The 288,358-nt window shown below is 42.5% G+C and overlaps 2 protein-coding genes across 33 annotated transcripts; one reads left to right on the plus strand and one right to left on the minus strand.

The window, feature by feature from the left end:
* Window positions 1-25,728: 25,728 nt before the first annotated feature.
* Window positions 25,729-182,745, minus strand: CLASP2 (cytoplasmic linker associated protein 2; the record flags this gene model as incomplete). 30 transcript variants are annotated; one of them, XM_080715628.1, is made up of 43 exons in its annotated part: window positions 25,729-25,815; window positions 27,122-27,238; window positions 30,756-30,962; window positions 32,966-33,094; window positions 33,555-33,748; window positions 40,575-40,803; window positions 42,222-42,375; window positions 44,358-44,464; window positions 45,915-46,058; window positions 49,026-49,169; window positions 53,763-53,813; window positions 53,957-54,035; window positions 54,984-55,147; window positions 67,590-67,653; window positions 68,568-68,812; window positions 70,054-70,077; window positions 72,769-72,875; window positions 73,839-73,901; window positions 77,700-77,807; window positions 79,537-79,707; window positions 83,738-83,764; window positions 87,017-87,043; window positions 87,168-87,269; window positions 90,098-90,115; window positions 92,062-92,085; window positions 95,570-95,743; window positions 97,148-97,203; window positions 99,330-99,497; window positions 100,500-100,577; window positions 102,232-102,291; window positions 105,505-105,575; window positions 107,979-108,114; window positions 110,239-110,384; window positions 112,551-112,643; window positions 115,634-115,713; window positions 125,689-125,835; window positions 153,288-153,358; window positions 161,913-162,010; window positions 163,443-163,518; window positions 165,127-165,218; window positions 166,882-166,985; window positions 168,885-168,963; window positions 182,551-182,745. In XM_080715628.1, 43 exons carry the CDS (start codon window positions 182,743-182,745, stop codon window positions 25,729-25,731), a joined length of 4,710 nt encoding a protein of 1,569 aa, XP_080571754.1. The 30 variants fall into 30 exon arrangements, with proteins under 30 accessions (XP_080571754.1, XP_080571765.1, XP_080571743.1 ...); XM_080715639.1 differs by lacking the exon at window positions 53,763-53,813; XM_080715617.1 differs by lacking the exons at window positions 90,098-90,115; window positions 92,062-92,085 and having other exon boundaries at window positions 87,168-87,306; window positions 95,556-95,743.
* Window positions 182,746-230,555: 47,810 nt separating this feature from the next.
* On the plus strand, window positions 230,556-280,837 carry PDCD6IP (programmed cell death 6 interacting protein; the record flags this gene model as incomplete). Of its 3 annotated transcripts, none has more annotated exons than XM_080714906.1 (18): window positions 230,556-230,764; window positions 242,049-242,103; window positions 243,819-243,888; window positions 250,179-250,306; window positions 252,473-252,626; window positions 253,988-254,088; window positions 256,968-257,099; window positions 259,195-259,417; window positions 260,086-260,209; window positions 263,778-263,955; window positions 270,430-270,541; window positions 271,619-271,788; window positions 272,267-272,515; window positions 273,920-274,054; window positions 275,341-275,435; window positions 276,376-276,499; window positions 278,462-278,649; window positions 280,663-280,837. In XM_080714906.1, the coding sequence occupies 18 exons, from the start codon at window positions 230,556-230,558 to the stop codon at window positions 280,835-280,837; spliced, it is 2,622 nt and encodes an 873-aa protein (XP_080571032.1). The 3 variants fall into 3 exon arrangements, with proteins under 3 accessions (XP_080571032.1, XP_080571033.1, XP_080571034.1); XM_080714907.1 differs by having other exon boundaries at window positions 256,983-257,099; window positions 276,376-276,514; XM_080714908.1 differs by having other exon boundaries at window positions 256,983-257,099.
* Window positions 280,838-288,358: the final 7,521 nt, after the last annotated feature.

Raw genomic sequence — 288,358 nt, forward strand, 5'->3', positions numbered from 1 at the left:
AATGACGGCGAGGATCTAGACGTCGTTCCCGCCCCTTCCCGCGAGCGGGGTGATTGGCGGGCGAGGCGGGCAATGACGGCGAGGATCTAGACGTCGTTCCCGCCCCTTCCCGCGAGCGGGGTGATTGGCGGGCGGGGCGGGCAATAACCGCAAGGGCTTCGACGACGTTCCCGTGAGCCCCTGTGTCCCTGAACTGAAGGACCAATCAAAATGTTCTTCCGCTTGGACGGGCGTGAGGACTCAATTTGCGGCTCAAAGAAAGAGTTCATTGGACCGAGCAGGAGGAAGTGTTTCCGGGCGCCGCTTCCGGAGGCCCTTTGCGCCTCTGGGATATTTCCCGGAAGTCTCTGCTCTTTACTCTCCTTAGAGTTGTAGAGAGCGGCTCTTGTCTCATCTGCCGCAGCGGTTCTCGGAAGGCTCGACGATCTCGCTCTGCAACTCTACTTGGGCACCACGGGGCTGGAGGACTAAATCCGTTTCCCAGGGAAAAGGACGCGGCAGAGGCGTATAGACAAAGGCTGCGTGCAGATGCCAGCTCCTGAGTTTTGGCTTCTGGCACCCAGAGGGCAGAATGGGGGACTAGGAACACTAGGCAGGTTAGGACAGAGGACCTAAGAACAGAAACGGATAAAAGAAGCCATTTATTTATTTATGGCATTCTACCTCAGAGCTACACCCCCAGGGCTATTTTTTATTCTTTATTTTGAAACAGGTCTCGCTGCGTTGCAGAGGGCCTCATAAATTGCTGAGGCTGGCCACAAACCTAAGATCCTCCTTTCTCAGCCTCCCAAGTACCGGGATTACCATTGTGCACCACCACGCCCATCGAAACCGTGTATTTAAACAGAAATAGGGAAGGTTAATAGAGTAGTCTCCGTACCAAGTTAATACTAAATGTCGGTCCTTTCTGCAGGGCGCATTCAGAGGACCACCAATGTAAACACATCCAAAGTGTGATCAGAGGGGAAAGGATGGGAGAGGAAAACAAGGATAAGAGCCCACCAAGCCGGGCGTGGCGGCGCACACTTGTGATCCCAGCATTCGGGAGGCTGAGACAGGAGGATCGCGGTTCACTGACAGCCTCGGCTACATAGTGAGGCGCTTTGGAACCCAGTGAGACCCTGTTTCAAAATAAAGACTAAAAAATAGGACTGGGCTGTAGCTCGGAAGTCAGAGGTAGCATACCCTCTGGGTTCCATCCCCAGTACCAAAAAAAAAAAAGCCTACCAACTTGGTGTAGCGCGAACCTGTAATCCCCACTAAGCATACTGAGGACAGCCTCCACAGTGCAGAGACTCTTAGCAATCTAGCAAGATCATACTTGCAAACAACAACAAGCCGAGCATGGTGTTGCACACTGTAATCCCAGTACTTGAGACAAGTGGATTGCAGGTTTAGGACCAACCTTATCAATTAGGCCCGCCACAATTGAGTGAGACTTTCAAAATAAAAGAATAAAATAAGGCTGGGAGTATATCTCGGAGATAGAATGTCCCTGGGTTCCATCCTTAGTGTCATAAAAATAAGTAAATAAATAAATAAGGGGTAGGGATGTAGCTCAGAGGTAATGCCTCTGACTTCAATCCCCAGTACCACAAGAGGGGGGGTACACCAACCTCTGAAATAGAGATTCAAATTAAGGCTTGACCCCGGGCCAAATGTTGAGTTTCCAAGACTCCTACCAATCACAAAAGAGCAGATGGGGAACCACGGGAAGGGATGGCAGCGCACATCCACCCAACTTCAGTATTACTCTCTTTTGGGAACACTTTCCCAGGTGTGTGTGTGTGGGTGGGGCAGGATGACTTCTATCTTCCCTTGGCTTAAAAATAAATCTTTGTACCTTTATACTACATTCTGAGAGTCTGTCGATTTCATTCTGAAAATTTACAGACCAAAGACCCTATAAGAGGAGAAAGCCACATTGTTTTGGCAGTAAAGAAAAAGTTTGATTATAGAACTACACAAAGTCCAGGCCTTAGCCTCAAGGCTTGGGCCTGGATGGAGCGTATTGCCCTCTCCCCCAGTTCACCAGTTTAAGAGCAAAAACACGGACTAAACCAGATTTCAGCCTATTAAAACTGGTTTTCCACCAGAAAAAAAAAAACTCATACATTTTATATCTGTTTCTTTTCTTTTCTTCTGGTTCTAAGTATGGAACACAGGGGCATTCTCCCTCCAAGATACACCCCCGTTCTATTTATTTATTTATTTATTTATTTATTTATTTATTTATTTATTTATTTTGCAGGACTGGGGATGGTATCAAGGGGCATTCCACCTCCGAGCTACATCCCCAGCCCTATTTTTTTAATTATTCTTTATTTTGAAACAGGGTCTCACTCAGTTGCAAAGAGCCTTAATAAGTAGCTGAGGCTGTCTGTGAACCGCGATCCTCTTGTCTCAGCCTCCCAAATGCTAGGATTACAAGCGTGCATCACCACGCCCAGCTTAATTAGGTTTTTAACTTGGCTCTTTGGTCCACCATGGTAGATTCCTTTGTCCATATTACAGAGCCTTTAGACAGGCTGCAGTTAGTCCAGCAGTGGAGTATCAAGGGAAAACCCATAGATATCATGGTGCAGCTACAGCTAGACTCTGTTAGGAGACAACTCTTAGCCATTGGGTCCATAATAGAGAAAAGAAGAATTAATGAAAGCCCAACATGTTGGTGCATACTTGTTATCCCAGTGCTTGGGAGGCTGAGACAGGAGGATCTCTGGTTCACAGCCAGCCTCAGCTATTAGTGAGGCCCTCTGCAACTTAGTGAGACCCTGCTTCAAAATAAAGACTACAAAATAGGGCTGGGGGAGTATAGCTTGGAGGTAGAATGGCCCTGGGTTCAATCCCCAGCACCACAAAATAAATAATAATAATCCCATTACTTATCTGATGTTCCAATAGGGGATTTTTTAAAAGTTTTAAATCTTCTATAGGTTCAGAAGTATATAACATTTCATGGGGGGGGCTCTTTACATTTATCAGAATCCTCTGACTGGCTCCAGCATATAGGCTCTAGAAGTATCCAGTGTTAATTCTTTTTTTTTTTTTTTTTTTTTTTTTTGGTGGTACTGGGGGTGGAACCCAGAGGCCTTCTACCTCTGGGCTATACTCCCAGACCTATTTTATATTTTATTTGGGGACAGGGTCTCACTAAGTTGCTGAGAGCCTCACTAAGTAGCTGAGTCTGGCTTCGAACCCGTGCGATCCTCCTGTCTCAGCCTCCCAAGCGCGGGGATTACAAGCGTGCATCACCACGCCCGGCTATCCAGTGTAATTCTAACTGGGAGGCATAAAACAATTTTTCATCAGTTGATCTAGCATAATGAGAAGGATGCCAAGATCAACAAGAATCCAGAATAGGGGGTGTCTTAGAGCTTCCTGATCCATCCTGGGGAGAGAGTTTGGATTTTTATTCAGAGGAAAGCTGATGCTAAGAATAATCAGTTAAATCACCTTGCAACGATGCTTGGTCTATTTGTGTATGCTTGCTTCTAGGAAGAGGTGAGAAGGCAGTTTTGGCTCAGAAGGATAAACAGGATTAAATCTCTCCAACTCAAGGCTAAGAGGGACGGAGCCGCCACGCTTTTATCTGTTATAGGACGTACAGACAGGGAGCAAAATGTGAAGGGCAAAGAAGTGAAAAGAAGCGAAAGGTGGAGAGAAAAGCGAATCTGGACGGGGCTACTGAGGGGAGCGGCGTCACAAGCTTGAGCAGGTGGCCTTTTCCCTCCCGTCCCAGGTCCTCTGTCCTCGTGGGTATCCCTCTTTGATGAAGTGACCCTAACTGCAGTTAGAGAGATGGGTCAACAACTCTTCTAACTGCCCCAAGCTGGTAGGGGGCGCTGTTGGAGTATTGCAGTTTAGAGTCTTACAAGTGGACAATCTAGGGGACTGTGGAAAAATAAATTTTTATCTGTAGCTGAGGACTGGAGGAGTCCAGGCATTCTCGGCTCAAACTCACTCATGGTGGTTCTGTGAGCACTTACCCAGGTTTTTGTCTGTAGGATTTTGAACGAGATTGAGATCTTCAAGGAGTTTAGAAAAACAAGAATCCTCAGTTTTGTCATATTTGATGGTCCTGGACCTGGAAAACTTCAAGAATAACAGGTTTAAATGTACAGCATCTTATAAGGATTTATAACTGGAGGACAGGCGTGGTGGTGCACATTGTCATCCCCACGCTTGGGAGGCGGAGACAGGAGGACCGCACGGGTTCGAAGCCAGCCTCAGCAACTTAGTGAGACCCTGTTTCCAAATAAAGTATAAAATAGGCCTGTGAGTATAGCCCGGAGGTAGAAGAGCCCCTGAGTTCCATCCCCAACACCACACACGTACAAAAAATAAAAAATAAAATAAATACTGGAGGAAATTTTGGGGTATTCGTTTTATATCTTATTTTTCTGTGAGTTCAAAGGTAGAAGTAAGTACTATATAACTGGACTTAGTATAGCTCTTTTTTATTACCCCTGAAATAGCACATTTGACTCTGGTTTTGCTGTACTTCTGGGTGTCCAAAACAAAGCAGGTAACCCTATATTTGGCAAGAATGAGTTTCTCTTTTTTTCTTTTTCTTTTTTTTTTTTTTTTTTTTTTTTTCCTTTTTGGTGGTACTGGGGTTCCTGGATGCCCTTCTCCCTCCAGGCTACACTCCCAGACCTATTTTTATTTGGAAACAGGGTCTCTAAAGCCAGCGAGGCTGGCTACGAACCTGCGCCATCCTCCTGTCTCTGCCTCCCAAGTGCGGGGATTACAAGCGTGCGCCACCACGCCCGGCTAAGAAAGAGTTTTTCTAACATGTTTGCCGTAATGTCAGTCAAGGCTCCTCAGGGTTATTCTTAGAGACTTTGTGAGGCTTCGCATCTCCCAAGACAGGTTATGGTCTTGCTAGCCACTTGTCTTTATCTTAAGCATAGAGGTCAGATCACTCATCAGAGTTGCAGAAGCCTTTACAGAGATTCTTCCCTAGGTCCTTTTTGACTCTGAAGGACCAGGGCCAAGATATTTGCTGTTTCTCCTTAGTTCTTTTATTTCCTGACTGTTCTCTAAGTCTCAGTTGTTGAACACCCAGAAAGCCAGTTCACCAGTCCTTTTAAGCTGGCGTGCAGGTGACGGCTATCATCTCAAAAAGTGGTTCAGTGTTACACTTCTGTGAAACATTAACAAACAGCTGAGTGTGGTGATGCACACTTATAATTCTAGTACTTGGGAGGTTGAGACAGGGAGATCACAAGTTTGTGGCAAGCCTCATATATTTAGTGAGGCCCTCCGCAACTTAGTGAATTCCTGTTTAAAAATAAAAAATAAAAGGCGGGCGTGTTGGCATATGCTTGTAATCCCAGTACTTGGGAGGTTGAGACAAGCAGATCAAGGTTCACGGCCATCCTCAGCTACTTAGTGAGGCCCTCTGCAACTTAAAAAGACCCTGTTTCAAAGGAATTAAAAAAAAATAGGGCTGGGGATGCTCAGAGGTAGAATGCCCCGAGTTCAATACCCAAAACTGCAGAAAAAAAGAAAAAGAATAAAAAATAGGGCTGGAGCCGGGCGTGATGGCGCACGCTTGTAATCCCCGTGCTTGGGAGGTGGAGACAGGAGGAGCGGCTGGTTCGAAGCCAGCCTCGCTGGCTTAAGAGACCCTGTTTCCAAATAAAAATATAAAATAGGTCTGGGAGTGTAGCCTGGAGGTAGAAGGGTTTCCAGGAACCCCAGTACCACCAAAAAAAACCAAAAAACAAACAAACAAAAAAAAAAGGCTGGAGCCGGGCGTGGTGGTGCACACTTGTAATCCTAGCATTCCGGAGGCTGAGACAGGAGGATTATGGATCGCGGACAGCCTCAGCTACTTAGTGAGGCCCTCTGCAACTTAGTGAGACCCTGTTTCAAAGTAAAGAATACAAAATAAGTCAGGGGGTGTAGCTCGGGGGTTGAATGCCCCTGGGTTCCATCATCAGACCCTCAAAAAAAAAAAAAATAGGGCTAAGACTGGGCGTGATGTTGCACACTTCTTCTTCTTTTTTTTTTTTTTTTGGTGGTACTGGGGTTCCTGGAAGCCCTTCTACCTCTGGGCTACACTCCCAGACCTATTTTTATATTTTTGAAACAGGATCTCTTACGCCAGCGCGGCTGTCTTCGAACCTGCGCGATCCTCCTGTCTCCACCTCCCAAGCACAGGGATTACAAGCGTGCACCACCACGCCCGGCCAGATGGTGCACACTTCTAATCCCAGCATTTGGGAGACTGAGACAGGAGGATGGTTTGTGGACAGCCTTATCTTCTTAGGCCCTTTGCAACTCAGTGAGACCCTGTTTCAGAATAAAGAATAAAAAATAGGGCTGGGAGTGTAGCTCAGAGGTAGAATGCTCCTGGGTTCCATGTCCAGGATCTCTCTCTCTCTCTCTCTCTCTCTCTCTCTCTCTCTCTCTCACACACACACACACACACACACACACACACACACACAACGCTGGGGGGTATAGCTTGGAGGTAGATTACCCCTAGGTTTCATCCCTAGTAATGCAAAAATAAAATAAAATAAGCATTAACAAACAGTTGTATAGTTTTATAAGAAAAGCAATGCCGAATTATCAGGAATAAAACATCCTATTTGTATATTTGTATAAAAAAGGTATTTATAATGTAATTAGAAAACCTGGAAAGGCTGTCACTATTTTGTTATGTTTAGATATCATTAGCTTAGTTTCTGATTTCCAGTAACCTTTGTTGTCTTTTAGTAAGGACCCCAAAAGAAAGCCATTTTTTTAAGAATGAGCATTATTTCTGCCTTTAATATTTGCTAAATTTTTTATAAGTGGAACATATTGAGAGTGGTGTACATTTACATTGTGCTTCATGCCCTTCCCCCTCCCTTTCCCTCCCCCCCTCAATAGAGAGTGTCCAGGTTAATCGTGTTGTATTTATGTACACATATTCGTACATAGCTCCTCCATTGAACAACCTCAGCTTTCTTCCTCTCCTATCCTTCCATTCAAGCTTTGCTGAGATTTCCCCTCCATCATCTGGAGTCCCTCTGGTATTACCACTGCCCCCTAGTTTGAACGTATTAGAGAAAACATATGTCCCTTCTCTTTCTGTGCTTGACTAATCTCACTTAACATAATGTTCTCTAGTTCCTTCCATCTTCTTGCAAATGCTATTATTTTATTTTTCTTTATAGCTGAATAGAATTCCATTGTGTGTATTTCCCGTAATTTTGCAATCCATTCATCTGTTGATGGAGATCTAGGTTGGTTCCATATTTTGGCTATTACAAACTGTGCTGTTATGAACATGGGTATGCATATGTTAACGTAGTTCTCTGATTTCCACCCCTTTGGAAAGATACCCAGGAGTGGTATAGCTGGATCAAATGGTGGATCTATTCCCAGTTTTCTAAGGAATCTCCATACAGATCTCCATAGTGGCTGAACTACTTTGCACTCCCACCAACAGTGTAAAAGAGTTCCTCTTTCCCCACATCCTCGCCAGCAATTGTTGTTGTCTGATTTCTTTATGCTTGCCACTCTGACTGGGGTTAGATGGAATCTCAGCATAGTTTTGATTTGCATCTCCCTGATGGCCAGTGATGAAGAACATCTTTTCATGTATCTATTGGCCCTTTGTATCTCTTCTTTTGTGAAGTGTCTATTCATTTCAGTTGCCCATTTCTTGACTGGGTTGTTTGTTTTGCTAGTGTAGAGTCTTTTGAGCTCTTTGTATATTCTGGATATTAGCCCCCTATCAGAGAGGTGGCTGGTAAAGATCTTCTCCCATTCTGTAGGCTTCCTCTTTAGGTTCTTGATGGTTTCCTTTGATGAGAAGAAACTTTTTAGTTTGAAGAGATCCCACTTATTAATTCTTGCTTTAATTTCCTGCGCTTTGGAAGTCTTATTGAGAAAGTTACTCCCTGTGCCTATATGTTGGAGTGTAGATCCTGTGCCTTTCTCTAATAACTTCACAGTCTCTGGTCTAATTTCTAAGTCTTTGATCCATCTTGAGTTGATTCCTGTGCATGGTGAGAAGTAAGGATTCAGATCCAACTTGCTACAAATGGATAGCCAGTTCTCCCAGCACCATTTGTTGAAAAGGCTGTTTTTTCTCCAGCGTATGAGTTTGGCCCCTTTGTCAAAGATTAACTGACTAAAGATGTGTGGGTTTGTTTCTGTATCTTCTGTTCCACTGGTCAGTATATCTGTTTTTGTGACAGTACCATGCTGTTTTTACTACTATCGCTCTATAGTATAATTTGAAGTCTGGGATTGTGATGCCTCCTGCCTGGTTCTTGTTGCTGAGAATTGCTTTGGCTATTCTGGGTCTTTTCTTCCTCCATACAAAATCCATAACTGATTTTTCCAGGTCTATGAGAAATGTTGTTGGTGTTTTAATGGGGATTGCATTGAATCTATAGATCACTTTTGGCAGAATGGCCATTTTGATTATATTAATTCTGCCTATCCATGAGCAAGGGAGATCTTTCCATCTTCCAAGGTCTTCTTCAATTTCTTTCTTTAATGTTTTGTAGTTTTCTCTGTAGAGGTCTTTTACATCTTTGGTTAGGTTTATTCCTAGGTATTTTATTGGTTTAGAGGTTATAGTAAATGGAATACTTTTCTTTATTTCTTTTGTTGTGGATTCATTGTTGGCATAAAGAAAAGCGACTGATTTCTTTAGGTTGATTTTGTGTCCTGCAACTTTGCTGACTTGGTTAAGCAGCTCCAGAAGTCTTTTGGTTGAGTTCATTGGATCTTATAGATAAAGAATCATTAGAAAGCCATTTTCTAATATTGTTTTTCTAAATACTGACAATGTAGAAGCCCATTTAATAGACTGAAAGATTATTTTAGATCCTATGAATCCCAGACCATTTTAAAGCATTAATTATAAGCCAAGTTTGGTGGATTACACTTGTAATTCTAGTACTTGGAAGGATGAGACAGGAAGATTGCATGTTCACGACCAGCCTCAGCTACTTAGTGAGGCCCTCTGCAACTTACTGAGACCCTTTTCCAAAATAAAGAATAAAAAATAGTGCTGGGTGTAGTTTGGAGGTAGAATGCCCCTAGGTTCAATCCCCAGTACTACACACACATACCCAAAAGCATTAATTACATTTGGTACTTACCCAATTTAATTTATTAATTAAATTATAGATTATCCCTAAAAATCACGGTATCAGATAAACATTATTAGTGTCTTAAAACATTTTTCCTGCCAGAGGAAAAAAAGCTTTAAAGGAACTGGGTGTGGTGGCACACGCTTGTAATCCCTGCACTTGGGAGGCTGAGACAAGAGGATCACGCAGATTCAAAGCCAGCCTCAGCTGGCTTAAGAGACCCTGTTTCCAAATAAAATATAAAATAGGTGTGGGAGTGTAGTCCAGAGGTAGAAGGCCCTTGGGTTCCATCCATGGTACAACAACAAAAAAAGTTTTAAAGTCAATGAGCATTGTATTTGAAAACATCCTGCAGAAGTAAACATAATCTTGATTGACTATTTATCGAGGATAAAAAGTATGTGCTAATAATTTTTTTTTTGTACTGGGGATGGAACCCAAGGGACCTGGGCTACACTCCCAGACCTATATTTTATATTTTATTTGAAAACAGGGTCTCACTGAGTTGCTGAGAGCTTCACGAAGTAGCTGAGGCTGGCTTTGAACCTGTGCGATCCTCCTGTCTCAGCCTCCCAAGCGCTGGGATTACAAGGATGAGCCACCATGCCAAGCTACGTGCTAATCATTTTAAGGACATCTTTACTTTAATCTTATGAACAAATCTTAAATTTACTCAGTTGTTAGATTTATTTAAGCCATGTGAATTCAGAGGCTTTTAGCTTTATGTTTGTTTTTCTTTTTCTTTTTTCGGTACTAGGGATGGAACCCAGGGGCATTCTGCCTCCAAGATAAGCCCATAGAGCTGGGCGTGGTGGCGCACGCTTGTAATCCCCACGCTTGGAAAGCGGAGACAGGAGGATCACGCAGGTTCGAAGCCAGCTGCACTGGCTTAAGAGACCCTGTTTCCCAATAAAAAGTATAAAAATAGGTACTGGGAGTGTGGCCCAGAGGTAGAAGGGTTCCCAGGAACCTCAGTTCCACCACCAAAAAAAAAAAAAAAAAAAAAGATAAGCCCATAGTCCTATTTTTTATTCTTTATTTTAATTTTTTTTTTTTGGTACTGGGGATGGAACCCAGGGGCTTTCTACCTCCGAGCTATACTCCCAGACTCCCAGACATATTTTATATTTTATTTGGAAAATATAAGATATAAATTTCTTTCCAAATAAAATATAAATATATTTTATTTGAAAGAAAGGCATAGCTGGCCGGGCCAGTGGAGCCAGTGCGGGGTGTCCACGGGCAACAGGATCTCCCTGGCAAGGCTGACGAACCCGACCAGGAGGGCACAGGGAGATGGGGCAGCCCTGTTGTGGGCAGGGACAGAGCAGGGGAAGCTAGCCAGTGTGCCCAAGCGGAGTAAATCTGACCACTGGGGTACAGCACCACATCCCCATCCCAGCCTAGGGTAACTTTGAACAACAAAGTTGTCTTAGTACAGGCAGGATAAGAAAAGGGAAAAGAGCATCTTAGGGTATTTTTTTCCTTTGGGGGATCTTCTGGAGGATCAAAATGGTCTTGAGGACAAAAGGGTTGTAATTTTAAACGGGACTAAGGATAAGACTTGTATCAAGTTCAACATTAAGTCTCATCACAACAGCAGAGATTAACTGTCCTGCCTCCTGGGCTACACGACGATCCTGCTCCCTCTCCAAGGACTTTCAGGGTTGGTCTGGGAGCAGTTGTATCTCCCTCCAAGTCAGTAGCTCGAAGGCCTGTACATATTGGTCATGTACGTCCCTATGCATCTTCTGATCTTCTTAAGCGCAGCCCGTGAGAATGGGTTGCGGGTTAGCTGGGGACCATGGGCTCCTCCTCTTACTGCTACAAGGGGAAGCATGCCCATGGTTTCAGGAGGTGCTCCTTAGATGCCATGGCTCTTACAGGGTTGTCCTCTTGTGTTTCTGGGGTCAATAGATGGGATCCCATTTATGAAAGAGAAGGTGTACTTGGGCCTTGCCTGTGCCCGTTGTGCCGCCTCTTTGTTTGTGTGGGGTCCCATGTATATCGCAGGTATCACTGGGGTCTCCAATTGCCAAAACACTGTAATTCCCAAACTACTTGTGACGGCCACAGACAGATGGTGGTGAAACGGATGTTTTCCTTACCGGGGTTCTTGGCTTGGATGAGCAGAGAATGATACTTGCAGAGGGCAGGAAGGGGAGATGGGAGTTTATTGTAAAGAGAGCAGGGAAGAAGAAAAGAGGCCGAACCCCCTGTGGGCAGTGAGGACCCTGGTGTGCAGCAGCTGCCTTCTGGACACTACTTGAGTGTAGCCCAAGCCAAATGCCGTCAGTTGCAAAGTGGTTTCTCCCAAAGTCCACGCAGTCTGCTAGCAGAGAGGTTCAGGCCACCCCTAGGGGCTCTGGCCAGCCTTGATGTCCAGCGGAGGCCTGCAGGTCACTGTCCGAGTGCAGCCCAGGCGAGTGCCTTTAACTGGATACTGCTTTCTCTCAAAGCCGAGAGAGAGGAAAGCCCCCAGAGGGAGGGGTTCCTGGAGCGGGGAACTGTTGACAGTGGCTGGTCTAGGGAGGTACATGCTCCTCTGAGTCCGCTTTCATTTCTGGGTGTCTCAGAGGCAGTTTCCTGGGATTTGCACAGTATATTTTCATAATGTCCTCCTTGGACTCTTCTCTTAGTTCAGGTTCCAGACGCTACTTCCTGGACTCTGGAAAATCTCCTCGGATTGTTGATCAGCAGGAGCAGCTAGAGTCTCATGATGCTCCAGCCACTCTCAGGAAGCTTCTATGCCCGTCATCGTATCGACTGACCCTTGGGAGGTCTGGTCTCTTCGGTTGGAAGTTCGTTGACATTGGTTGCTTCGCAGGGAATGAAGTTCTTCTGCTGTGGCCCTCAGCCCTATCTGCGTACTTCTTTCTACTCCTCTCTGGTATTAGAGTCAGGCTTTCAAGCTGGAAGCCATTCTCCCTGCTGCAATCCATCCTCCTTTTTTTTTTTTTTTTTTTTTTTTTTGCGGGTGTGGGGATGGAACCCAGGGGCATTTGACCTCTGAGCTACACCCGATGCCCTATTTTTTATTCTTTATTTTGAAACCAAGTCTCACTGAGTTGCAGAGGGCCTCACTAAGTAGCTGAGGCTGTCCTCAAATGCAATCCTCTGGTCTCAGCCTCCCAAATGCTGGGATTACAAGCATGCACCACCACGCCTGGCTTTTTTTTATTTTTATTTTTTATTTATTTTTATTTTTTGGTGGTACTGGGGTTCCTGGAAGCCGTTCTACCTCTGGGCTATGGTCCCAGACCTATTTTTATACTTTTTTTAAATTTGGAAAGAGGGTCTCTTAAACCAGCGCAGCTGGCTTCAAACCTGTGTGATCCTCCTGTCTCCGCCTTCCAAGCGCAGGGATTACAAGCGTGTGCCACCACGCCCAGCGTCTTTTTATTTATTTATTTTTTAATCCCCTCAGGATTAGTCTCTATTCTGTCTGTCAGGGCCAAAGGCCTAGGCTCCCTAATCAGGAGATAATGGCCATTTAGGAATGGCCATTATCCCAGTTTAAGTTCCCATAAAACTTTAAAAAGAGTGTTCCAGGCTGGGCATGATGACACATCCTTGTAATCTCAGCATTTGGGAGGCTGAGACAGGAGGATCACGGTTCGCAGACAGCCTCAGCTACTTAGTGAGGCCTTTGCAACTCGGTGAGACCCTGTTTCAAAATAATGAATTAAAAAAATAGGGCTGAGGGGGGTGTTGCTCGGATGTAAAATGCCTCTGTGTTCCATCCCTAATACCACAAAAATAAATAAATAAATAAATAAACAAACAAACAAATAAATAAGAGTGTTCCAGGCCAGGTGTCACTGGTGGTGCACGCTTGTAGTCCCAGCATTTGGGAGGCTGAAACAGATGGATCTGAGTTCAGGGCCAGCCTCAGCTACTTAGTGAGGCCCTTTGCAACTCAGTGAGACCCTGTTTCAAAATAAAGAATAAAAAAATAGGGTTGGGGGTGTAGCTCAGAGGTAGAATGTCCCTGGGTTCCATCCCCAGTACCACAAAATAAATAAATAAATAAATAAATAAATAAATAAATAAATAAATAAAATAAAAAATAGGGCTGGGGGTGTAGGTCGGAGGTCAAATGCCTCTGGGTTCCATCCTCAGTACCAGAAAAATAAATAAATAAATAAATAAATAAATAAATAAGACTTGTTATCCCAGCATTTGGGAGGCTAAGACAGGAGGACTGTGGTTCGTGGACAGCCTCAGCTATTTAGTGAGGCCCTTTGCAACTCAATGAGACCCTGTTTCAAAACAAAGAAAAAAATAGGGCTGGCGGTGTAGCTCAGAGGTAGAATGCCCCTGGGTTCCATCCCCAGTACCCTCCAAAAAAGTGTTCTATTTTATTAATTAATTAATTTATTTATTTATGGTGCTGGGAACTGAACCCAGGGGCATCCTACTTCTGAGCTACACCTCCAACCCTATTTTATTCTATTTTTTTTTTAAGTTTGAAACAGGGTCTCACTAAGTTGCGGAGGTTGGCTGCGAACCTACGATCTTCCTGTCTCAGCTTCCCAACTACTGGGAGTACAAGTATGTACCACCACACCATGGTGAGTGTCCCATTTTAGCTGGGGGCAAAACGTATTATGGTTGCAATGGCGCTGTGGGCTCTTCTCCTCAATTCAAACAGATGTAGAATTGGAAAATTAAAACTAATAGACAACTTCGTTGCAGCTTAAACAAATCTTTATTACAAAGTCAGTAGAAAATAGAAAGGAAAGAGAAGAAGAGCAATATGCCTGGCAGACATGCTGGAGAGCCCCAAACCCGCCCTTAAATACAGCTTTCTTATTGGTATGTTCTTATCAGCATTACCAAGACAACAGGCTAGTTTCTTCTTTCTCTTTCTTTCTTTCTTTCTTTCTTTCTTTCCTTCCTTCCTTCCTTCCTTCTTTCTTTCTTTCTTTCTTTCTCTCTCTCTCTCTCTCTCTCTCTCTCTCTGTCTCTTTATCTCTTTCTTCTTTCTTTCTTTCTTTCTTTCTTTCCTTCCTTCCTTCTTTCTTTCTTTCTTTCTCTCTCTCTCTGTCTCTTTATCTCTCTTTCTTCTTTCTTTCTTTCTTTCTTTCTTTCTTTCTTTCTTTCTTTCCTTCTTTCGCAGGTCTGGGGATGGAACCCAGAGGCATTCGACCTCTGAGCTACACCCCCTGCCCTATTTTTTTTTTTTTTTGTGCTACACTCCCAGACCTATTTTATCCTTTTTTTTTTTTTTTTTAAATAGGGTCTCTTAAGCCAGCACAGCTGGCTTCGAACCTGCGGGATCCTCCTGTCTCCACCTCCTGTCTCCACCTCCCAAGCGTGGGGATGACAAGCGTGTGCCACCACGCCTGGCCTCTGCCCTATTTTTTATTCTTTATTTTGAGACAGGGTCTCACTGAGTTGCGGAAGACCTAAGTTGCTGAGGCTGGCCGTGAACCGCAATCTTCCAGTCTCAGCCTCCCAAATGCTGGGATTCCAAGCGTGCGTCACCATGCCTGGCTTAGTAACTTATTTCTTAGGCAGTGGTGCCTCCTTGTCTAAAGGCAGTGCGCTTACTAAAATCAGGGGTCAATAATCTACCTTACTTTTATCTCTGTTATATTGTGCTGTCTTGGTTGCCTATCAACTCTAGCTGATTTGAAGTAACAAAGGGAGTTAACATTTCCCATACCAAGATTGGTCCCAAAGAACAGGAGAGAAACAGAGGGACTAATTACAGCCAGTGCAGCTGTGTGTAATCTCTAAGAGCAAGGCATGATGCCCTTGCTATTGCCAGCCAAAGTCACTGTGATATTAGGGTTCTTAATTTTTTTTGTGTGTGTGAGTCTGGGGATGGAACCCAGGGGCATTCAACCTCCGAGCTACACCCCCGGCCCTATTTTTTATTCTTTATTTTGAAACCGGGTCTCACTGAGTTGCAGAGGGCCTCACTAAGTAGCTAAGGCTGTCCTTGAACCACGGTCCTCTGGTCTCAGCCTCCCGAATGCTGGGATTACAAGTGTGTGCCACCACGCCCAGCCTTTTAATTGTTTTTATATATTTGTTGGGCTAAAGGCTTTAATTCCCCTACATATTTCCTAGGCTAAGGGGCTTTAATTGTCTCTCATTCGGTCTATGGGTTAACATTAGGATGAAGAGCAGAGTGGGGGGGAGGGGGATCTCTGAAGTGCGACAGGCAGAGCTGCTCCCTCTCCCTGCCTGAGTGCCTGTGCAGCACTCAGACTTTATCTATCTGCCTTTTACATTTTATTGGAAATCAATACTGGAGCAATTTCCAATATCGGGACAAAAATGGATGGCCACTCACTGGGGAGCCTCTAAAGGCCAGGATGGGTTTCCCTACAGCCTCAGCATAATCCGTGGCATCAGCTTAGTCCTGCTTGCGAGTCGGCAGGCAGCGAGAAAGCCTACTCCACAGGTGTGAGGCTCCTGGTCAGTCACTGGCTGCGACTGAGCCTTAGCAAGCTCGGGAGAGGCCCAGAGTCCCTTCCATCTACCCTACACTCATTACGGGGGTGATCCTTCTCCCCTGGAGGGTTGGCTGTAGCTACATTACGGCCAGAGGACCTTCACAGTCAGGAAGAGCCCCATGATGCCTCATCCCGTCATCCACAAGGTTTTGGTTCTGCCTAGGGCGGGTTACTGACTGCAGGGGCGTCAGGCTTCAGACCACCATCAAAAAGCCCCTCATCATTTCCTGCAGCGGGCGCCAAAGCTGTTTTGGTGGAGGTGCTGGGGATTCTTTCCTTAGCTCAGTATAGAAATAAAGAGCCAGAAATCTCAGTTGCAAAACTAAGAGGTTAATTACAAAGTGAGAGGAAAAAAAGCCACCAAAAACAAAGAACCATACTTGAGAGGAAGGTGGTGATGTGCTCAAAAGAGAGCCACCACTGCCCTCTTGACCTTCAAGGTTTATGTTTAAGGCCTATTTCCTCATCTCATGAGAGCTGAGGCCGTCATCACAGGGTATGTGTTCATCAGCACACCGGGTCTTTCTTAGTCCTGGTCACTGTGACCAGGACAGTTAGGGGCATTTCACTCTGCATTTGTGCCTATAATCCCAATACTTGGGAGGCTGAGACAGGACAATGATAGGTTCGAGGACAGTGTAAGCAGAGCGAGACTGTCATCAACCCAGCAAGACTCTGTTTCCAAATATGAAATAAAATTGGGCTGGGGGTATAGCTCAAAGGTAAAATGCCTTTGGGTTCAATCCCTAGTACCACAAAAAATAAAATAGGATTGAGGATGCAGCTCAGAGACAGAATGCCTCTAGGTTCAATTCCTAGTATCACGCACACAAAAAAATCCATTTAAAAAATCTATCTAAATAGAGAGAGATGGGAGCCAGGCCAACCTGGTGGCACAAACCTATAATCTTAGTACTTGGGAGGCTAGACAGGAGGATCACAGGATTGGAAGCCAGCTTTAGCAATTTAGTGAGACCTTGGTTTGAAATAAGAAAAAATTTATAGAGGTGGGGTGTAACATGGGAGAAGAACATCCCCGGGTAAAATCCCCAGTACCAAAAAAAAAAAAAAGATTAAATATAAAATATAAATTATACCCAGGTGTGGTGGCACACGCTTGTAATCCCAGCATTCAGGAGGCTGAGACCGGAGGATCGCGGTTCGCAGACAGCCTCAGCTACTTAGTGAGGGCCTCTGCAACTCAGTGAGACCCTGTTTCAAAATAAAGAATAAAAAAAAATTGGGCAGTGGGTGTAGCTGCAATTATCCTGTCTCAGCCTCCCAAAGGGTTCCATTCCCAGACCCGCAAAGGTCAAATGCCCCTGGGTTTCGTCCCCAGACCTGCAAATAAATAAATAAATAAATAGCCAGGCGTGGTGGCGCACGCTTGTAATCCCCGTGCTTGGGAGGCGGAAACAGGAGGATCGCGCTGGTTTGAAGCCAGCCTCGCTGGTTTAAGAGATCATGTTTCAAAATAAAAATATAAAATAGGTCTGGGAGTGTAGCCTGGAGGTAGAAGGGTTTCCAGGAACCCCAGTAGCACCAAAAAAAAAAAAAAACAAACAAACAAGAAAAACAAGTATGAATATTTTTCTGGCTGAAAACCAATTTAATAGGTCAAAATTCGGTTTAGTCCATATTGTGGCACTTAAACTGGTGAGTTGGGGCAGAGGACAATGAATTTTATGCAGACCCAAGCACACAATTACCCTGAAAAACTTTTCCCACTAATATTGTACCAGGAAGCTGGGCGTGGTGGCGCATGCTTGTAATCCCAGCATTTGGGAGGCTGAACCTAGAGAATCGTGGTTCGCGGACAGCCTCAGCTTCTTAGTGAGGCTCTCTGCAACTTGGTAAGACCTGGTTTAAAAATAAAAAGAATAAAAAAAATAGGGCAGGGGGTGTAGCTTGGAGGTTGAATGTCCCTGGGTTCCATTCCCAGACCCGAAAAAAAAAAAAAAATTGTACCAGGAAGCTGGGCGAGGTGGTGCACACTTTTAATACCAGCATTTGGGAGGCTGAGATAGAATAATTGCAGGTTTCCTGCCAGTCTCAGCTACTTAGGGAGGCCCTCCACAACTCAGTGAGACCCTGTTTCAAAATAAAGAAAAAAAGCCGGGCGTGGTGGCGCACGTTTGTAATCCCCGCGCTTGGGAGGCTGAGACAGGGGGATCGCACGGGTTCGAAGCCAGCCTCAGCTACTTAGTGAGGCTCTCAGCAACTTAGTGAGACCCTGTTTCCAAATAAAATATAAAAACGGTCTGGGAGTATAGCCCGGAGGTAGAAAGCCTCTGGGTTCCACCCCCAGTACCACAAAAATAAATAAATAAATAAATAAACAAAATAAAGAAAAAAAAAAATCAGGCTGGGCATATAGCTCAGAGGCAGAAGGCCCCTGGATTCAGTCCCCAGCACCACACAAAAATTTTTTTTAAAAGGAATTCCCACTTTTTGTTACCTTAAAGCTTCAGAGAAGGAGCCGCCGTTCCATGTGCCTCTGGCCACCCTCTCTAGTGGGCCTGATACAAAAGGGTAGACCTGAAGGGCTCTTTGGGGCAGCTCTTTCCAGACTCTTGGCACGCTGGGCAGCTCTTGGCCTCTCCCTGAAGCCGCTCATGCTTTAGGATGGCCCGTGTTTTTTCCTGAATGTGCATCTTTGCTTTATTTGAATTGAACCTCTGCCTTTGTCTCTGACAGGCTCCTGCTGAAATTCTTTTCACCACGGAAGCCAAGAACCCACAGGAACTATCCAGTTGACCCATGCCGTCTGATTGTTAGTGATACCTTCATATATGGACATAGAATATTTGAACTCTGCTTCCTCTAACTGCCTTTGTTCTCTCCCCAGGACATGGACCCTCCCACTATTAGATTAGTCTCTCCTTGTTTTCAAAATTATATGTGTGTAGGCCAGGCGTGGTGGCGCACGCTTGTGATCCCCGCGCTTGGGAGGCTGACACAGGAGGATCGCACGGGTTCGAAGCCAGCCTCAGCCACTGAGTGAGGCTCTCGGCAACTTAGTGAGACCCTGTTTCCAAATAAAGTATAAAAATAGGTTTGGGAGTATAGCGCGGAGGTAGAAGGTCCTGGGTTCCACCCCCAGTACCGTACACACACAAAAATTATGTCTCAGGATAGGGGAAATAAGACAACATATTGATGTCTTGGGAAACAAGGTCCCCTAAAAGGAGGGGATGTCTGGAAAACACTACGGAGTTCACATTCCAGAGACCCAAGCCATCTAAAGGACAGACGTAGGTGTAAAATTAATCAATTCTGGCTGGGTGTGGAGGCTGAGACTGTAAGGACTGCAGGTTCATAGCCAGCCTTAGCAAGATCCCGTTTCAAAATAAAATAAAAAGGGCTGGGGTGTAGCTCGGAGGCTGAATGGCCTTGGGTTCAACGCACAATATAAATTATATATATATATTACTCTCTTTCCCCTCCTGCCCTCTCATCTCTTGCCACCAGACCAACAGGGCCCCAGTGTGATAACAACGGGTCACAGCTGAAAGCTGTGTGATAGAGATTAAGAAGGTTGCAGAGGCCAAAGACAGAAACAGGGGCCCTACACCTGTCTGCCCTCTGACTACAGAGAACGTAAGTATTGCCCAACTCCCAGCCAGATTACTATAGAACCTCAAAGGCATTACCCAACACAGCGGGTCCAGCTCCTAACCCCAAATGGCAAGGTGTGCTAAAAGGCGAAAAAAACAAAAAAATTTTTTTTTGAAGAGAGAAAGCAAGCAGCTGGGCATGGTGGCACACTTGTAATCCCAGTATTTGGGAGACTGAGACAGGAGAATGACAGATTTGAGGCCAGCCTCAGCAACTTAGTGAGGCTCTCAGCAACATAATAAGACTCTTGTTTCCATGTAAAAAATGGGGCTAGAGGTGTAGCTCAGAGGTCCCTGGGTTCAAGCCTCAGTATGGCAAAAAAAGAAAAAAAAAAGAAAACAACAAACAAACAAACAAAAAAACCTGTTGGAGTTGGGCATGGTGGTACACACTTCTAATCCCATGCTTCTCATTAACTTGGGAGGCGAAGACAGGAGGCCCTTAACAACTTAGTGACACTCTGTTTCCAAATAAAAAATAAAATAGGTCTTGGGTATAGCCTGGAAGTAGAAGGCCCATGGTTCCATCCCCTGTATTAAAAAACCAAACCAAACCAAACCGAACCCTTGGGGTGGTCTTTCCTTGCTTCAGGAATGCAGCCCCTGGCTTTTTCTCCAGAGGGAAGTGTCGCTTCCAGTGTGGCCTTTGGCTGGAATTTCTTACTGAACCCGCCACTCGGCTCCAGCTAGTCATCGGGCCCAAATGCTGGGTCCTTTCCATTCTGCCCCCACTGGAGAGAGCTGCAGGGCAACCACGAGGAGAGTAGCCGCTCGATGAAAAGGTGGCCACAGTGCTCTGTCTCCATCCCATTCACCACCAGCTTCTTTTGCCTTTTTTTTTTTCCCCCAGTACCAGAACCCAGGGAGTATTCTTTTTTGGTGGGTCTGGGGATGGAACCTAGGGGTATTCAACTCCAAGCTACACCCCCAGCCCTATTTCTTTCTTTCTTTCTTCTCCTTCTTTTTCTTTCTTTCTCTTTCTTTCTTTCTTTCTTTCTTTCTTTCTTTTCTTTCTTTCTTTCTTTCTTTCTTTCTTTCTTTCTTGTGGTACTGGAAGCCCTTCTATCTCTGGACTACACTCCCAGACCTATTTCATACTTTTTTTATTTTTGGAATCAGGGTCTCTTAAGCCAGCGCGGTTGGCTTCGAGCCTGCTTGATCCTCCTGTCTCTGCCTCCCAAGCTTGGGGATGACAAGCGTGCCCGCCGCGCCCGGCTCCAGCCCTATTTCTTATTCTTTATTTTGAAACAGGGTCTCACTGAGTCGCAGAGGGCCTCACTACGTTGCTGATGCTGTCTGAGAACAGCGATCCTCCTGTCTCAGCCTCCCAAATTCCGGGATTACAAGCATGCACCATCACACTGGCTTATTCTTTATTTTGAAACTGGGTCTAAATTACAGAGGGCCTCACTAAGTAGCTGAGGCTGGCCACGAACCTGTGATCCTCCTGTCTCAGCCTCCCAAGTGAAGATGAGCCAATGTGGGAGTGTTATGTTTAGTTTGAAAACACACACTCAACCAATAGTTTACAAGAAAATAAAAACTTTTGAAATACAAGTCACTGGGAGAGAAAAAAAGCTACATCTAAATTTCCTTGTTACACAGATAAACGTGTGTGTGTGTGTGTGTGTGTGTGTGTGTGTGCATGCGCGCGCAAGCGCTTTTATACATTCTTGCCTTCAAACTCCTGGGCTCAAGCAATCCTCCAGCTTCAATATCCTAACTTTCTGGGTGCGGGGATCACAAGTGTGCGCCACCATGCCCAGCTACTGAAGATATTTTTAAGAGAAAGGGGGCGGGGAGAGGGAATGGGGTAGGAACCAGGGAAGGGCTAAATGAGTGATGTGTGCCTGTATGCCTCCACCATCTTGTACTCCACTAAGAAGTATGACTGCAGTGTACCAAAACAAAACAAACAACCCAGTAGAACCCTTAAAGAAAAGAACTGTGGCTTTTTCTTGAGACTCTGTCTCACTATTTTACCTAGGATGGTCTCCAACTGATACTCAAGAGATCCCCCTACGTCAGCCTCCTGAGCATCTGCGACTACAAAAATGGTAGTTCTGCTGACATACTATAATGCTTCTTGGATTTCACACTCCAGAGCTCCCCTGGGCTCTCCCCACTCTCCAGCCCTCAGTACTCAGACACATTCAGTCTTTACCAGGCACTTCTTTTCCTAGGGAGTCTTCATAAGCACTTTCTGTGCATCCTCTCACCTCCCCACCAGCTCCCATGACAGTGTCTCAGCACAGACCACACCGTGTTATAGTGATTTTATCTATGAAGGCAGGTTCTCAGATAAGTGCTGCATGGAGGAATGCAGGTAAACATGAAATACAAAATCTGGTAGATATAAATAGCTGGGGCTGGTGGTGTGCACTTGTAATCCCAGTACCTGGGAGGCTGAGACAGGAGGATAGCAGGTTGGAGGACAGTCTCAGCAAACAGTGAGACTCTCATTAACCTAAACAAGACCCTGTTTTGAAATAAAAATAAATTAGGGCAGGGGGTATCACTCAGAGGTAGACTGCCTCTAGGCTCAAACCCCAGTGCTCCCTCATATAAAGTATATAGACCATGTTTTATTTTGCTGTTCTATTATAAAACTGCTAAACCCAGCTATCTGAGCAACTAGTACATCTTCAAAGAATAACTTTCTGTATTTAGAAATTTAATATTAAAGACATCGTGGTGGCGCACCCTTGAAATCCCCGTGCTTGGGAGGCGGCGACAGGAGGATTGCGCAGGTTCGAAGCCAGCCACGCTGGCTTAAGAGATCCTGTTTCCAAATAAAAAAAGTATAGAATAGGTCTGGGAGTGTAGCCCAGAGGTAGACGGGTTTCCAGGAACCCCAGTACCATAAAAAAAATTGAATATCAATAATACAATATTATGCTGCACATATACAATGGAAAATTTTGCTGCCACTAGAGTTTATTTTTTGTGGTATTAGAGATTGAACTCAGAGGAATCTTACCCAAGCTACACCCATAGGCTGTCTGTCTGTCTGTCCATCATTTTCTATGTAGGTTATTCTTTTTCTTTTTTTTGTGGGTCTGGGGATGGAACCCAGGGGCATTCAACCTCTGAGCTACACCCCCTGCCCTATTTTTTATTCTTTATTTTGAAACAGGGTCTCACTAAGTTGCAGAGGGCCTCACTAAGTAGCTGAGGCTGTCCGTGAACCGCCATTCTCTGGTCTCAGCCTCCTGAATGCTGGGATTAAAAGCGTGCGCCACCACGCCCGGCTACAAGTGGTGATTTTAAAAACAACTTTTTGCTTCTTCAGCTCTTCATTTTCTTCTAAATATTCTACAATAAAGGAGATAACTTTTAAGCTTTTTTCAAGTTGAGTTCCAGACCTTTCTTAAATAACTGCCAAACTGTACTTGTAATAAACTAAAACAATACAGGAAGCAAAGATATAAAAGATAAATCATGAATGTGTGATGGCATGCTCGTGTAATTCCAACATTGGGAGGCTGAGACAGGAGGATCGCAGGTTCGTGGCCAGCCACAGCTACTTAGAGAGGCCCTTTGCAACTCAGTGAGACTCTGATTCAAAATCAAGAATGAAAAAAAAGTGTTGGGGTGTATCTTGGAGGTAGAATGCCCCTGGGTTCCACCCCCAGTACTACAGAAAAAATTCATGGACTACAGAGTTTCATACTAATTTTCATTTCTACTCACTGTATATGTTATTCTAAATTAATAACTATCTGATATACTTGACTTTACAAGTAGATGTGGCCTGATAAAGACTCTAGTATAAGATAGACCTTACTGATAAAAAGTCATTTTGGTCTAAAATTTGGAATAATAAAGTATGAAGGGTCATAGCAGATTATCTCCAAGTCTGAATCCTCAGGTGCAAACCATTTCTTACCTGAAAATGTCAGAAGTCTATTATAGATTTTAAAACCCAAAAGAGATAAATGTTTTATATTCTAGGATTAATACTTTGTTTTTTGATAGGGTCTTGCTACATTGCCTGCTGGCCTCCCAACTCTTGGGCTCAGGTGACTTTCCTGCCTCGGCCTCCCCAAGGAGCCGGGTCTACAGGTACACAGCACGCACCAGCCTTTGACATGCTTTGAATTAGTTCTCATCAGTGTAGTAGATGAATGATACTGACAATTAGGCAGGGGGAGAAAGGAGGAGGAAAAAAATGTAAACAGTTGCCGTTTATGAATGATCGCTCTTTAACAGCTGACATCTCAGTATGTTTCTGGAATGAACAAATTAAAGGACTTCTATATTTAGTGATCTGAATAATCGATAACTTTCTCATAGTCTTATCAAGCAATATGATAGTTTTATTTCTTTAGTTAGCGGTGCTGGGGACTGAACTCAGGGCCTTGTGCCTGCTAAGCAGATGCTGCACCTCTGAGATGCATCCTCAGCCCTGAAGTTAGAGCTACCATGATTATATACAAAGTCATACTCTCCTGATACACAGTTCACTCATTTCCTGAGTGCCTGTTCTTAGATGCCAGGTGCTTGATCTAATTTTCAGTGAATGCCATTATTCAGCTCAAGTTATTCTACTTCGTTGTCAGCAATGATTAGAGCAATACCTTACAGCAGAGGTCAAAACTAAATCATTACTGTGATTTAAAATGATCACAAAACATACCAAATTTCATGGTACATAAAACACTACTGAGAAGCGTTCACTGCTTAAAATGGCTTTTCTTCTTAAGGATAAGCTGTAATATATACCTGTGTAAACAGCTATATACATTGGACTGTGGTTGCTATTCCTTATCTTTCCTGCTCAGATGTACTTACAAAATCCTTGAGGATATCGCTGATACAAGACCTCCGAAAGTCTGAAGCCCCCACAACTTATATAGTGACTTATTACGCAGCAAGACAGAAAACCAGCTGATATACATCATTAGCTTTTTCAAGTAATGTTATGTACAGTTTTATTGCCAGTATATGCACAACAGTGAGCATAGAACTATAAATACACAATGTCATTAACAGTAGAAAACAAAATTGTTACAGGTAAGGGGGAGAGGATATAGAGAAACTATTTTCTTGCTGCTAGAACAGAAACCAAGGAAGGGAAGAAGCCTATAGCAAATCACGCATTTCCGTGTTCTCCTCTTAAACTCTTTACATACATTTCTACATTAACAAAGTCCAGGCAACTCTGTAACAACAGCATATGGCGTCCCTAGCAGCCACTGGCCTTTCCAGTCAAATTCACTTTATGTCAGGGTTAAAACAAAAAGTCAAGATGAGAAATAATTAGTATCCTGGTTCCAAATTCTCTAATTTGGCCTTTCACTCAAGTGGGAAATTTTTCAAAGTTGGCTGCACTTGAAAAGAATGGGTTTAGCAAAAAGTGGTTTAAAAAATTGCTAAAAAGTAACAGAAAATCACCTTATTTAAGTAGTTTTCCAAAAGACACTGCAGGCAGCAGCTCAGTTAAAGGTATTAGCCCTGAAGAGGTAGAGAAGTTGAGCCCATTACACAAAGGAGCCTTAGCGCCGGCTTCTCTCCCATCAGGATCAATGTGTTCAAGTAAGACAATCTCATGGTCAAAGGAAACCAGGTCCCACCATTTAGGTGCTGGTCGACTGCCATGCCTCAATAATTTGTTTATTAAGTGAGAAACAGAATGCAGTCAAGGACACACATGCACTTGATTCTTTTTTTGTCTGTTTCCATTATCAAGTTTATTTATAAGTGAATTTGATATTAATAAATACAAAAAAGCATCATTCACAACAAAGATAAACCAAAAAACCCTGCAACAAAACCTTCTATTTTAACAAGTATCAAGGGAAAAAAAAAAAAAAAAAAAAAGGAACCAGGCAGATGATTTGGTGCGGCTTCCTTAGGGGACCGCAGATGGCAAGATCAATAACCAACGCACGCTATCAGTTTTACGGAACTGGCAGATTGTGTCCCACTTCTCTTTGAGGTTTGGTTTACAGCTACGGATCACCCCAAGATGCTGCAACTAATGGCGTGCACCGCCACCACCAACAGGCCCGGCGGGAGGTCAAGTTAGTCCTGCTTTGTTTCACATCATTCTCAATATTTCTAGCATAGGACATGATACAGAACAAAACTCAAAGTAGCAATAAAAATATTATTCTGCAGTTGAGTAGAGGCAAAAAAAAAAAAAGAAACGTTTTAGACTGTTAAACCTTTAAAGCTTTAAGCATTCCTGTTTAACCAACACTTAAAAAATTTATACAATCATAACACTGGCAAAGGTTAATGGGAAGACAAAGTACAAACACGTGAAATGATGAAGTCGGGTTAAAATTGCTTCGTATTGATCAATTGATGTTAATACTGCTTCTTTTTGAATTTGGAATAGCTATCATAAAAGTTACATGCAGACTGAGGGTCGTCCTCGGTTACAGAAAATAGAAAACGAAACAAAACAAAAAACGAAAACTGGAAACAATGGTTAAGTTCCAAAGATGCGGCTGAGAATCCCCTTCCACAGCTGAGGGCGTCTGTTCTTCCTTAGCGATACCTGGCTCACTCTGAGGCGCGTCACTAACTTTGCCCAGAGACGTCGGCGGTGGGATCGGCTCCTCCGGGCCCGGTCTGTGCACGTTTGATGTACAGATTCAGTAGCTTCATCTGTGGATTCGGGCCAAGCACAGGTCACGTGAGCTGCTCTCAGTGGTGCTAAGATGCTTATTAATTTTTTTTTTTTTTTTTTTTTTTTTTGCGGGTCTGAGTATGGAACCCAGGGGCATTCGACCTCCGAGCTACACCCCCTTCCCTATTTTTTATTCTTTTATTTTGAAACCGGGTCTCACTGAGTTGCAGAGGGCCTCACTAAGTAGCTGAGGCTGTCCGCGAACTGCGATCCTCCAGTCTCAGCCTCCCAAATGCTGGGATTACAAGCGTGCGCCACCACGCCCGGCTAAGATGCTTATTAAAATAACTACACACATACGCATTAGCTATGAAGGGCAGATTTGAGGCTGGAGATAATTATGCCACTTAAGCTAGTGTTGATAAAAATGTTGTGGTGATAGCATATTAAGGCAAACTTGTAAAAAGTCACCATTAAAACTGAAGCGGCATTTGAGCACTACACGTAATACTGTAACACATGCACTGCTTTACGTTATCTCTACTTTCACATCATGTTTTTATAAAGTTAGTAATCAACGCCTACACAATTCTGTGTTCTGTATTTTTATCCAATGTTATTTTAAAGTATGTTTTCTACCTATCTATACTTTTCATATGCAACATTATTATTGGTTGCCTAGTATTTTGAACAAGTGCTGATTTTTTTTTTGGATACTGGGATTGAACTCAGGGGGCACTCTACCTCTGAGCTACACTCCCAGGTCTATTTTATTTTTTATTTGGAAGCAGGGTCTTGCTAAGGTGCTGACAGCCTCGCTAAATTGCCAAGGCTGGCTTCAAACCTGTGCTCTTCCTGTCTCAGCCTCCCAAGTACTGGATTACAGGTGTGCACCACTGTATCAAGCTGATCAATCATTCTTAAGGAGATACCGAAATAGCAATCTATTTATTCTTCATTCAACAGTCCTTGGGATAGGTCTGGACATGGGCCAGGTCAGGACGCCAGTGAGCTGTTCAAACAGCAGAGCCTTAGTAAAAGCTGGATGACAGTGTTACTGAGTGCACACACAGAGATAAATTTTATTTTATTCTTTTTGGTGGTACTGGGGGTGGAACCCAGAGCCTTTCTACCTCCGGACTCTACTCCCAGACCTATTTTATACTTTATTTGGAAACAGGATCTCACTAAGTAGCTGAGGCTGGCTTCGAACCTGTGTGATCCTCCTGTCTCCGCCTCCCAAGCGCGGGGATTACAAGCGTGTGCCACTGTGCCCGGTGTGACAGAGATAAATTTTAAAGAACACATGCCACTGCCATCTTTAAGACCATGCACAATGCTTACTTTGCTGCCAGTGAGTTGACTGAGATGTGGTTTTAGTTCATCGCCAATGACCGCATGGACAGCCACCAGGCAGAAGACGCAAGCTTTCCGAACGCTGCTCTCTGAATTATCGTAGCCCTAGGGAGAAAAGCCCGTGGTCAGTACTCAGGAGAGATGTGAGAAAACCACCTTTTATTTATTTACTTATTTGCTTTGTGAGTCTGAGGATGGAACCCAGGGCATTCTACCTCCGAGCTACCACCCCAGCCCTATTTTGTATTCGTTATTTTGAAACAGGGTCTCACTGAGTTGCGGAGGGCCTCACTAAGTAGCTGAGGCTGTCTGCAAACCGCGATCCTCCTGTCTCAGCCTCCCGAATGCTGGGATGACAAGCGTGCGCCACCACGCCCGGCCAAAACCACCTTTTAAACAGGGACAAAAGATGCAACTCAAAAATGAGCTCTGGAGCCGGGCGCGGTGGCGCACGCTTGTCATCCCCGTGCTTGGGAGGCGGAGACAGGAGGATCGCGCAGGTTCAAAGCCAGCCGCGCTGGCTTAAGAGACCCTGTTTCAAATAAAAATATAAAATAGATCTGGGAATGTAGTCTGGAGGTAGAAGGCTCCTGGGTTCCATCCCCAGTAACACACACACACACACACACACACACACACACACACACACACACACACACACAGCGCTCTCCTGTGTTCTGTGTAGAGCTCTGCCGACCTAGTTGATTTTTCAACCTTCACAGGCAGGCCTCTTTTCAGCTTCTGTTGCATTCCACCCTACTGCTAGCTCTCTCTAATCAGTTTCTTTAAAAAAAAATGTTTTTTTTTCAGCTGGGTGTGGGATTATACCTGTAATCCCAGTACTTGGGAGTCTGAGACAGGAGGATTGCAGGTTCAGGGCCAGCCTCAGCAACTTAGTGAGGACCTCTGCACCTTACGAGACTCTGTTTCAAAATAAAACATTACAAAAAATTGGGGCTGGGGGTGTAGCTCAGAGGTAGAATGCCCCTGGATCCAATCTCAGTGCCAACCCCCCCCCCAAACAAAAACAAGCAAACCCCATGTTTTTAAATTGGTGTCTTTTAGTTGTACATGATATGAATCTAATTTATAGATTCTCACTGAATCTACCAATTAGTAATTACTGAAAGCATTTAGTTATTTTTTTGTAATAGAAATTGAACTGGGGGCATTCTACCTCCCAGCTATACTTCCAGTTTCTCTTATTTTCTGTTTCTGAAACAGGATGTTACTAGGTTGCTGAGGCTGGCTGTGAACCTCCTGTCTCAGACTCCCAAGTACTGGGATTACAGATGTGGGCAGCCATGCCTGTTTTAAAGCAGTTAGGGTTATTTTTTTGGTGGTGCTGGGGAATGAACCTAGAGGCATCTACCTTTGAGCAATACCCCCAGCCCTATTGTGTTATTTGGAAACAGAGTCTTAGGGTAAGTTTCTGAGGCTGGCTTTGAACCTGCAGTTCTCCAGTCTGTCTCCCAATTACTGGGATTACCAGTGTGTACCACCATGCCTAATTTAAGCATTTAGTGTTAAGGCAGTCAATAGTTCCTCACTGATAGGTCGGGTCCCTCCCTTCCCCCACGAGACCTTGCAGTGGGGACAAGAGGCAGAACCCTGGAAGACAGAGCGGAGATGCTGAGAGACTCCAGACATCGCGAGACTCCAGATGTCATGCGAGGACCGGCATTTCCACGCCGCAAGCTCCACCCCAAGACAAATCCCCTTACTTCCTCTCTGCAGTGACTCTGCTGACCTCTGCTGACCACATGACTCTGCTGCTCCGTCATCAGTCCCTTCCCCCACGATTGGCAGACCTCGCAGAAGGTGCCGGTTGATTAAAGAGACCTTTATTAACTTGGCTGGTGTTTGCCTCCTTTGCGGCCTATAACTCAATTTCAACGTTACACTCCCTATCTAATGAACCCTATATACTTAGGTTTGGCAATAAAGGTAGTCCAACAATTCAGGCCTAATAACCTGTCCCACTCCTGGCAATTACTTTCTCAAATGAATCTAGTTTATGTAAATTATTTCCCTTGTTGGTACTGAGGACTGAACCCAGGGGCATTCCACTTCCATTTGTTTTTTTTTTGGTGGTACCTGGGATTGAATCCACAGGCATTCCACCTCTAAGCTACACTCCCAGCCCTGTTTCTTTATTTTGAAACAGTGTCTCATCAATTTGTAGAAAGCCTCAGTAAGTAGCTGAGGCTGGCCGCAAACCTGTGATCCTCCTGTCTCAGCCTCCCAAGTACTAGGGTCACAAGTGTGCACCACCATGTCATTCCACCTCTGAGGTATACCCCAGCCCTATTTTATTTTTTACTTTGAAACAGAATCTCACGAACTTGCTAAGGCTGGTATTGAATCTGTGATTCTCCCTCCCAAGTAGTGGGATTACACCATGCTCGCCTCCCTTACGCTTTTGATCAAACTATGTACTTCATTCCAATGATCCACAGAAATCTTATTTATAAAGTATTTTGAATCAGTTATCTGAATGCATATACATTTTATCTAGAAGAGTTCATCTTTATTAAAATCTCACAATTTTACCTTCCTAAAGTGACTAAAGAGTCCCCTTCCCCACAACCTGCCTTTTGCTAATTTTTTTCTATTGCAAATAACACTGCAAAGAACATTATTCATATACTTAAGTGCTGCTATGTGACAACATCAGGCCAGGTAAATAATGCTGTGTTAGAAAGAGATAGAATGACCCTCCCCAGAACACTGATGGAACCACACGGCCAGGAGGGAGTGGGATAGGAATGTGATGGTCACAAAACACTGCAGAGAAAGGCTAAGTGGGGACCTAGCCTTCACTAGAATGAATGAAGACAGAGGGGATGTGGATGAGCACACCCAACAGAGACTGGTACAAATGCAAGGATCCAAGGTGACAGGCAGCTCAGGCCTATGAAATGAATTCACCACAAATGGAGCAGTTACTGTGGGCTGAGAGGGAGGGGAGGGAAGAGGGAGGAGAAGGGAAGAGGGAAGGAGGCGGGGGAGGGGCGGGAGGAGAGGGGAGGGATGGATGGGAGTTATTGCTTAATGAGCATAGAATTTGGTTTAGAATGATGAAAAAGCTCTGGATGTGGATAGTAGTGATGGTTATACAACATGATACTTGTACACTTGTAAATAAATTGCCTAGTCAAAAATGGGAAGTGGTAGCCAGGCGTAGTGGTGCACGCTTGTAATCCCAGTACTTGGGAGGCAGAGACAGGAGGATCACAGGTTTCCCGCTAGCCTCAGCCACTTAAGGAGGCCGTCTGCAACTCAGCGAGGCCCTATTTCAAAACAAAGAATAGAAAATCAGGCTGGGGTGGAGCTTAGCAGTAGAATGCCCCTGTGCTCAATCCCTAGAAACACACACACACACACACACACACACACACACACACACACACACAAGTAAATGGTAAACTTTACATTAAGTGTATCTTACTTACCACACCGGTACCTACCTATACCCACAGCCAGCTAGTCACAGGAAGCCCTTGTCCTGAACACTGCAGACAGCAGAAAGGCTTGATCATGCCATGCGTGGCTGTGCAAGTGCCTGAAACAACCAGATCCCCCAAGAGTCACGGCTCCCCCTCCCAGCGTGGCTGCTTACCTGTATGAGGCCTGGCATGATCTCGGGCAGCAGCAGGTTCAGGGTTCCCTTGGACACTCTCTCTATCACTTTGGTCTGCATTTTGATGGCAGCCAGGTTGATTGGGTAATCTGCAGTCTGGATGATGGGGCAAAGCACTTTGATGCACTGCTCGGGGCTAATGGAAGTGGCCAACACCGACGCAGCCTCCTCTGCGGACCTCACCACCTACGACGGACAGATCGTGCCGGAAAGCAACGTCGCTTTACAGTGTATCCGGGGAGTGTGAACATTCTCAAGTATTCAATACAACACATTTGGGATTTGCTTGGAAAATATTGCAGTAAGCAAACATAAGAAGCAGGGACGAAGATAAACAGATTGGCAAATGGCAGTAACAAAGCTAGAGGACTAGATGGGCACTCTCTCATGCTTTTCCAATCTTGGATAGCTTTTTTTTTCCCCCCTGGGTCTGGGGATGGAACCCAGGGGCATTCAACCTCCGAGCTGCACCCCCTACCCTATTTTTTATTCTTTATTTTGAAACCGGGTCTCACTGAGTTGCGGAGGGCCTCACTAAGTAGCTGAAGCTGTCCACGAACTGCAATCCTCCGGTCTCAGCCTCCTGAATGCTGGAATTACAAGTGTGCGCCGCCACACCCGGCTATTGGATAGCTTTTATTTTTATTATTACTATTTTTTGTGGTACTAGGGATGGAACCCAGGGGCATTCTACCTCCGAGCTATACCCCGTGCCCTATTTTTTATTCTTTATTCTGAAACAGGGTCTCACTGAGCTGCAAAGGGCCTCACTAAGTAGCTGAGGCTGGCCACCTATCTCAGCCTCCCAAATGCTGGGATTACAAGTGTGCGCCCCCACGCCCGGCTTTTTAACTTTCATATTACTTTATTGGGAGGTGGGAAGGGACAGAATCTATGTTGCCCAGGTTCGTGTGGAACGCACAGGCTCATGCAATCTTCTTGTCTCAGCCCACCAAGCAGCTAGATCTACTGGTGTGTTCCAGCATGCCTGGCTAAAGAAGTTTTTATTTTATTATTTTGTGGTACTGGGGATTGAAACCAGGTGCGTTCTGCCTCTGGGCCACATCCCAGCCCTTTTTGTTTTTTATTTTGAAACAGAGTCTTGCTTAAGTCACTGAGGGTCTCATTAACTTGCTGAGATTGTCTTGAACCTTCAACCTCCTGTCTCAGCCTCCCACATACTAGGGTTACGAGCATGTGCCACCACATCCACCCAGAACTCTTAGACCAAAGTTATCCTCATTATTTTAGCGAATAAACTTGATGTGTATACACACACACACAAATATGTAAAAGATGACACATAAGTACATATCTTATAGGCAATATACTTGAGAATAATAAATTTTTCATTGGTTACTTTATTTACTATTTATTTACTTGGGCATTCTACCTCTAAACACCTCCAGACTGATTTTATTTCTTATTTGAAAACGGGGTCTCATTAGGTTGCTGAGAGCCTCACTAAATTGCTGAGGCTGTCCTCATACCTGTGTTCCTGTCTAAGCCTTCCAAGTACTAGGATTACAAGTGTGTGCTACCATACCCAGCTTTATTAGCTACTTTAAAGAAGTCAGTTCTTATTGCTAAATGGAAAGACTGGTGAACGTGAAATAGAAAAATACAACTGAAGGAAAAATGAAATCATGTCGATTATTTCCCAGAGCTGGCCTATTTTAGGACATACATAATATCACCAGAATTCACGCAACAGGAAAGAACGTGTGAGCTGGGTGTGGAGGTTCACACTGGTAACTGAGGGGTTCACCATGGCACTTGAGAGGCTAAGACAGAAAAATGATAGGTCCAAGGACAGCCTCAGAAATATAAGGAGACTTTTAGCAACCTAGTGAGGCCGTTTCAAAGCAAAAATAAAAATGGCTGGGGTGCAGTTTGGAGGTGATGCTCCCGGGCTTAATCCCCGGTATCACCACCACCACTAATAGCAACACACACACACACACACACACACACACACACACACACACACACACACGCGCGCACACACACACACACACGCACACACGCGCGCTTGCCTGTCTCTGTTTTGTTTTGCAATGCTGGTATCCCATCAAGTATCATTCTGATGATGAAGGTAAAGCACTCGGCAGGGAAGTGACCAGCAGGTTCCTTTCCTCAGTGTCTACGTGGCCCCCAGTGAGCAGGAGAGCAGCGGTCAGGTGACTCACCTCCTTATGAGGGTCCTTATGAGCTTCCAAGGTTTTCATGACTGTCAGTTCTGCATAGTTTTTAAATCTTGCTGGTTGGTGCCTTAGGATTTCTCTTAAAACCTTTAGTGCCAAAGCCCTGATTGTGGGCTAAGAAGAAACATTTTAATGTTTTTAGTATTTGTGTTGTAGACAATCTTTAACTTTTTAAATTCCTATAACTTAAGCATCTTAATGTTAGTGAAATATAAACTGTAGACAACTACATGAGGTATATTACATCAATTTTAATATCTCTAGTTGAAAACTCATATCTCACTTTAAATTTATAAGAAATCAAGAAACATTCTAAAGAAGAAAGTTTTATTTCTGAACAAGTTTAAATCTGCAAGTTAAAAAACCTGTACTTTTTTGATAACAATTCAGCCTGTAACCTTTCATTTTTACTGTTGAACTATTTAGTTTAGAAGAAAAAGTACTTTAGAGTACAAACTTCATACAGAGAATAGAAGAATACTTACATCTTCCCCATTTCTGAACTTGTGTAGTTCTGGATAGTAGGCAATCGAAGAGAGGGCAGAGAGACAGGCTGACATATTCTGCCACTTACCTCTTTATCCCCAAGGGTTTCAAGCAGTAAGAGCAATACTGTCTTGAAGTGTTCGTCCCAAACACTGAAAGATTCTTCCTGTGTTAACTTCATGAGTTCATAGAGGGCGATTTTTCTTTCTTCTACACGTTCATTATGGTTGGATAGCTCCTTTAATAACTCTGCAACCAGGTCAGAATGGTCCAGGGAAAGATCTGTCAAAGGAATATAGTATTAATTTTGCAATTTATAGGCTGATTCTCACAGGCATATGACTTTATAATATCATGAAGCAAAAACATAACCAAAAAATAACAAATGTGGTAAAACACAAAAAAGGCATTAAATTATTGTCTTCAATTTTGTCATCCTCCAAACACTGTTATTTAAAAACTCCTTATAATAAACACACACACAGGAGAGCAGTCTATAATGAACTCTGATACACTCATCACCCAGGTTTAACAATCACCAAGATTTTTCTATTCTTACCTCACCTCTGTCCACCCCGCCCCCTTTAAAGTACTTCTAGTAAATCCCAAATATGTCTTTCCCTCCGTATATACGTCAGCACGTACATCCACATGGTCAGGCTGGCAGGCTGTCAATGTCCAGGGACTTTACTGACATCACTTTAGTGATGTCAGTAATGAGACTGGGTTTCAGTGGTGACAACCTGATTGCACGATTTCTTTTTTTGGTGGAACTGGAGATGGAACCAAGGGGGCACAACCTCTGAGCTGCACCTGCAGTCTCTTCTTCTTCTTGGTGGTACCAGAATGGAACCCATGGGCATTTTACCTCTGAGCTACACTACAGTCCTATTTTATTTTTTATTTTGAAGCAGGGGCTCATTAAGTAGTAGGTCTCACTAAGTGAAATCATGACCCTTAACTTCCTGTGATTGGCTAATATCATTTGACATAATGTTCTCTGGGTCGATCCATTTTTCCTGAAAATGACACAATTTTGTACTTCTTGATTGCTGAGTAGAATTCCATTGCGTGTATATAATTCCATTATATTCCATAATTTTGTAATCCATTCATCTGTTGATGGGTACCTAGGTTGGTTTCATAATTTGGTTATTATGAGTTGTGCTGCTATAAACATGGACATGTAAATATTACTATTATATATATATATATATATATATATATATATATTTTTTTTTTTTTTTTGGTGGTACTGGGGGTGGAACCCAGAGGCTTTCTACCTCCGGGCTATACTCCCAGACCTTTTTTTTAAATATTTTATTTGGAAACAGGGTCTCACTAAGTTGCTGAAAGCCTCACTAAGTAGCTGAGGCTGCTTCAAACCCGTGTGATCTTCCTGTCTCAGCCTCCCAAGCATGGTGATTACAAGTGTGCGCCACCACGCCTGGCTTTACTATAATATTTTATTTATTTATTTTGGTGGTATTGGGGTTCCTGGAAACCCTTCTACCTCCGGTCTACACTCCCAGACCTATTTTTATATTTTTATTTGAAAACAGGGTCTCTTAAGGCAGCGCGGCTGGCTTCGAATCTGCGCGATCCTCCTGTCTCTGCCTCCCAAGCGCGGGGATTACAAGTGTACGCTATCACGCCCGGCTACTATAATATTTTGATTTCAGTCCCTTTGGAAATATACCCAGGAGTGGTATAGCTGGACCCATTGACTTTTTTTTTTAAACTGGGGATGAAACCTAAGGGCATTCTATCTTCGAGGTATAGCCCCAGCCCTATTTTTTTTTTCTTTATTTTGAAAACAGGGTCTCACTGAGTTGCAAAGGGCCTCACTAAGTAGCTGAGGCTGTCTGCGAGCTGTGATCCTCCTGTCTCAGCCTCCCACATGCTGGGATTACAAGTGCACCACCATGCCTTGCATGCCCATCGACCTTTTAAGTAATTATTTTGCACAATGATTGTTGCTGAATTATTATATTAAGAGTTAAAAATGGCCAGGCGTGGTGGTGCACACTTGTAATTCCAGCATTTGGGAGGCTGAAACAGTTCGAGGACAGCCTCAGCTACTTAGTGAGGCCCTCTGCAGCTTAGTGAGACTCTGTTTCAAAATAAAGAATGAAAAATAGGGCAGGGGGTGTAGCTCGGAGGTTGAATGCCCCTGGGTTCCAGCCCCAGATTCCCCCTCAAAAAAGGCAGAACAAATGCTTAATCTATTTTAAGTTTCACAGTCAGGAGTTGAGCTGAAGATTGTAGTCACTGAAATACAACATTCACTAGAAGAATTACTTAAAAGGCTATTCCTGCAGGGAAAAGGAAGATTCTGCAAACTTGAGAACAGGACAACAGAATTATTGAGTCTGAGGGGGAGGGGAAGACTGAAGTGAATATAGCCCAGAGGACACGCAAGACCCCGGAGAGCCCAGTGCACTGTGGGGCCAGAGCTAAGACCTGCGATGGTGTAATGGCTGAAACCCCCACTCCTCATAAAAGATGAATCTAAACAGCTAAAGAGCTAAAGAGTCTCCAAATAAGACAAACTCAGAGATTCATGTCAAGATATGTTACAATCGAACTTGCAAAAGCCAAAGACAAAGAGAGAGGCTTGCAGCAGCAAGAGAGAAGTGACTTGTCATTTCAGCTAAAGCAAAAAGAGGGGGGGAAAAAAGAAACTTCAGTTAAATGAGGAGAGAAACCAGCAGAATAAAGGAAGGGGGTTGGGGAAGGAAGGAAGGTTGGGGAAAAAAGATCCCTTGAGGAGGAGAACAGTGCAAGTAATGTTCTGTCCATATATGAAGGTATCACTAACATGTATGAGGAAGAAGGGAGGGAGGGAGAGTGGTGAGAAATGGAGAGAAGGACACTAAGTGCTGCGTGCTCCTACAGATGCATCACTTTGAGTCTCACTATGATACAGAACTACAATGTATAAAAAATTATCAACAGGGCCTGGAGCCTGCAGTGGGCGAGGCCGGGCCTGGAGCCTATTGCACGGCAGGCCTGGAACTGGGGCCTGCTCCACAGCAAAGGGCCAGCGGGTTTCTTCAACTGTGTGCCCAGGAAGCACTAGAAGCTGCTGCTGCCTCACCTATCTCTCAGCAGATTTCCAGATCCAAGTGACCTCTATTAAAAAAAAAAAAAAATTGTTTGTGAATGGATCACCCTGTCAAAGTTACTCACCTTCTGGCTTTCAGGTTTTCAGTAAGTGGGAATAAGTGTGGAGAAATAGAAGCTCTAATACATTGTTGATGGAATTGCATGTTGGTGCAACCACTTTGGAGAACAGTATAGAAGATTCTCAGAAGAAGGAAAATGAACTGACCATGTGATCCAGCAATACCACCTCTGGGTATCTACCAAAAAGAATGAAAACCAAAATACCAAACTAATGCACGAACAACCATGTTCACAGCTGCGTAGTTCATCATTGCCAAACTGTGGATTCAACCAAGATGTCCTTCGATGGATGAGTGGATTTCAAAACTATGGGATATGTATGCAATGGAATTTTGCCCAGCCATAAGGAAGAACAAAATTATGACATTTACAGTGAAATGTCACATAAAAAATAAGAAATCAGATGGTTTTCTTAATATGCAAAATATTAGGGAGAAATGGGAAACAGGAGGAACTCTAGATGAAGAAGGGACCCTAGAGAGGAGCAATTAAAGTGACATATCTGAGGGGATGGGAGGGAGGATACGGGAAACTCTGAAAGCACATGATGTACTTAAACATATCAAACTCAATCAGGAAGCCAAGCATGGGTAGGAGGGAGGTGGTGGGAAGGGTTAGAGATTGGGTAGGGGCTGATTGGGTGATGTGTGCATGTATATCTCCACAAATTTTTTTTTTTATCCCATTGAGATGTATGACTACAAAGCACCAATAAAAATTTATTAAAAAAATTATCAACAGATAGCTCATCTGAAATTTTGGAAATCAGTAGTAGCTTGATACATTCAAAGTGCTGAAAAGAGCCGGGCGTGGTGGGCACGCTTGTGATCCCAGCACTCGGGAGGCTGAGACCAGAGGATCGCGGTTCGCAGACAGCCTCAGCTACTTAGTGAGGCCCCCCCTGCAACTCAGTGAGACCCAGTTTCAAAATAAAGAATAAAAAATACGGCAGGGGGTGTAGCTCGAAGGTCAAATGCCCCTGGGTTCCATCCCCAGACCCGCAAAAACAAAACAAAACAAAAGTGCTGAAAGGAAAAAAAACAAAAACAAAAACAAAAACAAAAAACCTGTTAACCAAAAATCCTACATAAGTTCTTTCACAAGTGAGGGAGAACTGTGAAGACACTACACAGTAACCTGGAACCATATGAACAAATAAAGATCTCAATGAAGGTAAATACACAGGCATTTATATTAACCTAGCATTTTTTTTTAATTTTTTTAATTTTTGGTGGTACTGGGGTTCCTGGAAGCCCTTCTACCTCCGGGCTACACTCCCAGACCTATTTTTACATTTTTATTTGGAAACAGGGTCTCCTAAGCCAGTGCGCGCGGCTGGCTTGGAACCTGCACGATCCTCCTGTCTCCGCCTCCCAAGCGCGGGGATGACAAGCGTGCGCCACCACCGCATCCGGCTAACCTAGCATTATTTTAACAGTGTTTTATAATTCCTTTCCTGCAGTGGGCACTGAACCCAGGGTCTCACACATGTTCTATAGCTCAGATATACCCCAGCCCTTTTCTGCTTTTTACAGCGTGTATTTCAAAACCCCTATGCTGCCCAGTCTGGCCTTGACCTCGTGCTACCCCTGCTGCAGTCCCCAAGGAGCTGGAATTCTAGCCATGCCCTACCATGTCTGGCTTAAGAGACCAACGTCCTAAAGACTAATTAGTTTGTGTTTTGCGGGGTTCAACCACATAAAGATGCAATTTTGTCACACCAAAAATTGAGAGGGGTGGGCTGGAGATGGAAAGGTAGAGTTTCTGCGCATTACTGAGGCAAACCTGGTATAAATTCAAACTACAGTATAAAACTTTAGGATGCGGCCACACGTGGTGGTGCGTACCTGTAACTGCAGTCCTTGGGAGGCTGAGAAAGGAGGCTTGAATACTGCAGGCTCAAGGACAGTCTCAGCACGCGGTGAGACTCTCATCTACTTAGCAAGACTCTGTTTCAAAATAAAAATGGGGCTGGAGTGTAGCTGGAGGTAGAATGCCCTGGGGTTCAATCCACAGTGCTACAATAAGAACACCAGACCTTAGAGTGTTAAATGCAGACCCCATGGTAACTACAAAGGAAAAAGCAAATGAGACAGAAGTAAACAGTTCACTATTGAGAGGCTGAGACAGGAGGATCACAGGTTTAAGGCCAGCCTCAGCAACTGAACAAGATCCTGTCTCAAAATATGCCTGTAGCTGGGCGCGGTAGTGCACACTCGTAATCCCTGTGCTTGGGAGGCTGAGACAGGAGGATCGCGCAGGTTCGAAGCCAGCCTCAGCTACTCAGTGAGACCCTGTTTCCAAATAAAATATAAGATAGGTCTGGGAATATAGCCCGGAGGTAGAAAGCCCCTGGGTTCTGCCCCCAGGACCACCACCAACAAAAAATAAAGCCTGCAATGCCAGTATTCGGGAGCCTGAGGTAGGAAGATCTTGGGGTTGAGGACGGCCTCAGAAGCAGACGGAGACTGTCAGCTACTGAGTGAGGCCCTCTGCAACTTAGAGAAGCCCGGCTTCAAAGTAAAAACATCGGCTGGGGGATAGCTTGGAGACAGAAAGCCCCGGGTACAATCCCTAGCACCACACACAAAATTCAACTTCTTTTTTTTTTTTTGTGGTACTAGGAATGAACAAAAGGAGCTCTACCTTTGAGCCCTATCCCAGCCCTATTTTTGTTTGTTTGTATTGAGGATTGAGTCCAAGGGCATTCTATGTCTAAGCTATACTCTCAAGCCTTTTATTTTTCATTTTGAAACAGTTTTGATAAATTTCTGAGGCTGGCCTTGAACCTGAAACCTTCCTGTCTCAGCCTACCAAGTACTGGGATTATGAGCATGCACCACTACACTTGGCTAACAACCTTTTTTATGATAAAAGCACCAAGCCTGAACTGGAAGGAAACTATTCTTATTACCGAAATCTTAAAAAAAGAATTATGTAATTTATGGGCGAAAAAATATAATTCCCTATCATTAAGAATAAAAATACTGCTGGGCATGGTGGTGCATGCTTGTAATCCCTGCGCTTTGAAGAGACCCTGTTTTGGAGGTAGAAGGGTTTCCAGTAACCCCATTACCATCACCAAAAAAAAAAAAAAAAAAAGAATAAAATATTTATAGTATTTCATACTTTATTAGCAATTTGTATACATCTTATCTGTACCTAGTGGAATATTATGATCAGAAGGTCACACGGTACAATCACCAGTATCTTTTAGAGGTAAAAACTAAGATTTAGATGGGTCAACAATGTGTTAGAATTTAGACCTACGCTCATTTAACCAGACTTCACTTAAATGATAGCTTTTCTTATCCTCAGTCCTTGAATATATCCTATTAGTTAGAGTCTGTTTAAAACTCTACACTTAAAGAGTCATTATGAAGAATGGGTATTTCCTCAAAAGATCTTGTCATTCTGCTGTCAAAAATGATGACTGGATAAACTGTCTAGGAATAAAGTATATTTATAAGTGACAACTGACTGGAGTTGATTCTGGGAGGACATTGTGGCCTTCTTGACTGTGAGGGTGATCTAAAGATGGCCGCCAGGTTTCTCATTCTGGAGAAGAACACTATCAAACTGCCAGAAATGAGCTCAAGGTGAGGAGAGAGAACATGTCCATTCCAACAATCCTCACAGGAAGTTACAACAAAAGAACAAATAGCAGCCAGGTGTGGTGGCACACGCCTGCAATCCTAGTGCTTGGGAGGCTGAGACAGGAGGATGGCAGGTTCGAGGACAGCCTCAGCAAGTAGTGAGACTCTCATCAGGCTAGTGAGAGCTTCTTTCTAAATAAAAATAAAATAGGGGGGTATAGCTCAGATAGAATGCCCCGGGGCTCAATCCCCAGTACCACAAAAAACAAATGATTTAAGAGGCCTCTAAAAGCCACATGAGAATAGTGTGACCCGGAACATACCATCAGGAAACTGGTCAGCATCATCGTCAAACATGGCTTCCTTGAGGGCAGACTTGTTGAAGGGACTGATGCCGTCTGAGTAGTTATATGGATTATAGTCTCGGGAGCGCGGAGAGGAGTGGGCAGGCATGGAATGGAGCAGCGAGGTTTTATTATCAAGAGCCGTCTGGCTTGCGTCAGTAGCATCACCTCCTGCTCTAGGGTCTGACATACCAGGACCGCCAACCATCTGTTGACAGGAAACAAACCAACAAGTTAACTCATTTTCAAGCGTCTCTTCAACATTCTAAAAGATGTTTCCCCTACTGTTTAAAAGGCTACTTAAGAAAGGTGGCAATAGTCACTTGGAAAAAAAAATGAATGAGAATCTACATAATGATTTAAAATTTATATCAAAGCGACAAAGCTTATAGTAAAGATATAAAAAAATCACAGCAGTGAGAGCAAACTATGGGTACTCCAAGGAGTGTCGAGGTTGTCAACGGCTCCACTAAGTAAGAGAGGGTGTGACCAGCAGTAGCGTCTCCACGCGCTTTGAGAGGAGAGGACTTCATTAGTAACCCACGACTAAAAGCGGCCAGGTTCTGTTATCAAGGTAGGAAATTATACAGTGGTGGCAAGTCAACAGAGCATAGGAAGCGGAGGGTGGCGTAAGAAGCTGGCTGTGGTGGCGCATGCCTGCAATCCTACTCGGGAGGCCGAGACAGGAGGACCGCTAGGGTGAGGGCGGCCTCGGCAGCGCTGCGTGACGCTCAGCCACCTAGCAAGACCTCGCTTCAAAACAAAAAAGCCTAAGGGTGCAGAATGCCTCTGGGTTCAGGCCCCAGTACCACGGGGGGGGGGAGCAGCAAAGTAAGAAGCAACTACGTTTGTCCAATGGGAGAGGCAATCAATTGAGTGATACTATTTACTTATGTCAGAAAGACAGGTCATAACACTGTAATTGGAGTCACTTTAAACTCATTTTATCTCATTCATTTCGCCCATGTCCAGTCCCTCTTTCTTTGGTAATACTCCAACTACACTTTCTTCAGTCCTCAATTAAACAATCTTGGTCCTGTCTGTCTTTGCACATGCTGATTCTTTCATGGAATTTTCCTGTACATTGTGTGTGGCTTTCTTTTAGTCTGAATGCAAATATAATATCCTGAGAGATCTCTTCCCCGACCACACAGTCTAAAATAAAATAGATTCACTTTTCTCCAAGGTACACCCTAAACTAAAGCTCCATAGTAATCAGCTCTGTGTCAACACCTAAAAGAAACTCGAAGCTGTGCAGAGTGGCGCATGCCTATAATCCTACTAGCACTTGGGAGGCTGAGATAGAAGGATCGCAGGTTCAAGGCCAGAGTCAGCAACTTGGCGAGACTCTGTTTCAAAGTAAAAAATACAAAAAGGGCTGGGGGTGTGGCTCAGAGGTAGAATGCCCCTGGGCTCCATCCCTAGCAACAGCCCCCCCCCATAAACAAAAGGAACTCGAGAGCATCAACTCTGTCTTGTAAATCTAACACCAAGCATGTGGCACTTGTAGGGGACTGGCCCCTAGAAAATCACACCTGACAACGCCAGAGAGCCAGAGGGAGGGAGATGGGAGGTGCGCGTGCCGCCGCACGGGCAGGTCTGCAGCAGGGACAGGCAGATACTCACGGAATCGCCATCATCTTTCTTGGACTCCCTCTTCAGTGGCTCATTCATGTCTTCTTGACTACGGAAGCTGAAATTTTGGATTGCTTCAGTGACACCTCTAAGAGAGCTATAAATATCTTCAGAGTTCATATTTTCTGTGTCATAATCAAATGCACTATGAAAAAGATAACACTAATTTTTATTTCTCTATAGTGTTAGAATACAAACACACATGAGGAGATTATGTAGATATTTATAAGACTGGGTTAGAGAATGCATATCGCCCAAGCATAATTAGCAAAATAAAACCTGGCAGCTACGAATGGTTCAAGTGCCCCAACCACGGACTGCTTGTGACGACTGTAGATTGTCCAGCTCATAGCAACTAATTCGGCTTTCTGATTTCAAAGCTGTCCTGATTAACAAGGGCTCAGTAAACTATGAGTGGCTTGCCAGCTAAGAATGATTTTTACATTTTCAAGTGGTTAAAAAAGTAAAAAGGATATTTTAGGACATAAAATTCTGTAAAATCCAAACTTCAGTGTACATAAAATGAGACTTTATGGAACACAGCCTTGCTTATTTATTTAGGTGCCGACTATGACGTTTTCAACCACAGAGTCCGGTAGTGGCCACAAAGGCCACATGGCTTAAAAAGCCTTAATTACTTAGCTTATGGACCTTTATAGAAAGTTTACCAGTCCTGTGACTAATTTATAATAATGGTAGTATCGGAAGAGGAAATGAATATATTCACATAAATTTTTAAGAAGCTAGAGAATTTTAATACTGAACCTAAGTGTCAATGACATCAGTTCTATAATCAAATCCCAAAATTGAGGCTGGAATTTAGTCATCAAAAATTATCATATTTGTACAACTAAGACACAGGCTGGACAATACGTTGGCAATATATTTTTCTTTTCTTTTGGTAGCCTATAATTTTAGCAAGTAATTTGATAAAGCAAGCTATGGTATATGGTGAAAACAATAACCAAGTTGATAACTATAAACACGAAATACGGTGCAAAGTATTTCTTAAAAGGCTAGGAAAAGAGAAAAAGTATTGAGTCTACTAATGAATTAAAAATTTAATATTAAATACAGCCCATGTGTGAACTGCACAGGACAATAAAAATTACAAATCTCATCTTTTGTATTAAGGACCAATCTCTCAGTCAGTTTCCCCGCAGACATTCAATGCCATTATGTTTTGAATATTCCCCCTCCCTCCAGGGTGATCCTAGGGCCTGTGCATGTCAGGCAATGCTCTGCACTGTGCTAAATCCCTATTTAACCCTTCCCTACTAGTTTTTCTTTGTTTATAGGCTTAATTTCCTCATCCCCTCTACTTTTAGAGGTGGTCAATATTCGATCTAAATACCCATCATTTTAATGACTTCACCATTTAGACTGAGTAATATAATACAAATGAAAGACAGTTTACAATTCACTGGGTTTACATAGAATTTCTGGTAAATATAACCATGCTATTTAACAAAAGCTGTACCAAGTTTTTTTTTTCCCATTCAATATATTACCAGTTAGAGGGTTAGCTTTTAAAAAAACTTAAAATTGTATGACCTCTTTTTTTTTTTTTAACTTTTTATATTTTTGTGGCCCTGGGGATTATACCCAGGGCCCTTTACCACTGGGCTACATACCCCAAACTTTTTTATTTTTATTTTCAGTTTTGCTAAGTTGCTGAGGCTGGCCTTGAACTTGTGATCCTTCTCCGTCAGACTATCCAGTAGATATATTACAGGTGTGTGTCACTGCACTCAGCTCTGTAAAAACTATTTTATTTATTTATTTTTATTTATTTATTTTTGGCGGTACTGGGGTTCCTGGAAGCCCTTCTATCTCCGGGCCACACTCCCAGACCTATTTTATATATATATAATTTTTTTTTTTTTTTAAATTTGGAAACACGGTCTCTTAAGCCAGCAAAGCTTAAGAGCCGAACCAGCACGATCCTCCTGTCTCCGCCTCCCAAGCGCGGGGATTACAAGCGTGCACCACCACGCCCGGCTGTTTTTACTATTTTAAAGACCTTTCAAATCAAGTGAAAATCGACTGGGATTATATTAACATCTGCTTTTCTAGGAATGGAAATTTGCAAATACAAAACACAACGGGAAATGCTCCTTTTGTTACCTTGGAGGTAAAGTGCTCTGTGATGTATTGGTAGGAGAAGTAAGAGGACTGGACCAGTTGGCAGGTGAGCGTGGTGTAGGTCTTGTCAAAGGGCTCCCCATGGAACTCTGATGAGGGAGTCAAACCAATATTAACATATGACAGGAAATTTCAAGTCAAAGGCTCTCAAGGAAGCCACATGATCATGAGATAGGCCCATACAGAGGAGCCACGTCTATAGGCCAATATGTAAATCTTCATGTACTTATAGCTGATTTCTGATGATAAAAAATTTCTCCCTATTCAGAAATTTAACCCTCTACCTATTCCTGTCTCTCAAAAATTATCAACATCTTTACCTCAAGATTCAACAGGATCTTAAACTAATTTTTTTTTGGTGATACTGGAGATCGAACCTAGGGGCATTCTACCTCTGAGTTATACCCCCAGCCCTATTCTTTATTTTAAAACAGGGTCTCACTAAGTTGCAGAGGGCCTCACTAAGTAGCTGAGGCTGGCTGCAAATCTGCGATCCTCCTGTCTCAGCCTCCCAAGCACTGGGATTATAAGTGTGTGCCACCACGTCTGGCTCTGAACTAAAAAATTTAATTAGACTCCTGCTCTGAACCAAAGACCTACCTCAACCATTTTTTAAAATTCCGCTTGAGTCTGCCTGATTTTGACAAAGACACACCACGGGAGTAAAATACGGCCACACTATGATTCTGCCTCTCTCGTAAGGTACAGTGAAACAATCCTTTAAAAAGAAGGATTATGAGGCTTTGACTCATAAGAAGCCATCAGATTACTTTTAACCTTCACATCACCTTAAGCCTGCAATCAAGAGCATCTGCATTCTCCCTGTTATCAAAGCTCTCTCTTTTTAAAAGTTGAGTTAGGCATACTATATACATTTTATTTATACACAGATACATCTCTCAAGCAATCAGACCTTCCCCCCTTTTCTGTGGCACTCAGGGGCATCCTACCTGAGTTACACACCAGAACCTTTTATTTTTTATTTTGAAACAGGGTCTCACTAAGGCAGCCTCGAACCTGCGATCCTCCTGTCTCAGTCTCCAAAGTACCACGATTACAGGCGTTTGTCACCACCCCCAGGTTCAGACCTTTTATCTTCAAACGAAATCCTGTGTATCTAAGCATATATGAACTAAAAAGCCTGTAATCATTAAGCGATACTCTCTCTGAACCTTACTTGTTAACCCTGGAATAAGTAATCCCTGCTAATACCTAAGATTGGTTCATCTGAAGAGCATATTCTAATGGTTTCATGGCTCCTGAAGCCAGCGTCCTCACCCATGTTCTGCACATTTGGCTTTTCTTATTGGTGACCTGGCCACTGTTCACCAATACCCTAATGTACCCAAATTAAAATATAAACATGGTAGGCTTAGGAACTCTATTGTTTCCAAGACAATATATAAATTTGCTCAAAAAAATGCTAAGTTCAGGTGAAAAAAAATCATAGAGTAGGATCAAGTTTATCTCACATAAAAGAAGTTCATTATTATTAAAGCCATGTCATATTATCTAAGAGCCAAGAAAAGCGAGAAATACCTGGGTCCCATTGCCGGTGTTTCGAAGGTGATTGTGAAGAAGTTTGGTAGCACCATCTTGAAAAGTTTTTGGTAAAGCTCCTAGTAGCATTGTAAACTCTGGGGTGTTGAGTTCAAACAAAGAAATCAGCACAGACTGTGCTGCCTGGAAGACAAAGGCGCACAGAGGGTGAATGAGTGCATTCGTGACACAAAGGTGATCTTTCTTCCTGCCAAGTCTCTAACCAGCAGCACGAGCCGTGGCATTTTCCTGGGGAAAAGAAAGATGCTCTTATCTGCTCTCATCCTTGTGTTTTTGAAATGAGAGGGCTGGAGTTTAGCTCAGGTAGAGTGCTTGCCTTGCAAACCCTGGGTTCAATCTCTAGTACTAAAACCAAAACAAAAGAGAACCTAATTAAAAAATATACACGTCTATGTACACATATGTATTTTCTGCAGTGCTGGGGATGGAACCCAGGACTTTCCACATGCCAGGCAAGCACTGAGCTACACCACTAGCTTCAGGAAAGATAAAACAGAATTTTTTTTGGTGGTACTGGGGATTGAACCCAGAGATATTTTACCTTTGCGCTCCACCCCCAACCTGATTTTATTTCTTATTTGGAAACAGGGTCTCACTAGGTTGATGCGAGTCTTGCTGAGGCTGGCCTCAAACTCGCAATCCTCCTGTCTCAGCCTCCTGAGTCCTGGGATTACAAGCATGTGCCACCAGGCCCAGCTGATAAAACAGGTTTGATCTACCATTTATTTATTGAGGTTCAGAAGAGAATTTAAAAAGTTTAACAAACCTAACAATGGCAAAAGTTAACCAGACACCTCCCAGGGTTACTCTCAATATATGAATACTACTGCAGTTTTCCTATTAAATGATTACAAGTAGAAGGATGGCTATATTCTCTGAAGCACCTACCTAACGCGTCTATAATCTGCAGAAAAATGTCTAGTGTTTTGTGGAATGGGAACAAAATAAAGGTTACTCAAGTAAGTAAACAAAAACTCACAAATTCCTTCTTCTAACGTAATCAACTGGTACATGTATGTCAACATGATTTGCATTATGGTATCAGACTATAATGTACCAATAAAAGCATATTAAAATAATCAACTGGGTGTTAAAAGACAAATGCTGAAATTAAATTATACAGAAACTCAACTGAAAGGAGAGAACAACTCAAATGTGTACTTTTTTTTTTTTGTGATACTGGGGATGGAACCTAAAGGCATTCGACCTCCGACCTACACCCCAGCCTCAGCCCTATTTTTTATTCTTTATTTTGAAACAGGGTCTCACTGAGTTGCAAAGGGCCTCACTAAGTGGCTGAGGCTGGTCATGAACCGTGATCCTCCTGTCTCAGCCTCCCGAATGCTGGGATTACAAGTGTGCGCCACCACGCCCAGTGGCTCCCAGACTTTTTTTAAAAATATGAACCAGTCTTGCTAGGGTGCTGAGAGTCCCACTACTTGCCGAGGCTGTCCTAAAACCTGCAATTCTCCCATCTCAGCCTCCTAAGTACTGGGGTTACAGGTGTGTGCCACCATGCCCTGCTGAGACTTCAAATTAATTTGTATGAATAATCTAATGGTTATTAAAACATACTTTACTACATCTAGAGTGTATTTTGATTTAGAGTGTAAGTTTTATCTCTTCCCTATGGACAGACAGCTCAACTGTTCTCAAATCATTTACCAAGGAGGATACCTTCTCCTCATGATTCTAAGAAAAACCCATATTATAAACCATGAACCAATCTTATATAAATCCAAAGTCTCTGGACCCTTCTTTTTGTTCAACTGATCAATTTGTCTATGTCTATACTAAAACCAGATGATTTACACTGTTATAGCATTCATATATTTTTAATCAAGTCCTTGATTTCTTCTGCTTTTTAATATTCTGTCATGTTTGTCTTACTTAGATACATTTTATATTTAATATAATTTTCCATGACTTTAAATCAAAGTAATATATACGTATAACTTAATTTACACATACAAATTTTTCTCTTGGAGATGCTGGCAATTGAACCCAGGTGTTTTCTGCTTTCAAGCCATACCCTGGCCCTACTTTATGTTTTAATTGGAAACAGTCTTTCTGAGTGCTTCGCTAAGCTGTTAGGACTGGCTTCCAACTTGTGACCCTATGTCAGCCTCCCAGGTGCTGGGGTTACAGCCTCACCCTCCCAGCAATAAAAGCTTCCATAACTCTCACTCTTTGTTCTTTGGGCACTGGGAATTGAACTCAGAGGCATTCTACCTCTGAGCTATACTCTCAGCACTATTTTTTTTTTTTTTTTGGTGGTACTGGGGGTGGAACCCAGAGGCTTTCTACTTCTGGGCTATACTCCCAGACCCATTTTATATTTTATTTGGAAACAGGGTTTCACAAGTTGCTGAGAGCCTCACCAAGTAGCTGAGGCTGGCTTCGAACTTGTGCGATCCTCCTGTTTCAGCCTCCCAAGCGTGGGGATTACAAGTGTGCGCCACCACGCCTGGCTCTCAGCCCTATTTTTTTTATTTTTACTTTTTTTTTTTTTTGGTGGTACTGGGGTTCCTGGAAGCCCTTCTACCTCCGAGCTACACTCCCAGACCTATTTTTACATTTTTATTTGGAAACAGGGTCTCCTAAGCCAGTGCGCGTGGCCGGCTTCGAACCTGCGCGATCCTCCTGTCTCTGCCTCCCAAGCGCGGGGATTACAAGCGTGCGCCACCACACCCGGCTTATTTTTACTTTGAAACAGTGTCTCTCTAGGTTGATGAGTCTCGCTACTTGTGAAGGCTGCCCTGGAACTTGCAATCCTCCCGGTCTTAGCTTCCCGAGTTCTGGGATTACAAAGGCACGCGACCACACCTGGCTTCTCCTCCTCTTTGTAAGGAGAATCCCTTGTTGTAATGCTTGTGGGCCACCACCTGTGGCTTGTATGACTCTCTTACTTGAAAATGTGCCCATGGATCCTGTAAATTTTTTTCTCTTGGTCAAGCTAGCTCAAGGTTTGTTAGTTTTGTTGACTTTTCTACAAAGTTACATCACAAAACATTAGTTTCCTTCACTAGCAATCCAAAATCGCGGACTTGCTTTTCCAATGTACCTCCTAAACCTTCTATTAAAACCTACCTTGCGAACATCAGGACTTTTGGGCTCTGTTGTCCAAGTGATGACCCGAGACACTGCTAGGCGAGTTTCGCTGGAATTTACAAAATCTCCTGGATCCATCTGTTTGGCCAGAGTTTCTATGTATTTAAGGATAGCGACCTTCACCTGCAGAGGGAAGCACGGGATGGGATGGCAAGGCGGTCACTGTGAGGCACTGGAGGATGCTCCCTACAGAATGACGTGACTGTTTGTTCATGGGAAGAAAATGAACAATACCATCAACAAAGAATCATAGAACCACCCTCCTACTCAAGGTACAAAAGACATGAAAAGACAATTTTTGTCTTTCACAACCACTAGAGCTTTTCATCCCTCACACACAGAAAACTGAAGACTTTCTAAACAAGATCACGAACTTCTCTATGCCTCTGCAGCATACAGCTGGCTCTTGGGTAGCCTCAAAGGGACCATTCTTTTTTTTGTCTTCAGTATTGGGGATGGAACCCAGGGACATTCTATCTCCGAGTTACACCCGCAGCCCCATTTTTTATTCTTTATTTTGAAACAGGGTCGCACAGAGTTGCAAAGGGCCTCACTAAGTGGCTGAGGCTGTCCGCGAACCATGATCCTCCTGTCTCAGCCTCCCGAGTGCTGGGATTATAAGTGTGCACCACCACCCCTGGCTCTCAGTTTTTCTTTTTCTTTTTTTTTAAAAAGGTTTATCATCAACTGTGAGAACTGCTTTCCAAATGAAGTGTCACAAAAATTCCTTAAAAAGTACACTGGAGAAAAGACAATACCCTTCTGTAAAAAGAAGTTACCATATGTAGTCTCATTACCCTCAAGAATTCTTGATGACGGATGCATGGAAGGTATACATGGTGTGGTGGGATGCAAGCTTCAGAATCAACAGGAGAGCTGGGCGTGGTGGGCACGCTTGTAATCCCAGCATTCGGGAGGCTGAGACTGGAGGAACGCGGTTCGCGGACAGCCTCAGCTACTTAGCGAGGCCCTCTGCAACTCAGTGAGACCCTGTTTCAAAATAAAGAATAGAAAATTGGGCAGGGGGTGTAGCTCAGAGGTCAAATGCCTCTGGGTTCCATCCCCAGACCCGCAAAAAAAAAAAAAAAAAAAAAAAAAAAAAATCAACAGGAGAACGGGCCATTTCCAATGCACAAATGCTTCTTTCTGGACTCAGCCATTTTTATCCTTTTACTATGCCAGTATTAAATTATATCCCTTACCTCAGCTTTGCAAGGGGGCAGAAGAAGACTGAGAATCGCTGTTACTTTATTTAAACAAAACAAGCCCTTACCTTTTTTTTTTTTGGATGGAAACCAGGGGCATTCTACCTCTACCATATTTTTTATTCTTTATTTTGACAGAGTCTCACTGAGTCCAAAGCCTGTGCCGCGTCCAGCCAGCCCTCCTATTTTGGTGTGTGGTGCTGGGGACTGAACCCAGGGTCTTGCGCATGTTAGGCAAGTGCTCTACCACTGAGTTATTCCCCGGCCCAATTCATTCTTTTTTCAAATAAATGTGGTATATATTTAGAGTATACCATGTAATGATATACATTGCAGAATGGTAATGGTGGTAAAAAGGATTGAACCTAGGGGTACTCAATGGTGGTACAGGACTAAACCCAAGTACAATCTACTACTGAGCTACACTCCCAACCATTTTTATTTTTTATTTTGAAAGAGGGCCTTGCTGAATTGTTTATGGTTTCCCTAAGTTGCTGAGGCTGGCCTCGAACCTACAATCTTCCTGTTTCAACCTCCCAAGTACTGGGATTATATGTGTGTGCCATCACATCTGGCTCAATACATGAAGTCCAGCTAAGAAAAGAAGACACATACTGTAGCATCTCACGTATATGTGCAGTGTGAAGAAGCCAAACTCGCAGGAAGAGGGTAAAGTGGCGCTACCTGAGGCTGCAGCGCTCGGGGCATCGTCGAGGGACACAGAGTCAAGTGACGGGCAGAGTCACTTCCGAGGCCAACTGCACACAGTGTCTCTAGTATGAGCAACGCCTTTTCCTTCTTTTTTTGTGGCACTGGGGGTTGAGCTTGGCATGGCCCCTCCTCTAAGCTACATCCGCAGCCCTTTTTATTTTGAGACAACGTCTTGCTAAGTTGTATATATATATAAATCAAGTCAACGATCATAAGCCCGTGTAACTTTCACTCGTTAGTTTACAGTTGTTTTCTATTCTGAAGCATGGTCTCACTACACTGCTGATGTTCTCATGACGCTGCTGAGGCTGGTCTTGAACCTGCAATCCCGTCTCAGCCTGCCAAGAACTGGGATTATAGGCCTTCACCACCAAGCCCAGCTGAAAAACATATTTTAAGAAAATTGCCACCATCAATAACTACATATATTGCTGGGAGTGGCGGCACGCATCTATAATCCTAGCCCCTCACTCAGGAGGAGAGTCCTCCTTCAGCAGAAGGATGGCAATTTTGAAAAGGGCAGTCTGGGCTGTTTAGTGTGAGTCTGTCTCAAAATAACATAAAAAAAGGCTAGCGCCGTGGCTCACTGGTAGAGCACATGCCCAGCATACACAAGGCCCTGGGTTCAATTCCCAGTAACACACATGCTTATTTGTACTCTGGTAGCTTCAAATGGCAGAGTGCCTTGGCAAATTATAGAGTGATAAAAATTTTAAAACGGTTTCACAAAATACTCATGTTTACTACAATAAGCAAAATAATCATAATACACATAGAACACTTGAATATTTACACGTTAGAGGGGCATTTTATAAGGTTATACAGCTATTGTTTTAATAATATAAACACACACTCTCAGAGAAGGAAAAATAATCTAATTGCTAAGGTATATATAATTCTTCAATATGTTTGTGAAACCCAGAAGAGTTCAACAGAAATTACATTTATTTAAAAACGTTAGCAATTCAAACAGAACGGCTCTGCATTGTCCGTTCCCTCGCTGCTTCCCTGACAGGGAGTGTACGACAACCAACAGCATTTTCCAAAGAAGAGTTTTCTATGTCTTATATTTAAGTGATCTGTGTTTTTTCAATAAGTTTTTTTTATATTTAATTGTTATCTACCTGTATGTTGCTTTTTTTTTTTTGGTGGTTCTGGGGGTGGAACCCAGAGGCCTTCTTACCTCCAGGCTATACTCCCAGACCTATTTTATACTTTTGTTTGGAAACAGGGTCTCACTAAGTTGCTGAGAGCCTCACTAAGTAGCTGAGGCTGTCCGCGAACCGCGATCCTCCAGGTCTCAGCCTCCCGAATGCTGGGATCACAAGTGTGCGCCACCACGCCCGGCTCATATGAACTTTTTTTAAAAACTGATTTTATATTCTTAGAGCACCTACATATCAAGGTACTAGGGATTGAATCCAGGGGCATTCTATTTCTGAGCTATAATCCCCACCCTATTTTTTATTCTTTATTTTGAAGCAGAGTCTCACCAAGCTGCAGAGGGCCTCACTTAAGTAGCTGAGGCTGGCTGTGAACGGGGCATGGTGGCACATGCTTGTAATCCCAGTACTTGGGAGGCTGAGACAGGAGGATCACAGGTTCTTTATTTTGAAACAGGGTCTAAGTTGCAGAGGGCCTCACTAAATAGCTGAGGATGACCATGAACCTCCACCCTCCTGTCTCAGCCTCCCAAGCACTGGGATTCCAAGCGTGCGCCACCACGCCCGGCTATAGACCTCTTTTTGCACTGAACTCTGAAACATCTCTATACATTTTCAATAGCACTTGAGTATCCAACCACATATCTTATCTTTTATTATAATTTATAGTTTATCATGTATTACAGACAATAACGATAAAAATTACATTTTATATTCTTATAAAATGTAAGCACCTAATATCAAAGTAAATCATTCTCCGTTTTCAGTTCACGTTTCAAAACAAAAACAGATGAAACTCCTTTCACAAAGTATCACCGAGAAAACATTATGTTGAGTATTATCCAACACTGTTAAAACACTGTGATTCTGTGACACAACCTCCTTCAGAAACTGAGGGGGAAGATCAGTCCTGGGTAATAATGCTTGTGGATATTTCGTGCAGAAAAGAGCAGAGAATATAAGACGTATAAGTACATATGCTTGTTATTTCCCTGACTTTAATCTCACTTGAAACAGCTTAATAAAAAAAATCTTTAGAAAAGAATTCTTCTTTAATCTTAAATTGCTTTTTTCTTTTGTATGAAATGTAATCATTTTCAATGACAATTTGTGACCCACATAATTTTCACATAAATTAACTGGAAAATGTGTGCAAATAAAAATTGAGAAAGTCAATCCTGATTAATAAATTTTATGCACTTGTGAGAAATATCACATTGCAAAAAAAAAAGTTATTTCAGTTAAGGAGAATGGCACTGATATCAAGTTAAATTTTTGTTTAGTAAAATAAGTTCACAGGCAAAACTGGCATTTTGTCCAAAATACCCATTCAAAGTCCTAAACCTGCAACTAAGAAAAAGAAAGTATTGGGAAATCACAAACATAGCATGAGCTGAGACTATATAAAGCGAGCCTGCAATACCAGCTTAGGGTTAGATGGCCACACTGGGATGCGCATCCCCAGAAACGTCTCCAAGGGGCAGGCGGGCACCGGGCTAACACTGCGGTCGAGTGTGTGCATGCGCAGAAGGCTGACAAAGGTTAGCAGTTGGAGAGAGAGGCATACAGACGTTATCTGAAACACTGCAGAGAGGGGTAAGAGGAGAAACGATGCAGATTAAAACGGAAACAAAAACCTTGGAGCTCCAAAAAGAGTGAAGCTGGTCCCGAAGCGCTGGCTTGGCTGTCTGAAAGTTCACAAAAACAAAACCCGCTGATGGAACCGCGTCTCATGTGACAGAACACAAACAATGACTGAACTTAATCAAGCGTGCTTTAAGTCCTTGAAATGTCTTTAAAAGATCTTAGTATTTTAAAAAGCTATTTTTACCTTCAAGCTGGGTGTTTGAGTCTGATCAACTGTAAATCTCATTAGAATATTAAACTGAAGATCATTTGGAAAGGATTCTCTGAAATAAGGACAAAGAAAACAAAAAAAGTCAACACAAATGCATTTAACAACTTCACAGTAAAGGACTATGCTTAATGCCCAAACATTCCACACAAAAAGTACACGTGAAGAAACGTCCACGTGTTGTAGCCTATGTGGAACAATAGAAAAGAATATTAACATTTGGATTTAGACCAAATATAGGGTTAAGAAGCAATGCTATAGTAAATAATAGTCTACTATGCAACAATAAGATATAACCAAAAAATGTATTTTATAAAAATTTCAATATTCTCAGACATGTTTCCCATGTATGCTATCTCAATTCTTGACTCACTCTAACTTAGAAAATGGGTATCTAAAGTAAGCCACTTCAGCCGGGCGTGGTAGCGCACGCTTGTAATCCCCGCATTCGGGAGGCTGAGACCGGAGGATCGCGGTTCGAGGACGGCCTCAGCTACTTAGTGAGGCCCTCTGCAACTCAGTGAGACCCGGTTTCAAAATAAAGAATAAAAACTGGGCAGGGGGTGTAGCTCAGAGGTCGAATGCTCCTGGGTTCCATCCCCAGGCCCGCAAAAACAAAACAAAACAAAACAAAGTAAGTCACTTCAACAATATACGAAAGAAAGCAGAACATATAATTGATTCATTGACTAAATAAATAAATAAATAAATGAATAAGCAAGCATAGATTTTGTTTCCAGGACTGGGGATAGAATACACGGGCATTCTACCTTTGAGATACATCTCCAGCCCTTTATTATTTTTTAATTATGAAACAGAGGCTTGCTGAGTTGCTGAGGGCCTGGCTGGGTTCACTGAACTTCCGACCTTCCTGCCTCACTCTTCCAAGTACTGGATTACAGGATGTGCCACCATATGTGGCAAAATTTCAAACTTTTATCACAGGGGCTAAATATTCCCAATTATTATTGGGTACATTTAAAATATGGGCAAAAAATATTACCTTGTAACATCAAGGGCTTTCTGAACTTTTGCCTGAACAGACCCAAGTAAATCAGCACCCATTTTTTTAAGGAGTTGCGTCAGCAGTACAAACAACCAATCCTGAAGGTCATCTTTGTGGACTTGTATGAAATCAACCAGAGTCTCCAAAAACATGCTGAACACCTGTAGTCGATAAAGGGGAGAGGTGGGAAGAAAAGAAGGAAATATTGACCTCTGTGTTTAGTTCCAAATGGAGAGAGAAGGGAGTACAGGAGTCAGAGGCACAGCGACTGGCAGCCAAGCGGAAAAACAGTCTCTCTTGCTTTTCACTGGACTCTGTGACACAAGAGGACACCTGAACCGTTATCCAACTTCTGCAGAAGTTCGACAATGAGCTATTCCATGCAGCATCACTTGCTAAAGAAACTTTGGCCACAATGGCTGGCACACTTAAGGTCATTAACGAGTCACAGCCTAAGCTGGTTAAGCGGAAATTGATCTCATATGAAACTCAGGGAAAAGAACTGTCAGCTCTCACGGGCCCGGAGCGATTTGGAAGAGGGGCAGTAAGTTAGAGGATGCGGGACCACCAGCTTCCTTAACGCGTAACATGCATCGGACACGAAAGCCTCAGATTTCTCAAAATGACAACTGTCACAAACGCTTTGGCATGAGATCTATTGTTTATAAAACTGCCCCCAAAATAATTTGAAATGATAGATGATGATAACTGAAACTATACCTAGAATAAAATAAATTCAGGATAAAAATCTTCAATGAAATTTAAGTGATTTTAAAAAGGCCCTAGAGTGTATGCTATTACCCTTCATTTGTATTGGAGAATTTTATACTTAGTTCCAACATTAATCTACCTAGTTTAAAATATTTTATAAGGTAAAAAAAATTACTTTTTGTGTGTGGTATTAGAGATTAAACCCAGGGGCATTCTACTCCTAAGATATACTTTCAGTCTTTTTTATTTTTATTTATTTATTTTTTTGTGGTACTGGGGATGGAACCCTTCTACCTCTAGGCTACACTCCCAGACCTATTTTATATATTTTTTAAATTTGGAAACAGGGTCTCTTAAGCCAGCGTGGCTGGCTTTGAATCTGCGCGATCCTCCTGTCTCCGCCTCCCAAGCGCGGGGATTACAAGCATGCGCCACCAGGCCCAGCCTTTTTTAGTTTTTAACTTTGAAAGAGGGCCTTACTAAGTTGCCAAGGCTGGCCTTAAAGCAGCAATCCTCCTGTCTCAGCCTCCAGGTACTCAAATTATAGGTGTGCACCACAGCTGGCCCAACTACGTATCTTTCCTACTTGTAACTCACGGTCAGTTTAATTTTTCTCTATATTATCATTCCATCTGGAACAGATATTATTTAAAAATAAGACTATTTTTTTTTAAAGTCTTGTATCAGCAATAAGAACCAAACTTAAAGTTATCTAGAGGCCAAGACTCAATAAAAAGTTGTACAATGAATGGAAGGACTTTCTCTGAAGCATATTTCCCTGTAATTGGTAGCCAATGTTTTTCCTACTTAAATGAAGACCCCCGTCCCCCAGGCCAGGAGGAACTTCCTTCCTTGCTCCAAGCTTTCTGGCGCCTCCTGCTTCCTTTGCTGGCCTCGTGCTAGTCATTTCTGGGATGCCTTTCTTCTCATGCTGACATAACTAAGGCTTATGTTTCCGTCAGGATCTTCACTGCTATTTCCCTCAAGAAGATTTTCTGAGTGTTTGAAGTAGAAGTTCCTTTGGGTTAGAATAGCTGGGTAAAAATGTAGACATGTTATTTAAAGCACTCTACATATAGAACTATATCAGTACTTACTAAATGATCGTATAAAAACAATATGCACAGCCATAACATACTGGAAATTAAACATGAACTTTCCTATTTAATTGCCCTACCATAAACAGTTCGCCTAAGATACTGATATTCTCCGGTTTCCTTACCTAGGATTAAAGGGAAAACCACTGATACCCTAATGCAACACTAGGAATGAAGAGTTGAGAATCAATGCTCCATAAACAGCTCTTGTGCTTTGATGGGGTGACACGGATATGATACTAGAAAGTGCATGCTGGCTGATGAGAGCTAGTGTGCGTGTGAGCACGTGCACACACGCACACACACATGCATGTTTGTGAGTGTACAGTACTGGACACTGAACGCAGGAATGGTCTACCACTAATTTACATCTCTAGCCCTTTTATTAAAAAAATTTTTTTTTCTTTCTATTACTGGGGTTTGAACCCAGGGGCATTTTACCTCCTAGCTAAACACTTGGCACTTTTTATTTATTTATTTATTTTGCAGCAGTGGAGATTAAACCAAGAGGCACTCTACCTCCAAGGTACATCCACGGCCCTATTTTTATTCTTTATTTCAAAACAGGGTCTCACTAAGTTGCAGAGGGCCTCACTAAGTAGCTGAAGCTGGCCACAAACCTATGATCCTGCTGACTCAGCCTCCCAAATCCTAGGATGAGAGGTGTGTGCCACCATGCCTGACTGTTTTTAAATTTTGAGAGGGGGTCTCAAGTTGTCCAGAGATTCTCTTGCCTCAGTCTCTCAAGTTGTTGGACTCAAGGGCTCATACTCAGTGCTACTTTTTTTTTTTTTTTTTTTTTTAAGGTACTGGGGATTGAACCCAAGGGCATTCTACTTCTGAGCTATACCACCAGTCCTATTTTTTTTTTTTTAACTTTGAAACTTGGTTTCAAAATATTGCAATACTGCTTGCCAAGGCTTTCCTTGAACCTGTGATCCTCCTGTCTCAGCCTCCCAAGTACTGGGTTTAGAAGTGTGCACCACCATACCTGGCTTAATTTTATTTTTTAATAATTATAAAATTTAGAAATTATTTTCAAAACCTTAGTGGAATCAATTTATAATCCAACATATCCCACAGCTTTAATGTGTTGAGAAAGAATTAAATATCTACATGATTACAATTGAGGCAGCCTATTCTTAACCTCTCGTATATCTTAGGTGTGCCAGCCATCAAATACAGAAGAACATGATCAAATTAGATTAATTAGTAAATAGATTAAAAAGCACATCTCCAAACAGAATGACAGTTTGCATATAGCATTTCGTGGATTGCAAAGGATCCAACACGGCATGAACTCTTTGGGAGAGAAAACAGAGAAAAAGGGTTAATTTCACAGTCATGCAGTAAAGTTAGGTTGCCAACAAATATTGAACCAACTTACTCTCTATTGAGAGTTCCAACACAGGGGACAGCATGCAAAAAGAAAAAAAGAAAAAAAAGAAAAACACACAAATTAGTCGCCATCAATGCAAAGTTCCTGTATGGAAGAAAAACACTTAGAACATAAAATAAAAAGTGACAAATGTTTTTCAAAGTTTTATGATAAACTCAAAGTAGTTTTGAAAATGAGAGTTAAATGAACAGTATGGAAGAAGAACATGATTTTCTTATGTTTTTTTTTTAATCTTGTCAAGAATTTTTTTTTTTTAAAAGAAAACTTTTACTTGTTCTTTCATATATTCTATTATCCTCAAGGCTAAACTTCCAGGAAAAAACCCACGAATAACAGAAACTCCTTCCTTCCTTCCTTCCTTCCTTCCTTCCTTCCTTCCTTCCTTCTTTCTTTCTTTTTGGTGGTACTGGAGTTTCTGGAAGCCCTTCTACCTCCGGGCTACACTCCCAGACCTATTTTATATTTTTATTTGGAAACAGGGTCTCCTAAGCCAGCGCGGCTGGCTTCTAACCTGCGCGATCCTCCTGTCTCCGCCTCCCAAGCGCGGGGATGACAAGCGTGCGCCACCACGCCCGGCCTCACTCCCATTTCTGAGCAGTGTCAACAAGTGGTTCCAAGCCACAGCATCTAAAACCCTTGCACTCTTTCCTTTGTAACTCTGGGGTTGAACCCAGAGGCACTCTGCCTCAGAGCTATACCCCAGCCCTATTTTATTTTTATTTTGAAATGGGGTCTCGTTAAGTCGCTGAGGGTCTTGTTTATGTCACCAAGGCTGGCTCAGCCCCGTCTCAGCCTCCCGGGCCTTGGGAGGACAGCCACGCTCACTACACCTGGCTTCCCACCTGGGATACCACCAGCTTCCACTGTCACAGTTAAATTATTTCTCTGAAGGCTCAGAACAGTGATCATTAATTGGAGGTGAAAAGAAACTGTTTATACCACCCATTTATACATTCCTCGGGGAAGATGTGTGTTAAAGTCTCCTCTTCCTAGGGCTATACGCAACTGAGCTGCTCAGAATGGGTATCAGGAGACCAGATGCAACCTTCTCAGTAAGACACTTGAGTGATGTCACTGCCTAGTGGCCACAGATTATATTCCCTAGCAATCCAGGACTAAAAGGCATGATTCAAGTGGCAAGGTTGCAAAAGACCAAAAGATGCCAGTTCACAATACCTCAACGAAGGTGGCTCTATTGATTTTATTTATTTTATTTTATTTTTTTTTGGTGGTACTGGGGTTCCTGGAAGCCCTTCTACCTCCGGGCTACACTCCCAGACCTATTTTTACATTTTTATTTGGAAACGGTCTCCTAAGCCAGCGCGCGCGGCTGGCTTCGAACCTCCGCGATCCTCCTGTCTCTGCCTCCCAAGCGCGGGATGACAAGCGTGCCCACCACGCCCGGCTCAGGTGGCTCTATTTAAAGGGCTCCTGCAGAGCCACGGGCCAGAACCCCAGGGGGGAACATGTGGCATCTGACCATGTGTATGCCTGAGGGGATGAAGTGGTCCAGAGCAGTCAAAGAAAAGGTGTGTCCTCAAGTTCTCGATTCTTAAAGTCTATTTAAATTTGATGGCTTAAAATTTCTATGGTGTAGCTGGGCATGGTGGTGCATACTTATAATCCCAGTATTTTGGAGGCTGAGACAGAAGAATCACAGGTTTGAGGAATGCCTCAGCAACTTAATGAGACCCTCTGAAACCCACTGAGACCCTGTGTCCAAATAAGAAATAAATCAGGCTGAGGGTGTAGCTCCGAGGTAGGATGCCCTGGGTTCAATCCCTAGTACCACACGCACACATAGTACGCCCCCCACATTCTATGGTGCTCAGTAAACCCTAGGACTTTACGTGTATTAACTCATTTAAACAAAACAGATTTAGGATTACTATAAACTGTTTTAAGATTAAGAAAGCAAGGCACATTGAGCCAGGCATGGTGGAGCAGACTTATAATCCCAGTACTTGGAGGCTGAGAAAGGAGAATCACAAATTCGAAGATAGCCTCAGCAAGAAGTGAGACTATCAAACTAGTGAAACCCTGTTTCAAAATAAAACTAAAAAATAGGCCAAGAGGTGTAGCTCAGATGTAGAATACATTTGTATTCAATCCCCAGTACCTCAAAGAAAACAGAAACAAAACCAAGGCATACACTAGGCGCTAAAGAGAGAATCTGCACCTAAGCAACCTAGCTCTGTGTTATACATATAGCCTCTCATAAGAACAGCCAAAAGCAGCCGGGCGTGGCGGCGCATGCTTGTAATCCCAGCATTTGGGAGGCTGAGACTGGAGGATTGTGGTTTGCAGACAGACTCAGCTACTTAGTGAGACCCTGTTTCTAAATAAAGAAAAAATAATAAAGCAGGGGGTGTAGCTCGGAGGTCTAATGCCCCTAGATTCCATCCCCAGACCTGCAAAAAAAAAAAAAAAAAAAAAAAAAAAAAGAAGAAGAAGAAGAAAAAGAAATAGTGCCGGGCGTGGTGGTGCACGTTTGTAAACCCAGCATTTGGGAGGCTGAGATAGGAGGATCTGGGTTCGCAGTCAGTGAGGCCCTCCACAACTTAGTAAGACCCTGTTTCCAAATAAAGAATAAAAAATAAGCCGGGCGTGGTGGCGCATGCTTGTAATCCCAGCATTTGGGAGGCTGAGACCAGAGGATCACGGTTCGCGGACAGCCTCAGCTACTTAGTGAGGCCCTCTGCAACTCAGTGAGACCTGGTTTCAAAATAAAGAATAAAAAATAGGGCAGGGGGTGTAGCTCGGAGGTTGAATGCCCCTGGGTTCCATCCCCAGACCCGCAAAAAAAAAAAAAAAAAAAAAAAAAAAAAAGAATAAAAAATAGAGGTGGTGTATATCTCGGAGGTAGAATGTCCTTGGGTTCCACCCCCAGTACCACACACAGAATAAATCAATAAATAAATAAATAAGAGTATCAAAAGTCAGCCAGGTATGGTGGCATACACCTTTAATTCCAGTACTTGGGAGGCTGAGACAGGAGGATCACAGGTTTTAAACCAGTTCCAGCAAGCAGTGAGACTCTCATCAATATAGGGATACCCTGTTTCAAAATAAAAATAAAATAGGGGTGGGGTGTAACTTGGAGGTAGAATGTTCCTAGGTCCAATCCCCAGCAAGCAACACACACACACACACACACACACACACACACACACACACACACACTCTCTCTCTCTCTCTCTCTCTCTCTCTCTCTCTCTGGAGTATCAAATGGTTTAAATGATATAATCGCTACCTCATGGTCAAGGTTACTGCTCTGGATTTAACCAACTGTGGACTGAAGATACCTGGGGAAAAACTGCGTCTATACTAAATGTGTACAGGCTTTGTCATTATTCCCTAAACTATAGAGTATAACAATTATTAGAGCATTTACATTGTATTAAGTATTATAAGTGATCTAGAAGCGATGTAAAGTATTTGGGAGGACGTGCAGATGTCTTGGAACAAATGCTCCACAAATAATGGGAGATAGTTATACATAAAAATAAAAAGTTCACATATCAAAATACAGACAAGTAATATTAATTTGCAAACTGTATTTACTAATCATGTATTTCTTTCCCAGGGAAAATTCTGCATCTCCTTCAAATGTGTCAAAAGTTCTTTCCTGGACTTTCTTTTCTGGGATGTCTGCACTTTATGCCAGAGCATGCCTGATAATTTAGTTGGACACAGACTCTGGGTCCAAAAAAAAAAAAATTGCAAGGACACATCCTGGGCCTGGAGCAAGTCGAGCTGACCATTCATATGGGTTCTTGAATACAACCTTAAGTGTCTGTTTCAGCTGGGAACAACAGGTGGTCTCAACCATGTTGGGCAAAAACGGCAACTGGCTTCCCAAGGAAGCGAGTTGCTATCCAGAACATGTTAACATGAACACCACAATGTTAACTTAAACCTAAAAGTACATGAGAAAATGCACATGGCCAATGCCTGGGGTACAAGGTGTTTTCCAAATGTTTACAAAGGTCCATTCCAGGTGAGGCTTTCTGAGAAGCCATTCCAGGTCAGCGTGTGGCCTAACACAGACGCGAGGAAGATGTGCTACCTAGGCCAGAGTCCAGGGACGTCGGGCTGACAAGGACGGGGACCGGCCCTGGCAGCGTAGGAAAAGCACAAACCAACACAGTTCAGGTAGGGCTGAGGGAAAGGAGGGAATAGGAACAAAAATAACAGGCTTTGCTTAGACATTTTCTTAAGGAAAACACTGGAGAAGACTGTTTGTTTGTTTGTTTATTATTGGTGGTACTGGGGGTGGAACCCAGGGGCTTTACTACTTCCGGGCTATACTCCCAGATCTATTTTATACTTTATTTTTTTAAAATGTATTTATTTTTGGACCGAGAAAAGCGGGGCTTAAGAGCCCCGCTAACAACCAATCTCTATTACCACAAAATCAGTGCCTTTCATAGCCAGAAAACACCATCACCAGAAAAACAAAAAAATCACTAGGCTCCAGAGAGGAGGGGGACTCAGAACAGAGCTCAGAGCCACAGAGGAGATACACCGGCCTCACGCCCGAGGACGCAGCAGCAGTGCCTTACTGCCGGCGGCAGCGGCAAATTCACCAGACGGCTACAGCGAGCTGAGGTGAGCCGCTGCGGGACAGCCGGGCGGGATTTTTCGGCACAGGGAGCATCTAAAGCTCCCAGTGGCTGGGCTCAGCACATGCTTCTGGGACTCAGAGCGAAGCTCAAAACCAGAGAAGAAATACGCCAGCCTCATGGCCAAGGGTGTGGCAGCGGCGCCATATTGCCACCAGCGGCAGCAGCAGCGAATTCACGGAGTCCACTACAGCTCCATCTGCGTACTCAACAACAGTGAGTCAAATTGCGGGCACCAGAGGAGAAATCCCAGTACTGCACTCCCAGGGACTTGACCCAGTGGGGGAGTGGGGGTGGCAGAGATATCACACCACAGAACACCCAACCTGGCACCCCCTCCCCATAGTCTAAAGCAGCCTCTATCCACTCCCTGGGTCTGAGACTCTGTGATACAACCCAGTAAAGGAGTAGTGGGGTCTGAGATACCATAGACTCGAGATCCAGAGCACCTTAAGTGAAGTTGTAGTGACCCAAGGGAAGAACCCAGAGAAGGCACAAACTTCCAAAATCATGGGAAAGAGGAATAACAATGGAGCAATGAATGCCCACAACCCCACAACATCAGAACCCGATAAAACAGAAATTCAGAGATTTCTAGAAGATCAAATCAGGAAAATAACTGTAGAAATAATAAGGGTGTTTCGAAAAGAATTCAGAGAGAGCCAAAAAGAGATAAAGGATGCAATTAATGAAGTAAAGGCCTCAATTCAAAGTACAAACAACCGATTAGACCACACAGAGAATAGAATCTCGTTCCTAGAAGATGATCACTCCAAAAATGAACGCATAGTTTCTAATCTAGAAAAAAATATCCAACAGCAGGAATCTGACATTGAAGAAATATGGGTCCATTTTAAGAGAGCTAAACTAAGAATAATTGGAATAGAGGAGGGAAAAGAAGGTGAAACCAAAGGGATCAACAATCTCTTCAAGGAAGTAATAGCAGAAAATTTTCCAAACACAGAGCAAGAGGTCGATACACAGGTCCAGGAAACTTATAGAACTCCCTTTAGACAGGATCGGAGAAGAGGATCCCCACGCCACATAATTGTCAAAATGACCAATGTGGAAGCCAAGCAGAGAATCTTAAAGGCAACAAAAACAAAGGGCCAAGTGACATTCAGAGGCAAACCAATTAGAATCACTCCAGACTTCCCAAACCAAGTCATGAGAGCCAGAAGGGCTTGGAGTAACATATTCCAAACTCTGAAAGAAAACAACTTCCAGCCAAAAATTTCCTACCCAGCAAAACTTTCTATCAAATTAGATGGGGAAATAAGAAGCTTCCACGACAAACAGAAACTGAAGGAATTTATGTCTTCAAAACCAGCGCTAGAGAAAATAAAGAGATTAACTACAAAGAAGAAATAGGTAACATACACCAGAACCAGAGAAACAAGATTTTCCATCCAACAGACAACTAAGATTATTTATCTGTAGAGATTCATTATTTATGTTAGTCTTTTACCTATCTCTAAATTGTATTGTTTGCTTTTATTGTTGTTAATTTTTAGGATTTCTAGTTGGAATATTAATATACCTTCAGATATAGCATTTAGAAACATTTTATCCCTTCAGATATAGCATTTAGAAATATTTTATCCCATTCTATCAGTAACTTTTAACTCTGTTTACATTGTCTTTGGATATACAATATATATATATATATATATATATTTTTTTTTTTTAGGGAGTTTGTATACTCTTCTGTTGCCTGTGCCATTGAAATCATATCCAAGAAATCACTGCCAATTTCAATGTTGTGGTTTTATGACCCAGATTTTCTTCTAAAAGTTTATAGTCTTAAGATTTATATTTAGGTCTTTTATCTATTTTGAGTTAATATTTGTATATGAGATTAGGTAAGGGTCCAATTTTATTCTTTTTCATGTAATTATTATTTTTCAACAATATTTAGTAAAAAGATTAGTATTTCCTCCACCAAATGTTCGTGGAAACCTTGTCAAAAATAACTTGACAATAAATGAAAGAATTTATCTCTAGGCTTTTATTTAACTCCAATGGTTTATATATCTGCCTTTAGAACAGTACTACACTGTTTCAATTACTGTATCTTTATATGGTTTGAAATCAGAAAATATATATCTTCTAGCTTTGTTCTTTTTCGAGATCATTTTGGGTATCTAGAGTCCATATTCCATATTAGGATAGATTTTTTCCTGAAAAATAAATGTATAAATATATGATAGTTTCACCTAAAAAAAAAAAGAAAAAATATTCTCTGGTAAGAAAGAATGCAAAAAGAAATATTGAAATGTTATCTTTAAGTTATCAAAAGCTTGGTATCAGACAAATGAAACTGTTATGTGAGATTATCATTTTTAATTTTGGTTAAATTGCTATAATACTAGATGTCAACCAGTAAGCCAAGCATGGGAAGGAGGGATGGGGAGGGAATGGGGTGGGGATCGGGTGGGGGCTGACTGGGCGATGTGTGCATGTATGTCTACAAAAGTTTATATCCCACTATGATGTATGAATACAGTGCACCAATAAAAAATTAAGAAAAAGTATTTTTTATTTTTTTTGGTGTTACTGGGATTCCTGGAAGCCGTTCTACCTTCGGGCTACACTCCCAGACTTATTTTATATTTTTTTTTATTTGGAAACAGCGTCTCTTCTTAAGCCAGCACGGCTGGCTTTGAACCTGCGCGATCCTCCTGTCTCTGCTTCCCAAGCGCAGGGATTACAAGCGTGCGCCACCATGCCCGGCTATTTTATACTTTATTTGGGAACAGGGTCTCACTAAGTTGCTGAGAGCCTCACTAAGTAGCCGAGGCTGGCTTTGAACCTGTGCGATCCTCCTGTCTCAGCCTCCCAAGCCCTGGGAGTACAAGTGTGCGCCATCATGCCCGGTTAGACTTAACTTTTAGAAAAATTACAGAGGCATACAGGGTGGAAAATAATTTGGAGATGAGAGGCAGGGAGAGGGTGCAATCGGAAAAAGATGACCGCGGCCGCGCTAGTGTAAGAGACTCTGTTTCCAAAAATAAAAAAATCTATAAAATAGGTCTGGGAGTGTAGCCCGGAGGTAGAAGGGCTTCCAGGAACCCCAGTACCACCAAAAGAAAAAAAAAAGTCAAACTATAAAATATTACTAAGCTGCTAATCAAATCCGTTTTCATCTTTACCCTCTTTTGGGCGGGGTGCTGGGGATTCAACCTAGGGGAATTCCACCTCTCAGCCACATCCCAGGCCTCATGCATTTTTTATTTTGAAATAGGGTCTTGCTAAGGTGCTGAGGCTCCTCCTGTCCCATCCTCCCAAGTCTGGGATTACGGACATGCCCAACCACATGGGCTCAACTTTGTCATTCTATGGGATCTTTCACCCCCAATAAAATACCCCTGATGGGGTAATCTTTCAAAATATTGTTTGAAAGTATAAGAAGTTTATTTAAGTATGTACCCCACGGATTTTTTTTTAGTACTGAACCCAAGGGTACTCTACCTCTGAGCTACACATCCAGCCCTATTTTGTTTTTTATTTTGAAACAGGGTCTAAGTTGCTGAGGCTGGCCTTAAACCTGCAATCCTCCTGTCTCAACCTCCCAAGTACTAGGGTTATAGGCATGCGCCAACTCTCCCAGCTACCCCACTGGATTTAAATCTTTAGCCAGGTTTTAGCTTACATATAAAGTGAAACTTTAATATTACACACTGCCATAAATAATGAAAACATCAAAACTAGAAAAATATGAAATGATACAAAAATAGAGTGTAGACAATTTAAAACAATAATAAAGTAGAATTCATCCATTTTATTTTTTTATAATTTCTTTGCCACATCTCTCATTTAGGTTAGAGATTCTCCTGTAGACACTTGGTGTCCTAAAGGAAGATACTTAAGAGTTCACCACTGTCAAACACATTGCTGGAAACAGAGAATGACTAGACACATTTTTAGAATAGCATTATGTGATTAAGATATACCAATATTTCACAGTGTGCATGGTAATTATGCATAAGTAATCAAATACATATGTCAACATTAAAAACTAAACAAAGTACTTAAAATTTTATATTATTTCAACGTGTAAATTTTTAACATTACTACCAAACTGTCACTAGAATATTATTTTGTGCTATTTAATGGCAATTCTTTTCTTTCTTTTTTTTTTTTCTTGCGGGTCTGGGGATGGAACCCAGGGGCATTTGACCTCCGGGCTACACCCCCTGCCCTATTTTTTTATTCTTTATTTTGAAACCGGGTCTCACTGAGTTGCAGAGGGCCTCACTAAGTAGCGGAGGCTGTCCGCGAACCGCGATCCTCCAGGTCTCAGCCTCCCAAATGCTGGGATTACAAGCGTGCGCCACCACGCCCGGCTCAATGGCAATTCTTTTCTATGAAACTGTTCTTTCAAAATAAGAATGTTTACATTTATTCTTAATAATCACAGAAGAAAACTAAATGAAACGTGAGAAATATTTTTCAACTTACCTCAATTAAACTCTTTACAGTTAGTGAAATATTCTAGGTAAGTACAAAATACAATCGCTCTGACTAAATTATAAAGGGCTGCACTTGTAGCTGTGCTTTTCAGTTTTTATTCTGAGACAATCTTTCTTTGCAGAGGCTCAAATGGTTACCAAGATCAACTTCTAAATTATATATGATAGAAGACACTTAATTCTAATTATGTTTGAAAATATCACTACAATTTGGAACAATAATAAAACAAAAATGGTTTCCTGGTATTATTTTACTTCTTAGGGGGCATATGTGAGTAATCTTAAATATTACAACATACCTTGCCATGAGGATCAGCAAACATTCTGGTAAAAATTTCACATAACCTTTTCAGTTCAACTCGACTGCAAAACAATAAAGTGGGACGACAGTCATTTAAGAGTACCCTCATACATAACTAGTAATCTTACCAACAAAAAAGTTTAAGAAGTCAGTCCTCAGAACTAAAAATTTGTGGAATTTGCCAGTCAGGGATGAATACAAAGCTATCAAATGCAAGTATTCTATTGGAACACACCCTCTTAAAGGTTGCTGAGAGCCTCACTACTTGCTGAGGCTGCCCTCAAACCTGCGATCTTCCTGACTTGACTTTCCAAGTACTGAAATTATAAGCACGTGTCACCACGCCTGGCTACAAAACCTTTTTTTTGTGTGTGTGGTACCAGGGCCTTCTACCTCCGGGCTACACTCCCAGACCTATTTTATATTTTATTTGGAAACAGGGTCTCACTAAGTTGCTGAGAGCCTCAGTAGCTGAGGCTGGCTTCGAACCTGCACGATCTTCTTGTCTCAGCCTCCCAAGTACTGGGATTACAAGCGTGTGCCACGACGCCTGGCTTACAAAACTTTTTATACACTATAATACTGATGGTTCTAGATGACTGAGACTTGGGAAGAACACTTTGATGGAACCTCCGATTTGGGATATGTCTGTTTCGGCACCAGTATTTCTAAAGTGTTATGAAAAGGAAAGTCAAACATTAGCTGGTGCTAACCCAGCTGGGCACAGTGGCACACAGCCGTAATGCCAGGACTTGAGAGGCTGAGATAAGAGGACTGCAGGTGTGAGGCAGACTCAACACCTTACTGAGAATCTGTTTCAAAAAAAAAAAAAAAGAAAATAGAGCTGGGGGTGTAGCTTGGAAGGAGAATGCCTTGGAGTTCAATCCTCAGTGCCAATAATAAACAAAATAAAATACAAAACAAGAACACCCAACTGCTAAGCTGACAGAACAACTGTTTAAGCGGCACATCTCACCTTAATGTTCTCTGATTTTTCAGTAAGTTCTGCAGACCCAGGAGGCCTTCCTTCCTTTCGGACCAGTTGGAACTAGCACATCGGTTGAGGACTTCCGCCACGTCTTCTGTCTGCCGCATGTAGGTAGGGATGCTGCCGTTCCGGGAGCTGTAGGAGCGCTCTGAGCACGCACTAGAAGCGTCGCTGTTGGCATCGTCGTCCGAGTGCATCCCGTATGACTCGTATCTTCTTCGTGCAGGTTTTTTCTGTTATATTAAGGAATGTCATTGGCAGTAGGTAAAAACATACGGTGGTATCTCCTAATGTCCACTGGCCATAAAAAGACTGATTTGTTTTGGAATCCGAGCAAAGCATGCTGCTAATGACCACAATAAATAAATATCAATATTTAGTTTTTGTTCAGGAAACATGTTTTAGAAGTTAGAAGACGGTGAGACATTCTTTAAGAGAAGTGGTAAGAATAGAATTAGACTACAGAGAAGTTCAGATACATAAAGTGGAAAGTGCTTAAAACTGCCCCCCCTTCTACTATTCAGGGAAAACCGAGAACTACCACAGTGCAAATGAAAAGAAACTATACTAGAAGTGTGAATCGGTAAGAAGAAAATATTACCCTTTTAGAGGAGGATGACAATGGGATCAGAGAAACGCTGATTTCCCCCATGTGAACCCCCTCCCCTGCCTCCCCTTTTCCTGCACGCCTCCTCCCTTGCACACGACCCTCACGTCTCCTAAAGAAGTACACTATAGACAGTACAGCGAGAACACATTCTGCTCACTACTGTTTGTAGGAGGCAAGATCCTTACAGGCCTTCCACATTTTTCTCAACGTCTTTATTTCATCTATTTCCGCAAACAGGAGAAAGCACATCTGGATTCTTTTGATTGCTTAATATCTAAGGTTTATGATTTACTGCCTGCACTATCAATTATATACCTTGCATATTCTCATACAAGAGAGAATAAACAGCTCACTTGAAATTTCCTTGGAAGAATTGGGAGAAAAAAATCTATGCAATCTGTATGTGGATCTTCGGCTGGTGGATGAAGATATTTTTATGAAACATTAAGCACAACATTTTAAATAGTTCCAAATGGCTATAAGTTCTCCACAGTCTGATATCTATACAAATGGTTTAAACTTAAAATAGTTCGGTTTTAGGATAAGGTTCTCATCGCTGACTGTGCTCACACTGACCTGGAGACACGACCTTAACTTAGAACGGCACACCGTGATGTGATCACAGACATCAGCGTAAATGGTCTCATTTGTGTGAAGTAATCGGGCTGAAAAAAGACGAGCATTCCCACAAGACACTCTTCCAACAGTGTTTCCCTCTTGATAATCACAATCACAGACACACAGATGTATGCCTAAGGATTTTGTTACTTCTACTTTAATTTTTTTAACCATCATCTGTTAAACTGATGAAGCAAAGTAAAACTTATGGTATCAAAAGATGTCAAAAAATAGCAATATCTATACCTTAGTCCGTATGTCTCCTAAGAGCTGAGAGCATTAAATTTTTAAAGAGAAAAATTGAAAATAATGAAGAACATTTTGCTAAACAGTGCAGTGAAGTAGGCATTAATAATGCCCATGATCAGAAACATTACTTTTTTAACATACAGATAATAAGAGAACCTCTAGTTAGCAAGCTATTATAACTTTAATCTTGTCAACATACTTTAGTTCAAAGAGAATCACCTAAGCTAAAAAATATTCCCATAACCAATTTTCAGAAAGAATCTCATTCTTCCTATTTGCATCCTTTTGCCATCCCCAAATTTAAATGTATTTCTCTGATATCCCCAGGCCAAAATTGTGCTTAATAGCTGGAATTTTCTTTCCCTAAAAACTGATAGTTGCAACTATGCTATCTATATAAACAATGAAAGTAGAGTCATATTTTTGGGACTCATTTGGTTAAATATTCCTATATAATTCAAACACATCAAGCCAGGCGTGATGGTGCATGGTTTAATCCCGTCTCAGCACTTGGGAGGCTGATATAGGAGGATCCAGGTTCCAGGACAGCCTCAGCTACTTAGTGAGACCCTGTTTCAATATAAAGAATAAAAAATAGGGCTGAAGTGTAGCTAGGAGGTAGAATGCCCCTGGGTTCCATCCCCAGTACTGGAAAATAAATAAATAAAATCAAACATCTCAGTATTATAAATAATAGTTCAAGAATAACCCATCCAATTGATAAAATTTATCTAAACATTTTAACTGGCTAAACACCCAATTTATTTTATTTATTTATTTATTTTTATTTTTTATTTTTGGTGGTACTGGGGTTCCTGGAAGCCCTTCTACCTCCGGGCTACACTCCCAGACCTATTTTTACATTTTTTAAAATTTGGAAACAGGGTCTCCTAAGCCAGCACGTGCGGCTGGCTTCGAACCCGTGTGATCCTCCTGTCTCTGCCTCCCAAGTGCGAGGATTACAAGCGTGCGCCACCACGCCTGGCTCTAAACACCCAATTTAAAAATAACTAAGATACATGATTTGAGAAATATAGTGATAAATAATAAACTTAAAACATTTGATTAAATATCCTCATAAAAAGATTCAATTTAACCCATGTCAAGACAGCGAAGTCCCTTAGTTATATGAGTTTATAAAAAATAATTTCAGTATATACAGACTGCTAGAGCAGAACTGCCTATGTAATGGTACGCAATGAATTAGTTACTACTACCAGATACTTTTTTTTTTTTTTTTGGTACTGGGGATGCAACCCTTCTTTCTACCTCTGGGCTACACTCCCAGACCTATTTTACATTTTTATTTGGAAACGATCTCTTAAGCCAGTGAGGCTGGCTTCGAACCTGCGTGATCCTCCTGCCTCTGCCTCATAAGCATGGGGATTACGAGTGTGCGCCACCATGCCTGGCCTACCAGATACTTTTAAAAGATTGTCTTTTAAATCTCTGGCAAAGATTGTATTATATTGATACTGGTTAAGATGTGACATACGGTTTTATTTTTATTTTTTTGTAGTACTGGGGATGGAACCCAGGGGCCTTCTAACTCTGGGCTAAACTCCCAGACCTAGTTTCTATTTTATTTGGAAACAGGGTTTTACTAAGTTCCTAAGAGCCTCACTAAGTGGCTGAGGCTTGGCTTCAAAACTGTGCGATCCTCCTGTCTCAGTCTCCCAAGTACTGGGTTACAGGCATGCACTAGAGTCCCTGGCTCTTTGTTTTTAAACCTCACTGTTTGCTGGGCATGGCAGCACAAGCCTATAATTGTAGTGCTTGGAGGCTTTAACAGGAGGATTGCAGTTTTGAGGCCGCCTTGGCAACTTAGTGAGACCTTGTTTCAAAACGGGAGTTAGTGGGGCTGGAGGTACAGCTCCGAGGTAGATGCTCCTGGGTTCAATCTCCAGTACCAGGATGCCACACACACAAAACCCCCACCTCATTATTTAGTGTGTCAGGCATGAAGAATCAGGAAGATATATTATAATTTGTCTTGAGACTGTACTTTCAGCTCAGAAAATACATATAATTACATGACTAAAATCCAATTCCAAATTCAATCCCTACATACTCAAGGTCAAGCTAGGCTTGAAATTACATGCTTAAAAGTGTACATAATTTGTATACACTCTAGCTACACTTGTATTCAGTATATTATAGTGCAAATCACACATCACCATATTAAATACATCAGTACTTATGTTCCTGCTGCCTCATCAGTACTACTGGTCCCTGGTTAAAATTCTGATATGTGTGTGTGTGTGTGTGTGTGTGTGTGTGTGTGTGTGTGTGTGTGTGTATGTGTGTGTGGCGGGGGGTACTGGGGATGAACCCAGGCGTTTTCTTTCTTTTTTTTTTTGGTGGTCCTGGGGGTGGAACCCAGGGGTTTTTCGACCTCCAGGCTATACTCTCAGACCTGTTTTTTAGGCTTTATTTGGAAACAGGGTCTCACTATGTTCCGAGAGCCTCACTAAGTAGCTGAGGCTGGCCTCGAACCTGCGCGATCCTCCTGTCTCAGCCTCCCAAAAACCGGGATTACAAGTGTGCATCGCCACGCCCGGCTCAAATCCTGAATAGCAGGGATCAAGAAGTAATTCTACGCTCTGCCCCTCATGCTGCCCACATTTTGTCTCCTGGATTTAATCCAGAAGAACTCTCCCACGGACTGGCTCATAGTGCCCTCGCTTCAGGACGGGAAATAGAGAGGAGTACCAAGGCATCTGCTACCGCCTCCTCCACGTCGGAACCCGTGTTCAGGACTCGCATGGCGCTGATGGAAGACGACAGTCGGCTGGACTGGCTGATCCCATACCCAGGACCTAATGCACAAAAGAAGGAAGTCGTGTTGAGACGGTCACCAAAGTAGCAGCGTCGGGTTGGCAAGTGTTAGACCCTTAAGCGGGGGAAAAAAACCAATGGGGCAAAGCATTTTAAAAGCAATACTGGACTTCCTGGGCACGCTGAGTTTTGACCAGATAAAGGGTCAAGGCGATTAAAATGACTGATAATGCGTGGGAATGAATTTAAAGAAGAGCAGCTGATTATGACTACAAGGCAGAAGCGAGCACGACTGGCCGACTAAGGGCTCGGCTGTCGGTAGCCCTGTACTTGATTACGGCAGCTCTGTCAGGCCAGGCAAGTCTCTCCACATGGGTGAACCACAGAGTACCCCAGGACAAAGACCAATCCTCAACCAGGAACGGAGAGGGAGGTCAATGAGGCCATTCCAGGAATGCGCTAGGAGGAAAGGTTCCAGTTATAATCCATTCTCCAGGACAGACTGATTTTATTCTATAACTAAGACAGATCATTCAGAATCTGTTAAGTGGCTACTACGCGCCCAACGTTCTGAGATACATAGACACAGCAGAGGTAAGCTCTCCCTCTCAACTCTTTCTATACCACCATTTACAATTAAAACACTTCATCCACCATTTTGGTTTTTTTTTTTTGTAAACATATATACAAAGATGAGGTACACAACTAAGAACATAAAACAATTATATATTTAAAAATGACAATAAATAAATAAATAAATAAAAATGACATAGGTTATATAAAAGAAAAAAACGCCCATCTGCAAGTAAGAAAAAATATTGAGTAAGGTTGTTGAAGGGGAAAAAGTTATTTGGGGAAAAAGAAAAACTACAGGTGCTTTATTCTCTATTAAATTAAATTAAAAACAAACCAATTTTTAAAAATGAATACTATCCCGTGAAAACTGAAAAGGACAAACTCTGAGGTGAATGCAGAGATGAAAGTGAAAGGTACTCATCCTTCACCTGAGGCCCCGTACGCGTCGGGCGCGCAGAGGGCGCCAGTGGATCTGGAGTGGTGTCTGGAGGCTGGAATAACAGGACCATACAAACCTCATCTATACCAGAAAACCAGGAGAGTGGCAGCGCTACTGTCAGGCAAGGACAGCTCGTTAACACTGGTGTTCCTCTTAACAGCTAGCTCATGACCACAACACTGCCAAGTACGGCAATTTGGACATTAGCATCCAAAGGTCATCCCTCACACACAAATACAACTTACACCTAAGTGGACAGACGTAGGCAGGCCTACATGAGACAAAAATAAAAAAACAACCAAGTGTTCAAATGGAAGGAAATGTCAAAAAATACGATCATGAAAACAAAACGCTGTAGTTAAAAAAAAAAACCACTATGGTAATTAGTAGCTAATAATAGTCTTCTCTTGTTTAATCTTCGTGCTCAATGAGGCAGTAATAATTGAATAAAAATTCGATTTTATAGTCTAATATTCCCCCCATTCATAGTTTGAAATCCAACCCCAAAGTGATGGTACTAGGTGGTGGGTGGGGCCGTTGGGAGGCGACCGGGTCAAGAAGGCAAAGCTCTCGTTATTTGGAGTGGTGTACTTGTGAAAAGGGCCGGGGGCTCTTTAACACCTGAGGTCGCAGGCAGGACCATCTGCTATCAGCAAATGGGCTCACCACACACTGAATCTGCTGGGGCCTTATCTTGGACTTCAGAACCTTCAAACTGTGAGAAATAAATGTCTGTGATTCGTAAGTACCCAGCCTAGTATTTGTCAGAGCAGCGAGAGTGCACTAAGGCAGAAGTGGAGAGCAGAGCACAGGGGTTAATTCATATGACCAAACACAGATCACTGGTAAGCGATGCCTTAGTGTCTGTACTCAAAACAAGGTCTCTGCCCTTAAATGGGACACATGCCACCTTCGCACTGTTCAAAAGGTAATATACCTCAATTATGTTAACATTTACACACAGTTCACAGAATATAAATTCTGCATCCAGCAGCAGATTTACATACAGAAGCACATTTGGGCATCAAAAGGAATATCAATAATCTAATAAAAAACTCTAAAATCTTGTGGCATTTGCCCCTGTATTTCACTACAGGATCTAAATTCATCATATTTTGCAGCTGATTTTTGTTAACACCATAAAAATCAATCTTTCCCTTACACACAAAAATAAGTTACCATGGAAAATGCATTTCAATACTTATTATATTACTTTATCCTTAAATATATTATTATTATTATTATTATTATTATTATTATTATTATTATTATTATAGTACTGGGGATGGAACCCAGGGGCATTCTTTCCCCGAGCAACACCTCCAGCGCTATTTTTTATTTTAAAACAGGGTCTCACTGAGTTGAAAAGGACCTCACTAAGTAGCTGAGGTCGCAAACAGCGACCCTCCTGTCTCAGCCCTCGAATGCTGGGATGACAAGTGTGCACCACGATGCTCAGCTATGACTTATATTTTAAAATTTAGTCTTCCTCAGAAAAATTAATTAGAACAATTAAAACACTTTTACTACATGGGCCACTATTTCCTTTGCTATAGGAAAAGCTTAATAAACAGGAAAACATTTTTAAAACACTGAGATAAAGAAGGATTTAACAGAATATTGTACAAAATGGTTAAAAAGTAATTAGTATTCATTAGTAAAATATACTAATACATAGATTTTTTTTTCTACTGCGGATTGAATCCAGATCATTATACTAATTCTGAGCTATATGCTATATATCAGCCCTTTCTTTATTTTTATTTTGAAATACGGTCTCCTAAGTTGCTGAGGGAATCACTAAATTGCTGAGACTGACCTCAAACCTGTGATCCTCTTGTCTCAGTCTCCCAAATACTGAGATTATGGGTAAGCCCAGCTTAGAACATATGTTATTTATTTATTTATTTTTTTTTGTGGTACTGGGGATTGAAGCTAAAGGCATTCTATCTCTGAGCCATACCCCAGCCCTTTTTATTTTCTATTTTGAAGCAGTCTTGCTATATTGCTGAGTCTCACTACAGAGCTGTTCTCAAACCCGAGACTCTCCTGTCCTCGCCTTCCGTGTACTAAGGTGATCTGTACGCGCCTCTGTGCCCGGCCACTGAATAATCTCTAGAATCAGGAAGAAGAAAGCTTCACAAGAGGGATACAACATGACCTCACACACGGAAACGACTGCTGAACTCTCAAGTCTGTACCAATTTAGTCCCTCCTACTAAGAAGCAGTTCATAAATTATTTTGTAGTACTTTTTTTTGGTACTGCGATCTGAACCCAGGGTTGTTCTACCTCTGGGCCATAACCCCAGTCTGTCTGTCTGTCTGTCTGTCTGTCTGTCTTTCTTTCTTTCTCTCTTTCTCTCCTTCCTTCCTTCCTTCCTTCCTTCCTTCCTTCCTTCCTTCCTTCCTTCCTTCCTTCCTTTCTTTATTTTGGTGGTATTGGGGATGGAACCCAGGGGCCCTCTACCTCTGGGCTACACTCCCAGACCTACTTTATATTTTATTTGGAGACAGGGTCTCTTAAGCCAGCGTGGCTGGCTTCAAACCCGCGCAATCCTCCTGTCTCAGCCTCCCAAGGGCGGGGATTACAAGCATGCGCCACCACGCCCGGCTTATATTTTATTTTTTATTTTGAAACAGGGTCTCACTAAGTTGCTGAGGCTGGTCTTTTTTGTTTTTTTTTTTTTTGTGGTACTGGGTGTGGAACCCAGAGGCTTTCTACCTCCGCGCTATGCTCCCAGACCTATTTTTTATATTTTTTATTTGGAAATATAGAGTCTCACTAAGTTGCTGAGAGCTTCACTAAGTAGCTGAGGCTGGCTTCGAACCTGTGCAATCCTCCTGTCTCAGCCTCCCAAGTGCGGGGATTACAACCGTACGCTACCATGTCTGGCTGAGGCTGGTCTTGAACTTGCAATTCTCCCATTTTAGCATCCCTAGTACTGGGATTACAGGTGTGCGCCACCACACCCAGCCTGTAGCATGCTTTCTAGTAATCTATGTTAAATAACTTGAAGTCAGTATTCTGTTGAAAACAACAATTTATCAAAGCAAGTAGTCCATTTTTCAGTTAAAAGTAAATATTAAAAAATAATCTAGCTGGGCGTGGTGGCACATGCTTGTAATCCCAGCATTTGGGAGGCTGAGAGCGGAGGATTGCGGTTTGTGGACAGCCTCAGCTACTAAGTGAGGCCCTCTGCAACTCAGTGAGACCCGGTTTCAAAAAAAAAAAAAATAGGGAAGGGGGTATAGCTCGGATGTTGAATGCCCCTGGGTTCCATCCCCAGACTTGCAAACAAAACAAAACAAAACAAAACAAAACAAAAAAATAATCTTCAGCCGTGTGTGGTGACGCACTCTTTTAATACCAGCATTCAGAAAGCTGAGACTGGAGGATCACGGTGAGCAGAATAGCCTCAGCTACTTAGCGAGGCCCTTCGCAACCAGTGAGACCATTTCAAAATAAAGACTTTTTAAAAAATAGGGCGGACGGTGTAGCTCAGAGACAGAATGCCCCTGGGTTCCATCTCTGTACCACAAAAACAAAAAACAAAAGAATCTTCAAATTCTGTATGGTTAAGAGAAATCTTGAGTTCAATATTCCGAGGTTTAGATCTCATGACATTTCGTTGTTTGTGAAGGCAGTCACCGACACGGGACTGACTTGCTCGTTTACGACAAGTGAGTAGGGCCAAAGGCATTTCCTTCTGACTCTTTCCTCAAAATGACAGAAGAGCGATGGGGCAAAGACACAGCTGGTGACGAATGTGCAGTTCCAGGGACGCCGAGGCTGTCGGGCGGTGAGAATGCGAAGGGAAAGCAATGCGGAGCAGCCTCCCCGATACTCACCCAGGGGCTGGAAGGAGCGGACAGGACTCGTGTCCCTGCTGCTCTCCCGACTGGCTTCCCGGCTGCACCCCTGACTCATGCTCGGTCGGGGAATGCGGCTGCTGCGGGCTGGTGTGACGCAGGAAAGCAGAGCAAGAGGAGAACAGGACACAGCGTTAGGCTATGTTCAGTTATTTACTGCTGGCAGTTTTTAAACACTCTTACTGGTGCATTATCATTATACATGGTGAGATTCAAAGTGGTAGATAATTATATGCACATATTACTTGGTATATTTTTAGGTTACTTTTGAATTTGAATTCCATCCATCCATCCATCCATTCATCCATCCATCCGTCCGTCCGTCCGTCCGTCCATGTGGTGCTGGCAATTGAACCCAGGGACATTCTACCTCCAAGCTATAGTCCCAGCTCTATTTTGTTTTTTATCTTGAAACAGTCTCACTAAGTTGCAGAGGGCCTCACAAAGTAGCTGAGGATGGCCATGACCCTGTAATCCTCCTGTTCCAGCCTCCCAAGTACTGGGATTACAAGCATGGGCCACCACGCCTGGCTCAATGGATTCTGTTGCTCTTATAGAACTAATTGATAACTTAAGTTTTTTTTTTTTAAGGTTGAAATGAAATTACTCTTAAAGAAGTATTACTGGGAATATAGTTAAGTTTCTTTAATATGGTCAGTTAGTTTGTAAGGGCAAAATAATTTACTGAAAAGCCAGGTGTGGTGGTGCATACCTGTAATCCCAGTACTTGGAAGGCTCAGACAGGAGGAGGATCACAGGTTTGAAGCTAGCCTCAGAAACTTAGTGAGGCCCTTTGCAAAATGTTAAAAAAAAAAAAAAAAACCCATAAAATGGAGCCGATAGTATAGTTCAGAGAGAAGGCTGCTGGGTTCACTTCCCAGTATGATCACCAAAGAAAAATATCACTCAAATAAAAAGGTTATATGTAGCCAGGCGTGGTGGCACACGTCTGTAATCCCCGCGCTTGTGAGGCGGAAACAGGAGGATCATGCAGGTTCAAACCCAGCCTCACTGGCTTAAGAGACCCTGTTTAAAAAAAGAAAAAATGTATATATATAAATATATATATATATATATATGCCTGGGAGTATAGCCCGGAGGTAGAAGGGTTTCCAGGAACCCCAGTGCCACCAAGGAAAAAAAAAAGGGGTTATACGTAAAATAATTTAAAATATTATAAAACATACAAAGAAAGGAAGAAAGGAAGAAAGGAGGGAAAACAGATAAAATAGATCGATTCTGGTTCCATTGATCAATCAAATTTGAAGGCTGTACAATCTGAACTTTACAGCGAACAGAGCCAATAAATTAACTACTGAAGGGTACACGGACCATCTGTTATCTCTACTGAAAACAAAACTACACACACACTCACACACAAAATCCCCTTTTCCTGTTTAATCTGGCTCTAATCGTAACTTCTGTTATGTGAAATTGGAAATAGCTTAGTCAATACCTAGATGAAATAAAAGTTTATTAGTATTTCAATCGGGCTGACCTACAATACAATGTCAAATAGAAATGGTTAACATTTTGTGTGTGCATTTATGTGCATATATGTATAAACATATAAATGACCTATATATGTCATACATTGTTCCATAATGACCTGTCCTTTCCAATATTCTATTTTTAAAAGCTCCTATAAATTATATTATCGAGTTTCAACTCGTAACCTATGTTCCAATAACATTATACTGCTTAAATTTTTAAGCTGTTTTTCTCTAACTTACAAATTGTTGTCTAAAGCCTTTAATGCTACCCAGGGCTCAGATCAGTAGAGGGGTGAGCAACGGGCACGTGCAGCATGTCTCACCCACTGACAGCCTCGAAGGGCTGGCCTCTCTGCTGCAGCCCTGGCTCCGTGGGATCTTGCTTCTTTTCTGTGCTGAGGAGGAGCTGACCAGGACTCTCTGCACGCCAGAGCTCACAGTGGAGAGGGCTGTTGTGGTCAGAACTCTTCCAGGAGACCCAGATCGGCTGCCAGCTAAACAGCAAACACACACAGAATATTAAGATACGAACAAACACATCACACGGAAACGATGATAGTATGGGAGCTTCTAAATTCAAAGAAAGTGGACTGGGGAAGAATTATATGTATTTGTAACCTAGGGTGGGGATACTACATATACTAGCACTAAGTGGTAAATCACCTAAAATATATGTTCACGATTGGGGGCATATGATACTATGTTTTATAATGACAACACTATTATGAATTTTAGAATACAAATTGTAAGGATTTCAAGGTAACCACATCTGACAATACATTTCATATGGTTAATATGACCTATATGAAAAGCTATATATTTAAAAGGAAAACCCATTAATTCCATTGTTACTATTATTTAACTATACAATAGGGATGATTTGTTTTATTTAGAAAGTATGCCTAATGATATGTCTCTGTAATACAAAGTCATCTTATTTTCCTATTATATGTATTTTTTTTTGTGTGTGTGTGTGTGTGGTACTGGGGGTGGAACCCAGAGGCTTTCTACCTCCGGGCTATACTCCCAGACCTATTTTCTATTTTATTTGGAAACAGGGTCTCACTAAGTTGCCGAGAGCCTCACTAAGTAGCTGAGGCTGGCTTCAAACCCGTGCGATCCTCCTGTCTCAGCCTCCCAAGCGCGGGGATTACAAGCGTGCGCCACCACGCCCGGCCTATTATATGTATTTTAAAAATTCACAAAGTTAAAAATATTAATATTGACAAAATTTGTCAAGAAATTTTTGGCCAGCTGAAGAAAGTTTGTTTCTGTTATTTTTTTTTAAATAGTACAGGGCTCTTGGGCGGCACCATTGTGGGAGACACATGCATCGAGGGGAGAGTGAGACTAGGGCCAAATATTGAAGAAGTGGTCCGGGAGACAGAAGCGGAGCTAGGCAAAGATCTCAGAGACCAGGAGTGGACTCGAGAACAAAGTTAAGAAGCACTTTTTTTTTTTTTAAGTGTTACTGGGGTTCCTGGAAGCCCTTCTCCCTCCGGGCTACACTCCCAGACCTTTGCGATCCTCCTGTCTCTGCCTCCCAAGTGCGGGGATTACAAGCGTGCGCCACCACGCCCGGCTCAAGAAGCACATTTTAAAACTAGAAATGCATGCATGGGTTATCTTTTTTTTTTTTGGTGATACTGGGGACTGAACCCAGGGGCATACTACCTCAGTGCTACACTCGTTACACACCTAGCCCTATTTTACTTTTTATTTTGAAACATGGTCTCCCCAAGTTGCTGAGAGTCTTGTTAAATTGCTGAGGCTGGCCTTGAAGCCATGATCCTCCTGTCTCAGGCTCCCAAGTCCTGCCATTACAGGCGTGGGTTAACTTTTAAAGGAGGTACACGCTCTTGTCAATCAAAGCACTTCATGTTGAACAGCAAAGTGGATTATGTCTAGATTCTGTCTAGAGCTAGACATAATCTAGCTCTAGATTCTGAATGGTTAACACTCCAGAAAAATCACACTTGTGCTTAAATAACTCTCCGTGAGCCAACCTTTGCCTTCACTGGTGCCACCGCCACTGCTCAAGCCGCACCACCCAACTGGGGTTCACTTCCACAGAGCAGACCGAAGACTCAGAGACTCGAGAGCCAGCGGCCCAGCAGGGGATGTCAGTGGAGGAGCAGAAGGAGGACTGTAGACAGGAGGAGCAGCCTGTCCTCTCCTAAGGGGAGTGCTGTTCACTTCTAGCCAGCTCTGTCTTGAGATAGCACCAATGAGGTCTTAGGATGCTTTTTAAATGAAAGCTTTGAAATTTCTTGATTTTTACTGTGTTGTGTGACCCAAACAATCCGTGTACAGAGCACGCTGGGCGTGATTCATGGGCTGCTCGTTTGTGACTCTTGCTATTTATTACTTTCTTGGCATAGTCTTGCTGAGGTACAATTTATACTCCTGCTTAATTTTATTTCCTTTTTTTGGTACTAGGAATTAAACCCGGAGGCATTCTACCTCCGAGCTATACCACAGACTTTGTTTCCTATTTTAGTACTAAGGATTAAACTCAAGGGAGTTCTACTTCTGAGCTAAGCACCCAGGCCCGTTTTATTTTTTGAAAGTCTTACTATGTTTAGCTGAGGGTCTCGCTAAATTGCCGAGAATGGCTTCAAATCTGCAATCCTCCTGTCTCTACCTCCTAAGTATTGGGATTATAGGTGTGTGCTACCATATCTGGTTCCCTCAGCGCTTTTTAATTTGAAACGGGGTTTCAGGCTGGCTTTGAACCTCCGATTCTCTTGTCTCAGCCTCCCAAGTACTGGGATTACAGGCATGCGCCACTATACCCAGCATCTTGCCTAATTCTTAAACTCTATTAACGTACAAAATGAAATCTATTGGTGTTCCCAAAATTATACAAATGAAGAAAATTTTATGAAATTAATAATTTGATATCTGAGAAGAAATTTCAAAAGTATAGTAGAAAACTTATTCAGGTTTACTTTAAAATGACTGATTATTTGAACATTTCATGATGTCTCAGGTGGAGAATCTTCAAAGCTGGTCTCCGTCAGCTATAATCTTAAGAATGTTATAAGGCACCTGTTTTCTCCATGCATCGTCTAAACTAAACATACACACCAAAACATATCCAACACTCAACATGCCACAAACTCACAATGCAAAATAGGCCAATGACATATTTTATGGGAAAACTGGCAGTAACATTAAAGGTATAAATAATGAACGGAGCACATACAATATGGCATTCTATTAAACCAATATCAATTTGTGGAGGTGGAGGTGTTGGTGGGAGATACTTGAAAATTTCTTGAAATGTGGGTCTATTCAGCAGACAGGAAAAATGCAGTTAAGAAGCAGAGTTAACTGTCTTTCTACTCTAGATCTGTTGGATTTATTAACACGACACGAGCTCACTCTCTATATATTTGAGTCCGTTCACGCCTCTCCTACGAAAGACAATCGGCAGTATTTGTTTTGATTCGATCACTACCCTCTGTTCTCCAATCCCCCTGGTCCCCACAAAGACTGTGCTAAGTCTAGTGCCTAGGACTCATTTGAAATTATTCATACTTAGAAGAAAATACCAAGGCTCTTTCCCTAGCAAAGAGCCACCAAGGCGAATTATTTCCTTTAGGAAAACCACAGAGTTGATGAAAAAGGGCACAATGTAACCAGGGAGTAGTAGCATGATAACAGAAAATACCCTAAATTGCAAAATTTGAAAACTGATACAGATTTTCTCTTGTGCTTCCTACAAACTACCTTTTTATACTTTTTCCCCCTTGTGGTACTGGGGATTGAATCCAGAGGCACTCTAGCTCTGAGGTCTCTAGATGTTTTTATATTTTTTTGCTTTCAAACAGGGTCTCATTAGGTTGTTGGCCTCAAAGTGTAATCTCCTGTCTTAGCCTCCCAAGTATTGGGATGGCATTTCAAAGCTACTAAAGCTCCTTTTTTGTGTGTGTGGCACTGGGATAGAAACCAGGGGCATTCTACTTCCGAGCTACACCCCAGAACCTGATTTTTTTAATTATTATTTATTTTGAAACAAGGGCTCAATGAGTTGCAAAGGGCCTCACTAAGTAGTAGCTGAAGCTATCCTCGAACCACAACCCTCCTGTCTCAGCCTCCCAAATGCTGGGATTAGAAGTGTGCCTCACCACGAATGGCTGCTCCTTTTCTTTTGAATGCTTATATAGGGTCAACTTAGATCATTAAAAATGCAGGGTTTTGCCGGGAGTGGTGGCGCACGCTTGTAATCCCCGTGCTTGGGAGACGGAGACGGGAGGATCGCGCAGGTTCGAAGCCAGCCGGAGGTAGAAGGGCTTCCAGGAACCCCAGTACCACCAAAAAAAAAAAAAAAAAGGCAGGGTTTTGGTAATATAATAAAGACAAGCCAAAGACAAATCACAATTGGTAATTTTTGTCTCAACATGATTACAGAATGATGAATACTATATGTTAAAAATTTCTGCTGAATAGAATCCAGTTTTGGTAATGAAAATAGGTGATCAGACAACAGATGCATACATATAGTCTATAGAGTCTTACCACCAATGGTATTAGCAGATTGTGATCCTGAACAAGTGTAAAGGCAGAATTAGGGGAAGGGTTATAAGCATCCATGAAGAGGGAAGAAGCAGTTGTACAATGGATGGCAGATGAAAATATAAAAGCTTTAGTCAGTTCTCAGGGAAAAGAAACAAAAATAACAACCAGAAAACCCCTAACGCAAAAAAAGCAAACTTTAAAACATCCCGAAGCACAGACGTCTTTAACAAAAGCAGTCCGCTTATTAGTTTATAAAGCAGGTAAACAGAAACCAGACGCTCATGTACAAAGCAGATGGAATGAAATTGCAAAAGTATAAATTCTTCAGCTTTTCTATTATTGGCAGGCCAGAGCTTAAATAATTAAATGCTTAAGAGTTTGTTTAAACATTTAATTTATAACTAGATGGACGAAATAACAGTATTTCAGAGCTGAAGAAAAATTATATGAAAAAGCTACAAATTGCATCTCTCTTAAGATTCAGGATAAAATAAAACAAGAGGAGGGAGGAGAGAAGACAGCTTCTGACAGGCTGTACAATCACCTGTACACAACCAGTCACTACCAACGAACACAGGACACGACTGCTTCATAAATATACGTCTCCATTGGGTCTGCTCTGATTTATTTTGATTAGCCACCAGAAGACACCTGCTTTGGTCCAAGAGAATTCTGTAAATAAATGGTGGTACAAAAACATGGGAAGACCATGCAAATCCTAATGAATTACTTGATGACAAAGTGGAGATGGAGATCGCAGTAATATTTCTGTGTAGGTATGTTGTAAAGAAACTTGCATACAAACTACATATCTTTTTTTTTTTAACAAAAGAATTTGGAATGGAACATATAATCATTCAATTAAGTAAGCAGGCAAACGAAAATTCTCTACTATGACTTAAAACCTAGGTGATTTCTTTTTTCCCCTTGTGGTGCGGTGCTGAGGATTGAACCCAGGGACATTCTACCTCTGAGCTTCAGCCCCAACCCTTTTTATTTCTTGAAACGGTCTCACTAAGGTGCGGAGGCTGGCCTCAAACCTGCAATTTTTCATCTCAGCCTTCCAAGTATTCAGATTAGACGTAGGCCGCTGTGTCTGGCTAAAATCTAAGTAACTTGAATCTTGAGAAAGTCCTCGGACCTTGAAGTGGTATTAGTCTAGCCACTTGTGTTCTCACAATCAGGAAGGAATCTGGAGTAATTGTGGATTAGATTTCAAACTGAAAAGCAAATGCACAAAAGTATTCTATTTACTAGTGACCTGATGTGAAGTCACAAGGTGTCTAAAAAGGAAGTCTCCCGAGTGACGTGTTGGGATAAACAAAACAACTCTGAACCTCTGCCCTGAGATCAGCCTTAGTATTCTCCAAGACAACTAATAGCTCACAATTGAATTTTGTCTTTAGATCCTGGACATGAACAGTTTCTGGCTGTCTTTTATGCATTAAACTTCCGAATTTCATCATTACTTACTTTTGCCTCCTGAGGCAATAAAAACAAGGTATAGGAATATACAATAGGAATATAAAATACGGCTGACATTTGACTAACAACACTTAGGACAACTTCATCAGCTAATACACGCAGGGCTTACTCCCGGGAAGGCACTCTTTTAATTATGGCAGTGTATTAAATATACTGTGCCGTTTCATCTTCCTGACTATCCTATGAGGGAGACACTATAACCTCTTCACTTTACAGGTGAGTACATAAAGTACCTTTAACACAGAAAAGCCAGGATGCAAACCTGGACAGGATGTCTTCAAAGTCCATGTTTAAAATCAGTCCTTCTTCCATTCTACTATGGCACGAGTCTCTTGGCGATCTTGCTAAAGATCCTGTGTGTGTGTGTGTGTGTGTGTGTGTGTGTGTGTGTGGTACTAGGGGTGGAACCCAGAGGCTTTCTACCTCCGGGCTACACTCCCAGACCCATTTGATATTTTATTTGCAAACAGGGTCTCACTAAGTTGCTGAGGCTGGCTTTGAACCTGCACGATCCTCCTGTCTCAGCCTCCCAAGCGCAGGGATTATGAGCGTGCGCCACCACGCCCGGCTTACTAAAGACCCTATTTGATACCTTTGGTCACAAAGTGAGTTGCACTTTTAACCAGCTCTCAGGTGGTGCTAATGCTGGTCTGGGCAGCACACGTGAAGAAGCAAGGGTCCAACTACCATGCTCCAGTGCCGAGGACAGAGGTGCTCTAAAGCCACTCCACGAGCACTCAGAATCAGGAAGAGCAGGATGGAATCTATTTTTTATTTAGCTGGGAGGAAAGCCCTTGCCTGAAGAACATTTGTCCTTTTTCCTATTTGTAAATAATTCCCCACTTGAAGACCAACTTTTTAGTGAGTGTTTCCACTTATTTTAGGACTCTTTCTGAGTGCTCCCATTGTTATTCTGCCTGGACAGTCTTACTCTGGAAAGAGAAGTCTGAAAGCAGTATTTGTATAATCACCACCCCGCTCCCCTAAGGCTCGCTCATTCTCAATCTCAACATCCACAGAGCAGGTGATAAAAATATAGAAACGGGACTCCCCTATCCTAATAAATCTTCTGAATATCAGCGAAAGACGTTACATCTGTTTCTTTCCAAAAGAGCCAGGCATGTAGAATAACCCTCATAATAACTTCTCTAGAATATTTTTTAATTGTAGAGATATATGCTAATGACAATCTCTAAAGTTAAAGAAGGAATGGGAACAAACTTTTCAGTTAATAATGCCATAATGCATTATTTTGAAACACATAGATGATTCGTTTTATCTCGACTCTAATTAAACTTGTGCATTTTAGTATTTGTTTTTGGGAGGAACTCAGCTTCTAAAGAAAAAGCCAAACCGTGAATCTTTAATTTAACAAAGAATACAAAAGAACTGCTCACCTCAATTGGTCTTCACTCTAAAAAAGCACACACCCGCCAAATGCTACCTAAACATATGATATTCTAATAGATCTGGGGAAAGTAAGAAGACACATTCATCTGCCCGTGAAGAGCATTAGCTACATGCAAAGAGATATCGAGTTCATATGTGGGAATTATTTTGCCTCTAAAAGGCCCAGTTTTCCACATTTGCAAGTTTCTGAGTAGAATGTAAAAACCTTAGTATTAAGGATTTGTGCTATTTAAAATATCTCCATGCAAACGCTTGTATAGCAGATGAGGTTTCTCTTTCTAAGTGGCAGATATCGATGATGCAGCCCTAAAACACAAAGACAACACCCACTCAGAAAAACTCAAGACATGCACACAACTGACCCAAAACATGGAAAAAAAATACCTTCATTTTTTTCGGGTGACGATGAACCTAAAGCACAGAACAAGAACTCAGTCTGCGGCTCGTCGTGAACCCAGGCCTGTCTATCCACGGACAACCTCCTACAGCAGTGTGCAGGCAGCACACCGAGAGGAGGCTGAAGGGCAGTACTTACGCTGAGACTGAGACACCATCTTTGTTCGACTTCTTCCTCTAGAGTCTGCCTTGGCATTTCCCATGCCAGCGAGGGGTGCTGACAGCTTTGCTCTCACACGGCCTGAGGGACAAATATTCCCAGAATTAAAAACACTTTTCTATAGTAATATGCAGTATTAAGGGGAAAATCTATTTTCAAGAACTGTTATAAAATTCTGTAATAATATAACCAACACAGGTTATATTTCTCTTAAAATCTTAAAAATGTAATTGTTTTGTTTTTCCCAGACAGTGTGTTGCTGAGTTAGAGTGGTTTTGAACTCCTGGGTTCAAGTGATTCTGCCTCCGAGTCCTGAGGCGTTGGGACTACGGCGTGCACCACCATACTCAGCTTATACTGCTTTTTATGTTTTGTACTATAAGCTAATTTTCCTTCAGGGGTAAAAATAATGTCAAACTACTGGACTTTCATTCGTAAAAGTTTGATATTATTAGTCTAGTGATTATAATTAAGATAATTACTATAGGCATGCCACTTGTTTTTTTCTTTTGTTGCGGGTCTGGGGATGGAACCCAGGGGCATTCTACCACCAAGCTACACCCCCTGCCCTATTTTTTATTCTTTATTCTGAAACAGGGTCTGAGTTGCAGAGGGCCTCACTACGTAGCTGAGGCTGTCTGCGAACCGCGATCCTCCAGTCTCAGCCTCCTGAATGCTGGGATTACAAGCGTGTCCACCACGCCCAGCTAGCCACTTGTTTCTTAACTGGTAGTTTTAATTCTAAAATTTTAGTTTCTAGAAAATTTATTCTCTATTCTATGGTATTTATTTATTTATTTATTTATTTATTGGTGGTACTGGGGTTCCTGGAAGCCCTTCTACCTCTGGGCTACACTCCCAGACCTATTTTATACTTTTTTATTTTTTTTTGCGAAGAGGGTCTCCTAAGCCAGCATGGCTGGCTTCGAACCTGCGCGATCCTCCAGTCTCTGCCTCCCAAGCGGCGGGGGGTGGGGATTACAAACGTGCGCCACCATGCCTGGCGTCTATTCTATGGTTTTAAATATAAGCCCAATCTTAGAAAACAAAAACTCAAACAACCCTTTTGACTGAACATGTACTTCTAAAGGGATTTTTAGAAAGAGAGAGTACTGGCAAAGTATTTAATCTTTTACTGTATCAGATAACAAAGGGTGTGTAAGGATATGTTCATTGCCTTCTTTCCCTAACCAACCAATTTCACTTGGAAAATGATTTGAAGAAATACATGTATCATATATATAAATACATATATCTTTTCTTTCTTCTTGATCTTTTTTTTGGGGGGCTTTTTTTTTTGGTCTTTTTTTTCCCTGGGGATTGAACCCAGTGGCATTCTATCTCTCAGCTACACCCCCGCCCTATTTTTATTTTTTATTTTGAAACAGGGTCTTACTAAGTAGCCACGGCTGGCCGTGAACCTGTGATCCTCCGTTCTCAGTCTGCCAACTGCAGGGATTACAAGTGTGCGCCACCACGCCCGGGTTGAGCTGGCACTTTTCTTAATATATTCTTATTTTCTCTCCCAGCTGTATTCCTTTCTGGACTACCAGTGCCTTGTCCCCCTCTACAAAACACCCCTGCCCTATGCCTGGAGCTCTTGAACTACAGGGAGTAGGTTTATCACGGTGCCTAAGTGAGCTGTCATTAGTAAGACAACAACAAAACCAAACGAGTGATGGCAGAATTAGCAGGTACCCTGGTGTGCTCGAAAGTCACTGCAACCAAACCAGAACCAACGTGAAACATACTCGAAATAAAAGGCTTGGGGTCCTTTATAATTAAAAGGTACAATTTTGGAAAATATACAAAGCTCTGGCTAAATTGATATGCTCATCAGGGAAAAAAACATAGCGAAGAAACGTACTGAAGAGTAGGGATGCATTAAAAAAAAAAAACAACCCATAAGGCAGCAAGGGAAGGTGAGAGAGCGGTAAGAAACAGCAGAGACAGGCGAGGCCGCGGCACACAGCCCGGTGCGGGCGCTCCCGGCTCGGGCCCGGCTGTGAGGCCTGTGGGGAAAGGGCGCTCAGGACCAAAAGCTGAAACAGAGGCCACCGTTATTTCTGAGTGGAGACTTTATGCAAACGCTATGTATCAAAGAAATTAAAGTTGCTGAGCACCTCCCTAAGTAGCTGTGGCTGACTTTGAACCTGCGATCCTCCTGTTTCAGCCTCCCAAGTACTGGGATAACAAGTGTGTATCTCCACGCCTGGTCTGATACTAATATTTTAAATTACAAAGTACTTAACCACTAAGTTGCCATTAGCTAGCATAGTGTTAGTAATATAAAACCAGAAGGTTAAATTTGTTTGGTTTTAAATACAAGAAAATGTCATCTATGAAATTAAATTATTTTCCTTGTATAAATTCAAAAGGTATAAATTTTTAAGTGAACTGATTCAGAAAATATAAAGCACTTTAGTTGTAATTTCAAATTCAATTTGAATCACTCATTCCTCGCTTAATAATTTAAAAAAAAGATCTATTTCCAAGTAGACTATATAAAGGCATTTAACTTATGGTGATAAAGCAATGGTGCACTCTCCCACAAAAAGAAATGGACTGGCATAAAAGAAAATAACAAAAGAGCATTTTAATATCATTATTGGGGAAAAACTAAAATCAGGTACTAATTCTGTACTAATTAGTAAGCATGTTAGGCGATTATGTTTTTCCAGCATGAGATGATCCAAGATACAAAGCAAAATGGCTGAAGAATTAAAAAACAAAAAAATCCACACATGTAACTAACAAAGTAAATGCGGAATGTAGAAACTACCGTAGCTAGTGAATTATAAAGATTTGCAAATAAATGAGCCTATTTTAGAGTTAATATTTAATTCCTACCAATGAAACAGTAATGATGTAGAGGTATTTGTGTTACTAGCAAAATGTATAATTCTTACCATCTTCAGATGCTGTTCCTAAATAAGAGAAATAAAACAAAATATATATTTCAACAAATTCTTCCAATGCTGCTACCTCAGAACCCCCACCCGAGAGTTGAAGGAAAAGGTGAGAACAAAAAATGACTTTCGGTCTGACAGACTTAAATTACCTTTGAAAAGAGTTCATTTTGAGGAAGACAAGATTTGAGAGAACCTGATTCACAGCACACAAAAGCTGAAACTAGACAACTGAAAAATGGCAAAGTTCTAGAGCCCACACTTCTTTCTTCTAAATTCATTCAAGTTCATTCTTAAATTTTGAAATGGTGGGGGAAACAGAAAAATTAATCACTGAAGAAAGACACAACTTTGTAATTACTCTTCTTTGCAAGTAAAGTTTTTTTTTTTTAATATATAAGAGAGTAGAAATGTTTCCTGTGCCTTTTCGAAAGGCAGTGTATAAAAGAACTAGAAAAAAACAACAGGCAAATGTGGAATCCACAACCCAGGGCTCACTTGCCCAGGACATTTATCAAAGCATATACAAAGCCAAAGGCCTAGGGATATGATTTACCAGCGACTTAGCCAATATTCATGTGTACTCAAAAGATGTCAGTGAAATATACCAGAAATGACCAACTACAAACATCCTAATTCGCTACTAATGAAGGGCAATAAGACATATGCTCTTTTCTTTTTCTTTTTTTTCCCAGAACTGGAGATTGAACCCAGGGGCATTCTTCCTCTGAGCTAAACCCCTAACCCTATTTTTTAAATTCTTTATTTTGAAACAGAGCTTTAGTAGCTGAGGCTGTCCATGAACCTGCACACCTCCTGTCTCAGCCTCCCAAGTGCTGGGATTATAAGCGCGCACCTCCATGTCCAGGTATGAGACACATTTCCTGTATGTGCATTTTTTAAATGCAGGGCTGAACATCAGAGGGAGTGCCACATCACATAATAAAGGTGACTCCTCAAACAGGCTGGTAGTTCTGATCCCAAAAGGAAAAGTTTTGATGGGAAAGTGATTAAAAAACACTTCTAGTTTTCCAGGAATATCAATGTTAGAAGGGATAATTGAGGGTTTGATATACAGATACCATCTCTTGATGTCTATCATTTCATTCAATAAATTTTTATGAAATACCTTAATCTTACAAAAAAGAGCGACTAACATAACTTTATATACACTCAACTGAAAAGTAAATGTTCCATTTCATTAAAATATCAAATATGCTAGGTCAATTTTTAGAGTTTATATAATAATTGATAGAAAAAGAAAGTATCTCAATTTTTTCTAGATATGATAAAGTAACACATATTGCAGTTTTTTATTATGAGTTTTCTAAAAAGGCTCAAATGTCTATAAATTATGGGATCTCATAAAGTATGGACAATATGCTGTCTAGTATCAGACAAAAAAACATACAGATTTGTTACTGAGCCAAGCAACTACAAATATACTATAATCATCTGAATGTAGAAATGAAAGGGGCAAAGCTTAAAGTTCAGTTTTGATTAAATATGAGTTTAAAATTCACTGTTAAAAAACAGCTTCTATGACGTGCATTTGCCTTTGAACATGTGGCATACGTCGTCTGTCTCTCTGCATCAGAATCAGTGAACTGAAGTGCTGAATAACAGACTATGAGGCTCCGCTTCACTCTTCTAGACCCAATACTGTAGAGGAAGACAAGGGCTTGAAAATATTTGGAGGCGTATTTCTGAGAGCCCAGGTAAAATGTTTAATATAAGTGATTCAAATTATAACAAATGGTAACCTACTATTTGAGTAGACTGGAAAAATCTAAAAATGGGTACACTTAGCATCAAATTCAACCAATCGTGTAGCCATCTTCATATTAAGATTCTTGGTAAATAAGTAGGATATTTTCAGAAATTTGGAGGAGAGTAAGGAAGGATACGATAAAGGACCCAAAGCCACACAGGTGCACAGTAGAAGTAGAAAAGCAAGTTCTTACCATCCATCTTGTCAGAAGTATCCTCTTTGATGAAAGCACAAGCAAAGAACAGAGGAAAACTTAGTATATTAGGAAAAAATAATTTTATAATCCCTAGAGACCGTTTTTAAAGGAACAGAATCCGCTGCTCAGGCATGCTGTGTGCGGCCCTGCTGCTTACCCACCTCCATCTTTACTTGGAGCGTTCAGCCCCTATAACCTCCTTCTGGATCAAGCTAACACTTCACTTCCTCTATTCTGTTGCTGATAGGGAAGAGCACACCACCATGCACTCTTGCATACTGGCACTACTGAGGCTGGGACCTGGCAGGGAGAGTTAACACCAGGATTGGTGTTGCTCTTAAGAGGTTCCTCCTGCAGCTGGCCGCTGGCAACTTGGTTTTGAGTATCTCCTAGAGTAGCAATGCTTTTTAATTTTTTTTGGTTGTACGGGGGATGGAACCCAGGGGCATTCTACCTCTGAATTATACTCCCAGTCCTATTTTTATTCTTTTATTTTGAAACAGAGTCTCATTAAGTAGCTGAGGCTGGCCAGGAGCCTGAGATCCTCCTGCCTCAGCCTCACACGTTCTGAGATTACAAGTGTGCACCACCCTGCCTGGCTACGATAGGGCTATTTTAAGTGAGGGCGGGGCACCCAACTGTGGTACACTGGTTGTCTAAACTGTTTTTGCAAATGGTGATGTCTGGTGAATATCTGCTTCCTTCTGCAAGCCTGGAGTTCTGCTAAGTGTCGCTGATTATGCAAGCAGAGTGCCTGTGTCCCTCACTGCCCACTCCACCCTGAAGGAGAAGTCGTGGGCAAGTTTCCCTGAACACAAACCCTGGGCCTCACGGCTGGCTGCACTGTGGGGGAGGAGCAGCCCCACCCCACCCCGGGGAGGGAGCACTGGAGCCTGCGCGCAGGTGACTCCGCACTATCTGTCAGGTCTCCTTCCCTTGCTCACTCTGCCTACATCCTTCTCTGCTAAGCCTATCATGAGTACGGCTGCCTGAGACTGTGAGTGAGTCCTTTCAGTAAGTTCCCAAACGTGTGGGTAAATATTACAGCTTCCCAGATCACATTTTATTTGGTACTGGTGATCAAATCCAGGGGTGTTCTAACTCTGAGCTATACCCTGACCCCCCCAACCCCTCTTTTTGTTTTTTTGAAAAAGGGTCTCCCCCAAGGTTGTTGAAAGTCTAAGTTGCTGAGGCTGGTCTTGAACTTGTGACCCTCCTGTCCTAGCCTCCCAAGTAATAGGATTACAGGCATGCACCATCACACCTGGCTTTCTGATCACACTCTTAATATCCATCCCCTACAAATATCACATCCAAATCTACTACCTCCTTCCCTTCTACCTCAGTGAAACCAGTACCCCTTCAACACCCCACGCTAACTCCCAAGCTACCGGGGCTCTGTATATCCACCCCCAGGCTTCCGTGGGAGCGTCACCATCTTCTCTACTGCCACACAGCTTTAGCATACAAGTATACTGAATTCCACCACTCTTAAACAAAAATCAATCCGTTCCTGAGCCTTGAACTAGACATTCCTATAGTGATCATTCATCCCTCTTCCTGGCCATCAGACACAGGAGTGATTTATATAGATTCTCCTTCTAACTTCTTCCTCAACCAGCCGAGATGTGACTTCTATCTATCTGACTTCACTGAAACCATCTGTGGCCCTTTCTATACGAGCAACGCCACTGAGAATATCACAGGCACGCACACATACACAGGGGTTTCCTTAACACACACTCTCAACTACCTCGTACTGCACCGAGTTTCCTCTCTAGGAAGTTAAAGGATAAATTTTAGCTTATTTTTTAACAATTTAAACAAAAAGGATTCTTTTTGTTTGTCTTTTTGGAACCGGGGATTGAACCTAGAGCGCCATACCTGCAAAGCAGGGCGCTTTTGTCACTGAGCTGCATCCTGGCCCCAAAGGGCAAATTTTAGAACACTCCTGACCCCTGCCAAAGGATTCAAGACTTTAGGGAAACCAAAACAAAAATAAACAAGTGGCAACTCTTTATGAAATGTATAGATTTTAATTTTTTTTTTTTTGCATTCCACCCTGAGCTACACCCCAGCCCTATGTTTTATTCTTTATTTTGAAACAGGGTCTCACTGAGTTGCAGAGGGCCTCACTAAGTAGCTGAGGCTGGCCTCGAACCGCGATCCTCCAGTCTCTGCCTCCCGAATGCTGGGATGACTAGCGAGCGCCACCACGCCCGGCCCGGAGTTTAATACTGACAGATCTTGATATCCCAACTGTTTCCTAAGCACTGCCATCTGAGAGCTCACAGGGACTACAAACTCAAAGTTGCACAAAATACATCAAATCTTTATTTGCTCACTCCTTAGCCACTGCTTGAAAGATTCACAAGACAGACATAAACCTCCGGGTCACTGGTCCTAGCAGGACGCTTTCAAAGGCTACGTGTCCGCTAGCAAAGAAGAAAATATTCCTTCTGAATCACATACGTTCAGTCACAATGAGCAAGGCTCAAAGGAGACGAGAACAGTCCAGCGTTTGCAAGTGTATAAGGAGGTGGCACTACTGAGTGGGTGAGGCAGGCAGAAAGGAAAGAGGAGAGGAAGAACGAGACCTCCTCTGCTCTAACCCCGGGGAGGAAATCCGCAGGCAGCAGATGACAGCCCCTCAGCCTGAACCTGAGCCAGACACAGACAAGAGAAGAGAGAAACACCTTTCCCACATAATAATAAAACCAACATATAATTTAAACCTCAAACAACCCAAATAAACCAAGTAAGTCAATCTCACAGCACTGTTACAGGCTTTCTTATGAAAATAAATTGGTTTTCTAGTTTACATTAAAATATTTTAAATAAAATCTTTTTTATCTGTATTAAAACAATAGTATTCAATACAACATTTATTTTTAAGGCTGAGGATGAACGGGTTTTTTTCTTTCACGTTTCCTTCCCGCTTTAAAAATTGAGCGATAATGCATGTATGTAATAAAAGTCACCCTCGTATAGTATACAACTCAGTGCTTTTAGTATAGTCACAGGGTTGCACGATCCTCGCTGCTGCAAGTTTCAGAAAACTGCCCTCATCTCGATATAAATCCCGTACCCGCTGGCTATCCCTTTCTACTCCTCCCACTCCTGGGCCCTGTGATGCTGTAGATGAAGCTATTCTAGTCATTTCACATAACTGGAATCATAGAGAGCTGGCGACAAGGCCAACGCCCTCCCAAAACCTTCTTGGTAACGAGTGGTTGGGTGCGGCTGAAATGCAGTTGGGAGGGTTCCGTGGCAATCAGTGGAGTCAAGGACTGCTTCTTCGATCAAGAGGAGGAGGTGGAGGACAAGGGGGAAAAGTGGGAACAAGGCAGCTCAAGAGATACCAGAATGGTGCCCCCAGTGCAGAATCATATTAAAACATGGATTATCCCCGCTAGAAAGAATGGCATAGGAACGATCAGGACACATCAGTGCCCACCGAGACAGGAGGAGGGCACTGTGCTGTCTCCCACAACCAGCCCCTTACCTAGGGATGCGTAGGAGCCGGGATTCAGGGCACCGGCGCCCAGCCGCCCACTCCTCACGGCCTGTCCGGCAGCATGGTGCGCCTTGGCACCAGCAGCAGCGTTCACATCGATGTCACTCCGTGAACGCTGCAGGCTTCCTGGAAGGGAGCTGGCTTTGGTGCCGCCTGCTGACACTGGAAGACAAAGCAAAGGGAGTCTGTGTCGTTCAAACCACTGCAAACAACTTGAAAATGACACAGACGTGAAGCCATCATGAGCTAGTGACCGATTATGACATACAGAACAAGGAAGCAGCCGGGCGTGGTGGCGCAGCTTGTCATCCCAGCATTCGGGAGGCTGAGACCGGAGGATCGCGGTTCGCGGACAGCCTCAGCTACTTAGTGAGGCCCTCTGCAACTCAGTGAGACCCTGTTTTAAAATAAAGAATAAAAAATAGGGCTGGGGTGTAGCTCAGAGGTCGAATGTTCCACCCCCAGAACCAAAAAAAAAAAAAAAAAAAAAAAGAACAAGGAAGCAGTGGCCAAGTGCGCAGTACAGAGAGGTTTTCTTTTTGTGATACCAGAGATTAAACCCAGGGGCATTCTACCTGAGCTACATCCCCAGCCTAACTTTTCATTTATTTAGAAATAAGGTCTCACTAAGCTGCAAAAGACCTCACTAAGTAGCTGAGGCTGCCCAGCCGCCTCAGTACTGGGATTCCAAGCTTGCACCGCCACGCCTGGCTCCAGACTGCTTCACTGTGAATTCTGACACATCTGCACGTCCTCAGTTTTCAGGATTCCTCTGCCACATTTTCCTCTCCTGAGAAACAGGAAAAGTGGCCAATGCTGACTGTAAAATAGGACTATGTGCAGATGAGACGTGTGTGACTGATTTATAAAGATGAAGTGCTAGGTAAGCTAAATACCTGGAAGCAGGATTATGTTTTATTATCAAAATTTTAAAAAAGAGGACAGAAATAGGAAAAGTCTAAAGTTAATGGTGGTTCTGCTACACTTAGGTAATGCAAAGTAAGTAACTAAATTTCTGATTTAGTTTTTCAGGTTCTTTTGTGTGTGTGTGGTACTGGGGATTGAACCCAGGGGCATTGTACTTCTGAGCTACACCCTCAGCCCTGGTTTATTCTTTTTACTTTACAGCAGGCTCTCACTAAGTTGCAGAGGGCCTCACTAAGGTGCCGAGGCTGGCTGGGAACCTGGGATCCTCCTGTGTCAGCCTCCCAAGTACTGGAATTACAAGCACATACCACCATCTCCAGCGAGCTTTTCAGTTTTAAAAGAGAAGAGTTTATAAACTGTGATTCACAACCCATTAATACACTGTGTGTTCAATGGAGTGGGTCATGGCTAACATTTTAAAGAAATGTCACACAAGAGAAAAGAGTGCATCACGGGAAAGGTAAACCCCGCTTCATGGAACCACAGTGTACTGCGCATGCAGATATCCGCAGGTACCATATACGTGCGTGGCGCTGGGTTATGAAAACAAGTTGTCTCACTGTTGATCTCATCCAAACAGTCTGAGGACTACTGCTTAGAGATAAAATAAGCTACGACTCTTACTTAGAAGGCAATTACCTCTTCCAGCCACAGCTGACGGGTTTGCTGTAGACCATTTGGAAGAAAAAGGGCGACTGCAAAGTAAAAGGAAATGCTTTTAGTAAGAAGACTTGGCTTATCATTGCTCTGATAACTAACAAAACTACTAATGAAATACCAGTGTTCAGAAAAGCTGAGAAGCTTCTCATTTTAACTTTCTTTTAAAATAAAAATCACTTTAGAACACTTGTTCTCAAGCATAAGTCATCAAGTATCAGTGGTGAATCCGTGAGCGGTACAGCAGCTATACAATAACTGACAGTGGGGAGAAATGGAAAGTCTCGAATGACCAGAATGACTGCTCTTCACGCTGCTCCTCGGCACACATCACGGCCACGGAGGACTCAATTCTGGGACTATCTACCACCTGCACTTGAGACATTTACTCAGAGAAGGAGGTGGTGTTCCCACGGGCACACAGGCAACTCGGCATAGCCAAAGCCCCTCTCCCCTCACTCCTCGTGGCTGTGGTCATCAACGGTTCCTCTGGTGTGCAGTAACACACTCCCCGGTGCACTCAGGACTACCGAGCGTTCCCACGTGGACAAAAACTAAGAACTACTGCCGAGGATAACATTTAGAGAATGTTAACAAAATGACTCTATCTCAAAGAGCCCATCACATCCTTTAAAATTTCTTTTAAAATTATTTGCCTTTAATTACAATGGGACTCTGGAGCCCGTAGATAAATAAACCATCCAAGTATACTATGGGGAGTCACAAAGTATGTTTTAAAAGTGGGAGAAGAGTTTAGAAACAAAACCCCCAAAAAGGTTAAAGCCAGACAATAGAAAAATATTAAGTTATATACTGCAATTAAATGGTAAATTTGGTAGTGGTTCTAGGCCTAATATATTACTTTATAACTGCTCTCTTAAGATCTAGGCAGACCACTTCAAGGTGTACAAAATTTAAAGTGGTTTATGTTTATAAAAGTTATACTAGAGTCAGATAAAATATCTTCTTTAGATCCTAGCAACTCTAAATACAGTCTGTAGACGGTGCTGACTTCACACAGCAGCATGTAAAACACGCACAATTCAGGCTCCGCCATGGAGCTGCCGACTCAGGCTCTGAATGGTAACGTGACTTTGAGGCACCTCACGCGCACTTTAAAGTTTGAACACAGTTAAGTAAAACAGGAGCAAAAGGAAAAAATCAACAAAGACAGTTCACCTGAGGTGAGAAACTGATCACAAACCTAAATAGAAGTATGTGTAGAAGTTCAAAGAGAAGTTTAAACAGAGGTTTAGGTAAACTTATTCCTACTGTAATGATTTTTAAAAATCAGGCCCTATCTGTTTTTATTTTGAAAATTTGTAAGCAACCGAACTTTAGTACAACATTCACACCACCCTGTGAGTGCCCTGTTAGAATTTCATGTCCTAGGTGCATCAGTGTAAGCACTAATCCTAGTCCTGCATCAGAGTTGCCTAGGCAACCGGCAACCTTTGTGGGAAGTCGAGGTACAAAAGAAAGAAATTACAGTGGTAGACTGACATTTGTGAGTAGCTCTTCCCCCAGGCAATATGCAGATAATGTGGCACAAGGCATGGGGCCATGAAGATGGACAGAGCCATACAAAGTAGAAAGGCATCAAACATTTTTGGCAACCTCACAGGACTAGAGAGAGAAAAAGTAGTTACTGCCATCAAAGCAGTAAGGATTTGAAACAGCAAATCAAGATGAGAATAGAGTTACAGTGAAGTGAAAGGGGAAATGATTTTGCCCCATTATGGATTTCTGAAATCCTTAAGCTGTGCCAAAGGCAGGAAGGAAAGCAGTGTACTTCTGACCAGTTGCACAGAGTTGTCTAAGTACTCTGAAGACAACTTCTGAATGCCCATTGCCAATTTCTCTACTATAGTGTCCTGGAAAGGGCCACTTACTGCAGGAATACTTTTATCATACTTAATCAGTGCTTCCTAGATGTTGAGACACAAACACAGAAACAAAATATGAATCACCAACCTCTTTACCCAAAGAGAACGAGTTAAGCTGGCATGAGATTCAAACCACGAGACAAAAGACCAAAACCCCAAGTCTACGGGAGCCCCCCTTTTCAAGGCTCTGGGTGAAAGCAGCAGTCAACGTTTCAATTCAGGGAGCTCTGGGGCCGCAGGGAGACACAGAGACGAGTAGGCACCACTGTATGACTTACTTGAGGCTTTCCTGCGAGCTGGATGAGGACCGGTCTGACTGTGGAAGAGACGCTACGCTGCCAGAACTCTTCAAGTAAGACTGAAGGCTTTTCTGATAAGATGGCTCAAGGGAATTATATAATGTTTCAGCTTCACCAGGGAAGTGGTTTCTAAGACCCATATATGTCCTATAATCAAAAGAAAAAGAAAAGCACAAGAAGTAATAGCTTTCCATGATTAGACTTCAGTAAAATGTATATGTTCGAGAAGGGGGAAGATGAGCTCACAGGCTGCTAACACATCACTAGGTATCAGGTAGGATACAGTCTAAACAAGTTCCGGTGGGAAGACTGAGGATTCGGAGAAAACAGACCTCAGGCCGTACCACCTACGGTTTAATGTGAGCCGCCAAACCTCCAGACTCCAGTCGCCACCCACAGAGGTAGCACCACCTCTGCAGGATCGTCGTAAAGATGAGAACGTAACACGCTGCAAACGCTACTTGTCACCCTGGGTATGTGGGACATGCTCAACTAATGACAGCTCCTCTGATTCACAATAAAAGTGCACAGGTCATGATAACACAAGAAGACTCATGATTACACAATTGACAATGGGCAACAGGACAACCTCTCTTATACAGATTTTTATTTTTAATTTTGGTACTGGGAACTAAACTCAGGGGCATTCTACCTCTGAGCTACATTCCCAGAACCTTTTATTTATTTATTTTGAAACAGGGTCTCACTAAGATTACAGGCAAATGCCACTATTCCTGACTTGTACAGATTTAATAGATAAAATCAATCTCAATTCTACTGAAGAGCTAGTCAAGTAGAATACTGGGAACACTTCTGATACTTTTATTCTCTCAACACCATTCCTTTAAAAAAGAGATTAAAACCACCCGGGCGTGGTGGTGCGTGCTTGTAATCCCAGCATTCGGGAGGCTGAGACCGGAGGATCACAGTCTGCAGACAGCCTCGGCTACTTAGTGAGGCCCTCTGTAACTCAGTGAGACCCTGTTTCAAAATAAAGAATAAAAAATAGGGCAGGGGGTATAGCTCTAAGGTAGAATGCCCCTAGGTTCTGTTCCCAGACCTGTAAAAAAAAGAAGAAAAAAAAAAAAGAGAGAGAGAGAGAGAGACCAAAGTGTGTTCAGAGTATCACCAAATCCTCCACAGACTCACTTTCTTGCCTCCAGTCTGGCCTCAGCATCAGCATCATGAATTCCCTTCTTAATGGTTTCAACCAAAACAGCTGCGTGTCTATGGGATAAACACATCTTCAGGTTCATGGATACAGCTCCGTATGCACCACAAATGATACTCACTCTCTGTCACACACCCATCACAAGGAGTGGAAGAGGTAAAAAGATTAGCGAGCAATAATAAATCTAAGACTGCAGGGTTTCCAACAGTAGGTTACCTATGGTTTCCTTCTGACAATCCAATTACTATAAATCTGAAAATAATAATAATAATAATAATAATTTATCTTTTTGGTGGTACTGGGGTTCCTGGAAGCCCTTCTACCTCCAGGCTACACTCCCAGACCTATTTTATACTTTCTATTTGGAAACAGGGTCTCTTAAGCCAGCGCGGCTGGCTTCGAACCTGCGCGATCCTCCTGTCTCCGCCTCCCAAGCCAGGGATTACAAGCGTGTGCCACCACTCCTGGCTGAAAAGAATTATTTTTATAGGATCCTAATAATATATATATATTATAGTACCTAAATTTTAAGTTTTTAATGAATTTGAAAGGGAAAAGAGCCTTCTGTGTGTTTCCTCAGTAACCCAGCTCTGTAGAAAATGATTTGCTAAGAGTACGATCCATTCTGTTCTGACCAAGCTGAATAGGAGCTGGGTCAAAAGAACTTAAAGAAAACTTGAAGTTATTTCACGCCCACCTTAAATAATTAATTATATTTTAAAAATGAGCTGTGAAGCCGGGTGTAGTGGTTCACCCTTCCCCGCGCTTGGGAGGCTAAGACAGGAGGATTGCACAGGTTTGGAGCCAGCCTCAGATACTTAATGAGAATCTGTTTCCAAATAATATATAAAATAGGTCTGGGAGTATAGCCTGGAGGTAGAAAAGCCCCTGGGTTTCACCCCCAGTACCACCAATATATATATATACCAATATATATATATATATTGGTATATATATATATATATATATATATATATATATATATAAATAAAATTAAAAGAAAGAAAGAAACAGCTGTGAAGAGATTTAAGGATTTCCCTTGAAAACAGAAAATCAGCAAAGTAAATAAAGGCTACCTCTAATGTTTCTCAAACTTGAAAGTAATAATATAGCTATGCAAAAAACTGGTGACCAATGATCAAATATGCTTTTTGCATGTACAGACATACTACAATGAAACCCATGATTCTGTTTAATTAACCCGCACTAGTGAGAGTCGGTGACCAACGTGCTGGCCACGTTTTCCTTTCGCTTCTCCCAGCTACATGAGCTGGCACACTGTGTATTACTTGCCCAAAGACACCAACAGTTGGTGTGGAGAAACGAATACCTATCTCTTAAAAAAAAAAAAAAAAAAAAATCTCCTTCCTGTAAAAGGAAGTTCCTTCCTTCCATCTTAAACTATACACAATCTGATGGATTGCAGTTCAGGAAGCCTATCTTACATGAAGAGAGTTATATTTTTAAATCCTGCTCAATTCGGCTTGGAGCACCCTATATAACCCCTTCTACTAAAAACTCGCCACTCCAGACAGAAGAAAAGCATATTCTTCACAGCTCTGATGGTCAGGAGGAACACAACATGACAGCTCTAAAGGAAACCAGTACAAATAAACTTTAAGGCAAAATGAGAAATAATGCGAAACCAATACCATCAGCTTTTAAAAAACTGGTGGCAGTGGGGGCAGCGGCAGGGAGGGCGATGCGTACCTTTCCAATGAATGAGTCTGCCACTCTTGCAACAATAAATCTAAAAACTCAAAGGAACGCCTGGAAAACAAGTTAAGGTACAGTTAAATGTTGTATTAAGAAAGACATGAATATTTTCTTTTATAATACTGCAGTTTACTCCTGCGTTAAAGCAAAAGACATGTTTTAGATATCATAAGTGTGGGATTTTTTTGTGTGTGTGTGTGGTACTGGGGTTCCTAAGTGTGGGATATTTTAATGACCCAACTATTTCTATGCCAAATAGTTCAAAAGGACTCAAAGAGTTCCCTATAACTTTAACTTTAAAATGTTTGCTAAATATAAAATTTAACAAATTTCATGTTAATTTAAAAATATTAGATAAATATCTAGTATGTACTATACAATAAAAAAATACTATAATGACCAAGACAGAAAATTCTAGATTCTTTATTTCTATACTGTTTTCTTAAATGTTTACATCCATGATTTATTTATTGTGGTACTGGGGATGGAACCCAGGGGCATTCTACCTCTGAGCTACAATCCTAGCCCTATTTTTTATTTTCACTAAGTTGTGGAGGGCCTAAGTAGCTACGGCTATCCTTAAACCTGCAATCCTCCTGTCTCAGCCTCTCAAATACTGGGATTATAAGCATGCGCTACCACGCCTAGCTACATCCATGATTTTAAATCAAGTTAATATACATTTTCTCCTCAGCCCTCTAGCTTCCAACAGAGTTGTAGAGCTGGGACTTAAAACCTTAGCCTTCTGACTCCAGGGCTCAGTAAGAATCACGTGACACCATCTCCCTTCATATTTTGAATTTATCAAATCTCCCTCAGTCATCATCATCATCAACAGAGCTTTAGTTCAGACTCTGCCTTTCTCTTACATGAATGATCACAACTCCTACTTAAACCAATGTTTCTCATCTTTTTCATCAATCACTGTTCACAGCTGGAATACAAATTAGGCTGGGTGACATTAAGCTCCTCACTAAAAATTAATAGTTGTCAAACACTCCTACTACCTAAGTGTTGATACTGAGTTGTCTTTATGACATCTGAAGTCTCCAATCCCAATGTGAGCCGCCTCCCAGTCTCAACCACTGCAGCCTCCTGGCGTCGTGTTCTGGCCTCAGTGGCCCAGAGCTCCCCAGCACATGGCACAACTTGACGTCTGTGTCTGGACTGCACCCAACACGTCCCCTACAGCTAAAGCCAATTCTATGGTGCAATCCCAAACTCCCTCTTCTCCGTCACATTACCGTTCATCCAACTACCACTGCCCTCAATACAAGACAGACCAGTGAACCTTTTTCTGCAAAGACCAGGGAGTAAATATTTTACGTGTTGTGAACCATATAAAGTTTCTGCAGCATCACATTCTTTGTCCTCACCCCATCCCCATTTGAACAGTATCCTTTAAAATGTAAATAAAGCAGGTGTGGTGGCACAAGCCTATAATCCCAGTAGTACTTGGGAGGCTGAGACAAGAGGATCATAGGTTTGAGGACAGTCTCGGCAGCATAGTGAGACTCTCAACAACCTAAGGAGGCTCTGTTTCAAAACTCAAAATAAAAAGGGTCAGGGATGTAGCTCAGAGGTATGAATGCCCCTGGGTTACTTCCTAGTACCTTAAAAAAAAAAAATTCTTGCTTATAGTTTTACTAAAACAGGCTGTTGGCAGATTTGACCTATGGGCTGTTGTTTGAGAGAGGTAACTGATAAATTTTGGTTGCCAAAACTTTCAACCATTTAAAGAAGTAATAATGTTTTATTCAGCTTCTAACATTCAAAGTACTTAGATAAATATGGTTATCAAATTTTCAAAAAAAGGAAAGATCTGTTAACAATTATCTTAAGTATAGAATTCACAAACCTCTTCCTACTTTATTTTATTTTGCAGTACTAAGGATTGAACCCAGGAGCATTCTACCTCAGAGCTACATCCCCAGCTCTATTTTTTATTCTTTATTTTTTTTTTAATTTTTTTATATTTTTGTGGTACTGGGGATGGAACCCAGGGGCCCTCTACCTCTGGGCTACACTCCCAGACCTATTTTATATTTTATATGGAGACAGGGTCTCTTAAGCCTCTTAAGAGGCTGGCTTCGAACCTGCATGATCCGCCTGTCTCAGCCTCCCAAGCGCGGGGATTACAAGTGTGCGCCACCACGCCTGGCTTTTATTTTTTATTTTTGAAACAGGGTCTTACTAGGTTGCAGAGAGTCTTACTTAAGTAGCTGAGGCTGGCTGTGAATCTGTGGTCCTCCTGTCTCTGCTTCCCAAGTACTAGGATTATAAGCATGTGCCACCACACCCGGCTCCCTAGCTTTATTACTGATGGTGGTATTAAACATTGTGAAATCAAGCTAAGCACGGTGGTGCATGCCTGTAATCCTAGTACTTGGGAGGCTGAGACAAGAGGACCACAGGTTTGAGGCCAGCTTTGGTGATTTAGCAAGATCCTGAGGAGCTTAGCAAGATGGTTTCAAAACAAACAAAAATAAGGATAGGGCTAAGGGTGTAGCTCAGAGGTAGATGTCTTCCTACTCAGTACCATACCAAAAAAAAAGAAAAAGAAAGAAAAAAAAGAAATTATAAAGAGAGGGGGACTAACAGCTTTGCTGCACCTTTTTATTCTCTTGCCAACACTAGGCTATTCTAACACTTCTGCTAACATGTACCTCATTCTTGCATTCCACAGGTGGACGTACTGGCCCTACTAGCGCACGCGGACACCCAAGTTCAGAGCAGTTCAATAATTACCCGAGGCAGGACAGTCAGGCAGTGGTCCTTGCAGAGCTCTAGCCCAGTCCTGCCTCGGGACGCTCTGAAAACCAAGGCAAGAGGTAGTCCAGACGGACCAAGGCGCCATTTGGTAAGACCAGGAACTGTAAGGAAGTGGCCACAATAATTGCTTCCTTTAAATGAAAATGTTTTATTACTAATTCTTTGGAAACCAATCTTAAGAAATTAATGACAAGCAATTTTTATACCAAACTAGGAATTAAAAATTATGCAATGATGCCAGGCGTGGTGGGCACGCTTGTCATCCCCGCGCTTGGGAGGCGGAGACAGGAGGATCGCGCAGGTTCGAAGCTAGCCGCGCGCGCTGGCTTAGGAGACCCTGTTTCCAAATAAAAATGTAAAAATAGGTCTGGGAGTGTAGTCCGGAGATAGAAGGGCTTCCAGGAACCCCAGTACCACCAAAAAAAAAAAAAAAAAAAAAGCAATGTTAAAGTTAAAGTGAAGAAAAAACCTTTAAAAAAAAAAACAAAAACTTACCTCCTTACAGGAACTGACTTTGATGTGCAATTGCTCGTTATTAAAGGTATAAGCCTGGGTACGTGAGTATGCTGAAAAAGAGGTTTAGAAAAGGATGAGAATACTGTGTATTTTAGGTAGTCCTCCTGTCTTAGAGTAGGACTTAGATATTTTATAAGACAAAAACTATGCATGAGATTTTTTAAAAAATTAAGAAACGTTTTCACAAAGTAAAGTAAAAGTAATGATGATCTAGTTTCAAACAGACAGCTGTAGTGTAGTAATATATAACAAAAACAAGTTAACTGTATAACTGGGAAGAACACAGCTCAGTAGAGTTGATGGGGGCAGAGAGACTGGGCATGAACTGACCACATTTTTCTGAATCGCATGGCTACTGCTGGTGGAAAATAAGAACTGGTGTTATAAAAGCAGGTAATCAGTGAGACTCTGACTACTGGGAATGCACCTTGAAATGGCTGGACCACAGCTCTCTAGAGTTCAGGTACAAGTTCAACAGACATAATCTTCTATTAGAAGTTTTGTGGTTGAATCCAAGGGTATTATTCTACCTGTGAACTATACCCCCAGTCCACTTATTTTTTTTTTTTTTTGAAACAAGGTCTAAGTTATTATATGCTGGCCTTGAATCTGTGAAGCTCCTATTTCAGCCTTCCAAGTATTAGATTACAGGCATGCACCAATGCACCTGGCCATCTACTAGTAATTCTTATATTCTTCTTTAGTGAAACAAATACTAAAAAGATCACAATATAGAATAAAATAGCAACCTAAACGTATGTATTGGAAGCTGTGAATTTTCTGTTTTTCTTCAGAGCTAATGGTATAGGTTGAGCTACCTAGGAAGCATACTCTGGGATAGTACAGTATACAAGGTATTTGTTAAGCAGCGCCCTTGGGATCGACATGGCTGGAGGGAAGAGAGGAAACAAGAGTACACAGAGGAAGAAACTGAACTATGGTAAGACCCATGACTTCTCTGTCCCAAGCCATCAGGAAGCTGTAGGTAAAATGGTCCCTCAGAATAATCTTAAATTGGTCCACAATAGTCAAATCTTAAACTCTGACATCAATCAGGTACTGAATATGGATCAATTAGTTACTGAATAGGGAATATAATTTTTTTTATTTTTTGTAGTACTGGGGATGGAACCCAGGGGCATTCTACCTCAGAGCTACATCCCCAGCCCTATTTTTTAGTCTTTATTTTGAAATAGGGTCTCCCTGAGTTGCAAAGGGCCTCACTAAGTAGCTGAGGCTGCTCGAGAACAGCAATCCTCTTGTCTCAGCCTCCCGAATGCTGGGATTCCAAGTGTGCACCATCATGCCCGGCTTTGAATAGGGAATATTTTCTAAGAAAAGTGAACCAAAAGTTCAGCAAATTTTTAGTCCATATGTAAAGGGAAAAAAAAAATTTTAAAGGCCATTTCAAACTATGCAAAAATAAAAATACAAATGAAAATTGAGAAAACATTAAAGTTAAATGAGAATTGACCTAGATAAAATTAAACACTAGCTAAGAGAAGCAAAAAGAAACTATAGTTGATTTCCAATTGCTGAAAGTGAAAATAAACTTGTTGAACAACAGTTAAGATGGTAAATAAAATGAATGTGATAAAATATGTACACACACACGCACATCATTTGCATTCTCTATTTCTGTGGCAAGCATGTTTGTACAGGCACAGAAGTTTGAAAAAGCGTACACATAAATGGCTAGAGTAATTAGTTATGCAAGAGTAGAATTCAAGGGAAGAGATTTGTTTGTGTATGCATGTATGTGTGTACTGGGTATTGAACCAAGGCCATTCTACCTCTGACTTATACCCATAGCTCTTTTTTTTTTTTCCCTAAACAGGGTCTTGCTAAGTTACTGAGTCTGGTCTAGAGCCTGTGATCCTCCTGCCTCAACTTCCAATGTACTGGGATTACAGGCATATACTCATCCCTAGCTTCTTTTTTTTTTTTTTTTTTTTTTTTACCTCCGGGATACACTCCCACAGGCTATACTCCCAAACCTATTTTTTATTTAACTTTTATATTTGGAAACAGGGTCTCTTACGCCAGCGAGGCTGGCTTCGAACCAGCGCGATCGATCTGTCTCCGCCTCTCAAGCACGGGGATTACAAGCGTGCACCACCATGCCCGGCCTTAGCTGCTTTATTTTTTAAATAAATGCTCTGTTTCTTTGGGCATCCTCAAGATATACATGAGTGCAAATACTAAGAATTTCCTGCCTATAACACTTATAATTACACATATATATGTATCACAGTCTATGTATCATAGTCTATGGTCAGGCATGTTTATTTTATAATATTCTGAATTATTTACATGTTCCATAATGACTACAATAATCATGTACTGTTTTTGCTACTGGAAAAGTAATTCAAAAGCGATCTCCCTCCTTGGGGCTGAGAATGCACTGGTGACCTACTGAACACGCAGAGAGGGATGGAGGCGGCAGAGCCTACCCGGATGATGAACCTGACGGCTGCACATCCAGAAGTCGCCATGACCTTCGCACTGTTAGGGACCAGATTAAAAAGCGTAGGGACGATGGCTTCAGCCCCATGATCAAACTTGTTTCCCAAAACTGTTGAAAGATGGCTAGAAAGGAAGACAGAAACTATTTTAATAGTTTAATATAAAATAAAGATAGGATTATATTGTGTGTGTGTGTGTGTGTGTGTGTGTGTGTGTGTGTGTGTGTGTGTGTTACTAGGGATTGAACTTGGGGTTGTTCTACCTCTGAGCTACAGCCCCATATCTATATTATTTAATTTTTTTCACTCTGAAGCAAGGTCTCACTAGTTGTGGAAGGCCTTGCTAAGTTGCTAAGACTGGCCACAAACCTGCGATCCCCCAGTGTCAGCCTCTCCAGTACTGGATTACAGGCATGCGCCAGCACAACCATGAGACGTTAGCATACTCTCACTGAATTAACTTGGGAATTTTAACTTCTATTAGTTCTAATGGGTAAATTAATAAGCTCTGGCTGCCTTAAATTTTGTTTTTAAACAGATATTTTATTTCTGATGTCTCAACAATTTAAAGATCAAAATATTTTACAAAATCTTACCAAAATCAGTGATCTTCAAGGTAGTCTCTGTATGTATTAATGGTATCATCACCCTTTGTTTTTTTTTTGTTTTTTTTTTTTTTGGTGGTACTGGGGTTCCTGGAAGCCCTTCAACCTCCAGGCTACACTCCCAGACCTGTTTTATATTTTTATTTGGAAACAGGGTCTCCTAAGCCAGCGCGCGCGGCTGGCTTCGAACCTCCGCGATCCTCCTGTCTCTGCCTCCCAAGCGCGGGATTACAAGCGTGCGCCACCACGCCCGGCTTTGTTTTTGTTTTTATCTTTGGTCACAGATACCCCCTGACATCTTTGAAAAATTACTTTAGACTCCATGATTGAAAATAGAACTGTAGCAGAGCATGGTGGCGCACGCTTGTAATTCCAGCACTTGGGAGGCTGAGACAGGAGGATCGCACAGGTTCAAAGCCAGCCTCAGCTACTTAGTGAGGTTCTCAACAACTTAGGCCATTTCCAAATAAAATATAAAACAGCTCTGGGAGTGTAGCCCAGAGATGAAAGAAAGAAAGAAAGAAAGAAAGAAAGAAAGAAAGAAAGAAAGAAAGAAAGAAAGAAAGAAAGAAAGAAAGGAGATAGAGATAGAGATAGAGAGAGAGAGAGAGAGAGAGAGAGAGAGAGAGGGAGAAGGGAAGGAAGAATGAAAGAAAATAAAACTGTAACATATGAAAGCCATTTGGGTAATCTTAAAGACACCTTCTTCTTTCCAAATCTGTAAAAAACTAATGCAACTTTAATGATTTTTGTTAAAACATTTAGGAAAGATGCTGTAATCACTTAGTTTTCACAGTGTTTAAGGCACTGATCAACTTAAATGAATTTATACAGTATATTACTTAAAATCCATGGTCGAGACAGAGTTAAGTCCCAAAATTCAGATTTTTGATTCAAAGAGGTACTCAGACCTACTTACTGGTGTTCAGTTATAAAGTTGGTTTCCCAGTGTCTCAATTCACAGGCAAAAATGAGCCTCAACTCAAAAGCAAGGGGGTGCCAGCTGTGTGTAGGAGCTGTCTGTCTTCAGAGTTCTGTTCTGGAAGTCAGGTAACATAGCTGGGAATCAGCTTGATTTTTATAAGCTTGTTGGGCGCGGTGGCCTTCTAGTTTAGCGCTCACAGGGCACTATTCCTATATGGTGGCCTTTCTGGGGCCTCTACTGCATGCCCTGGGCGTTTGACAAGGTCTTTCCATTCTGGATGGCAGATCTGGAACCTCTTCCAGCCTGGAATGAGCTCTGGGAATTGCTGTTTACCATAAAGTCCCTTTCCTCTTCTCGGAGATTAACCCTTTCACATCCACTGACTGGTACTGAGCAAGGCTCATGATCACATAGATTTTCACAGCTCCTTTCCTGTCTCTCTTTCTCCACAATTCTGTATTGTGAATTCTGGTCACCTTCATTAACACTCTTTCTGACACTTTGGCGAGTTATCCCTCCGAGGCAATGGCGCTGCTCTGCTCTCTTGGTCGGCCTCCCCGCGGTCTTGGAAGGCCCTCCGGGTAAGACTGAACGCCTCGCACTGCGCCATGTGTACCTTTCAAGAGTCCCCCGCTACCGTTTCGCTTAGTGAGTACTCTATCAAAGCGTACTAAATCGATTCAGTAAGAATCACTTATCACAAAGGAAATATACTTACGCCACAGTAATGCAAGCTTCTCGAACCACCTGGGATCTGAGGTCCTTAGCAGAGAGCTTAAGTGCTCCATCCAATAGCCGTAAATGCTGGAAGAAGCAATCATACTGTGCAGCTCCAGCAACAAGCAGAGATCGAATTTTCTTAAGCTAAAATAAAGAGAACTTTCATTAAAGGTGGTAATACAAATGTAAAAAAAAAAAAAAGAAAGAAAAGAAAAGAAAGAAAAATAAAAAATAAAACAACATAAGGTTTACCATTTTATCCCCCCCACTTTGTTTCCCTTTCATACTGAGGATGGCATTCTATCTCTAAATTATACCTATTCTACTTTTTATTTTTTATTTTATCTCTGAATTACACCTATTCTACTTTTTATTTTGAAACAGGGTATTGCTAAGATGGTGAGAACCTCACTAAGTTGCTGAGATTGGCCTTAAACCTGCAATTCTCCTGCCTCAGCCTACCAAATGGTAGGGTTACAGGTGTGCACCACCCGGCCTGGCTTAACCATTTTTCAAAGTAAAGAATTCATGCAACCATTGGCACTATCTCTAAGGAAGTCTGTTTTTAGTACTGGGGATTGAATGCAAGGCCTTTCTATCTCTGAGTTATACTCCAAGACCCCCCATTTTTATGACACCAGAGATTGAAATCAGGGGCATTCTACCTCTAAGATATACTTAGACCCTATTTGAAAATATAAGAATAATGCCTGGTGTGGTGGCGCACGCTGTAATCCCAGCATTTGGGAGGCTGAGACAGGAGGATTGTGGTTCACGGCCAGCCTCAGCTACTTAGTGAGGCCCTTCACAACTCAGTGAGACCCGGTTTCACGATACAGAATAAAAAAGGCCAGGTTTTAATTACACACTTGTAATCCCAGTACTTGGGAGGCTGAGACAGGAGTATCACACAGGTTCGAAGCCAGCCCCAGCTACTTAGTGAGGCTCTCAGCAGCTTAGTGAGACCCTGCTTCCAAATAAAGTATAAAATCAGTCTGGGAGTATATCCTGGAGGTAGAAAAGCCCCTGGGTTTCACCCTCAGTACCACCAAAAGAAACAAACAAATAAACAAAACAATTTGGAGCCACATTTTCCTTTGTTATGATGAGAAATCATCCTCCATGTATGTCATAAAAGCCACATTTATCAAAAGGACCTGTTTCATCCATCAAATTAATTAAAACGGAGGATTCTGTGGGTGGGCTGATCTGGAGCTCCACGAGCAGAAAGGAAGCTTCACAAGGAACCTTTCTGTGGTTTCTTGAGGACTTAGAGGTACTCATTTTATACATGTAATTTGGCCATACAATTATTATTATATTTTGGTGTGTGTTGAACCCAAGGGGTATCTACCTCTGAGCTACACCCTCCAGCCCTTTTTATTTGAAACAGGGCCTAAGTTGTGGAGGGGCTCGCTAAGTTGCCTGGGCTGGCCTCAAATCTGCAATCTTTCTGTCTCAGACTCTCAAGTACTAAGATTATAGACATGGGCCACCATGCCCAGCTTGGTCATATAAATGTGAAAATTTTACAAAATTTAACATAAAATATATAGTCTGATATATAGTCTCTTTTCAATACAAAAATATTTTTAAATTTATAAAATAAATATTTTCCTCAAGAAAAAAAAATTTTTTTTCAGTATTGGAGACTGAACCCAAGGGCATTCTACCTCTGAGCTATACCACCAGCCCAATTTTTTATTCTTATTTGGAGACAGGGTCTCACTGAGTTACAGAGGGCCTTGCTCAGCATCTGAAGCTGGCCTCGAACCTCCTATTTCAGTCTCCCAAGTACTGGGATTACAGAAGTGCGCCACCAAGCTCAGCTTTAAATAAAATATTCTTAACTGAAGGCTATCCAAAACCATGTTCATCACAATTATGAAAAAAGCAAGATAAACAGGGGCAATGCTGTGAAGTTATGATAATATTACGGAGATATTGGGCATGCAAGCACAATGAAATGGTTTACTGGCACTCTCACAGGGTGTGAATGATGCCGATGGGCGACTACGCACTCGCCACAGAGCTCAGCGTCCTCAGCGGCTCACGCGCGCACACGTGGAGAGGCCCCAAACGCGGGGACCAGCGGCACCCATCAGCAAAAGAGATTAAACACAGACCCCACGTCTACCGACGCTCAGGGTCTCAGCGTGGATTCCAAAAACTAATGGTACCTATTTCTCCATTTTCTTAGTAAATTTCAGACAGTACTACTGAATTTCCATGTTTTTGGAAAGGAACATTAAAAAAAAAAGAAGAAGAAGAAGAAGAAGGACAGGAGGAAAAAACAAAAAGAAAACTTACTGCATTGGCACGCTGGTCCCAATCGTGCTTGTCATCTGACAAAATTTCCCTGATTTTATTTAACGTTTCTTCAAGTTCTCGACTAGAATAGATCTTAAAGAAAAAAAAATCAGAATTATAACATTTTTACCATAAACAATATCAAAATTTCACCTTGTTTAATCTTTCACACAACACAGTAAGGTTATTTTCATACTAGCACCGTGTCTTAAGGGAGAATACATAACAATAATACAATGATTAAAATGCTTTGTTCTTCATTTTGAAAACAAAATGTAAATTGGTTTTATATCCAAGAATAAAAACAGGCCTGTTTTATAAAAATTACATTCATAATATTTATTATACAATATTGTCAAAGTCATGATAGACTGCAGTCAGGATAGCCACAAGTTTTGGGGGTTTTTTGGTGGTACTGGGGGTGGAACCCAGGGGCCTTCTACCCCTGGGCTACACTCTCAGACCCATTTTATACTTTATCTGGAGACAGGGTCTCACTGAGTTGCTGAGCGCCTCACTCAGTAGCTGAGGCTGGCTCTGAACCTGTGCGGTCCTCCTGTCTCCGCCTCCCAAGCGCAGGGATTACATGTGTGCGTCACCACACCCGGCTAGCCACAGGTTTGTGTTTCTTCTGGAGACAACTGTTTGCTAAACAGCCGCACACCACTATTCTTTCATTCATTTAACAAATAATACATAACAGGAATACACTATTCACATAACTGGGATATATTGTGATGAACAAAAATAGACACGAAATATTTGTCTTTCCCTTTTGAACCTCACAACCTGAGACTTTCAAAAATGAAATGAATGACATAAAATATGAAATTAAAAGTAGTTACTATCACTAATTACTGTAAGTACCACAAAGTAGTACATACAATATTCCTGCAAATTACATCAGCAAAGTCTATATAGAATAATAGGTTAACCTAGTCAGGCAGGCTGAGCCTGAGCTCAGGGATGAGTAGAATATAGTTAGGCAGCACGGAAATGGCTCTGCTTTCCTTAAGGGTAGAAGCACGCCAAAGGCCCTGCGGCAGAAGCACACCGAAGGAAGTGCCACCAGGACCAGCAGTGAGCCACAGGACAGGTCTGCGCCAGTCAGCGCCAGCACCTCCAGCAGCCAGGCTGAGGGGCATCTCCTGCCAGGGTGGATGTGATGGCGGCAGCTTTTCTCCTCCAGAGCTGAGGCCTCAAGCTCAGTAAGCCTGTGAGGTCACCATTCTAACAAAACACACTGATCAACAAAAGGTGTTCAAGTCCAGCTAAATTTCAACAACTGTTCCTACAACATGAATCTTTCCCTTGTACCAAAGGGAAAAAAAATATAAGAGGAGGGCGGCTTGTTTTCTAAATAGTAAATATGCTAAAATTTAAAACAATTTAAAAACGACCACAATACACTGAAATCAGAAATATTTAAAAAGTTTTCTTAAGAGTTTAAATAGCTGCAGACAACGTTTTGTTTCAGAGAGCTCAATACATGCAGAAAGTAGTTTGAAAATGATTCAATGTGAAATTTTTCAAGAGGACATTGAGCATTCATATCCATTAGACCAAAAAAAAAGTATTCCAAGTGCCAGCACGCATTGGCAAGGATGAGATGAAGCAAGAATGTTCTTAGAGGGGAGTTAAACAGCACCATAATCCTACAAGGCAATATCTAGCAAAGCTGAAACAGTATCATCGTACACTTCCATTCCCTAGGTTTAGCCCCTAAAGAAATGCCTACAAATAACGAAGAATATATGTATAAAAATCTTCATCACAGAAGAAGAGTAGAAGGTTGGAAATAACCTCACTGCCTGTCAACAAAATGTGTAAATACAACAGAATACCACCTATCAATTAAAATGAATAAGAAATCATAAATTTTACATTATAGAAAATACAAAAACAACAGAATAAAAAGTCAGGCTACTGGAATATGATGTACAATATAGTATTTATATTATTTTTTTGAGTGTGTGTGTGTGTGTGTGTGTGTGTGTGTGTGTGTGGTGTTGGAGATTGAACCCAAGGGCATCCATTCTACTCTGAGGTATACTACCAGTCCTATATTATTTGGAAACATGGCCTCACTAAGTTGCAGAGTCTGGCTTTGAACCTGCAAGCATCCTGTCTCAGCCTGTGCCACCATGGCCAGCTATTTATATTTTTAATGGTACTCTTATTTATAGCTATGTCCACTCAATTTCTTTCTTTTTTTTTTTTAATGTGCTGGGGATTGAACCCAAGGGCATTCGACCTCTGAGCTACAGCCCCTGCCCAATTTTTATTCTTTATTTTGAAACAGGGTCTCACTGAGTTGCAGAGGGCCTCACTCAGTAGCTGAGGCTGGCCGTGAACCAGGATCCTCCGGTCTCAAACTCTAAGTCCCGGGATTACAGTGTGCTCCAACAGGCCTGGCTGTGTGCTCTATTTCAATACCTCCTGAATGAGTAAATTTCAAACATTTATCAGCTAGACTTCAATATTCTCTGGATTAAACACTCATGAATTCTGTCAAAATATAAATATTTCATTTTGAAGCACTCATAATATTTTTTCTTTTCCTCTTTTTATTCATTGAGTAACATTGTTTTTATTTTCATGCTACTTCAGTAAAATATTAAACAATAAAATTTTTAACTCATTAATTCAAGAATTAGAGCTTCAGCCAGGCCTGGTGATGCATTCCTGTAATCTCAGCGCTTGGGAGGCAGGAGGATAGCAGGTTTGACATCAGCCTGAGCAACTTTGTTAGGCCCTGTTTCAAAATTAAAATAAATAAATAAATAAATAAATAAATAAATAAATAGGACTGGGGGTGTGGCTCAGTAGTAGAAGTCTCTGGGTTCAATCCCTCAGTACCACAAAAACAAACAAACAAACAAACTTGAATTTCAAACTGGACAACACAATGTAATTGATTCAATTTTACTTAAGCCTTCTCTTTACTAAAAAAAAAAAAAAAAAAAAAAAAAAAATCGCATGAAAATCTATACCAAGAAATAAGAGCGTCAAAAGAAGTTTATAAATATAAACAGGCATAGAGGCACTGTTCACGGAGAGTGCCACTTTACTGGTGGCCTTACCTGAATAGAAGGGACATCTGTAAAAGCTTTTATAAAGTCATCTTCATCAACTGCTCCAGCACCTCCTTCTTTTGAAGCACCTGCTAATTAAAAGGAAATTAATTTCCTAAGGTTTCTTTTAAGGTATTTTAGCACTAAGCACACACAAACACAAACTATCCCTTTGGTTTGAACAAAGGCATAATCTTTAAAGATATTCCAATTTATAAGAAAGCAATTAAAAGTCTTAGTCAAGATACATGGAAGTAGTTGACAAAGTCTCCATATGGAATTAGGGTAGGTCATAGGAAGATTCAAGCTACACGAACAGTGCTTCCCAGACCCCTTCCCCATTCGATGCACTGCAAGAACAAGCTACAATGGAAAGTCAATCATTTAAGTTTTTTGTTTTTGTTTTTTTGCTGTACTGGGTATGGAACCAAGAAGCAGTCTACCTTTGAGCTATACCCCCAGCCCTATTTTTTTTTATTCTTTATTTTGAAACAGGGTCTCGCTGAGTTGCAAAGGGCCTCACTAAGTAGCTGAGGCTGTCTGCGAACTGCGATCCTCCTGTCTCAGCCTCCCAAGAACTGGGATTACAAGTGTGTGTCACCATGCCCGGCAAGGACAATCATTTTAAAAGCTGGAGCGCAACTTGAAACAACACTAAATTTCAGTGAATCGTGAAGCGGGAGTGACAAGAAGGGCCCACTTATGCTGCTAATGTCAGGAAAGCATGTGAGAGAAATGAGGGTCCTGAAATTAAATTTAATTACACAAACACTTTTCTCTACGGTAAGCAGAAAATTCAAAAGGAAACTTAATAGGCAGCAGTTACTTAAGAGCCAGTAATGAAGCTACTATCTTTTAGCTCAAAATTCACTTTTTTTGAGATGCTAAAGCCTTGTATTCACCAAGCCATTGTTTTTCTGTTGATTCTAATGGCTGTCTGCTAAGGTCCAGCAATAGGGAATTTCTGAGAGACTAGAGGAAGGAGCTACTCCTTCCTGCGCCTTCCCTCCCATGGCAGCACCTAACTCCAGCTTCAAGGTTATCGAGCGCTCACTGACTCAGCGCACTGCCCGGAGACAACAGGCTGCTACCCCTGACCGACCCGCAGATCTCTGTGAGCTCTAACAGCGCTAAGACTTGGAACACAGAAGGGCACGCCAAAGTCGTACAGCAGTAAAACTGCACAAAGTAAAAACCCAATGAATAAGCTAAAAGGGGAACTAAGACACGCATGAAACAGAATTGTGTGTGTGTGTGTGTGTGTGTGTGTGTGTGTGTGTGTGTGTGTTTTACTAGGGATTGAACCCAGAGAACCACACCCCTCCAGTTTTTTTTTTGTTTTTTTTTTGTGGTGGTACTGGGGATGGAACCCAAGGGCTTTCTACCTCCAGGCTATACTCCCAGACCTATATTATATATCTACATATATACATATACATATATATATATATATATATATAAAATATCTGCAGATCTCTCACTAAGTTGCTGAGCGCCTCATTAAGTATCTGAGGCTGGCTTTGAATCTGTGTGATCCTCCTGTCTCAGCCTCCTAAGTGCGGGGATTACAAGCGTGCGCCACCATGCATGGCCACCTATTTTATTTTTTATTTGTAAACAGGGGCTCACTAAATTGCTGAAGCTGGCCTCAAACCTGTGATCCTTCTGTCTTAGCCTCCCAAGTACTAGGATTACAGGTGTGCACCACTATGCATGGCAGCAAAGTTATTTTTTAGATATTGAAAAAAACTCAGCTGGGAGTGATGGCGCACATCTGTTATCCCAGTACTCAGGAGGCTGAAATAGGAAAATTACAAGTTCCGGGCCAGCCTCAGCAACTCAGCAAGAAAAGACCTCGTTTTAAAATAAAAAATAAAAAGGAATGGGAGTATAGCTCAGAGACAGAATAATTCTCCTAGATTCAACCCCCAGTATAAAAAACAAAACAAGCCTCCCCAAAAACATATGTACTCTCTGTCTTACCAACATAATTAAAACAGTCTTGGTAGATAATTAAAACTAAAAATTTTAATTGTATATTGTACATGATAAATATTTACAATTTTTATCTCTCAATGAGAAAAGCCCCCCCAAAAAACAGGAAAATAATTAAAATTAAATTTGAAGGTGGCTAGATGTAAAATCAATTTGTACACATCAATTTCATTTCTAAGCACTAAGCAATGGCAACAAAATTAGAAATTGTGTGTGTGGGGGACACTAAGGATTAAACCCAGGGTGTTCTACCTCTGAGCTACACCTCAGCCCTACTTTTATTTGTATTTTGAAATAGAGTCTCACTACATTACTGAGGCTGGCTTCAAGCCTGTACTCCTCCTGGATCAGCCTCCCAAGTCCTGCGAATGTGGGTATGCACCACTAGGTCCAGCTTAGAAAATTCAACTTAAAAAAAAAAATACAAAGTATAATAGTAACTATTTGAAATATGCAAAAATCAATCTAAAGCTTAAAAGTTAAAAAATTGGGGAGATAATAAGAAATTTTAATGAGACAGTCAGACTAAAATAGAAAAATATTCCACGTTCATGAATAGAAAAATCAGTATCATAAAGATGTCGACTCTTCCGTGCAACAAGAATCAGGCTTCTGAAAAGAATTCTCCTGGAACATGTCAAAGTGATTCTAAAGTGACATGGAAAACCAGCTGACCAAGAGTGTTCACACACTTCTGCAACAGAGAGGAAAAGGGTATCTGTTCCACCAGATAGTCTTACAACACTGAAATAATTTTAACTAGATGTTAGTACAGAGATAGACCGACTAACCAAAAGAATAAAATGCAAAGTTAAAAAACTAGATCCTCCCACAAAAAAATATATATGACGCTTTTAAATATGACAAGAGAGCCAGGCGTGGTGGTGCACACTTGTAATCCCAGCATTTGGGAGGCTGAGATGGGAGGATCGCAGGTTCATGGAACAGCCTCAGCTACTCAGTGAGGCTCTCCACACAACTTAGTTGGACGCTGTCTCAAAATAAAAAATAAGACTGGGGGTGGGCGTGTAGCTTGAGGTAGAATGACCCTGCATTTTCATCCCCAGTACCTCAAAAAAATGAATAAATAAATAAATAAATATGACAATTATTAGCCCATTTTCTGTTATAACCAAAAGTCTGAGGAAAGGAGGTTCACGCAGCTCAGAGATGGCGCCGCTGACATCAGCCGGCATGGTGGAGCGCTGGAGACAGCCTCCAAACAAGTGGCTGCAGGTGGAGCCGGGCGTGGTGGCGCACGCTTGTAATCCCAGCATTTGGGAGGCTGAGACCTGGAGGATTGCGGTTCGCGGACAGCCTCGGCTACTTAGTGAGGCCCTCTGCACTCAGTGAGACCCGGTTTCAAAATAAAGAATAAAAAACAGGGCAGGGGGTGTAGCTCAGAGGTCAAATGCCCCTGAGTTCTATCCCCAGACCAGAAAAAAAAAAAAAAAAAAAAAAAAAACCCAAGTGGCTCCCGGTGGGAGCACTGCAAGAGTGCGGCCTGTCACACAGGGAGCCAGAGGACCCAGAGGGCAGGGCCAGCCTTTGACCATCACCTGGTTGTGAGAACTACCCAGGAACCCAGGAGAATTACTTAACCCCTTCCAAGGCGGTACCCTCAGTGACCTGGATACCTCCCACAGGTATTAGAGGTCTTAAAGATCCCATACCACCTTTCAACCACACCACACGAGGGACCAAGCTTTCAACATGCACCTTTGGAGGGCACACTCAGACCAAATCACAGCAACAGAGAAAAGAAATGATCCCGTCAATGGGAAAAGTAGGACCTGTCCAATAATAAAGTTGCCAAACTCTAGAAAAGAAAACATGTCTAAGGCCATACCACCCTGATCTAGTTATCTCAGGAGCGAAGCAGCTTTGGGCCTAGTTAGTACTTGGACTGGAGAACAGGGGAAGTCGCCCTTGGAATTTGGTGGAGAAGGGAAAGAAAGAAACAAGAGATAAGGGCTCTTGTGAAACAAGATGATAATCCCAAATTCAGAAGAGCAAGTCCTGCACACATTTGGGGTAAGGGAGCTGCACTTCTCTATACAAGCAGAAGAGGGCATTCTCCAATAAGAAACGGAGCAGGCCTTTCTTCTGGGCCTCAGAACCATGTTAGTTACTCGTACTCCAGGAAAATCCAACGCATCATCAGAAAGAGAGAAAAATAACCTAATGCCTATTGTAGGCTATAATAAGAAAACAAAGAAGGAACGTAACTGTTTAAAAACCAAACCCATACAATAGAAACTACAATATTTCAACATGAATTAAAAAATAATAAGGCAGCAATTATGCGTATGAAAACCAGATACATTAGAATGTCAAAATGCAGAAGAGATAGAAGACATGGACAGACAGCAGGCTAAAGTCAGGAAAGAAATTTTCCAAAAAGACAAAGTCGCGGGGCGTGGTGGTGCGCCCCTATAATCTCGGTACTTAGGAGGATCACAGGTTCGAGAGCAGCCTCGCAACTTAGTGAAGCCCTCAGCTACTTAGTGAGACGCTGTTTCCAAATAAAAAATAAAATGGTGTTGGGGGTGTAGCTTGGAGGTAGAATGCCCCTGGTTCCATTCCCAGCACATTCCCCCCCTAAAAAAGAAAAGATACCAGAGAAATGAATCAGAAATTGCCAACTACCTAGGAGAGAACAAATATATACTGGTGGAATAAGAAGTTATAAAGATAATCTTAGGATACTTGGGCAAATCTGAATATAGAAATAAAATATAGAAATGAAATGCCTAAAGGGAGGTGACCACACAGGATAAGAATAAATACAGAAATGAAAGAGCTATAGGAACAAGGTAAGTGATGTCACAGAGATAGGAATCCAGAGCACGGGCAATCTAAGACGACAACTGACTTACAATGTCACAACACCAATGGCACGGAGACAAAAGCGGTGAGGGGATTGTTTTACAGATAACGTCACAAAATGTTCTTGCAGACGGCAATGGTATTACTGCACCCAGCTCAATGATAACACTTTTGACATCCGCATAATGACGTGTTGGTTTGGACTGAACCAGCCATTTTTTTCAATTCTCCTTAGCTCAGAGGCTACAGGGTTATAGTATGACTAGAGCAGGTTAGCACCAAGGCCGAAGTAAGAAGCAAATGACACTCACTGAAGACCTTAATTAACTGCATAGAATACTTTGCTTAAAATAGCATATATATTTTAAATCAATCTCCCCCTCCCTCCCTCTCTCTCCCCCCCTCTCTTTTGGTGTGTGTGGTACTAGGAATTGAACCAGAGGCTTTCTACATCTAGGCTACACTCCCATACCTGTTTTTATTTTAAAACAGGTCTTGCATGTCACACTTGCTGAACCTGCAATCCTACTGTCTCAGCCTCCCAAGTAGTGGGATTACAGCCATGTACCACAGGCCAGGCTTATCTTTTTAATCTCAATGTGTATCTCTGTGAAGTAAATTAAATTCCAAAACTCCACAAGTAAAATTAGTCAGGAGTTGAAAAAAAGCTCACTTGACTTTTATTCTGGCCATCTTACCTGAAAAGATATTTGTCAAACTTAGTGGGTTGTGACGAGCATAGACCACTTTATATATTTTCACCGTCCACTTCCCTTCAATTGGGAACCGCAGATATTGTATAAAATTTAATACACACATACCCACACACACCTAGAAACAGTAAGTAAATGCTGAGACGTAATCACCATTATCCTATATAGACTTATGGTAGGAAAATGTATAGTCTGGAAAACAGAAGTCACAAAGAAACATAGGGCAACTTTCAATTCTTTAAAAGTGTCAGGTTAATAATCTACTCCCCTGCACAAGCTCCAAGGAGAAATACTTTAATGCAACACAGAAAAGAATTCATTTATCTAAAATTTAAACAGATTTACAACCTTTTTGGAGAACACTTTGCCAAAACAAAAGAACCCTAAAAATCCTTGCATCTTCTGATCTAAGTAAACCTTAGAAACTTGTTTTAAGTAAATGACTGAAACGTGCCAAAAGTTCTACATAAAGAATGGCATCAGAGTTCATAACAGCAGGAAAAACGAAGGGTCGGAACTATTTAGCCATCAACAATTTTCAACTTATAAACGTAAGTCAAGGAGAAAATGCTTAGGGTAAAATATTAAATAATAAAAAGTATGAAAACCAATAAATACTACCCATTGTGTCCTTTTCCCAAGAAAATATTTGAATGGGTAAAGATAACTAGAAAAGCGATTATAAAAGGACTTGGAGGAAGGCATAGCACAGGTTACTGGCTATGTCTGTGTGTAGTAGTACTGCAGGTGTTTTCACTGTGAATTTTAATCCAGGACACATATGCTGAATAATCATCTATCAAGATTTTTATGAAAGAGCAATATGATTCCCAAGGTCCCTTCCAATGTAAATATTCTGCAACTCTAAGAAAACGTCTCTTGACTAACTTAGAAATCAATAAGTCTCTGCCAAGATTAGAAAATTGAAGTTAAATTTTTAAAGTAAGACTGATAGCCAAGAATGTCATCAACTTCAGAAACAATATCAATATCCTCTGGCTAGTACCTCTTTTCTTAGATAGAAAAATGGGCAGTGGACCTAATGGGCGGTCCCAAACGAACAAAGCAAGAGTGAACCTGCAACTGACAAAGAAGACGGGAGAGAGACAGAAACATTTTTCTTGTCTTTTTTTTCCCCCTCTGTTTGGAGTGGGAATGAACTCAGGGGCATTCTACCTCTGAGCAACACCTCCAGCCCTATTTTTTATTCTTTGTTATAAAACAAGGTCTCAGTAAGTTGCAGAGGGCCTCACTAAGTAGCTGAGGCTGCCTGCGAACCACGATCCCCCTATCTCAGCCCCCCAAGTGCTGGGAGTACAGGAATACGCAACCACACCCTCTTTGTGTGTATGTGCGTGCGACACTAGGGATTGAACCCAGGGGCACTCTACCTCTGAACTACATCTCAGCCCTATTTTATATTTCATTTTGAAAACAGGGTTTCTCTAAGCCAAACATGAGGAGGGAGGGGGAGAGAATGGGGTGGGAATTGGAGAAGGGCTAACTGAGAGGTGTGAGCATGCATGCTTTACCATCTTGCATCCAGTAAGATGTATGACTGCAGTGCCCAATAAAAATCATTTAAAAAGGAAAAAGAAAGCAAACAAGGGTTTCCCTAAGTCGCCGAGGTGTCTCAAACCTGCAATCCTACCTTGTAAAAATTTTTTTCTTGTGGTGCTGGGGATTGAACCCGGAGGCATTCTACCTTTGAACCAGATTTTATTTCTTGTTTGGAAACTGGGTCTTGCTAGGTTGATGAGTTTCACTTCTTGCTGAGACTGTCATCAAACCTGCCATCCTCCTGTCTCCGCCTCCCAAGCACAGGCCTTACAAGTGTGGGCCACCACACCCAGCTGCATCCTCCTGTTTCAATTTCCAAAGTACTGGATTACAAGTGTTGGCTGCTACACCCAGCACCCCTTTATTTTTATCTAAAGGGCAGCAGCATGGATGGTTAAAATAAACTGAGTTACCAACGACTACAATCATGGAAATTACCCATCTATCTGATAGGACTACCATCTGCAAACTGCAGAGTGGAGGACATTAAGAAAGTTTCTCCTTTAAAAAAAAATCTGATATTAGCTTGTTTAATATCAGAATTAAGCCGGGTGTGGTGGTGCACGCTTGTAATCCCCGTGCTTGGGAGGTGGAGACGGGAGGATCACGCTGGTTTGGAGCCAGCCTCGCTGGCTTAGGAGACCCTGTTTCCAAAAAAAATATAAAAAATAGGTCTGGGAGTGTAGCCCGGAGGTAGAAGGGCTTCCAGGAATCCCAGTACCACCAAAAAAAAAAAAAAAAAAAAAAAAAATCAGAATTAAGTAATCTGCGGTAGGTAAACCACCATCTCAATATTCATCTAACAAAAGATATTAAACCATTAAGAAACAGAGCTAATTATAAACCACGAGTCTAGAGTCACAAAAATATCATCACCATATTTTATACATTAACCTATTTTAAGTGAAATCAAGGTAATATCAGGAATTATTATATGATAGTCATAATTAAGAAAAACTTCCCCTTGTAACTACTGCATAACCATTTGTTACAGAAGGCAGAAACTGTAAAATCCATGTACTTTTTTTTTTAACTAGCTAAGTGAGAATATGCAGCATATAAAATATCACATAAGAGCTGAGCATGGTGGCGCATGCCTGCAACCCCAGTCAGTACTTGGGAGGCTGAGATAGGAGGATGGCAGGGTGAAGGCCACAGCCTCAAGAATTTAGTGAGGCCCTGGCTCAAAATTTAACAACTGATGATAGAGTAGAGGGAGAAGGCCCCTGGGTTCAATCTCTAGAACCAAAAAAAAATAGCATATAATAGGATATAAATAATATGTGACTGAGAACACAGTACTATACTTGCAAAACAATAAACTAATAAAAATGTTAAAGTGTATGTAAGTCACTCAAGATACCCAGAGAGACAGGTAAGGCACTTCTGCTTCACAGTCTGTTCACTTATCCCATGTGTCCTGTCATCTTTCCTGCTAGTTATATGACATATTAAGTAAAGAAAGTAAAAACAAAATGCTATGACAGCTTTCTCATATTTAAAGATCATACAACTTTAAAAAAGGTTTGACTGTATTTAAAGATCAAAGAAAAAAATCTCCTAAAAAATTTGGTCAAAATTTTTAAGGAAAGATCTGTTTCCCAAGATATCAATGCTAAAGCCCAAATTTATTAAAAAAAAGAAAGAAAGAAAGGAAGGAAGGAAGGAAGGAAGGAAGGAAGGAAGGAAGGAAGAAAGAAAGAAAGAAAGAAAGAAAGAAAGAAAGAAAGAAAGAAAGAAAGAAAGACAGGCAGGCAGAAAGAAAGAGAAAAGAGATTACTGTCTTTTTTGTGTGTGTGTGTGAGGGTCTGGGGATGGAATCGAAGGGCATTCTATACCCCCAGCCCTATTTTTTTACTCTTTATTTTGAAACAGGGTCTCACTGAGTTGCAAAGGACCTCACTAAGTAGCTGAGGCTGTCCTTGAACCGTGATCCTCCTGTCTCAGCCTCCTAAATGCTGGGATTCAAGACATGTGCCACCAGATCCAGCTTACTGTCCTTCTGATATTAAGATTTCCCCTTATTCTTTTTTTTTTTTTTTGGTGGTACTGGGGTTCCTGGAAGCCCTTCTACAGCCGGGCGACACTCCCAGACCTATTTTATACTTTTTATTTGGACACAAGGTCTCTTACGCCAGCACGGCTGGCTTCGAACCCGCACGCTCCTCCTGTCTCCGCCTCCCAAGCGCGGGGATGACAAGCGTGCCCGCCACGCCCGGCTGCCCTTATTCTTATAGACTCACTCCATCAGAGGGAGCCAAGAGAAACAGACACCTGAGACACACTCCTGGCTTTCTAGTTAACATCATGTAAAAGGGCGTTAAAAATGGTAAAGGTAACCAATGAGCTAAAGACAGTTCTAACAGCTCAAGGGACACGCCATGTGCTGTGTAAATGCACACCGCCTGCTCTTCCCCTGTCTTGCCATTTATTATTATTTAATCCGGAAACCATTTTTGAGAAAATTTTACTTGACCACCACCCATTTCCTATTGTGACAAATGATCCGGTTATCAGTATCTTCAACCATATTTTAGATGTCAGGTATTTAAGACTTATTATCTAGACAAATATATAAATACACGACACAATTTAGCATCCTACAGATGTAACAGCTATAGTACCTGTAAATGAATAGCCACATTCTTTTCTAAAAATGTATTTCCTTTAAAACACACATACACAGACCTAAAAAGAAAAGTCAACAACCTTCAAATCTTTTCTTTTAAAAATGGCAACTGAAAAATAAATGCTCTCAAGAAAACACTAATTCACATACATTCTTACAGGAAAAGCAATATACACTATTTTCACCATTTCCAAAAGTGCACGCTGAGTGTGCTGCCGTACTCTCCAGGGCTGCAAGGGTGCTGCGGCCGTGAATAAACAGAGCCTCCCAGTTCTGAGCGTGTGTGGCCACGCAAGGGCAGCAGCATGCACACCAGACGTGAAACGGACTCACGTTACCTCCAGCCTTAGGGCCACCTGCTGAACTGGGCTTCCTTGCACTGTTGACAGGATTTCCGGGTGTTTTAGGTGCAGGAACCTTGAAGGCTGAAGCAGCTGATGACGGCCTATTTCCATCCACTGATTCTTCATCATCAAAGCTTTTATCTGCACAAAGCATTAGAAAAATATATTTTAAGAAAATTAAGCTTTGTCCCATTTTCCATAAGACTCAAAAAATCAAAGGCATATATAAAATCTTTTTTTTTTTTTGGGTAAGACATAAAATAAAGGCCTTGGGAATAATTATTTATATATTGGCTGATACCCTATCAAATAGCCCTCAATAATTTAAAATCAAGATGCAGTAGTATTACATTTCTTACCTATATAAATTAGCCAAAATATAAAAGCAAATATTTCCAGTCTAAGAACAGTAAAAAGCATTCCTCATTTTTTGCTACTCCAGCTAAGCATTTTCTGCCGGCTCCTCCCATAGTGCATCTCCCAGCACACCCTGCCTTATTCCTTACAGCCAGATTCTCAACTTACAATCACAGATGCGTTTGCAAATCAGTCGCCTCATTCCTCTGAAAGCTCTTAATTTCCCTCACCCTAGGATGCTCCCAATAGTTCACATGGCCAAATGCAGGAAATTCAATACTAATCAAAGAGTCTATCAAAAATAGATAGAAACAACCACAGAACCACCACTGAGGTTTGTGCCGGCATTTTTCTTTCTCTTCCCTGCCCTAGGTGCTGTAACAGCCAATCAGATGCAAGGTGACATCATCTTATGGCAGCCACTGCCAGACGAAAGGTAAAAATTCTCCATGTATCTAAAAAATTCTCTATGCACCTACAGTCTTTATTCTACTAAAAATTTTAAAGGCATTTGATACTAAAGGCTTACACATCTAAATTTGTTTTCTTTTACCTAATTCACGTGAAAACATATATAAATAGAAATCAGGTTTTATGCAATACTCCTTCTGATAGGGTGTGTGATTGCATCAGGAAAGCATGGAATATACCAGTGCTCATTACTGGACATAATTAACACACAACCTCACAGTCTGCTGTTTACTTAGGGCACAAAAATCAAACTGAACAATCTGTTATCATAAATGATTCTCTAATATCCTACAAGGTTCCTTTCAAAATGTGAATGAACACACTAGTATCATCTCCTTACATACAAGTGAAACATCCCCAACCTCCTCCTCCATGCGCGTGCACGCGCGCACGCCCAGAAGATAGATGCAGTTTTACTCTGCTGAGAAAATGGTTTTCTCTAGGACCCTGCACAGACCAACCATGACAAACAAGATGGGCGAGGAGAGAAGCAGCTTTACCACAGGCTTCAGATCAATATGCCAGAGCCTTCCCCACCTATAAAGACCCGGCTGCCCACACTGAGATCACTCACATGGAGGGGCACTAGCAGAACAACTATTAAACACACCTTAAAGAAAATACCAAATGAGCTTTAAGACTGTTTTATTTATTGGGGGGAGGGGACACAAAAGAATCAAGGACACCCTAACATAAAACCACATCCCACATCACTAAGTGACCTTTTAAAATAACATACTTGTAGGAAAAATGTATGTTCTAGTTAAAAAAAAAATTTTTGAGGGGAAAAAACAATTAGGGAAACAGTTTGGATAAATTAATGGCTTAAAGCCTATGTTTTATATACACTACTCTTAAAAACACTAACACAACTCCAAGTAAACTCCCCCTTCATATGCAGAAAGAAAGAAAGAAAGAAAGAAAGAAAGAAAGAAAGAAAGAAAGAAAGAAAGAAAGAAACAAGCTAAGAAACAGTAGACACAAAAAATCTACAGAAAGTTAGGCACTGAATCAGAGTGGCCAGAAGTTCCCATGGAAACACAGTTCTGTTCCTATACACACACAAGAATTGAAAAGAGAAAATGTCTCTACCATTTAAAAAAATTAACTCTTAACATTACCAAACTACTCAGAAATTAATTTTAATGTTTTTTTTTATCAAAATAGATCAGAGAAGATCTATTCTAATAGAAGATCAAATTCTATGCTTGCAGCTCGGTAAATTTTCACAGAATACACATGCCAGTGTAACCAGTGTCCAGATGAAAGCCTGTCACCCGCAGCCTGTGAGCACCCTCGGGACCCACCCCTCAGAGCCATGATTTCCTGACAAAGCCAGCCAGCTTTGAATTCTAACCCCACAGTGGGTTTTTACTCATTTTAAACTTCATTACAAAAGGGAATATATACCTGTATTCTATCTGACTTTTTTTCACTAAATGTTGGAAGATAATATCTGGAAAATTCATTCTCACTGCTTATAATATTTCAGTGTATGACTGTGCCACAATTTATTAATATACATTCTACTGTCAGTAGGCAGTTAGGCTGTTGCAAATTGAAGGTTCTGATAAAATAGTTACTTCTAAGAGATAAGCAAATAAAGCTAAAGGGTCTAAGTATCTTAGCATCACTGGGGAAGTAGTAAACAGTATAGGCTGAACTTCCCTAAGCTAAAAACCTGAAATCTGGAATGCTCCAAAATCCAATACCTTTTCAAAGACCACATAATGCTCAAACAGTAAGGGATTTTGGGGTCACTGTGAATTTTGGATTTTAGGATTAGGGATGCTCAACCAGTGAAGTTATGCAAATATTCCAAAATCTAGAAAAAGGTCCAAAATCTGAAACACTTCTGGTCCTTAACAGTTTAGATAAGGAGTGCTCAATATGGACCTTATTTTAGATAGTAAGTCAAAGATGCGTATCATAACATCTAGGGCAGTGTTCCTCAAAAGGTGTCCCCAGCTCAGCAGCTGAGCACCACCAGCCATTTGTTAGATACGTAATCCTTGGGACCCAACCCAAACTTAATGAATCAGAAATTCCAGACATGTTCCCCAATAGTCTGCTTCCTAGTTGTTCTGAAGCATGAGGAGGTTCAGGAACTACTCCACTTTGGCAGGGTTGGCAGACTTTTTTCATTAAAAATCATACAGCAAGCTGGGCGTGGTGGTGCACACTTGTCATCCCAGCATTCGGGAGGCTGAGACCAGAGGATGGCGGTTTGCGGACAGCCTCAGCTACTTAGTGAGGCCCTCTGCAACTTGGTGAGACCCTGTTTCAAAAATAAAGAATAGGCCGGGCGTGGTGGCGCACGCTTGTAATCCCAGTGCTTGGGAGGTGGAGACAGGAGGATCGCGCAGGTTCGAAGCCAGCCTCGCTGGCTTAAGAGACCCTGTTTCCAAATAAAAACATAAAATAGGTCTGGGAGTGTAGCCCCGAGGTAGAAGGGTTTTCAGGAACCCCAGTACCACCAAAAAAATAAAAAATAAAAAATAAATAAAAGCCGGGCTTAGCGGTGCACACTTTTAATCCCCGGGCTTGGGAGGCTGACAGGAGGATCGCACAGGTTCGAAGCCAGCCTCAGCTACTTAGTGAGGCTCTCAGCAACTTGGTGAGACCCTGTTTCCAGATAAAGTATAAAATAGATCTGGGAGTATAGCCCAGAGATAGAAAAGCTCCTGAGTTCCACCCCCAGTACCACCACCCAGAAAAATAAAAAATAGGGCAGGGAGTGCAGCTCAGAGATTGAATTCCCCTGGGTTTCATTCCCAGACCCACCAAAAAAACAAAAACGAAATCAAACAAACAAAAAAAGCGTACAGCAAGCTGGGCGTGGTGGTGCACACTTGTCGTCCCAGTACTTGGGAGGCTGAGACAGGAGGATCACGGTTTGTGGCCAACCTCAGCTACTTAGAGAGGCCCTCTACAACTGAGACCCTACTTCAAAATAAAGAATAAAAATTAGGGCTGGGGGTATATCCTGGAAGTAGAATGCCCCTGGGTTCAATCCCCAGCACCAAAAAAAGGGGGGGGGGGAACCATAGCAAATATATCTTAGGCTTTGCAACCCATACATAGGATCTTTCTGTGCAACTACTCAGTGATGACAAAGCAATGATACACATGTACCAAGCAGGTGGCTGCTCCCCCCACAGCACAGCAGCGCAGCCGGAATGGGTCTGCAGCAACATTCCCCAATCCTTGCTCTAGGGTAACCACTAAAAGAAAACGCACTTGTAAATAAACTACTAGAACAACAACAATAATAAAAATATTTGATTAAAAACAAAGAAAGAAGACAAAAAGAAGCTTATAAACAAATAGATAAAATAGAAAATAAAAGCTGGGAGTGGTAGCATATACCTGTAATAATTGTACATGGGAGGCTAAGACAGGAAGATCACATGTTTGAGGCCTAACTCAGCAACCTAGCAAGACCCTACTTTAAAAAAATAATAAAACAGGGCTAATGGTGAAGCTCAGAGGTAGAATGCCTCCAAGCTCAATTCCCAATACAAAAAAAAAAAAGAAAGAAAGAAAGAAAGAAAGGAAGAAAGAAAGGAAGAACATCACTGAGTACAAAATCAAATATGCTAGTAATTGTTGCCTTAAATGCAAATAAACTAAATAGTACCAGTAAAAGAACACAACCAAATTTTTTAAATAGACTGCTTAAGTGAGATATACTTTATATATGTGGCCACATAAAGGTTAAAAGTAAAATGATAATCTATGGCAAGCTCCAAACCAAAAGGAAGCCGGCAGAGCCATAATAACGTAAAGCAAAGCTGTGCCAGCCGGGCGTGGTGTACACCTGTAATCCCAGTGGGAAGGGGGCTGAGAAGTCTCTCAGCAACCTACTGAGACCCTGTGTCAAAATTTAAAAAAGGGCTAGGCCTGCAGCTTGGAATTAGAAGCCTAGGGTTCGATCATCAGTACCACAAAACAAAACAAAGCAGCTTTAAGAAGCATTACTAGAGAGAGAGACATTTAGTGATGGCAAAAGAGTCAAGCAGTAAGAGAAAGAAACATCAGAACCTTAAATATGCACCTTGCCGGGCGTGGTGGGCACGCTTGGAATCCCAGCACTTGGGAGGCTGAGACAGCGGATCACACAGGTTCAAAGCCAGCTTCAGCTACTTAGTGAGGCTCTCAGTAGCTTAGTGAGACTCTGTTTCCAAATAAAGTATAAAATAGGTCTGAGAGTATAGCCTGGAGGTAGAAAGACCCTGGGTTCCACCCCCCCAGTACCATAAAAAAAAAAGTATGCACCCAATAACACAGCTTCAGATATATTAAAAATTAAAGATTTTTTTAAAAATAAGGACTGGAAATGCAGCTCAATCATAGGGTACCTGCCTATCACTATAAAGCCCTGAGTTAGTGATACCCAGCACTACAATCAGCCAATCATCAATCACTAACTCAATCAGTTAAAAAACAAACCTACAAACACAAGAAGAAATTCATTTTTACCATTGCCAATAAGGTTATACATTCTTCTAACTGTAAAGTAAAGGAATTAATAAAATTAATTCATCATCACATGTCCTGTTTTTTAACGTATGTAGAAGTTATGAATATCCTGGGCTTAAAATTATTCTGAACTATAAAATAACAAATCCCAATAATTTCCTTTTTATATTTAACACTTCCTGAAATAAAGAAACCAACTTTCATAAAGTTGACTTTTGGAAGCTTCTTAAAAGCAGAAATTTTGTTTTGTTCACACTGTAGCTCTACTGATTATAAGAACCCAGGGCAACTGGCACAGCCAACCAACTCTTTTCCCTTCTTCTCAGCTCTCTTTCTTACAGGTTTTTTTTTCTTCCTTGACACAGATTTGTTCAAATGGAGTTGAACAAAACCACATCAATCACTGCTCAAAATTCTCCGGCTCTCTAAGAAGGCCTGCCAGGACTCCATGATGCCAGGGTTGTCACAGGCTCTCCAAGGCCATCTCCTACTTGCTACCTCTGTGTCTGCAGCCCAGCCCTGCCGGTGTCTCTGCCGAGGCTCCCGCGGGGCCTCTGCGCTTCTTCTTCCCACCTGGCGCTCCCCACAGCCCGGCCCCATGTGCACACTGTGCACTCACCATCTTCATGGCTCTTATTCATCTGTCACCTTTGCAATGGAGCTTCCTCTGGACACCATCACTGCCAACTACCAACACCCACACACCTCTCATCTACCCCTGCCTTCCTGCTTCACTTATTTTCTCCAGCGCTTACCATCTATGTATTTCACTAATCTTGTTTATCTGTTTTCTCCCACTGAAGTAGATGGTCTTTGAGGTGAGAACATATGTCTATCTGCCCACTACTGTATCTCCGCCAAGTGGAGCAAGGCCTCAAAAGCACATTTCATAGAAGGGACACTTGCAGCCTCCAGGGAAAGCATTACTAAGTGATTTGAAGCAATATTTCAAAGGCACACAACTATGCAAACTGCACAGAACACATAATATTAAAAATCTCAAAGCAATAAACATTTGATAAGATAGCAAGAAATAAAAGGATAAACCCAGTTCATAAAATGTCTATGCTAAAGGCTTTGTGAGGCAAAGGGGGCAGAAATCAAAGCTCACATAGGACGCAGGGTCAAAAGCTGGTGCACCAGATGACTATCCCCCCAAGGTTAAAGTAGACCATAAGCAAGCCTCATTTTCAAAATTTCTTCAAATGACTGCACCAGGGAAGTGAATCAAAGGGAATGCTTCATTAACACCACCGCCTGGGCAATCCGCACTCATGCTCTTGAGCTCCAAGGGCGACTCCCAGGAGGAGCCAGAGCAGATGCAACATACCACCTCAAGTCAGCGGGCACAAAGGAAACGACGCCAGGAGCGAGAGCCGAAAGAAATAACAGAAAGAGGCCTGCGTAAAACCCTGAGTTTCCATTACCAAGCACAGGCTATAACATACCTACGCATACTTATCAGAGAAACTTGAAGACAACTTGGTCAGGAAATTATAAAAAGTGGCATAGAAGCCAGACATGATAGCACACGCTTGTAATCCCTCCGCTTGGGAGGCTGAGACAGGAGGACTGTGCAGATTTGAAGCCAGCCTTAGCTACTTAGTGAGACTTGTTTCCAAATAAAATAAAAATAGGTCTGAAAGTATAGCCCAGAGGTAGAAGGCCCCTGGGTTCCATCACCAGTAACACAAACACACACACACACACACACACACACACACACACACACACAGCTTTTTAAGATTATCAAACAGAACGACAAATGAAAATATAGCAACTGATTTTTCCCCCCCAGTACTGGGGATGGAATCCAGGGGCATTCGACCTCCAAACCACACACCCAGCCCTATTTTTTATTTTGAAACAGGGTCTCACTGAGTTGCAAAGGACCTCACTAAGTAGCTGATGCTGGCCTTGAACCACAATCCTACTGTCTCATCCTCCCAAATGCTGGGATTACAAGCGCCCAGCTGCAACTGAAATTTAAATTCAGTGGTCAGGTATTACAATGATTAGATACAGTTCAAGTGATCATTAGTAAATAGGAAGATAAATAACACACCAGCTGGGATATATATATATATATATATATATATATATATATATATATATATATTAGATTCAATCCCTGGGTTCAATCTCCAGTCACACACACACACACACACACACACGCGCGTGCACGCACACACACACACACACACCATTTAGTAATTAATTATAATAATAAAATAAAATACTTTATTAATAAAAGAGATACCACAATTATCAACTATTTACTGAATAAATAAAAGAAGGTTTTCCTGGCATGGTGGTGCATGCCTATAATCCCAGTACTTGGGAGGCTGAGACAGGGCAATCATAGCTTCAAGGACAGCCTCAGCAAGTGGTGGACTCTCATCAACCTAGTGAGACCCTATCTCAAAATAAAAATAAAATAGGGCAGGAGTGTAGCTCAGAGGGAGATGCCTCTGGCTCTATCCCCAGCACCCCCCCCCCAAAAAAAAGCAAACTTTAAATTATGGCTATGGTGACACTCATGTTCTCATTCCAATGTTTCAAAACGAGAAGACTATGGTTGGATGCAAGAATTGAACAAGATAAGCCTGTTAGAAATGATACTAGAAGCCGGGCGTGGTGGCACACGCTTGTGATCCCAGCATTCGGGAGACTGAGACCTGGAGGATCGCAGTTCACGGACAGCCTCAGCTACTTAGTGAGGCCCTCTGCAACTCAGTGAGACCCGGTTTCAAAATAAAGAATAAAAAATAGGGCAGGGGGTGTAGCTCAGAGGTCAAATGCCCCTGGGTTCCATCCCCAGACCCGAAAAAAAAAAAAAAAAAGATACTAGACACCTGTAACCCCAGCACTTGGGAGGCTGAGACAGAGGATCACAGGTTTGAAGCCAGCCTCAGCAATTTAGGAGGACCTGTTTCAAGCCAAAAATAAATAAGTAAATAAATAAACCTATAAGGGCTGGGGATGTAGCCCTGATGCCCCCCAAACACACACATGCATATTAGAGTACAGAAGCTAATAAAGTAGGTTGGCTGCAGTGGCTCTCTACATGATGGAGAGTAGGAAGAACGGAGACGGAGGAGCAAGAAGAGAAAGTGACGATACGAAAACAAAGAAGGAAGAGATGGAAGGGAGAAAGCGGAGGGAGGAGAAGAGGGGGAAGCAGGGCCAGGGCCTAAGGAAGAAGTGAAGAGGAGGAGGGAGAGGCCGGGAGCCCACGGCAGACGGCCTCCCAGATCCTGAATCACGCTTTGTTGTAACCGCCAAGTCCCTAGTTAAGTTCTGGATACATTTTTATTACACTTAAGGCATTCATAAACAAGATATACTATTGTTTTGTGATTTTATTATTCGGATGAGAAAGGAAGAAAGGACAGGGAGTGAGACAAGATGTAGTGAAACTGTTTCCTCAAAAACTCTGAGGTAAATTGTGACAATATTAGGACCTATCAGATCTATGTGGTGGGTTTATGGAAGTCTTATTTTTCATAGTTCTTTGATATATTTATTTTATAACAAAATATAATGGTAGAAAGTTTTCTTTTAAAAAAAGATCATAGTATACTCCTTCAAAGTTTCGCCTGCCTGCCTGTCTGTCTCTGTCTCTTTCTCACTCTCAGTAGCTGAATGAATAAGGATTCTTCAAAGGATAAGGAGAATTCATAGAAGAATGAATAGTTTGGTTTAGTGGGTGCTAGGTCTGAAGAAGCAGGTTGATATAGTGGCTGTTAGGCCAAGGTCAAGGTTTAGCAAAACAGCCGGGCGTGGTGGCGCACGCTTGTAATTCCTGCGCTTGGGAGGCGGAGACAGGAGGATTGTGGCAGCTTTGAAGCCATCCGCGCTGGTTTAAGAGACCCTGTTTCCAAATAAAAATATAAAATAGGTCTGGGAGTGCAGCCTGGAGGTAGAAGGGCTTCCAGAAACGCCAGTACCACCACACACACACACACACACACACACACACACACACACACACACACACACAGATTTAGCAAAACAATAAAATGAATTATTCTGGGGCAAAACCCACGAGAAAGTCCAGGAAGAAGAGATGCAAACAGAGAAGAAAAACATGCAAAGAGAGAAAGAAGAGGAGAGAAAGAGATGAAAACAGAGGAGGAAATGGTGGAGCAGGCTGGAGGAGGAGGAAAAAGCTAGAAGGAGAGAGGGAGGGACAGAGGGAAGAGAAAAAGAGCAAGAGAGATCAGACTACCTTACACGCCTTCAGGTAACGCCTGAGCCCACCTCGGGCGCCTCGGACACCTGGGCCCACCTCCCCGTCTGCACGCCTAGCCTCAAAGGCTATGAAAACTCAGATTTTCTCCTATCTTTTAAACTCATTTGGCAGCAAAATCTGAACTGACCTGAACTCAGCTTATAGCAAAACAACATAAACTAACATAATGTTATTTATCATTATTACTAGTTCCACTCAGGGTGAATTTCTACACATTGAACTGCAAAAATTCTAATGGACTTGATGATAGGGTGCTGCCCAGGCCCATCGGGGGTTGTTATAGAATACATGGAATGTAACCATCTTACTTTTCTAAATGTGGCATGGTTCTCAGTTCCAAAAACTGGTGGTCCCCAAGGTTTGAGATATGGATTTGTAAATTTAGATTATTTCAATTAAAACAGGTTGAGCATGGTAGCATGCCTGTTATCCCAGTACCTGGGAGACTGAGATAGGAGGATTACAGGTTTGAGGCCAGCCTCAGCAACTTAGTGAGACCCTGTCTCCAAACAAAAAATTAAAAAGACCTGGGAATATAGCTCAGAGGTAGAATGCCCCTAGGTTCAATCCCCAGTACCATAAAAAAAAAAGTAAATAACAGATTACTTCGATGGAGCCCTATCCCTGCTGGTTTTCTTTTTCCCCACTGAAGGAAGGCCACGTATGCAAGTGGCTTTCTAAGCCTTCCACTTCACTTAAACGGGTACACGTATGCAAAACCTGAACTTCCTGCTTCTAAAACTCAGATAAAAGATGTAAAATTGTCTAATTTTACATGGAGAAAAAAAGGCGAGCCAAAACTTTGCACCACCTCTCGAAGAATTCATTTTGTGCAGAATTTCACCAGTGAAGCAACTCGTTCATTAAAAACCATCAATGCCTTAAATTTTCACTCACAAAGTACGCTCTGTTGCATGTTAACTAGCTCCTTATACCAAAGTTCCTCTTTTCACTTGAGGCTGTATCCTTCCTTATTCTAATTAAAACAAGGAGCAGAGCGACTTTCTAAGCTGTTTTACACTCATGTGTCCAGCAAGGGCCACGTCGTGTCTGACAGCTAAATTACCGGCTGAGATTAGGAAACAACGATCCCTATAAGCCACCGTACGGCGGAGTCCCCAAAACACGAAGGCTCTTTAAGCACTCACCCCCCCGCCCCGTGGCTCTCCTGACTCCACGCGTCCCAGTAACTCAGCTCCTTCTGTTGGCTATTCTCCCCTCGCACACCGCGACACTCGACCTCCTTCCAAACCACAAAGTGGGTGATGTGCCTTCTAAAAAGTCCTTTGAATCAATGGATGGCAAAACCATAAATAAAAGGCTGGCGAGGAGTTTGATAGAGCACGGATCAGGCTGATAACTAAAGCCATTGTTCAACACCAACACTACACAGAAAGTCAAATCCAAACTATCACACCAACTATTGTCTATGAAAATACTGCATCATCAAAACATCAAAATAAGATCTGATTCTGAACAAACTATGAGAAGAATTTTCAGTCTGCAGGGAATCTAGGAGATACAGAAGCACTTGGAAAACATATAGGGCAGCACAGTAATGCGGCCAACAGGATCAAGCACACGAAAATACTTTACCCAACATGTTTCTCTTCAATAAATAAATGGTAACGGGGATGGGGGGAGGTAAACGCTGTAGTTGAACAGAACCTTCACCTAGTGCAGTGCTGACGTCACCTTGTTGATCCGAATGCCAACCAACCGGAAGGAGATGTATGAAGCAAGTGAGGAAAACTGAACACTGAATATCTGATACGAAGAGCGCCATCCCTCCTCCTTCCCTCCCCTCTCCCTTTCTCTCCCAGTGGGGATTGAACCCATGGCTGTTCTTTCTATCTGGGTTCAAAATGCAGCTACAATCCCAGCCCAATTTTTTTAAAAAAATCTTCTTTCTTATGCAACTGGGGATTGAACCCAGGGGCGGTCTACCTCTAAACTATACCCCTAGCCCTAGCTTATTTTGCTGGTGTCTTGTTAAGTTCCCAAGGCTGTCCTGTAACCTGTGATCCTTGTATCTCAGCCTCCTAAGTACAGGGGTGGGGGTTTACAGATGTATGTCCTCACGCCCCCTGGTGACTGTCTCTTTAAACATGCTTTCATGTTATTCATGTGTGCACACATGTACACATGAATACACATGTACCTAGTCCCCAGCAGGACAGTAGGGCTGGGGTGAACTGGAGGAAGGACACAGATGGATAAGGATTGCTGTGTACTAATCATTTCTTGAAGGCAGATGGTGGGTGGTAACTGAGGCTCATTACAATATTATATATTTCTGGGTATGTTTGAAATCTTTTGCTAAAAAAATAAAATTATTGTGTGTGTGTGTGTGTGTGTGTGTGTGTGTGTGTGTGTGTGTGTGTGTGGTGCTGGGGACTGAACTGAGGAACATTCTACCTCTGAGCTACACCCCAGCTCTACCTTATTTTTTATTTGGAAACAGTGTCTCACTAAGTTGCTGAGAGCCCTGATACACTGCTGAGGCTGTCCTCCTGTCTCAGCCTCCGCATACTGGGATTCTAAGTGTGCGCCGCCATGCCTGGCTTTAAATCACTTTACTCCCTGCTTAAAACCCTGCAATGCAACCTTGATAATATAAGCAACATCAAACAAGGTGAAGTGGAAACAGACAGCATTAGAATCAGCACCTGCAAGATGGCAATAACTTGGATTCTGGTTTTTGTTTTTGTTGGACACACTGGAGATTGAACCCAGGGGCATCTAACTCTGAGCTACACCTCCAGCCCTATTTTATTTTTTTATTCTGAAACAGTGTCTCACTGAGTTGCGGAGAGCCACCGAGGATGGCCACAAATCTGTGGTCCTCCTGCCTCTGCCTCCCAAGTACTGGAATTATAGACATTCAGGACCACACCCACCTAGCAATAAATTTGTGTGTGTGTGTGTGTGTGTGTGTGTGTGTGTGTGTGCGCGCGCGCGCGCACGCGCATGCACATGTGCGAGCAGTACTAAGGATGTTATCTAGGGCTATTCTTTTTCTGGGCTATACACCAGCCCTATTTTCATTAGTTTTTAAATTTGGAAACAAAGTCTCACTAAACTGCTGAGGTTTGTTTCAAATCTGAGATCCTCCTGTCTCAGCCTCCCAAATACTAGGATTACAGGCCTGTGCCACCATGCCAGGTTTAGTAATAAATTCTTAATAGATGCAAATAAAGCCAGGCATGGTGGCATGAGAATCTCACTAGGTTGCCAAAGCTGTCCTCAACCTTGGGATTCTCCTGTCTCAGCTTCCCAAATACTGGGATTATAGGCATGTATCACCATGTCCATCTTAAGAACTGACAATTTTTCTTTCTCTCTCTCTCTCTCTCTTTTTTTTTGTGCGTATGTGTGTGTGCATGCGGTACTGAGGGTGGAGCCCAGGGGCTTTTCTACCTCTAAGCTACACTCCCAGACCTATTTTATGCTTTATTTAGAAACAGGGTCTCACTAAGTTGCCGAGAGCCTCACTAAGCAGCCAAGGCTGGCTTTGAACCTGTGCGATCCTCCTGTCTCAGCTTCCCAAGCGCTGGGATCATACGCGTGCACACACCTGGCTCAGAAGTAACAATTTCTTTCTCTCTCTCTTTCTTTCTTTCTTTCTTTCTTTCTTTCTTTCTTTCTTTCTTTATTTTGGTGGTACTGGGGTTCCTGGAAGCCCTTCTAACTCCGGGCTACACTCCCAGACCTAATATTATATTTTTTTATTTTTGGAAACAAGTCTCTTAAGCCAGCGAGGCTGACTTTGAACCTGCACGATCCTCCTGTCTCTGCCTCCCAGGGGCGGGGATTACAAGCGTGTGCCACCACGCCCGGCAAAAAGTGACAATTTCTAAGCCAGAAATATAGAAATGAACACAAGGAGCATCTAAAAATGCACGGAATGACTTCATCATAAAGTTCTCCCCCATCCCTAAAGCAATTCAGTACACACAAGCATGCACATGTGTGTTCACATGAACACATTTATGAGCACACACACACACACACATCTGTGATTATGTAAAAGTAGAACCACCAGGAAAGGGAAAATTCTTGGAACCATTTAGACTTCTGTTTGCCCAGGTTAGAAGTTATTTGGATGACAAAGCGATAGGTATCTCCCAACTGCAGAATACAAGGGGAAGGTCAAAATCTTGAGAGAAGACAAAGTATAAAGGACACGGGGGCTCAACCCCAGAGGGCTGCGGTACGACTCAGTAATGTAGATTCCATACAGAGACTGGAGGGGGAGGGGGAGGGGGAGGGGGCTTTGCAGAGCTATAGGAAAACCACAAGCCTTAAGAAATAAAATTACCAAGCAGTAAAACCTCCATCATAAATGTCTTCCACTTTAAAACTTCTCAAAAAAAAAAAATCATTAGAAGTTGAAAAATCAAGTGCTCTAAAATAAAATAATGGCTAACATTGAATATTTACACAAAGATCCTGTGTTCTCAACACAGTTAATGTTAGCTAACTATTTTTATTTGTAAAAAATAAAGCTGAGTCTACACAAGTTCAATAGAGAAAGAAATGTGATACAGTCTCTTAAAACTTCTAGGTAAGCCAAGCTTGATGGAGTAAGCCTGTAATCTCAGTTCTTGGGGGGCTGAGACAGGAGGCTTGAAGCCAGTCTCAGTAACTTTGCAAAATCCTGTTTCAAGATAAAAAATAAAATAAAATAAAATAAAATAAAATAAGAGCTGGGTATAGGGCCACACATCTGTAATCCTAGTACTTGGGAGGCTGAGACTGGAAGATGGTAGGTTCATAGCCAGTCTCAGCTACTCAGTGAGGCCCTCCACAACTTAGTGAGAATCTGTTTCAAAACAGAGAATAAACCGGGTGGCGCATGCTTGTAATCCCAGCATTCGGGAGGCTGAGACTGGAGGATCGCAGTTAGCAGACAGCCTCAGCTACTTAGTGAGGCCCTCTGCAACTCAGTGAGACCCGATTTCAAAATAAAGAATAAGAAATAGGGCAGGGGTTGTAGCTTGGAGGTCGAATGCCCCTGGGTTCCATCCCCAGACCTGCAAAAATAAAAATAAAAATAAAAAATAGTGCTGGGAGTGTAGCTCAGAGATAGAATGACCCTGGGTTCAACCCCCAGTTCTGCAATAAATAAATAGAGCTAGGGGTATAGCTTAAAGGTAGAGTTCCCATGGGTCCAATCCCCAGTAACCACCCCTACACACAAATTCTAGGTAGACAGAACTAATTAAAAAGATATTTGAAGACTTTTTTCCTTTAAATTCAAGACTTCCAACAATTAAATGAAGTAGACAATCACAATTTAAACCATTATCTGTTACTAATAAAACACTACAGCATGATTGCCATTATATAAACTAAATAATAAAAGAAGCTCATAATAATATTTATTAAGAACCTTTACAAAATCTAATCACTTCAGGTACTTAAATTTTTAAGAGTTAGCCGGGCGTGGTGGCATATGCGCTTGGGAGGCTGAGATAGGAGGATCACGCAGGTTTGAAGCCAGCCTTACCTTGCTGGCTTAAGAGACCCTGTTTCAAAACACACACGTTAGGTCTAGGAACATATCTCTCTCTCTCTCTCTCACACACACACACACACACACACACACACACACACACACACACACACGTTAGGTCTGGGAACATAGCCCAGAGGTAGAAGGGTTTCCAGGAACCCCAATACCACCAAAAAAATAAAATAAAAAAAATTAAGAGTTATAGGCTGATCATACCAGCTGTCAAGATATTAACTAACATATACCTTTAATTCAGCTATTTGGAAGGCTAAGGCAAGAGGACTGCAAGTTCAGGGCCAGTCTTGGCAACTTGGTGACTATCTCAAAATAACAAAAGTGGAAGTGTTGGGGATGCAGGTCAGTGATAGACCACCCTGGCACTCTATCCCCGAAACTGACATAAAGAACCAAAACAAACAAAAATATGCCTCGACACAAGTACAAAGGAAAGCTGGAAGGCTTCATGTTCCTTAGCAAATCAGGTTTGAGGATATGCTGCTGCCCATGCCCAAAAGTTCACCCCCGTGGGCACAGAGGATTGTGTAAAAGGCCTCCTACTGTTCAAAGGTACAGCACAGGTGGGTTTGCCCTAACACAGATCTCAGCCACAGGAAGGCTGGTTGAGGACTTTAGTGGCTACTGTACAGCTGCTTTATTCCAGCCACTGGCTTTTTTTTTTTTTAAGTACTAAGGATGGAACCCAGAGGCATTCCATCTCTGAGCTACACCCCAGCCCTATTTTTTATTCTTTACTTTAAATCAGGGTCTCACTGAGTTGCTAAGGGCCTCACTAAGTAGCTGAGATGGTCTGCAATCCACGATCCTCCTGTCTCAGCCTCCCAAGTACTGGGAGTACAAGTGTGTGCCACCGCGCACAGCTATTTTCAATCTTTTTTTTTTTTTTTTTTTTTTGTGGTACTGGGGGTGGAACTCAGAGGCTTTCTACCACAGGGCTATACTCCCAGACCTATTTTATATTTTATTTGGAAACAGGGTCTCACTAAATTGCTGAGAGCCTCAATAAGTAGCTGAGGCTGGCTTCGAACCTGCGTGATCCTCCTGTCTCAGCCTCCCGAGTGCTGGGATTACAAGCGTGAGCCACCATGCCCAGCTATTTTCAATCTTAATGTTCCCTACCTACTACCTATATTGCTACGAATGCTAATTCCAAATCTTTCATCCTTTCTGGTTTACTCTTTCCTTCCTTCCTTCCGTCCGTCCATCCGTCCATCCATCCGTCCGTCCTTTCTTTTGTGGTACTGGGGATTGAGCCCAAGAGCATTTTATCTCCAAGCTATACCCCCAGCCCTATTTTTTTTTGGGGGGGGTGGGTTCCTGGGAGCCCTTCTACCTCCAGGCTACACTCCCAGACCTATTTTATACATTTTATTTGGAAACAGGGTCTCTTAAGCCAGCGCAGCTGACTTCGAACCTGCGCCATCCTCCTGTCTCCGCCATCATGCCCAGTGCACACACCACGCCCAGCGTCCCCCAGTCCTATTTTATTCTTGTATTTTGAAACACAGCCTCACTAAGTTGCTGTGATCCCCAGGTCTCAGCCTCCCAAGTACTGGGATGACAAGTGTCTGCCACAATGCCCAGCTCACTCTTTCTCCTCATATACTCTCTTTTCCCCTATCATTTGTCCTAGAAGAAAAGTTTGGCCATTTATGTCAACAAATCAACAGGTAGGATTTTTTTCCCCCTGTGACTTAAATGACCTAATACTAGTGTGTCATGACGACTACTCAGAAATATGGGAGGAGAAAGATCTACTCAGCATCACTCTCTTGCTCTTGTCCTACGCCTCGTAAAGCAAGCTTTCTGGTAGTGTGGAGTGGTCCCCGAAGCCAAAGGGTCCCAGAAAAGGCTGACTCTAGAGAGCCTCGGTTACTCTATCACTTCACATATTTTTAAAAGATCCACTTTGGGAATAATAAATTGTGTCGAAATGTTAGAAGTTTAGAAACAGTCTACTTACAACAAAACCTTATTTCTTTCCAGCCTTTCTGCAGCCAAAACAAAAGGCCAAATTCCTCTCTCATGCTTCTGAGGCAGACTGGGGCTCCGCACCACACAGTAATCCTACAGGTTTTTAACCCTGTCTCATTTGACTGCCCAGAGCTACTACACAATCAATTAAGGTTTGGTACCCTTGAGTAAGGGTGAAGTAAGGATGAAGACAAGTACACTGAAAAGCACCCCAAGGCCACGCCAACAACTCCAAGTGAAGAGCCACCGCAGTGCTCCGTAAGTCTGTTTACCTGGAAGTAAGTCTGCTAATGAAATCTTTCACGTGATTTCTGGGTAAGCCTGTACAACATACCCAACAGGTAATAGGTTAGTAACAACCATAAATAACAACAACAAAAAAATCAAGCAACCAAAATCAGCTACAAATTCCAAAAGGCAATCCACAGCAAAGAAAATATAAAGAACTAGACAATGAAGACAACCACCACGGTCAGAAAGCAGAGGCATTAGGCCAGGCGTGGTGGCGCACGCCTGTAATCCTAGCATGTAATCCTAGCATTCGAGAGGTGGAGACTGGAGGATCTTGGTTCAGGAACAGCCTCAGTGAGTTAAGGAGGCCCTTCGCAATTCAGCGAGACCCTGCTTCAAGAAATAAAAAGGACTAAAAACTAGGACTGGGCACGCTTGTAATCCCGGCATTCGGGAGGCTGATATCAGAGGATCGCGGTGCACAGACAGTCTCAGCTACTTAGTGAGGCCCTCTGCAACTCATTGAGACCCGGTTTCAAAATAAAGAATAAAAAATAGGACTGGGGGTGTCACCCAGAGGTAGAATGCCCCTGAGTTCCATCCCCAGACCCGCAAAAAAAATAAAAACATTAAAAAAAAAAATAGAGCTGGGAGTATGGCGTTGTAGCTCGGAGGTAGAACGCCCCTGGGTTCCATCCCTACTACTGCAGAAAAAAAAGAAAGAAAAAGGCAGGCAAGCAAGCCGAGACATGATAAAGGGTGAGGAATCTTTCGCCCTTCTAACTGGATTTTTTGAGATGAATAAAAATAAATGAAACACTACCGGTGAGACTATAAATGGGTAAGCTTCTTTTGATGCAAATTACTTATAGCTAACACTATTTAAAATAAGAACTTTAATCCAAAAATACCATTTTCAGACTTTTAAAATATATATACATGGGTAAGGATACAAATACACAAACGTGTTTATTTCAGGGCCATCTAGAAAATTATATATGGTAAATAATCTGAACTTATTTGAAAAACGAAACAGTTTGATATGTCTATACTATGGAATACTATGCAACGGTTTCAACAAATGAGGCAGAGTAACAGACGGCATGTAAGTACAGTCTCCATGCCACACCGCAGCGGCACAGAGAACGGCAAAGATGCACTCAAAATGACATCATCTCATGTCAATACAGTAAAAACATTTATTTTTATGCTTAATATGTATGTTAAGGCACAAAAAAAGGTATGAAAAGACATTTCCATATTAATAAAATGTTCATCTCGGTGCTAGGAGGTGGTTCTGAAGGGATTTTTGCTTTACTGTCATTATTTGAATTTCGAAAAGGAAATGATATTTGCATACTAACCTCATAATTAACTTTTATAAACAAGCGATGTAAGTTAGGACTAATGTAATCTTTTTGATATACATGTTCATATGATTCTGGTGTGATACATGTGTATTGTATGTGAGGAAAAAATATGTAAAAGAGTATACATAAAATTGTTAAGAACTATAAATCCCAGCAGGTGTTATAGCACATGACTTTTCCCAATACTTGGGAGGCTGACAGAGGAAGATCCCAAGTTCAAGAACAGCTTCCACAACTTAGCCAGACCCTGTTTCAAATAATAACAATAAAGGTGCACACCTTTATTCCTAGTACTTACGAGGCTGAGACAGGAGGATTGTAGTCTTAGAACCTGCCTCAGCAACTTAGTGAGACCCTGTTTCAAAATAAAAGAATAAAATAGGTCTGGGGGTATATAGAGCAGAGGTAGACTGTCCCTGGATTGCATTTCCAGTACCACCTAAATAAATAAATAAATAAACAGGGATAGGGCTGGGGATATATAGCTCTGTAGCTCAAAGGTAGAACATACCAGTACCTAAGGAGGTTAAAAAAAAAATTCCCAGTACCGAAGGAAGTTAAAAAAAAAAAATCTATAAAGCCCAAGATAGCATGTTACTAGATACAGATCTTATTAATATGATTTTTTTAAAAAAAAACAATACATTCTAGCTAGGCATGTTGGCATATACATGCCTGTAATCCCAGTACTTGGGAGGCTGAAAAAGGAGAATTGTAGGTTCAAGGCCAACCTGAGTAACTTAGCAAAACTGTGTTTCAAATTTTTAAAGAAAAAGCCAGGCTTGTAATCCCAGTTAATTGGGAGGCTGAGCGAGGAAGATTCTGGTTCACGGACAGCCTCAGCACTTAGTGAGATGCTGTTCCAAAATAAAGAATAAAAAAATAGGACTGGGGGTAAAAAAATAGAGTTTGAAGGTAGAATGTCCCTAGGGTTCCATCCCCAGTACTGAAAAACAAAAAAATTAAAGAAAAAAAAAGGACTTGAGGTGTAATTCAGAATTGCAATGCCTCTGGATTCAATCCCTAGTACAAAAGCAAAAAACAAAAATACCCAATATATTCCTAAATCATCTGAATATATTTAGATATTATTTGAAAAAGAACTAAGTAAATATATGATGGAGCCGGGCGCGGTGGCGCGCGCTTGTGATCCCAGCATTCGGGAGGCTGAGACCACCGGGAGGATCGCGGTGCGCGGACAGCGAGGCCCTCCACAACTCAGTGAGACCCGGTTTCAAAATAAAGAATAAAAAATAGGGCAGGGGGTGTAGCTCGGAGGTCAAATGCCCCTGGGTTCCATCCCCAGACCCACCCACACATAATATATATATATATATATATATATATATATATATGCCCAATGAACCTAAAATATTTAAGAAAGAAAATTAAATCTGAATATGGCCCCCAAAAAACCAAACGCAACACTTAAAGCTGCCTGCAAATTTTAAGGTTTTTTTTTTTTTAAGGGAAGAAAGTTGGCAATACCCATAAGTATATGAGAATTTAATCTGATGTCTTTTGCCTTAAAAAATAGTAAATCGCAGCTTAAAAGTTACATAAATTATTGGAGTAAGCCATAAACACGTACAAGATCAAAGTCGCAATCGCATCTCCACTCAAATGCACATAGGCGTTTAAATGCTGTTATCAATACCATCGTTTTGGTGAGTTTGCATCCTATTGGCAAAGCCTTAGACACAGATCATTATCTAACCACAGGAAGGCTGGCACTGTGAAGAGTTAATACCTCCAAACACCAACAAGTCTTCTTCCTTACGAACGTAGTAAAAAACATGCAAAGCATCTTTAGAGAAATCTCCAACTCCCCTGTGTAGACACCTCTGATACTGATGTGAGCACAAAATATGCCTATGCCTATTAACAAAAGGCCCAAGTACTGACTGTCCAGAAGGACAAGCCAAAAGCCCACTTGCCCTAGATCTGGTCTCGTTTGCTTCTGGTGCCTGGGTCTGGGACACTTCGCAGCAGGCCTCGGTTTCCTAACCTGTGAAATGGAAATACCAAAATAGCCTGCACACTTCACAGAGTCATCTGGACCTGAGGAGCTAAGGTACTTTATGGAAATGAAAGTGCTTTTGAAAACTATAAAGCACCACAGGAGCGGTTTTAAGAAATTATCCTTTCCCGAACAAAACCCTGTCAAGATCAGTTTTTAATCAAATTATATCCTCTGCAGTATTCTTAAAAGGCTATTTTAAGGTAAACATACCTGTTTACCAGAGACACTGACAAATCACAAAGATATTCATTAAAATAGTGTCCATAGCAAGCCATTTTGCTTTTTTAAATATTTGACTACCACAGAATTCTGCTTGTATCCAACACAACAGGAAAGATGTGAAGCTAGCTAATCAAACCTTCCTGCCCAAATCTGCCTTTCCTCAAAGGCCATGTTTCCCCGTCCGAGCTTCTGCATACATTCCACGTCCCTCCCTCCCGGTATCCCTTCCTGCCTAGCACCAGAGACCCAAGGCTTGCTTGGGTCGCGAGGTAAATGTCACCTTAGGTTGGCCAGATCCCACACAGACACGGCCGGTGAAGAAACATACCATACGACAAGTACACACATGCAAAAATGCACACACAAGCGTACACGCACATCAACACACAAGTGTCCTTCATTCTTTAGGGAGAAACATCTTTCTTAATAGCAAATGATCGGCACCTTAAAAGGAAGTGTATAACACAGCAAAAGAAAAAAAATAAATCTTACTCACCATCTCCCATAGCCATTCAGATGGTCCAGGGAGCTTTCTCAAACCAAGAGGTCAAATAGCACAGCAAATAAGTGTAGCTCGGTGCCTGCGCCACTGGGCTCGGCCTGCAGCCTGCAGACACCCGGAGGGAGCACTGTGTGACCCAGGCCGCGCCGCAGCTCTGCACCGCAATAGCCAACAGCTGCTGCTCCACTTCAAAATAAAAGTCTGGGGTCTTGATGAAAACCCTCGTTTATTTCGCAGAGCCTAGCAGAGCTTGATCGAGATCATTCTTTAACTGCACATATGCTGTTAGATACAGGTTGTGATGTTTCTCCTTGTACCGACTGCCTGCAATTTAATCTAAGAGAAGCTCTGGGAGCCAATAAATGCCATCCCACTGGGGGACTTTTAATGCAATCATCAAAACACAAGGCATGTGTTCAGCAATCATTCTCTGCTCCCCTAAAGATATCCGTGTAATCAGTGGCAGTCACGTGATCTGATGGATTAACTGATTTGCGCCTTTTTAAAAAGGTTTCCATCCCTTTGTCATTACCTTTTAATATTTACAACAGAAGCCTGCTACAAGCACACAGGCAGGAATAGCCCAGTTTCCGTGATTAACTGCTCTCATTATGCAGGAAGCATTTCTGGCTGCCGTAAACAAATCACGTCAAAGGCAGCCCATCAAAGGCTGCTCTGTGTGGGGACAGCAGGGCCACAAGAAACAAAGCTTGCTTCTGGTGGAGGAGGCAGAATGTAGCCAGTGCGCAGCTGCAGGGGCGCAGAGCACCCTCCATCCAAGCTGCGCAACCACAAGCGCGCTAGCCGGCTCTGCCAAGGCCCTGGGGCTCCTGGTCTCACCCAGACACCTTTACCATAACCTAAGAAAAGGGCTGCTTTGCTTTGCACCAAACGGAACGTTATAATAAGGTACAAAGCCAGCCTGGAAGTTACCTTATTGACTTGTTTAAGCCAAATATCAAGTGATTTCAAAGCGTTAACTTCCGTGCTTTATCGCCAGCCTCTAAGAACAATTAATTATTTTCCTAGCAACTGTTTCAAATGGAGAAACTGAAAAATACCATGATTACATGCCAAATTGAGGTAGGTCCTACACATTAGATAAATTAGAATTAAGCACACTGTTTTTCACAGAGAAAGAAAAAAAAGACTTACAGTCACAGCCATCAACATTGTTGGTGTTTATATCTTGGTTAGCACAGGAGACTTGTCTAGAAAGCTCCATGACATCAGTCCCTACTATGGTCACAAGAGGCTCCTACCTTTCAGCTATGATCTGATTAATTTTAGTCCCAGTCTCCTTCTAATAGCAGAGCTACTTCTATTGCACGTAGGGACTCTAACTCATTTTTGTAAAACAAGTATGAAAGTCAAGTTGAAAAACCCTAAAGACAACAACCAAGAATCATTTGCACTACTCCTAAACTAAATGATAGGCTCAAATTTCTGATGATATGATTTACTTAGAGTTCACAAATGTGCTGAACTAGTACTTTGGAAAAGCAAGTCAAATGCCGGGCACAGTGGCACACACCTGTAATTCCTGAGCTTTGGATGAGACAGCAGGATTGCAGGTTCAAGATCAGCCTCAGCAAATTAGCAAGAGCCTTGGCAACTTAGTGACCTTGTTTCAAATAAAAACTAAAAAATAAAAAGGGATAGGGATGTAGCTTGGAGAAAGGATGCCCCTGGGTTCAAATCCCAGTACTACAAATAATAATGATGGTGATGATGGTGATGATGATGATAATAATAATAATAGAAAAAGAAAATCAAGTTAAAGAATTCAGCAAGAACTTAAATCGAGAGTACAATACAAATACTGCAATTCTGAAAGGAATCAGAGACAAAAGTATGAGATGTAAAAGTTATGTACTGGAGCAAGCACAAAGGGAGAAGAGGAAGAATAAAGAGAAAAAGTGGACAGGCTACTTATCCAAACAACAGCAGGTCACCCCTACGAGTCGCGGCCCTCTCTAGCCTAAACCCCTGATTGTCTTCCTACTCCGACAACCGCAAGCCTCCTCCCCGTGCCCAGAGACTCATAAGTGATCGCCCCTGCAGGCAGCCCGGGCCTCCTGCAAGTCTTTTCCACCTTGGGGCTTTTATGGCCATTATTTCCTCTGCCCAGAGTGTTTTCCTACTTTTATCCCCTAACTGGCTCATTCTCACTTACAAGATCTCAATTCAAATCTATTACCTCTGAGAGACACTTGCCCCACAATTCTAACTAAAGTAATATCACTGAATTACAACCTCATCTCTCTTCTCTTGGCTTAATGTCGGGTAACTTTTAGCTATAATAGCTCTAAAAATGTTATGCCACCTTTAAACACAAAACCAGATTTGTTGTTGTGTGTATTTAGTAAAATGACTTTTTCATCACAAACGGTCTCCATCAATACACCGTAAGATGTGTGTTTTATCGTTGTGGTTCTAAGCACAGACACACAATTCATTTACCGTAATGATTTTGGCCACATCACGTAGAGCAAATGTGAAGCGTGCGCCACGTCTGGATGAACCCAGAACAAACGGCGGCCTCCTGTTAGCACACCAGGCAGGAGACGGGAGGTGGCGCCTCGATCGCTCTTCATGGCTTAGTGTGCGCACAAACTATTTCCACAAGTTTTCATGCTGAGTTCCTATTTCTCCCTACACAGTTCCTCTGTCCTTTAATTTTACAGTTAGTTTGAGCGTGCGACAGAAATGAGCCAACAAAGGGCGGAGATTTTTGTGGTAAAAATTGTACAAATAAAAAAGGAACTTAATTAGCCTTCATTACATTATTCTATACACAACTGTCTTCCAATTGGCACTTAACTACCCTGGGTTCCATCACTAGCACTACAATAAATAAATATTTATTTTCAGCGTCCAAATGATATATTTTTCTACCGAAGAAAATTATTCAAGTATCTACCTTGGATTAGAAGGAAACATATCATAATTTTTCCCATTAATATTAGTGGAAGGAGTTTTTAATTTAATGGCTTCCCACTTCTCATAGCAAGGTTTTCAGGAAAGAATGAAATTCACTGAACAAGGAGTAGTTGCATTTCCTGCGTTACTCATGGTAACTATGTTATATACCCATTTACTTACTTATGACCTGTCTCCCTCAATAGCATATAGCCTTCACAATGGTGGGAACTCTACCTTCTTTACTGTCAGAATGTCATAACCTGATTTGCATTCTGAGAAGGTGACTCTGACTGCTGGGTAGCAATGGATCCAGGGGGCCAACATGCAACAGAAATCTACTAGAGTGGTCTAGTTAAAAGCTAAAGGCGACTTGGAGTTGGGTGTTAGCACCGAGAATGGAAAAAAATAGGCATATTTGAGATATGTTAGTATTTCAGAGGTAGAAATGAAATGATTGATTAGTTAGAACGGGGGATCAATTCACGATTCTTCTGTGAGCTATGGTGGTTTCGTTGGTTGAAATGGGTAAGACTGAGGAAGAAACAGATTTATGGGGCAAGAAGAAAAAAAGGGCTTCACTTCTGGCTATGTTTAGCCTGCATGTCTATTGAACATCTAAATAGAAACGTTGCTGGTGTCAAGGCTACTAGAACTAAAGCACAAAGATGAACAACCGCTCTGGTTAAATCATCACCAGTAACAGTCACCAACGAGCAGTTATGTAAATCCTTTGGCCTAGATTGGGCAAGGAAAGGAGGGGGAGGAGAAGGGGGAGGGGGAGGAGAGGGGGAGGGGAGGAGAGGGGGGAGGGGGAGGGGAGCAGGACGGCCGGGGCCTTACCATGGTAAATGGGCTCCCTTCCTCTAGTTTCCTACCTTGTTAACTAATTCTCTTCAATGACAGCATAATACAGTTGTCCCTTGGCATCCACGAGAATGATTCCAGGACCCCACCACTGACACTAAAATTCGAGGATGCTCAAGTCCCTTTATCTATAAGGTGGCATGGTATTTACATATAACCTATACTAGTATCTGTCTCCCTCAACAGAATATGGGCTCCTTAATGGCAGAAACTTTAATGATCTTTTTTACTGTTATGTCATAATCTAATTTGCATTTTAAGAAGGTGACTGGCGCCAGGCGTGGTGGCGCACGCTTGTAATCCCCGCACTTGGGAGGAGGAGACAGGAGGATTGCGCAGGTTCAAAGCCAGCCTCGCTGGCTTTAAGAGACCCTGTTTCCAAATTAAAATATAAAATAGGTCTGGGAGTGTAGCCCGAAGGTAGAAGGGTTCCATCCCCAGTACCACCAGAAAAAAAAAAGGTGATGACTGACTTCTGGGTAGCATATACTTTAATTATCTTTAGATTACTTTTAATACGTAAACAACAAACGCCACATAAACAGTATTTTCAGGGACAGATGACAAGAACAAAGCCCATCCATTCCAGCAGAGAGGCCACCACTGTAGGCCTAACTACACCTCCAATCTGCAGCTGCCGCTGGCTAACTCGGTGAATGCCGAACCCACAGATGAAGAAGCTATGGAGGGCCAACTGTACTGCCACCAAAAACATTTAAACTATATCCTGTGCTCCCACGTGTATGTTACAGACTTTAACTTTCACGTTTGAACTTACTTGCGATATTTAGATCATAATTTTCCAGTGTAATCTCTGGTAGTCCCTCTAAGAAAAAGAATTGCCTCAAACCTCCCTACTTATGGAGAGACAAAGAAATAAACAAGGAATAAAAGAGCCTCTATTCTAAAGGTAACAGAAATAAGCTCATTAAAAGAATAACAATACTTTCAAAACCAACCATATCCAAACAATGAATTCTTTAATTTTATAATATGTATTATACATCTTTCTGTACTGTTTTGACTATACAGTTTGGATACGCAAATGAGGGTTTAGGAAAGCATACAAGTCTCAGAGTTCAAAGGGTTTCTACAACTCTGCTTGTTGTTTCTGGTCTCCGTGGACATGGACAGGTAACTATTACAGAAATTAGGAATAGGTAGGTACTTAAACACCTTCTATTCTGAGAAGAGAAGTGAGAAAGAGCTGGCAGTCAGTTGAGAGAACCCGGAGCACTGAAGTCAACTTATGCTTCAGAACTAAGTTTAGATTCAGACAAAAACAATCTTTGTAACACCAAATTCTCACTCCAACTGACTTCTTGAAACAAAACAAAGCTCACTCGTGGTTTAACCTAGAGGAGAAAAACCTAAATGATGTTTTTAATTTTCCTGTTACTTGGCTAGACACTCATACACCAATTATTTTTCTCCAACATCAATGACATCACCAAGCTAAACAATGTCTCTAATATTAGACACTTTCCTAGAAATCATTTATGTCATTCTTAGAAACAGAATATATTCTTTACACACATGGTTAATTAATATTTGAAAATTACTAGAGTTGTACTCTAGGTAAGTGCTACTCAATAAGACTAAATGTAATTTACCAACCTTACAAAAAAGAGAGGAACCACAAAATCAAACAGATGCCAGTGCATCTGTGGATGTGAGTGCTAACTCCAAACCTCCCCAAATTCCCCGTGGTTCACAACTCGACTTGACAAGGCAAGGTGATGGTGCTAGTGAGACCGTGATCAGTGTCAACTTCACACTGTCATTACACTCAGGTGTAAAAGAGCCCATCGCAACACAGTTTCTACTAAAAGCAGCTAAGTAAACAATTACTGTTGATATAAAACACAGTTCATGCATGGAACATGGAGGGCACGAGGGTCATCGCACTTTCAACACAGAAGACACACAATAAAAGGCAAAAGAACAGTATCACTTCACACCACAGACCCACTGTTAAATTTCGCTTCTTCCTCTAAGAGTCCAAGAAGAGGTAATGAGCAGCAGGAGGGAAAATCTTATTAGCCAAGTCTTCAGACTACAAAATGAACTCTTCTGGATCAGTGATATAACAGTTGGCTTGAAAATACATTTTACAGCCGGGCGCGGTGGCGCACGCTTGTAATACCAGTATTTGGGAGGCTGAGACCGGAGGATGGAGGTTCATGGACAGCCTCAGCTACTTAGTGAGGCCCCCTGCAACTCAGTGAGACCCTGTTTCAAAATAAAGAATTAAGCCGGGCGTGGTGGCGCACGCTTGTAATCCCTGTGCCTGGGAGGTGGAGACAGGAGGATCGCGCACTAAAACTTGGGGTAAATGATCTCAAAAATGTTTGAGAGCCAGAATGCTCCATTAGTCTTACCTTTGCAGACACTCAAAATCATACCGCCCGAATTCTGTACTTCATCAAATTTGGCAAATATCATTTCTAATCTGGGAATAAAGAGTACATTGTTATTACATAGGAATGAACAGAGGTAATATACTGCACCATCTCCCTAAGCAAAGCAATTCTGGGGACTCAACTAGCTCTCTACACAACTCTCTTTAAGTTACAGAAAAGACACGCAATCCATCTCTCCTCAGTTGAGAGAAAAGGCCAAATACAGATAGAAATCTACATTTTGGCAGGTATGTTTGTAAAGAAGACGACCTTTATACAAAACAGTTTCACTATAAAATTATTTCTCGAAACCCAGCAAAACTTTTCTAGTTCCAATCTTTTGATAATAAATCCACTCAGTCGCCAAGACGTTTTCTAAGTCACGCTAAGGAAACCCAAGGAAAACAAAAACAGTGAATGCAGAAGATCTGAAACGGAATGCTCTGATAACCTGTCGCTTCCCCATAACCTTCACCTTTTCATACAGCACCAACTTTACTGGTGAGGCTAACTGGATACGCGGGAAAATTCCTCTCTCTATACTTCTGCCTCCACTTTATTTATTTATGTATGTGTATACACACACACACACACACACACACACACACACACACACACACACATTTTTTTGTGTGTGTGGTACTGGGGATGGAACCCAGGGACATTTAACTTCTGAGCTATACCCCCTGACCTATTTTTTATTCTTCATTTTGAAACCGGGTCTCACTGAGTGGCTGAGGGCCTCACTAAGTAGCTGAGGCTGTCCTCAAACCGCGATCCTCCAGTCTCAGCCTCCCGAATGCTGGGATTATAAGCGTACGCCACCACGCCCAGCTTGCCACCACTTTTAAAGTTAAAAACATGTTTATTATTATAAAAGTAATGCTCAATATAAGTAGAAATGAAGAAAATACTCAATGCACATTCTCACTATCCAGAGAACTTACTGAGCTAAATCATTTCTGATGCTTTTATATTTGTATATGAATTTTCTTCAGAGTGAAATGGAATCATACTGAGAGTGATTTTTTTAGCTTACCTTTTCTTCCACTTTATGATGTGTCACTATGATTTACTCCTAAGTTCACGACTTACAGGCTTGGGGAAGGAAGGAGGCCATGGCTGTATTGTCTTTTGATGCCAAATGTTTGTCTTCAGTTTAGTTTCTGTCACAATTTACTTCCAAAGCCTTACTTAAGCCTTGGTCCAATTCCTATTATTTCCTACTTATAAATTAAAGATGTAGATACTTTTCTGAAATAAGCCACTAGCTAAGAAATAACTAAAATTTTTTAATTGAAAACCTTATGAGCCGGGCGTGGTGGCGCACGCTTGTAATCCCAGTGCTTGGGAGGCTGAGACAGGAGGATCGCGCAGGTTCGAAGCCAGCCTCAGCTACTTAGTGAGGCTCTCAGCAACTTAGCGAGACTCTCTTTCCAAATAAAATAGAAAACAGGTCTGGGAATATGGCCCGGAGGTAGAAAGCCTCTGGGTTCCACCCTCAATACCCCCCCCAAAAAAAGAAAACTTTATAGATTATTGTAATGGGATTTTAAGCCTTAGCCTCACATCGTACCCCCACTAACTCCACAAATACAACCATTTACACATCTGAAAGCACCTCAGTGGAAAGACACGGGCCCCTTCGTCCTACAGAGCAGTAAGAGTGGCATCTTCCAGAGGGCTGAGCAGACACTAGGCAGGCTGCCCAGAGTTAAGACATGGACAAGAGACAGAAGAGAGCCCTGAAATTGGAAACTGGCCCCTCCAAATGAAGGCCAGCCAGGCCAGGAGCAGAGAGGAGAGGATTTAGGAGGGCTGTTTGAGAAAAAGCAGAATAAGACGTTAGGAAGACGAGACGGGACCGGGTGTACAGCTCAGGGGCAGAGCGTCTGCTCAGCACGCACATGGCCCTGAGTTGATCCCCAGTGCTCCAAAAATATCTATAATAGTAGTCAGGATAAAGTGTACAATATAATGGTGTTTGGCTTTCCTCAGAGCTGTGCAACTATTATCAACATTAACTTTCATATTAGCCGTCGAGCCCTGCTTCCCCTCTTCTCACGGACCCAGGCAACCACCGATCTGCTGCGTCTCTTTACGTCAGACCTGAACTGCCAGATCTGTCTGGCCCCTTTAGTACAGAGAGAATCATCCAACGGGCAGCCTCCCGTGACTGACTTCTTCGCGAAATGTTCTCAAGGTTCATGCATGTTGTAGTATCCGCATTTGTGGCTGAATAATATTCTACTGTACAGACATTCTCCATTTTGTTTATCAACCCATAAGTTGATGGGCACCGTAGGTGTGAGATGCTTCCACTTGGGGCTATTATCAAAACCTGTGTTCAGGTTTTTGTGAGGGCCAAGATTTTCCTGTCTCTCTTTTTTTTTTTTTTTTTTTGCAGGTCTGGGGATGAAACCCAGGGGCATTATTATTATTTTTTTTATTCTTTATTTTGAAACTGGGTCTCACTGAGTTGCAGAGGGCCTCAATAAGTAGCTGAGGCTGTCTGCGAATGGTGATCCTCCAGTCTCAGCCTCCCCAATGCGGGGATGACAAGCGTGCGGCACCACGCCCGGCTTTTCCTGTCTCTTGAATGCTAAGAGTGTCAGGAATGTAACTGATAAGTCATCTGGTAATTTAACATTTTGAGGAATTATACTTATTTCCCAAAGTTGCTGGACCGTTTTATGTTCCCACTAACCATTTTATATTAATTGTCCATTGCCCTAAACCTCATCAATACTTTATTGACTATCTGATTTTAGCTGTCCTCGCGGTATGTGAAGTGGTATCTCACTGTAGTTTTGATCAGTATTTCCCAAAGAGCTAAAGGGTATTTTAATGTGCTTATGGCCATCTGTATATTCTTTCTGAGGAAATATCTCTTCCAATCCTTGGCCTTTTTTAAGATCTGGGCTGTCCATCCTTGTACCGCTCAGCTGTGAAGTCCTTTGTATGCTCAAGATATTAACCTCTTATCTGGTATCTGATTTGCAAAATATTTCCCCATTATATGGGTTTCTTTGACTTTCGTCCCAGTGCCACGTGAAACTTAAGTTTCTAATTGTTATGAAATCAAATTTATCTAATTTTTTCTCTGGTTGTATATGCTTTTGGTATCATCTTTCCTACGAATTTTATATTTAGCTCCTACATTTATTCTGTGACCCATTTTGAGTTAACTTCGGTCTGTGGTATGAGAAAGATCTCACTCTTCTTTTGAGGTGGAATTCAGGTTTCACAGCACTGGTTGTTGAAGACTATTCTTTATCCACTGAATGGAGCTGGCGCCTCTAATGAAAACCAGTGGACTGGAACCATGAGTTTATTCCTGGACTCGCAGTTCGGTTTCACTGATCTACGCTTAGTGTCATGGTAGTACCATACTTGCAGAACATATATTTTTAAGAATATCTGACAGAAGCTGGATGTAAAAGTGCAGGACTGTAATCCTAGTACTTGGAAGGCTGAGACAGGAGGATTACAGGTTCGCAGCCAGGCTCAGCAACTTAGTGAGGCCTTCTGCAACCTACTAAGACCCTGTCTCAAAATACAAAAATAAAATAGGGCTGGGGGTGTAGCTCAGAGGTAAAATGTCCCTGAGTTGAATCCCCAGCCAAGAAAGAAAGAAAGAAAGAAAGAAAGAAAGAAAGAAAGAAAGCAAGCAAGCAAGCAAGCAAGCTAGCTGACAGAGAAAAAAATGTTAATTATTATTTTTAAATCATTTAATTTGTGTGTGTGTGGTACTGGGAATGGAACCCAGGGGCATTCTACCTCTAAGCTACACCTCCATCCCTATTTTCCTATTTTTTTATTCTTTATTTTGAAACAGAGTCTCACTGAATTGCAAAGGGCCTCACTAGGTAATAGGTGAGGCTGGCCTCGAACTGTGATCCTCTTATCTCAGCCTCCCAAATGCTGGGATTACAAGCGTGCACCACTATGCCAGGCTTAAACCATTTGATTTAATGGCTTTATAAATTATACTTTAGTGGTTTTAACAAAAAATATTGGAATAAATACAAGGGTAAACAAAAACAGAATTTTAACCGCAAAGGGCTATATCCAGGGGAAATCTGGAAGCCACAAAGAAGGCAGTATTTGAAAGGCAAAAATATTCCTTCTGAAAATCAAAGTTAGCCTGTGACCATGATGAAGGAAGAACATTTTGTTTCAGATGAAAACTATAGTTAACTCTAGCGGGCACATACTGTGGGGATAGGGAAACATCTGGTACAACTGTCTTGGCAAAACAAAGGGCAAACCAAACTGAATCCACACTTTACCTTGTGAAGGTTCAAACAGTCTTTAAAATTTGTCCAATAAAACAATAAGGGCAGCCTCACGTGGTGGCGCACGCTCATAATCCCCGCGCTTGGGAGGCGGAGACAGAAGGATCGCGCAGGTTCGAAGCCAGCCACGCTGGCGTAAGAGACCCTGTTTCCAAATAATGATATAAAAAACAGGTGTCTGGGAGTGTAGCCCGGAGGTAGAAGGGTTTCCAGGAACCCCAGTACCACCAAAACAAAAACAAAAACAAAAACACATAATAAGGGCATATGCCAAAAGAAGAGAAGACACCGGGCATACCTGAAAAAGCAAAGCAGCCCTGCGCGCTGGGAACAGCAAAGCTGACGGGCACACGCTTTGCCGCTGGGGTATACGGCGAGGCGGGGCCTGCCGGTCACATGGCAATTCTACACTCAACATTTATCTTCCAAAGCTGGTGAGAAGCGCTTTGTATTGTTGTAATGGTTTCAAATCGGAGGCAGAAGGAATGACCCCAGCAGAAACCTCTCCAGGAACCAGTGCTAGGGTGGGGAAACCTGAAGTGCAGTTGACAAACTGCTGAAGGTTCAAAGTAGACCACTAGGGGGTTACACACTCCAGGGTAAACTCCCATCTACATACCTGTGTGATTTATCTCGTGGAGCTCAATTTGGTTTGCAGAGTAAGATTTTTGTTGTTGTTGTTTTTAATCTACCAGACTATTCTTTTTTTCTTAAGAAGGTTTACCTTTAGGCCAAGAAAGGTGGCACATGCCTGTAATCCCAGTATGTGGGAGGTTGAGACAGGAGGATTGCAGGTTTGAGGACACCCTCAACAACTTAAAGAGGCCCTTGGCAATCAGCAACACTCTGTCTCAAAACTAAACACACACACACACACACACACACACACACACACACACACACACACAGCCAGGAATGGTGGCGCATGCTTGTAATCCCAGCATCTGGGAGGCTGAGACAGGAGGATCATGGTTTGAAGACAGCCTCAGGTACTTAGTGAGGCCCTTTGCAATTTGGTGGGACCCTGTTTCAAAATAAAGAATATAAATATGGCTAGGGGTATAGCTCATAGGTACAATGCTCCTGGGTTTCATTCCCAGTACCACCAAAAAAAAAAACTTAAAGGGAGAGGGTGGCCAGCCACGGTGGTGCACTCTTATAATCTCAGGACTTGGGAGGCTGAGACAAGAGGATCACAGATTCAAGGACAGCCTTAGTTACTTAGTGAGGCCCTCTGCAACTTAGTGAGACCTTGTTTCAAAATAAAGACTAAAAAATAAAGCCGGACATAGAATGTCCCTGGGTTCCATCCCCAGTTCCACAAGAAAAACAATAAATTAATTAACAGTCAATTAGTTAAAGGGAGGAGGTGGGTATAATTCGGGAGACAGAACGCCTCTGGGTTCAATGACCTGTGCCACAAAAATGAAAAAGAAAATACTAAGCTCAATATAAATTTAAAAGTATATAATATGTACAAACATACATACATGTATACACCCACACACAAATATGTGTATAGAAACAATACTTCCATCCAAACAAAATGATATATTTATTCAAATAAGTCTTGCTAGCTTCTAAGTAGAAAACGAATAGAACAAAACAACAAAAAACATATTCACTGGACAATTTCGTTATCAGAAATTAATTTGTTCTGGGAAAAACCTACATGGTAGAGAGACAGCCAGATATGGTGGGACTCATGATAACAGAACACACGGCCCTATGAAGTCCTGATCCCCCAAACATTGACGACCTCTTAAGATCCAACGACAAGTCAAAGGACATGAAGATAAAAGGATATGTTAAACCACCCCACAGGAAAAGAACCACCCAAATCAGCCAGAATATGGGGAACTTTACAGAGCCAACTACCAGATCATTCAACAAACAAAACGTAAAGAAAAAAGAGACTGGGGTACACGAAGATTTAAAAAGAAGGAGAATGCCGAGGGTGGTGGCACTCGCTTGTCAGCCCAGCACTTGGAAGGCTAAGACCGGAGGAGCGTGGTTCGCAGACAGCCTCAGCTACTTAGTGAGGCTCTCAGCAACTTAGTGAGACCCTGTTTCCAAATAAAGAATAAAAAATTGGGCTGGGGGTGTAGTTCAGAGGTAGAATGCCCCTAGGTTCCATTTCCTGTACCACAAAAGAAAAAAAGAAAAAAGATTTAACCTATAAAATAAGCCAGTTGTGGTGGTGCAGGCTAGAAGCCAGCCTCAGCTACTTAGTGAGGCTCTCAGCAACTTAATGAGACCCTGTTTTCAAATAAAGTATAAAATAGGTCTGGGAGTATGGCCCGGAGGTAGGAAGCCTCTGGGTTCTATACCCAGTACCATAAAAAAAAAAAAAAAAGACTAGCCGTAATGTATAAACTTTATTTGGATCCTGATTCAACCAAACTGTTAAAAACACATATATATTTATGGTATTTATGAAAAAAACTGGAAATTTAAGCTCAGACTAGATAATTAGTATTACAGAATTATTTGAAAAAAAGGTGTGAGCCTTAATATTTTTCAAACATTCTGTAATATGGTATTCTGGTTATGAATAATTTTTTATTTTCTTTCCTTGGATGTAGAAAACCCCAGGGGCTTTTCTACATCGAAGCTTTACTCCCAGATCTCTTTTATGCTTTATTTGGAAACAGAGTCTCACTAAGTTGTTGAAAACCTCACTAAGTAGCTGAGGCTGGCTTCAAACCTGTGCAATCCTCCTGTCTCAGCCTCCCCAGTACTGGAATTAAAAGTGTAATTAAGCCTGGCTTAATTTTTTCTTTTACAAATATGCTAGTTAAAGATAAAATCTTGTAACTGAGATTTGCCTTAAAATAATACAGAACAAAGCAAAGAGAGCAGGTTTTAACAATATAAAATTGGCCTCAAGTTGATTAAACTGGATAATGGGTACATGAAATTTCATTATGTTGTTCTCTTTTAGTATTAATTTGAAATACTAAGTACTAAGATATAAAGGGAAAAAATTATTTTCCCAAAGAGCTAAAATTTTATAACAAAAAGGAAAAGGATCTGGTTAGGATGTGTTTAATAAAAATACAAACTTGGATAAATAATAAAGAAGCTAAGTAGCTTATAATCATAGTACACGGGAGGCTGAGACAGTGGCAGCCAGTCTCAGTAACTCAGTGAGACTCTGTTTCAAAATAAAATAGGATTGGAAGTGTAATCACAGGTAAAAGGCCCTTCTGCCCTGGGCTCAATCCCCAGTACTAAAAAAATTTTAAAAGTGTTCTGTACACTAGAAGTTTACCAACAGTATCATTTGTAATCTGATACCTAAGAGTACTCAGGTACTCTTTGACTTCCATTTAGAACACTAGGTTTTAAGACTGGTGACTGATCCATATACATCCTTCTGTTGCCCGGTAACTTCCAAATAATGACTTCAAGCACCTACTATCAATGGACAGTCACCTGATAATGGTATTTAATTATATACATATTTGGAGGGTTATTGAGAATTGAACCCAGGGGCATTGTACTCCCAAGCTACACCCCCAGCCTTTTTTATTTTTATATTTTATTTATCTTTTTTTTTTTTTTTTTGGCAGTACTGGGGATGGAACCAAGGGGCATTCTACCTTTAAGCTACACCCCCCCAGCCCAATATTTTTTTTATTTTTCTTTATTTGAAACAGGGTCTCACTGAGTTGCAAAGGGCCTCACTAAGTAGCTGAGTATGTCCATGAACCGTGATCCTATGGTCTCAGACTCCTGAATGCTGGGATGACAAGTGTGCCCACCACTTCCGGCTTGTGATTTGGAGATTGGGTCTTGCTGAGTCTCTCACTAAATTGTTGCGGCTGCCCAGAGCCTACAGTCTATCTCGGATTACAGGCATGCACCCCTGTGCCTAACCAACTATATTTAAATGAATGAATATGTAATAAAACAGTGATCAAAAATAATAAGACTCTAAAAGCTTCTAAACGAAGCCGGGTGTGGTGGCGCACACTTGTAATCCCCGCGCTTGGGAGGCTGAGACAGGAGGATCGCACAGGGTTGAAGCCAGCCTCAGCTACTTAGTGAGGCTCTCAGCAACTTAGTGAGACCCTGTTTCCAAATAAAGTATAAAACACGTCTGGAAGTATATCCCAGAGGTAGAAAAGTCCCTGGGTTCTACCCCCAGTACCAAAACAAACAAACAAACAAACAACTTTTAATGGTACTTACAGATCTCTTTACATAGCTTTTGAACTTTAAAACATTTAAAAAATTTGAACCTTTTTAAAATAAATGAAATTCACACTTGGAGTAAAAAAATCACTTCAGCCAGCCTTACCTAGCAGGGGGAATCCCTCTCTTACAGAGGTCAAGCCTTAGTTCCTCTCCCACGTGTCTGTAAATCTCCACGATAGCCGATACTGCAGCATCTCTCACCTGTCAAAGAATTCAAAATTTTAAAAGAAACTTACATATGGCACAATAAAATACTTCACTTAAGTAGATTTTAATGCCTGGGGTAAAAATCACAGCATATCAGTAAGAGAAAACCAAGATCTGCCAAGAAAACTCTAGAAAAAATCCAGTTTCAAAAAAAAGGTTTTATAAAAATCTAAAAAGTTTATGAATAAAAGTTACTAATTTGTTTTCAAACAAATTTATTTATAATAAGATTATTAAAGCAAGAGTCAAAAATGTTAATCATTATGGTTAATTTATTTTCCTAGAATACAGGTCATCCTCAGCATCTCAGTGAGATCCTCTTTAAAAATAAAAACAAGCCAGGCATGGTGGCACATGCTTGTAATTCCAGTATTTGGGAGGCTGAAGCAGGAGGATTGTGGTTCGTGGACAGCCTCAGCTACTTAGTGAGGCCCTCTGCAAATTAATGGGACCTGGTTTTAAAATAAAGGATAAAAGCCTGGCGTGGTGGCGCACGCTTGTAATCCCAGCATTCGGGAGGTTGAGATCGAAGGACCGCGGTTCACGGACAGCCTCAGCTACTTAGTGAGGTCCTCTGCAACTCAGTGAGACCCTGTTTCAAAATAAAGAATAAAAAAGTGGGCAGGGTGTGTAACTCAGAGGTCCAATGCCTCTGGGTTCCAGCCCCAGACCCGCAAAAAAAAAAAAAAAAAAAAAAAGGATAAAAAATAGGGCTGGTGGTATAGCTCGGAGGTAGAATGCCCCTGGGTTCCATTCCCCGTCCTGCAAAACAAACAAACAAACAAACAAACAAACAAATAAATAGTAAAAACAAGACTAAATTAGGGCTGGGGTGTAGCTCACGGACAGAATGCTCCTGGGTTCAATCTGCAGTACCACAGATTCATAAAAAGACTTTATATTCAGGAATAAAGGAAGCTGACAACCTGCTCTCTTAAACATACTAGAGGCTACAGAAGAGACCCACAGTCTTTTGTTACTCACAAGATCTTGTCACTAAATCCCATCTATCTTTAAAACTCACCAACCTACTGACAAACTTAAACTTCTGTCATCTCCTGTACTATCACCGGTGCAGGGAGGTTCAGAGTCACACATACTAGCATGCGCAGGCCGCAGAGCCCCCTCAGGCCCGGAGGCGCAGCGCTGTGCTCAGCTCACTGGGGCTCAGGCTGCTGTGGAAGGAGGCTTCGGCAGCTCTCCTTCCCCTCCCCTCACTCCCTCAGCACCCAGCCCACTACCCGACAGCATCTCCTGCATCAGAAAGTCCCTTTGTTCCCTATTTTCTCAAGACTAACTTAGGTGTGTTAAAATGAAGTAAAAAAAATCTTGATTTTCTGATTACCCCTCTACCCTCTTCTGTTTTCAAAATGGAAATAAAGATAATCTAAAACCAGTCAATGGATAAATGTAAATAAATCTTTACCTGACTGTTGGAATCTCCAAACAGGGTACACAAATGTGGTACCAACTTGCCAATGGCGAGTGGCTGAGCCCCAAAACTAAATATAATTTGAGAAAAAATAAAGAGAATTGATTTCAATTAAACAGCGAACAAAATACTCTTATGCTTTCTTTATCAATATGAAAACTATGATTGAAAGGATGGACAGACATCATGGAAACATGAAGGGCACGAGACACAAGCAAAAAATAATTCTAAACAATATGGAATATGCAAACTTGGATAATCACACTAACAGTGAGCACCGCCACACGGGACCAACGGAGCACAGCGCTCAGCCAACGGCACTTACACCTGGCATGCTGTCCACTCCTAATACTTCAGAGCATGTGCTTTGGAAAGAGGAATGTTTTTAGACGCTGAGGCTCGCTTGCGTGAAGATGCAATGTCACGAAATAAGTAAATTAAAAGATCTTTATGCTCATTAATACTTGGATGAGTTCACAGGTTAGAAACATATGACAGGAGAGGTAAAACCCACAAAAATTGTGCAGACTGAGTGGACTTACAAACTCTAGATGGCAGAAAGGACCACAGAGCAGTAAAAAAAAATAAATGAAAGTAAGTTAAGAAGAGGAAGTAATGCTATAGAAAAAATTGAAAGCTACTACATATTACACCTATTACACTCAGTAAAACCAGGGGGCGGGGGGGGGGGGGACAGGGCAGAAGAACAAAGGCCCCATGTACATCTGTTCAGACTAGAGTCGATGTTCTGTGGCATCTGTGCTGACAGAGCCCTGCAGGATGCTACCAGACTGGCCGTCTAGTTAGCTGAGCAAGTCCCACCCAGTATATGATTTTGGTAGCCACCCACAGTGGTCCAGGAAGCCTAGGGCCAACTGGCAAAAGTGGGGTAGAGAAGGGAAATGGCTACAGTACACGAAATATCACTGAGTTAAAAACAATTCCAAGATGGATCCAGAACATAAACTGACCCTATGTTATTGGGAGGCTATTATTAACATACTGAAGGAAAAAACAGAGAAACACTTCTTATCACTGAATGGTAGTATATTTATTTTATGTGGACTGGGACCTGCCTCCAAACTACATCCTCAGCCCTATTTTATTTTTATTTTGAAACAGGGTCTAGCTAGGCTGATGTGTTTCACTATTTGCTGAGGCTGTCCTTGAACCTGCAATCCTCCTGTCTCAGCCTCCCAAGTACTGGGATTACAGGCTTGAGCCACCACACTCAGCTAACTGATCATTTAAAAACTAACAACATGAAGAATAACCTACATAGCCGGGCGTGGTGGCGCACGCATGTAATCCCAGCAATCAGGAGGCTGAGAATGGAGGATCACAGTTCACGGACAGCCTCAGCTACTTAGTGAGGCCCTGACCAACTTAGTGAGGCCCTGTTTCAAAACAAATAAAAAATAGGACAGGGGGTGTAGCTTGGAGGTCGAACGCCCCGGGTTCCATCCCCAAACCCGCAAAAAAAAAAAAAAAAAGAAAAAGAATAACCTACATAGAAAATGGACAGTACAGTCAAACTCCCCAAAATTTTTGCACTGAAGACCAACTATTAACTATTTGAAATCTATTTCCACAGCTTTTCTTGGACCCATGAAGTGGATCTTTCTTTATGAAAAGTCAAAAACATCAGAAGGCTATTTTGGGTGACCAGAGAACTTACACGTTTAAGGTTTCAATAAGACACAGACACACGCCTTCCCGAGACCGAAAATTCTTGTGCTTAAAACCAGAAGACAACTGTTCCCAAATGAACTATTTGAAAGAAAAGTAAAGATGTATAACAAAACATTACATCTCCATGATAGAACAGTTTAACGCAAGCAAACATTTGACCAACTTTGCTGGTGCCTGGATCTTTTCGCCGGGGTGTTCTCTGCTCGGTTGTGAAGCGCCCCCGTCATGAATGCCGACTGGACCGGAAGTGCTGGGGCTGGGGGGTTCCTGCTTTGGATGTGGAGGTGTTTGCGCTCCACTACCAATCTTGGTAACAGGACCCAATCTCAACACAAACCTCGTCTAGGTTTCGCATGGTTTACATGCGTAGCTCAAAGGCAGTTTTATGCGGTCCTGTCAGGGCGCCTGTTTTGCCTGTTGCCCGTCACGTTAGGGTCACGGGTGCGCTTTTTACTTGTTCGTTTCTTGTGTCCTGTCTGTGCTCAAAAAGTTTTGGCCTTTAGAGCGTTCTGAATTTTGGATTTTCCGACTAGAGATACTCAACATGCACTTACAAGTTTGTCTAAGCCAAATTTACGCTGCGATTGTTCCCACCCATCTTTAATATCTTAATTACACTTCAGTCTTTATTTAATTATTCTTAGAGTTCAGTTGTTGTCAAAAAACAAAAAGCCAAAAAGCCATGTCTAATACCTAAAAACATTAGCATTTTCAAGGACACAGAACTTCGTCTCTGTTTCAGAAACCTTCAGGAGCAATGCTGCCATTATAAGCCCAGGCGTCCAGTGAGCAGTTAGGAGTCCCAGCACTGCTTGGCAACTAGTGCGGACTACCACACGGAACGGGCTTTCCCAGCATTTTGTGATCAAGTCTCTTCTCCCTTAATACTGAATATAAATACAGAAACGCTTTGGGGCGAGTTACTTTATGTTGCCTAATTTAAGTTTATCTGTGGAGAAAGCATAAACTTACAAATGAGGCAAAACAATTATTTCAGCTTCGTGTAACAAGTAATTCAACTTAATTTTTCCCAACTTCTAATAGCCAAACGTCCCTATCAATCCTTCTTCTATGCTTCAAAAATACACACATGCACATATATACACAAACTCTCTCTGGACTCAGCAATCTTGCTAGAGTCTAAATTCAGTTCTATCCATATATTTCTCTCTCACTGCCAACTTTTGGGAAGGCAATCTGGAAGCTGATTTGATTTTTTCTTTTTCTTTTTTTTTGGTAGTACTGGGAACGGAACCCTGGGGTATTCTACCTCTGAACCATACCACTACTTTCATAAAATACGGGGGTTGCTCTCATAAAATATGACTATATAATTAGTAAGTACTTTTTTAAATAATTTCTTCCTGCCACTGTAATAATTACAGAATCAATATTTTTCAAAATGAGCTTTCCCACTAAACATTTTAAAATTTGCAAATAAGAAAACTAAAAAGTTCTAAAGTATAATATAAAGAGTACATTGTCCCATAACTTAAATCTATGAGTTAGGCTTTTTTTTTTTTTTTTTTTTTTTTTAGCATTTAGATTGGAAAACAAGAGGAGAAATGCAAAACCAAGTTAAACATTAACACTGTACCTGAAATTTCAACTTCCTTTAAGGAAGCATCAACTCACTGCTTAAAATGTCAGCCTCCTGTAGCTGAGTGACCTGCTGTGATTAGCATCTTTTCCTAACTGTCCGCCATCACTTTAAGACGTGAGTTTTGAGACGTAAGCCTACCATAGGTGACGCTACGCGACCCATTAGCTTCAACAGCAGAGCCTGCGCTTCATCTCCAACTGTATCTTTGGCATCGCCCAGTCTGTCTGTTAAAGCTACAATAACTAAAGAAGGGAAGGAGAGAAAAGAGTCAATATTCACAACTTATCTCCATTACAAACTATATTTTACACAATTACAAACAGCAATTGCTTCCATAAGTGAACAATTATGAAGTAAGGAAACTGTTTTAAGTTTCTTATTCATGAGTTCAATCAAAAATATGAGAAGCAAATTTAAGCAGAGTATGTAAACTGACATCCATTTCTGATACTGTTTGAAAAACAGGCAAAATTAAATGTTATGCTTTTTAGATATAGATAGATAGATAGATAGATAGATAGAGATAGATAGATGGATGGATAGATGGCCAAGCCCTACAGATAAGCAAGGAACTGTTCATCCCAAGGTCATGACAGGGGTGACCTCTGGTAGAGAGAGGGAGAAGCTGTTACCAGGAAACAGAGATAGGGAAAGTCCAAGGAACTGGCAGAGTTCGGCTCTGAGTCATGTGTAGCCAGGTGTGGGCTGACAGCTATTCTTTATATTGCACACGTTTGATATGCATTCTTCTGCATGTACGACAGCTTCTACGACTGACAAAAGCAAAAAGCCCAAGCATCTGCAATTGAGATTTTTCTCACCAAATCCTAAATCTGGAACTCTTCCTTGACTAGAGGCAGGAGAGGCAGGCTAGACTCCACTCTGAACGAGTTTTCACCATCACAGTTTTGCAACTGTAAGTCAGCGATGCACCGCAAAGAGGGCGCACGCTGTAGGAGGTGGCAGGTGGGGAGGCAGAATGCAAGGGATGGTTCTAAAGCCAGCGGGCAGGGCAAAAAGCTCAGTCACAATCCTGCTTCTGAGGGGGAATGTGGCGCACATCTGTCACCCCAGTACTTGGCAGGCTGAGACCGAGGGTCACAAGCTCGAGGCCAGCCTTGGCAACTGAGTGAGACCCTCAAGAACTTGCTGAGATCTTGTTTCAAAATAAAAATAAAACAGGACTGGAGTGTAGCTCAGAGGGAGAACACCCCGGAGTCTGATCTGCATACACCCCCCCAAAAAAAATTTTACTTCTGTATTTGCTTAAATTATGACTACCATTAAGTGTGGTTTTACTACAAGTATGACCTTGAACACATTATTCAGCCACCTTTTGTCTATTCTTTCACAAAATGTGAGTAGCAATACTCATCCCAGAGGATTATAAAAAATTAAAATACAGGTAAACATCTCGAGAGTACAGCACAGAGGACGTACTCTCTGTGCACCATTTACCATAACTATTATTATCCCCCATGTTCAAACACAAAGAAACTCCTCATTCCTCTTTTGCTATTGCAGCTGTTTGGCCTTTCTTTCTCTAAGGCACTGGAGGCCCCGGTCTGATTGAAACAAGAGAAGTGGGAGAAATTAAATCAAGAAATGGATATTTGTCTAGTTTACTTATCGTCAGATATAATTAAATGTGTGTGTAATTTGATGCCAATATATTTGTCCACAATGTGATAACTAAAATTGATGTAATAAGGAACAGAAGTAACGCCTGACATAAAAGAAACTCCATTCTTTCTGGAAGTGAATGAGTGGAAGCCAACTACACCAAATACAGTTTCCTGCGAAGATCGTTCTCTTCTGCGGTGCTGGGGACTGGACCCAGGGGCGTTCTACCTGCAAGCTACACTCCAGACCTCTTTACTTTTTTGTGTTTTGGTAGTACTGGGGGTGGAACCCAGGTCACCGCCTCCATTTATATATAATTTGAGGTGTGTGTGCATGTGTATGCTAACAATTATATAACAGAAATGGGAAAAAGACACTTCAAGGTGAAAACAATACTAATAGTGAGTACACAAAAATATGTTTTTTAATTTATAGTGAACTAATTCTTTTCAATAAAACTAGGAGAAAAGAGACACTACATCAAACTCCACAATAATTTTTAAATAAAGCTGACTTACCCATGGCTACATAGGATTTAAATCGGGTTGATAATCTGTCCACAAAGGCACTTAAAATTTCCAATCCCATTAGTGACACCTATAGACAAAGAAATTTTAATGAATACAAATGATGCATGTAAGTATATAATTTTTTTTATTTTTTTTTTGGTGGTACTGGGGATGGAACCCAGGGGTCTTCTACCTCCGGGCTATACTCCCAGACCTATTTTATATTTTTTTATTTGAAAAAAACAGGGTCTCTTAGGCCAGCGGAGGCTGGCTTCGAACCTGTGTGATCCTCCTATCTCTGCCTCCCAAGCACGGGGATTACAAGCGTGAGCCACCATGCCCGGCTAGTATATAATTTTTAATATTCAGAAATTTTCATGTAAGCTGGGCACAGTGGTGCATACATGTAATCCTAGTACTTAGGAGGCTGAAAAAGGAGGATTGCAGATTTGAGGCCAGCATCAGCAACTCAGTGAGGCCTTCAGCAACTTGGCGTGACCACTTCAAACTTGAAAAATAAAAAGGGTTGGGGTTATAGCTTTGAGATAGAACATCCCTGGGTTCCAGCCCCAGTACCACAAATAAACAAATAGACACCTTCATATGCCACCAAGTTTATTTTAATGAGATTGAAGTATTCAGGGATAAACAGTCATAAGGTTGAGGCTCTCTGTTCTCAAATGGTTCAATAATAACAATTTGTAAAGGTGTTGGAAGATTCTGACGAAACATTAGTCGGCAAAAAGCTAGTAACTGGGAAATTAGGCTACACAGGAGTTCAGTGACGGAACTTTCCTTTAACTTTGAAATGTTGTTTAAGTGAAGCTAAAAATTCAAGATTACTTTTCATTATAAAGGAATTTCAGCCTCTGTCTAGGGTGTAGAAACTAAAAACCAATCCCACTCTTAAAACAAAAAGCAGAGTTAAGCCGGGCGTGGTGGCACAGGCTTGTAATCCCCGCGCTTGGGAGGCTGAGACAGGAGGATCGCCCAGGTTCAAAACCAGCCTCAGTTACTTAGTGAGGCTCTCGGCAACTTAGTGAGACCCTGTTTCCAAATAAAGTATAAAATCGGTCTGGGAGTGTAGCCCAGGGGTAGAAAAGCCCCTGGGTTCCACCCCAGTACCACCACCAAAGGGGGAAAAAAACAAGCAGAGTTATGTACAAAATCATGAAGTGTTCTTGCATGAATGCCTCGGAAAGCTGAGGGCGTAGCTGAGCCTGAAATCCACACAACACGGCGCACAAGAGCGGGGCACCTGTGACAGATGAGAGGAGGAAAAAGAGCTTCAAGACCGGGGAGAGCTGGGCTGGGTTCAACAAATCGTTCCTAGCTGAGTATCAGCCAGAACGGAGACCGAAGCTCGGCTGTACCACGTGCAGGCTCCAGCGTGCGTCCGCGTGCAAGCTTCCTCTGTGCTGGCAGGAGGCGGGAGCAAGTAACCCTTGTGGGACAGGTCGGGGGGCAGGCGGCAGCTGCCAGGGCACAGGTCAAACACACTGCCGTTGACAAGTAAAGGAAAGATATAACAAGCCCTCCACTTCAGTGAGAGCATGCTGAGCTCAAATCATTAAGTCTCCAGGCGGGGGTGGGAATGAGCCCCGATAAAGCCTCACCCCCCAGACTCGAGGACGAACAGCCTCCTGACACTGAAGCTGGGCCAGAAAAATAGGAGAATGCCCCCAGCCTCACAGGCAGGCTAGCAAGCACAGAGTGAGAAGCAACAGGAGTCTACTTGGGAGCAGAGCAGGGCCATGGATGGTGCGGGTGTCTGTGAAACACAGGAAAGTCGGGAAGGTAAAGTGCAGGGTCGAGCAGAGAGAGAACCCGCCATCAACCAACCCAGTGCAGAGGAAGGTAAGTGCGGCAACCGCAACCTCAAACCTCACTGGGCTCCCGGCTAGATGATTACACGGCTCTCACTGTAAGCTTAGCAGAAAAGCATGCCATCGCCAAGCGTAAACACTATTTAAGTTCTCAAGTTCTTGAACACTGTCCAGCTTTCAAAATTATGAGACATATAAAAGAGCGGGAGAAAAAAATGCCAATGTCAACAACAAAGCAATCAATACAACAAAATACATAGGTAGCCCATGGGCAGAGCCTTCAGTTTAAAACAACAATGGTAAGGGCTAAGGGCCCTAGGGAAAAGACCAGGCAGCAGCCATGAACAGAAACTTCGGCACAGGGATGAAGATCTTGAGAGACAAATGCAAATGAAAAAGAACATAAATGTATTTTTAGGAGTAATAAAGGGATCAAGAATGGCTTTGACGGGCTCCTCAATAAATCTGCCATAGAGAACAGCAGAACCAGTGAATCAGGAGAGAGGTTAATAGAAATTACCCAAGTTGAAATTGAAAAAGGAAGCCGGGCGTGGTGGCGCACGCTTGTCATCCCCGCATTCGGGACGGGAGGATCGCGGTTCGCGGACAGCCCCAGCTACTTAGCGAGGCCCTCTGCAACTCAGTGAGACCCTGTTTCAAAATAAAGAATAAAAAATTGGCAGGGGGTGTAGCTCGGAGGTCAAATGCCTCTGGGTTCCATCCCCAGACCCGCAAAAATAAATAAATAAATAGGAAAGGGAGAAAGAAGACAAATGGGAAGAGCAATGGGACAAGAGCAAATTGTCTAACATATATGTGTCATAGGAATTACAGAGGAAAAGAAAGAGAAGGCAGACGAAATATTTGGAAAGAAAAAAGCCAAGAACTTAGTAAAAGTGATGAAAGGTACCAGACCATCGAACAGTCTCAGAGAACCCAAAAAAAAGAAAATTCCCAAAACTAAGAAGATACATGTTACTCAAATTTTTAAAGCCAAAAGGAAGTCTCAAAGCCAGTGAGAGAACAAAATGAGGGCAGCAACCTATTAGAAGGTGTGTGAATCAGTAAATGTTAAAAACTTAAAATAAATATGGATGTGTGTAGATACAGATACATATGAAGTCACTAAGCAATAATAGACACTCTAAAGCAAATACTAGCACTAGTGAGCTTAATAAAGTTATAAGATAAAAAGTCACTACAAAAGTCAACTGTGGCTGGGCCCAGTGGTATGTGCCTGTAATCCCTGCTATTCCGGAGGCTGAGGAGGGAAGATTACAAATTCGAGGCAAGCCTCAACAATTTATCAAGACCCTGCTCAAAAAAATAAAATAAAATAAAAATAAATAAATAAAAATAAATAAATAAATAAATAAATAAATAAATAAAAAGGGTAGGGATGCAGCCAAGCATGGGTGCACGCTTGTAATCCCCGCACTTGGGAGGCGGAGACAGGAGGATCACACAGGTTCGAAGCCAGCCTCACTGGCTTAAGAGACCCTGTTTCCAAATAAAAAAGTATAAAAATAGGTCTGGGAGTGTAGCCCGGAGGTAGAAGGGCTTCCAGGGACCCGAGTACCACACAAAAAAAGGGTAGGGATGCAGCTCGGTGACAGAGGGCTGGTCCAGCATATGTGACACACACACACAGTGTTTCTATATGCTAGCAGTCAATAGTTGGGAATTTAAATATACTAAAATAGTACCATTTCAAAACCCACAAAATACTTAAGACATAAATCTAACAATTATGTATAAAATCTATATGCCAAAATTACCACCCAAATATATATATGTCTGAGAGTGTAGGCCAAAGGTAGAAGGCCCCTGGGTTCCATTCCCAGTAACACACACACACACACACACACACACACACACACACACCTTATTGTTGTTAAGAAGAAGATATACACAAAAGATAGATAAGAGAATTTAAGTAAAAACTGTAGTCCTTAGCCGGGCGTGGTGGCGCACGCTTGTCATCCCAGCATTTGCGAGGCTGAGACCGGAGGATCGCGGTTCACGGCCAGCCTCAGCTACTTAGTGAGGCCCTCCACAACTCAGTGAGACCCTGTTTCCAAATAATGAATAAAAAATTGGGCATGGGGTGTAGTGTGGGGATCAAATGCCTCTGGGTTCCATCCCCAGACCTGCCCACCCCCCCAAAAAAAACTGTAGTCCTGACTCTGAATGAAAAATACCAGTATAAACTCATCATGTATTTTTCTTTAAAATAACATCTAACTCTGTCCATTGCAAAAAAAAAAATCTAGAAACAATGAACAAACTAAGAACAGCAGGTACTATTAACACCACATCATAGTTTCCAGACAACATTTCCTACTGAATGGAAACAAAACTGGAGAAGTGGCTGATACCAGGGCTGGAGCAGGAAATGTGACACCATCTTGCGATACCACACAGCCAAGATGCAATCATAGATTGCTAGGGTCAGACCATGTGAGGGCAGCTTGAATACCAAAACACATAATAAGCTGGGCGTGGTGCGCACACCTGCAATCCCAGTACTTAGGAGGCTGAGACAGGAGATCACAGGTTGGGGAACAACCCGAGCAACTCAGTGACACTCTCAGTAACCTAGTAAGACCCCGTTTCAAAACAAAAAATAAAAAGGCCTGGGGGTATAGCTCAGAGGTAGAATGCCCCTAAGTTCAATCCCCAGGACCTCAAAAAAAGAAATAAAATAATAAGGGTGCGATTAGTGACTGACCAGGAAATTTAACCTAGTCAAGAGAGAGTACAGAAGAATTTAACCCAGTCAAAAGAGTTAAAAAGCTCAAGGAAATGGATGGCCAAGTGGGACAAGCAAACTTTTTACGCTGATATATCAAAGAAGTAAGGTTCAGAATCTAGAGTTACAGACCACCACAATCACCAATAATGACACTGGTGAAGTCTGAATCACCGGCAACACACGTCTGCAGTGGTCTGCACTGTCGTGGCAATTGTTACGGCAGTTCCACGTCCTGCCCGCCATGTGACCATGAGGTCGACTTGGCGAGGCGGGTGCGCACATTCACTCAAGGAAACACAGTCAGCCCTCCGTCTCCACGGGTTCCATGCGCAGATTCAACTAACCTCAGAGGGGAAATATTTGGGGGGAAAAATAGGTCTGTACTGAACATTTACAGATGTTTTTCTATGTCATTATTTCCTAAACAATACAGTCCAACAGCTTTGCGGGACTTACACTGTATTAGGTATAAACAATCTAGAAACAATTTAAAGTATATGGGAGAAAGTATTTAGGTGACATGCAAACTCTATACCCTTTATATAAGGACTTGAGCACCTATGGATTATAGCAGTCAAGAGGAGAAAGTGAGGCTCTCAGCAACCTAACAACACGGTTTAAAACAAAATATAAAAAGGGAATCGAGGGAATGAGGTATATTTTATTTCATTATAAAATATGTGCAATTTTCCATTATACTACATTTGGGACATTAGGGATTTTTAAAAATTATGTGTATTAGATATTCTCTATTTCTCTTATTTCAAGATTGTAAAAGGGACATTAGAAGAAGAGGACATTGCATCTGACAAGACTGAGAATCGCTGATCTAGACATATTCTCATACATATGCACAAAGTGACAATATGAAGGGACATGTTAGTAAAAATTTTTAAAGACTTGTGAGGCTGAGACAGGAGGATCACAGGTTCTCAGCCAGCCTCAGCAACTTAGCAAGGCCCTGTTTCAAAAGAAAAAATGAAAACAGGGCTGGGCGTATAGTTCAGACGTAGAACACCCCTGGGTTCAATCCCTGGTACCACACAAAAAAAGTGAAAGTTCATAGGAACTATAAATGAAGTGACGCTGCTGTTGGTAAACATCCTCCTTAGGAATCCCAAGGGGCTGCGATCTGGGAGTCTGAGAAAAAACATGAACTCCTAGACATTACCTAGCAGATCAGATCATTCTAATCAAGATGCTACTTAATGTTTCTCCATTTTTAGAGTCAACTTGCTGTTATGGGTGCTGACAATGTAAATGTCACTAATCCTCTCAATGTAAAAAATTGAAAATAATAGGACACAGAAGATGCTTATAAAAGGAGTTCTTGTTTTGTTTTGCTGCTGTACTTAAGAGTGAACTAAGGGCTACACCCCAGACCTCTTTTTTTTTATGGTATTGGGGACTGAGCCCAGGGGCATTCTACCTCTGAGTTATGGCCCCAGATCTATTTTTTACTTTTATTTGGAAGCAGGGTCTCACTAGGTTGAGAATCTCACTACTTGTAGCTATTCTTGAGTCTGCAATCTTTCTGTCTCAGCCTCCTAAGTACTCAGATTACAACACGCCCAGCTTTTTTTTTTTTTTAAACAGGGTCTAAGCTGTAGAAGGCCTCACTAAGTTGTTGGGGCTAGTTTTGAACCTGTGATTCTCCTAGCTTAACTTCACAAGTCCTGGGATTACAGGTGTATACCACCACGCCCAGCTAAGGAAGGAGAGAAAAGAAAAAAAGTGTGGATATGCTAATCTTCCTAGGCTCAAGTACTCCTCTACTAACTTACCAGGTCTGTTTCCTTTTCTACAAAAGGAGGAAAATGATAGTACTGATGTCCCAAGGCTATCTTAGAAATTAAACAAGATAATGCGAACAAAGCACCTGAGACAGGTCCTGATATGCACTGAGGACTCTTTAAATGGTGCTTATCATATTTAACAGCATTTCAGGAGAAAATTTTATTATCATAGCACCACTTAAAAAGCTGAGGATCCCATGCCGGGCGTGGTGGCACACGCTTGTAATCTCCGCTTGGGAGGCAGAGACAGGAGGATCACGCAGGTTCAAAGCCAGCCGCGCGCGCTGGCTTAGGAGACCCTGTTTCCAAATAAAAATGTAAAAATAGGTCTGGGAGTGTAGCCCGGAGGTAGAAGGGCTTCCAGGAACCCCACTACCACCAAAAAAAAAAAAAAAGAAAAAAAAGCTGAGGATCCCTGAAATTGCAAAACTGTCCTTAGCAAAAGTCAAATGCAAAGCACATGCATTACAAATATTCCTGTTTCTTTTATTTTATATTAGGGATTGAACCCAGGGGCTATGTCTGAGCTACAACCCTAGACCTCTTTTCATTTTTTATTTTGAAACGAACTCTAGCTTAAATTGCTGAGACGGCCTCAAACCCATGCTCCCCCTGCCTCGGCTTCCCCGGTAGTAGAACTGCAGGCATGCGCATCACGCTGTATTCTATCTCCCTCTTGTTATTCTCCAATTAAAACTTCTCCACCACACTCAAGACCCAATTGTCTACTTAGTCTCAACCTCAATGCTAAGCAACCTTCTCACACCTAACATAGTGAAAACCAAGCTTTTCTTTTTTTTTTTCCTGGCAGTCCTGGGGTTGGAACCCAGGGGCATTCTACCTTCGAGCTATGCCCCAGCCCTATTTTTTATTCTTTCTTTTGAAACAGGGTCTCAGTGAGTTGCGGAGGGCCTAAGTAACTGAAGCTGTCCATGAACCCCAATCCTCCGGTCTCAGCCTCCCAAGTACTGGGATTACAAGCATGCGCCACCACACCCGGCTAAAATCAAACTCTCGTCTTTATCCAAGTTGTTCCACTTAGTCTTCCCCATCTCGGTATATAGCTCCATCTGCCCTCCTGCTCCAGCCAGGCGACCACCCCTGATTCCTCTGTCTTTTAACCCCATGCCCAATCCAGCGCGACGTTCATCTGGACCTTACCACAATGGCGGCCCCACCGTATCACCTGCTGCTTCTACTGCTCCACTAAGGCCGACCCCTGCCCTTCAAAACCCTCCACCATGTTTACAACAGAATTCTGGCCCTTTCCGTCTACCTCCCAACTCCGTCCTCCTTGACACCTCACTCATTGAAATTCGAGCCACGCTAGTCCTCTCCACACTCGGGCCTCTGAATATGATGTGTCCTCTGCCGGAATCAATCTCCACTCCTATCTTTACTTCTTTAGTTTCTGCACTCAAATGTTACCTCACTTGGTTAACCAACCAAAATATATTCCCTCGTACCACATTGACTTATAGGCAGATGTTACCTAAAATGATCTAATTTATATACACATCTGCCTACCTCTTTCTAACACAAGAGATCTTCTCCCATCTACTGCAAGCCACCCTATCTGCGGTCTTCTCTTTAAAACTGTAACCACTGGAGCCCGGGGTGGTGGCGCACGCTTGTCATCCCAGCATTTCGGAGGCTGAGACAGGAGGATCGTGGTTTGTGAGCTACTTAGTGAGGCCCTTTGCAACTCAGTGAGACCCTGTTTCAAAATAAATAATAAAAAATTAGGTAGAATGCCCCTGGGTTTCATCCCAGTACCACAAAAATAAATAAACAAACAAACAAACAAATAAATAAATAAACAAATAAATAAATAAAATTTCGACCTCTGAATCCTGACACTACCTTCACTGTTTTTTTTCTCCAAATCATTTATCACCACCTAGCATTCTACACTTTTTATTTACTTATCCTTATTCCCTTCTCCCCACTAGGTTAAGTGGACTAAGGCAAGGATGTCTATCTCTTCTTCACTACTGTATATGCCTAAAACAATGTGCCTGCATATGGTAGGTCAGCAACAGCTACCCGCAGGAGCCTGAGTGAATGACCCTTGCTTGCCTATCTTGTCCTCAGCATTGTCAACAATATCCAGCAGACAGACAGGCTCAAATGTATTGAAGCAATGACTGTTTCAATAAGACACTCAAATTCTAAAGTACTATGAAACCCAAAGAAAAACTGAAAAATTGTTCAGCATTAATTTGAAATTTAAATACAATCCTATATATGTTCAAAATTTCTATGATGTACTTTTTCTTTTCTGGTACTGGGGACTGAACCTCTACCTCCACGCTATACCGCCAACCCTTTTTTTATTTTGAAACAGGGTCTTACTAAGCTGCTGAAGCTAGCCTCAAATCTGCAATCGTCCTGTACCAGTCTCCCAAGTATTAGATTACAGATATGCACCACCATGCCCAGGTGATGATATACTTTTTTTGGTGTGTGTGTGGCACCAGAGATTGAACTCAGGGGTATTCTGCCTTTGAGCTACACCTCCAGCCCTATTTTATTCTTATTTTTGAAACAGGGTCTCATTAAGTTGATGAGACTCTTTGCTGAGGCTGTCTCAAGCCTGCAATCTTCCTACCTCAGCCTCCCAAGTACTAGGACTACAAGCATGTGCCACCATGCCCAGCTGATGATACACTTTTTTTTTCTTCTCATTGTAGTCCTCGAGATTGAACCCTGGGGCATTGTACCTCCGAACTCCACCCCCAGACCTATTTTTTATTCTTTATTTTGAAACAGGGTCTCAGTTGCAAAGGACCTCAGTAAGTAGCTGAGGCTGTCTGCCAACTGTGATCCTGTCTCAGCCTCCCAAATACTGGGAATACAAGCCTGCACCACCACACCCGGCGATGATACATTTTTCAAGAGTTTGGTGTGTTTTTTGATTGTTTGTTTGTTTATTGTGTGGTACTGGGGATTGAACCCAGGGTGCCCCCTTTTCCTCGGCATTTGTGTGTGTAATTTCCACGCAAGAAATTGGCTAAGCTTAAAGGAAGCAGAGCCCCGAGGGGAAGTGTTGTCTCTGGCCAAAGTACTCCCCCACTCTTAGATATTCTTTCATAACTATTATTCTTTTGGTAATGATTCCTTTAACTTTCCACACGAATTGCTCCGGTGATGTAAGATCAGGACTGTGGAAGAAACTGTTTCTGTGGAAAATAAATCTTCTAGTAATTTGTCTAAGCCTCTAAATGCCCTCGGCTTTGTTCAAGATGTAATTCTAGTCAGAATTCAGATACTGTGGAAGCATTCCTGCTACAGCAATTACAAATGCAGAATTCCTCCCTATCTTTGACCTTCATTCTAATCATTACAATAGAGCCAAGGGCTAGGAGGAATCTTGACCTTTGCACCTAATGATAGCACTGCCTGGAGACAGGACTACACCACCTGGTTAAAATAGTTCTGACAGAACAAAAGACATATAATAAAAACTTCATGTTGTTTTTGGGCCCCTGTCTACTACTATATATGTGTGTGTGTGTGTATTTAATTAATTAATTTATTTATTTTTTGGTGGTACTGGGGTAGAACCCAGAGGCTTTTTACCTCCGGGCTATACTCCCAGACCTATTTATATTTTATTTTGGAAACAGGGTCTCACTAAGTTGCTGAGAGCCTTACTAAGTAGCTGAGGCTGGCTTTGAACCTGTGTGATCCTCCTGTCTCATCCTCCCAAGCGCGGGGATTACAAGCGTGCACCACCACGCCCAGCCTACTAAAATATACTTTAAGTGTTTAATAGGGTGAAGGGTTCAGACAGCAGATGGTATTGCAGACAAAATCCAGCAGACATTCATCGAAAGCCTCTATAAATCATCATAAATGTACACGGATTTCCCTATGCCAACTTACATGTATGAAAGCTGGAATCTCAGACTTCGTCCCCATTCAACTCAAAGAAGGTTGCTAGATAGAGAAGGACATCGGACTAAGCCCTAGGAATAAAAGGTTCTGAAAGGGTTAAAGAAAACTCTTAAAAACTGAATTCTTCAAGTGATTTTGGATGTGACTTTTGTTCTTCTGGAATTTGCCCACTAAAAGCCTCTGCAGCTGCAAGGCCAAGGCAAGGCCAAAGGGGCTGACTTAAAGCACAAGACCCACCAGGGACTGATTTCAATCACAAAGACCTGTGATGTCACAGGCCTTACTTTTGTCTTGTTCCTGAACAAGACATGTATATCTCACTATTGTATTTGGGTGTTTGCACTTTTCTACTAGGGAATCATGGGGAAATAGGGAAGTACAAAAAATCTTGTGTCTAGAATAAAGTGGCCAATTGCACAAGAGGCATTTGTTCGTGTCAATCAATTCAGATTTTTCCCCGGAGAGGAATCTCTACTTTTAGTGCCCTGAACAGGAACTTAAAGGAGTTTATTTCATAAAAGGGAAAAAATCGCTGCAGATAAGTGGCTGCAGAACTACAACCGAAACCTTTGCCCACCTTTCTGAGAAAACTCGGTCCCGAACGGACTCAGTGGCCATATTCAGTGCTGGATTTATTATTCCCGATTGAGCCAGTCTGTCGCACCAGGGGCCTTCTACCTCCAACCTACACCCCCAGCCTGATTTTTTATTCTTTATTTTAAAACAGAGTCTAAGTTGCAGAGGCCTCATTAAGTAGCTGAGGCTGGCCGCGAACTGGATCCTCCTGTCTCAGCCTACCAAGTAGTGGGATTACAAGCATGCACCACCACACCCAGCTTTGATGCATTTTATACCTTGAGTTCACCAAAAAAAGAAAGATATGCTGGGCGTGATGGTGCACACTTGAAATCCCAGTATTCGGGAGGCTGAGACAGAAGGATTGTAGGTTCACAGCCAGTCTCAGCAACTTAGCAAGGCCCTCTTTCAAAATAAAAGAATATAACAGGGCTGGGGCTGAGGCTCAGAGGTAGAATGCCCCTGAGTTCAATCCCCAGAACCACAAAATAAAAAAATTTAAAAAAGAAAGATACAACTTCAGCCTGGCGTGGTGACCTCATCAGTAATACCTGCTCTTGGGAGGCTGAGGTGACAGCATCACAGGTTTTAGGCCAGTATGTGTCAGCACACAGTTACTTAACAAGACCCTGTTTCAAAATAAAAAAGGGCCAGGTATTGCTCAGAGATACAATACCCCTGGGTTCAATTCCCAAACACATACAATGCAATTTAGATTACAAACCCAAATAACTAATAAGAATTCTAATATTGTCAGAAAAGTTTTTATACATAATTTAGTGGGAAGGTTAGAACTAGTAATTCAAGAAGAAGGCACTGATGTGTTAATATCCTTGGGTAGATAAAAAAGGCACAGGATCTAATACTCATATAGAGATTAGGTGAATTAGGAAGACAGGCAATTCATCAATCATATCAGGAAAGGTAAGCTACTGGGAGAGCAGCCTGATTGATTCAGACAGGAGAAACAGCACATTCAGAGGCCCGAGTGTGAAGAAGGCTGGTGTGGCTAGAATGTGTAAATAAGGTGATGAGAGTCAGTGGCAAGTCTGTTCTGACTGCTGAAATTGTGTACGTGTCTAGTGAAAGAGCAAGGAAAGAATGTCTAATAAAAACAGATGAGACCCGGGAACCAACCACTGAACGATTCTAACTCTTCCAGGTCTAACCAAAGCACAAGATGGGAGTGATGGTGCATGCCTGGAATCCCAGTACCTGGGATGATGAGACAGGATAACCTGTTTGGAGCAAGCCTCAGCAACTTAGTAAGGTTCTCAGCAACTTAGCTGAGACCCTGTTTCAAAATAAAATAGGGCTGGGGGGTACAGATAGCCTGGAGGTAGAATGCCCCTGGTAAATCCCAAACACACACACACACACACACACACACACACACACACACACACGGAAATAGCACAAAACAGAGACAGAGCTCAGAGGCTAACAAAAATTGGGATGCAGTGGGCTCACAGACGCCAGGTGCATTTCAAGAGATGACCTGATCCACTGTCATTCACTGACAGTACATCTAAGGAGGGAATGGATCAAAGCGCCTTCACGAAAGTCAATACAGAAGAGGGTGGTACATCAACCTTCATTTGGGAAGAACAGTAAACATTACTGAAGAACTGACTTTCCACAACAGCTTATGCTGCTTCAACTATCTTCATATTTGCCTTTCTGAAAGTAAACTTACCTTGTTTCTTCCAAACGAGAAATAATACAAACGGCAATGATACATTAGTAAACATTAACTTTTCCTAAACGTAAGGAGGAGTAAAGAGATAATATGTAACAGAACAAACAGGTGGTGAATTCTCAAACTATTTATCATCTTGGTAAAAGTCTAACCTTTTTCAAAACTCATATAGGTTTTACCATTAAAGCTGCATCAGAAATTCTAGAGTTTGTCTTTTCTTCTCAATGTAGATAAGAAGCTTCAAGGCACAGCCGACTCGCTGGATACAAGGCTATATTACTAAGAAAAAGCACAGCATCCACAGGAGGTTCCCGCCTGCATTTTAAAGCAACAGCGCCACCAGAAGACTAGAAAGAGAGGAACTGCTAACAACTACGGAACCGGCTAATCGCAGAATATCTACGGAATATTTACCTGTTCTCCCTACGTGGCTACATTACAACGTGCCCACTACCGATGCTCGGGAAACAATGTTTTAGCACTTCACCTTTCTTTTTTCGTTTGTCCCCCATCATCAACTAAACTGGTAGCATAGTTTCAAATCTGAGTCAGTCCTGAACTGCGGTAAAACAAAATGATGAGGATTCAAATGCTCTCTCTCGTCAAGAAAGGAAAGAATGTCACGGGGCTCATCTTTTCATGAAATTCAACAGCAAACGCCATGGGGTAACTGATTAATCCCTTAAAGAAAAAACTTTTAGAGATGGAAAAATCACAACCTTACAGACATAAAAAAATATATATATATATATGAAACAGAAACAGAAACGGGCTATTAGGTAGACTACACATCACTCAGAGGGGATTAAACTGACATCTATTTTCAACTTAAATCCTATCCAAATGTCCTCTCTGCCTTGGTCCCGTCTACACAGGTGCGTACAAATGTTCCCCAGCCCTTTCCTGCAGGTATGCCGCCACTGATTCTTTTTAAAAAAATAAGCGATCCACAGAGTGTCCCGGCGCCAAAGAACTCGGCAAGGTGTCAGGGGATCGCCGCCTCCGCCGCCGATTCTCCAGCGTGGGCATCTCGGCGGCGGCCAGCGGCCCCGGGCCCCCAGGGCGGGGAGCCGGGGACGAAAGGGCCGGAGCCGGAGGGCGTGCCCGGCCGCCGGCCGCTTACCCGGTAGTTGCTCGAGCCCACCCAGCCGGTGAGCGCGTCCACGGTCTTGCCCAGGCGGTTCAGGTCGTCCCCCAGGTCCGGGAGGGCGCCGGGCGTGGCGAGGTGCAGCAGGAGCTCCTGGCCGACCTGCAGCCGGCCGCCGACGTCCTTGTGCAGCACCTGGGCGCTGAAGTACTCCATGCCGCGGGGCTCCATGGCCGCGGCGCCCGCCGAGCCGGGGCCCACTCTCGGCGAGTGTCCGCGGGAGCCGGCGCGACGCCTCGGCCCGCCGGGGACGCCGCTCCCGGGGCGCGGCGGGCGGCAGGGGCCGCGCCGGCGGACCCCACACCACTCAAACTCGGCGCCCCCCGAGCCCCGGCGCGCCCGGGAAGCCGCGCGGTGACGTCGGCGCGCACGTGACGTCAGCGCGGCGCGACGCCCCGCCCCCGACGCCGGCCCCGGAACCGAGAGGGCTTCCCAGTCCTCCCCGGCTGGGATCGGGACGCGGCCGGCGGCCAGCGCTGGGAATCTCCTCCCCCGCCCCTTCCCGGCCTTTTCTTCTTCTTCTTTCTTTCTTTTTCCCAAGAAGACCAGACGACGCGCTCCCGTCTTCCTCCGGCCGCCACCCGCGCGCGCTGTGTGGTCCTTTTTCTTTGCTTTGGTGGAACTGACGTTGGACGTATAGGTTTTAAGGATTCGGGTCCGGGGGTTTTGTCGAACGTATTCAGGCGTGAAATCACCAACCCCAAGAAGGTATAGCGTAGACCTCCAGCACCCCAGGAAGATGGAGTAACTCCCTGGGCACTCACTCACTCTCCGGGCAGTTCTAGTGTGTGTGTGTGTGTGTGTGTGTGTGTGTGTGTGTGTGTGCGCGCACGCGCGCGCTCCTGAGCATTGACCCCATGTTTTACCTCTGAGCTACACCCCCAGCCCTTTTTATTTCAAGACAGCCCGCTAAGTTGCACACGCTCGCTGTTTTGCTGAAGCTGTCCTCGAACTTGTGATCCTCCTGTCTCGAAGCCTCCCAATTACTTGAGTTGCAGGCGTGCTCCACCACGCCCGGCTGCGATTCTAATTTGATTTCTAACTGGAGAACCTCGTTCTCCCTGTTCCTGAACTTACATAACTTCATACAGTCTGCATTCTTTTCAATCTGGCTTCTTTCTCTTAGCAAAATGTTTGGAAGCCGGGCGTGGTGGTGGCGGTGGCGATGCACGCTGGTAATCTCAGCATTTGCGAGGAGGAGACCAGAGGATGGCGGTTCGAGGACAGCCTCAGCTGCGTAAGTGAGGCACTCCGTAATTCAATGAGACCCTGTTTCAAAATAAAGAATAAAAAATAGGACAGGGGGTGGAGCTCGGAGGTCGAATGCCCCTGGGTTCCATCCCCAGACTTCCCCCCCAAAAAAATGTTTTGAGATTTCCTTCAGGGCTGTGAGCATTGCTGAATAGTCTTCTGTTGTAATTTGATTTATCAATCCATTAATCTAGTGGTAGCATTTGGGTTGTTTCCAGTTATGAATAATTATGAATAAAGTCCTATAATGGTTAGTGTACACGTTGTGTGGGCATGTTTTTATTTCTCTTGGGGAAATACCAAAGATCGGGATTACTAGGTCTTACGAAAAATATATGTTTAACTTTGTGTGGGGGAGGCGGTGTGCACTGGGGACTGAACTCAGGGGCATTCTACCTGGAGCTACAAGCCAGTCCTGTTTTGTTTTTTATTTTGAGACAGGGTCTCTTAAATTGCTGAGGGTCTTGCTGAATTGATAAGGCGGACTTTGAACCTGTGATCCTCCTATCTCAGCCTCTCAGATACTGGGATTACAGGCACACACCACGCTGGCTGTGTTTAGCTTTAGAAGAAACTGTCAAGCGGGGCATGGTGGCACATGCTTATAATCCCAGCATTCGGGAGGCTGAGACAGGAGGATCCGGGTTGGCAGAGAGCCTCGGCCACTTAGTGAGGCTCTCTGCAACTCAGTGAGACCCTGTTTCAAAATAAAGAATAAGAAATTGGGCTGGGGGTGGAGCTTGGAGGTAGAATGCCCCTGGGTTCCATCCCCAGTACCCCAAAGAAAAAAAGAAAAAAGAAACTGCCAAAGTCTTTACCAAAGTGTTTGGACTAAGTTAAATTACTGCCAGCAGTACTTGAGAATGGCTATTTGTTATAACCATTCTACTAAAATGGTCCACTAGGGGTAGCGGCCTATAATATATGCTAAACACATATGGTATTTGCTTACCTGCTAATTATTCCCAACCACAAATAATTATTTGTGTATCATCTGTCTCCTGGGATATATATATATATAAAGGTCCTACAGTGGAGTGTTTTCTCTAAAATGGTGCTGGCAAATCATGGGAGGGTGCTCACCCAATTTAAGTTGAATGAAATCCCTGAAAATGAGTATTTAATCCTAGCGTGGTGGCACCCAGTACTTGAGAGGCTGAGGCAGGAGGAACCTAGGTTCAGGGCCAGCCTCGGCAACTTAGCAAGAAAGGCCCTATATCAAAATTTAAAAAAAAATTAAACAGGGCAGGGGGTGTTAGCTCAGAAGCAGAAGGCCCTTGGATTCAAGCCTCAATATCACACACAAAAAAGACAACCAAATTGTCTTCAGGTTACAAAATAATATGATAGCATTTGAGTAATCCAAAAAGCACCTGAACTTTTATTTTCTTGATAACAGGTGTTGAACCTCTTGGCATTCTGCATCTGAGCTATACCACCTACCCCACCCCAGACCTTTTAAATTTAAAACAGAGTCTACTAAGTAGCTGAGGGTCTTACTAAATTGCTGCGGCTGACTTTGAACTTTCGATCCTCCTGTTTCAGCCTCTCAAATATACAATCAAAAAACTTTTAAACATAGGTTCCTATTACATATATATCCTTTCAATTATGATTTGGATCTTAAATGTCTCCCTAGAGCTTATGTGTTGAAGACTTGGTATGATGCTATTGGTAAAACAGGAACTGTTATGGGTTGGGTCAAAGCTAGGAAATTTTAGCCCCAGACTTGCAGCCTGCCTTCGTTCTTCTCTCCATGAACCAAAACAGTCTAGCTTAAGAGACACAGAAATCAGGGTACAACATTTTAATAGCAGGAGAGAGGAAAAGGCAAACGGGGCTCCCACTCAGGGGAGAGTGTCAGCAGGGCCACTGGCTTGGGTGCTTACCCCAGGACTTAGCTGCCTCTGCCACTGAGAAAGCACCATCAATCACTGCTGCAACCAGGCGTGGTGGTGCACACCTGGAATCCCAGTATTAGAAGGCTGAGACAGGAGGATCACGGATTCAAAGCAGCAATTCAAGGCAAGACCCTGTTTCCAAATAAATAAAATAGGGCTAGGGGTATAGCCCAGAAGTAGAAGATCCCTGGATTCCATCCCCAGTACCACACACACACACACACACACACACACACACACACACACCACTGTTGTTGCCCCTCTTCTCTGATAGGTCCTTAAATCTCAGCTATGATTGGTCCTTAGATCTGAGCCATTGATTGGCCCACTTTCAATCCCTCTTTGGAATCCCTGATCAGCCTTGACTTAGAAGTTGGGGAGAGCTTGCCGCCCTTTGTCCTTTATGACCCCACCCCACTGGTATCCCTAGCTGCCTTTGGGGAGCACAGGTGATGAGCGTCAGAGCTGCTTCCTTCTGAGAAGGGCTGGTGGAGGGGGAACCGCAGCTAGGGTCCAGGACATGGGTTCTTGGGGCTCAGGACAAAGGGGCCGTGGTGGAATTTTTCCAGGGCTGGCATCTTTGGCCTCATCTAGCACACCATGTAGTTTTAGCACCTTTAATCTAGAAGACACAGCCTGACACTTGTGTGAGGCAGACATGGAACAGATAACAAAATATCATAACCAGGCAAAGAGGCTCACGGTATGAAAGGGAGGATCCGAGACCAGATGTGTGACCGGAGAGACTGAAACACGCACTGTAACCATCCCAGGCCAGAACCAGCAGTGTCTCGTAATCTAGAAGTTGTCTTTGAAGTTGTCTTTGATGGTGTTGAGGTTTTTCTCAATTTTGGAGGAGGTATTTACTCAGAAGCAATACATTTCATTATGCAATGCCTGGGTACCTCCCATTTCGACTGTTAATACATCAAGTGCTCAATGGTCTGGGAGCACCGGAAAGGCAAGAGAATTAAGAGACTCCTGTTGGGGCTCCTACTTTTACTTTTCAGTATAGGTGCACTAAGATGGTGAGATTTAGAGCCGGGCGTGGTGGTGCACGCTTGTAATCCCAGTACCTGGGAGGCTGAGCCAGGAGGATTCGAAGCCAGCCTCAGCTACTTAGTGAGGCTCTCAGCAACTTAGTAAGACCCTGTTTCCAAATAAAGTATAAAATAGGACTGGGAGTGTAGCCCAGATGTAGAAAGCCCCTGGGTTCCACTCCCTGTACCACCCCCCTCCAAAAAAAAATGGTGAAATTTAGTTCCAAGCACTCAAGAATTGGGATACCAGCTTCTTCTAGCAATAGGATGCCCTATCCCTCATCTGTCTGTCTGTCTTCCTTCCATATATATATATATATATTTTTTTTTTTTTGTACTGAGGATTGAACTTAAAGGTGTTCTACCTCTGAGCTATATCCCCAGCCTTTTTTAATTTTTTTTTTAATTTTGAAACAGGGTCTTGCTAAGTTTCTGAGGCTGGGCTTGAACCTTCGATCTTCCTGTCTCCACCTCCCCAAGTACTGGGATTACAGACATGCACCAGCACACCTGGCTAACCCTGGTCTGTCTAATAGAGGATGGTCATGAGCACTTCTGTCCCAATCCCAGGCGGCAAGTCAGGACCTGACCCTGCTGGGGCTTGGTTAACGCTTTGTCGGGTGTGATGTTTCATGGACTGTTCTAAGAAAGAACCCAGCCTGGGAAAGTTGCCAGAGGTGACTATGTTCACGCTGCTGAGGAAGTGTACCGAGGGGACAGCTGCAATGGTACCCCGGCCATGCCGGGGTCCAGCCCTAGGAGATTCGGGGTTCATGTGTTGATGAGGGGGAAACCGAGGCCGATGAGAGAAGAATGCCACACGAGCTCAATCTTTCTCCATCTTTTTCCATTTTATTCAGGATTTGTTATAGTTTTTATACTTTTTTGTTGGCAGAAAAGCTAGGGCATAGCCATGCAAGCAGGATTGCCAAGGACAGTAAAAGTTATTATTTTCTATAAAGTTTAGGGCAAGGGTGCTCTAGACATTTAAATAATCATAAAAATTTTTGTCTCACTTCACAAGGCTGACTCAAACTAAATCTTATACAGTGGCTCTAACTAAGGTCAGTTTGAACTTATTGTTTGATCCAATAACTTTATCCTTGGGAAAAAAATCTTTGCTGCCTGAGTCTCTCACAAGCCGCTGCCCATCGGTTTTAGTTATAATGTTTATACATAAAATTCCAATTACACATATTAATCCAAATAATCCTAAAATAATTTTTGAAGAAAGGAATGCTAGACATTCTTCATGGGGGATCTACGCCGTTGCGGATCCCCTGGTTGAGCTTTCTCAAGATCTGCAAAAGATGTGGTAGCAAGCCACACCAGGTAAGGGGTAGAGATAAACACGGCGAGGACTCACCTGCAAGAAAGTAAAACTCTATATCCATTAGTGAAGGTTCTTCTAAGTTCCCATGGGGGTAAAAGAGTGTTGTTTCAAAGACTCCTCAAAAGCAAGCAAGAACTGAGGGTCCTGGTGTGCCAGGGTGAAAAGGAACACATCCTTAAGGATGGGAACAAAGCCAGTGATGCTCTTCAGGGATTTTTGAAACACAGGATGTATGGGCACAACTGCCTCACTGCTGAGGCATAGGTCTTGCACTAACCTCCAAGACCCATTACATTTGTGTTGGTTGGTTGGTTGGTTTGTGGTACTGGGGATTGAACCCAGGGGCATTCTACCTCCGAGCTATACCCCCAGCCCTATTTTTTATTCTCTATTTTGAAACAGGGTCTTACTATGTTGCAGAAGGCCTCACTATGTAGTAGAAGCCGGCTGTGAACCTGCAGTCCTCCTGTCCCATCCTCCCAAGAACTGGGATTCCAAGTGTGCGCCGCCGAGCTTTGCATCGTGTTTTTCTACACCAAGCTGGTGGAAGCTCTATGTGGCAGGGCCTGCTTGGAGGAAGTAGGTAATTGGAGATGTGCTGTTGAGGGCATATTGGACCCCATGCTTCATGGCCGTCATGAGCTCGGCAGCTTTTCCACCCCTTGCTTCGGCCATGAAGGAATATCTCACTATTGGCCCCAAAGCCACCAGGCCAAGGGACAACAGACTCAAATCTCTGAAACAGGGAGCCAAAATAGATCTTCTCTTCTTAGAAGTCATTTACCTTGGGCATTTTATCACAGCAGTAGAAAGCTGACATCCACTCTTTCATCATTAACAAAAGTCCCCAGAGCCCCTGTGATATGCAAGACAATGTTCTAAGTTTCAGGAACACAAAGTTCATTTGCACTTGGTCTCTGCCCACCAGGAGCTCACAGAGAGCTAAGAAATAAACCTTCAGGAGTGTGGTGGTGGGATCCCCAGAGGGCTTTTGGAAGCCTGGACAACAGGCTCCTGACCAGGACGTTACCCCATCTGGGAGGAGGAGAGCACTGCATCAGGAAAGACCTCCGGGAAGTGTTTATAATTAAATTGTGTTTGGGGAATAATTATAAGTTAACTAATTGGTCAGGCATGATGGTACATGCCTGTGATCCCAGTACCTGAGTGGCTAAGACAGGAGGATCACAGGTTAGAAGACAGCCTCGGCAACTTTAGCTAGGCTCTCAGCAACCTAGCAAGACCTTGTTTCAAAACCAAAACCAAAAGGGGGCTGGGAGCATAACTTGGAGGGAGAATGCTCCTCCTCCTTTTTTTAATTAAAAATTTAAGTTTTCAATTAAAAAATTAATAGAGTAAAAAGTTCTTAACATTCAGTGTCTTAGCCATTTTCATTTTTCTGTAGTACTCACGGACCAAAGAAATACCTAAATGATATCACTTACTAAGTAGTCCAAGCAACGCAATGACTGCATTGCATGTCTTTACAACTTAGTAGCCAGATAAAAAACTAATACTCACAAACTAAAAACAGTGTATGTATGTATTGGTACTGGGGGTTGAATTCAGGAGCATTCTACCCCTGAGCTATACCCTCAGCCCTATTTTAGTTTTTATTCGGAAACAGGGTCTTACTAAGTTGTGGAGGGCCCAAGCTGCTGAGGCTGGTTGCAAACCTGTGATTGTCCTATCTCAGCCTCCCAGGTACTGGGATGACAATCTTGCTAGGATGGAACATGGATGAAAGAAATGTACTACAGTCTAACATGAAAGCCGTGAACTTCTTGGAGCCACTTTAGTATGACTGGATCAAGTATAACTGTTTCCTTTTCATTTAATTTTATTTTTTGCTACTCGAGATTGAACCAAGGAGCAGTCTACCTCTGAGCTATATACCCTCTGTCCTTTGTGTGTGTGTGTGTGTGTGTGTGTGTGTGTGTGTGTGTGTGTGTGGTACTGGGGTTCCTGGAAACCCTTCTACCTCCGGGCTACACTCCCAGACAACTATTTTTTATATATTTTTTAAATTTGGAAACAAGGTCCCTTAAGCCAAAGAGGCTGGCTTTGAACCTGTGCGATCCTCCTGTCTGTGCCTCCCAAGCGCGGGGATTATAAGTGTGCGCCACCACACCCGGCCTTTTTTTTTTTTAAACAGTGTCATCCTAAATTGCTAAGGCTGGCCTAGTACCTGAACCTGTGATCCTCCTCTCTCAGCCTCCCACTGTTTCCCTTTAAAATTTAAAATATCAAGGGACGCTCTTGGTGAGCTTGCTGCAGCACCCTGGAGCACCTTGGTTCCTAAACCAAGTTATCGAGAGACAGAACAGGAAACACACATAGTTCATTCAGGAAATGTCATGGATTCAAAAAGTTTCATCCTTGTCATGTATTAGGTTTTTTTAATCCTACGCATATGGAAGATATTATACTTCTAATTTATAAATGAAAGAGCCGAGTCTCAGAGATCAGGTCCTGAGCCTTGTTAGTAATTTCAGATCCATAATTTAAGCTCAGAATGCTCGGCTTCTGTTATTTTCCAAACAGATAATACGTGTGTGTGTGGGGGGGGGAGGGTACTGGGGTTCCTGGAAGCCGTTCTACCTCTGGGCTACTCTCCCAGACCTATTTTTTATATTTTTATTTAGAAACAGGGTCTCTTAAGCCAGCGCAGCTGGCTTCGAACCTACGCGATCCTCCTGTCTCTGCCTCCCAAGCGTGGGGATTACAAGTGTGCGCCACCACGCCCTGCACAGATAATCTTAAAGGAAAGGAAGATTGGGGGAATGGGGTCTTGAATAAACTACCACAACAATTGTTTTTGTTTGAGTGTTTATATTATATTTCCACTAAGAATTTGCCTTTCTCTAATTCACTGTGGAAAAAGAAAAGGATAAGGTAGCTGGGTGCAGTGGCACCCATGTGCAATCTCAGTATTTGGGAGGCTGAGAGAGAAGGATCACAGGATCAAGGCCAGTTATTTTATAAGACCCTGCTTCCAAGAAGGGGAGGAGGGAGGGGTACAGTTCCCCGGGGCTCAATCCCAAGTACCAAAATATAAAAAGAGAGAAGTAAGGAGATGGAGGAATTGGGTAGGAATTTTAAGAAAAAATATAAGGAAACATCTACATTCTTTCATGATAAGTCACTAAAATGTATCTGGGAACATGTGTCTATTTTTAACTGGCAACAAGACTGAATTAGATCATTTAAATACAGGAGACTGACTTCCTGACCTATTTCTTCATTATTTGTGATAATAGTGGAAACTGTGAGTAGACTCAGTTCAGACACTGGAGGATTTTTTTTTTCCCTATACAAAGGTTAGAAAACAAATCACCACATTGCTAGTTTGACACCATATTTCAACAAATGTCCACCAAGCAAACCATTGTGTTAGGTACTGGGGTGGGGGTGGGGGAGAACAAATGGGAGTGGCTTCCCAAAGACACAACACAATCTCTTCTCAAAGGTCAAGAGGGATGTGTACAGGAAGGTTCATAGCGGCTATTCATAATAGCCCAACTGGAAACAGCACAAATGCCCACAAATTAGCAAGCAGATAACTGCATTATAGCCGTACAATTGAATTCTAGAAAGCAAACTCCTCTCTGAGAACAACTCACAAAAATGTAATGTCAAGCCCAGGAAGCCAGACACAAAAAGTCATTAATTCAAGTTCTAAAAGATACGCCCATGGTACATTAACTACATGTAAGTTATACCTATTAAGACGGCTATAAAAAGGTTAAGAACAAAGGACTTAAAGGGGATAAAACAGTTGTAGTTCATTGTCATGCGACCCAATAGAAATGAAATACACAGCCAGATGTGGTGGCACGCGCCTGTAAATCCAGTGTGTGGGAAACTGAGACAAGAGGATCTCAGGTTCAAGGACAGCCTCAGCAAGTAGTGAGACTCAGCAACCTAGTGAAACCCTCTTATTCCTTCCTTCCTTCCTTCCTTCCTTCCTTCCTTCCTTCCTTCCTTCCTTCCTTTCTATTTATTTATTTATACTGGAGGTTGGACTCAGAGGTATTCTATCTCCAAGCTACACCCACAACCCAGTTTTATTTATTTGGGAACAGGGTCTCCCTAGGTTTCTGAGAGCCTCTCTACATTGTCGAGGCTGACTTTGAACCTGCCATTCTCCTGTCCCAGCCTCCAAAGCACTGGGATTACAAGTGTGCACCACCATGTCTGGCTTGACCCTATTTCCAAATAAAAATAAAATAGGAATGTGGGGGGTATAGCTTGGAGGTAGAATGTTTCTGGGCTCAATCCCCAGTACCAAATAGCAAAAACAAAAGTAAATTTAAAAAGACTGGGGGGTGTAACTTGGAGGTAGAATGCCCTGGCTTCAACCTCTAGTACCACAAAATAGGTAAATAAATCAGTATACATGAGCACATAATAGATGTAATTTAAAATTTTCTAGTAGTCGTGTGTGTGTGTGTGTGTGTGTGTGTGTGTGTGTGTGTGTGTGTGTACCAAGTTGAAGATGCTCTGTGGGTGTGGAATTTCCACTACCACTTTGCCTACTGAGTGGGATTTCCCCAGCTCGGTATCATTAGTGGTTTCAATTTTCCCAACTTCCCACTATGTTCTGGGTACAGATGGAGCTACTCATGTAACCCTTAAATTGGCAAATACCTCTGGGCCTCCTACTAGTTTTAAGAATTTAAGCTAAATTCTTTCAAAGGATAATTCAAATCCAGAAGAAACTTACTCTTTAAGGGGAGAATTGGAATCCAAATGTCTAATCCCTAAGAGGTAAATATGACAAAGGCTAAATGCGGAATAGTCATAAACAGTAACAATACAGAGTAGAGATTACTTTTATGTGGAGGATTAAAGGAAAGCTCCTAGCTAAGCATGGTGGTGCACGCTTGTCATCTCAGTACTTGGGAGGCTGAGACAGGAGGACGCAGGTTTGCAAACAGCCTCAGCCACTTAATGAGGGAGATCCTGTTTCAAAATAAAGAGTAAAAATAGAACTAGGGGTGGAGCTCGGTGGTGGAATGCCCCTGGGTTCAACCCCCAATACTGCAAAGATGATGATGATGATAAATAAGCTTCTTGCTGGGCATGCGGGGGGCACACCTGTAATCCTAGCATTTGGGAGGCTGAGACTGGAAGATCACAGGTTTGAGGCCAGCCTTTACAATTTACCAAGACCCTCCCTGTTTCAAAATAAAAATAAAAAAGCACTGGGGATGAAGCTCAGATGTAAAATGCCCCTGGGATCAATGAGCAGTGAGAGAGAGAGAGAGAGAGAGAGAGAGAGAGAGAGAGAGAGAAGAGAAGAGAGAAGAGAGGAGAAGAGAGAGTGAGAGAGAGAAAGGAAGGGGGAGGAGGAGGGGGAGGAGGGGGAGAAGGAGGGGAGGAGAAGAGGGAGGAAGGGAGGAGGGAGCTTCTTGTCTCAGGAGCAATTAGTGAATTGGAACATGGTCATGATTTGAAGCTAGTTTCAACTTTTGTGGCCTAAAGACTCTTGGTTTGTCTTTCTTTCTTTCTTTCTTTCTTTCTTTCCTTCTTTGCGGGTCTGGGGATGGAACCCAGGGGCATTTGACCTCCAAGCTACACCCCCAGCCCTATTTTTTATTCTTTATTGTGAAACCGGGTCTCACTGAGTTGCAGAGGGAAGCAGCTGAGGCTGTCCGAGCACCGCGATCCTCCGGTCTCAGCCTCCGGAGTGTCGGGATTGCAAGCGTGCACCACCACGCCCGGCTTCTTGGTTCCTTTATATCAGAAGACATTTAAAAGACTGGCCCTAAACTAAACATCATCAGTCACACACACACACACACACACACACACACACACACACACACACACACACGTCCCTTGACAAGTATACTAATGTAATGAGTGGGAAATCTTCCTTGAAAAATATCTTTTTTTTTTTTTGGTGGTACTGGGGTTCCTGGAAGCCCTTCTACCTCCGGGCTACACTCCCATGGGCTACACTCCCAGACCTATTTTATACATTTTTATGTGGAAACAGGGTCTCTTAAGGCAGTGAGGCTGGCTTCAAACCTGCGCGATCCTCCTGTCTCCGCCTCCCAAGCGCCACCACGCCTGGCAAAAAATATCTTAATAACCTGTAATACTTGGAAATATATTTATTCTGCCAATTAATCTCCAGCAATTTGCCTCTCTGTGTTCTGTGTAGCTATAGATTTTGTTCACTCACCCACCTTTGGGTCTCCTAGCTTTTCCTCCGGGTCATGGGGTAAAGGGTCCGCTCTCTCCGTTTGCCCCTGACGGTCTCAGTTTTAGCTGTTAATGTGCTGTGTGAGGGAAATCCCTCCGACAGCAGAGGGAGGAGAGGAGGGAAAGGACAAGGAGAACAAGGAAGAGGAAGAGAAGCTCTGCCACCTCCCTCTTCACGCGCGGTCACAGCAAGAAAGCTGCCTTTTACAGGAAGAGAAGTCTCACCACCCTGACCTGCTGGGACTCTAAGCCCGCACTTCCCAGCCCTCAAAACTTTGAGAGATAAATGTGTATTATTCAAGCCTATGGTATTTGGTTATAGCAGCCCAGGCTACCTTAGAAGCCTGACTTTCCTTTGACGTCCTCTGCACGTTGTAACCAGTGACATTTCCCATTCAAGATCTGATGTTACTGAAAATCCTCAGTAGCCTCCCCTTACCAAAGCATAGAAGATAAACTCTGGCTAGCTCCCATGATCCTCCAGCCTTCATGTGCCTTTCATCCCGAACCAGAGACTAAGTGACATTTAAACCTCAAAGCCTTCTTACTTTTATAGAATACACAATAATAACCCATCCTCTTGGTCTTAAGAATAGGTCTGTACCATTCTAAAAGTTTTCAGATCTTAAATATCCTACTTTTCCTTCATACCAAAGTCTTTTTTTTTTTTAAGGATTGAGTAGAAGAAATTTAACAAATCGTGGAAAAGGATACTTTGAGCCAGAAATTTTATCAAGCCCATGGAGCAGCTGGAATGTGAGCCGAGGTGAGTGGGCGAATAGCTTCTCAGACAGCTCTGACACAGGGGCGTTAAGTTAAGACACTTCTCCAGACTCCCTGTTTATTATTAAGGCTTTCAGAGAAGCCTCAGACACAGTCAGTAACTTGCCCCCTACCGTTGTAAATTGCTATTGGCAACAATAATATACAGACTGGATGGGGAAGTTTAAGATATGGGTTCTTAGCCGGGCGTGGTGGCCCACACTTGTAATCCCATAGTGAGGCCCTTTGCAACTCGGTGAGACCCTGTTTCAAAATAAAGAATAAAAAATTGGGCTGGGGTAGAGCTTGGACATAGAGTGCCCCTGAGTTCCATCCCCAGATATGTTTGTTTTTTCTTTGTCTCTTCTTTTTTTTTTTTCTTGACTTACATAACTTCCACAATGTTACGATGGCTTATTATTTTATAAAGGCACCTTATAAAGATATGATAGCTTCCTTGGTATAATCAGTTATCCATGAGATCTGGACCAGATTGGCCTGGATGTTCGTATTCCATGCCTTGGGGAGAAGGAAACCCGTGCCCTCGCCAAGACTTCTGTGTTCTCCCCGTGGAGCTTTGGTCTCGTGGTCCTCTGGCTTGGTCTGCCTCCGCTGAATTCTTGTTCTCCATTCAGCAATTCGAGCTCTACCCTGTCTTCACTCCATTCCTTGGTTTTCATACCATAAATAGCTTCTATTTACCAAAGGTTTTGAGTAGGTGGCAGTCTACAGGCAGTGTTTAGAGACGGAACCGCACAGCATTTAAAATCCAACCTCAGACACTCTTCCTCACGGCAGCCTTTGGCTACATCCCTTGTTCCTCTACTCCTTCCTCCGTCCTCTGTGCTCGCCCTCTCAGAATAGAAAAACAAACCAACATAAAAAACAAATTCTTTCCATTTCTTTCTCTAGAAAAGTTTAACCTTCTCAAGCTCCTGCTTCCCAAAGTAGCCCCACGCCTTCCTCCAGGACTTTTATGGTTTTCGTTTTTTAGATACAAATATTTGAGATATCTGCTATCTTGGTTTAAGAATAATTGTTTATTTATTTTTTTTTTTTGCGGTAATGGGAATGGAACCCAAGTGCATTCTACCTCTGAGCTATACCCCCAGCCCTAGTTTTTATTCTTTATTTTGAAACAAGGTCTCACTGAGTTGCAGAGGGCCTCACTAAGTAGCTGAGGCTGTCCTCAAACTGTGATCCTCCTGTCTTAGCCTCCTGAATGCTGGAATTGCAAGTGTGCACCACCACGCCCCGCAAGAATTATTATTTTAAGTCGGGAGTGGTAGCCGGGCGTGGTGGCGTATGCTGAGACAGGAGGATCGCACAGGTTCAAAGCCAGCCTCAGCTACTTAGTGAGACCCTATTTCCAAATAAAATATAAGAAAGCCTCTGGGTTCCACCCCTAGTACCACCAAACCAAACCAAAACAAAACAAAAAACCAAATAAAGTCTGGAGTGGTGGCACACATTTATAATCCAGGTACTGGGGAAGCTGAGACAGGAGGAGTGCCAAGCTTTTTGGCCAGGCTCAGCATCTTAGTAAAACTCTGTTTCAAAATAAAAGAATAAACCAGGTGTGGTGGTGCACACTTGTAATCCCAGCATTTGGGAGGCTGAGACTGGAGGATTGGGGTTCGCGGACAGCTTCAGCTACTTAGTGAGGCCCTCTGCAACTTAATGAGACTCTGTTTCAAAGTAAAGAATAAAAAATAGGACTGAGGGTATAGATCGGAGGGTAAATACCCCTGGGTTCCATCCCCAGACCCGCAAAAATCATAAATAAATAAAAATAAAAAAGTAAGCTGGGTGTGGTGGCGCATGCTTGTAATCCCAGCACTTGCGAGGCTGAGACAGGAGGATCGCACAGGTTCGAAGCCAGCCTCAGCTACTTAGTGAGGCTCTCAGCAACTTGGTGAGACCCTGTTTCCAAATAAAGTATAAAACAGGTCTGGGAGTATAGCCCGAAGGTAGAAAAGCTCCTGGGTTCCACCCTCAGTACCACCCGAGAGAGAGATAGAGAGAGAGAGAGAGGAAAAAAGCAAGCAGGGCTAGAAGTGAAGCTTGCAGGTTCACGTAGATTCCATCTCCAGTCCTCCACACATACACACACACACACACACACACACACACACACACACGCGCGCGCGCGCACACACAAAGTACCACAAAATAGGTGAATAAATCAGTATGCGTGAGCATGTAATACATGTAATTTTTTTTTTTTTTTTTTGAGCACTGGGGATGGAACCCAGGAGCATTCTACCACCAAGCTACACTACTAGCCCTATTTTTTTTATTCTTTATTTTGAAATAGGGTCTCACTGAGTTGCACAGGGCCTCACTAAGTAGTTAAGGCTGTTCGCGAACCATGATCCTCCTGTCTCAGCTTCCCAAATGCTGGGATTACATGTGTGCGCCACCATGACTGGCTATTTAAATTAAAAAAAAAAAAAACTGTTAGCCAGGCGTGATGGCTGACGCTTGTAATCCCAGTACTTGGGAGGCTGATAGAGGAGGATCTGGCTTTGCAGTCAGCCTCAGCTACTTAGTGAGGCCCTGTTTCAAAATAAAGAATAAAAAAATCAGGCTGGGGGTTAAGCTCGGAGGTAGAATGCCCTGGAGTCAATCCCCAGCACCCCTAAAAAATGTTTAGGTATTTTATTTTTTTTTTATATGCCAACACAAAGCAGTACGATGTAAATTAGCAAACAGACCAAACATGAGCAAAGACAACAGGGCTGGAATACAAGGATTCACAGGAGCATCTTGCTCGGAATGAAGCAAAGGAGCAAGAAAGCCAGGACACACGCCAGTGTTCCCAGATCCCCTGAAACCTCTTCAGCCGACACTGGCAGCCCTCTGCAAAGGAGCCAGCTCCAGGTGGAAACTGGGACAGGCCTGGGAGCCCACACCCCAGACGAAGCCGGGAGCCAGCCGCTGGCCACTGAGTCCACACAAAAGCCCAAGAAAAGTCCACACAAAAGCTCCCGGCTGTCAAGACTGGATGAACTTGGGGATGTAACTCTGCTCCAGAGCTCCCAACAATATCACACAGAGTCCAGGAATTAATCTAAATGTGGACAGTGGTTTGTCTACCTTCCTCTCCCTGGCTTAACTCTCCTACTCCCTTAATAATCTACCCCGGGAGCACTCCCTTAATAATCTACCCCGGGAGCACTTCCTTAATAATCTACCCCGGAGCACTTCCTTAATAATCTACCCCGGGAGCACTTCCTTAATAATCTACCCCGGAGCACTTCCTTAATAATCTACCCCGGAGCACTTCCTTAATAATCTACCCCGGGAGCACTTCCTTAATAATCTACCCCGGAGCACTTCCTTAATAATCTACCCCGGGAGCACTTCCTTAATAATCTACCCCGGAGCACTTCCTTAATAATCTACCCCAGGAGCACTTCCTTAATAATCTACCCCGGAGCACTTCCTTAATAATCTACCCCGGAGCACTTCCTTAATAATCTACCTCAGAAAGGTATGAAATCGCCAAGAATAATGAATACAAATATTTAAAAAGTCCATTATCTTGTTTCATATAACTGCGGGAGCACTTCCTTAATAATCTACCCCAGAAGCACTTCCTTAATAATCTACCCTGGGAGCACTTCCTTAATAATCTACCCTGGAAGCACTTCCTTAATAATCTACCCCGGAGCACTTCTGTAATAATCTACCTTGGGAGCACTTCCTTAATAATCTACCCCGGAGCACTTCCTTAATAATCTACCCCGGGAGCACTTCCTTAATAATCTACCCCGGAGCACTTCCTTAATAATCTACCCCGGGAGCACTTCCTTAATAATCTACCCCGGAGCACTTCCTTAATAATCTACCCCGGAGCACTTCCTTAATAATCTACCCCGGGAGCACTTCCTTAATAATCTACCCCGGAGCACTTCCTTAATAATCTACCCCGGGAGCACTTCCTTAATAATCTACCCCGGAGCACTTCCTTAATAATCTACCCCGGGAGCACTTCCTTAATAATCTACCCCGGAGCACTTCCTTAATAATCTACCCCGGAGCACTTCCTTAATAATCTACCTCAGAAAGGTATGAAATCGCCAAGAATAATGAATACAAATATTTAAAAAGTCCATTATCTTGTTTCATATAACTGCGGGAGCACTTCCTTAATAATCTACCCCAGAAGCACTTCCTTAATAATCTACCCTGGGAGCACTTCCTTAATAATCTACCCTGGAAGCACTTCCTTAATAATCTACCCCGGAGCACTTCTGTAATAATCTACCTTGGGAGCACTTCCTTAATAATCTACCCCGGGAGCACTTCCTTAAGCAATCTCTTCCACTTGAGACTTTGGCTCAGTCATCTAGGAGAACCCAATCCAATCCAAGACGTAAAGTATTTCTTTTTTTTTTTTTTTTTGGATAAACAACCAGGGAATTCATTCTCTCACACATATGCATTAAACACCTTTTACATGTTTTGGGTCCTAATACATCTTTGAGCTGGGTGTGGTGGTGCACACTTGTAATCCCAGTATTTGAGAGGCTGAGACAGAAGGATGGCAGGAGGTTCATGGCCAGCCACAGCTACGTAGTAAGGCCTTCTGCATCTTTGTGAGAACCTATTTCAAAATAAAATAATAAAGCCGGACATGGTGCCATACACTTGTAATCTCGGTACTTGGGAGGCTGAGACAGGAGGACCCAGGTTCACAGCCAGCCTCAGCAACTTGTGAGGCTCTCTGTAATTTAGTAAGACCCTGTTTAAAAATAAATAAAAGGGGTAATCCCAGCATTCGGGAGCCTGAGACCAGAGAATGGCAGTTTGAGGACAGCCTCAGCTACTTAGCAAGGCCCTTCACAACTCAGTGAGACCCTGTTTCAAAAACTAAAAAGATTTAACTGGGGGTGGTGGCGCACGCTTGTAATCCCAGCACTCGGGAGTCTGAGACCAGAGGATCGCGGTTCGTGGACAGTCTCAGCTACTTAGTGAGGCCCTCCGCAACTCAGTGAGACCTGGTTTCAAAATAAAGAATAAAAAATAGGGCAGGGGGTGGAGCTCGGAGGTCGAATGCCCCTGGGTTCCATCCCCAGACCCGCAAAAAAAAAAAAAAAAAAAAAAAACTTAAAAAGACTAAAAAATAGGGCTAGGGCTGTCACTTGGAGGTAGAATGCCCCTTGGTTCCATCTCCAGTACCGCGGGGTGGGGGGGGGAGGGCTAGGGTACATACCTCCCCCACCAAATCTTAAGAGTTTTCATATATAGTTCCCGCTTACAGCCCAGAGCAAATTCCAGATACAATTTTCTTGAAAAGATTCTTGTCTACACTAGTGTTATGGATTGGGTCTGGAATTTACTCATGTATGGAAAGCATGGTCCCTGATGTAGTAAATTTCATAGGGGCAGCATGGCTGGAGGAATATGCCTCTGTGAGTGTGGCCTTGAGAGCTGTAACTGTCCCCTGTAATTTGCTTCTTTATTCTCTCTGACTCCAGCCACTAAGAGTTGAGTAGCTTTCTCCACCAGCTCGGCCAGCATCATAGTTTTGACTTGGAGCTGACTGACCCTGGACTGAACCTCGAAGCTATGAGCCAAATAGCTGTTTGTTCCCTTAGGTTGTTTTGGGCACAGTGACTGAGAGCTGATAAACACATCTGGCAAATGTCTAGACCCCATCTATCATGCCAAACCCTATGGCTGCCTATCAGTAATGAAGCGTAAGCCCAAAACTTCACCACACTGAACAACCCCATCAAGACTGAGCATATTGGTCAGAAGCATTTGGCAGTTTATACAGTTAAGCAGGCGAGTAGCACTTGGTATGCTTATATTTTATATATATTGTTTAGTTGAAACTCTACAACTAAATATAACCGAGTTTGCTTAGGAAACATTAGTTTGCGGTTTTCTGTTTTCCAGTAGGTTCTAAACAACTGAGAGCTCTTCAGCTTGCAATGGCTGACTGTAGACTCCCAGTCTTCTTATTTAAGCTTTCCTTCAGTCATACGTGAAGGTCAAGTAGCTTGTTGTTCCCATCAAAACAGTGAATAAGCGAGGCGTGGTGGCACACCCTTGGGATCCCAGTGCTTGGGAGGCTGAGACAGAGGCACAGGTTTACGGCCAGTCGGAGCAACGTAGCAAGACCCTGTTTAAAAATAAATAAAACATGAGCCAGGCATGGTAGTGCGTGCTTTTAATCCCAGCATTTGGGAGACTGAGACAGGAGAACAGTGGTTCACTGACAGCCTCAGCTATTAGTAAGGCTCTTTGTAACTCAGTGAAACCCTGAGCTCTTCCTGGAAAAGAGACCATTATAGGTTGGGGTAGAGCAAGACAGTCTCAGCCCCAGCCCCATGCCCTATCTTAGTTGCCTCCAAGAACCAAAAGAAGTTCGCTTGGGAGACAGGAATCAGGGTGGAATGTTTAATGGAAGGAGACAAGGAGAGGCAGCAGGACTCCAGTGTGGGGAGGATCTAGGCAAGGTCAGTGCTCGTACTGGGCCTAGGGTAAGGAGGCGGATCCTCAAATCACTGTCGCTGCTACTCTGCTTTGTTGGCGATACAGCTCTGCAAGCCGGTGTGCTCCTCTCCTCGCGATCACTCTGCTCGTGCTGCCCTCTCAAGATGATGAAGAGGCTTTCCTCGCCAGACTCCAGCTTATATAGTGTGGCAACTCCTCTGATTGGTCCTTAGATCTAGGACCCGATTGCTCTTAGATTTGAGCCCTGATTGGTTCTTAGGTCTGGGCTGTGATTGGTCCTTTTGTGTGTGTGTGTGGTACTGGGGTTCCTGGAAGCCCTTCTACCTCCGGGCTACACTCCCAGACCTTTTTTTTTTTTTTTAATTTGGAAACAGGGTCTCTTAAGCCAGAGAGGCTGGCTCCGAACCAGCGCGATCCTCCTGTCTCAGCCTCCCAAGCGCGGGGATTACAAGCGTGTGCCACCACGCCTGGCAGCCCTTTTTATTTTTAAACAGGAACTAGCTAAATTGTTAAGGCTGACTTTGAATCACCAATTCTCCTGTCTCAACCACCTAGTTTTAAAACCTTTTAAGCCAAGCATGATGGCACACACCTATAATCCCAGTGCTTGAAAGGCGGATATAAGAGGATGGCAGGTTCCAGGCCAGAAACTTAGCAAGACTCTATTTCAAAATAAAAAATAAAAAAAAGAAAGTAGACTGCCCTTGGGTTCAATTCCCAGTACCTAAATAAATACGTAAGTAAGTAAATAACTTTTAAAAGATGAGCATTAAAACCTGGCATGGTGATGCACACTTATAATCCCAATACTTGGGAGGCTGAGACAGGAGGATCGCAGGTTCACAGCCAGCCTCAGCAGCTTAGGTCCTCAGCATCTTAGGAGACTCTGTTTCAAAATAAAAAAATAAAACAGGTCTGGGGGCGTAGCTCAGAGGTATAAAGCCCCTGGGTTCAATCTCTAGTACCACAAAAAATTAACAAGTGAATAAAATTAAAATGAACATTAAGTGGAAATTTCAGACCTCCAAAGGACCATATATATATATATATATATATATATATATATATATATATATATTATCATATATTCTGCTACATTTTTTTTTCTCCACAGCAATGCTTCCCAAACTTTCCTGCACTCAGGGAACACTAGAAAAGTTAATAGAATTCCAATCCTTACACCAGCATTAGACGAGGTCAGTGAGAATCTGGAGGTGGGAGCCACACGCTGGTGTTGTTAAAAGTCCCCACGAGTCTGGTGCGCTCCCCGGGATGAGAACGAGTGCGGTGTGGGGAACAATTATGAAGGGCGCTCAGATGCCATTGTATTAGCCGGGCGTGGTGGTGCACGCTTGTCATCCCGGCATTCGGGAGGCTGACACAGGAGGATTGCGGCTCGCAGACAGCCTCAAATACTTAGAGAGGTCCTTTGCAACTCAGTTAGACCCTGTTTCAAAAGAAAGAAGAAGAAAAAAAAGAGAGTTGGGGATGTAGCTCAGAGGTAGAATGCCCGTGGGTTCCATCCCCAGTACCACACACACAACACATACATGCGTGCACACGCGCACGTGCCAGAGTATTGGCTTTGGGTTTTTCTTACATAACACCAGGCCTCTGAGAAGCAAAATTTGGTCCTCTGCCTTATGGAGACAGATGGCTTTAGGGAGAGGGAGATTTTCCTCACAATCAGACACTGGCTTTGAAGGAGCTGGTGTTCCAGCCCCTTGTGTGGCTTCATTTGGGGCATAAAGCTTGGCAGGAATGACACCCAATTACCTCGACTGGGCAATAGCTCCGTTTTCATTGAGCTGGGCTTCAGGCACAGGTAGCTCTCTGGACTTTAGCTGCTATATTAATCAAAATTGGCACTTTTTTGTGGTGCTGGGGATTTAATCCAGGGGCTTTCTACCCCTGGGCTACACTCCCAGACCTATTTTATATTTTATGTGGAAACAGGGTCTCACTAAGTTGCTGAGGCTGGCTTCGAACCTGTGCCATCCTCCTGTCTCAGCCTCCCAAGCGCGGGGATTACAGTGTGTACCACCGTGGTTGGCTTAGTTGGCACTTTTTAAAAAATTATTATTGGCAGTACTGGGGATGGAAACCAGGGGCATTCTACTTCTAGGTTACACCCCTAGCTCTTTTTATTTTTGAAACAGCATTTCAAAATAAATCACTAAATTGCTGAGAATGACCTTGACTCTTCAATTTCAGCCTCCCAAGTTCTGAGATTTCAGGCATGCACCTCCACTCTCACTAAATTTACACTTTTTTTGCAGTGCTGGGGATGGAACCCAGGGGCATTCTACCTATGAGATACACCCTCAGCCCTATTTTTTATACTTTATTTTGGAACAGGGTCTCACTGAGTTGCAGAGGGCCTAAGTAGCTGAAGCTGTCCATGAACCGTAATCCTCCTGTCTCATCCTCCCAAATGCTGGGATTACAAGTGTGCGCCACCACACTGGCAAATTTGCACTTTGTGTGTGTGTGGGGGTACTGGGAATTGAAACCAAGGCAATATGGATGTGTGAGTGTGTGTGTGTGTGTGTGTGTGTGTGTGTGTGTGTTTAATTTTGAGACAGGGTCTTACTATAAGGTTGCTGAATCTGGCCTCTAACCTGAGATTCTCCTATCTCAGCCTCCCAAGTACTGGGATTACAGGCATATGCCACCATGTATGGCTCAATTGGCACATTTTTTAAAAGTAAGTTTTACTGAAATATATGTACGGTAAAGGCAACAATTTAGGTGTATGATTCAATGTTTTCTAGTATACCACAAAGCTGTGCAACTATCACCACTATCAAAACATTTTTATCACTGCAAAAGAACTCTAGCAGTCATTCCTTGTTTCCCCTATAGGAAATTCCCAGCCCAAAGGCGACCACTAATATAATTTTAGTCCTTGGATTGTCCTGCTCTGGATATTTTATATAAATGGAATGATACAATATGTCTTTGCAATGGCTTCCTTCACTTAGCATAGTTCATGATTTATTCGTGTTATAGCATGTATGTTAGCACTTCATTTTTTATGGGTGAATAATATTCTGTTCTCTGGACATACCATACTTTGCTTATGCCCTCATTAGCTGATGGTCGTTTAGGTTGTTTCCATCTTTGCCATCTTTGGTATTACAAATATTGTGGTTATGAAACTTGTGTATAAGTTTTTTTTCTATTTTTATTTCTCTGGGGTATGTATTTATGTATTTGGGAGTGCAATTGCTGAGTCACATAGTAACTATGTTTATCTTTTTGAAGAACTGCCAGGTTATTTTGGCATAATTTTTGAAACAAAAAAAATTCTGGAAGTAATGTACAAGTGCTAAAAGTTTCACTTGCTACATTCTATTTGTTAGTCGAATTAACTTTCCAAAGGCTGGATTTCAAAGATCTTGTGTGACATTCTTGAACACAATAGTTAACAGATACCCTCCAACATAAACTTGAATCTTATCCCTCAAGTTGAAACTTAAATCTCATCCTCCACCCTTTTTGAGAATGAAAAAAACGGTCTTATGGAGACTTAAAGATTTATAAAAATGGATTTAAGCAAGAATCTCTGGCCTGTAATCCTAGTACTTGGGAGGCTGAGAGAGGAGGACCACCAATTTGAGAGAGGACAGCTTCAGCAAGCAGCAAGACTCTAATCAGCAAGACTCTAATCAGCCTAGCAAGACCAGGTTTCTTTTGTTTTGTTTTGTTGACCTGGGGATTGAACCCAAGGGCATCCTACCTCCAGGCCACGTCTCCAGCCCTATTATATTTTTATTTTTGAAACAGGGTCACACTAGGATGATGAGTCTCACTACTTGCTGAGGGTATCCCTGAACCTGTGATCCTCCTTTCTCAACCTCCTAAGTACTGGGAATACAAGAGTGTACCACCAAGCTCAGCTTGAGACCCTGTTCCAACAATTTAAAAATCTCAGGAGGATCATGCAGGTTCGAAGCCAGCCTCAGCTGGCTTAAGAGACCCTGTTTCCAAATAAAATATAAAATAGGTCTGGAGCCCAGAGGTAAAGGCCCCTGGGTTCCATCCCCAGTACCACCAAAAAAAAAAAAAAAAAAAAAAGGTAGAATGCTCCTGGGTTCAATCTCCAGTAAAGTAAAGTACACACACACACACACACACACACACACACACACACACGCTTAAAACTAGGCCTACCCCCAGACAAATGACATTGATAAGTTCCTGTTAACAGTTAAGGTATTCTTAGTGGTAGTATTTAGGTTATATTTTCATTACTAATTTTCTGCTTCTAAGAACCAGTTATTAAGCTTAACAAAAGAAAAAAAAACATATAAATAACAAAAACAGCTGGGTGCAGTGGCACATGCCTGTAATCCCAGTGACTCAGGAGGTTGAAACAGAGGACCACAAGTTTGAGGCCAGCATGGGTAACTTAGTATGACTTTCTCTCAAAGCAAAATTTTTAAAAAGCACTAGCGATGTGGCTCAGTGGTGGAGCCCTTGCCTAGCATGTTTAGGGCCTTGGTTTCAACGCCCAGCATCAGCCAGGCATGGTTGTACATGCCTGTAGTCCTAGTGCTTGGAAGGCTGAGACAGGAGGATTCCAGATTTGAGGACAACCTCAGATTTGAGGCTCTCAGCAACCTGGTGAGACCATATTTCAACACAAAAGATAAAAAGGGCTGGGGGTATAGCACAAAGGTAGAATAACCCCCTGGTTCAATTCCTAGTAACACATGTACACACATACACACACACACACACAAACACACATCACACAATTCCACACACAACACACACATTTCACATACAACACACACAACACGCACGCACGTGTGCGTGCGTACACACACACACACACACACACAGCCAAACCAGAGATTCAGAGAAAATATTTGCAAAGTAACATTAGGATAAAAAATTGTTATAAAACTAGATGTCAACTACTAAGCCAAGCATGGGAAGGAGGGATGGGGAGGGAACGAGGTGGAGGGAGGGCTGAGGATGTAGCTTATTGGTAGAATGCCCCTGAATTCAATCCCTACCACCCCCAATCCTGTTCTCATTTTAAAAACGATTTACTTTTTCTTTCTTTGCTTTCTTTCTTTCTATCACTCATTAATATTTCCATCCATTTACTCATTTCCAATCCCAATTAAGTTCTGGGCTGGGTGCTAGGGATGGGCCCAGTGCAAAGAATTACCAAGGGTGGTTGGAATGTTACTGCCTCGGGATTAATTCCTCTGTTGAAGTAGGTACGATCTGTCCCTGAAGCAAGATAATAGGCTAAGTAATCTTTCAGGTTCTTTTCTTTCTGATAGAGTTGTTAACAGTCATAAGTAGTAGATCTTAAAACCGAAGGAGGCAAGAGAATGTGATCACGGGTCTTCGTTTTGCTGCTGCACATACATCTTCCCTGCCCTCCTTTATCCAAGCCATAGAATCCCTGAGACAGAGCTGGACACTGCAGACGCCTGGGAGGGGCGGCGGGATCGTGACATGATGCGCATATGTAAGTATGCCCGGGACATGCTCGGACACGTTACAGACACACCTAGAACATGATTGGTTGCATAAGTTGGATTTATTTTCCTTAGAACTTTGCTCACGCATTACTTCTTTTGATAAAAGGAGCCTCTGGTGTTACCAGTTATAGTTTACTTCCAACCCCGGTGGGCAAACAGTGTTTTCTGTTAAAAAAATATTTTTTTGCTGTTTTGTTTTCACAGTGAGTCGGAGAGTCCCAGAGCGACTAGCAATTTTGGCAGGGTATAATTTAGAAACAGAAACTCCCAGATTTCAATGACCTTTAAATAGAAATCAGAAGTCGACAGGATGGAACAAGACCTTAAGAATGAAGTCAATTGACTAAAATATAAAAATGAGCCAGGAGGAAAGCTGGGGAGAATAAGCCTGTCGAAGGTAGATACACAAGTACTCAATAAGCACGTGAAAAATGCTCAACGCGATTAGTCATTAGGAAAATGCAAATCCAAACCACAAGATACTATTTCACAAATATTAGGATGTCTACAATAAAAACATCAGTAAGTGTTGAAAACAGAAGCTAATCACAAAGGACCACATACTGTACCATTCCATTGATATGAACTATCTAGATTAGACACTACTGTCTGTACAGACAGAAAGTAGATTATTGGTTGTGTAGGGTCAGAGAGGACTAGAGGAATAGGGAAGTGATAGCTAAAAGACATAGGGTTTCTTTTGGGGGTGATAAAATGTTCTAAAATGGCCTACAGCCGGGCGTGGTGGTGCACGCTTGTAATCCCAGCACTTGGGAGGCTGAGACAGGAGGATCACACAGGTTCGAAGCCAGCCTCAGATACTTAGTGAGGCTCTCAGCAACTTACTGAGACCGTGTTTCCAAATAAAATATATGAAAAAGAAAATAAAGCCGGGTGTGGTGGTGCACGCTTGTAATCCCAGCATTCGGGAGGCTGAGACCGGAGGATCGCGGTTCGCGGACAGCCTCAGCTACTTAGTGAGGCCCTTCGCAACTCAGTGAGACCCGGTTTCAAAATAAAGAATAAAAAATAGGGCAGGGGTTATCTCGGAGGCCGAATGCCCCTGGGTTCCATCCCCAGACCCCTCTCCAAAAAAAAAGGTCTGGGAGTGTAGCCCTTAGGTAGAAAAGTCCCTGGGTTCTACCACCAGTACTGCAAAAATAAATAAATAAATAAATAAAAAATAAATAAATAAATAAATAAATAAATAAAATGGTCTACAATAATGGTTGCCCCTCTATAAGTGGTTTTTAGTAAGAATATTGGCCTCACACTAGAGAATATGAGAAGGAACTTGCTGACAGCAGTTAGTCTTATCAACTCTGTTTCCATTGCAGTAAATATCACAGATACCAAAAGTATATACTAAATGTGTTTGCTTACTTGAAAAAAAGTTCATTTTACTTGGCTACTCTAGGCTTCACTATGATTTTGTTCTGTAGGCATACAGATGATATAAATAAAAGATAGGAACATGAAATGTCTTGAAGTTTAGCAGGGCTTGGTGGAACATGCCAGTAATCCCAATAGTTAAGAGGCGGGGGGCAGGAGTATCACAGGTTCAAGGCCAGCCTCGGCAACTTGGCGAGATCCTGTTCCCAAATAAAAAATAAAAAGGGCTGGGGATGTATCTCAGAGGTAGAATGGCCCTGGATTCAACCCCCAGTACTAAAAAACAAAACAAAAACAAAACAAAACAAAAAAAGCTCACAAGAATATTCTGAAGTTTGACATCACTTTTGATTGACAACCGTCCCCTCCCTCCAGGAAAACAAAACAAAAAGAAAAAAGAAAAATAAACACACAACATAAAAGGGGAGGAGTAATAGAGTGCAGGCCAGAGCAGAGATGCCATTATTTTTATGCTTGTTGGTATCTCTACAGAGTTTGCGTCAATAAATGTCTATTAAAAATATACAAAATAAGCCAGGCATGGTGGCCCATGCTTGTAATCCCAGCATTCGGGAGGCTGAGACAAGAGGATTGCAGTTCGTGGATAGCCTCTGCTAAGTAGTGAGGCCCTTTGCAGCTCAGTGAGACCCTGTTTCAAAATAAAGAATAAAACATAGGGCTGGGAGCCGGGCGTGGCGGCGCACGCCTGTAATCCCAGCACTCGGGAGGCTGAGACCTGGAGGATCGCGGTTCGTGGACAGCCTCAGCTACTTAGTGGGGCCTCTGCAACTCAGTGAGACCCGGTTTCAAAAGAAAGAATAAAGAGTAGGGCAGGGGGTGTAGCTTGGAGGTAGAATGCCCCTGGGTTCCATTCCAGGACTGCAATATATATATGTGTGTGTGTGTGTGTGTGTGTGTGTGTGTGTATGTATATGCATGTATATGTATGTATATGTATGTACACACATATATGTATATATGTATATGTATGTATATATGTATATGTATATATGTATATTTATGTATGTCTATATATATGTGTGTGTATATATATACAAAATTAACACTATCCATGGATGTAAATGTTTATCTTACACACTCAGTTACACACCAGGGTTGGATTGTGATATACCATTTGCAAAAAGAACCCGACTACAGCCAAAGTTAATTCCAAATCCGTAACCACACAGGTAAAATTTTTATTTATTTCCATCATTCTTTAATAAGAGCAGTATTTATACAAGGGAAAAAACTTTTGGTGATCAGAAGAAATAAAAAGCATAGAAAACCTGTGTGTCTCAGTAGCCAAGCCTGGCCGTATCTCATAAAGCTTCCACCAAAAAGGGCTACAAAGGTGAGTGCCAGTCCAACCGGGACCTAGGTAGTAAAACGAGGCAAATCCCAGGCTCCATAATTACTTATCATAACTGTGTATCTAAGTGTGGTGTTTTCACTGTCACTCTAGGCAGTCTGAAATCGGCAGGGTCTGCCCTGGGTTCTTTATTTTATTATTTTGTACTGGGGATGGAACCCAGGGCCATTCTGTTTCCAAGCTACACTCCCAATTTTATTTTTGTTTTGAAACAGTCTGTCTGGGTTGAAGGGCGTCTCACTACTTGCTAAGGCTGTCCTCACACCTGTGATCTCCCTGTGACAGCCTCCCAAGTAATGGGATTACGAGTGTGTCAGCACGCCCGGCTCCTGGGTACTTTATAGTTTACCAACCCAGATGCTTAGTGTTCTCCCAGGCCTGCCTTCTGCGTGGGACCTGTCTTTCATGCCTTTCTTGATGCCTCTCTGGAGTAACCTGAAAACCCTGCAAGGCTGAAAGTAAAGGTGCTTTCTCATGGGGAGAAGCATGGCTAAGCCCTCAGGCAGTGAATATGCCTAATGAGGGAAATCTCAGGCACTAGAACAAGCTAGAATGAGCTCTTTCCGTCAAGAATGCCTTTAGGTGTCCTTCAAATATTGCTGTGAATCTTGGTGGTGGTGGTGGTGGCGGTGGCGGTGGCGGTGGCGGTGGTGATGGTGGCGGTGGTGGTGGTGGTGGTGGTGGTGTGTGTATGTGTACTGGGTTGAGCCCAGAGGCATTCTACCTCTGAGCTACAATACCCCCAGTCGGATTTTATCTCTTATTTGGAAACAAGGTCTCACTAGATTGCCAAGGCTGGCTTTGAACCTGTGATCCTCCTGTCTCAGCCTCCCAAGCACTGGGATTACAGGCGCGCCGTGCATCTTGCCCCTGGAAGGCAGGCTCCCGAGTCTAGTCCTTTCTGCAGGTACTTCCGAGAAGCCAAACACAGGGCATTCTGCCAGGCCCACCAAAGTGCGTGGCCAGTCTTCCTCTACCCAACATCCCTTTTTGCCAAGATAGCTTCCCCTGCCCTCTCAGCTGGGAAGACTCTGTTTAGAAACAGCATTGACCTTTCTGCTGGGGGAAATATGCTGATCTCAGGGGACTGTAAACTGTTGGTCCACAGCAATGGCTCAGCACACTTCCATTCCTGGTGACAGTAATTCCAAGTCGCTTTCTGTAAACTTCTGGGCATCTGCTCCCTTCCTCTCTCTCGTGGTTTATAGGAGACATGACATGCAAGCTCAAGGACTTGCCCTGCATTTTGGGGGTTGCCAAATTACTTTGGCAGTGATAGAGAAATGTTTATAGCTAAATAATCCAAATAACTGATAATTTTGTGTTACTGGGAATTAAAACCAGGGGCAGTCTACCTCTGAGCTACACCCTCAGCCTTATTTCATTTTATTTTGCAGTACTGGGGATGGAACCCAGGGACATTCTCCTCCAAGCTACACCCCCTGCCCTATTTTTTATTCTTTATTTTGAAACAGGGTCTCCCTGAATTGCAAAGGGCCTCACTAAGTAGCTGAGGCTGTCTTCGAACCGCGATACTCCTGTCTCAGCCTCCTGAATGCTGGGATTACAAGCATGCACCACCATGTCTGGCTAGCCCTATTTTATCTGAAACAGGGCCTCACTAAGTTACTGAGGCTGGCTGTGGACTTGTGATACTCTTGTCTCAGCTCCCAGGTACTGGGGTCACAGGTGTGCACCATCATGCCTGGCGAAGGGTGCTATATTTTTGTGTGCGGTACTTGGAGGGTTGAACCAAGGGGCATACTATCTCTGAGCCATACCTTCAGCCCCTTTTATTATTATTTTTTAAACATGGTCTTGCTGGGTTGCTGAGTCTTGCTAGCTTGCTAAAGCTGGTCTTACACCTGTGGTTCTTCTGTCTCAGCTTCCCAAGTACTGAGATTACAGGTGTGCATCACCATGTCCAGCGGAGGTTGCTATGTTTTATAGAGCATTGAAAGGTCTATCATTACCTTTATTTTTTGCTACAAATAACAGAAAACCCAAGTGGACATGGCTTAAGCAAAAAAGCAAATTTATTATATTGTATAAGAAAAGCCCAGATGTAAGATGGTCCATAATTAATAAAGATATCAAGGAGCTGGGCGTGGTGGCACACGCTTGTAATCCCAGCATTCGGGAGGCTGAGACTGGAGGATCGCAGTTCGCGGACAGCCTCAGCTACTTAGTGAGGCCTTTTTCAACTCAGTGAGACCCTGTTTCAAAATAAAGAATATTTTTTTCAAAATAAAAATAAAATAAAAAATAAAAAAACTAGGGCTGGGGGTGTAGCTCGGCGGTGGAATGCCCCTGGGTTCCATCTCCAGTACTGCAAAAATAAATAAATAAATAAATAAATAAATAAATAAATAAATAAACAAACAATAAACAATAAGGCTGGGGGTGTAGCTCAGAGGTAGAATGCCCCTGGGTTCCATCCCCAGTACTGCAAAAACAAAAACAAAAAACAAACAATAGTGAGACCTATGCAGGGAGAAATTGCAATTTTCACAAGGAAGACAATGGCATGGTGTGAGCTACGCCTTGGATTGTCCATTCAGAACTGGTTGATGACAGGGAGCCTGGCAGAGCAGACTGCAGCCATGAGCCGGCTTGCAGAACCTGGCTAGTACAGTCACAAATTCACTACGGGCAGCCTTTCTACTGACCCTGAGCAGCTCTCTGACAAGCGGCTGCTCTGGAACCTTCTTCTGGGCTTCAGATTCCTTGCAACATTTCAGGCCCAGAGTCATGCTGTGCGCAAGTCAATGCACATACTCAGAGTTCTGCAAAAGCTCCCTTTATCATTCTCCTCACAGACACAAGATGTGCGCAGCAGTCCAGAGGGCAGGCCCATCCGTACACAGTGTGTAGAAGCCCTTCTGCATCACTGCACAGAGGCATAGTAATTTACTATTTTCTTTTTTTCAGCACTGAGAATGGAACCCAGGGGCATTCTACCTCTGAGCTACACCCCAGCCCTATTATTTATTTATTTATTTATTTATTTATTTAATTTTTGTGGTACCGGGGATGGAACCCAAGGGCATTCTACCTCCGAGCTACTATTTTTTTTTATTCTTTATTTTGAACAGAGTGTCGCTGAGTTGTAAAGGGCCTCACTAAGTAGCTGAGGCTGTCCTCGAACAGAGATCCTCCTGTCTCTGCTTCCTGAATGTTGGGATTACAAGCGTGAGCCACCACACCCGGCTTAATTTACCATTTTCAATAACCCCTTTCAGTAAGCAAACCTGGATATACTAACAATGATATACTAGATTCAAAACGTGACACTCATTTCCCCCTAGCCGTGAAGCATTACAATATTGCTCAGAGGCAGAGGCAGAGTGACTCAGTTTTAAAAAGGGCAGATCTCATCATGCAGGGACAGAGGATTCCAAATAGGTACCCAAAGAAATACCCGACTTAGTTTGTATCAGATCATGTTCTTGTCTATAGTAAATATTTCCTGAATGCAAGGGCTGTTTTTGTAATTACTGAACGTCTTAGAGAGGTGTATTTCCCAGCTGGGCATGAGGGTGCATGCCTGTAATCCTAGTACTTGGGAGGCTGAAACAAGAGCCTCATAGGTTCTAGGCCAGTGCATGGGAACTTAGCAAGACCCTGTCTCAAAATAAAATGAAAAGGGCTGGGGTATAACTCAGTGGTAAAGCACTCCTGGGTACTTTACTATAGTAACACACACACATACACACACACACACACACACACACGGAGAGGGAGGGAAAGAGGGAGGGGGAGAGAGAGAGAAGAGAGAGAGAGAGAGAGAGAGAGAGAGAGAGAGAGAGAGAGAGAGAGAGAGAGAGAGAGTTTCTGCACTGTCTCTCTTAACAGATCCATGTCAAGTTCTGTCTAACTACACTACTTGAGAAAGCTGGGCTTTCAATAAGCACATATCTGGGTTGGAACAGTTAGGAAATAAGGACCAGAAATCAATCAAGACCCAGCCACCCTTCCTCCCTCCCTTCCATCCATCCAAACATCCTTTTGTTTGTGGTACTGGAGACTGAACCCAAGATATTCTACCTCCAAGCTACACTCCCAGCTCTATTTATTTTATTATATTTTATCTGGAAACGGGTTTGCTAAGTTGCAGCAGGCCTCACTAAATTGCTGAGGTTGACTTCAGGTTGACTTCAGACCTGCGACCCTCTTGTCTCAGTTGTCCTCGCTCCCCAGGTACCTGGGCTTACAGGTGTGTACACCACACCTGGCTTCCTTCTTTTTACTGTGGAGTGAACACAGGGGAATCCTACCTCCAAGCTACACTCCCAGCTTTATTTATTTTTTTAATTTTTAATTTTGAAACAGGGTTTTACTAAGTTGCTGAATGCCTTTCTAAATTGCTAAGCCTGGTCTCAAATTATGCAGTCCTCTGGTCTCAGCATCCGGAGAACTGGGATTACAGGAGTGAGCCATGCCTGGCCAGACTCCTTGTCCTGGGAAAATACCAGAGCTTACTTAAGTCCAGCAGTGGTCATTTAAAAAAAAATTTTGTTTTAATTTTTTTATAACAGAGATTGGACTCAGGGTCTCATGCATAAGAAGAAAGGGCTCTGCAGAGCTACATCCTCCACAGGGGTGCATTGTTTAGCTGGAGAACGGTGCACTAAGGCCACCATGATACTGGACCTAGGGGGATCTTTGGTCATACTTTTCTTTTTTTTTTCAGTACTTGGGATGGAACCTAGGGCATTCTACCTTTGAGCTACACCCCAAGCCCTACTTTTTGATTCTTTATTTTGAAACAGGGTCTCACTAAGTTGCAGAATGTCCTCACTAAGTAGCTGAGGCTGTCCACGAACCGGCAATCCTCCTGTCTCAGCCTCCCAAGTACTAGGATTACAAGCATGCGCCACCATGCCCCACTTGCTGATATTTTCAACATACCTCCATAATGATAATATACTTTCAACATACCACCATATAATTTGGAAAAAAGACAAGATGAAAGCATCTGACAATCTCTGGACAAAGAGTCAAGGGAGTGACGAAGGTCTGGGGGCCACACAGACAGACAAACCAGTCTCGACGTTTTAGCTGGGCTAGGCTGCAACGTTCACTTCAAAGCCCCTGTGACCGCTGAGCCACATCTCGGTCCTTCCTCAGCGATGTCTCTGGCTAAAAACTTCTTTCATAGGAGTGGGGCATGGTGACGCACACTTGTAATCCCAGCATTTGAGAGGCTGAGACAGGAGGATCTCGTTTTGCGGCCAGCCTCAGCTACTACTTAGTGAAGCCCTTTGCAACTCAGTGAGACCCTGTTTCAAAATAAAAAATAAAAAATAGGCCGGGCGTGCTGGCGCACGCTTGTAATCCCCGTGCTTGGGAGGCGGAGACAGGAGGATCGCGCAGGTTTGGAGCCAGCCACGCTGGCTTAAGAGACCCTGTTTAAAAAAAAAAAAAAAAAAAAAAATATATATATATATATATATATATATATATATATATATATATTAGGTCTGGAGTGCAGCCTGGAGGTAGAAAGGTTTCCAGGAACCCCAGTACCACCCCCCAAAAAAATAGGGCTGGGGTGTAGCTTAGAGGTAGAATGCCCCTGGGTTCCATCCCTAGTACTGCAAAAATAAATAAATAAAAAACTTTTTTTTTTTTTTTTTTTTTTGCGGGTCTGGGGATGGAACCCAGGGGCATTCTACCTCTGAGCTCCACCCCCTGCCCTATTAAAAAATATTCTTTATTTTGAAACCAGGTCTCACTGAGTTGCAGAGGGCCTCACTAAGTAGCTGAGGCTGTCCGCGAACTGCGATCCTCCGGTCTCAGCCTCCCGAATGCTGGGATGACAAGCGTGCGCCACCACGCCCGGCTAAAACTTTCATTATTGAAGCCTGGCTCGCACTAATTCAATTCTAATTCCTCAATTAATCTGACAGTGTATTTCCTTGAAACAATTCAAACAATTGCTTAAATGTGTTTCATGTCAAATAGACCTTCTTGGTTGCTGCTTCTCTTCTCCTTCCCCTCTTCTTCCTCCTTCTCCTTCTTTTTCCATACTAGGGGTTAAAACCAGGGGCATTCTACCTTTGAGCTACACACCCAGCCCTTATTTTTTTATTTTGAAACAGGGTCTCGCTAAGTTGCTGAGGCTGGCCTCAACCCTGGGATCCTCCTGTCTCAGCCCCCCAAATACTGGGATTATAGACTTTGCTTTATGTTTTTGAGGCTTTTATTGACAATAAACAGCAATATATCCCTTTAAGGAGATTTAGGAGTTCCATGGTCCATTTTAACTTCTGGTTGGCTGGTTATTGGCAGAGCTAATACAACAGCTGGACACAGTGTTTTGTTCATTCAAGAAACATTTGAGTACTGCGTATCTGCTGGCTTGGGACGAGTAGCAGCCCTCTCTTAAAGATGAACCATTATTGCTTATCGCTACTGGCGTTGAGAGATGATGCCTGACCCAGCCGAGTTCATTTTATGCCTATATCGATTTTTATATACTGGATTATATATTATATATTTATATCCTGGAACATATACATTTTTCTACTGGGTCAGAATTCATTTTACGAATATATCTGGCCTATGACATAATAACTGTAGGTCATTCCATGAATATTCAAATATTTTCATTTGAAACTGTACACGGAGGCTCACACTTATGAAGAGTCAGTCTCTCTCCCACCCCACCCCCTCGCTCTCTGCTGATTTCTAAATATTGGAAGGATCCTAGGCTCAGATATTGGTTCTTCTTTTCTCTACCCTGTGGTCTCACATAAGCTATTCAGCAAAGTCGAATTTTAATTTTATTTAATTTTGGTACTGGAGATTGAACCCAGAGGCATCTACCTTACCTCTGAGTTACACCCCCAGCCCCTATTTTTTATTCTTTTTTTAATTTTTATTTTTTGGTGGTACTGGGGTTCCTGGAAGCCCTTCTACCCCCGGGCTACACTCCCAGACCTTAATTTTATATTTTTGAAACAGGGTCTCTTAAACCAGCGCGGCTGGCTTTGAACCTGCGCGATCCTCCTGTCTCCGCCTCCCAAGCGCGGGGATGACAAGCGTGCGCCACCACGCCCGGCTATTTTTAATTCTTTATTTTGAAACAGAATCTCACCAAGTTGTGGAGGGCCTCGCTAAGTGGCTGAGGCTGGTCATGAACCTGTGATCCTCCTGTCTCAGCCTCCTGAGTACTGGGAGTATAAGTGTGCGCCACCCTGAGAATGTTAAATTTTGATGAGCAGCGAAACCGCTATTTTCAAGAGTCATCTGCATCTTTGTAAGTGGGATCCCGTAATAGCACTCACTCTGTTTTAGAAAACACACTGAAGGTTTCCTTTGAATTTTATGTAAATGTATGGCAGGCCCAGGAATGTGTGGCTGGGCATTCTGGGAGCTGACAACACAGTTCTTTAATTCATTTTTTAGTGTATGTGTGCGCGCGCACGCGGGCCCGCCACTGGGTATTAATCCCAGGGGCACGACGTTACTTCTGAGCTGCACCCCCAGCCCTATTTTGTTTTTTATTTTGAAACAGGGTCTTGCTAGGTTGATGAGAGTCTCACTACTTGCTGAGGCTGTCCTCGAACCTGGGATCTTCCTGTCTCAGGCTCCCAAGTACTGGGATTACAGGTGTGCACCACCACGCCTGGTTTATTAAATCCTTTGTTACAAAGAGTCTGAAAGTTGCGGGGGGGGGGGTGTCCCAAAGATTAAGGAGCCTTCTGGAAAAGAAGTCCCTGGCATCCAACCACGTCTCCTAGGAAGGGCGATGTTACTCTAGCACCCCAGGGGGGCTGAAGTGGCCCTGAGCTGACACCGGGAAGGACTGCAGGGTTTAGCCCTGAGAAATTCGCCACCGAGACGCGGGGAGCCGGGTCCGCTTACCTGGACTTAACCTAGGACGGGCTCCTAGCTCAGCTCCTGCGGGCTTTCCTCTGGCGGCACAGGTGTGTCCTAGGGAGAAGAGTCCTCTGTGTTAGTAACTTTTGGAGCCAGAACCACTTTAGTCCGAATAGCTCCATCTTGCCCACGGGAAACACGTAGCCGACCTTGTTTCAACAGCGACACCTTGTGGGGAAGAGGTGGCAGAGCGTGTGCTTTGTGTGTGCTGCAGCGGCTTCCTCCTCCTGGTCCTCCTCCTCCTCCTCCTCCTGGTCCTCCTCCTCCTCCTCCTCCTCCTCCTCCTCCTCCTCCTCCTCCTCCTCCTCCTCCTCCTGGTCCTCCTCCTCCTCCTCCTCCTCCTCCTCCTCCTCCTGGTCCTCCTCCTGGTCCTCCTCCTGGTCCTCCTCCTGGTCCTCCTCCTGGTCCTCCTCCTCCTCCTCCTCCTCCTCCTCCTCCTCCTCCTCCTGGTCCTCCTCCTCCTCCTCCTTTCCCTCCTCTCTCTCCCTCCTCCTCCTGGTCCCCCCCCCCTTTTTTTTTTGGTGGTTCTGGGTTCCTGGAAACCCTTCTACCTCCGGGCTCCACTCCCAGACCTATTTTATACTTTTCTATTTGGGAACAGGGTCTCCTAAGCCAGTGCCGCTGGCTCTGAACCTGCGCGATCCTCCTGTCTCTGCCTCCCAAGCGTGGGGTTTACAAGCGTGCGCCACCACGCCCGGTTTTATTCTTTATTTTTATTTATTTATTTATTTATTTATCTCATGGTACGGGGGATTGAACTTAGAGGCATTCTACTTTCGAGCTACACCCCTAGCCTGAATTTTTATTTTTTAATTTGGAAGCAGGCTCTCACCAGGTTGATGAGTCTCACTACTGCTGAGGCTGTCCTTGGACTGGCGATCCTCCTCTCTCAGCCTCCCAAGTACTGGGAAGACAAACGTGTGCCACCATCCAGTGTGCACGTGTGTGAGTGTGTGTGTGTGTGTGTGTGTGTGTGTGTGTGTGTGTTCCTTGGGATTACACCCAGGGGCTGTGCATGAGAGGCGAGTGCTCTATTCCTGAGGTACATCCCCAGCCCTTTGGCTCCAATATAACCGAATGGGAGCACTATGATCTGTGTGGTCCATCACTGAGGGAAACCTGCGCAGGGTGCGACTGTGTTTGCCTTATGGTTCTGTAGGTTGGCTCAGCATTTCCGATCTGTCTGGCTTTGTTGAACTCTGATGGGCTTGCTTATGTGTCTGAGGTTAGCTGGAGGGGTTCTTGGTCGCTGGATAATTTAAGATAGCCTCAGAACCGGGCATAGTGGCACATGCCTGTAATCCCAGTACGTGAGAATCTGAGACAGGAGGATCACAGGTTCGAAGCCAGTCTCTGCAGTGGAGCGAGACTCTTAGTGGTGTAGCTCAAAGGTAGAATGTCCCTGGGTTCAATTCCTAGTAGAAAAAAAAAAAAGCTTTCTCCATGTCTGACAATTAGTGGGCTGTCGTGTGGGCCAGTCATCCAGCAGGTTAGACTGGCCCTAGGACCGCCCTAGGACCGCAGGCGCAGCAGGAGACGACCAGAGTGATGACTAAGATGTCTGCTGGACTCCCAACCGCGAAGCCCCACTGGCCGGACCTGCTCTCATCAACTGCCCAGATTCCAGAGGTGGACAAAGAGATTCCAGCTGCTGAAGCTAGAATCTGCAACTTCATGGGCACAGAAGTAATCATTGGAGGGCACCTTTGTAATCACTCATATATGGGTTCCCCTCTCTAAGTGAATTTGTCTTTCTCTCTCAATGGTTGATTTAAACCTAGATCCATTTCTTCTGTGATTGTTATGGTTGCTTGTGACATTTGTAGCCTCAAGTTATAGAATTTGGTTTTTGTTGACATATGGTCATAAATGTTAAAGCACTGAATATAAATGAAATTGTTTACGTTGCACATGTGCGTAACTCTCGTACGAGGAGGCTCAAGTGTGCTTTCCACGTAGACACACTAACAACCATTTGCTCACTGCTATCTGCTATTAAATCTGAAACAGAGCTAATGTATGCCACAGGGGAAGCAGATATCCTAAACAAATATTCTGATATAGCCTCAAACACAATAACAAAAGTCAGGGCAGAAGGCTGAGGGTGCTCTCCTCTCAACTTTAAATACTTTAACTATATTGAAAATATTTTCTAGTTTTGAAGTATTAAAATAGAAATTTGAAATGTACTGTAATATCAAGATACAGGATAATTGTTAATTCTCCAGAATTATTAGGGTTTTTTTTGTGTGTGTGTGTGCTGGGGATGGAACCCAGAGGCTTTCTACCTTCAGGCTACATTCCCAGACCTATTTTCTATTTTATTTGGAAAACAGGGTCTCACTAAGTTGCTGAGAGCCTCACTAAGTAGCTGAGGCTGGCTTCGAACCTGCGCGATCCTCCTGTCTCAGCCTCCCAAACGCGGGGATTACAAGCGTGCGCCACCACGCCCGGCTCATGTTTTATTTTGGAAAGGAGGTCTCACTATGTTGCTGAGGCCCTTGCTAAGTTGAACCTGTTCCTCCTTCCTCCAGTTTCAGCCTCCCAGGGACTGGGATTACCGGCGTGTATCACCGCGCCCGGCTGTTTTCTTATATATTTGCCATCTGCAGAGTGATGACTCTGGGCTCCTCTCTTGGGGCCCAGCATGGAACTCCAGCTTGCTCTCATCCCTTCCAGGACACCAACATGTGATTCAGACTCAACACTCTCTCAGGGCTGTTGGTCCTATTTTCTCAAACCCACTTCTCATTTCTTGATATAAACCAAGGGCAGTGTCGTGGGACCTCACACAATGTTGGAATTGTGTGATCTCAGCCTGAAACTTCAGGCCAGCTTTGACTCTGAGTACTAGTGCCCTTACAGCACGCCACTCTCCTCCATTCTCAGCGCCCAGCTGTTGGTGTGACACCCACATCTGCGTTCTCGTGGATGTTTCAACGATGCTTTAACTCCAGTCCCAGTGATTTGCTCTGTGTGATGCACCCAGCTTAACCAGGGCTGGTCTAAATGAAGATTGAAATTTTACTCAAACTCAGGCAAGGTGTATGAGAAAAGATTTAAAAAAAAATTTTAGCCGGGCGTGGTGGCGCACGCTTGAAATCCCCGCGCTTGGGAGGCGGAGACAGGAGGATCGCGCTGGTTTGGAGCCAGCCTCGCTGGCTTAAGAGACTCTGTTTCCACATAAAAATGTTAAAAAATAGGTCTGGGAGTGTAGCCCGTGGGAGTGTATACCGGAGGTAGAAGGGCTTCCAGGAACCCCAGTACCACCAAAAAAAAAATAAATAAATAAAAAAAAATAAAAATTAAATTTGATGCCAGGCATGGTGGTGCATGCTTGTAATACCAGCACTTGGGAGGCTGAGACAGGAGGATCACACAGGTTCAAAACCAGCCTCAGCTACTTAGTGAGGCTCTCAGCAACTTAGTGAGACCCTGTTTCTAAATAAAGTATAAAATAGGTCTGGGAGTGTAGCCCAGAGGTAGAAAAGCCCCTGGGTTCCACTCCCAGTACCACCACCAACCAAAAAAAATTAAATTTATTCTTCAGCCAGAACATAGAAAATATACATTTTTTTTGTGGCACTGGGGCTGAAACCCAGGAGTATTCTACCTCTGAGCTACACCCCCAGCCCCATTTTATTATTTATTTTGAATCAGGGTCTCACAAACTTGTGGAGGGCCTCTCAAATTGCTGAGGCTGTTTGTGAACCTGTGATCTTCGTGTCTCAGCCTCCCAAATACTAGAATTACAACCATGCGCCACCACGCTCAGCTAAAAATCTACGTTTTATAGGGCACCCTGCGATCTTTTGACACATGTACACATTGTATGTTTGAATCAGGTTAACATATCTATCTGTTCAAATGTTTCCCATTTGCTAATGTGAAAACATGGAGATTTTGAAATCATTATCAGAGTATAAAATAGCCTAATAAATCATCCTTCTTTGACTGCTGGCCTATTGTCTAATTAATTGGTGTGCTTGTTAGGGAAGGGGTCTTATTAATTTTTTTGGGGGGGGAAATAGGCATTGAATCCAAGGGTGCTCTACCCCTAAGCTAAATCTCCAGCCTTTTAAATTTTTTTATTATTTTTATTTTATTATTTTATTTTTTTGGTGGTACTGGGGTTCCTGGAAACCCTTCTACCTCTGGGCTACACTACCAGACATATTTTTATATTTTTATTTAGAAACAGGGTCTCTTAAGCCAGCATGACTGGCTTCAAATCTGTGCTATCCTTCTGTCTCCGCCTCCCAAGCGCGGGGATTACAAGCATGCGCCACTATGCCCGGCCTAGTCTTTTTTATTTTGAGACATGGTTTTGCTAAGTTTCCCAGGCTGGCCTCAAACTTGGCATCTTCCTGCCTCAGTCTCCCCAAGTATCTGGGATTAAAGGAATGTGCCACCACACCCGGCTAGAAGGTATATTATGTTGAGAGTAGAAATTGATCTCTAAAAAAAAAAAAAAAAGCAGTGAACCTCATTTCTTTATTCAAATATATTCATTATTCAAATATATTCATTGAGTTCTAAGTGCTGGGCATGGACAGTTCCCAACTTACTGTGGTTTGACTTACAATTTTTTGACATTACCTTGGCGGAAAAGTGATACCCATTGAGAAGAAACCACACTTTGAAATTCTCTTTTGTGGACTAGTGATAGCTTGGTACTCTGGTGAGGGCAGGTAACCCGTCAGCCCTGCAGTTAGGAGGGTAAACAAGTGAGACTTCACAGCATACTGGGTTGCTAAGCTATGATGTTCACTGGGTTAGGTGTATTATATCTTTTAATATACAGTGCATTCATGAGGATATAATTCCAGTGTAAGTCAAGAAGCATCTGTGATATAGTTAAAAAACACAATCTTTGCTCTCACGAAGCTTATATTCTTGTAAATAAGTCAGATAGAAATCAAGTAAAAAAAAATCCAAGTAAGGATAAGTGTTTTAAAGGAAATCATGGCCAAGCTAGAGATTAATGAACTGGAGGGGGAAACCTGCTTTATTTTTGTGGTACTGGGGATTGAGCCCAGGGCATTCAACTTCAGAGCTACACGCCTGCCCCTTTTTCTTATTAATTAATTAATTTATTTATTTATTGCAGTACTGGAGATTGAACCCAGGGCATTCTACCTCTGAGCTACACCCCCAGCCCTAGTTTTTATTCTTTATTTTGAAACAGGGTCTCATTGAGTTGCAAAGGGCCTAAGTAGCTGAGGCGGTCCTAAAACCACGATCCTCCTGTCTCAGCCTCCTGAATGCTGGGATTACAAGCAGGTGCCAGCATGTCCAGCTTCTATTCTTTAATCTTGAAACAGGGCCTCACTAAGTAGCAGAGGCTGGCTGTAAACCTGCGATCCTTCTGTCCCAGCTTCCCAAGTACTGGGATGACAAGCATGTGCCACCACACCTGGCCTTTTTAAATTTTAAAACAGGGTTTTTCTAGGTTGCTGAGTCTTGCAAAGTTGTGGAGGCTCTTCTTGAAACCCTGATCCTCCTGTCTCAGCCTCCCAGAGACTCTACTTTTAGATAAATGGGGAGGAAACATTTTAACTGAGATATAAAGAAAGGGGAAAGCATTGTAAGTCACATGAGGCAAGAGAACTCCTGGTGCTGGGCGTGGTGGCGCACACTTGTCATCCCAGTACTTGGGAGGCTGAGACAGGAGGATTGCAGGTTCACAGCCAGCCTCAGCTACTTAGCGAGGCCCTCCACAACTTAGTGAGGAGGGAGAATGCCCCTGGGTCCAACCTCTAGTAAGGGTCTCTTGGTGAGTTGGAGGAACTGAGTAAGAAAGATGTGGCTGGGCAATAATACAAGAGGAACAGGGGCAAAATCTAAGTTGGAGAGACAGCCAGAGAGCACGCTCTAGTCGAGAGCTCGGGTTTTACTCTGTGTTCTGTGGGATAGAATTGCCTTCACCCTGCTCAACTAGGGCCACGACTTGGACCACATTTCGTTCCTTTCCTTCCTTCCTCCACGTCCCTCATAAAAAGGACGTGTCTCTCATCTTTCTGATGGCCAGCCCCTCCCCGTACACTTTCTGTTCAGGGTACCTTTCTTCTCCTCCTCGCGTGTACTTTGCTCCTTTGGGTATTCACATCTATTCTGAATTTTTGCTATCAATGAATCAGTCTTGTCAACCAACCTATAAGGTACTCTTAATATCCTCTACTTTAAAAAATACCCAATCTGATACTGTATTTTCTTTCTCTCCCTCCCTCCCTCTCTTCTTTCCTTCCTATTCCTTTTCCTCTCTCCCTCTTTTCTTCCTCCTTCCCTTTCCTTCCTTCCTTCCTTCCTTCCTTCCTTCCTTCCTTCTTTCTTTCTTTCTTTCTTTCCTTTCCTTTCCTTTCCTGTTAACTGGGAATTGAACCCAGGGGCATTCTACCTCTGAGCTACATTCCACAGTTCTATATTTTATTCTTTGTTATGAAACAGGGTTTCACTAAGTAGCTGAGGCTGGCCACAAATCCATGATCCTCCTCAATCTCCCCAGTGCTGGAATTACAAGTGCGTACCACCATGCCTGGCTCTGATACTGCATTTTCTTTTCTTTTCTTTTCTTTCCTTCCTTCCTTCCTTCCTTTTTTTGTGGTGCTGGGGATGGAACCCAGCGTCTTTCTGCCTCTGAGCTATACTCCCAGACCGATTATTTCCTTTCTTTTGTGAAATTTAGAAACAGGGTCTACTAAGTTGCTGAGAGCCTCACTAAGTAGCTGAGGCTGGCTTTGAACTTTTGCAATCTTTCTGTCTCAGCTTCTCAAGTACTGAGATTAAAAGGTTGCTTCACCATGCCCGGTTTACTGTTTTTTTTTTTTTTAATTTAAATTTATTTTGTGGTTTTGGGGCTGGAACCCAGGGACACTCTACCTTCCAACTACACCCCTTGCCCTATTTTTTATTCTTTATTTTGAAACAGTGTTTCACTAAGTTGCAGAGGGCCTCACTCAGTAGCTGAGGCTATCCTAGAACAGTGATCCTCCTGCCTCAGCCTCCCAAGTACTGGGATTACAAGCATGTGCCACCATGTGTGTCTCTGATACTGTATTTTCTAATAGCTTCTGTCCTATTTCTGTGTTTCTTGATGTCCCAGGGGCTTTTTCTTTCTTTCTTTTTTTGTATACTGACTGTTGATCCTCCATAAAAGGACCTGTTTGTGGAGCTCTAACCTCAGGCTGGAGTTCTAATCTTATGCATCTCATTGTCAATGTAATGACTTTAATGCTCTGATGTAAAAGCACCACCCGCTTCCCCGCCTCATCAGTGGCTGTTTCCTGGTCTTCCTTCCATCAGCACATACTTTCACCCCCAAGCCAGGTGCCATCCTTGATGCTCTCCTTTATTTTCCTATCAGGTTCACTGGTAAATCTTTAAAAAAAAAAATATTGTGTGTGTGTGTGTGTGTGTGTGTGTGTGTGTGTGTGTGTATAGTATTGGGGATTGAACCTAGAGGCTCTCTACCTCTAAGCTACACCCCAATCCCTACCTTATTTCTTTTTTAAAATTTTTATTATTGTTTTTATTGGTGCATTTTATTATTGTTTTTATTGGTGCATTGTTTTTATTGGTGCATTTTATTGGTGTATTTATACATAATAGGGTAAAAAACCTTGTGTAGATGTAAATGCACAATCCTCCAGCCAGCTCCCAGCTCACTCCCTCCCATGCTGGCTTAGTGGTTGACTTCGATATGAATAAGAACATCATGTGCTTTAAAGCGTTTCCCTCTCCCCACCTCCCATCCCCACAGTTAGGTTGTCTTATTTGTTCCTCTATAGGGTCTCTTTTTTCACCTGGAGTTCCTCCTGTAGACCCCATTCACCCTAGCTTTCACATATTAGGGAAAGCATCCGATTCCTTACTTTTTGTGACTGACTAATCTCACTTTGCATAATTCCTCAAGATCCATCCATTTCCCTGAAAATACCGCAATTATATATATATTTTTATGGCTGAGTAAAATTCCATTGTGTACATATCCCAGTTTTATTATCCATTCATCTGTTGATGGACATCTTGGCTGGTTCCATAGTTTGGCTATGGTGAATTGTGCAGCTATGAACATAGATACGCATGCATTAGTTTGGTAGTTTGGTTTCCTATCTTTTGGGTAGATACTCAGAAGTGGTATTGCTGGATCGTATGGTAGATTTGTTCCCATCCTTCTGAGGATCCTCCATACTGTTTCCTAGTTTATTTCTTTTTTTTTTTTTTTTTTGGTGGTACTGGGGTTCCTGGAAGCCCTTCTACCTCCAGATACACTCCCATGGGCTACACTCCCAGACCTATTTTTAACTTTTTTATGCGGAAACAGGGTCTCTTAAGCCCGGGAGGCTGGCTCCGAACCAGCTCTATGCTCCTGTCTCCACCTCCCAAGCGCGGGGATTACAAGCGTGCGCCACCACGCCCGGCGCAAGTTTATTTCTATTCCGAAACAGGGTCTCACTGAGTTGAGGAAAGTCTCACTACTTGCCGAGACTGTCTTGAAACCTGTGATCCTCCTGTCTCAGCCTCCCAAGTACTGCGATTACAGGCATGTGTCACCAAGCCTGGATAAAGGCTTCAAATTTTAACTAAAAGTATTGAAATTTGGCTCACTGTTAGAAAATAAAGGGATAAAGGGACACACAGCTTGACAGATCGGAACAGGCTTTATTTGGAGTAAAGCCTCGTTGGGGGAGATTACTGGGGAATGAGCCCACGAGAGCCAGAAGAGCCCCTTTCCTTACAGTCTGGGGGTGTTAGGAGGAGGGAGAGCAGAGCAGTAGTGTAGTTTTCCAATTGGTGGACTGACACTGGGCCAAGGCAGGTGAACTCATGAGGCTGGAGGCAGGGGGAGGGTTAGAGGCGTGTCTCACGTTCTGAAGTCTTTTCTTGTCGGCCTGCTGTGGCCAGGCCTCACAGTCAGACCTCACCGTGCCCACACTCACTCCCGCTAACGCTGGCCCTTGTGCTCACTCGCCTGGGCTTCTGCAGTGGTCTCACGATTCGCTCCCTCGCCTCCGTTCTTACCTTCCTCTAATGCAATTGCCAGTGTAGGTCAGTGGTAAAGCCCTTCTGGGTTCATTCCCGTTTTACACACACACACACACACACACACACACACACACACAAAAAAAAAATTTCTATAATCTGTGGTAAAATAAACTTTTATTATAACGATGGCAGCATATACTGTTTGATGCAAAAAAATTACACAAGAAAGGTACACACAAATAAAGAGAAAGAAGTACAGGATTTCACTTTCAAAGATTACAGCTGCTAACACCTTAGGGTGCAATCCTTTTTCTTCTTCTTTTTTTCTTTTTGTCGTTCTGGGAATGGAAACCTGGGGCTTTTCTACCTCCAGGCTATACTCTCAGACCTATTTTATATTTTATTTGGAAGCAGGATCTAAGTTGCTGAGAGCCTCACTCTAGGCTGAGGCTGGCTTCGAACCTGTGTGATCCTCCTGTCTCATCCTCCCAAGCACTGCGATTGCAAGCGTGCGCCACCACACCTGGCTGCAAACATTTTTCATAGTAGGTAAATATACACATGAATATTGCTTAACCAAAAGAAGATATCAAAACATACATCATACATTTTGTGACTTGTTCCTTTCAGTTAATGATCTCTACCTCTCTATGGCAATACAGTTTCATCTTGACAACTACATAGTCTTTCTATATTCAAATTTCATTAATTACCCTGAAATGCACGTTCGAAGCAATCTGCGTGGGCGTGGTGGTGCAGGCTTTCAATCCTAGTAGTTGGGAGACTGAGACAGGAAGATTGCATATTTGAGGACAGTCTCAGCAAGTACTGAGATTCTCATCAATGTAGTGAGATCCTGTTTCAAAATAGAAATAAAATAGGGATAGGGATGTAGCTTGGAGGTAGAATGCCCCTGGATTCAATCTCTAGTGCCATAAAAAATAAAAAAAGAAGCAATCTGTTTACAACTAGATCCAGTTCAGACTGTAATGTCCCTGAAATGTCTTTCTTCATGACAGTGAATGGTTGAAAAGAAGTGCCAGTTATCCTGTAGAATGTTTTACTTCCTAAGCCGGGCGTGGTGGCGCACGCTTGTAATCCCCGCGCTTGGGAGGCGGAGACAGGAGGATCGCGCAGGTTCGAAGCCAGCCGTGCGCTGGCTTAGGAGACCCTGTTTCCAAATAAAAATGTAAAAATAGGTCTGGGAGTGTAGCCCCGAGGTAGAAGGGCTTCCAGGAACCCCAGTACCACCAAAAAAAAAAAGAATGTTTTACTTCCTAGACTTTCTTGGTTGCTTCCTGTCTCAACCTTCTCATTGCTATGATCCAAAATGACTGACCACACAACTCAAGAGGAAGATTTATTTGCTCGCAGTATTTGGAGATTTCAGAGGTTCGGTGCATGTCAGGAGGGTTTGCAGAGCTCAGAGATGGACAGCTGGAGGCAAACAAAGAGAAAAAAGCTTGGCTCTCACGTTAGGGAGGCAAGAAGAGAGACAGCAGGGGGAGGACGGACTTCTTTAATCTCAAGGCCACACCCCCAGGGACCCCAGTTTAGCAATCAAGCCCCATCTCTAACATTGCTGCTAAGTTTCCAAGAAGGATAAGAGGAAATCCTAAATCCAAACCATCATACTTCCTATGTTATCATTTTGTTCATCAATCTGCTGTACTTCTTGTAAACTGTAAGTTAGATGCAAAGGCTTGATAGTTTTTTGTTACCTTTTTTTGGCCTGGAATATATCATAGATGATATTGTATACTTCATACTACATCTCATCAAAAGACAAAATATCAGATTGATTTACAGGGTGGCTTTTTTAAAAATTTTATTTTGGTCATACTGAGGGTGGAACCCAGAGGCTTTCTACCTCCGGGCTATACTCCCAGACCTATTTTATATTTTATTTGGAAACAGGGTCTCGCTAAGTTGCCGAGAGCCTCACTAAGTAGCTGAGGCTGGCTTCGAACCTGTGCGAGCCTCCTGTCTCAGCCTCCCAAGCGCGGGGATTACAAGCGTGCGCCACCACGCCCAGCCGACAGGGTAGCTTTTTAAAAATATAAAATGTACAGGGGGGCGTGGTGGCGCATGCTTGTAATCCCTGCGCTTGGGAGGCAGAGACAGGAGGATCACACAGGTTTGAAGCCAGCTGTGCTGGCTTAAGAGACCCTGTTTCCAAATAAAAATATAAAAATAGGTCTGGAGTGTAGCCCAGAGGTAGAAGGGCTTCCAGGAACCCCAGTACCACCAAAACAAACAAACAGACGAACAAAAAAATAAAATATAAATGGCTTAAGAGCCATTTATGGCATCCTCTGTACTTTACTATATAATATAAAACAACTTTTTTGATTTTCATTTTCAACCCAGGGGCATTCTACTTCCCTCCAAGCTACACCCTCTGTTCTTCTTTTTTAATTATTTTTATTTTGAGATGGAGATTTTTTTTTTTTTTTTTTTTTTTTGCGGTACTGGGGATGGAACCCAGGGACATTCTTATCTCTGAGCTATACCCTAAGCCCTATTTTTTATTCTTTATATTGAAACAGGGTCTGAGTTGCAAAGGGCCTCACTAACCACTATCCATCTGTCTCGCCTACCGAATGCTGGGATTACAAGGGTGTGCCACCATGCCTAGCTTGAAGTCTTTTTAAATTGCTGAGGCTGGCCTCGAACCTGTGGTCCTCCTGTCTCAGCCTCCCAAGTACTAGGATTACAGGTGTGCACTATCACAACTGGGCCAAAATAACTTAACTTGGTCAACAGGTTCTAAATGATTTGATGATTGCTTACTCTTCCAACTTTATCTCATTCTATTCTCTACTTTTTTTTTTTTTCTGCCCAACGATCTGTTTCTCCCCCCTGGATATGGGAAATGCTTTTGGTGTGAGAGGCTTCCCTTTGCCATTCACCCCCCTCTTCACTCTTTCTCTCTTCCTGAAGGCTGTGTGTGCGTGTGTGTGTGTTTCACTGGGAATTGAACCGAGGGGTCTTTTACTTCTAACAGCCCCGGCCCTGTATTATTATAATTTTTTAAATTTTGAAATAGGGACTTACTAAACTGCTGAGGGGCTCACTAAGTTGCAGAGGCGGGTCTCGAACCTGTGATCCTCCTGCATCTCAAGTACTGGGATTACAGGCTTGTGCCACCATGCCCAGATTCGTTGCCTCTTTTAAAGTTAAGCACCTTCTCGAACTGCAAGTATCTTTTTTCATTCACATTTTTCAGAGAAAGCTTTATTTTTAAAAAATCACTTAAAACATAAAATTATTGTTTAAATCAGGTCTTCCAAGTAATCTAATATTCGAAATCCCAAGCACCCCCCCCCTTTTTTTTTAATCTCAAGATACCTCATTTACCCGTGTGTCCTTACCTGACCACAAAATGCACACAGGCAGGGACCCTGCCCACCAGGCGCCCCGTGCACCGTGCTCCCAGAAGCTGTGCACAGCCGACCATCTACAGTAACTGAGGACCAGAGCTCACCATAACCCCGGGGCTGCCAGGTCTGGGGCAGGTCGCTGCATCCTCGCGCAGGTGAACGTGTATCAGTTACTCTTCACCGGAACCTTACTGGAGAGGAGAAAGAGAGAGAGATCTTCCCACCGCAAGGCGTCCAGCCCACCCATCCCGGGAGGCCGGCGCAAGGGGACAGCCGAGGCAGCGGGGCTGCGCGTCAGGAGCCCGGGGCTGCGCGCGACCACGTGACCGCGCGCCGCAGTGCGCCTGCGCGGGGCTCCCGGAAGTGGCCGGACCCGGAGCGCAAGGGGAGCGCACGTCCGCCCGCCGCCGGTGCCGCGGCGCCTCGGCCCTCGTCGGTCCCCGCCGGCCTTCTTTTTTTTTTTTCCTTTTCCGGCCTGCTCATCATGGCGACGTTCATCTCCATGCAGCTGAAGAAGACCTCGGAGGTGGACCTGGCCAAGCCGCTGGTGAAGTTCATCCAGCAGACGTACCCGAGCGGCGGCGAGGAGCAGGCCCAGTACTGCCGCGCGGCCGAGGAGCTCAGCAAGCTGCGCCGGGCCGCGCTCGGCCGCCCGCTCGACAAGCACGAGGGCGCGCTGGAGACGCTGCTCAGGTGGGCGCGGCCCCTGCCCGCTCCGGCCTCGGCCCCTGCCCGCTCCGGCCTCGGCCCCTGCCCGCTCCGGCCTGGGCCTGCGGCCGCCCGCCCCGCCCGCCCCGCCGGCCGCGAGTGTAGGTGTGGTCTGCATTCTTTCCCGGTGAGCCCGGCTGGCCCGCCGGCCCGCCCTCGCTCCCAGCCCGTCCTAGGTCTCCCGGGGCAGGGGACCGGCGGCCGCGTCCCGGTTTCATCTGTCACCCTGGCTCCTCAACTAGTTTTTACTTTTTTGGCTTTCAGGATGAAAACTTCCTTCTCCCTCCCAATTCATCGCCCTCTTCCCCCCCCCCCCTCCTGTAGCTGTCATAAGACTTTTCTTGGTCGGAATCAAGATTTCATAATAGTAGTTGCTTGAGGGAAGTTGGGGGAATCGAGACACTGGACCCATGTCTGTCTGTCCGGATCCTCTTAAAATTCAGAGTCAGTCCAGCGACGGGTGGAGAGTTCTAAGTGTGGAACTATGGTTACTGGAAATAAAACTTGAAGGATGGGTTGCTCAAAGCAGTTTGCTTACAAGCAGCTTACAAACAGGCATGCACCTAATGGGATAAGTTGATTTTAGCAAATGCTTATTGGGCTCATTTTGTATTTAATGGGGGTTCTTTTTGTGTCCCTGAACAATTAACCTTGACAGAATATTTTTGTGGCGTTTTATGATCTCATTTCCTATGTGTAATAAATACTCGTTTCATAGAAGAAACAGTTGTATTAGGGTGCAGGTAGCAGAAACTCAGGTTAAACTAGCTTAAGCTAAAAAAAGACTTACTCTGGTGACTGAAAGTTTAGGGAGGTTTCTTCCATAGCTTTAGATATCACTGGAAAGCCGGGCGTGGTGGCGCACTCTTGTGATCCCCGCGCTTGGGAGGCAGAGACAGGAGGATCACGCAGGTTCGAAGCCAGCCGCGTGCACTGGCTTAGAAGATCCTGTTTCCAAATAAAAAATGTAAAAATAGGTCTGGGAGTGTAGCCCGGAGGTAGAAGGGCTTCCGGGAACCCCAGTACCACCAAAAAAAAAAAAAAAAAAAAAAAAAAAAGATATCACTGGAGATCATGTCTCCGTGATGCTTCCTTCTTAGGAGAGCTTTGTTCATTCATCAAGAGAGATACCATGGACTCATATAATTATGATGATCTGTGGGTATACTTTCTTATTAGCTCTGGTGAAAGTCTCTGGAGGCCTCTAATTTGGTTTGTTTGCACCCAGTTATGATGGTGGGAAATAGGCTAATTTAATATGACTTTTGTCTGGGTCACTAGAGAAATGCGCCAATTTGCTGAGTTTTGTCTACATCAGCTGGTTTTTTCTGTCCTCCATGGATCGAAGCAATATTGGATTGGACAGAGGAAAGGTTGGTTCCCTAAAGGAAGAGATAGTGAATAAATCACCCAGAGATAATGGCGTCCTTGCTCTCAGTTTTAGAACTAGAACTGTTGGACTATAAGGATCACTTGGTTTGATGCTGGTTGGTTCTGGGATTACAAGCGAGCGCCACGCCGGGCTGAACCTGTCACCTTTTTATAATCCTAGCATAGTCATTCAGGAAATATGAAGATTTTTTTTCACCTTTTGCTCCTTTAGTAGGGTTAGAGTGAGCAAATAAATATAAAACTATATAATAAACATGTAAACCATTTACCAGTGCTTGATGCCCCTAACATTTTTTCTGAGTGAATTGCCCGCAGAGTTGAGGGTTTGGGATCCTGAAGGTTTCTTTTTCTTTCTTTCTTTTTTTTGTGTGAGTCTGGGGATGGAACCCAGGGGCATTCGACCTCCGAGCTACACCCCCTGCCCTATATTTTCTTCTTTATTTTGAAACCGGGTCTCACTGAGTTGCAGAGGGTCTCACTAAGTAGCTGAGGCTGTCGGCGAACCACAATCCTCCTGTCTCAGCCTCCCGAATGCTGGGATTACCAGCTGCGCCACCACGCCCGGCCTGAAGGTTTCTTTCAAACATTTTTCAACCGTACCCTCTCTTGTCAGCTTCTGGTCAACTCCTGTCTTTACAAGTGCCTCATGCTTTTTTTGTGTGTGCGCGGTGCAGGGGATGGACCCCAGGGGCATTCTACCTTTGACTTCCACCCCCAGTTCAATTTCTTATTCCTTATTTTGAAACACAGTCTCACTAAATTGTGGAGGGCCTCGCTAAGCAGCCGAGGCTGGCCGTGATCCTGCTATCCTCCTGTCTCAGCCTCCCAAGTACTGGGGTTACAAGCGTGCGCCCCACGCCTGGCTTTAGAGGTACCTCACGCTTCTTAATGCAGATCCTTTGGTTTCTAACTCTCTTGGCTTTCTTTGAGTTTAGACAGATCTCAGCTTTTCCCAGTCTTTCATTGCTTTTTCATCTGTTTGGAAACTTTGTTTGAGGCCCTTTATGCTGCTGTGCCCGGTCCCATTCTCTCTGTGCTTGTACATTGATGCCTTTTGTTTTGTTTTGGTGCTGGAGATTAAACCAGGGGCCTTGCACCTTTACCACCCAGCCACACCTCCAGCCTGTATTCATTTTTTTAAGTGGGGTTTTGGAGGAAGCAAGCGAAGGTGTCTTCCGATGTCTTTGTTCACCTGGAAGAGGCGGGCATTTGACTTTTCAGCTCTCCACAGTGGCTGTATCAGTTCATATTTCCATCAGCAGGTATACACGTTTTTCTGTTCCTCCACACGTTGCCACATTCACTAAGTTACTGTGCTTTGCTGAACTGATGGCTGAGATGGTACTTGTTTTAGTGTGCATTGACCTTAGTTTGCCGAGTATTGAACATTTTATGTTTCCTGGTTCTTTAGTTTCTTTTTCTATGACTTGTTATTTTCTTTTGCCCATTCCCTACCTGACTGTTTGTTTTTTCTTACTGATTTGTAGGAGTTATTTACATTTTCTGGGAATTTATCTTTTTTCCCCTGGTATGTTCTAAAAATCTTTCGATCCATTTCTTGTTTGTGTTTTAATGTTTACTACTAAACTTTGTATTATGGTATATTTTTAAAAATAATTTAAAAATAATTTTAATTATATATATATATTTCTTTTTTCTTTTGGTGGTACTGGGGATGGAACCCAGGGGCCTAATCTTACTCTGGGCTACACTCCCAGACCTATTTTATATTTTATTTGGAAACAGGGTCTCTTAAACCAGCTGAGGCTGGCTTCAAACCTGCATTATTCTCCTTTCTCAGCCTCCCAAGTGCGGGAATTACAAGCGTGTGCCACCATGCCTGGTGTTATATTTTTTCTTTTTAATATATTTTTATTGGTGCATTGTAGTCAAACATCTTAATGGAATAAAAAACTTGTGGAGATATACATGCATACATCACCCAATTAACCTTTATCCAATCCCCATCCCATTCCCTCCCTCCCCATGCTTGATTTAGTGATTGATATGTTTGCTTAAATATATTTATTATATGTTTTAAAGAGTTTCCATCTTACCCCCTCCAATCCCCTCAGATAGGTCACCTTAATTGCTCCTCTATAGGGCCTCTTCAACTAGAGTTCCTCCTATTACCCATTTCTTCCTAGTTTTTGCATATTAGGGAAAGCATCTGATTTCTTATTTCTTTGTGACATTTCCCTGTAAATGCCATAATTTTGTTCTCCTTTATGGCTGGGTAAAATTCCATTGTGTACACATCCCATAGTTTTGTAATGCACTCATCTCTTGATGAACATCTTGGCTGGTTCCATAGTTTGGGAATGATGAATTGTGCATCTATGGACATAGGTACTAATGCATTGGTTTGGTAGTTTGGTTTTCATTTTTGTGGGTAGATACTCATAGGTGGTATTGCTGGGTCATATGGTAAGTTCGTTTTCATTCCTCTGAGGATTTCCATGCTGTTTTTCAAAGTGGTTGCATTAATTTGCAATCCTGCCAATAATGTTTTAGAGTTTCTGCTTCTCCACATCTGATCCATTCCAGTTTATCTCTTCCTTGGAACTCCTACTTTTATTTTCCACACTATTTCCTATTTGCTGAAATCATGACAGCCAGAAGGTGAGCGACTTTGATGAGATGATCCACTCACACCCAAATTTTTAATAGAGGTCACTTGGATCTGGAGATCTGCTGAGAGATGGGGTGAGACAGTGGCAGCTTCAAGTGCTTCCTGACTACACAATTGCAGGGACCCGCTGGCCCTTTGCTGTGCAACAGGCCCTGGTCCCAGCCTTGTCACTCAGCAGGCTCGGATCCCAGCCTCGCAGGTCCCAGCACCGGCCTTGCTGCATGGCAGGCTCCAATCCCGGCCTTGCAGGCCCGGGCAATGGCCTCGTTGCTCTACAGGCTCCAATCCCTGATTTTTCCTCTTTTTCTACCCTTTTATATTGAATGGCCTTCCATCTTTTCTTTTTTAATATAGTAAGGATATTTAATTTGGGACTATATATATTTTTTGTGTGCATTGGCTGCGTCCTCCTGACACTTATATATGATATTTATATTGATATTTCATAGCTTGCAGTTTTTTTTTTTTTTTTTGGTTTGGTATGGGATTGAACTCAGGAACATTTTACCTTGAAGCTATACCCCCAGCTTTTTATTTTGAAAAAGGGTCTCTAAGTTGTTGAGGATCTCACTAAGTTGTGATCCCCCTGTCTCAGCCTTCCAAGTACTGGGATTATAGGCATATACCAAACATGAATATTTTCTAGATTGGGAAAGAAAATATTATCGTTCCATTATACTTCACAGCTCTTGCTCAAATTCTGATTCTTGGGTCGGGTGTAAAGATACTGAGATGATAATATACTAAGGACATTGCTTTAATTTCTTAATCAAGTACTTATGTAGAGCTTCTGAACCACGGTGCAGGAGACAGTGCACAGGACATAAAGATGTATTATGTTTGGTTCCTGGTCTTGAGGAATATCTGCAGTTGCCATACCTTAGTTTGGGCCTATAATTTTATTCTGGATAGATGAATAAACATGAAAATTTAAAGGAAGATTTAAAATCTGATGTGTTTCTCTTTGTTTTGAAGTTTCCGATGTAAATAACAGCTTATTAGGCCTATCATCATTCTGTATAATCATTTATACACAAAATTTTTATATACACAAAAAATTTAAGTCTGTATAGCTGACTTTTGGGTGGGATTTGTCTGAGGTCCTGAGTGCTTGACTGGTTGCTTTCTCCCATACTCTGCTGCAGCAGTCCTTCGTTAGGATGTTTCATGTGACACATGGGGTGAAGAAAGAAGGCTGATAGCAAGGTTCAGGAAGGACCTGTGAACGTTGGCTCGTAACGCTGGCCCAGTTCCTCTTGTTTCTCCTACTAGTTCCTGGTTTAAAGTCCATAGCCCTAAATACATATTTGAGATATACAGTGTTATAGAAACTTGCTGTGGAGTATTTTTCTGGTTAATGTAAATTGGTTGTTCTTAATCCTTGTATCTTTCTCTTAAAAACTTTCTAAGAAGTAGAACTTCTGGTAGGAATTTATCCTGTACCTGTCTTTGTTATTTTCAAAGAAATGGATTCATTGCTTAGTTTTTTTTCCCCTATAAGATTTTAATTTATCTTTTTGCAGGCCTGCCCATGCTAAGCATGTACTCTGCCAGTGAGCCACACTCTATGCCTTTCCCATGAGATTTTAAAATTAAGCTAATATATATATAGTATATGTATACATGTGTATATTTTGTGTATATGTGTGTGTGAACCCAGGGTTGTCTACCTCTGAGTTACATCCCCAGCCCTATTTTATTTTATATTTTGAAACAAGGTCTCCCTAAGTTAACCATGTACTAGCCTTGAAGGTGCTATCCTCCTGTGTCAGTCTCCCAGGTACTGAGATTATACCTGTGTTGTACTGCAAACAGCTCTAAGCTATTATGTATTTGCTTTAAAGTGACTGAGTTTTATAAATTAGTAGAGAACATATAAAACCACTTCTATATTGTTACAAAATAATAACTTATAGCTACTTTGTTACCTACATACTTTGTGTTTAGACACTGTTTTAAACATTTTATGTACTGTATCATTTGTTACTCACACAGAAGGGTGTATTACCCTTACAGTAGCTTGAAGGCTTTAGAGAGATTGAAAAACTTGCACAGGGTTATCAGATTTGAAAGCCCGAGTTCTGCCTACTGTGTAATCTTTTCAGTATGTTTAGGATTTTAAATTTAAAATAAATGATTGAAAATGTACTCATTTCTAAATTAAAGTCTGTTAAAATACAATCCTTAGCATTATTTCCTACAACACTCCCTCCCCCCCTTTTTTTTCCAGCACTTGCAGTCTTCCAGCCTCAGACTCCCAGATGACCAGGACTGTAGTCTAGTGCTGGCCCCGAAGCTGCCGCCCCGAGGCTGCCCCGTGTACTTCTGTTTCAGCCTCCATTACCTAAGATAGCTGTTTACCTTGAGGATTCCATCTTGTAGTGTCTAATCATCTGACTATAGAATATAAAAGCAGTGTTCTTTGACTTAGTGCAAGTTCTGTGAGTTAACCTGAAGAAAATGGGTATAAAAATGTAGTACATTCTGTTTGGTCTTTCTTTTCCTGTCCAGTTTGTGGCGCAGGTAACATTGTTTCCTATTCTTCCTTGCTTGCTTCTTACTCATAGTAGTGGTCAGCAGAATGAGGCCCGTCCAGCTGCCCGTCTTGGTTTGGCAGTGGGCACCGCACAGTGAGTTAGTGCTCTGGGCTTTGGCGGCTCGCTGCGCCCGCGCTGGGTCCCGCACCCTGCTTCCAGTGCTGGCCTGTGGGCTGGCCACTGCTGCCTAGACGCCCTCGTGCCGCGTCCATCTCGTGCCGCGTCCATCTCGTGCCGCGTCCATCTCGGCGCTCCAAGACAGTGACTGTGCCAGACGGTAGAGTCTCAGTCCCTGAGTTGGCAGCTCAACACGCTACCTTGTTCTTTCCAGCTCTGTCGCCCTGTTGAAAGGTCTGGGCTCTCCCGGAGGAGAGAAGGGTGTGCTGAAGTGTGGGCTTCACTGGGACAGACAGTGAGCTGACCGTGCTGGCCACTCTTTTCTACGGTTGCTTTCCAACAGACTGGGCACTTTTCCTTCAGAGAATGTCTCCTGCTGATGGCAGTTGGACAGCTAAGGACTTCCTGTGCTCAGCAGATGGGGTGGCCCACCCAGGAAAAAGGGCTGCACGGGAGCCTTAGCAGGTGCTGTACGCCTTCCTGACTTGCCTCTTCCCGGCGAAGCCTGGGGCCCTTTCAGAGCCGGCTCGGGCTTTAGCTCTGTTGGCCGGGGTGGGCATGCCGTCCTTCCTCTGGTGCCTTGCTCGCTTGGCCGTGCTGTGCCCCGCTGTGGGCTTGTCCTTTGGTAGGTTCTTGTTCATTCTCAAAACAGAAAGTCATGGTTTTTATTTTTTCAGAGGTAGGAAGGACAGTTGCTGTTTTAAAGACTCTGCATTTTACTGATTCACTTTGTTTGGGGGCTAGCAACAAAACCGGGCAAACAGACCAGTATCTGCATGGTAGAATTTAGCATTCTTCCAAGAGAAAAAATAACGAGCATAATCCACAAGTAACATTGTGAGCTGTGATGAAGTCAGGAAGGAATGTCCAGGGGGCGCTGGTTACAGCGGGCTTGTGAGGTTGGTGACTTGCGCCGCCCTGGTCTGCGCGTCTCCCTGGATGCTGCAGGAGCTCCCTGTCTGACGTCTTCCCTCTGCCCTCGAGCCCTGCAGCTGGGTTCTGGAAGCCATGGTGACTCGTGAAAGTCGATTTGGTCTTGTTCTCCTTCCAGACCTTCTGCTAGCTCAGCTTCTACTGCAAATGGGAAAGATGCCCGCCAGGCATAGTTGCTCCTGCGACCGTCTCCACGCTCTCCTCCTCTGCTGGCTGTGCGAGCTTGCTGGCCTCTTGGCCTGTCCTCCCAGTGTCTTGGCATCCGCTCCTCTCAGTTACCTTCTGCTTACCTTCTGACTCGCTCCATTGCGTCCTTCAGGCATTCTCTACTCAGGCTGTTTTAAAAATATTTTAAAAAGTTATGTAGTTACCCGGACATAGTAGTATATGCCTGTCATCTTGGTACTTGGGGTTCCAGGACAGCCTAGCAACTTCTTGAGGCTCTGTTTAAAAAAAAAAAAAAATTAAGCCAGGCTTGGTTATACAGGCTTATAATCTCAGTACTTGGGAGGCTGAGACATGAGGATCGAGGTTCGTGGACAGTCTTGGTTGCTTAGTGAGGCCCTCTGCAACTCCGTGAGACCTTGTTTCAAAATTAAGAATAAAGAAATAGGGCTGGGGATGGAACCCTATTTTTAGGACTTGGGGATGTAGCTCAGTGGTAAAGCACTTCTGGGTTCAACCCCAACTACTGCCAAAAACAGAAAAAAGGTACAGTGCTAAGTGCTATGGAAAAACTAAAGATGTAAGAGGGATAAAGGGTATTATGGATGGGGTAAGACGTTTGCTGGTCTATGTAAGAGTCATTTGATCACAGAACTTTTTTTTGAGGGGTGCTATGGATTGAACCCAAGGGTAATCTACCTCTGAGCTACACCTCTAGCACTTTGTTTTGTTTTGCAACCCAGGGGCATTCTACCTCTCAGCTATACCCCAGCCCTATTTTTTATTATTTTGAAAGAGTCTCACTAAGTTTCTGAGGGCCTCACTAAGTAGCTGAGGCTGGCGGTGAACCTGTGATTCTCCTGTTTCATCCTTCTCAGTACTAGGATTACGAGCGTGCACCACCACAACTGGCTCATGCATATATTTTAAACTTATTCATCTTGTTTGTCTTCATTGAGAGTCACAAAAGCACCGAATTTTAAGTGTTTGCTTACTGCTGAATTCCTGTGTCCCGGAACTGTGTTTGGTACGTAGCATCCTCCCAGTATGCATTTGTTGAATGAATGGTGAAGAAAGGCTTCCCTGAAGTCACGCCAGCCCAGACGAGAACGTGGGAAATGGTGAGGGGAGATGTTCTCAGGTCAGGGGAAGGACAGGTGAAGCCTGGGGCAGGAGAGTGCAATCCATTGCCTGTGTGTTTAGAGGGCTCCTGAGAGGGCCCAAGAGCTGGTGATGGTCAGCTGACATGACACCTTGGCAGAGTTTTTCAGTGTGACTTCAAATATAATGGGATTCGGTTAAAGGGTTTCGGTACTTAATATTTCAAAGTTTATTTCCTAAATACGAGGATAGGCTCCGTGTAACATTAACTCTTTGACAGTTTTCAAGATTAGGACATTGGCATTGGTTTGATACTACCGTTTAATACACAGAATTTGTTTCAATCTTGCTAATTTCCTCTGTGATGTTGTTTGTGGGTCCCGGATCTGGCCTATCGCCGTGTGTCTTTAGTCTCTTTCCATCTGGAGCAGTTCCTTAGCTTTGTCTTCTGTGACCTTTAGGAGGAGTCCAGGCTAGTTGCTGTGTGGAATGCCCCTCTGTAAGGTTTTGCCTTATATTTCCCTGTGATTTCTGCATAGGCATAGCAGTGAATTGATGCCATGTTTTCTTATTTTTCCTTTAGTACTGGGGGCTAAAACCAGGGGTGTTCTACCTCTGAGCTGCTTCCTACCCCATTCCTTTTTAATTTTTAGTTTGAGGCAGGGTCTTGCGAAGTTTCTGAGGCTGGCCTCCCAAGTGCTGAGACCACAGGTGTGCTGTTTGTGGTGGTGTTACTCTTTCTCACTTGGCTGAGATGGTGTTTGTCAGGTTTCTTGACCATACAGTTAATGAATATGTTGTACTTAATTACTACAGATTTTGTACAGAGATGAATTGAGGCTCTTTGGTACCTATTTCCTATCAAACTTTCATTATTTTTAGCATCACTGATAAATATTACCAGAATCTGATATTATACCACTCTGACCAGTCTTAAATGGTGACTTTTCTAACTCTATCATTTCTTCTAGTTCTAAGTTGCCATTGTACAAGAGAGTAGCGCTCTCTTCTCTATTCACTTATTTACTTCAGAATGGTGTTCTTATTTTCTTCAGTGGATTATGATCTGTTACTATTACTTATTTAAATTATTTTATACATAACTAGTGGGAGCCCCTTAAAGTTGTCTTTTTTTTTTTTAAACATATTCCTCATCATTTTGTGATTACTTCATCACCTTCTGGCACATCAGGACATTTTGTTTTATGTTTTATTTTATTTTATTTTATTTTGTGCTTCTAGGGCTTTCTACCTACATGCTACATTCCCAGACCCATTTTGTTTTTTATTTGAAAACATTGTTTCACCAAGTTGCCAAGAGCCTCACTAATTTGCTGAGGCTGGCTTTTAACCTGTGGTCCTCCTGTGCCAGCCTCTCAAGTCAGGGTATTGCAAGTGAGCCAGCACACGCAGCTCCATCAGGATATTTTAGACCTGAGTCTTGAGTTTTGTGGTCTTGGTCTTGGATCGGGCCGTCTCTCTCAGAACTTGGGCCCCTTTTAGAGGACACAGTCTATCTGGGCACAAGGTGTGCTCCCTGCTGTTGCGGGTATAATTGCTTCCAGGCCTTTGGAGTAAGAACATTTAGAAAATACATGCTAGACACTTACCCTGCTTTTGTTTCTCAGCTCTACTAAGAAATCATAGTTGATAACTGTCTGGTGCTGCGTATGAGCTTTAAAAAAGCTCAGTGTTTTCATTACATTTATTTATTTATTTATTTATTTATTTATTTATTTATTTATTTATTTATTTATTTTTGGTGGTACTGGGGTTCCTGGAAACCCTTCTACCTCCGGGCTACACTCCCAGACCTATTTTTACATTTTTATTTGGAAACAGGGTCTCCTAAGCCAGGCGCGCTGCTGGCTTCGAACCTGCGTGATCCTCCTGTCTCTGCCTCCCAAGCACGGGGATGACAAGCATGCGCCACCACGCCCGACCTCATTACGTATACTTAGCTCTAGTATACTTAGCTCATATACTTAGCTCTTGACTTACACATTAAAAGACCATCCATCGCCGGGCGTGGTGGCGCACACTTGTTATCCCCGTGCTTGGGAGGCGGAGACTGGAGGATCACGCTGGTTCGGAGCCAGCCTTGCTGGCTTAAGAGACCCTGTTTCCACATTAAAAAAAGTTAAAAAATAGGTCTGGGAGTGTAGCCCGTGGGAGTGTGGCCCGGAGGTAGAAGGGCTTCCAGGAACCCCAGTACCACCAAAAAAAAAAAAAAAAAAAAAAAAAAAAAAAAATCCATTAGCTTTAAAATAGCTGATTGAATTAGATTGGTGGGTCACTTCATGAATAGTTGTTGTATACACATACCAGTTGTATTTATATAAATGTGTGTTACCGTCAGCTCTGCTAATTATCAATTTGCTCTGCTTTTTAGATATTATGATCAAATTTGCTCCATTGAACCAAAATTCCCCTTTTCTGAAAATCAGGTAAGTCATTAATTTTGACTTGAATTTGTATAGTAATGGCAGATTCCCCATTTCCATCCATTCATGGTATTTTGAAAATTAAGATCAGTAATATTGTTTTATTTGTTTAGGCATTTTTTTTATAAGTTAGTATCAAGCTGGGCATGGTGGTGCATACTTGTAATCCCAGTATTTGGGAGGCTGAGTGAGACAGGAGGATCGTGGTTTGTGGACAGCCTCAGCTACTTAGGGAGGCCCTTTGCAACTCAGTGAGACCTTGTTTCAAAATAAAGAATAAAAAAAGGGCTGGGGGTGTAGCTCAGAGGTAGAATGACCCCTGGGTTCCATCCCCAGTACCCCCCCCCCCAAACAACGATAATGTCACATAACTTAGAAGTGTTTAGGTTTGTCTGATATGAATGCATGTTCTTGAAGAATTTCCTGGACTTCTACTTATGTAATTCCTCCAGGCATTTCTGTGGCTCACATATAACATTGGACTCTGTTTTATATCAATAGAAGATTTATGTATTGATTGATTAATAAAATCTGCTATGTCCAATCTCTTGACTGTTAAAGAATTAAGAAGGAAACTATATAATTCAGGAAGTATTAGTCTCAGTGCTTTAAAAATTATTGGCCCAAATTACATTTGCATTTAACTGTAAGCACGCCAACTTCATTTTCTCTTAAAGGCTAGCTGTAGAAAATGTTGATAATTTCTCATAGTTTTATTTGGGAGACTTGATAAATGTTTTAAACTGTAGTACTTCTAAATTTTAAGATAGTATAAGAAAAGCACTTTTTTTTGTGGTACTGGGATTCCTGGAAGCCCTTCTACCTCCGGGCTACACTCACAGACATATTTTATACTTTTTATTTGGAAACAGGGTCTCTTAAGCCAGCGCGGCTGGCTTCGAACCTGCGCGATCCTCCTGTCTCTGCCTCCCAAGCTCCGGGATTACAAGCGTGCGCCACTACGCCTGACGCTAAGAAACGCACTATAAATATTCCTATACTATTGTTTTTACAGGTGAAATAATCAGATGTTGAGATTTGCTTTAAAATATTCCATGAAGAAAAGTGTGTGGATGGGTGGTGGTAGGGAGTAGATGGGCCAGAGAAAACAAAAGGCTGAAACTGCTGAGGAGTGTATGGGAGTTCATTATTGTCATTTCTGTTTTTGTGTGTGTTTGAAAATTTCTTTAGTGGAGTTAATTTTTATTGGGTCGTAATACATAATTTAAATGAAACGAGGTGTAGCTTCAGTTTCACAAAGTGAATCTCCTGGTACAACTGCTATTTAGATAAAAAAAATCCTCTCATCCCTCCCCCCAAGAAACTGTTCTCTTCCTTCCTTAATAGTTGTTTTTAATTTTATCTCATAGAAAACCTGTTATCTCTATTGCCTTTGCTTATCTTTGCTTATTTGATGACATTTATTAAGTGCTTGTTCTGTTTAACCATATGTGTGTGTTTGTAAGATGTGTGCGATGGTATTTGTGATTACCGATCCAGAATGTCATTTTGAAGTATTCTAGTGCTAGTATTTTACTCTTTCTTAAAAAAAAAAAAAAAAAAAAATGTGGTCCAGAGAAGGAATTGGCTGAGGCTAGAGGAGATGTTTTATTTGAGTTTCTGTCCTGTTCTTCACTGTGGATTCTTCTTCAGAAGAGATTTAGTGTTTAATGAGATCCAAGATGGTAAGATAACTTTCCTTTTTCCTTTCTACCCAGATCTGCTTGACTTTTACGTGGAAGGATGCTTTTGATAAAGGCTCACTTTTTGGAGGATCTGTAAAATTAGGTATGTAATTTTTAATAAAAATGGTAGAAAACTTGGCCTAACCACTTGTTTTAGGCCTAATGACTATGTTAAATACTAAAATATTTTACATCTTTTTTTTTTTTTTCAAGGTGGTACCCAGGGGCTTTCTAGCTCCGGGTTATACTCCCAGACCTATTTTATACTTTATTTGGAAACAGGGTCTCACTAAGTTGCTGAGCGCCTCACTAAGTAGCTGAGGCTGGCTTTGAACCTGTGCAATCCTCCTGTCTCAGCCTCCCAAATCCTGGGATTCCAAGTGTGCGTCAACATGCCCGGCTCTTGTTTTCTTTCTTTCTTTCTTTTTTTTTTTTTTTTTGGTGGTACTGGGGTTCCTGGAAGCCCTTCTACCTCCAGGCTACACTCCCAGACCTATTTTTTACATTTTCATTTTGGAAACAGGGTCTCCTAAACCAGCGCGCGCGGCTGGCTTCGAACCTGCGCGATCCTCCTGTCTCTGCCTCCCAAGCGCGGGGATTACAAGTGTGCGCCACCACGCCCGGCTTGTTTTCTTTTTTAACTTCAAAATTTTTATGCAATTTAAAAATATTTGTAGTGGGCCTGTGCCTTGCCAGGCAGTGTCCTAGGCGAGGTGTTCTTTCTGTGCCTTCAGTTCCTCCCCTGTGGAGTGGGTACTGCTTTTCATCTCATTGGTCTCGATCTCTGTGAATTCAGAGTGAACACTTACAGAGTCCTCAGAGCAGTGCTCAGGCTCTAGTGAGTGGTGGTGAGTAATATTAGTAGAACTTTTTTGGGGAGTAATGGGGATTAAACCCAGGGATATTCTACCTCTTAGCTTATTTTTTTTTTAAAGGGGTTCTTTTTTTTGGAACCGGGGATCGAACCCAGAGCATCATACTTGCAAAGCAGGTGCTTTGCCACTGAGCTACATCCCAGCCCGGGATAGTCTACCTCTGAGCAATACCCCTAGCCTGACTTTTTATTCTTTATTTTGAAGCAGGGCCTCACTAAGTAGCTGAGGCTGGCCACTAACCTGTGATCCTTCTGTCTTAGCCTCCCAAGTACTGGGATGACAGCATGTTGGTGCACGCCTGGCTTATAACTTTAATATAACATATAATGTATGATATATACATATGCTGTATATATGTTTATATACATCTATATAGGATACATCATAGTATGAGATGTGGTAAATACTAATACCTCCTGTGATATATTGATTACATGCTAAGAATCATATATATCATGTGTTACATACTTGTATAAGGTATATAAAGTATAGGGTATATAAAGGCATGTACTTTATATATGTGAGGAAATTGAAATATATAGTATATATAATATACAATACATATTAATGAAATAGTCATTGTTGTTATGACTTGAAATCATACGTTGAATTGGGGGTTATTAAGGGCAATAATATTAAAAAGTAGATTATGAAGATTGTAACCATTGTCCTTCTGAGCTTGTACTTTCCCATTTTATACATAAATGTTCCCTCACTCTGCTTAGGCACTGTGGAGGGTCTTTGCATGTATTATCTTACAGAAGTCCCCGATCGCCCAGTGAGGAGAGGCACTATTTTTGCCTTGAGCAAACTGGCTTAGAACGATTGTCGTTCTGAGGTCATATGGGTAGGATTTAATGAAGCCAAGGAAAGAATGGAGAATTTCTGGATTTCAGAGAAGAGACCGGTTGGGATACTGGTCAGAAGTCTCGAGGGTAGACAGTGTGGCGCGTGCGGGTCCGCGGAGCAGGGTGAACTTGGGAGCCATTACAGCAGTGAGACTGACTGTGCGGAGGAGGGAAGGGTTAACTGGAACACCTGTTGGTATACATTCCTTTCAGTTTTTTATGCTACATCTGGTGGCATTAAGTAAGGGATTTTAAAACTCAGAAGAGATATAGTTTTGGGAATACTTGTCATTAGGTAATTATAGATTTGTGTCCTCTGACAGATAATAGAAAAGTGTGAAAAGCCAGTCAGGGGAATGAAGAGATCCTGGGATGAGGTCGAGGAAAAGCTTTCAGACCTTGGAAGGACCAGGATAGAGTAGAGACATGGAAGCGGAGGCCAGAGCACGAATGGAGAGGAGGGGTTAATCAAGGCGTTTCTAGTAGCAGCAATTAAAAATTAAATGTCCTAGCCGGGCGTGGTGGCGCACACTTGTCATCCCCGCGCTTGGGAGGCAGAGACAGGAGGATCGCGCAGGTTCGAAGCCAGCCGCGCGCGCTGGTTTAGGAGACCCTGTTTCCAAATAAAAATGGAAAAATAGGTCTGGGAGTGTAGCCCGGAGGTAGAAGGGCTTCCAGGAACCCCAGTACCACCAAAAAAAAAAAAAAAAATGTCCTTTAGTCATTTCTTGTTACCCATTTTTTAGAATGTTGTGCAGTTTTAGAAGACTAAGACTGACGGGATAAATATGTACTTGTTGATATATAAAGGCGTAGGCATGGAACATGGACTGAAAGCCTGGTAAAGACCAGCGCAAGTGCATTGAGCCCCTGTGCGTCCTGATGTGGTTCCCTAGAGCACCCTCGTAGCGAACCCAGTGTGGTTCCTGCTCACTGGCATGTGCGTCCCAGGAACCCACACATGCTGCAGCGTCCACCTTATGAAAGGTGGTATGTGAGCACATATGTACATGCTTGTGGAAATACTCCAAGATGAACTGTGATTACTTCTGGAGGTGGGATATTGGGTGATCTTAAACTTAATTCTTTTTATTGTTTTTTTTTTAACACAACTGTTTGAACATTAGAAAACTACATTTATAACCATATTACTCATTTTGAAAAATGTAGAAAAGAGATAAAATGAGAAACAAGATTATAGTTGAATATTAAGAAAAAATGCTCTTCAAAGAAAGGAGAGCTGATTTTTTTTTTTTTTTTTTTTTTTTTTTGTGGTGCTGGGATGAAATCCAGAGGCCTTCTACCTCCAGGCCATACTCCCAGATTCTATTTTATTTGGAAACTGGGTCTCACTAAGTTGCGGAGAGCCTCACTAAGTAGTGGACATTGGCTTCAAACCTGTGCGATCCCCGTCTCAGCCTCCCAAGTACTGGAATTACAAGTGTGTGCCACCATACCCGATGAGAGCTGAATATTGATGTAAAAAAAATCCCAGGTTTAAATTCAGATAGGAGAAATAAAGAAAAAAAAGATACAGTTTAATTGTAGGAACAGAAATTTTCTCACAAAATTTCTCAAGACATGAGAAATTGTTGAAATAAAAGGGACTATGACTTGGGATAATGTTTATGAGAAATGTAATGGGCCTGACATACATGGCTGATATTTAATAGTTTATTTTTATGTCTTAATTAGAATATATTTAATTTTCTTGAAGCCTATTGACTTTTCTATCCTATGTAGACCAATTTTTTTTTTAATTCGGATCATGACTTTCTTATATTACCTTTTTTTGTAGTATTGGGGACGGAACCCAGGGGCATTCAACCTTTGAGCCATACTTCCAGCCTTATTTTATTTTGAAACAGGGTCTCACTAAGTTGCACAGAGCCTCAAGAGGTTGCTGAGGCTGGTCTCAAACCTGCAGTCCTCCTATCACAGGCTCCCAAGTATTGAGATTACAGGTGTCCACCACTGCACTCAGCTGCTTTGTTTTCTTTTCAAAGCGGGTTTAATTGTATTCTATCACCATCCACATTCTGTGCTTTTCAGTATAATTCCAAGATTTTCCAGAGCGATGTTTCTCTCAAGGGGGAGTCCCCTTTCCTCAAGAGCCTGCCTTGGGTTTCTGTTGCCTCTAAAGCTGCTGCCTACCTATTTCCATGTACTGTTACTACTTTTCTAGGCTAATGCCAGTGTTTTTTGTGTATTTTATCTTCCTCTTTGCTTGAATACATTCTTCAGTAGCTTTCTAAGAAAAGGGAAACTTTTGAATCTCTCCTGTTAAAACATGTCTGTTTTATGAATTTGGTTTGAAACTGTGGCACCCAGATGCTGAGGGAAAATGAATCATCCCTGACCATGTTGCACTTCTTTGCCGACATCCTAGTTACTCATCAGCGGTCCTATTCGTTCCGTCCCAGCCGTCTCCCGCTCCTGAGCCGCTGTCACCTCTTGGGCTTCCGGCAGCCGTTCTGCCAGGCTCCGGTCTCATGGTCTTTTCTCCAGTGTGGGCTGTGAGAGTGTGGGGAACCTCCCACTTCCCACCTCACTCAGGGCAAAAGCTAACGGCACAAGTTGGCGCTTGTGTTTATGACTTGTGTGCTCTGTTTGCCAATTTCTCTCTTTCCTTTCCAGCATATTGGCTATAATATATATTTGACAAATTAATTAAAAGTAAAATTATTATATTTATTTAGAACTTGAAGGCTTTATTCTCTTGCCTTTTAGAATCCAGAGTTACTGATGAAATCTGTTTTTTTTCTTTTTCTTTCTTTTTTTGGTACTGTGGATTGTACTCAGGGGCTTTTTATCCCTGAACTATACCTCCAGCCCTTTTTATTTTTTGTTTTGAGAGAAGTTTTTGCTAAGTTACCCAGGCTCTACTTGAACCTGCAATCCTCCTGCAGTCTCTTAAGTATTGGGATTATAGGTGTGTACCACTGTACCTGGCTTAGAAGATACTATTTCAGAGATCATAATTAGCATACTTAAAGAGATCCAAAGATCCATAGAACAAGAATAGGATGTTAATTTTTAGAACTGGTGAATAAGAAAAAGTGCCTAGGAATTAAAAAAACTTGATCACTAAATTTTTTCAAAAGTAGTGTTAGAAAGTAATATCTAGGCAGCTTCCTGGAAAGAATATAAAGTCAAAGAAGTTAAAAATGAAAGAATTAGTCAGGCGTGGTGGTGCACGCTTGTAACCCCCACGCTTGGGAAGCGGAGACAGGAGGATTGTGCAGGTTCGAAGCCAGCTGCACTCACTGGCTTAAGAGACCCTGTTTCCAAATAAAAATAAAAAATAGGTCTGGGAGTGTAGCCCAGAAGTAGAAGGGCTTCCAGGAACCCCAGTACCACCAAAAAAAAAAAAAAAAAAAAAAAAAAAATTATGAGTGAAAAACTCAGAACAGCTAACATCCAACTAGTCAAGTATTCCAAAGAGAAAAGTGAAAGGGAGGAAAAGGGAGAGAAAGGCAGAGGGAGAGAGAAACACACACACACACACACACACACACACACACACACACACACGGAAATTATGAAAGAGATATAAGAAAATTAAAAAAAAGAAGAAAATTTCCCAGGGCTGAACAGAGATAAAAGTGTTCCACTAAAGGGCCAACAATAAATGCTATGCTTGAATAAAATAGGATCCAATTAGATCTTTTAAGATTTCTAAACGTGAAAGATAAAAATTATAAAAATTTTTCTAAGAGAAAAGATACAGGTCACCTAAAAGAAAACAGACTTTTTTCAAGTGTGGTGGTGCACACTTGTAATCCTAGTACTTGAGAGGCTGAGTCAGGAGGCTCACCGGTTCCAGGTCAGCCCGGGCAAGTTAGTGAGACTCTGGTACAGGGGGAATTCTACCCCTTGGCTACACACCTGAGTCCTATTGTATTTTTTCTTTTAAAGCAGAGTCTTGGTTAGTTGCTGCGGCTGACCTGGAGCCTGTGATCCTCCTGTCTCAGCCTCCCAGTACTTGGAATTACAAGTGTGCCACCATCCCTGGCTCAGCTTTAATTTTTTGAGGACCCACTGTACTGTTGTCCACGGAGGATACAGCATTTTACATTCCTACCGACAGTGTACAAAGGTTCCAGTTTCTCTACATCCTCATCAGCACCTGTTATCTTCTGTTTGTTTTTATTTTTACAGTAATAGCTATGCTCATAAATAATGACTTGAGCAGATTTTTGAACAGAGCTGCATTTCAGCCAGCTCACCAGCTGGCCCTCTGAGGCGCGTACTGACCTGAGCAGTGGGGTATGCACGGCCGGCCAGGCGGCGCGCGCACTGACTCGTCTGTGGGTAGGAGGGACTCCTTCAGTGTGATGGGGAGGTAGATTGTGAGAGGTAGGAAAGCGGGACGCACTTACTTGAATTTAAGAATTTAAGTGAGAAATGACCTGAGAATGATGTATGTTCTGAACCTAATAACATATAGAAGTAAAGGGAAGGAGAGAAATGATTGTTGATCTTTGACTTTTTATTATGAGAATATTATTGTGGAAATAATGCTTGGCAGGGCAGCTGCGGGGGAGACCGGTCTGGAAGATTTTTTTTTTTTTGGTGTGTGTGTGTGTGTGAGCGAATGGGATAGAGGTCATAGTGTTTCTTTTTGAAAAAATTAATCTGATAAGTTTTTCCTTCTCAATATTTTTCAGCTCTTGCAAGCTTAGGCTATGAAAAGAGCTGTGTGTTGTTCAACTGTGCAGCCTTAGCCAGCCAGATTGCAGCGGAGCAGAACCTGGATACCGACGAAGGACTGAAGACCGCCGCTAAGCATTACCAGGTGCCGAAGCCCTCGCTGCAGGGCGAGCTGCAGGCGTGGGTTAAAGTGGCGATGATTTGGACTTAGATTTATAGATGGCTTCTTGTATGACAGACGTTTTCTTGAAGAGCAATGAGCTTTTTAGATGAATCGATTCTTCTGGTTGAAACCCCTGATTAAGCTTAACTCTTCCAGACCAGGTTTGCTTTCCTCACCGTCGTGCACCCAGCACCCCGCACAGTGCCGGGCAGGTCGCAGCAGCTCGTAAGGAAAGCGACGAATTCTGCGAGAGACAGTGTCATCACTTACGGCGAATCCCTTTTACACACGTGACTTCATCTAAAGCATTTGTCCATTTTTATGTGATTTCTCAGAGTGAACACACCTAAAATCTTACTGGTGTTACAAAAATTAAGAACTCTACCAAGAAAATAGAAGTTTAGCTCTGGGACTTGTGGACAGGACATATTTAAGTGTGGTCAGACATGTCATGTTCCTCAGATGGCCAAATCTGTATTTTAGACTAAACGATGACTAGCATGGCATGCTGTTTTGTGGCAGTTCGGGGATGTCATGCCCAGCTGTGTTTTTGTAGTTTGATTCACAGTTCAGATGTTGTCATTATCTGACTCTGGGTAGACCTCGTGATGCGCGTCATCTCATGCGCTTCCTGTTTTCGAGACAGGTGACTAGGGCTGGAAGCGTCGATAGGGCAGTCCTGGGTTTCAGATGTTTTCCCCAAGTTTCCTGGAGTTTGAAATGGCCCTCTGCTGCCTTCCCATGGTGCACTGCCTCCCATGGAGCTTGCTGTCCCAGGGGTGTGAGTCTCATCTTTCCTGTCGTTTGCATTGAGGGGAGGTGAGGAGTGCTGTTTGAGGAAGTGAAGAGGAGGACATACTTAGAGCAGACCACGTCCACAGGGTTGTGGCCTGCGGTGGGCTTAGAATGGGTACAGACGGCTAACATGTACATACCCTTTCTGTCTGGGCCATAAGTGGCAAATATTTTAAAATATGAAACTGTTCCACTTAGCTATTTTATTGGCCTGGAAGCTCTTAGAGGCCTTTTGAGTTGTTCTTGACCAATGGTGCGCTCTGAGTGTGACAGCAGGCCACGTCGTGCGATGGAAGGAGAACTGGTGGAGGGCCGGGCTGGGGGCGTGCGCTTGTAACCCCAGCATTCGGGAGGCTGAGGCAGGAGCATCCAGGTTCGCAGACAGCCCTTTGCAACTCACTGAGACCCGGTTTCAAAATAAAGAATAAAAAAACAGGGCTGGGGGTGTTGCTTGGAGGTAGAATGCCCCTGGGTTCCATACCCAGTACCACAAAATTAGAAAAAAAAAAAAAAAAAAAAAAAAAAAAAGAACTGGCGGTGTTGGGCTTGGTCCTCGTCCAGGCCAGTTGCCACCCAGAAGCTGTCACGTGCCGGTGGGCAAGTTCTGGCTCTGTTGAGACCTCAGTTTTACAGCTGTGCATGAGAGACGCCATCTCTCACTGTTGTGGTTTGTGTTTCTGTCCGATTTTACAGTGCTTCCAGACTGACTGTAGCAGGATGCGCGTTTCACTACTGTAGCTTTGAGTTACCTCTGGGTAGCCTACGTCTCTAACGTGCCTTTTCATTCGACACTTACTTCTTCCTGTTTTCAGTGTGATTTGCTTCGTAAAAGCAAAGTTATTTTAGTATTAGCTTCAACAAAATGAAATCGGGATAGGAAGTTTACTAAGGAGCATTTGTGGGGACAGTCAGTGGGGCCTCTGAGGCCACATAGGATGATTCACAGCGGGCGGGACGGGGTTCCCCTAAGTACAGCATTTCTATTTGAAAGATGAATTTGGGAATGAGGCAAGAACATTTCAGTGCTGAAAACATCTTAAGGTTTTATTCATCCTTAGTTAAGTTTTGAAGAAGTATGTCTAAAGATAGGCTCTCTCAGTTTTTTGCCATCAATTTATTTTTCCTTGTAATTTAATTTTTGTTCAACTTTTTGTCACTCTAGGCTTTCAGAAAGATACCTGTATTGTCTGTAAGTCAGAATTTTTAGATCAGTCTTGCTCAGTATTGTAAAGATTTACTGAGTTAACATTTGAAGTGTGTGTGTGTGTGTGTGTGTGTGTGTGTGTGTGTAACAAAATTAAGTTTTGCTGAGTTCTTACAGATTTTAAAGAAATTTTTTTTCTCCTCATCTAGTTTGCTAGTGGTGCCTTTTTACACATTAAAGAGACGGTTTTATCTGCCTTAAACCGAGAGCCCACCGTGGACATATCTCCAGATACTGTTGGGACCCTCAGTCTTATTATGTTGGCCCAGGCCCAGGAAGTCTTTTTTTTAAAAGCCACAAGAGGTAACTCCAATTTTTCTTTTGTTTAATTTCATGTGAAGTGATAATGTTTTAAATTAAGAAGGTGAATAAAAGCTGGAATTAAATAGGATATGTTCAATATAGGCTTTCCTTTTCCTTTTCAAACACGATGCATGGATTATTGAAAAATTTCACCTCTCCTCGTTTGAACTTGCACCATAGTGTACGGGCTGTGGTTGAAGACACATGAAATGGAAAGTTTAGCTGTTGTCGTTAATACTGGATTCTGGAAAAGTACTTATGTCTGTTTGTAATAGGTCCAATATTCATTTAGCAAACACTTCCTGAGTACCTGCTGTGTTGCCGTGCGTTGTTCCCATCTCTAGTTAGCAGACAAACACGGCTTCTTATTTTAGGGAGCTTATATTTCAGTGTGTTTAATAGCCAATGTGGTTTCTGAGAGAGAACTGCTAAGAAGAAAGTAAGAGTGGCTCATGTGACAGTGGCTGGTGATGTGGGAGTGGGATAGGGACACAAGGACAGTCATGCTAACTTTGGGCCCATTAGTCAAAAAAGTCTTTGAGGAGGTTCTTTATTTCTTTGTTTTCGCAGTGCTGGGAATTGAACCCAGGGGCAGTCTACCTTCAAGTTACATGCCCAGCCCAATCTTTTATTCTTCATTTTGAAACAGGGTCTCATTAAGTTGTGGAGGGCCTCACTTAAGTAGCTGAGGCTGGCGGAGAACCTGCGATCATCCTGTCTCAGCCTCCTGGTACCAAGATAACAAGTGTGAGCTACCATGCTGGGCTAGGTCTTGTTTAAAGTAGCCTTAAATGAAAGAAGCAGCCATCTAGTCAGAGTCCTTGGTGAATGAGGGAATAAGAACAATTTTTGTAAGGCATATAAATTAGTGTGCAAGATTGGGTTGAATTTGTAAGTGCAGAGAAATTGAAAATAAGAGCAGTTATGTAGAAAAGATAGGAACTGTAGTGATTTGCTTTTATAATAATCTGTATTGAGATAAAATTCATCTTCACCGGAATTCACCCTTTTAAACTTCACAATTCACTATTTTTAGTATTTTCACAGAGTACTGCAACTGTTCCTACTATCTTATTTTAGAAGCTATCACCACCCCCAAAAAGAAACTGAACACTCAGTAGTTGCTCCCCATACCCTCCTCTCTCCTGAGCTGTGGCAACCATTAAGTTATTTTCTGTTTCTTGGGATTTGCCTATGGAATAACTGTTTGATGCAGGATTTTTACACACACACACACACACACACACACACACACACACACACACACACACACGTGTTCGTTCACATATCACCTCTGTGCAGTAGCACTTCTCGGATGAGCTTCTCTTAATCTTGATGGTCAATTCCGTATTTTATTGCAGATAAGATGAAAGACGCCATCATAGCTAAGCTGGCTAATCAGGCTGCAGACTACTTCGGAGATGCTTTCAAACAGTGTCAGTACAAAGACACGCTCCCCAAGGTCAGTCACTGTTCTCGTCAACACTTGTGATACTGCAGGTGGACATGTTTTTGTGTCCAGGAAGCAAGGTGGAAATTATATTTTATAAAGAAGTCTGAAATTTTATAGAAGCATTTGAAGAGTATATTTATAGAAATCTTTGTAAAGTTTAAGGTGCATGCACAGTTGTATTTGGGGATGCCTTTGTCTTTCTCTCTGACTAAACTTGTGTTTTCAAGCTAAAACTCTTTCTGGAAACCTTTGCCCATCTCTTTTCAGTTGTGTCGGTTCAAGGCCTCGCGCCTTTGCGCGTCGTGGCGGCTCGGTGCAAGCGTGAATACTTGAGCATGGCTGTTGTTCACATTTTTAATCACTGTCCCGTTTTCTTAAAGAGGAGTCTTAAAGCGCAAAGACTGACATAAGGAAAAAAAAGGCAAAGAAAACTTAAATTCACCCGATACTTTGATTAGAATTAAATTTTGCCCACAGGGATAGAAAATTGGGCTACTAATGGACAGCTAAAGCAAAACAACCGTCTTAAACCACAGGTCACAGGAAGTACTGTGTTTTAATGTGCATGTTTCTGGATGGCCATTGAAAAGACTGTTGAAGATGATAATTGTAAATGACAGAGACAATTAGATAACTAGTCAAGGTGGAATGTTTAAAAATTGAGTGAATATGTGTTTCAACTGTGCTCCTTCAGAAATGTTCTAAGAATTAGTTTCAGCTGAGTGTGGTGGCGCACACCTGTAGTTCCAGTACTTGGGAGGCTGAGACATAAAGATGGCAGGTTTGAAGCCATCCTCAGCGGCTTAGCAAGGCTCTCAGCGACCTAGCGAGACCCTGTTTCTAAATAAATAAAATAGGGCTGGGGATGTAGCCCGGAGGTAGAAGGCCCCTGGGTTCCATCCCCAGTCCAAAAAAAAAAAAAAGAAAAAAGAATTAGTTTCATTTGTGTGATAGCATCTGATCTGGTATTTGTTAGATGACTTTTTTGTAAGGGTATTTATGAATATTTAAGTTATGTTCAGGAATCTTTGTAAAGTATGCAATTACAGAGTGTTTTGGGGTAATAAAAATGTACCCAAGCGTATCAACAGTACACTTTAGCCAGAAAATGAACAATAAGGAATTAATGTGAGGATTTCGGGGGATTTAAAATATACCAAGAGCCTAGTACACATTTACAGGACTCTTGGGTATCAGTAGCTTTGCTCTTAAAAAGAGCGTTGGAATCTTCTCTTACTTTTTTCCATCGGAACGATCCCGTGTTCACACGCACAGTGCCATTACGTCCGGTTGTGCTGTTAGCTCAGTCCCGCCACAGAGAGAAAGAAGACGGTCACCTACAAAGACTCGGAAACCACCTCTGCGCGTTCCTGGTGTTCCCTGAAAACCTCCCGTTCAAAACCAAGTCGCTCTAGCTTTACCTTGACTACTGGCGTGAATGCATTTTTGAGATTTAGATGTCTTTTCCTTTTTCCTTTTTCCTAATAAAGATCATAAGGTATTTTCATATTCTAGTTATAAAACTGGAATATCTGCAAGTAGTGATCCAGGAAGCTAGGTAATTATTCACTGGGGGACAGGAAAACACTCAAGGTGGTGATTCAGTTTTCGATTCTCTTATATTTTTGTCTAGACAGTGATTGTCTAGTATCTTTCTTGGATTTTTTATATCATGTACTTCATAAAACAGTGAGGTTGCAGGCTAGGACTTGGCATTTTTGAGCAGACTCTATCAGTATAGTGACTTTTCTAGTTCATATGCTTGGATTCTTAAGTTAGTTTTGATTGGGATTATTTTAAAAACAAATTAGGGCAAAACAGTACTGAATAGCCAGGTGTGGTTATACACGCCTGTAATCCCAGTTCTTAGGGAGGCTGAGACAGGAGGATCACGGGTTTGTGGCCAGCCTCTGCAACTTAGTGAGATCCTTTTTCAACCTAAAAAAATTAAAAAAGGGTTTAGGATGTATAGCTGTAGCTTAGAAGCAGTGTGCTCAGCCTCCAGCAACTTCCCCACCCCCAAAAGGCACTTTGTTGTATCATTAATCATTTTTTGGTTTGTGTGGTGCTGAGGATTGAATCCAGGGGCGTTACACCTTCAAGATATACCCCCAGCCCTTTGTTTGTTTGTTTTATTTTAATTTGAAACAGGGTCTTGTGAGGTTGCCGAGCGTCTCTCCATATTGCTGAGGCTGTCCTCAAATTTGTGATCCTCTTGTCTCAGCCTCCCTAGTACTGGAAATACAGGCGTGTGCCATGTGCCTCTGCACCCAGCTTATCAGTCATTAACTTAGGCATTTATATGTCTGTGATGTGTTTTTGAATATATAATATAGAAATGTGTTTATATAATACTAAATTTTATATGGCTAAATAATCTTTAAGAAGTCTCAATATACGAATTTCAGTGAGAACTTACTTTACTGTCTTTTGTCTTTTAACCGTCATGACACAGTGAGCTCTAGAGCAGTGTCTTTAGTCTGTGTGAGTAACGGTCTAGTTGACTGGAGGGCTGGGTAAGGGCTCCGCGGAAGCTTTGAAGGCCTGTGCTTGGTATTCTTCTGTGACTCTGCCCTACTTCTCTTCCCAATGCATGTCTTCCCTTCTTTCTTGTAAACAAAATGCTGACTTCATGGCTCAAAGGAAATTGTAAAAACCTAAATTAGCTTCAGTTAACAGTGTAAAAAACCTTTAGTTTTAATTGAAAGAAAGATTGAATTCATGGAATTCAATCCTTGCAAAACTGTGTGGTCTTTTCTGTCTACACCTAATGACTAACCCATCTCTAAACCATTAACGGGGTGATTCTAATTCCCGTCTCCTTTTCCTTTTTCTTCCTGCATCCCGTGTTGTCTGTGGTTTGTTTGGTTGGACTCTCCCCTGGTCAGTATTTTTATTTCCAGGAGGTGTTCCCGGTCTTGGCTGCAAAGCACTGCATCATGCAGGCCAACGCTGAGTACCACCAGTCCATCCTGGCGAAACAGCAAAAGAAATTTGGGGAAGAGATAGCAAGGCTCCAGGTGAGTGTCTTGGTGGTAAGTAAGCAACTTGGGTCTCCATTTTCTTTCCTAGTGAGATTTCCAAGTTAATTTATAAAAACCTTTCTCATGCATGCTCCGGGCAGCAGAGAGGGGGATTGTTTTTATCTTCAGGCTTTACCTACTGCGTGTTTTTCTGTTTCTTTCTTTTTCTTTGCGGGTTTGGGGATGGGTTTTAGTCACTGCGAAGGGGAGCAACCTCCTGGTTGTGTACACACCCGAAACAAACAGAGTCACGGTCAGGAGAATCAATGCTGTAGAGAAAATGGTAGGCAAGGTAAAATCGCTGCTTGGGATTACATCTAGAGCCACGAGCAGTTGTGCTCAGGCTTAATACAGTTCCTGGATTGTACTTCTTGGGCATGTGGTGTATTTGGCCCCAGAGGTAGTTCTCTTGCTCATCCTGGTAGAATTTCCAAAATTGCCAGTGTACAGTTTTCAAAAGAGATATGAAGACATACAGAATAGAAAAATGAGATTTATTAAGAATGATTACATGCCAGATACTTATTTAGGTCATTAATGAGAGATGGAGCAAGCTCTGACTTAATGCAAAAAACACTTTTGTCTTACTTGTTGAGGTAACGGTTTGTGGACCTAAAGGTCTGAGTGGACTTACTAGCTTGATTTTTTTATTCTTTATTTTGAGACAGGGTCTCCCTGAGTTGCGGAGGGCCTCACTAAGCAGCTGAGGCCGGCTGTGAACCGCGATCCTCCTGTCTCAGCCTCCCGAATGCTGGGATGACAAGCGTGCGCCACCACGCCCGGCTTTGCCCCTCTCTTTTTTATTGTGTTCTCTCTGTCCTTTTTTCTCACTACTCCATGGGTAAATTCCATTAGTTTATTATTTTTTAATCTTTTCAGAATTTTTTCTTTGAAATGAAGCAAATACATACACAAATATATGTGCCATCTTGGCTCTCCTCATTCTTAGCCAGAATGTAACATACTGTAGAGTGTTGCACATCTTCTTTTCTCATGAGACACCATCTTGATCTCTTCGTCCTAATAGAGCAATAGAGGGGCTCTTCTTGTTTTCCTTAGCGCTGCCGTGTATTTTGTTGTATAAAGCACAGTTTATTGCTGACTCTTGCTGGACACTTGCATGTTTTCAAGATTCACGTTAAAAATAATGCCGCAGTGAATAATCAGGTACACAAGGTACTTGTTCTTTTTTGTGTTTCAACAGGTATCTTGGCTAGGGTTACCATAACACAATGCTGCAGACAGGGCAGCTTAAACAGTAGACATTTCTTTTCTCAGTTCTAGAGACTGAGGTCCAAAGTCAGGGTGTCGGCATTGATTCCTGGTAAGATTTACCGATAGCCCTCTTGCTGTGTTTTGACATGGGAAGAAGGAGAACAGGATTTCCGCTGTCTCTTGTATGGATACGAATTCGTGGGAGATTGCACCCTCGTGACCTCATTTTATCGCCTCCCGGAGGCCCCTATTGCAAGTACTTCACAGTAGAGGTTGGGGCTCACCATATGAATTCTGGAGGCCATAGTCAGATGGTGTCTCTTAAGTCCCTAGAAGTGGGGTTGTTGGCAATCAAAGTGCATGTGCAGTGGGCTGTATCTTGCGTTTGGACCATTGATCTGCTGGGGGTTTATCCTAATGTGTGACACAGCGTGTTGGTTTCCTTTGTTGCTGAGTGATTTTTCTCATCCGCCCTTTCGCTGAGACTTCTGCCTTCAAGTGAGGGGGTGAAGGAGGCTGAGCTCACATCTCTTCTCTGTCTTGTGTGGATTCCAGACCCTTGTCTTAGGGCTCCACGAAGGCCTTTAATACAGTGTAATTGCTTGTCATTTGGGTTGTAGAAATAATAGCCAGCCTTTCTCGATGTCAGTTTATTCTGATTTGCCCATGGATTTCTTTTACTATCTTGACAGTTCACCCACATATTTAAAGGGATGTCTGCTATATATTATTTCTCAAGTTTTGGGTATTTTATAATGGGAGAATTTCTGGGTTCCCTGTTTCCCACCATGCTGGAAGTCCACGTGCTCAAACTCAATCTCTTGTTTTTAAACCAATGCTTGGTTTTCTCCCCGCCTTTGGTTATTTTTCTTTGTAGCATGCCGCAGAATTGATTAAGACGGTGGCGTCTCGCTACGATGAATATGTCAGTGTGAAGGACTTTTCTGACAGAATCAGCCGTGCCCTCACTGCAGCCAAGAAGGATAATGACTTCATTTATCACGATCGTGTTCCAGACCTGAAAGATCTAGATCCTATTGGCAAAGCCACTCTTGTGAAGTCCACCCCAGTCAATGTGCCCATTAGCCAGAAGTTTACTGGTGTGTCTCTTACTTGGTTTCCTCAGTCTACTCTGAATTTTTTTTAGCTAAAATTACACCATTGCTTTTGTATACTTTGGATATAATTTGCATTCATATTGCTAAAAAAAGAATGTGAGAATAAAAATTACATGCTGTATCTTTAGTTAAACTTTAGGATGGAAAATAAGTGATAAAGCAGATATATATTTTGGGGTGGGTGCTGAGGATTGAACGAAGGGGCATTCTACTTCTGAGCTACAACCTCAGCCCTTTTTATTATCTTATTTTATAACAGGGTGTCACTAAATTGCTGAGGGTCTGCTAAGTTGCAGAGGCAGGCCTTGAACTTTCAGTCCTTATGTCTTGGCCTCCCAAATACTAGGGTTAGGGGTGTGTGTCTCCACTTCTGTCCTGATAAAGTATGGACAAAGTCCACAACAGAGTCAGAAACTCAGAACTGTGTTTGAATAATGTGTAAGCCTTGAGACAAGCACTTTTCATTTTGTTAATATAACGTCTATTACATTTAAGATGCTGCTAAAAATAAACGTACACAGGCCAGTTGTGGTCATGTGCTGTAATCCCAGTACTGGAGAGGTTGAGACGAGAAAGATCTCAGGCTCTAGGCAGCTTCGATCTGAGCTTTTGTCTTAGGATTGTATTGAAGTTTCACTTCCTGATCTTAGATCTTTTTGAGAAGATGGTGCCTGTGTCAGTGCAGCAGTCTTTGGCTGCGTTTAATCAAAGGAAAGCTGATTTAGTCAACAGATCAATTGCCCAAATGAGAGAAGCCACCACTTTGGCAAACGGGTAAGTAGAGCTTAAAAATTTGTCTCTAAAGTTCTTAAGTTTTTGCTTTGGCTGTGTTTTGACTAAATAGATATGAACGTATTAGTATCTTGAGCTTGGAGCAAAACGTCAACCATACATTGTACAGTGAATGTTTATGTGTGTGCGTGCGTGCCTGTGTGTATGTGTGTGTGGACACACGTGCACTTATTGGGGCTATCGTCTTAAGCCCTAGCAAGTCAATTACAGTCGGAAGAAATTTAATTACAGAAACAAGGTGAGAATACCTGACAACTAGTTTGCACTGTAAGAAATATTTGAGGAAAATGAATAGTAGAAATGACTTCTGAAGATGGGCGTGGTGGCCATGCTTGTCATCTCTCTCCTTGAGAGGCCGAGACAGGAGGATCCGGGTTCACAGCCAGCCTCAGCTACTTAGTGAGGCCCTCTGCAATTTAGTGAGACCCTGTTTCCAAATAATAAAAAAACGAGCTGGGGGTATAGCTCAGAGGTAGAATGCCTCTGGGTTTAATCCCCAGCACCACAAAAACAAAAACAAAAAAAAGAAAAAAACCAAATGGGTTCTATAAGGTAAGATAATGATGCATCAAGTTTCCTAAACCACTTTTTGTTTCTGGTAAAATGAATACTGAATAATTTATTGGTTTTTAGAAAATTAATTATAATTTGTTCACAATAAAATATATCCATTTTATGTACACAGTTCAGTTGGTTTTGATAAATGTATATATACCCAGGTAGCCACCACCACCAAAATTAAAATTAAGACAGAATATTTCTATTACTCTGAAATTCTCTCGTGCTTCTTCCCTTAGCTCTTTTTGTTTCAGAATGGGTCTTGCTTAGTTATACTTGCTGGCTTTGAACCCGGGATCCTCTTTTCTCAGGCTCCCAAGTATCGGGATTACAGGTGTGCACCACGGCATCCTGCTATCATTCGCTCATTTACATATCTTTTTTGAACTGTAAGAATATTTGACTTCTTTTGAGTGTTTGTGGTGCTAGGGATTGAATCTAGGCCTCGTCCATGCCAGGCACGTGTTCTACTACTAAGCTACACTGCCAGCCATTTGTCTTCTTTTGATAATTGAGTTATTTCTTCTTAATTATCTTTAAAAAATTCTTTTGATAATTGAGTTATTTCTTCTTAATTATCTTTAAAAATTCTTTACAAGGTTTAGAGGCAAGCCTTTTGTCAGGTACTTGTGATTGAGAATAATTTATTCTCCTAGTTTGACTTACCCTTTCATGTTTTTAATTTTGATGAATGCATGGGGTTTGACATCATTTTTCTTTATGTAGCAAGAAGGGAAAATATAAGTTTACTCTTGACTATCATTGAGAGGCAGTCTGAGTTTATATAGAACTTGTTTTATGAGCAGGTCATTTTATTACATCACTTCATTTACTTTTTTGTCTTTATAAATATAGATAGGGATAAATTCTCCCAATTCTGTAAATGAAGTAACTGAAGAATTGTTATTGTGCCACAAAACTGAGAACAGATGAAATTCCTGTAATTAATACTTAGATCACCTATGTTCTGTTTTGCCTAAATGATAGGAAATTAAAGCTGTTTTATATATTATTTATGATTTGGTAGTAGTAGTATAGCCAGCAAAAGTATGATAAAAGAGTGCTTTTAAAACCTTTTTATTAATGTACTGTACTCATACATCTTAATGGCGTACAAGATGGCGGAGGCATACATGCACACATCACTCATCTAGCCCTTCCCCAGTTCCCACCCCATTCCGTCCCCCCTCCCTCCTTCTCATGTTTGGCTTAGTGACTGACTTTGATATCTTTGTGAATGTACATCATGTACATTAGGGAATTTTCCTCTTCCCCTTCCCGTCCCCCTTAATTAGGTCGCCGTATTTGCTCATCTGTGGTTTCTCCTTCCTCGTCTAGAGTTTCTCCTATGACTCTTTTTCTCATTGTCTTCCACATATTAGGGAGAGCATCCAATTTTATTTTACTTTTTGTGACTGACTAATCTCACTTATGTTTTTCAGTTCCATCCATTTCCCTGTAAATGACATAATTTTTTTCTTCTTTATGGCTGAGTAACATTCCATTGTGTACATATCCCATAGTTTTGTAATCCATTCATCTGTTGATGGACATCTTGGCTGGTTCCATAGTTTGGCTATGGTGAATCGTGCAGCTATGAACATAGATACGCATGCATTAGTTTGGTAGTTTGGTTTCTGTTCTTTTGGAGCAATACCTGGAAGTGGTATTGCTGGATCATATGGTAGGTTTGTTTTCAATATCTGAGGATACTCCATACTGTTTACCAAAGTGTTGGCACTAATTTGCAATCCCACCAACAATGTATTAGAGTTCCCACTTCACATCCTGGTCAGCATTTGTTGTTGTTTGTGTTTTGAATGACTGCCATTCTGGTTGGAGATTCTCAGGATGGTTTTGGTTTGCATCTCTGATTGCTAATGGTGTTGAACATTTTTCATACATTTACTGGCCATTTGAATTTCTTCTTTTGTGATGTGTCTGTTTAGTTCACTCACCCGATTTTTGATTAGGCTATTTGTTTTCTTAGTTCTGAGTTTCTTGAGTTCTCTGTATACTCTAGGTATTAGTCTTCTATTGGAGGAATAGTTGGCAAAAAATTTCTCTCATTCTTTTGGCTCTCTGTTGAGGTTCCTGATGGTTTCCTTTGTTGTACAGAAGCTCTCAGTTTCATGCAGTCCTGTTTGTATCCACCTTTTAGTTTCTTGTGCCTTTGGGGTCTTAGAAAGTTTTTATCTATGCCTGTGTGTTGAAGTGTTGGACCTATGTCCTCTTCAAGGAGTGTCAAGATCAAAGACTAATTTCTAAGTCTTTGATAACATCTTGAATTGACTCTTGTGCAGGGTGAGAAAGTGGGGTTTATTTCCATTTTCCTGCATATGGTTAACCAGTTTTGCCAGCACCATTTGTTGAAGAGGCTTTCTTTTTTCCAGTGGATGTTTTTGGCCCCTTTGTCAAAAATCAATTTACTGTAAGTGTGTGGATTTGTTTCTGAGTCTTCTACTCTTGCCCATTGGTCTATGTGACTGTTTTTTTTTTTTTTTTTTTTTTTTTTTTTTTTTTTTTGCCAGTACCGTGCTGTTTTTATTACTATAGCTTTGTAGTATAGTTTGAAGTCAGATATTGTGATGGCTTTTTGCATGATTCTTGTTGCTGAGAGCTACTTGGCTATTCTGGGCTTTTTGTTCTTAAAATACTGCTCTTTAAAGAATTTTTGACTTTCAGTGACTTAGGATAAAAGAAGTTAAGTTTGAAATATAAGTCAATGATATCTAGTATGTTTTAATGCTACCCTGGTTTTTATTTTGACTTGTAATTCTGAACTGTAAACTTGATTGTCTAGTGATTTTGTTTAATTTGATCAGTTACTGGGTTTCTCGTTTTTCCCTTTGATTTTGCTTTATCTTTCTCTTAGTGGGGCTCATCCTTCCATCTGGGATTCTGATTCCTTTGCTGTTGACTTGGATATAGGCAGTTAATATAGTTAAGGCTGTTTCAACTTATACTTGACATAGTCTGTTCTTTTTTTCAGGGTGTTAGCTTCCCTCAATCTTCCGGCAGCAATTGAAGACGTGTCTGGAGATACTGTGCCTCAGTCTATACTGACCAAGTCCAAGTCTGTGACTGAACAGGGAGGCATCCAGACTGTTGATCAGTTGGTCAAAGAATTGCCCGAGCTACTACAAAGAAACACAGAGATCCTAGATGAGGTATGTTTTAAAAGATTGTTTTTTAACTAAAGGCCATGATCTCTTGGTGTGTCCAGCTGGGTTTCACAGGGTGGAACTCATCATGTTGATGAATTTACTGTGGCTTCAGAGCTTGTGTCTCAGCCCCAAGAGGAATCCTGATTGAAAATGAGTTCATTCTTATCTTAAGAGCAAATAACTGCATGTTGATGAAACTCATACAACCATTGCATAAAGCTATCACAAAGTATTTAAAGTTTTAAAAATTAATGATTTAGTAGGTAGATCAGGCTTCTTGAATATGGAATCAGACAAAGGATGTTAGACCATCAAAAGTTTTATTAATCTGCTGCATTCATTGACCAGTGGAGATAACATTTTATCAATAGGAATATGACACTTTTGTTTGTTTGTTTGTTTGTTTATTTATTTATTTATTTATTTATTTGTGGTACTGGGGATGGAACCCAGGGTCCTTCTACCTCCGGGATATACTCTCAGACCTATTTTATATTTTATTTGGAAATAGAGTCTTTTAAGCCAGCGAGGCTGGCTTTGAACCTGCGCGATCCTCCTGTCTCAGCCTCCCAAGTGCGGGGATTACAAGCGTGCGCCACCATGCCCTGGTGGAATACAACACTCTTGAAAGTTCTTTTCTTTTTATTTGCTGATAGATCTTTTATGGTGCTTTTATCTCTTCTCCCTAATTGGCACATTTCATTCTTTAGTGTATATACATGTAAACTAGTCATGAGGGTTCTTGCCAGTTTAAAAGTCACATTTTCTCTTTAGGTGACCTCTTTTACCAATCTTTTAATCTATATTTTGATTTCTCAGTTAACTTTAATATCAGAGGCTATTATATTTATATCAGTACCAAGTACTTTGAGGGAGAAGCAGAGTATTTAAATTCTTATAACAATGTGAATTTTGGGAATGAGAATATTTACCTCCAAGGATTATTTATTTATTTATTTATTTGTTTTTTTGTTTATTTATTTGCAGTACTGGGAATGGAACTCAGGGGCATTATCTCTCCAAGCTACCCCAGTCCTATTTTTTAGTCTTTTTAGTTTTTTTTTTTTTTTTTTTGGTACTGAGGATGGAACCCGAGGTCTTTATACCTCTGGGCTACACTCCCAGACCTATTTTCTATTTTATTTGGAAACAGGGTGTCACTAAGTTGCTGAGAGCCTCACTAAGTACCTGAGGCTGGCTTCGAACCTGTGTGCCACCACGCCCGGCACTATGTCATCTGACTTTTACGTCCATACATTTGGATGCCAGGCCTTTTTAGACATATGATTTATAATTATCTTCTATTCTGTGGGTTGTCTTTTATTCCCTGAATATTGTTCTTTGAAGCAGAAAAGTTTAGAATTTTGATGAATTACAATTAGTGTATTTTTTTCCTTTTTTGGTAGTGTTGATAGAACCCTGGGGCACTCTACCTCTGAGTTACACGTGGCCTAGCCCTTCTTAAAATTTTTTTTTTTTTTTTTTTAATTTGAAATGAGATCTTTCTAAGTTGCTGAGGATCCTGCCAAGGTGCTGAAGCTGGCTTGGAATCTGGGAGGTCCTCTTGTCTCAGCCTCCCAAGTGCTAGGAGTTCAGGCATGAGGCACCATGCCCAGCTCCCTTTGTTTATATTTTTGGTCTCATATTTAGGATTCTTTTGCCAAAACCCCAAGGTCATGAAGACTTAGAGGCCTTAGGGGTTCTTCTAAGAGTTTCTATGGTTTTAGCTCTTGTGCTTAGGTGTCTGATCTGGTTTGAATTGAATCTTGAATATGGTATGGGTAAAGGTCCAACATCATTTTCTTTCTTTTTTTCATTACTCAGTTCTAGCATCATTTTCTTGACGTAGGCACTTTCATGGGAAATCAGGTGATATGTCTAAGCTTATGTCATTACCATCTTGTTTTTATTCCTGTAGCTTTGTGGTATTTTTTGAAACAGGTGAAGGGGGAAGTATAAGTTCTACATCTTTGCTCTTTTTCAGGATTGTTCTCTCTATTTGGGGTCCTTTTGCATTCCATGTGAATTTTAAGATCAGCTTAACCTTTCTACATAAAAAGTAAAAGTGTGATAAGGATTGTATTGATTATTAAAGTACTTTAGGAGTACTGCCTTGTCTTTTCTTTTCTTTTTTCTTTTTCAGTACTGGGGATGGAACCCAGGGGCAGTCTACCTCTGAGCTACACCCCAGTCCCATTCTTTAGTCTTTATTTTGAAACAAGGTCTCACTAAGTTGCAGAGGGCCTCACTAAGTAGCTGAGGCTGTCCGCGAACTGTGATCCTCCTGTCTCAGCCTCCCGAATGCTGGGCTTACAAGTGTGCACCACCGTGTCCACCGTACTGCCTGTCTTAACAGCATAAAATCCTCCAAACCGTGAATTCTGTTTCCATCATTTTATAACTTTAATTTCTTTCAAGTGTTTTGTAGTTTTCTGTGTACAAGTCTTGCATCTCTTTGTTTACATTTGTTTATACATATTTTGTTATTTTTGGATGCTCTTGTGAATGGAATTGTTCTTAAAATGTCCATTTTGGATTGTTCATTGCTAGAAACACAACGTTTTTGTATCTAGATTTTGTCCTTTACAGAATTCACTCACTGTTTCTGATAGTTGTTTTGTGGACTCTTTAGAGAGCGCGCGCTCTCACTCTCCCTCCCTCCCTCCCTCCCTCCCTCCTTCCCTCCCTCTCTCTCTCTTTCTCTCTCTCTAAGATCAAGTCAAATGCAATTAGTTTTACTTCTTACCAATTTGGATGTCTTTTTTATTTTTCTTGACTAATTTCCTTGGCTAATATGGTATGTAAACACTCGGAGTGGACATTTTTGTCTTACTCCTGATTTCACGGGGAAAGCTCGTAGCACTCGACTGTGTAGGACGTGTTCTGAGAACCTTGCTGTGCGGCTTTGTCGTCGCGTGACTGGCAGTGTGGATATTGGTTTGGTCAGCTTAGGGTGGCGGTGAGGCCGTCACTGGTGAGGTGCTTTCCTGACACTACTTCTGTGTATGCAGCCTGCCATTGATCAAAGCCAGGTTACGTGGTGCACGACTATATGATGTTGGCTGTGGGTTTTTCATAGATAGCCTTTATCAGATTGAAGAAATTCCTTTTCTATTCCTGGTTTTTGAGTATTTTTTTTTTTTTTATCATGAAAGAGTGTTGCATTTTGTCAAATATTTTTTCTGGATCTCTTAAGGTTCCTGTCTTTATTCTACTAATATGGTATATTCTACTAATATGGTATATTACATTAATTGATTTTCAGATGTGAACCACCCTTGCCTTCCTGGGATATTCACTTGGTCATGGTATATATAGTCTTTTTCTGTGCTGCTGGATTTGGCTTGATAGCATTTTGTTGAAGAGTTTGCATCTATATTCATGATGGATATTGGTTTGTAGTTTTCTTGTAGTATCTTTGTCTGGCTTTCAACTGTGTGTCCTTATACAGATTGAGTATCCCTTATCTGAAATGCTTGGGACCAGAAGTGTTGTGGATTTTGGATTTTTTTTTTTTTTGAATTTAGGAATATTTGCACATATATAATGAGATATCATGGAAGTGGGACCCAAGTCTATACATGAGCTTCATTTATATTTCATATATATATATCATACACATATCCTGAAGGCAATTTTATACAATATTTTTTGGTATGCTTATATTCTAATTTTGACCTGTCACATGAGATCAGCTGTGGAATTTTCTATTTGTTGCTTCAAAAGGTTTTGGATTTTGGGAACATTTTAGATTTTTGATTTTTGGAGTAGGGATGCTCAATCTGTGGTTATGTCTTTTGTAAGTAGCATGTAGTAGTATTTCTTGTGACAATCTGTCTATCTGGAGGTTAAATCCAGTTATTAACTGTTCATATATTTATATTCAGAACCTTGTTCTACTATCACTCCCCCCACCCCACGCACATGGATGGAACCCAGGGGCATTCCACCCCCAGCTATACTCCCACCCCTATATTTTGTTCTTTATTTTGAAACAAAGTCTGAGTTGCAAAGGGCCTCACTAAGTAGCCAAAGCTGTCCCTGAACCATGATCCTCCTGTCTCAGCCTCCCAAATGCTGGGATTACAAGCGTGTGCCCCACGCCCGGCCTTCTAGTCTGTGTTATGTTTGTCTCAGTCCTGTGATTTCTGTAGTGTTCTTTGTTCTTACCCCTCTCCTCATTCCCTGCTCCCACTTTTCCTGACTTTATGTGGTCGTTCCCTTTCCCTTTGAACATGATCACTGAAGCCGCACACTGCGAAGCCCGCTCTGTGGTGCCTGTGGTTCCTCACTCCTTCAGGCCCAGGGAGTTTGAGGAGCCGCCTCTGCACTCTCTCCACCCCTCCACTTCCCCCGCTGGGAGCGCTTCCTCTTCTCTGCCTCTGGACCCTTGTGCTGCTCTGTGCCTCTTGGTGGGTGAATTCCTCTGGCCTGGCTCACAGTTCATTCATTTGTTTCATTTATATCTTAGCAGCTTTTAGTAAAATACCCTTGACGTCCTATTTTATTTTTTATTTCTAGAAATTCTGTTTGGTTCTTCCTGTTCTGTTTCTCCTGTACCATACCTTCAATTGATCTCTTATTTCTTAATATATATCAAATATATTTCTTTATTATTCTTTAATAGTGCCAATCTCTAGCCTTTGTGAGCTCAACTCTGAATTATTATTTCTTTTTAGCAATAGCTTGTTTCCGGTTTAGTTTTTTTTTGTCTTTTAAAACTTTATTTTGGAATCATTTTAGACTTACAAAAAGTTGACAGATTCAGTGCAGAGAGTTCCTGTATACTTCACCCAGCTTATCTTTATGTTAAAATCTTAGTATTTGTTAAGATTAAGAAATTAAATATTAGTACAATGTTAGTATTTAGATTTTTACCACTTTTTTCTACCAATGTCCTTGTTTTGTTCCAAGATCTAGTACAGAACACTACATTGCATTTAGCATTGAGTGATTTTTGCTTGTGATTCACATTTCCTGAAGCCTGTGGGGATTCCTGGAGGTCTGGGTTTAAAGTGAATTCTAGACAGGACTTGTGTTTGCTTCTGCCATAAGAAGGCATGACATACCTGATGTCTCTTTAGACTTTAGTTTTTTCCCCCTTTTTGTGGTTAATCATATAACCAGAAGTTCACTTTAGAGTTTGGTGCTACACAGTGTGAATTCTAGTTCGTGTCTGTTTAGAGCCCAGGTCTGGACATACAAGTTTTCCTTCTGTATGACAGTTTTGCTTTTTAAAAATCTGCTCACTGAGTTGGGCGTGGTGGCACACGCTTGTAATCCCTGCACTTGGGAGGCGGAGACAGCAGGATCACTTAAGTTCGAAGCCAGCTTTGCTATTTCCAAATAAAAATATAAAATAGGTCTGGGAGTGTAGCCCGGAGGTAGAAGGGTTTCCAGGAATCCCAGTGCCACCAAATAAATAAATAAATATAGCAGAATGAATAAGTGCATGTCTGTGCTCGCCCCCTCCCCCCAAAAAAAAATCTGCTCACTGGGAGTGAGCTGTTTGGCGGTGTCCTGGGTTGGCAGGGATGCCTTCCATCTGCACTCTACCTGCTGTGCTACGGTCTCCTCTTGTTAACACACTGTACGCTGGTGAGAAACCGCAGAGGTGGCAGTGTTCGGGTGCTGGGCCTCTTCTGGCTTTTGGCCTGTTTTTGGATGGTTCACTGAGGATGATTTCTGCTACTTTTGGAGGGTTGTAAGAAAAGATGTGAGGGACGGTATGTGGCCTACAGAGCCTAGACTATTTACTCTGTGGTGTGTGACAGAAAAGTTCACCGTTCTCGTCCCCAAACCCTCAGCTGTCAGGTGCCGCTGGCGCTGACGCTCGTGTCCGTGGTAACGGTGCACTCGGTTCCTCCTAGTCGTGCATTAGGAGGCACGTATCCTAGTACCTATGCTGAACACAGCTTTCCAACTCTTGAACTGGGATGGAAGTGTAAGTCCTCTATTTTCACTTAGTTAAGCAGTTTTCCCTTTGTTTTATTTTTAGCTTCTGAGATTGGAACGGTTTATGGTCTCTGTTTTTTTATTTTAAACCTGAAACTTTCTTTAAAGTTTTCTTGGTATACAGATGTAATCGTGTATTTTTTCTTTCGTCTTTATTTTAATGAGAAAAAGAATGGCTTACTTAGCCTTAGGCATTTTATTACTTTTTGTTAAATATATAACTTATATCTGTGACAAAATATACCAATTTATAGTCTAGCCATTAGTGTAGAAGTATTTTATCTAACTAAACTCTCACTTAACTGCTGCGCGCGCTGGCTTAGGAGACCCTGTTTCCAAATAAAAATGTAAAAACAGGTCTGGGAGTGTAGCCCGGAGGTAGAAGGGCTTCCGGGAACCCCAGTACCACCAAAAAAAAAAAAAAAAAAAAAAAAAAAGCCAACAAAATAAACTCTCACTTATATTGGGTATGCTCATTTTAAATGATATCTCAATGGTGGTTTTTTTTGCCTCCTTTTTAAGTCATTAAGATTGTTGGATGAAGAAGAAGCAACTGATAAAGATTTAAGAGCAAAATTCAAGGAACGCTGGCAAAGGACCGCATCCCATGACCTCTATAGGCCGTTAAGAACAGGTAAGATGCGTATCACAGGCCTTCACTCAGATAAATTCTCAGTTTGGATCTATGATTTTGCTTTAAGTAAATTAGACTCGGTTGTAAGTTCATTTTTACTGAATCTGTGTATTATTACAAGTGTTTTTTTCTCAGTTTAGTAAAAAGATTAAAAGTAACCAAAGTAACCCGTGCTCAGTTAAGAGGCTCAGATTCTTAAGAAGGATACGAAGTGAACATTAACGTGATCTTCTGATTTCTCATGTTCTTTTCCAAGCCCTATGTATTCTTTAAAAACATAGGCGAGCTCATAGGATATATATGATTTTGTTTTTTTTACTTAGTGAATCCTGTGTGGTTAAACAGATGAGTTTTAACAGTGACTTTGAAGTCAGAATTATGCTTTTTAAGACTGATTATTAAAGGTTTTGTTCTTGTGAAGATGAATGGACTCCTCATTGTGTGTAGAGGTTTGTTTTATTTATTTTTGTAAAGGATAATTTACAAAAATTTTTCTAAAAAGTTATCTGTTGTTCTTTGAGAGAAGAATACATTTTAGTTAAGTTGTACCAATTTGGGGATGAATGATTTCTTTCTATATTCGTGAATTGTAGGAAAAGATTATAGACTAATATCAATTTGCTTTATCTGGCAGACACTAACTGCCAAATGTATTTTAAGGTGTATCTGTGCCTTTGATTTTTAAAATGATTTTGTAATTTTTTTTTTTTTTTTGATGGTACTGGGGTTCCTGGAAGCCCTTCTACCTCCGGGCTACACTCCCAGACCTATTTTTATTTTTATTTGGAAACAGAGGCTCCTAAGCCAGTGCACGCGGCTGGCTTTGAACCTGCGCGATCCTCCTGTCTCTGCCTCCCAAGCGCGGGGATTACAAGCGTGCGCCACCACGCCCGGCTGGATTTCGTAATTTTTCCAAAAAAAACCATGTGCAGATTGACTGGAGCTGAGATTTTATTATCTAGTGAATTGGGGCCTCAGGGAACACATGTGAAGTTGAGGATCAAAACTTATAAGTGCAACCAGCCCATTACCATTGCTGTTAGAATCACTGCTGTGTGCCCCCCCCCCCCCCCCCAGAGGGAAGCAAGTTCAGAGCCGTTTTAGATAAAGCTGTGCAAGCAGACGGGCAAGTGAAGGAGCGCTATCAGTCTCACCGTGACACCATCGCGCTTCTGTGTAAGCCGGAGCCAGAGCTGAACGCCGCCATCCCCTCGGCCAACCCAGCGAAGACCATGCAGGGCAGTGAGGTGAGAGACCCGGCCCACCTGGTGGTCAGCTGCTCATCCAGGCTGCATTTCAGCCACGGGGGCCGCAGACGACCAGTCCTCCTCGTCATCTGGAGTAGCTCACCTAGCACCCATTAGGCCCTGCGTTTGATCCCCGTGCACACAGAGGAGCGCGTCGGGGTTGTTGTTATCTAAAGCAGTGAGTGTACCTGTACTTTGGCACAGAGGTAATCATACTACTCTGCAGGGTAGTTGTGAGTAGACTGTAGCTGTCGCTACTGTCAGTAATTCTGCTTTTATAATCTGAGTCAACTAAAGGTACAATGAGTGAATCTAAAGAAGCCTGGTGTACAGTTTATGCCCAGCTCACTGAGAAATCATTGTTCTCTGGCCACAAATAAGTCTTTGTATAGTGTTTTCTTCCTGAAATTGGATTTTTTTCTCTTTCTCTCTTTTTTTTGGTAATTGGACTAAGGTTTTTAAAATTATTATTATTTAGGTGGTAAATGTCTTAAAATCCTTATTGACAAGTCTTGATGAAGTAAAGAAGGAAAGAGAGGGCCTTGAGCATGACCTGAAGTCTGTGAACTTTGACATGACAAGCAAGTTTCTGACCGCTCTGGCTCAGGATGGTGTGATAAACGAGGAAGCTCTTTCTGTTACTGAACTGGATCGAATCTATGGAGGTCTCACTGCTAAAGTCCAGGACTCTTTAAAGAAACAGGAGGGCCTCCTAAAAAATATTCAGGTACATCTTATATATTAATAAGGTAGATGTTTACAAATTACAGAAAGGATATGTCTGCATGAAACCTGCGTCCAATTAGGAAAATGCAATTGGAGACTAGTTCAGCGTGAAACCATAATGCATCTATTTAACTTGGCACACTGGTTTTAAAAAGCCATGAGCCAAAGCTAATTTCTGTTGCATTGTTGAATGTCACTTAAAAGTGCTTCACTCAGGTAATTTTTTAAATTAAAAATTTGCCATATTTGGGGGAAATTAGAATTATTGATTTTTACAGTTAATATAGATAATCCATATAGACTTTAGGTTTTGAAAATAATGCAAAACTAAATACTAATATCCTTAGATGTTTGAAGTTACTATTTACATATAAGTTTTGTGGACTAACAAAACTTGAAACTTTGTCCTTTTAGTAGTTAATGTGAACAATTAAACGTGTTTGTGAAAGTTTTCATCTGCCAGGCGTGGTGGCGCACGCTTGTAATCCCCGCGCTTGGGAGGCTGAGACGGGAGGATCGCACGGGTTCGAAGCCAGCCTCAGCTACACAGTGAGGCTTCCAGCAACTTAGTGAGACCCTGTTTCCAAATAAAATATAAAAAAGGTCTGGGAGTATAGCCTGGAGGTAGAAAGCCTCTGGGTTCCACCCCCAGAACCACCAAAAAAAAAAAAAAAAAAAAAAGTTTTCATCTTACTTTTTTTTTATAAGTGTGACATATAATTAGAAATCAATAATCATTATTGAATCATGTTTTGACACCCATTGGATTTATGATATTTTTACCTAAGATTTGAAGCATTGTGTTACTTTAATTTTATTTTATTATTTTTTTTATTTTTATTTTTTTGCGGGTCTGGGGGATGGAACCCAGAGGCATTTGACCTCCGAGCTACACACCCTGCCCAGTTTTTTAATTATTTTGAAACAGGGTCTCACTGAGTTGCAGAGGGCCTCACTAAGTAGCCGAGGCTACCCGCGAACCACAATCCTTAGGTCTCAGCCTCCCAAATGCTGGGATTACAAGCGTGCGCCACCACGCCTGGGTCACTGTGTTACTTTAAAAGAAATACTATTTAAAAGCCAGGCATGGTGGCACATGCTTATAATCTCAGTACTTGGGAGGCTGAAACAGGAGGATCTGGGTTTGTGGACAGCCTCAGCTACTTAGCGAGGTCCTCTGCAACTTAGTGAGAACTTGTTTTAAAATAAGGAATAAAAAATTGGGCTGGGGGTGTACCTCGGAGGTAGAATGCCTCTAGGTTCAATCCTTAGCACCACAAACCAAACCAAACCAAACAAAACTATGTTAGGTAATCTTAGTACTCCTGCATGTATATGCAGTCAATGTTAAGCACTATATTCACTTTATACAGAAATATAAATTACATGTCTTTCTTTTAATAAGGTCTCACACCAGGAATTTTCGAAAATGAAACAATCTAACAATGAAGCTAATTTAAGAGAAGAAGTATTGAAGAATTTAGCTACTGCATATGACAAATTTGTTGAACTTGTAGATAATTTGAAGGAAGGCACAAAGGTATGAAGTGTACCCCAAGGAAGCAGCAGCTCACCAGTAGGGATGTGGACTAGGATTGGGGAAAGTACATGGCACTGCCTTTGTTAGCTTTAATGCTTTTTCTTTCCCTGAGGTTCATGATTAATGAAGGTGGCAGTATTTTGACACTTTGAAGAATAAATTGTATACTTAGCTCGTAGAAAAGGGATACAAGCACTCCAAGTAGTGGGAATTAGTACAGGGATGTCAAAAGCTAATGGCACCTTTTGGCCTATTTTGTCCCATTGCTCCAGATGTGGAACACTTGTAAAAATGTAAATATAACATAACATAATGAATAATATATAATTGTATTATATTACTAGTATTAACATAGCAATATACACACACTTATCATTTCCAACCTATCTTAATGTACCCATGCCAATGTCATAGAAATAAACACAGAATTGAAAACTTGGGACTTAATGGGATAAGGGTTCGGGAGTTGAGGGAACAGGAGTGGTCAAGGAGGCTCTGTGGTGGGAAAGGGGGCTTGGCTTTTAGATTCTGTGCTGGTGGTTTGGTGAAGCGAGACGTGTAACTGAGCGTCAGAGTGCTTGATAAATGTGCTCAAAGTACTTTGCTTACCTTGTTCTTTGAGACGTTCAGGGACATGCCTGTCCTTATTTTAACTGCTTTTGACAGAACAAGTGATCTTTAAGTGTTTTGGATGCACAGTTTCTTTTGGTACTTAACTCTATAAAGATATCTTGGGGAGATACGGAGGGCATCATGCAAGACCCTCTGAAGAGGAGGTGAAAACACTACAAAGCCTTCCAGTCAGAGAGGGTAGTCAGACGCCATTGTAGTTTAGATTAAATGCTTTGTTCAAGTAGAGAAACTGAGAAACCTCCCCTGAGACCCTTGGGAAGTTGTTTGAAGGTTGTATGAACCAATTTCTGCATTTCTGTAGTGAATCTTGCGCATGTAATTCTTCCCCTTTAAATGGCTTTAGTGTCATTGTTTAATAGTTGGCTTTTCTCTAGAAATTGGGAACATGTTCATGATCATGAAACTTTTAATTTGTCATTTTTGGTGACAGTGTTCTTTAAAAATTTTGTTCTTATTTTCTCTGTGAATCTTAGGCCATATTTAATATAAGTTATTGTGCTTAGATAGTCTCATGTAGAGGATTTCAGTTTTTTAATGTCATTTAATGTCTTTCAGCTTTAATGTCATTGACAAAGTTACTTTAGATGGTGATACTCCCTTGAATAAAAATAAATTGTCCTTGTTTATTGTTTGTATTTGCTCTTTGCTTCTAGTTTTATAATGAGCTGACTGAGGTCTTGCTCAGGTTCCAGACCAAGTGTAGTGATATAGTGTTTGCACGGAAGACAGAGAGAGATGAACTTCTAAAGTAAGTCTGGTTTGTTTGTCAAGTTGTACTTAAAGTACTTTGTTGAAAAAACTCATATTGAGAGGCTGAGATGGGAGGATAGCAGGTTCAAAGCTAGCCTCAGCAACTTAGCAAGACCCTCGGCAGTTTAGTGAGATTCTGTTCCAAAATGAAGAGGGCTGGGTGTCACTCTTACTAGAGAGTGGGCAGTCTTTTAGGACTACTTGCTCAGTTTGACATGTTTCTTATTGAACTGCGACTGTGATCTCTGAAAAAGTTTACCTTCTTTCTTCGTCTTCAGAAGTAGAATATATAACTTCATTTCATTAAGTAGTAATTACAAGCATGGTGGTGCACGCTTGTAATCCCTGTACTTGGAAGACTGAGACTGGGGAATCTCAGGTGCAGCCATTCTCAGCACCTTAGCGAGGCCCTCTGCAACTTAGTGAGACCTGTTTCAAAATAAAAAATAAAATAGGGTTGGAGGTGTAGCTCAGAGGTAGAATGCCCCTGGATTCTATCCCCAGTGCCATTAAAACAAAAAACAAAAAACAAACAAAATAAAGTGAAACAAAAAAGTAGGAAGAAAGAAAATTGTTAGAAATGTCATATATTCTAAAGTACCATCATAGCCGGGCGTGGTGGTGCACGCTTGTAATCCCCGCGCTTGGGAGGTGGAGACAGGAGGATCGAGCTGGTTTGGAGCCAGCCTCGCTGGCTCAAGAGACCCTGTTTCCACATTAAAAAAAAGTTAAAAAATAGGTCTGGGAGTGTAGCCCATGGGAGTGTATCCCGGAGGTAGAAGGGCTTCCAGGAGCCCCCAGTACTAAAAAAAAAAAAAAAAAAAAAAAAAGTACCATCATATATGGGGAAAAGAAAAACAAAAAAATGATCTGGTACTTTATATATGTTGTTATGATTTCTTTCTTCATCCTGTTAAATTCTAACATTCTTTCTTTAGGGACTTACAGCAAAGCATTGCCAGAGAACCCAGTGCTCCTTCCATTCCTACTCCCGCGTACCAGTCCTCCCCAGCAGGAGGACACACACCAGCTCCTCCAACTCCGGCTCCCAGAACCATGCCGGTCAGTAAGCCAGCTGTGTCTCCAATGCTCCTTCACAGTGGTGACCGCCTGCTGTGAGAGGGTAACAGACTTCCCAGTAGAGGGTCTGGTGTCCCCACCCGCAGCAGGGACCAGCCTGCTGATGTTCTGCTGTATGTAGAACATGGTGTTACTTGTGAATCATTGCTGAAAACCCATTGTAGCTGAGTCTGATCAAGCTATTAGAAGTAACTTTCTGTTTACAGTAAATACCATGGTTAAATACATGAAACTGTGCTCCTAGGAAACAGTTGGAAGAGCGGATATATTCTAGACCAAAAGAACTGAGATTAATTATAACTAAGTGCAGCTCATAGATCTTGATTTGATCTTGGTTCACATAAACCAAATAAGAGTATCTTGTGTGTGTTTGGTTAATAGAGAATCGTGAATCCAGAGTAGATATTCAATGATAGGAATATTCGTTAATTTTCTTAGGGTGAAAATACTAGTGTGATCATGTAGAATAAAAAGAAAACTAAGCCGGGCGTGGTGGCGCAGGCTTGTAATCCTCGCGCTTGGGAGGCGGAGACAGGAGGATCGCGCAGGTTCAAAGTCAGCCTCGCTGGCTTAAGAGACCCTGTTTCCAAATAAAAATATAGCCGGGCGTGGTGGCGCACGCTTATAATCCCCGCGCTTGGGAGGCAGAGACAGGAGGATCGTGCAGGTTCGAAGCCAGCCGCGCGCGCTGGCTTAGGAGACCCTGTTTCCAAATAAAAAAATGTAAAAATAGGTCTGGGAGTGTAGCCCAGAGGTAGAAGGGCTTCCAGGAACCCCAGTACCACCCAAACAACAACAACAAAACAAAAAACAAAGAAAAACCTATTCTTATAGGACTGCAGTGTTGGAGTTTGTAGGGCTGTTCTAGTGAAGTTTGTAACATACTTGCAAATTGTTTTGCAAATAAGTAGGTAAATAGGTGGATAGAGAGCTGGAGTGTGATGGCTGTACTGGAGGACTGCAGGTTTGAGGATAGCCTCGGTGATTTAGCAAGGTTTTCAGCAATCTAGTGAGACCCGGTTTCAAAAACTAAAATTTTAGCGGGGTGTGGTGACGCACTCTTGTAATCCCAGCATTTGGGAGGCTGAGACTGGAGGATGGCGTTTTGTGGACAGCCTCAGCTACTTAGTGAGGCTCTTTGCAAGTCAGTGAGACCTGGTTTCAAAATAAAGAATAAACACACACACACACACACACACACACACACACACACACACACACACACACACGGCTGGAGGTGTAGCTTGGAAGTAGAATGCCCCTGGGTTCCATCCCCAGTACCTCAAAAAAAAAAAAAAAAAAGTTTATAAAAGGGACTGATAAGCTGGGTGTGGTAACACAGGCCTGTAATCCCTGTACTTAGGCTGAGACAGAAGATGGCAGGTTTGTGGCCAGCCTCAGTAAGTAGTGAGACTCATCAACCTAGAGACCCTGTTTCTACTTAAAAATAAAATAGGGTTGGGGTGTAACTCAGAGGTAGAATGCCCCTGGGTTCCATCCCCCAGTACCACAAAAAAAAAAAAAAAAAAAAAAAAAAAGAAAAAGAAAAGGTGGATATAGTTATAGATGAAATGGATTGGGTAGTGTTACTAGTCACTGAGTTTCACTGGTAGAGATGTGACTGTTTTTACGCTGTTTTTTAAGCTTGTGAGGGTTAAAAGGCGTCTGCAGTAGTAAATGTTCCTTGTGCCTTCTGCCTCATGTCTGACAGTCAATGGAAGCAGTAGGTGACCACGCATTAGGCGTGAGAAAGCCGTGGCCGAGGCCCCACGCAGTCGAAAGTTACTTTCTCTAGGGTACATTACCAGAGTAATCAGTCAGTATTGAAGCGAGGGGATTAGACATGCATTTGGTTGGATGTTAGCTTCTCATGTGCCCTCATTTAATTATTAGCAGTTTGAGAGAAACAAGAAACTTGCAGTTGATGCCTCTTTTCTTCCGTAGCCTGCCAAGCCCCAGCCCCCAGCCCGGCCCCCACCTCCTGTGCTTCCTGAAAACCGAGCTCCTTCTGCCACGGCCCCAGCTGCAGCCGGGATGGGAACTGCGGCACCGGCTCCGTCACCGGCCCCCGGATCAGCTCCCCTCCCACAGGCCCAGGGACCGCCCTACCCCACCTATCCGGGGTACCCCGGGTAAGGCTGCAGCACCACGCCTCCTGGAGAACTGTCTGATGTTTCCAGCTCTGATTAACCTTTACTTTTGAAGGGGGCAGGTATTGAGGATTGAACCCAGGGACATTTTACCTCCAACCTACATCCCCAGCCCTATTTTTATTTTTCAACAGGGTCTTCCTAAGTTTCTTAGGGGCCTTGCTGAGTTGCCGAGGCTGGCCTTGGACCTGAGATCCTCCTGTCTCAGTCTGCCCAGTGCTGGATTCCAGGTGTGCACCACCCTGCCTGGCTCTGGTTAACCTTTTAAAGACAGGGTTACCCTTTCTTTTAGTGGAGGCACCATGAATCAGTAAGCTATAAGGTGAGCTTATCCAGAAATTAAAATAATGTTTTAGTCACTTATGAGTAGTTGATTATTAGCCATTTGGTAGGATTTTAAGGTTTCTGTTTTTTTCTCATGTTACAGTTATATTGAACACAGTCTTTCTGTATGGAAATTAGTATGTGTTTCTTGGCCTGCCTTTATTTAGGTGATAAACAGCTTCCCTTTCTGAGTTTAGTGCAGCAAGATTGATGCGACCTTGTTTACATACTGAACTTTGAATTTTGGCACTTAATAAACTACCAAATAGAAATCCATCAAGGTGTGAAAGGTGCTTATGTAAAGGTTAGCCCCTTCATAACCGTTCTCTTCCTCCCTCTTTCCCCTGGAGATCAAACCCAGGGCTTTACACATACTAGGCAAGTACTCTACCATTGGGCTACATTCCCAGCCAGTCATTTGTGTGGAAATTTCTTAATCTTAAAAATCTAGAATTTAATCTGCTGGGTGACAGTTGTGTGTGCCTGTAATCCCAGCACTGGGGAGGGGCTGAGATAGGCAGACCCAGGTTTGAGGGTTAGCCTCCACTTCCTGCTGAGACCCTGTCTTTAATTAAAACAAAACAAAATCTAGACACTGAACTACCTTTTTTATATTATTTTATTTTTATTTTTTATTTTTGGTAGGTCTGGAGATGGAACCCAGGGGCATTTGACCCTCGAGCTATACCCCCTGCCCTATTTTTTAGTAGATAAGGCTGTCCACAAACCGTGATCCTCCGGTCTCAGCCTTCAGAATGCTGGGATTACAAGCATGTGCCACCATACCCAGCTCTTGGACTACTTTTTTAAAAGATAAGGTCTAAATTTTACTTAGTAAATATACTCTCTTCCAAATATTAGAAATTTCCAAACAGTAAATTGATGTGTATCACAGTGGATATTGAGTCTTATAGAACAGGAATATATTTAGGTTATTAGTCTTGCCACATTAAAACAAAGGGTCTCGCCAGGCATGGTGGCGCACGCTTGTAATCCCCGCACTTGGGAGGCGGAGACAGGAGGATGGCGCAGGTTCGAAGCCAGCCGAGCTGGCTTAAGAGACCCTTTTTCCAAAAAAAAAAAAGTATAAAATTAGGTCTGGGAGTGTAGCCCGGAGGCAGAAGGGTTTCCAGGAACCCCAGTACCACCAAAACCAAAAACAAAACAAAGGGTTTCAGGTGAGCGTGGTGGTGCACTCTTGTAATTCCAGTACTTGGGAACCTGAGACAGAGGATCACGGGTTTGCAGACAGCCTGAGCAATTTAGTGAGATCTTCTGCAACTTAGTAAGACTCGGTTTCAAAATAAAAAGTGAAGTGGGGCTAGGGGTATAGCTCAGGGGCAGAATGTCCCTGGGTTCAGTCCTCAATACTACACACACAAAAAGGTCTCTTTATTCCCTCTTTAATAGTTAAAGTATTGAATTTTGTTTCCCTTAGTAGTTTTATTTTTTGAACAGTATTGAATACTTATAATCTTTTATTATAACTAATAGTAGTGCTTTTCTTTAATAGGTGTCTTGAAATAGTTTCTTTTTCTGTCTACTGTTCTCTAATAGAAAAATAGGAAAAAAAAAAGGCCTTATTTAAAATTTGGCTTTAGAATAATTAATGTGTGTTTCATTCCGTAATATTTGGTTTACCAATCCAGTGTTTTTTTGTTTCCCCATCAGGTATTGTCAAATGCCCATGCCCATGGGCTACAACCCTTACGCGTATGGCCAGTATAACATGCCGTACCCACCGGTGTATCACCAGAGCCCTGGACAGGCGCCGTACCCAGGACCCCAGCAGCCTTCCTACCCCTTCCCGCAGCCCCCACAGCAGTCCTACTACCCACAGCAGTAAGGTCTGCGCGAGGTCAGCTGGCTCAGTTCAGAGGGAGAGGAACACCAACCTTGCAATAAGTGTACTAAACTCTGTGCTCCGGTTAATATCCTGTACTCTACTGTACTGAAGGCAGCGTATAATTTCTGTCTGTGGCTGAAAGCTAAAAGCTGTGCCCCAGTTTCACATTTGATTGCACACGCAAGATTTTGCTGCTGTTGCAGCATAAATACTAGGTATAATAGGATTTGAAATAAATTACATTACAGTTCATAAAAGTTGAAAATGAGAAATTAAACCTGCAAGTGAAACATTTGAAACTAGTATACTTTCTACATAAGATGCGGTTGGGACATCAGCTACTTCAAAAGATGGTTTAAGTACTGATATTCAAGGAAGCCAAGTTTTTTTTCTTTTGGTTTGTTGATTGGGGTTTAATTTCCATTATATTTTGCATAATCAAGGCATTGTAAATCTTATAATTTAAAAATAAATTACTTAAGAACAGTTGTCATTGTTATGTTTTGTCATTGATTCTCATTATTGTCTAATTTCTTCCTACTATTAGTCTCTCATTTTGTATGTTCAAAAGTTAAACGTATCCTGTGTTTAACAGTGCAAGTTAATAGGTTCAAGGACATTTTATGGGGACACCAAAAGAGTAGAATGATAATTTATCTTTCTTATGCTGATCAGTAAATTTATTTTGACATTATTTTAAAAAGTCTATAATGTGGAAGAAACACAGTTGTTACCAAAGATTCTTTAAATGAATATACAAATAAATATATATATATGTTTAATACTTTATTGTTAGCTTCTCTAAGAAATTGATGCAAATTCTGGTAATTCTTTCAGTTTTTTCCATAACCTGGTTAAAATAAATATTTGTCATTGACAGAACTGTCTAATGTCATAGAATTGTTTGGAGAAACCCTACCTGTTCCCTGATCCTCCTTTTTTCCATTTTATTGTCTTGACCTAGTAACATTGAATGGACAGTGTATATGAGTGGTTCTCAGTCCTTTTATTTTTTTGCTGTTTCTAAAAGATGGGGCCATTTTATAATTTAGGGAGCGCACGAAAGAATTGTTGGGGACACGTGTCATCTCTCCGAGAGGCTGCGTGTGTACTCTCTGCTCTCGGGCGCTCTGGTCACTGTAGACCTCAGTGGAGGCCGCGAAGGTGCACCGTGGGCTGGGGCGAGGGGCCCGCGCGGCCCTGTCGCAGTGGGGCCGTGCTGTGTGAGGCCTCGTTCTGAACACTGGGATGGGTGAGCAGACTGCTCGGAATCTATGTTAATTTTAATGCTGACCTTTTCTTGCATTATTGTTTCATTTATATGATACTGTCACTTGATCCACTGTTGTTTTTATTGACAATTTAGATTTTAAATGTTAGATTGAAGGTATGATTGTAAAGGGAGTAAATTGGTTTAAAATATGTGTATATTTTAAAGAATCTTACTTTGTTGTATGTAGAGAACACAAAGACATGTGAATTCAATATAAATGACCTTTGATTACATGGAGTATTGGAATTGGTTGAAAGCCCAATAGTTAAACCTTGGCAAAAACAGTTTTTTTTTTTTTTTTTTTAAATTTATCAGTCAGTTTTAATACTTTGTTGTTTGACTCTTGATTTAAGTTCTACATTCTCACCACTTGAGGTATCTTATAATACATAAGACACCCAGTGAAAGTTAGGGATATCCCAAATTGCTAGTTTATACTTCTTATTAATGCAGAAATAAGGAAAAAACAAAATTGGCCTGAATATTCTCTTGGGGATAGAGGGCACTAAAGAAAAGGGTAAGCGCACCGGAGGGGGAGCGCCACGCAGTCCAAGTCCAGCGAGCCGTTCTCGTGCAGAGCCGGGCCTACTCCCGGGAGCCCAGCAAGGCGGTTCAGAGGCCCCAGGAAAGGGAGTGCCCCCACAGCTGTGGGGGCAGCTGGTTGGCAGCCTTTCCCTTACATAGTGGCCCAGACTCATTCTCTGGTCAGTCCACTCATCCTTTAGCTTTTTCAGGATACTTTCTTTTACTCACCTGGTAATTTAGTATAGACAACACAGCCGTCTTGCAGCCCTGCAGCCTGGGTTTGTCTTGACAGGCCAGTCTAGTTGCAGTTAGGTGTCAGGGAAAGGCCTTCTCTTGTGTGCATTTTACCTGCTAGCAAAGACGGAAGTTCTCACTGGGACTGGTTTTGTTAAACTTTTTCTTTGCTTAGCTTCCTGTGTTCCACACAATACCCCAGAAAGTTATTATGGAGAACGCCGTTTATTTGCAGGAGGGCTCTGAGTTCTGCCGCTCAGGTATGTTGTTCCCATGTTTATACTTTGGCTTTTTCTGTTCTCTTCTTAAATTAAGGGAACCACCCCAGGCCATTTGTGTTGGGCTTTGAACTACTATTTTCAAATGGATTATACTTCAAATAATATAGCTCTCCCTAAAGGAGCTAGTCAGGAGGGTTGGGGAAGCAGTCTGATTTCTAGTTCCTGTACCTAGCTGGGGACAGATGGCCTGACTTCTCAGTCTGGTGCAAACGTTGGTTTAAAGAGAACTTTTCCTATGCCCCTTGGTCTTTATTTTCAGTCAGTCATAAGTCACTGCAAAGCAACCAATCTTTGTGAGATGGCCCTGTACCCATACCCCAACTCCTTTGCAGGATTTTTTTTTTTTTTTTTTTTTTTGGTAGCACTGAGGATTGAACCCAGGGAAGTTCTTCTCTGAGCCACATTCCAGCCTTATTTTTATTTTGAAACAGGGTCTTGCTGAGTTACCATGCACTAGCTTTGAACCTGGGATCCTCCTGTCTCAGCCTTCAGGCACGCGCCATCTTGCCCGGCTTCTTTTTGCAATTTTTACCTCCCCCTGCCCCTCAATCTAAAGAATCACAGAAAGAACAGATCTCACAGAGCCTGGCGTCTCTTAACATTCTATCCCAGTCAGTCAGCTAGCTAGCTGCCTTTCTAGTCAAATTTTTACAAAGTTTTTCACTAGAGCTTTGCAGTTTGCAAAAGTGCTTTGTACACATTTTCTAATTTCATAAACAGGATAAGTATAATTTGTTAAGTAGGTTTCAGTTTGCTAAGTGGGGATTTTTTTTTTTTAATGATTAGTGTATCCTGAATAGCTCTGCTACAACCCAGTGGCATCTCATTTTTTAAAAGACTTCTGCAGTTAATAGTTGAATAACAGTATATGGCAGGATACAGAGCAGGAATAAAGCTCTGCTATAGTGTGATAATTGCTGGTTTAAATATAGACTTTAGCACTAAGTGGTTGATTATAAGATTTACATGGAAGAAGAAGGAAAATTATATTTTTAAAGAAAGAGAATATTCAGGCTTTATTTCTGGTATGAAGTTTATATTTTTTAAAAGATCCTATATTATCACACCAGAGATTTTAGATTCTTTTCTGGTTATAAACATTGCTGGTAGTTGGATTATATTTTTATTGTATTCATTTCTCTTAGGGGGAAAATTGTAAAGAAATAAGGTTCCAGATGAATGTATCCTAGAAATAAAAGTTATAAGATTCTTACTTCCTCGGAGTATGAATTCTTATTTAAGGTGTTTACCCTTCAGCCTTATAGTTCCCATAATTTATTTGATAAATGGTGGGTTGGGAAATAAAAAAAAACACCCACTCAAATGCTTGAGAATGCAAGAAAAAGACAGTATTGTTTAATTTTCTTCAACAGTATTGACCTCTATTATGGATGGACCATGCTTTCCATTATTTATAATTTACCTCATTAAGATAGGTATTTTCTTCAGGCATTATGTTTGGGCTAGTTTTTGAAAATGACCAACAAGATTAACATAATATCCAGTTTATCGGAGGAGGGGGATCATGGAATGTATTCATTTTAAAAACATTTAATTTTTTATCTTTGTGTTACTTCTCCCATGTTGTAAGGTCATATTTGAAGCAACATCGTTCTGTTGCTCAGAATACATACATAGTCTGACCAGAATATGTGTTGCTGCGTGCCTTGCAAATGTGTTGAACAAGCTGCCTCTAGGAGCCAATCATTGGTTTGATACCCTGTTACGTGCATCCTAACGCACAACAGCTGAGTGTAGTTAGAGCCTTTTCGTTTCCACTTGTTCAGCACCGGGTTGGGGAGTAGCTGGATGGAGGGGTTTGGCGCCCTCCCTGGAACTTGGGTTCTGCAGTGCCTGGGTGAGGGCACCTCCTCTGGCATGTACCCCTGGAGCTCAGGATTGGCTTGGCAACTACCTATGGGCAGGCCCGACTGAATGGAGCCCAAGCCCAGGGAGCTGCGGAGAGGGCCCAGGCGCCTGCCTCGGGGCCCCTGCCTCCGACTGCTCGTGCCTCTGAAGCAGCCCAGCTGGGCTGTATCCAACGCGTCTGCCCTTGTGCTCAGCGGCACCCCTGCCTGCAAGGGACCCTGGATCTGTTAGTTCCGTGGCTCTGAAGCGTTCCTTCTCAGGCGGCCTCCCCGAGGTCCCTCCTCCTTTCTCCTCCATTAGTTGTGATGGATTGATGAGACCCTCCTGGAGACCTGGTGAGCAGAAGTAACAGGCTCTCGGAAGCTTCTGTTGGGTGCGGGGTGACCCTGAATTTGAGCAGTAGTTTCCCCCACTGGTCAGACACGAGGGTTGCCAGGGTGGAGACAAGGTGAAGGAGTTATTCTATAGTGCAGAGGGGATTCATTTCATTGCCATCAAAAAGTGCCCTCTCTTGGGAGCGAGGTTCCTGGATTCTGGCGCTTGAGAATATCCCATTAATAAGACCCAGGCCATTGGGTTTCCACAGTTGTTTGGGAGGGCTATTTGTTGTCTTAGTCTATTTTCTGTTGCCATAGCTGAATACCACAGACTGGGTAATTTATAGAGAAAAGAAGATTATTCGACTCCTGTTCATGAGGGCTGGGATATCCAAGGACATGGCGCTGGCATCTCGTGAGGGCCTTCTTGTGACATCAAAACAGGGCAGAAGCCATCACAGGACAAGACAGGCAAATGTGTCAACGACCCCCCAAAGACCCCATGTCCAGATACCAGTATCAAAGGCATTTGGAGATTGTTTCTACCATAAGAACTTGGCCGGGGCACATTCAAATCGTAGCAGCTCCTTTGCCGCGGGGAAATGAACACTAGAAGCTGTTCCGAGGGAGCACGAAGCCCGGGCCTGGCCCTGGGGGGCACGTGAGTCTTGCTGTGGCCCATTCCTGGATGTGGCGGACTGGAGGCCAAGTGACAGCCAAAGGTGGGCCTCAGGGCAGGCTTCCAGAGCCCTGCGACGCTGGTGAGCACACAGTAGGTGCTTCATCAGAGGCCTAGACCTCACAGACAGGGCCTGGCATCCGGAACCTGAGCGGCGTGCCTGGCTCCCAAGAGCGAGGGGCCACTCAACTGCCCCTGGTGGGTGGCCTGCTGGGAGGGCAGCAGGTGAGGCTGGCGTACTCCTTCTTGGGGGGTCCCAAGAAGGCCACTGTGTCTATGTTGGGGAAACGGGAGGGCTTTTTTTTTTTTTTTTTTTTTTTGCCAGGACTTTGGGCATGGGAGAATTTGCACTCCTGATAGTGGCTGAGGATGGCTTAGGGGTGAGGTGGGGTCAGGAATCCCTGTGGGGTACCAGTGCTTCTAATTATCCTGGCCCCAGGGAGCAGGGAGCCCGCTTTCCTGCAGTGTGTGCGTGCGTGCGTGCGTGCAGTGGGGAAGGTGTGGCTGGCCAAAGGAGTGTTTCAGACAAAGAATATCTTTGGGGAGTTCACGAGACGAGACAGGACTGCAGGTAGCCGCTTCCCTCCAGCCTGGCCGCCCCGGTGCTGGGGAATCAGTGGGCATCCAGGTAGCACTGTGCAGGGCTTAATTGGTGATTAAGCCCAGAGCAGGGCTCCGGTCCTGGCCTAACCGCATAGCTGTTCAATCCTGCAAAAGACTGGCCTGGGTATCTGTTAACTGCCTGTCTTAATTATGACCACGGGCCAACTTTCCCCTCACCTGTGGAGACTTGGGTGGGCTTTGGGCCTCCTCTTTGTGTGTGTGTGTGTGTGTGTGTGGTACTGGGGGTGGGACTCAGGGCCTTTTTTACCTCCAGGCTATACTCCCAGACCTATTTTATATTTTATTTGGAAACAGGGTCTCACTAAGTTGCTGAGAGCCTCACTAAGTGGCTGAGGCTGGCTTTGAACCTGCGCGATCCTCCTGTCTCAGCCTCCCAAGTGCAGGGATTACAAGCGTGCCCACCACGCCCGGGGGGCCTCCTCTTCCTTTAGGCTTCTGTCTACTTTATCTTGTGGACATTTGTTCCCCCTTTGGGCTTGTTTAGTTATGTTAAACACTGGGTTGGCTGTTTAACTCACACCCCAGCTCTCGCAGACGTTGGAGAACAACACTTTCCCCTGAAATATCACAAAGCTGGCAGCCCTCTTGCCCCATGGGGAGTGAAGAGCTGGGGACCTCACGCCCCAGTGGGTTCATGGGTAGAATTCAGGAGAGCAAGAGAAAAGATTAGAGCTTAATCTTTCTTTTCCTTCCTTCCCTCCTTTTTTTTTTTTTTTTGTGGTGGTGGTGGTACTGGGGATTGAACCCAGGGCCTTTCTACCTCTGAGCTACAACCCCAGCCCTTTTTAGGATTTTTATTTTTGAAGCCAGGCAGGGTGGTGTACACTTGTAATCCTAGCATTTAGGAGGCTGAGACAGGAGGATTGCAGGTTTGCAGCCAGCCTCAGGATGTGCACCACTGCACCCGGGTAGAACTTTATTGTTTTATTTGTGTATTTATTTTTGGTACTGGGGATGGAAGCCAGGGACATTCTACCTCTGAGCTACACCCCAGCCCTATTTTATATTCTTTATTTTGAAACAGGGTCTCACTGAGTTGCAAAGGGCCTAAGTAGCTGAGGCTGTCCGAGAACCATGATCCTCCTGTCTCAACCTCCCCAAACCTGGGATTACAAGCGTGAGCCACCACGCCTGGCTCTTCATTTCTAACTAAAACTTAGAATTTCCTTCAGTTATAAATGGCACCAGATTGACCTTTGTAGTATTACCAGAACCTGTGACTTTTTTACTTGTAGAAATCCCAGGTATTTGCATATCATATTACAGTTGAAACTGATTTCTCAAAATGTCATTTGTGTTCATCATGACTTTGAATTTACGGTCATTAGATTTGCTGCTGGGTCTTGGTATTTACTGTGTTAAGAAGGCACATGCCAAGCTGGGGGTGTTGATTAGGGGTAGGGCTTCTGCCTAGTATGCTTAGGCCCTGGGTTTAATCCTTAGCACAGCAAAAACAAACCAAAAAATGCACATCACTCTCACTTACTTAATAATTGGATACCTAGTTGAAGTAAAATTGGCTTTATTTATAGCTCTATGAATTTTACCTTATGAATTTGGGAAGAAGTTTATAATGTTTTACCTAATTACCAATATGGCTCCTTTTGTGTGGCACTGGGGTTTGAATTCAGGGGCATTCCACCTCTGAGCTACATCCCTAGCCCTATTTTATTTTTATTTTTGAGACAGGGTCTCACTAGGTTGGTGAGTCTTCCTACT

This window comes from Muscardinus avellanarius, assembly GCF_963383645.1.
Source record: "Muscardinus avellanarius genome assembly, chromosome: 18".
Taxonomy (NCBI): Eukaryota; Metazoa; Chordata; class Mammalia; order Rodentia; family Gliridae; genus Muscardinus; species Muscardinus avellanarius.